This window comes from Dipteris shenzhenensis, chromosome 25 (genome assembly GCF_047967505.1).
Source record: "Dipteris shenzhenensis isolate YYH24624 ecotype China chromosome 25, Dip_SZ_1.0, whole genome shotgun sequence".
Classification (NCBI taxonomy): Eukaryota; Viridiplantae; Streptophyta; class Polypodiopsida; order Gleicheniales; family Dipteridaceae; genus Dipteris; species Dipteris shenzhenensis.
Genome location: NC_141620.1, coordinates 2,102,363 through 2,390,720, shown reverse-complemented (window position 1 = coordinate 2,390,720; position 288,358 = coordinate 2,102,363). Strand labels below are relative to the sequence as shown.

Here is a 288,358-nt window from a genome sequence, read left to right as displayed (position 1 = left end):
GGCTGCGTATGATCTTCTTTGCTTCTGGATCCTAGAGACGATAGCCCATCTCTCCACTTTCACCATAACCCAGAAAGATGCATTTCCTAGACTTAGGATCTAGCTTCTTTCGAAGCTCTTTTGGCACATGTGCATATGCCTCTTTCGAAGCTCTTTTGGCACATGTGCATATGCCTCACACCCAAATATATGCAAATGAGAGTAAGAGGGCTTCTTGCCACTCCATGCCTCTTCAGGAATACCACCATCCAAACTCTTACTAGGTGATCTATTGATCACATGCACTGCAGTCTTCATTGCCTCAGCCCAAAAACCACCAGAAAGACTTGCATTGGAAAGCATGCATTGCAACCTTTCTTGAATGGTATGGTTCATCTTTTCTGCAACTGGATTTTGCTCTGGAGTACGAGGGGATGTGAGCTCCCTCTTAATCCCACGTGTATTACAGAAATGTTGAAAGTCATGAGAGAGATACTCTCCACCATTGTCAGTCCGTAGGCATTTAAGCATTCTACCTGACTGATTCTCAACCAAGGCCAGCCATTTCTGAAATACCTAGAACAGATCACTCTTCCGAGCTATAGCATAAGCCCACACTTTCCTAGTTGCATCATCAATGAATGTCACATAGCATTCAGCCCCGCCTAATGACCATGTAGGCATGGGACCACATACATCTGAATGCACCAAATCAAGCTTTTCAAACTCTTTCTTTCCCCTTCTTTTATGGGCTGATTTAGTCTGCTTCCCATAGAGACAGTGCTCACAAAATTCAAAATCAGAGAAACTCAAATGCGGTACATAACCCAAACGGCATAAGAGTTTCATTCCATTCTGGCTCATGTGCCCCAACCTGCAATGCCACAAAGAAGTGCTTGGCTGCTCGGTTATTGGAACAACATGATCAAATACCCCTGATACATGTAAGGGATACAAAGTCCCACACTTGGCACCCCTGGCCAAAAGCATAGAGCCCTTCTGAATTTTCCAACTCTGAAAGCCAAAAGTGGTGTGAAAACCAGCATCATCTAGCTGACCCACTGAAAGAAGACTCTTGGTTAGCTTAGGCACATGTCTCACATATTTCAAAACAAATGCAGACCATTTCCAAAAGAAAACTTTATGTCACCTGCTCCCACTATGTCACATGCATAGTCATTTCCAAGATGCACACAACCTGTCTTTCCACTATCATAAGTGGAGAACCATTCCCTATGGGGAGTAACATGGAATGAAGCACCAGAATCCAAAATCCAACCCTGGGAATATGCATCATCTGAAGTGGTAAGCAACTCTGTGGATAAACTAGACATGAAGAGAACATCATTGTCACTATCATGTGTGACTGCATTGATCTCCTCGATCTTCACTTTTCCTTTGTCCTCCCTTGGACTCTCTTCCTTTTGATTTGCACCCCAATTTGCATTCTTTTTCTTATCCTTTTGCTCTCTTTTCAGCTTGTAGCAATCCTTTTTCATATGGCCCTTCTTGCCACAATGGTAACACTCAATGTTCCGTGCCTTGGATTTGCTACGAGACTTTCCTCTTTCTTGGGACTTCCCCCTGAATTGTGATCTACCCCTTTGCAAATTTAAGGCTGCATCCTGCTTGTTGCCATCCATAGACTTTCGTCTAATCTCCTCGGCCAACAAGCTACCCACAACATCATCAAATTTCAGTACTCCACCAGGTGCAGAGTTACTGACAGTTGTACGGAAGGTATCCCATGAGGATGGCAATGAACATAAGAGAAATATTGCCTTAGTCTCCGCATCAAAATTCATTTTCTGAGCCTGAAGTTGGCTGAAAATAATATTGAATTCATTCAAGTGAGAGGCAATGAAGACCCCTTCCTTCATCTGCAGCTCAAACAACCTCTTCATGAGGTAAACTTTATTAGATGCAGTTTCCTTCTCATAAGTGGCACACAGTTTCTTCCACAAATCTTCCGTAGTCTGCTCATTTACTACTGTGAAATAAACTGACTCTGCAAGATGAAGTCTAATAATAGACTTTGCTAATGCATCCAACTCATTCCAATCATCCTCAGACATATTTGCAGGCTTAGCTTCAATCCCTGCCAAGGGTTTAATCTGCTTCTTTTGAATAAGCACATCCCTTATTTGTTCTTTCCACAAAGAAAAGTTTGTCCCATCAAACTTTTTAATGTTGAAAAACTCCTTTTCAGACATGGAAGAGGATGCCATGATGAAATAAAGCAAAATCCCAAATGCTAGTGCCTCAAGAGAGAATCACACCAAATACCAGGTGCACCCAAATGTGTATGCCACAATAGAGTGAAATATCACCGAAACTCAAAGCTCAAAGCATCTGACTCATGTGCATATACTATGCATCCATATGAGCAAATCTGGCCCAAAAGAAAATGCCAATAAGTGCCAAATGACTCAAGCATAAACACTGTCCACTGGCATATGCATCAATAATATCTCATCCAAGAGAGCATAGCGCTATCAGTGCATCACCTGCAATGTGTCAAAGCTGTCCCTCAGCTTAAAATAGCATCCATGTGCAAAGCGTCCATAAAAATAGCATCCCATAAGGCAATTTGGGCCTATCAGCGCATCCAATAAGGACCGCAATGCATCCAAATGGCCTATAAATCATGCACTGCAACCCAATGCACACCACGAATGAGCGCACACACTGCTCAAACTACAGCCAGAGTGATCTGCATAAGGTATGCTCAAGAAATCATAGTCCCACGGTAATGAGCGCTATTGAAAATAGAACTTGAGATGCCTCAAAACATGGGGCCATTGCATAATCGGACTCAGCAAGAAAATTTGCAAATATCTCTCTTCTGCCAGAACTCCAAAATCCCAACCGATGAGTGAGAAATGGGAGTCAACACTTATCCACTGCCATGTGGCATAAATCTAAGGTTTCAAAACCTTAGAATGAAAAATGCATAATAGAGAGACGAAATCGAATACACAGAGATCTATAACTCTGAAAATCCTCCACCGAATTGCGCAAGAACTGACAGGTAGGGGTTTTTGGGCGTCCGGAACATAATGGGACAGTTGGAAACCGTGGTCTCAATCACTGGGTCCAACACACGGGCTGAAAAACGTTTTTTGAAACAGAGCTGTTTGTAAACTCCACCGGAGTGCGAATGATGAGCAACATAGAAGTTTTAGGACCTCCTGAGTCCACCGGAACTAACAGATCTGCAAATGGTTGCTCCAAACTTGAGTTCCAACACCCGGGCAAAAAACGTAGGAACTAACACAGTGAGTCAGAAATCCAATGAAATGATCCCAGATTCAAGAATGAAGGTGTTTCCAAACTCCTGAAGTAATGTGGACACCAAAAGCAAGCAATAGTTGCCTCTACAAGTCAATACGGAGTCTCTGTCATCGAACGGAACAAGAAAAAGCTCAAAAAACGACTTTTTCTTTGAAAGCTCTTAACAGGCTCTCAAAACCAGTTCGCAAAGCCAAAGTGACTTTTCCAAAGGTTCCTCCAAGGTCTCTGCGCACTCGGATGCAAGTAAAGTCACCCACAAAGCTTCCCATAGAGCTTCTCCTTCCTCTCACAGAGCTGTTGAGCTTCCAGCATTCACGCACGCTCAGCTAGATCACTCGGGCTCTGATACCAGTTGAGAGTGCTCTCAACGAAAGCAAGAACAGAAGAAGGAGAGGGAGAGAGAGAGGGAGACAGAGAGCCACACAAGTTTTGGTGGGTGCAGAACCACCCTAATCTTCTTTTTCATTCATTTATATATGTGTTTGAGTATTGTACATAACTGGGGTGAAGGCACAGTGACCTTTAACCCCCACATGATCACTACCTTGTACACCACATTGGCACTATAGGGGGGTGTTAGAATTATTAGTATATTCTAGGCAGTGGCCAATGTAATGTAATAAGTGGGTTAGGGGCACTTTTCCCTCTTAGAGTTTTCCTCCCCTAGATCACAGTTTAATCTCTAACTATCGTTAGTGAAATTAGATAGGGTTTTGTCACTTAGACAAAACCCTGATCTCTTTCATTGTACTTCACGTCAGTTCAGTACACTTGGGGAGTGAACTACGTTTCGCTCACTCTCTCCATTTTGCTTACTCTTGCTCTTGCTTTCTTTCTTTCTCACACCAAGGGCTTCTGAAGCCCCATTCACTAGTGTGGCCTCTCCTGCACCTTCTACAGCATCCAGGTTGAGAGGTACATTCTTCAATATGTTCAGATGTTTAGGCCAAATAGAGTCGGTAGACATGGACAACCCCTTCAGTGGCATGTCTGGAGGAGGGGAAGGTCAGCAGCATCTAGCTCCCAAAATGTAGAGTGGAACCACCTTCGTGGACCCAAGACCCTCCTCCTTTGCAAGGCACCCCCAATGGGAACGCATGGATGATGAAGATCCATGGATGATAGAATTCTGAGGGCAAGGCCTCGAGCCGAGGGGATGCGAGGAACTTCTAAGGAGTTGTGCCTTATGAACCCCCAACAATCCATGTGCCACCAACTTTCATTAACTATGGGGCTCCGTAGGCTCCACTCTATTGCCCATTGTATGGAACCACTGTGCCCATGCCCCATGATCCACCCCCTCTAGGAGTACATCCGTTTCCATCCATACCTATTGCACCAATGAATGCAAGCCTTGGCACATTCGTTCCAATGCCGGTATTAGCAACTACATGGATACCACCACCAGGGCCAGGCTTAAGGCCACGCTTGCATCTCGTAAGGCCCACAATGGCATCGCCCCCACTAGCTGCCTCCAAATAGTGTTAAAAAGATGAGGCAATGTGCCTCTTGGTGAATGCCCTAGGAAGGGGGGCCACACCACCTCCCCCCGCCCCAGCGTTCCCCGCCACAGGGATTATGAATCCCTCAAGGAGCCGACCCATAGCTATCTCCAAGTTAATGACCAAATTCCTTGGAGAAGGAGACCCGGTCTCCCATGTGGAGTGATTTGAGCAAATCTGCAAAGCATTTGGTGCTTCTGGGGACCTAGAAATGGCTAATGCATTTGGTCTCAGCTTGGATGGCAAAGTAGGCCAATGGTATAGGGCTCTCACCCCACAAGAGAAAGTTAATTGGGAGACGTTAATAAAGGCCTTCATTGTGGGGTTTGCCCCTAGTGGCCATAAATGGAGCCTAATAAACCAGTTGTATGAGGTAAAGTAGAAGGGCAAGGAATCCCTTTGGGATTACATAGCCAGAATCAAGCACCTCAATGCCCGCTGTGAATTGTACGATCAAATGAGCAATGAACGATTGTTGCCCTGCTTCCTCATCGGATTGGTATTGCTAGGTCTTCTAGTGTGGAAACGATCAAGAAAGAGACTCTAGTGTGGAAACGATCAAGAAAGAGACCAACGAGCTCAAGGGCTTGGATATGAGTGAGCTGGCCTCCAATTTGCTAAATCAGCTAGGCCAACAGTGGAGGTCAGGAACCTCCAAGAAGGTACCAAGCGACCCCCACTTGTTTCCATGGAGAGACAACATTTGGTGTGGGGTATGCAATGGCAACCACCCCTCCAATGAGTGTCCATGCCTAAGGGCAAGGCCGGCACTCTACTGCGCACATTGCCATAGGTGGGGAAACCATGATACCTCCCAATGTCGATTTCCAAAGTCCCTTGTCCAAACCATGTATCAAATGAGACCCCCATTAGCCTAATGGCTCTGCCTAATCCTCTGAATACACAAGGTGGTCATTTGGCTAGTTCAAATCAATACAGGGCTCAGCCGGCTCCATTACCACCACCCATACTAGGCCCTTAACCTCCACTACCTTGTATAGCTTTGGTCAATCAAGTATTGGTGGAGGAAGTGCCCAATGACTGGGAGGAGACGAATCCAGATCATGGACCCCTTGACTACTACCCCTACGAGAAAGGAAGTGGCACCCTAAGTCACTACCTCCTTCAAGAGGATCAGCAAGTCCCGGTGTTCCAGACTGCTCCCATGAACTCAAGGGCTAGAGACCTAAACTCCGTCACCCGAAGGCCTCCAATACAACACTATACCTACCAAGGTCCCCATAGGGCAAGTGAATCCCCTACAGAGGAACTTTAAACCCTCCAGTGTCATGCTTTAAGTGCCAAGGGCCACATTTCTTGAAGGACTACCCCTATAGGGATCTTACCCTTGCTGGTCCACCCTTAACCATCCCCACACCCTTGTGTGCAAGGTGTGGAATCGAGCATCTGTTCAAGGACTATCCCTTGAGAAGATCGACAACCCCAGTCACCCCTCCTAAGAGCACCAGCCTTAACTTGCTTAGCATCGAACAAGGCTAGGTGGCCACAGTATACTTAAAAGTCATCAAAAGGATGCAAGCCAAAGCATTAGGTAAGGCAATGAGGAAACTGGCAAGGAAAGATAAATGGCCCCTACCACAAGGCTTGGAGATAAAAAAGGTGGGAGAGATTGTGGTCTAAATTAAGACAGAGGAAAATTTGTTGAAATACAATCGTAAGTGCTTAAAGTGCTGCATGAGGATATATGGGGTAATGGGAATGTGATTGAGGCCAAAAATGATATGAGACCTAAGAAAAGGATGATGAAAGAAGTTGGGGTCCGAAGTGCAAACATGAAATTAATCATCAAAAGTTTTAAGAAAGAGCTTAAACCTCTTAAGTGAAATACATTGACAGGTGGAGCTAAAGGATTTTGCTAGGAGGGGATTTAAGTTAAAATTTTGTTAGCACAAAGAACATGAAAGTAATTTGAATTTTTTAATTTAGAATAGACTGAAAATGAAATAAACCATTATTGAGTAGTTTTAAGGAACGTACCTCGAGGTCCCCTCACCAATAAAGAAAACAAAGAAGAAGAGAAATCAAGCAAGTGTGGGTCTGAAAGGATCTACTAGAGGCCCAAGGCTACTTTGAAAGTGAATCAAATATTTGGGTTCCAGAAAAACCTCGACATCAAAAGCCACCCCATCATGCAAACAACAAACCTCGACATTGGAGAACAAAACGATGCCATTACTAGAGGCCCAAGGATATTACCTTGGAAACACTTATATTTGGATACCCAAGGTACTAGGTATAACAAGAGCACCTCCATCATCTTCCAATAGCAATGACAATGTGCTCAATAAAGAGCAAAAGAACGAATGGAGGCCCAAGCCTCTAAAATCTTCATCATCAACAAATGAGAGGAAAACATCAAATTCAAGCCTACCAATCATGAAACATCAAGACAAATTTTGGACAGAAAAATGACAAGAACCTAACTTGAAAAAGGTAGAACCACAAGAACCTACTCACAAGGACAAGGGAAAAGTGCCAATAAAGGAGGATTGCACACCACGGACATCCTCTACCTCCTATCGTCGTGTAGGTACACAAGAACCCATCTCAAAAAAAGAGATAGTAACACAAGAACCTACTCGACCACCAGTCTATCAAAATGCCTTTGAATTCATTGCATTATCTCCAAGGCAAATGGCAGTTACACAAGAACTCGTCTCCAAAAAAGAGACAGTAACACAAGAACTTGACATGAAAACAAGGGAATCTACTTTGGGAGACCTTCCTTAGTACAAAGTTTGGCATCAAGCTTTATGATAGCTACACGTGTTACACCAACCATGCCAGGCATGATGGGAAGTCACATAAGAACCTTCCAATGAGAATGATGAGATTTTTTCACTGGCAACTTTCTCAAAAGCAACTTGGGCTCAACAAAAATAGAAGATCTTTGAGACACTATAGTCCTACTCACATTTGCTCTAGAGGACATACATCACTTTATTACAGTGAGACAATGGAAGTTGAATAGGCTAGATGATGTAATTTGACAAAGTCACCAAAAAGATGGGATTAGGAAGGACTACTGCAAGCTCAAAGATCTTACGATGGCAATGTGGATCCCTAAGCATCATCAACATGGCATCCCACCTTCTCATGCTTGTATCATGGCCAGCTTCACCCCTCTAGAGCCACAAAAATAAGAGGAGAGATATGAAAGGGTGGATTCTACAACACCACAATGAAGCATTCACTGGCTGTAGAACCCACTCATAAAAAGGGAGTAGTAACACAAGAACCTACTAAAAGGTACACAAAAGGAAATCAAATGCTAGTTCAAGGCTTCATTAGTTTTCCCATGAAGAAATACAAACCCACTCCTTCAGTATGACACTCAGTCAACTCCATAGCAGTAAACCCACAAGAATCTACTCATAAAAATGAAGTACATCCACAAGAACCTACTACTATGACAAAAGATACTAGAGCCCTTCACAGCATGTTGCTACCATGGAAGAAGCTCCTCATGAACAAAGGCCCTTGGGGTTAGTCAAAGACACATTAACCTCTAGTAACCCAAGGGCTTCTCCACATACAGAACAACAAGTGATCCTACACAATAGCTCTGCAGGATGAGTTTGATTGCAAGGTGACTCTCATGACAAAAAAAGGGGTCTAGATGAGTTTCTTGTAATCCTCAAAGATTTATTTTCACTTTCATTTACTAAACCCACCCTTCATTAGCTAGCTCTAGCTCTCCCTCCTCTTTTTATTTGTCCTTATTATTATTCTTTCTAATGCTTAACCTTAGTACTCACTTAACTATTTGAGCCTTCCAATGTCATATCAGTTTTCATTTAGAGGAATTTTTTGGAACCCAAAACACAATAAAACTCTCCAGTCATAGTCCTCCTTTTAGGAGTTTGTATGGTGTATTATCAGACTCCTCTTGATTTGATGACTGAGACTAATAAAGCTCCAGATGGTGCCATAACCTTATTGGGCTCAAATAGTTCCAAGCAAAGCCCTCAACGAAATATAATCTATAAAATGGATTTTGAAAGAACTTCAAAGCAGAGAAGCAAGGAAAAATGTCATGCAAAATTTTGGACTTACAAGCATGCCAAGTCAAAGACATAGTTTGATGAGAATCCAATAAACGTTCCACTCAAATCAAATATGGGACTTAAGGAGGAGCATGAGAATACACTATATGTACCCTGCTAACAGTAACCCCATAAGATCTTACATCAACCCTACTAATACCTTCTTTCTCTACTAACTTACACCTTAGATTCTTCTTTTTATTTGCCCTTATTTGAATGGTCACAAGTACTCAACTCGGCTCACTCAAACCCTGAGGTGCCAGTTCTAGAAGAATTACTCATCCATACTTCTAGCAGCAATTCCATAACAAGGATCCACTACCTTTCTCAAAATCTTGTCTCCTTGTGTGTCTTGTTGATATTGAGATGCACCACATTGTGGATAGCTTATACAATGCTTCTATGTTACTCTATAAAGGATGCAATACTTGGGACATGCATGAATTGATTTGTAATCCATTCCTAATCATGCCAGCATCTTCTTTGCATCCTGGGACATTGACCCTTTCAATGAATTTGAAGCATTAATTTGGAAGTCACACTTGAAACTATAGTTTAGACCACATCAAAACTCTTACCAAAGGAGGGATGTAATGCTAGTGTCTGACCATCCATAATTTGCTTGTAAATTCAAGATCAAAAGAATGGAGGCAAGATGAGAATGGCTTGCCCCTTCGTATAACATGTTGCTTGCTTCACGTCGCAATCTCTCCTCTTCAGGACTCATGATCTTCTCCCTATTCACTTCCACATCTTCATCTCTTTAATTTTGTGGTGAAGGAGCATCAAAGTAAGTGTTTATTATGTCATGCATTATTTCCTCCTCATTCAGGGCATCTTCCTCTTCACTATTTATATTATGTTGCTCTTCCATCTCTGTATCTTCCCTTAGAATGTTTTGATATCCTTGGGTCAACATCAACTTGTGAGGATGATTATGCAATGCATGTGCTCTCAAAATTCCCAGAAAAATTTCATATCCCTGCAAGAAAATAATTTAGTTAATCGTCTCACATAAGTCCCATGCAAGCATGAAAAGTTAGTACATGAATTGACTTTAATGAATTCACTCATAAAGAAGCTTAAACATGACTTCTGCCTCATCGTTCAATTGTATCTCTAGTGAATGTTGAAAGTGAAGATATCTCTTTAGGTGTGTTGTTGATATGTTGCATAATCTCCTTATTTGTCCTTTGCATTGTGCACAATCACACAAGACTCATAGATAAAGATTTGCTCTACTAGTCTCTTCTTCGGACTCTCATGAGCTTGAAGACATCTATAAAGGATACACATGATCATTAAAATACCATAATCCATACATGAGAACATAACATGCCAAAAATGGAACCCATTTTGTTTCATGATTGACTATGCCCTATTCCATCCATATTTCCATAAAAAAACGTTATGGAAATTTACCAGAGTCGCTATTTTCATCAATATTAACGTCGAAAAAAGCATTGATAATGTTTTGTTCTTAATAGGACATTAAGCACTGTCCAAAAGAAAATTGATGAATCACATGGAGCTAATGGGGATTCCTTAACATTTTCTCACACCGTTTGATGCATAAATCATAGCATTATGCTAGTGCATTATGACTATTTTGAACCAGAAGAGGGGATGCATGGGCAAAAACATGGACAAATTCATTCTTGACCATGCAAATGGGATCCGATGGACATGATACTTTGTACAAGCCTTAATCTAGGTGATTTTGAGTCTCTTGTAAAGTATTGTGGCCATCAGGTCCCATTTGCATGACTAGAACACCTTGGGTGCATTATTTCGAACCAGAAGAGAGGATGCATGGGCAAAAACATGAAAATGTTCATTCTTGACCATGAAAATGGGATCTGATGGTCATAATACTTTGAACAGTATTCAATCTAGGTGATTTTGAGTCCCTTGAAAAGTATCGTGGTCATTGAGTCCCATTTGCATGGCTAGAACACCATCGTTGCATTATTTAGAACCAAAAGAGAGGATGCATGGGCAAAAACATGGAAATGTTCATTATTGACCATGCAAATGGGATCCAATGGACATGGTACATTGTGTGGACATCAACCTAGGTGAATTTTAGTCTCTTACAAAATATCATGGCCATCAAGTCCCATTTTCATGACTAGAGCACCACCGGTGCATTATTTCGAACCACAAGAGGGGATGCATGGGCAAAAACATGGAAATTCTCATTCTTGACCATGAAAATGGGATCTAATTGCCATGATAATTTTTAGAGCCTTAATATAGGTTATTTTGAGTCCCTTGCAAAGTATCATGGCCATTAGGTCCCATTTTCATGACTAGATTGCATCGGTGCATTATTTCGAACCAAAAGAGGAGATGCATGGGCAAAAAATGGAAATGTTCATTCTTGACCATAAAAATTGGATATGATGGCCATGATACTTTTCATGGGCCTCAAACTAGGTGATTTTTATTCCCTTTCAAAGTATCATGACTATCAGATCCCATTTGCATTACTAGAATACCACCGGTGCATTATTTCGAGGGGATGCATGGGCCAAAAACATGGACATGTTTGTTCTTGACCATGAGAATGGGATCCAGTGGCCATGATACTTTTTATGGGCCTCAATATAGGTTATTTTGAGTTTCTTGAAAATTATCATAGTCATCAGGTCCCAATTTCATGACTAGAACACCACCGGTGCATTATTTCAAAGCAGAAGAGAGGATGCATGGGCAAAACCATGAAAATGTTAATTCTTGACCATGCAAATGGGATCCAATGGCCATGATACTTTCATGGGGCTCAATCTAGGTGATTTTGAGTCTCTTACAAAGTATCATGGCCATCGAGTCCCATTTACATGATTAGGGATGCATGGCTAAAAACATGGAAATGTCTGCCCTTGACCATGCAAATGGGATCTGATGGCCATGATACTTTGCACAAGACTCAACCTAGGTGATTTTGAGTCCCTTGCAAAGTATCATGGCCATCAGGTCCCATTTTCATGACTAGAATACCATCAATGCATTATTTTGAACCAAAAAAGGGGATGCATGGGCAAAAACATAAAATTGTTCATTCTTGACCATGCAAATGGGATACGATGGCCAGTGTAGAGACTTTTACCCAAGAGGTCTCCTATAATAGAGCTCCCATCGAGAATTCTAGCATGGATTAAGTAGAGACCAACTTGTATAAATCTCTCTCAATGGAAAGAAACTCCCACTCTTTGGGGTTTAGTGTTCAAGTTCACTCTTGTGTTTATGTGATAGACATTATTGTGTTATAGCATGCCTTTTCTATTGTACTCCTTACCTTTGCCCTCCCTTCTCCCATCTCCTCCTCCTCCTCCTCCTCCTCCTCCCTCCTCCTCCTTATCCCTCCACTTCCTCCTTTCTCCTTGATATACTTTGCATAGGACTCAAACTAGACTCAAACTAGATGAGTATTGTGACCATCGAGTCCCATTTGCATGACTAGAACACCAACCACCGATGCATTATTTCGAACCAAAAGAGGGGATGCATGGGCAAAAACATGGAAATGTTCATTCTTGACCATGCCAATGGGATCCAATGGCCATGATACTTTGCATAGGCCTCAATCTAGGTTATTTTGAGTCCATTGCAAAGTTTTGTGGCCATCAGGTCCCATTTGCATGACTAGAACACCATCAGTGCATTATTTCGAGCCAGGAGAGGGGATGCATGGGAAAAAACATGGAAATACTGATTCTTGACCATGAAAATGGGAGTTGATGGCCATAATACTTTGCACAGGTCTTAGTCAAGATGATTTTGAGTCCCTTGCAAAGTATCGTGGCCATTAGATCCCATTTGCATGACTATAACACCACCCAGGAATTATTTCGAATGGAAGAGGCGATGCATGGGGAAAAATATGGAAATGTTCATTCTTTACTATAAAAATGGGATCCGATGGCCATGATACTTTGCACAAGCCTCAAACTAGGTGATTTTGAGTCCCTTGCAAAGTATTGGACCATCAAGTTCCATTTGCATGACTAGAACACCACCAAGCCATTATTCAAAGTAGAAGAGGGGATGCTTGGGAAAAAACATGGACATGTTCATTCTTGACCATGAAAATGGAATGTAATGGCTAGGATTATTTGCATGAGCCTCAAACTAGGTGAGTTTGGTCCCTTGCAAAGTATCATGGCCATCGGGTCCCATTTACATGACTAGAAGACCAACAAGGAATTATTTTCATACATGGTGAAAAAGTGATACGGATCCTAAAAAAAAACATTTTCTTACACCAAATTCAATAGTACTTAGCAAGAATATTTGAATTAGAGGACTTCTAACTTTCATCTGGTTTCACAAATGAATGTCAAACATGGCCATGGAAAACTGACATCTTCAATTGACAACATCTCGGTTCAATTAAAATGGTAACAGACCCTAAAACAATGCCCATAGGTTTTAAAACTTCACATCCCATTTTATGCTATCACTTCACCAATACTGTGAAGACCTAGAATAGGGATTTGCATTTAAATTTTGAGACTAAATACCCTAGACCCTAGAAAATGATTTTAATTTATTTTTACGCTTTTAGTGATGATAATATTGACACTTTTATTGATGCTACGGAAAGTAAAACCCAATCCCCAATCACGTCACTTTCATTATTCTCTTCCATCCTTTGCTGATCCTCTATAGCTTGTCTAGACATCCATAGGTTGTAAGCACCTCTCCACCACTAAGGATGACCACCACACCACCTTGCAAGCATCCCTTTCCACAAGGTATGTTGATTTTCTTTTCCTTTCCTTTCCCTTTCCCCTTTCCCTTTCCTTCACTTTCCCTTTCCATCCCTTTCCCTTTCCCTTCCCTTCCCCTTCCCTTTCCCTTTCCCTTCCCTTCCCTTTCCCTTCCCTTCCCCTTCCCTTTTCCTTTCCCTTCCTTATCCCTTCCCTTCCCTTTTTCTTTTCTTCTGTTTTCTCCCTTTCTCTCTTGTTTTTTCTCCTGCTTCTATTTTCCCCTTTTCTCATTTTCTCTCTTCTTCCCTCTCCCTTTCCTTCTTCCCTTTCCCCCTTCTCATTTCTCTTTTCTCCCTTCCCTTTTCTCTTTTCTCCCTTCCCTTTTCTCCCTTTTTCTCTTTTCTCTTTTGTCCCATATAGATGTAATTTGCGACGTATATCGAAGTTTCGAAAAAAATAATACTGTATTTTTCGTCAAAAAAAATGTTGAAAATGAGTTGAACAATTGTAGCGAACTACATGTAATCATTGACAAGAAGTCTTTGATGTGGTTAGCATATTTACAACTTGTGTATATTGTGACATTCTTCTTCCAGATTTAGTGACTGATCAAAGTAAAACTGTGATTCCAGAAGCTTTCATCCTTTGAGTGATCCCTCAAAGTGATAATGACTCTTGATTGTGCATTTTTTGGCAAGGGAAAGTTGGCTAATATCTCATGGTTAGCCTCTAAGACAAGGTTTTGAAATATTTCAAGGTCTTCATTCTTACTTAATAAAGGACCTGTAAAGAAATTCCTCTTGAGCTAAGCATTTTTGGCAAGGGGCAGTTGGCTAATATCACCTGGCTGGCCTCTAAGACAAGGTTTTGAAATATTTCAAGGTCTCTATTCTTACCTAATAAAGGAATTCCCCTAGACTAAGAAAGCTAGTTAGTTAAGCTTTAATGATTTTGTGGACTCATAAAAGATTTACCTCGATGTGGCTAGCCAAAGCCCATCCATAGTACAAATGTCCACTTTTGAAGATGAAGGTTAATTCAGTCTCTAAAGAAAAGATGAATTATCAACATCAAGCTAGGTTTGATTGGAAACCATTACAACATCATTGATTCGATGCATCCAACTAATGTAGTTTGAACAAACATCAAAATGGTTTGATTTGATAAAATTTCACTACTATACATGGGCCTTGTTCTGATGATTAAGCGTCGACATTTAGCATACATAGTGTGCTAATTGTTGGTACATATGACGGGATTAATAAGGTCGGTATATACCAACCAATGATAGAAGTGTTAATGGTTGGTATGAGGTTGGTATATACTGACTCATAAGGTTGGTATATACCTAATAACAAAAGTGTAATGGTTGGTATATACTGACTCTGTGAAGCTTTCCTATGCCGACCTGTAACAGAGAGTGTTTTCCCCATACTGACCTTTAACAGAGAGTGTTTTCCAATTATGAAAAAAAATTCTTTTCATACAAGTTTGATCCTTTGAAAGAATAAAAATACAAGATCATGTACATCAAGTTTGAGAATCGAGATAAAAAAGCTCATATATTCATGTCCAAGTTTGAGATGAAAAAAATCAATCAAGAGCATTTAAATTTACATCAACGGCTTCATCCTAAGCCATGTCCTGCATGCCAAACAAATCTATCTCCAACTCTATACCCAGTTGATCCACTATATCATCATCTTACTCTGGCATCGTACGTTCACCTAAGACTTGATCTTGTGATTCCCCTTCTTCAATAAAGTCGGGTGATTCTTGATCATCATCTTCTTTCTCAATATCATGATCTCCATCTTCCTCCCGTATGATGTCATTGTGTGCATCTTCTTCTTGGCTCATATTGTGATATTCATCTTCTTTGCTAGATCCATTTGGATCAATTGGATTCGACATTGGTAGTGACATCTCCATATCCACATCTCTATCTTCAAAAATTTGTTTACTTTTAAGTTTCAATCTAATTTCAAATTAAAATGGTTTCACGCTTAGGGTGCAATATCGAATGTCCCATCAGCGGAGGCAAGCGGTGATGTGATGAGGAGGCAGTTCTTAGGGGATTTGGCATAGATGTCGATGAGGGACACGGACACACCTGTATACGGAGAGGGCGAGGACGATGATAATGACGATGACAATGAGTCAGATGAGCAGTAAGAGTAGTAGTAATAGTAGTAGTTTGTATATACTTCGGCATGTATATGCTTTTGTTTGTCAGCTTGTTTGAGTGATTTTGTATCACCCTTTTCGAAAGGAAAATTTTATAACAAACAAGGTTGTTTATACTTCAGCATGTATATGCTTTTGTCTGTTGGCTCATTTGAGCGATTTTGTCTCACCCTTTTCGAAAGGGAATTTTTGTAACAAACAAGGTTTGAGAGTTTTATCTCGCATGTTTGCTTGTAAACATTCTTGTGTAATGCCCAAAAAAAAAACATTAGTGGGGAAAAATGGGACTACAGCAAGCCCGGTTTTTGCCCACAAATTTGTTTTGGTGTTCTGTTAAAGGTTGGTATATACCGACTGTTATTTGATCAGAGTCGGTATACACCGACCTTTACCGACACTACTGGAGTGGATATATATCGATGAATTTATACCAATGCACATTTTCTGAGACTAATCTTGACATAATTACCAACCTTTTTACCCTTTAATTAAAAAATAATAATGTAAAAAAGGTTGGTATTTGTGTCGAAGAACGGCCTATACCTTGTAGTGTTTGACAAATAGGGTTTGAATGAATGGTGCATCCATCATCCCTCCATCAAAGAAGGTTCAAGAGGATGCATAGGATTCTAGTAGTCTTGCCTTTTAAAGTCCAAAGTTAGATTCAAAAGGAAGGTTGATGTACTAGCATTTATGATAGCGAGTCAGGAGTCATACAAATGTGCATGATGGCAATGAGACAAGAGCCATTGAAAGATTACAATTTCTATTGTGAGTTACTGACAAATCTGCCTAACCTCCATAGGAGATTGCAACATCAATCAAGGACTAGCAAAACTGCTACACCACTTCAAGGTCTACATGGGGCTGGCATGGAAAGGAGTTGCCTTGATATATGCACACATATTGAAGTACAAGAAAAAAATATAGAGCACTCAAAACCTAGTCTAGAGCTAAGGTCATGGAGAGTACTAAACATATCACTTACACAATCCACGGTGATTTAGAACACTGGGAGCTCAAGCACTCAGCCACACAATGAAGTATGGGACTCTATTGAGAAAAGGCACTCAAGCTCTAGGAGTTATGAGCTATGAGTAAGGCAAAGCAATCACAACTTGTAGTGGAGTTGTAGGGCAAGTTGGAGCAGCCATGAGCTGCAAGACAAGCAAGCAAAAGATCCCAGTAAAGCCCTCATTGGAGAGATACATGATCACACCATCTCTTTATTGTCACAATTGAAGTGATCCCATAACATTTTGACTTTGGTTTAATCTCCTTGATAGCCATGCGTAGTCAAGAAGCATTTTTTGTTGTGATGGAATTTGAGAGTTTGTTTGCATTTGTTGTTCTTCTATGATATCTTATAACCGATCAAAGTGGTAACGAGGTTTTGCAATATATTGTTTGACACATATCTCTTTTCTTCAACATGTATGTCCTCTCTTTTTTGGGAAGTAGCACTTCTTCATACAAGTGAGTCCTATCACTCAGTTTCTAGGACTAGGAGACAAGATTTCCTTAAACAGGAGATTGTTGTCTACCTATAGGCTAGCAATCTTACAAAGAGAAGAGTAGATGAGATCATCAGATGCCCAACTCCATGAGTACTTACTATAGCAAGGGATCATAAGTAGTCACATTTGGAATAAAAGGCTGAGTTTTCTTACCATCTTGAGTCATCATATGCTTTCAGACCTAAATTGAAGCTTATATTGAGGTTTTTTTAATAGTAATACCAATAAAAACGTTCCTCTTCTAAAATAAATTTCAACTATAAAAGCATCATAATGGGCCCTTTTCTATTGTAGTATTGCTTAGGACCCACCCAATTAAGAACAAAGCATGGATTTCACATGGATTGTGTATGATTAAGGCTTTAAGAAAAGAGGAAGCTATAGTTGTTGGCATGACTAAACAATAGCTTTTACATTGATATTTGCATTACTGCATTACCATGGAAATGTAACGTCTTCAACCAATAGTGCTATAGCTACTTTTTATTCCATTGATTCGATAATATCAAAAATATCATATGATAACCCAATCATTAAATGTATGACACCACAGAAACAACATTTGTGTGGACTACAACCTTTAAACCTCAAACATCATGCAAACATTTTGTGGATTACAACCTTCAAACATACACAAAGTATAGCTAAATAGAAGAAGAACAAGCATTGTGCATGCATATGTGCATGCACGCATGTGTGCTTGTTTGCATGTGTGTGTGCACGCAGGCATGCATGTATAAATGCATGCATTATTGTGCACATATATAAATACATCTATCTTATAGAAATTACTAAAAGAATTGCTTCCAAATTATAAAAGTCCAGTTGTGTTAACACTTTTGGGGGTTGGTAAGCTTAGGACTTTCTTTCTTATAGCTAGATAGGCATGAATCTAGAACCAAACATATCATACATTGCATTAGTATATTAGTATCAAGAGAGAATTGTAGAACTAATGCATTTGAACTTATTATCGTCTCATCTGGAGATAATAGTAGAACTAGTGCATCTGAACTCAGATTTATAAATAGAATAGACTTAAAAAGAATGAGGCGCATATTCATCTAACATGTGCACATTAATGGCTCAAAATTATTCACATGCATGACGCACTAATAATGAGCCTTGCTCATCATATGCATGCAACACTTTTTAATGTTACATACGCACAGGCCTCTTTTCATGGGATAATGATGTGGAGACCCCACAAGGACTTTGTTGAAGAGAACTTTATCTTTTATTCTTTCACAAGATCCATGTTTGAGAAATAGAAACCTTTGCTTAGCTCATTGCCAAGGGCCCATTATTGAAACTAGGATAGCTACATGATCATGAAATAAAAGCATATAATAATCACATTATTGTAAGGACTTAGGACGGTTTATTAAAATTTAGTTAGCTATTAATCTCTTTTTTGTTTTTTTGGGAGGAGGGGGACTACTTACAAAATCTTTATATATAATGTGGAGGCTATGTAAGGTAGAAGATCTAGTACATTGTAAGAGATGGTATATTAAACATCATCATTTGAACTCATGTTCTCTCTTTCTAAGTGCTCCCCTACCTTTCAAGGCCCTCAAAAAATAAAGGAAAAGCATTAGGCAAAGACTTAGTAATTGTGTGTGTGTGAGAGAGAGAGAGAGAGAGAGAGAGAGAGAGAGAGAGAGATTAATTTTTAGCAACAATGCCAAGCAGCCAATAAGGATGATTCGACGTCGATTCGAGAATCGAACACACATGGAGAGAGAGAGAGAGAGAGAGAGAAAGTGAGTGTTACTTCGTAAGGAGCTAGTGGGGTCGAATCTGGGATCTAACCGACAAGGATGGAGGGAGAGGGGTAGGAAGGTAGGATTGGGGGAATATTCCCCACATGCATAAACCTCACAAGGGGTTTTTCCTGCCCCACGTAAACCTCTCTCTGTGTGTGTCTTGTCTCGCTCTCACAAAAGGACGCCATGATCATGCGTTAAGGTAGGTGACAAATGAACTTGCTTGGCTACCTACCTCTCCCTCCTCCCTTTCATGTGCCCAAACAGGGAAGAATCTCTCTCTCTCCCTCTCTCTATATATGTTGCAACGCACAACGTTTCCCTCCATTCTTCAGACTTCGACCCATCTCAGCTTCTTCATCATGCAGCCCTCCAAACCCCGCATGCATCGCACCCTCCAGGAAATCATGGAAGAACCCGATCACTTCAATGCCCCTCATTCTGATTTCAGCTTCAGTGATTGGAGCCTCCCCGATCCGGCTCCTCACTCCGCTTTCGACGAGGAGAAGGCCAATGAGAAGCTCCTTCGCTTGTTCCACACCGCTATGGCAGCCAGCAATGTCGCTGTGCTCAAAAGCTTGCTTGCCGAGAATCTAGAGTGGTGGTTTCATGGCGCTCCGTGTCACCAATACATGAGACGTGTACTTACTGGGAGACGTTCCTTCCGTTCCATCACCCTTGCGCCAGTGCGGATCTTTGCGTTTTCTGATAAGGTGTTCGTGGATGGTTGCGGACCCGATAAAGAGACTCACTGGGCTCACATTTGGACTGTCAAAGCTGGCCGCCTGGTGCAACTCAGAGAATATTGGAATCTAGGCGTTATGGTGCGCGAGGAGTCATCGTCCACAAAGGAGCGTTTGTCGAGTCTTTGGGAAAGTAAACTATGGAACACGAATATGTCTACTCCTGGACTGATACTCACGATTTGAAAAGCCCCACCGTGGTTGCATATCGTAGGACGATAGACAAGTGTGACACCCTGGGCCAATATGACGATCAACTAAGATAACTTATTTGAGATTTAAGCTTTGCAAATAGAGTTGGACGTATATATCGTTCCTTCGCAAGCCATCGTTTTAGTTTTAGCAACTCCATGCTCTGAGATCTTGGCACTGATCTCAGAACCTCACTAAAATTGTCCGAATAGTTTCCTCTTGCAACAATATTTCATAATACGAATCTTGCATTTGATAAAAGTAAAGTTGCCTCGTGCTACGTTTCAATTGTGAAATATCTCAAGTCTAACTTTTTAACCTAGCGTATTGCAACAAGTGAGATAATCATGGTGTAAGTTAACTCAGTTCTGAAATGCAATACGTAAAATTAAGAAAGAATATGTTGATATCTTGACAGGCATTTCTCTAAGGTAAGTTTACGTGAAACGAATTGATGCGTAGGCTGGTAAAATCTAGTGAGCTTAAAAGTTAGTTAAACAAAGCTTCTAAATACATGAGAAGAATCTTTAGGAAGAAGATGTGGAGGTAGGCATGTGAGCAAAAGAAGGGAGCACTGAAGTTTACACATATGGAAGAGTCCATGGTGTTCTGATTGGATGTCCTTGATCAATTGGATGATATACGGATGGAGAGCTACTATCTGACTCTGGAGGTTCAAGCAAGGTGGAAGTGGAGAGTGTATTTGGCTTCGAAGAAAAAATCATTTGAGCGCAGGCAATTGTATTGCTATTCAACACTCATCTAGGGAGGATGCCGGAAAAGTTGAAGTTGCGATGGTCGGGTGCATTCTAGATATTTCATGATTACGGGTCTTTGTCATTCTATCTTGCAGATTTGCAAGGGCGAGTACTTCCACATCCAGTTAATGGTTTTTGGTTGCATCCATATCATCATGATGGTAGTCTTCAGTGTCCCTTTCCGATATCTAATGAGGCACAAATTTTCATGGGTTGAGGTGGAGGTGGTGGAGCAATCATAGGAGGACATGTGGCAGGAGGGTAAGATGCATGATGACAGTAGCCTTTTGTGAGATCCTATCCCAGCTGCCATGCAAAAACCTATTTGCAAGATGGGTTATTGGCAATCAGGATTGCAATTCTTGGTCATTTGTTTGCATGTACCAGTTGCGTACGTAATATTCCTCATCGCACTCTCAGTTCTCTTGGTCTCCTTCGTCTTCCAACCTTTCCTTGCATTCAGCACTCTTTGCTTTCCTCTTCTTCACATAGCTATGGTAATGGCATGCACACAATTTCACCCCTTCATTCCATTGGTTTACATTCATTCTCCACATTTCCACTGTCTTCGAATCTGGAGCTTTAGCAGCATCAATTGGCAGAGGGTGAACATTCACCCAGTAGCCTTAGCGCTTTTCCAGCAGCAGCTGACAATGGGATCAGCTGTTGGATAAGCATCAGGAGGTAACCATTCAGTTGATTTATTAGTGGCGGCACTGTATTTACCGATGGATGGAGGCTTGTTTGTGCAATCGATGTGTTCAACAGAGGCGATAATGGCTGAGTTTGAAAATCCTTCTCAAGGTGAGTACAAGCTCAGTGCATGCAAGGATGTTCAAGTTTGGGATCTGTATCACTAGATACTTGAGTCAGTTTGTTTGCAAGCAAAGACCTACACGATCACTCCTAGGTCTCGAGGGATAATCGTGGTTGCAAAGCAACAAGCAGTGCCTTGGGTATGTGTTTTAAAGGAGCGCATCCATGCAGAGGCAGGGTAGAGGCTCAAAGGGTGGCAACGGCAATGGATAAGAAGCAAGCTGTTAACTCAAAGATTGGCCAAATTTTGGAGGTTTTTTTCCCGTTACAGCTTGAGTCTACTATGCCTTGATGGAATAATGCATTGATTCTTACTCTTGAGCCCAAAGGACCTCTGCAGGATGAGGTTGAAGGTTCATCTGGTCGAGTGCCCAAGAATAAAAAATGACGAGGCCCTCGTATCACGCAAGGAGTGGTTTCTTCTCTTGCTCCCCTTACTCCTTCTCATGTAGGTGTGATGGAGAGTTTGTTCCATAGTGGGGTGTCTTTAACCCAGCTCAGCATGATGCATCCGCCTCCCCCACTGGTAATGGCAGAACAGGTGATGGTGTCAGTAGCACCGGTGTCCACCAAGATGGGTGTTGCTGGACGAAGTCCGTTGGTTGGTGGTTCACTCACTCAGAGATGGTTGGATCAACTTCAGTGCATAGTAGCTGCCACAATGGTAACCTCCACTATAGCGGTAGCAATGCCCGAGATGATTCGGGGTGTCAACACAACAGAAGATCTTGCGGTGGTCTCTGAGCTTGGGGTGGTGGTCTCTTCGACACCCTTCGTTGGATTGTCATTCATAATATTCCAACCAGTGCATGTTCAGTTGCAGTTCAATGTGCAATTGCTCACTCGCCCTTGCGACACAGTGTTCTGCAGGGATTGATTCCTCAAGAGTTGCGAGCTTGGAGTTTGAAGTGATTGTAAGGATATAATCTTATGTGAATGAAATATAATTATTGATGAATGAAAATAATCTTATTTTTTGATAATAGTATTTGAATGAATGGCGAGTGAATGGCAATTAAAATATTGCATTCTTGAAAGTGCTTTTAAAATTATATTTGTTGCTTTTGACATAATATGTATTGTAGTATGTTTCTTTTGCATATGAAAATTAATATAATTGGATTGTGTTTTTTTTTGCAACTTCAAAAGCATGGTGCGCGGCAAGATTTGGTCATATGTGACGGAGATATGAATAGTTCATGCCTCGGTCTCCTTTGTGCAATGTAAATATTATGGACACAAGTTCACGGATAGGTCTATTCACATCAAGCAACATTTTCTCAGAATTGGTAGTGACGTTGAAGCTTGCTCATGCAATCCGTCTGATGTTCTTCGATTATGGAAATTATATTTAGAGAAAGCGAAAAAAGTGGTCAATTCGACCTTGATAAGGAATCGTCCAAGTCCTAATGTGAGTAGCACTGAGGTTGATGAGATTGTTGTTGAAGGAGAAGCACCGATAAATGTGAGGGGTGTATCAATACATGAAGGTGATGTAGATTTGCTGGCAAGTGGGTCGCAGGTGAGTTTTGACATGAATAATGTCAGTCAGGTAAAGAAGAGAAAAAGGGGAGCACAATCATCTATGGAGGATGGTTTTCTTTGACAACAAGTGCATGAAGAGCACTAATTAAGATGGATAGAAGCATTTCTAAAAAATGGTATACCATTCAATGTCATGAGAGATGAGACATTTCATAATGCCTTGAAGTCATGTGCTAGACCAGGATTTGTTTTGCAGATTATAATAAAATGCATATGGATCATCTTGATAGAGTTAAACAGACTATGGAGGACTGCTTAAAGAAAAAGATATTGGATTTTATTCCTACATGTGGGTGCATTCTTGCTTTTAATGGATGGACTAGCAAGTAGGCCAGACCCTTGACAAACGTAATGTGCATTACTCCCAAGGAAACAATGTTTTTGGAGAGTAATGATATGTCTCTAAAAGAAAAAACTTCAACATGTATTATAAAAATATACAAAAGAGCAATTCATAAAGTTGGTGGTAGTGAAAATGTTACTGCGTTAGTAACTGATAATGCATCGAATTATAAGACCGCGGGTGAGATGATCATGGCAAAATATCCCACTCTGACATGGGTGCCACGTGGTGCTCATACTCTCAACTTATTATTGAAAGATATTAGACAATTACAAGATGCTAACACTGTAGTGAGTTTTATAAAGAGCCATCAATACTTGCATGCAATATTCAGAGAGCACTCTATGAAGCAACTAAGGTAGTTTTGTCAAACTAGATTTGCCACTTCTTTTTTGGTTCTTGGTAGATTGTTGGAAGTGCATCAAGCTTTAGTTGAGACTATTCCTGATAGACGATGGGAAAATTAGCTCGAGAAAAAGATGCAGTATGCCATACCAGGCAGTAATTGTGTACATCTTATGCAATCATCAGCATTCTGGAAAAAATCTAGAAAGAATAAAAGGTGTAGAGCCATTTGTGATAGTGTTGAGGATGGTCGATGCTGATGCCTTTGTTATGGATAAAGTGTATTGGAAGATCTTTGAAGCAATATGACTAGTTAAAGAATTCATGCGTTTTGCACCTAGGGTAAAGCAATAAGTGGTATATTTGGCCAATAAGAGATGGAAGCAAATGCACACCCCTTTGCATGGAGCTGTGTTTGCAATACATCCACAATATCAAATGCAAGTGCAATCACAAAATCCAAAAGTCATAAGTAACTTTCAAGAGGTTTGTAAGAACTTGCTTTTAGTAGATCAAGGTAAATTGGCCTACCAACAACGAGTGAGGTATGCGAACCGTGAAGGCTCCTTTGGAGATCCCTAGAATCTTGATGCTATTAAGACAACGATTGCACCTACTTGTTGGTGGAAGGAATATGGTGGAGAGACATTGGAGTTGCAAAATGTTGCAACACCTGTGCTCTCTGTTGTTGCATCATCGGGTGCATGTGAATGAAATTGGAGTGCATATGATTTTATTCATTCGAAGAGACGCAATCGTTTAAAGCCATCAAGAGCTACAAATTTAGTATTTTGCTTTGGGAATCTACAATTGTTGAAAGGGTTCAATATTGCAGCTCTAGGGCAGCAAGCGAAGCTGCTGTAATTGAAATTGATGGGCAACGATTGACTACAAAATAGTTGCCAAGGGTGCATTTAGCGAAGAAGAAGATGAGCTTGAGCTACTCAATGACAAAAGTGAAGTCGAACAGATAGATGATATTGTACTTGTATTAAATTCAATATAGAGTATTGTATAATACACATGAGGGAATGGATAGGAGAATATGTTTAGTAATGGAAGAGCCATATGCTCATATCCATCTCATCTCATTTTGTACTTGGAAGTGAAGGGATGAAGCTCTAAATATGTAGGTTGGTATGTTGTGTGAGGGGATGGATAGGAGAATATGTCAAGCGATGGAAGAGCGCATATGCTCGTATCCATCTTGTCTCATTTTGTACTTGAAAGCTAATGACTTATGGGCTACAAGTTATGTTATTATGTTGTAATTATTCAGTTTGTGGGATGATTTGGTATACATAATAGCTAGAAAAAAATTGTGATTTGCAAATATTTTCAAGGCAACATCAAGAAAAAGGGGAGAACAATCATATATGCACAATCGAAGTTTATATTTTCAAGTCACAAGGGTTGATCTAGCTATCATGTGCACTAATCCACGTCAATATATTTCCACATTTCAACATTAACTTTACAAAGTCCACATAATCCACTTAAACCAGTTAAACTACTTAATTCAATTAATCCAATTAATCCAATTAATCTACTCAAACCACTTAATCCAATTAATCTACTCAAACCATTGAATCCACTTAAACTACTTAATCCACTGAATCCATCTTAATCCACATAATCCACGCTTTCCACATTATGCACTTAATCCGAATCATTATAACTTTACATTAGCTCCACATTATCCACTTAATTCACTTAAACCACTTAGTCCACTTAAAACACTTAATCAATTCTAACCACTTAAACTACATTAATCCACATTATGGAATTAATCCGGATCATTATATTTAAAGATGAATATTACAAAGTTATGTATGAAGTTTATAGAGTTGTGTACTAGGTCCCACGTTTGTCATTCCCTGAGTGCTTGGTCCTGCAGCCTGAGAATCTATATTGGTGAGGTCCTCAAAATCAAATGTGTCAATATACTCAGTGGCATCCAAGTCCCCAAAATCATCTAGATAGCATGCAAGCTCAGCCTCCAGCATGTATACGCATGCTCGCAAGTCCTTAATCTCTTTGGCTTGAGATGCAAGGCGAGCTTGTAACTCCTTAGCAGTAGTAACACCCTACTGATGGAGAGGTATGGCAGATGTTGCCAACAAGTCAACAAGGTCACTATGTGCCTGGGGAGTTAGGCCTTAGAGACATGGGCTCTCTATTCTATGTTCTTGCTCCCTTGCACTCCATAGGATGTCCCTTTCCTATTCATGATAGGTGATGCTTGTTGTTCCAATCCACACGTCGATGCAAGATGTCGTGGACATACACCTGCTGAATGAAGAATATGGGTATCTATTGGTTTTTGGGGATGCTCCCTTCCACCTCCATGAATCGCTCTAGAAGGATGTGGGCAAGGGTTTTGTGCCACCATAGGTCTAACAAGTTGGGCTATGCATATTCGTTTCTAGCATTTTCGATCGAAGAAACAAGGTGTTTCTTACGAACTTCGATGGACAATGCCTTTGTACTTGCCAAAGAGAGAGCGGGTTGCCTTACATGGTGTCATCATCCACTAGACTGGTGGCATCAAACATACCCAGGACCTCCCTTCCCAACATCTCTCTTTGGACCTACAAGATAGCTTGAGCCTCAACGTGATTTAGTTGGTCCACTAAATTAGCCTCGAGACACAAATGATGCTTCTGGATCCTCATGATTTAGAGGATCCTCTGGTTGGGGAGGATCTTGTGGTAGAGCATTCTCTCCCTCCTTGCTCATATTTAACCTAAAAAATGACAACAAGATAGACTTGTTTTATATCATGTATACCAAATTAAACAATTAAATTCAACATGACACTTATTGCATCAATTCTTATACCAACAATATGTAAACAATATCTCATGAAATTGTGCCAACATGACACGTATCACCTTAAATATTACTAACTTGAATTTAAAGTATACAAACTTGAATCATGGACTGGAGACTTGGATGATATACAAAAATGGTAATGTTACAAGTAATCATGTTCAAAAATACATATTACAAATTGTTCAGGAGAGACTCAGTCATTTGCTGGTTTAAGTCCTTGGTTGGGATTGAGTTGTATGCCACATTTGGGAGCAATATCGAAAACCCCACAAAAATTAATAGTGCTTGGATGACTGTTTGGTTATGCAGACTTTCCTTGAACCGCAAATCATCATAGCCTTCCTATTAGAGCTTCTGCGGATCTAGTACTAGTAGATGGTCCACAAATGTCTATGATCTTCAAAATGTGATAAGATGTTGCATACACATCTTGTGCAACATTGAAAGGTGGGGGATTGGTGCAGAGGCACTCCGAAGCAACATGGCAAATTCTTAGATGGGAAGTTTGTACAGTGTTGGGACTATTATTGAGTAATGCTGAATAATGCTTGCTAGTGCTTGTTGGTGTCATCATTCCCCAATCACAAATGCCTAGATACACTTCCTCGGATGACTCAGAAAAATGTAGCATAATGTTTTGTGCATGCAAATCATTATGTAGGACATTGTGTTGGTGCATGTAATAAATAATGCATACAAGTGCACTTAAAATATCAAAAACATGTTGACAGACCCATGGAGCTCTAGCAAGCATTTTCGCATCATCTTTGTGTCACACCAGAGATGGTCACTTTTTCCGACATGTCCGAGGTAGGTCAGCCATCTTTCCAAATGATTTCCATTCCAAAACATAAATATTATCATTGGATTATCATCATGTACTAGACCTATAGCTCAGATGATGCTTGGATGTATGACATCACCCAGGCATGTGGCTTCCTCCAAGGCTTTTGCCTTCAATGCATCAGTAGGCACAGAATGCTTCAACACCTTACATGCATAAATTGTACGTGGATCAAATGGTGTAACAAGAATATTACACATGTGCTGACAATTTTGCGTGTGCCTATGCCCACAGCTGCATTGGGTGTGAATCGAATGTGACATCATTGAAGTAGTATGGGTCACAATGGTGTTGCCACTTATGCATGTTCATGTAGGCCATGTGATGCGGATGGTGCTTGTGCACACGAGTATGAAGGTGATAATGATGGAGAGGGCACCCTATCAACACGTGCAGATAGATTGTGCACTCTTGGTGCAGGTGAGTATGAAGGAGAGGGAAACTAGTCAACACATGTGGCAAGAGGCACAAATGGAGATACAAAAGAAGTTGCAAAATTTAGGTGTGCATGTGAGGGGAGAAGTGGAACAAGTGTAGGAATTTCTTGTGGTTATGGAAGAACTTGGGGAAAGGGGATACAGGAGAAGATGGGTTGTGGTGGATGCATTGGTGTATATGCATGGCATGGCTATAGTGATGCTTATGGCTGTGGTGGATGTAATGATGCTTGTGACTATGGTGGATGCAATGACACTTGTGGCTACGGTAGTGCTTGGGGGCATGGATGCATTGATGGAAGGGGGGGAGGATGAGGCAACTCCTTTTCCTTTGAAACCTCGCCACATTCTTAATGTATGTGACCCTAGGCACTTCTACAGCGGGACCCTCCCACTTCCTGTCACAAGAGGTGATGTCTCAATCTATTTGACCAAGGCATCGTCGACTCTCTAAGGTGAAGTGGTGCATGAATTAATCTACAGATTCTACTAGAAATGCATCTGAAAATCATTCATGCAGGGTCCTCACTCCACGCTCTGCCATGGTCCTAGCCAAATTTTATACACTGCTTTCACCATTGTTCAAAGCTGTCTCAATGATGTCTTGATCGACATTCATTAAGAAGTGCATATTCTCATTTTTCAACAGCTTCCTCTGAGTATTACTGAGATCAGGATGCTGAAACTTTCTCTTCTCACCGGCATGAGCCATCTAGTATGCAACAAGATGAAACACAAAGTTCAAAAGGAATTTAGTGCTAGGTGCAATTAAAAAAAAGAGTAAGCCATAACAATTAACAATGCAATATATTCTAAAAATGACCTAGGTATAACCTCTCAACTTAAGTTCAACTCATGTAATAGACTATAGAAAATCAAATCATAATTTTTAACAATTTTTTTTAAATATGTAAAAGTCATCTTTGCAACTGGTGCAAAGGTCTCCTCATAATATGTACCATATTCTTGGGCATATCCTTTGGCTACCAACCTAGCCTTGTATATGTCAACCTCACCATCTGAGTTAAGTTTGACTTTGTAAACCCATTTGCATCCTATGGGCTTCTTCTGTGCAAGAAGATCTATCAAGGTCTAAGTCTAGTTCTTGAGAAGAGTATTGTAATCTTCATCCATTGTATGTTGCCACTCAGGGACTTGCACTGCATCTTTGAAGGAGGTTGGCTCATCAAATTCCATCACTTTGGTCATGAATGCATAGTTTCTCTTACAGGTCCATCTCTCAAGTGCCTTTCAATCATAAACATATCTTCTGAGATTGGAAGTGGAACTCTCAGGAACCTTGGTGATGACCGTGGTAGTTGCTCTATCCACTATTCAAGGACCTTCTCTCCAAATAAAAACAAAAAGAGGGGGGGGGGGGGGGGTTAGTATAGTATAAAATAGGGGGGGGGAAAGGGGGCCATGAAGAATATTAAAAAAGGACTGGGGTTTTTTTAATATATAGTGTAAAAAAAAGGGGAATGTAAAAAATCAAGATAAAGGGGGTTGGTGGGGGTAAAATTCCATCATGTATCTACTTATGCTAACACACATACCTAAAGCAGGAAAAATTATGCGTGAGTGTGTAATTTATTTATTAAAAGGGGGGGTTTAAAAGCCCATATACAAAGGTTAAGAAAAATAAAGTGTTGAATGTTAAGAAATAATAAGGTATTAAGGCCTATATCGAAAAGAATAAAAGATTAAATAGGTCATTAACAAAAATTAGGGATTAAGGCCTATAGTGAAAAGATTAAAAGATTAAACAAGAAAAATTTGTGTGAGTATGTAATTAAAATAAAAGAAAGGGGAGGGTAAAGCCCATATATAAAGGTTAACAAAAAATTAGGGTTGAATGTTAAGAAAAAATAAGGAGTTACAACCTACGGTGAAAAGAATAAAATATTAAATATCAAGGTGCCCTATCATGTATAAAAATTGATTTAAATGTGTTTCAAGGGAATGGGAAAAAAAAGGCAGGGGTGGTAACATCATAGTGAAAGTGTGAAAAATGGATGTGTATATGTGTTTAGATTTAATAATCCCATCAATAAATGAACCATACAATTAATTCACTCATTTGGATAATTATAAAAAGTTGCATATGAAAAACAAAATTGACTTAACTTTTGACAATATTGCAATCCAAACATTTTTTTTAGTATGGACTTGAGCAACGAGATTGGCAATAGAATCTTTCTTTATACCGAGTTTGCAAATTTAAGCAAATAATTAGTACAAAAGTGTCGAATCCATTAGGTAGTCTAGGTTTTGAGGGCAGAGTCCACTTACCTGCCACCATCCAAGAAAAACTAGGTGTCAAAACATCATAGTTTCAATTGGGTAGACAGGTAATGCTTGTATTCCTTGGCGTGTTATTGCTTTACCTAGGAACCACGATATCTATCTAGATTCACATATATTAAATTTTTGCAAATACCATGTTATATGTACAATTAGTGTCATAAATCGATCATTAGTTTGCCACCAAAGTGTGTGAGATAATAAGGGGGGTAGTCGACACCCTTAAAAGAAAAAATGGAAGTAGGGGATAATCACCTCCCTTAGGTTAGTTAATCTCAACTTTGTACTTTATAAACCAAAGAGGAATAATAACATATTACAATGACCAAGTCTATAACAATTGATAAAAAATTAAAATTAGAATCACTAAGGGATGAATCACCATTTTAATAAAATAGAATGCAACTGTGGGGGGTAGTCCACACCCAAGGGAAACTATTATTCATAAATCCTTAAACCATGCTTGAAAGAATAATTACAAAATGTTAAAATTATTAAGTGAAAGGCCTTAAAGGAGTGCTAAAAATTCATAAAGGGGGTACTCCACAAAAAAGACCCTAAAAGAGTACTTATAAGTTTGGGAAAAGCAATTTTTGTAAAGCAAATAATAATTTAGAAAAAATTAGGGTACTTTAAAAGCTTGAAAAAATTGCATAAAAAAATTACTTAATAATTTAGAAAGACTAATTAAGGTTAGAAGGCATTTTTAAAATTAAATTAAAAAAAAAGAAAATAATCAGTTAAGTGAGTGACTGTAATAAAGAAAGCTTGTGTAAAAAAATTAAAAAAATGTAGACATAAGTAATACATAAGGGCCATTATTCAAGAGAAATTAATTAAAGAAGTTTATCAAAGAGGAAAAAGTAAGAAGAAAGAGCAACAAAAAGTCATAAATATAACTAAGGGAAAGCAATAAGCAAAACAATAAAATAAAGGCAATGACCTAACAAGAAAATATAAGAGACATATATGAGTATGTATACAAGATATATATAAGTAAGTAAATGCAACCAACCAAAAGATAAATAAATGTAAGTAAAGAACAACCAACTTAAAATTGCATTAAAAGAGATAAAAAAAAGTATAAATGAGATGAGAAAATGAACTGTACAATATATACAACAATATATATATACATATATAGTGGACCATATAGTCCAAGGACCAAAAAGTGGTTTCAAGAACAAGTCACATAAGAAAAACAAGTGACTTTGTAGTTAAGCATTTGTAGCAAGGGAGAAAAGAAAAGCAAAAAAGAGTGGAAGGTCTCTTTGAAGCAATAGGCTTCTCATCTTTGACCACGAACTACCACCAAGCAGAGAAAGAAAACCCGAACAAACCAGGTCTAGCTTAAAAAGTCAGCTAGCTTCAAGTACACGCAAGGATCTAAACAAGCAAAAAGTGAAGCTCAGAAGCCCGTGATCTCAAAAGCCATGCAACGACCAAAGCGTAGGGTGAGCCGCGGACTTGCGTAAGAGTAAGTAGTAAACCATCGACTAGGAATTAAAGAGGGAGGATAAAGTGCAAAAATATAGTAGAAGAGGTAAAACAAGGGCACTGGCAAAACCGAGTTCACAATGCATCCCCGTAACAGTTAGACTTGGTGATGACTAGCCGAATTCGCGCCACTCCTCAACGCAATACTTTCAATTCCAAGTAGCTTTGTTTGGAAATTTAAACGGGACCACACATTCCCACGTTGTGATTCTCCATGAATGGGCAAAACCATGCAGGTACGAGAAGAGAAGCAGGATGCAAAAGCAAAGCCAGCAACTGAAAATCATGCGGATAAAGGGCGGATAACTAAGTATGTGTAAGGGGATAACAGACAAGACGGATAACCAAGAGCAACCGAAGCGCTAAGGAGGTGTGAGCAAAGTCGAGGCAGTCAATATTCCACAACACAGGCCATAGTGTCGCAGCGAGGAAGTCAAAAGGCAGAGAATTAGGAGGCCATGAGTTGCGACCGTGAGGCAAAGACAAGCGACGATAATCTAGAAGGAGGAATAAAATTAAAAGTGACCACCATATACTGGCATCTGCTGGGAGCAATGAGGAACATCGTAATAATCTGAAACAGGATCTCACAATTTGCAGATGTAGAGGAGGCTCAGAGGCTGCCACAACCGGTACAAAGAGAAAGAAGTCATCATGCAACCAGTCAATGAGCAAGGAAGCTAAGTGCCGTGCGAAAGAGGAGAGCAGAAGAAAGTTATGAAGCGATAAGCACCTGAGTGAAGGGGTTGAATATAAAGTGACCAGAGGCAGGAGAGGCTATGTTGTAGAGGAGCCAATCAAATGAAGAAGAGAAGTTGTGAAGATGCTGATCGGTGGGAGAAGGGAAACAATAGTCACGTAAAGCTATATGAGGAAGGCTTTCGACGCCGAAGGAACGCTTGTGACAAGATGGAAGCTCAAGAGAATGCAAGGGCTTGTAGCTATGAGTATATACAAGGAATTGATAGCAATAAAACGTTTACTCAAGAACAATCGTGGGTAGTTTAAAAGAGCAGTGGGTAGAGGTGGCAGGGAGGGGTTGATAGAGTAGTGGTTAGAGGTGGTAGTGGAAACGGGCACGAGGAGCACTTGGGAGCACATGGGAAAGCTTAGAGGTAATTAGGGTAAGGGTAATTAAGTGGTGGATTAGGGTTTAATTAGAGGCAATTAGGTTATGGGTAATTAAGGAGGGGATTAGGGGGTTGTATGGGAAAAATTGTCCATAATCAATAAAGAGGGAAATGTTAGTGGTAGTTAGGTTAGGGGTAGTTGAGTGGGGAATTGGGGGTAGTATGGAAACATTTGCCCATAATTAACTAAATTTTAATATATCGTGTGTGAAAGGGCCGTAAATAAACTACTAACACCTAGTGCGTATACTCCTTTGTCTACGCCTCAATGCACAATCTGTGCCTCTAACTCGTCGGGCTCCCCACCTCTCCAAGTATTGTATTCTCCCCCCTCTCCTACCTGACCCTCTTGACTACCCTCATCTCTCCCTATTTAAACCCCTCTACTAAGTACCCTCCCTCACATGCTCTAGGTCCACCTGTTGCACGGTACCTGCTACCCATGGCCTCTGCTCAGTCTACCCCCTAAGCCCTTGCTTCATCACCCTCTACTCCCCTTGTAGACATCATTATAGCTACTCCTGTGACTACATTGCCGTCATAATTGCCCCCCTTTCTCGTGCCATCTTCACTGTGCTCCACACCTGTGCGCTCTCCGTCTTCCTTTCCAACCCCGCATCATCTTGGACCTCTTGCCCTCTCTTCACTCATTATTTCATGGCTTCTTTCCCTTTTTGCTACCACTCACACAATCAACCCACCAAATACCTTTTTCCCTTATCTGATTTAATCCTTTTTTTCCCCTCACCACCTTTCTTCCCATTTCTTTTTCCTTTCATTAAATTAATTCCCCCCTTCTTCCCCCCTCATACGTTATTTCTCTGTTTATTGCTCTAAAAACTTTATAACTCTTTTTTATTATTAAATCTTTTAGATTAACTTATTTCATTGCTTTTCCTAGCACTTTAATTTGTAAGTAACCCTCTCTTTCTTTTTTTCTTTTCATTATTTTTTAAATCAAACTTTTTTGTTTTTAAAAGACCTTCTTCTACCCTTATCTTTCTCTATATATGACTACAGCCCCTTCTCTCCATATACATCATCTCCCCTCCTCTAATTAAAAATATTTTTTCCTTTACAATTACACTCATTATCGCTTAATTAGTTAATCCTTTCCTAATTGATGTTCTTTCACTGTCTACCTTACCTTAACAATCCTATTCCTAATTTGTACCTCTCTTTTTTTTTGCAAGTAAGTATTTTTTCACCTAGGTTTTTCCTTTTTTCCTCTTATTTTTATTTCACATACCCTACCCTATCCCTAACCATTTCATTCAAAATTACCCTTTCTATTGTTTAAAATTTACTCTTTTATCACTCATCTACCGTTCGCACCTTTTATGTTAATTTGTTTTATCTTTTCACACCTTCTATTACTCTTAGACCCTTCCCCCCCCTTTCCCCTTTTTCTTAATTCAAAACATCTCCTTCCAATCCACACTCGAATAGCCCATCTTTTGTACACTCAATATTTTTCATTGTGCTATTGAAGTTTTGTGCTAAGCTTTTAACATATTGTGACCCCAATAAAAAGGGAGGAGTGTTTATGACACTTGTCTTCCCAACTAAAGTTAAACTGATTCTTATCTATTTTCTTTTTTGGATGGTGGCAGGTATGCAGATTCTCCTCTTCATTAAAAGAGATTCTTTTCAAGACTTCACTAGCTTTAATTTTGTTTGCAAATATTTTTTATTAAAACATTATTGGCATTCCTTGTCAATTAAACTCTTACATACTATTTTATACATTCTCATAGGTGTTTTACCTACTCACTCAAGCACTTCCTTTACTCTATAATGTTCTATTTTTTCTCTTCCCTGACTCCTTTGTCTTTTAACTATGTGAAAGGGGTTGTTGTCTTGTCTACCACACACTTGTCTGTTTCCCCTACAACTCTGGACACTTGCACATAGTACACTTTAGTCATCAAGGCCTCTTAGCCTCTTGACTCCTTTCTTAAAATTGGTTTTTTTTTCTTAACATTGTTACTAATTCTTTTTTAATCTTTGCAAAAATATGCTTGGGATACTACAATCCAGTCCAAGTCACTCAACACTCCTCTCCCCACTCCCTCTCTCGTGACTCAAGCGGTACTCTCATGTTTCCAAAAGTCTAAGTTCTTTTCATTCATTAGAACGCACAATCTCGAGGCTCTTGCAAAGAACACTCCTTTGCTCATTAGAATGCTTTCCCTTAATGATTAGATCAAGCTTCTCAGATTTTCACAAAGCGAAAGCGATGGTGCCCTTGCCAGACTTGAAAAAGTTGCATCAAACCTAGCCACTATCAATCTCAATGACACAAAGGATTTGAATGATTACCATACCATCCTCCTTGGCCTCGCCAATGACATCCTTGTCCTCAATGGTGCCTTTCCCCTCCCCATCCCTGTTGGGTTAGCTCCTGCTAATTCTAGTTTTCATAGCTTCATAAATCTTGACCTCCTTTCACCCAAAGACAAGGCTTCCTTCAAAACACTCTCCCAGTCCCTCTCTCAATCACCAACTTGCCCCTCGACAGTAGAGTGCTTAAATATTTTGCTTCATGTGTTCCCCTTCTTTCTCTTAGACACATAGAAATGAAGGTACCAATTGTTGATCACAAAATTTGGTGTCTGGATAACCTTAGCTCTCTTGCACCCTTTTCCTTTCCCTTGCTTGCCTTCATTTGTAACCTCTCTTCAAAAGAGGTGGACCAATGTAAGCAAGATGCCTACCAGGGACGTCAACATCTAAATTCAAATTATTTTTTTAACTCCCACTTCTTCCTAAACTCTATCGATCATTTAAAATGTGGTTCCACCAAGGAGGTCTTCTTTCGTTCAAAAGGTGCCACTCACAATGACGCCAGCTCTTCTATCAAAGATGATAACTATTATGTCAAGAACTGTTGGAACATCTTCAGGTCTTACATAAAGTGCACTTGTCTCATAAAGAAAACAAACATGTCCTTCAAATCCTCTATGACCTTGTTTGACCATGTGTCTAGTATATACTCAACCATTTGGATCTCTTTTTTCCTATCGGATCCTTACAAGCAAAATTATTTGCATTCTTAAACTGGATTGCGCAATTACCCAAAGAGGTGATATTCTCCCTTGTCATGTTTTACCACTTTAGGATTTTACTCCTTGAAACGGAAAAATCTCTTTCTCCCTCTGTCAACTTCTCACTCCCCTCTTAAAGATTCCCAACCAGAGTCCTCCACCACTTCTGCTCCCAAACGAAAAGTACTTGATCATGATGATACATCACACTACTCCATCGACTAGGATAAACACTTATCATCTCCAATGTATTTTCTTTTGTAGAGCGCTCCACATCCAAGGTTGACTTGAATGTTGGGCTGGTTGGTAGTTATTAGCACATCTTGTTGGGTTGACTCCTCACCAAATAACCCTTTGTAAGTGTATTATATCTAGCTTTTACCAAGAATCATGGCTTCCATTAACGTACTTGCAGGAGTTACAAAAAACTTGCAAGGCACAACATAATTTTCCATGGAAACATTCCGCATTAAAGAACCAATAACCTTAATTGAGGTACTTCCTATGGATTGAATTTCAAAATCACATACTTCAAGGTGTACCTGGCCAAGATGCTTTAATGTCTCCTAGGAGATGAGGTTATTGCTTGCTCTCCAATATTCCATGGCTTTGTCTTTGGCATGTTGCACCTGCTAATGTCAGATCTACCCAAAGATGGAGTCATATCTATCTTCTTAGGATCAATAACATTATAAATTATAGGTTCAACTTGATTAGGTAGTACCACTCTTAAGAAGTAAAAAGGTGTAATGGTAGTAGGTTTATCATTATCATGGTGCATAAATTGAGTTCCCTTTGTACTCGGCAGATCTATTGTGGCCAGTGTATGCATCCAATTTTGTGAGTCTTCTAACTCATGTATATGAGCACACTAAGAGTCTTCAAGACCAAAGTATTGGCCTAGTTTGTTGACTAGCACCCTTGGAAGCTCTTGAGATTGATTGGGATATTCAACATTCTCAAGATTAGTGGAGTAGGGTGTCACTATTTTTCCATTCGTCCAATCTGAGAGGTCTCTCCATAGAGTAGGATTACCCCGTAATAGTGTCATGATGGGCATCTTGATCTTAGTGGATATGAATGAGGCTAATCCTGCAATATCTTGAGGACCAGTGAGTGATAGGTTCCCTGCCTATCAATTTCGACTCTTCTGAGCCATATAAGGACACATTGTTATTCTCCTTTAGTTATTGCAAGGTAGGGCACTCATTAGTGGGATGGTTTCCATCAAATACCTCACACCATATGTTATCTCTTTGTGGAAGTAGATGGGGGTTGCTAGGAGCATCTTTCAATGTTTTTGCCTTCCATTGCTAGCCCAACTCATTTAATAGATTGTTGGCTAACTCTTCCATGTTTAGTACCTTGGGCATGATGCTTGCATCCTCTGCTTCAGAGGAAGCTTAATTTTCCATAAGGCATGCATAGACTTTGTCCACCAAGCAAGTGGTTTTTGCATATGCCACAGATTATTAGCATAGTTGTGTATCCGAGGCCTTGGCTATAGTAGCCTATAAGTAATAATGGATGTGAGTTTACATAAAGGCACACGACGAATGTTCTGCCCAACAGGAGACAATGACCAATTAGCAAGCTTATCACCTTGTGAAAGAGGAGGAACAGGCAGAAAAGGTTGTAACATCTCCCTTATCTTTCGCCAAATAGGCCTGTGATCCATATACTACCATAGCTTGGGGAAAAGTAAGGATGTGCCCCTGATCATCCACCACATCATGTATCTGCCTGATATCCATTTTGCTCAAATTGTAGGCTTTTAACAGGATCCTGACATGAAGGTGGAGTGTCAAAAACATCACTCCAATATAAACTTTCCTGATGAAGAGAGTTAGCCCTTGGATTGGGGGGGCCCATTTAATGCAGGAAAGAACCTGCTTCCAATCAAGGATTAAAGCAATAGAAAAGGGACACCCTAGAATCTTCCCCATAAACTTGCTAAGGAGTACGTCCCATATGTCCACATCCCATTTACCATAAGCAGGTGTCATCATAGTCCTAGACATGTAAGCAAGCATCTGGGTCCATGGCTGTTCTTGCTGTGAGAAGGTCAACAACAGTGACATTTTACGAGACAAGGCATGTAGGTGCAAGTTGAGCACATTCAATCCACCACTCTTCTGAGGAGAACATACATATTCCATTTTTAGTAATTGAAGAGCCTTCCTAGAGGACTTGGTTTTCCAAAGCAAATCCATTGCTTGTGACATGTATGTTGATATCTCTTGAGAAGTCCAATGCAGCAAAGGCAAAAAGAATTGAACATAGGCCATGACAATAGATTGCACTATTCTGAGATGAACATGAAGTGGCCAAGTGGCTATTTTCCAATAGTGCAACTTATCATAAAGTTTGTTAAACACCCATTTAAGTTGTTGCTTCCTGGTAACCATCCATCCGATAGGATATCCCAGATGTCTGACCACTGCACAAGAATCCAAAATCTCACTTGGCCAAAGAATTGCATGCCAATCAGTTTGTTTAAGGGCTATCAATTTTGATTTCTCAAAATTGACATATAGACCTGCTACCATTCCATACAGAGATAAAGAATCCATGAGAAGTTGCAGCACTTGTTGATTATTGTGCAGCATTAAAAAAGAGTCATCTGCATATGCCTGTGCTGCAAAAGTTTTTTGTCCTAGTAGCTGCAGCCCTTGTAATCTCCCCTGAGTAGTAAGATGATCCAAATAGAAGAATAGAGGATGGGTGGAATTTGGGCAGATCAGTCAGACAAGGATGTCTCCTTAGTGCTTTATTTTACACACACACACACACACACTTTTTTTTTGGGTGAAATTAAGAACATTATATTATGAAACACCCATTTTACAATAGGGCAGTGCTCCAGAAAAGAGCCAATGCCTTATCCATCAGAAACAGTAAAAGAAAAGCTCAATGCAAGAGACATCCAAGTCCTCCTCATGCAAGGCATCATATAAGGACTGCCACAATGAGGCCCAAAAGAACTCATAAGGGTGTTAAAGAGATGAATTCAGAAATGCATGATTTCGATGAAGCCAAAGGGTCCACAATGCCCAATATCTAATCCAATGGAAGAAAAGAGAGAATTGGGACAAAGAAGTTGGCAATCTGGCAAGCATCCAGAAAAACCTCGAGAATCTATGTGCTGCAAATATAAGAGATAAAAAATAGAAGATATTGTCTAGAAGGTCTCTGGAATATGAACAAAACCACAATAAGTGCTGAATACTCTCAGGAGCATGATGACATCTTGGACAAAGAGGAGAGGCAATCCTTCTTTGAGACAATTTCACTCCCACTGGAAAAATACCAACAATGCATCTCCACAAAAAGAGTCTATGCTTTAATGGCATTTTCAACTTCCATATTAATTTCAATTTTGCTTTCCACCAAGATAAAGACTTATTCAGATGCCAAAGAGAATTGGCATGATGAGCAATCCATGGAGGAGGTAAAATCAATCTATAAGCCTATATGGAAGTCAATAAATGCAAAGCTTGAGAGGATAAGCTTGGAATTGAAGACTGAAGATGCCAAATCTTGAAGCTTGTCTTTACTTCCAATGGTGGAATGGGAACAAAAGGGAGTAAAAGACCTACAATAACTTTCCATATGGGTCTATGATGCATCCCAAGATTGTACTGTTAACAAGTTGCCAAAAAAGAGAGACTACATCCCTAAATATCTACCACATCATCAATGAACTGAATGCCCAACTTCATGAGATTGTAAGCCCTGATTGGTTATTGTACAGCAAGAGGAGAGTAAAAAATAGCACTCCAGTGAAGGCTTTCCAGTTGAAGAGATGAAGCTATAGAAGCAGATGGGGAGACCATTTGATGTGAGAGAGCACCTACTTCCAATCCTGAATCAAGGCAGTAGAAAATGGACAGCCAAGTATTTTGCCTTGAAACTTGCCAAGTAATACTTCCCATGGATTAACGAGCCAATGCCCATAAGCATTTGTGCGCATCTGGCCACACAAAAATGCCAACATAATAAACCATGGCTGCTCTTGCTGAAAAAAAGTCATGAGCATAGTGACCTTTCTTGCCAACACATGAAGTTTAGAATATTCAAACCTCCATGCATCTTTGGAAAGAAAAGTAGGTCCATTTTGAGCAACCTCAAAGCTTTTTTATGAAGCTTAGTTTTCCAAAAAATCTCCATGGCTTGAGACATAAAAGAAGAGAGATCTCGAGATGACCAATGTAGTAAAGGCAGGTAAAACTGGACATAAGCCAAAACAATGGACTGGATGAACATGCAAAGGCCAAGTGGAGATCTTCCAATATTCTAATTTGCCCTGAATTTTGTTGAATACCCAAGACATTTGTTGCTTATTGCTAATTTTCCAGCCAATTGGATAACCCAAATGCCTTACTATGTGCTTAGGATGAATAATCTGACCTGGCCAAATAAGAGCATGCCAGTCACAATGCTTGAGAGGCAAGAGTTTTGATTTCTAAAAATTAATATTTAGACCAACTGCCAACCCAAAATCAGAAAGGGTATCATCAATAAGCGAAGCTCCAGAGGACAATTCTTTGGCATGAAGAAAGAATCATCTCCATAAGCATGTGCAATGAAAGGCCATGAGCCAGGAATCTGAAGCCCCACAAGCTGTCCAGTATCAAATAGATGATCCATATAAAGAAGAAAAGGATGAGAAGCAATAGCATAGAGCAAAGCATTGAGAGGGCATCCTTGTCGAACTGACCGTCCTAGAGTCCAAGACTCAGCAAATGATTCCCTATAAAGCATTGAGCAGTGGAATCTGAGTAGAGCCAATAAATGACATTAACTAGCTTTGGCCCAAAACCAAGTCTAGACATGGTTTGAGAGACATAATCCCACTATACGGTATCAAATTCCTTTGCCACATCCACCTGCATAACCAAAACATCTTGTGCTGAATATTTAGCATATTCCATTGCAGTGAGAGTATTGGAGATATTGTCATGTATACTCCTTCTTGGAACAAAACCATATTTCCTGGGATGAAGACCATCATGAAGAATATCGTTTATCCGATGAACCAACATTTTAGCAATAAGTTTATATATAATAGGCATCAAAGTGATGGAGACGGTCTCCAGTCAGAGCCATAGTCTCACATAGGAGCTTTTTGGGCACAAGTTTGACCAAACCATGCTTCCAAGCTAAAGGAAGATGTTGATGCTGCCAAGCTACATTAATGAGCTGCAAAATTGGACCCTTCAATTCAGCCTAGAAGGCAACAGAAAATTCAACCATCAAACCATCCCAGCCAGGGGATTTATGTTTACCCAAATGTTTGAGAGCATCATCCAATTCAATGTCTGAAAAAGACACTTCCAGCAACGAAGCTTTTGGCAAAGAAACAATAGGAGAGACAAGATCAATAAATTTGCTCCGAAGATGGCTAAGAAAAGAGAAGCTAAAAATGATCGACATTGTTTTTCTAGCTGAGATAAAGTCTGGGTCCAAATACCATCTGATTTTCTAACTCTCATGATAGATTGACTTTGTCTATATGCATGCAAATTTTGAAATTTTTTTTTTGAGGAATAGCCCTATCTAGGAAAGGCTTAACTCTAGCCCTTGTATGGCATTTGGAAAGCTTGCATTTATCAATGGAAGAAGTACAAGGCAATGAACCTAGTTCAAAAGTAGAAAGGGACCTTTGATGGCTAATCTGTACCAAGGACTGCTTTTGTGATTTTTCCCACTGGATATGATGCCTGATTTTTGCCATGGACCATCTTCCATATTCCTTAATGACATTTTGAATGCGATGCACAAAAGAGTTCCAAGCAAAGTCAATGTCCTTGCAAGCATGTGATAACAATGGCTTGCAAGCCAATCGAATCATTTGCTGGAATTTTTCATGAGAAAGATATAATTGATTGACATGTAAGTGTCTGACTAGAGAGAGCTGCATATCATCTAGAGGCATACCAAATGAAAAGTTCAACCAAAGAGGAGTGTGATCAGACAATTGTTGAGAATAGTCAGTTCACATTTAACATGTATAATCATCATATTGCTGAGCATGAATAAGATACAATCTGTCAAGCCCGGCCTCATACTTTGTAAAAGCATTATGATGATATGTAAAGCCCAAAACTGAAGGGTGAGTTGCTGTCCATAAATTTGCAGTATGAAGGGATGAAATCATATCTTCCCATTGCTGAACTTCAGAGGGCAGCATATGGGATTTATGAGTAGTATTGTCCTTCCAGTGAGGAGAATTATTGAAATCACCACAAAGTATAGCATTAGTGGACCAAGGATATTGCTTTATGGAATCCCACATTCGAGCTCTACAAGTTGAAGTTTGAGAGGCATACAAGGAACCAATTTCAAAAATCTCTCCATTCATCATGCATTGGATAATCATCCCATCGGCCACAAAGATCATTATATGCTACACAGGGCTGCAAATCATGTCTGGCTAGAATGCACACCCCAGAGAATTGATCAGAGCCTGCATAGAATATATCATATCTTGAAAAGAACCCATGCTGGCTAGCAAAAGAATGCTGATTATGCTCTTGCAGACACACAACATCTGGATGAGTTGTATTTTCATAGTGCCATAGGAGCCTCCATTCATTCGGGTGTAGAGGCCATATATTGTAAGAAACACATTTAAGAGAAGCATGCATGAAAATATGTACAACGAATAAGTAAATCTCAGAAAGAAAAGGAGGCATCAGGTCTGCCATTGCCTCAGGGTCTTGCTGACCCTCAGAATCCAATTCCTTGACAAGATCATCTTCTTTACAAAGCAGAATACCCTTCTTGACTACATTGACCAATGCCTTTGAGATTGGGCTATTAGAAGAGGTAGATGGTTGCCCAGGAGAAGGAGTAGAAGCATCTCAATTACAAGATTGGAGAAGTCTTTGTTTGAGAGGCACTATCTTCTTTGCAAGTTGCCATCCCTCATGAGAAGATGAATTATTTTCCACTTGCTTGCCCTTTCCTTTATCCTTACTTTGAGCTGAAATGACTTGACTCCCTGTATGAATTGAAGGCTTTGACCCTTTGGCTTCTATCTTTTCCACATAAGTCTTCTGACCTCCTTTATTAGATGGCTAGGGAATGGCACCTGGAGGAGGAGGATGAAGGATAGAGGGACACTCAGAAGCTAGGTGTCGAAACTTGTGATAAGAAAAACAAGCTCCAGCAAAAATCCCCCATTTCAAAGTGAAATATTTCTTTCCCAGATTAACACCCTCAATCTCAATAGCAATAGAAGGAGGGGTTGATGCAAAAGCGATTTTTATTACCTGTGGAACGAGGGGGACAGATCACTTATCCCAATGTCATAGCTAAGCCAAAAAGCTCCGTCCTCATGTAATCTGGGAAATCAACCATTCAACCCATATAGGGCAATGGTGCTTGATGAGATTATGGTAATCCTTACTAGGAGACCAAGGCATGATATGCACCATCTAATGGCCAAAAAACAAAGGGGACATTTCTAGCATCTTTTGTTTTGTCAAGGCATCCAAGAGATGAACTTTATAAACTCCTCGAGAGGCAAAATAAACTCCTTCCACATAGCAGCCACCTAATAGGGAATTAACTCACTGTCCCACATCATTAGCCGAAGGTAGTTTCCTAGGGAAAAAGATGATGACTGCAGTCTGGGAGAGCTTCTTCAGAGGATGCACAAGAGAAGGCAACTTCATTTTGTAAGTGAGTTCCAAGGCAGCATCCATTCTCTTCTACTTTGTTGAAATTCCTCATTCAGCATTGTCAAACACATAGGAAGCATCTTCAGATGAAGGGGCTAGGGGGGGCAGAGTCTCCCTTGACTGTCTTTTGGGTTCTGAAGAGAACGCCCGCTTTGCATAATGCTTATTTATTTCTGTCATGTTGAAGATAGTCAGTACAATAGAAAAGATTCAGTGCTTAAATTGCAATTGAATAAGAAGCTATGAAATAGAGGGAGATGAGGGACGAGACAAAATAAACAGACGGGGCGATAAAATCATAGTCGGGGCAGATAGTAAGCTAAAATCGAATAGACACTCGGGGCGCGAACCAAGCGAGAGATGGAATAAGCAGACGAGATGCGAACTAGACAAGAGGAACCAATATGAGACAGACTGGGCAAAAACCAAATGAGGGGCGGTGACGCTAGGGCGGCTGGGCCAGAATAGTTTCAATAGAGCAGCGAGGAGAGCTGGGCAGAAGGGCATGGGAACTGGATAGAAGGGCATGGAAACTGGACAAAAGGGCACTGAAGGACACGAGGACCTAGAGCGACGAACTTAATTGCAAGAATACTGAGGGTAGCTAGGACCTGGACAGGGGGGCATGGGGACATTTAGGAAACCATAGCTCATCGAAGGAGCTCCTCCTCTCTCCAACACACACACACGCACCACACACACACACACACACACACACTCTCTCTCTCTCTCTCTCTCTCTCTTTCTCTCTCTCTGTCTCTCTCTCTCTCTCACACACACACACACACACACACACACACACACACACACACACACACACACACACACAAAATTAGCAAGCAACTGACCTAACCTCTAGAATTGGATGCAAAACTTTGAATTGGAGTCTTCCAAAAGATTTGCCATCAGCTTTCTCATGCTCTCCTCACCAAGCAACTTTTACACACACTGGAGTCTGCGTTAGTACTAAACAGAAATTATGGTACTTCATTTTATAGATTAACATCGAAGAAGAAGACACCTTTCCATACTGGGATAATATAAAATATGTTTCATAGTGGCATCCTCAAACCATTTCCATAATGCAGGGGATCCCAATGTCTCTTTCAGGTCATGCATTTTCTCCTTTGTTGCCCGATCAGTCAACTCTAACATCCATCGTTTAAATGCATCACAATGAAATGTCTCTATAAGAAAAATCCTATTTTTTCACCAGAGATTGCAAAGTGTAGAAATATGTAGCAAATTTTGTGGTTGCTGGCAATTACAACATGGTAGAACCATCACGAGACATAAAGATTACTTTGAGATGTTGCTTAGATCGTACTAACTTCACGATGTCTCAAGGCTCACAAACACTCTCTTTGAACATTGCACTTGTTTATACCAATCTTTCAATGCAAGATTTAAAGTATGTGTACAACAGATGGATGCATATAGACTGGTATACTCCTTGCAATATTTAACCCACCTTTTTACAACTCTTAGCATTATCCATGACAACCTGAACAACCTTTTCAGGGCCTAACTCTCTTATAACCTTTGATAAATACACTAGATGTTCCTAACCTCTTTACATGTGAGGAATCAATTGATGTGTGGAAGGACTCCCCACGTGGCAATATAACCATCACATTCAATAAAGCATGGCATTTTATGCTTGTCCACCCGTTTGAGACAATTGTGCATTCGGTGTTATGCAGTTGTTAAAAAACAATGAAGACAATGAAGAGGAAGAACACACCAAGAAAAAGAAAAAGGACAAGCAGTCCAAAAGCAAAGAAAAGTCAAAGACTAAGAAGAAATCAAACAAGCTATCAAGACAACACTCCAAGTTGAAGCAAATGATCAAAAACTAGTTGTTGTTTATAGAGTTTGAAGCCACCCCTAGCCCCACCCAAAGTTCACTATGACTTTTGAGGGAAGGACAACCATGAAAAAGAGAGATGCTGGTACAATCCAAGTTATAGAGGACGAGCTCCACCACACATTCAATGCATCCAAAATTAGGCCCCACTAATGGTGGCAGCTAATCAGGTTACAGTAGGCAGGCAAGGACAACAAAGATTCCACAATGCAGCACCAAGAAAACCCAATCAGCAAAATTGCGGAAATCAACAAAGACAAAACTAAGATCAAGTATGCACATACTATGGCTTGGATGGCCATAGACAAGCACCACAATGTGAATTGTGGTGTAAGCACAGAGACAAAAGAGGAATACTTATCATTCAATACAATGGAAGAGGTAACCAAAACCAACAACAACAGCCACCAACAGGTGTCAACATTGTTTACTTGGTGCCAATTATTGATGATTATAATATACATAGACACAGGAATCAGAGAAACATTGAGGCATTGGCTATGACATGGTCTAAAGTACAAAGCCACTGCCTGGGCTTGGAGATTCCCCAAAAGATACAATAAAGCCCATGAATTGGCCCGCCGCCCAACCAGGCACAAATCAGAAACAAAGCCCTACAACAAGTACATGACAACAATGCAAGACAACATGAAAAGACAATCCATCACAATAACAAAGGCAAGGGTAAAGTTGATCCGAGGCAAGTCGGAGCCTAGTCCGATAGTTCTCTACAAGAAATAGGCTGACAACAACATGCAGGTGATAATTTGCAATAAAACAATGTTACTCAAACAAGCAGAAGTACAATGGATGCACATTCTGAAAAAGGAAACTGAGCTCACTGATGGAACAGGGGCGGAACAAGCTCAGAAATAGCTAGACAGTACAACAGTAGCAAAACACAGTTAGCTAAGATTAAAGAGGAACAAATGGCTCCTATGCACAATGAAACATTGAATGGAAAAAGTCTGATGCAACAAAATACAAGTGATCAACAATAACAGTCCACACTACTCTTCAAAAAGCTCCTGGACTCTTAGGTCCAAATTACATTGGATCAGCTTTTGAATCTGGTTCCAACATTTAAGAAGCAAATATGTCAGAGTTTACACTCTGAGAAGAATACTCACATACACAATCATCCACAAGATGAAGATGAAGAGGAAACACAAGATATTTATACTTCCACCATAGAGGATATGGATTACCAAGTCCCACTAATAGATGTGGATTATAAAAGACAAAGGATCCCAGAAGTGCTTATAGATGGAGGCTTAGGAGTGAGCATCCTATTTAAGGATTTGTTCAAGAAGTTTTGTTACTTAGGAGTGAACATCCTATCTAAGGATTTGTTCAAGAAGTTTTGTTGCAATGAACTTGCACTAGCTCCATTTCAGGTCAGGATGACTGACTAAAGAAGAATTCAACCACTTGGAATCCTTAGGGGTCAAGAGATAAGCATTTTGGGACTAACATTCATAGTGACATTTGTGGTACTGAGAGAATGGAAGAAAAAGATTGTGTATATTGCATGCTCTTGGGAAGACCATGGTTGAGAGGAGCTGCCAAAGTAAAACAAGATTGGGGATGAGAAAGAATCACAATCAGGAAAGGAAAGAAGAATTCAAGATAACCTCTCTTCAAAGAGAAGTTTTCGAAAACAAGCACAACCACTACATGCAGAAGGCATAAATATGATTGCAGAGTTTGATCAAGATGAAGAGGAGGTCTTCCTTAGAAAAATACTACTGTGTTCCCCATCTTTGAAATTGATGTGATAAAAAACATGGATCAATATACATACTCAGATCAATAGGAAAAGCTACAATAACTACAGATCAGAGCAGTGTGTCGCAGACTGCAGTTGAAAGGAGAAACTATCAAAAGCAATTCAAATTGTGACAATCACTCAGATACAAAGAATGCCTTAATAGAGAGAAGCCACAAATCTTCTGTACAAGCCATTCTTGAAGTTGAATGTCAGTTTGAAGAGCATATGGAAAGGAGTGCAAGAGTCAGACAAGATGAGCTAGATGAAATGAATCTTGGGAAGCTTGACAACCCCAAGATAGTATTGGTTAGTACAGGTCTTCCACCACCATTCAAAATGGCACTCAAAGACTAATTGATAGAATAGAAAGATATATTTACAAAATCCAAATCCAATTTAGAATCATTTATGGATCTATTTTTTGAGTATTAAAGCTAACAAGAAAAATAAAAAATATTTTTATTAAACCTTAAAAGAAAAAGAAAAGATTTGACATTACATCCCTTCACCATGTTATTTGTGTGAGATGATGTGCATGGACATAACTTTTCACATAAATACATCAGCATAAAAACCTTGCCATTCATCCCTGGAATAGGCACCCTATGTATTCTTTCTTGCAAGATGGGAGCAAGATGACAACCCAAGGCTTCTCTATCTTGGAAAAATATCAAATCCATTTGACCGTCAAGTATGGCCTTTCTTAGCTTAACTATGAATGCCAAATCAATCTTGTACCACAACCAAAGAATCTTCCACTTTGAAGAGGATAGGGACATGTGTCCACTCTTGACATCTAACAAAATTACTTAGTAATATTATTCAAGTTCCCTTTTGTTGAAAGCGACAAGGCAAAAAAGATGACAAATGTTCAATTGTATCATAGTATGCACCATTATGGGATTCCTAATAAATGATAAAAGATTGCATTGCAATCAAGCACCTAGTCCCTTCAAAAATGAATGTTAAAAGCATCGTGATATGCATCCCAACAATGTGGCTAGCATGATGGGGGCATGATGCATAAAAGATCTCCCCTTGCAATATACATGTCATGAAGGTAGACAAGCTAAGAGAAGTTAAGAGGCTCATTACAAAAGAAAAATCAAAGCTTAGCTAATAATTTCCCTAACTTGAACAGTTTTGTGGCTTTATTAGTAGTAGCTATGGGAATTTAAATTTAGTTTTAGCTACAAGAAAATTTAGTAGTCAACAATAAGGGCATGCAACATGTTTTATTTAAATGAAATCTAGTAAAAAAGCTATTACGTGTGGAACACTTCATGGATTTTTGAATTGAAACAAGCTTTGACTTTGTATTTAACATAAACTAAAATCAAATTCAATATGATGAAGAGATTTAGATTAGTGCACACGATATAAAGAATTGAATTAATTACGGAACATCATAGTGGTAGGACGGTTAACCGATTGGTCATAGAACTGGTCAACCAATTAGTCATACGCTTATTCACTGCTGGGTGTGGGGTTTATATTTGTAAAACCAAGTGCAAATAGGGAACAATCCAAAGAGGACAACATTAGCTAGAGAAAGTAAATGGATTTCCATGATTTTCTAAGGCAAGCCAAAAATATTATATCATAACACATGCTAGAAGTATTGGTAGCGTATAGGTGAATAGCTTAGGAGGAACATGCTTTAAGATTTAAATCTTGAGTGGATGCATGTGACACACTAGGACATAACATGCTCCAATGTGACTTTTTATAATATAACATTTTAAGAGTTTCTAGCGATATCAAAAGAAAATAATGATGGCAACTTGTTTGTTAACAAGGTAATTACACAATCAAAATATATGTAGGGAAGGATTTCCTATCATCTTTCAAGGTCCCAAAATACCTCCCTATAATCTCATGGAGATGCTTATGTATTCCCATAATCCTCAAGGAATAAAAACCATACCTATGGCATTGCAGAATAAGGCCTTATAAGTCTTAGTACCTACCCTATGCTTTGTGAAGAGATCCTAGATACATGGAATGTGACTCCAGTTTCTAAACCTGCTAGGTTCACCTTGATCTAGCTCTTATCTCTTAGATGGCAGTCTTTTGCTAATTTAGTTGTTGGAAACTCTTGCCACAAGTACCTAAGCAACATGCATGAAAAATAGGAAGGTGAGCTGCGATTGCACAAGCATGGCTACTACCTTGGGTGCCAACTCCATTTAGTAAGAATACCTATGCAAAATTTGAGTATGAGATGAATTTAACAATATGCTATGAATAAAATTTAGTCAAATCAACATGATTGTGTTTTACACTAAAAGAGCTTTAAATACGTCTTTACATAAACCTTGATATTTGAGTAGCACATGACAAAGTTACATAATTTTGAAAAGAGTTGAATTTTTATATTTTAGTGTATTTTGTATTTTAACCCCCCTCATCCAAAAGGATGCCCCCTTGGGTCTCACCTATTATGAAAGATATATACAAATATTAAGATCTTTCGTATTTTTGGAAGTATATGACAAAATATGAAGAGGGGAGAGGAGGAGAGAGGGCACAGCTAGAGAGCACACCACAAATGACTAACTGTACACTAGATATAGTTGAAAAAATAGAATATATACAAACCCTTTTAGGGTTAGGGTTAGGGGATCTAACCCTTTCCTTTATAGCACTCTATAAGGTTAGTGCTATGGACATATGATCACGCGATGGTGCTATGCACACATGATCACATGATGTTGAGCGTGAACTCTCAACACTTTCCCTTAAGATCAACATCATGAAGTAGGCCTTCCCTCAAGATGATGATTCTGGGGAATTGAATAAGGATTGAGCATTACATTCCATCACACCCCTTTAATGCAAATGTCCTTCCTCTGCGTCAAACCAAGAGCTAGTTGGTGTTTCTCGAACAGCTCTTTACCGAGTGGTTTGGTAAAGATGTCTGCAACATTCTCTTTGCTATCACAATGCTGCAGTGTGATGTCACCAAGTAACACTCTTTCTCTAATGAAGTGATCTCTGACATCAATGTGCTTTGTTCTAGAGTGATATACTGGATTTTTGGCCACTGCTTGAGCTAATTGATTATCACAGTATATTGTTGTTGGCTTTGACTCATCAAAGTAATCTGTTTCTGACAATAGTCTTCTGAGCCATATAGCCTCACATGCACCTATAGTGAGTGCTCTATATTATTCTGCTTCAGTTGAAGACAAAGAAATAGTTGGTTGTTTGTTTAACAACCATGATATAGCACCTTGACCAAGGAAAAATGCATATCCCTTATCGATCTCCTGGTCTCATGATCTCCAGCATAGTCACTGTCATAGTATCCATGCAACCGTGGATGACTTCCTCTGTATTTTATCCCAAACTGTCTTGTACCTCTGATGTATCTCAAGACTCTTTTGGCTGCATTCTAGTGAGACTGTTTTGGATTTGCCATAAACTATGCTAGTGAGCTTACTGCATAACAAATATGTAGCCGTGTGATTGTTAGATATATAAGAGATCCAATGAGTTGCCTGTAGTATCTGTCATTGACTGTAGGCTTTTTTGAATCTTTAGTAAGTTTCAAACTCTGTTCCATGGGAGTGGCTACAATCTTGCAATTGGCCATATGAAACTTCTTCAGGAGACTCTCAACATACTTGAGCTAACTCATGAATGTGCTATCTGAATCTCTCCAGGACTCAATTCCAAGACAATAGTGCATAAGTCCAAGATCTTTCATGTCAAACTCTGCAGATAAGTCTTGTTTCAATTTTTTGATGAAGCTATCCTTGCTTCCTATCACAATCAGATCATCTACAAACAAAAGTACAATAGTAATGTCTTCCCCTTGAACTTTGTAGTAGAGAGTATGATATGCATTGGATTTCATGTATCCCAGATCAGCAAAATACTTGTCAATTCTATTGTACCAACTTCTGGGTGCTTGCTCTAAGCCGTAGAGACTTTTCTTGAGATGGCAAACCTTATTCTTCTTTCTTGGTTCAACATAACTTGCTGGTTGTTACATGTAGACTTCCTCATCTAGATAACCATTGAGAAATGCATTCTTGACATGGAGCTGATACACATTCCATTTGATGAGTATTGCTAGTGATATCAAGAACTGTATGGAATGCATCTTTGCTACTGGAGCATAAGTCTCATCATAGTCTTGACCATATTGTTGTGCAAATCCTTTTGCAACTAATCTGGCTTTATATCTCTGAATACTTCCATCTGGATTGTACTTCACTTTGTATACCCATTTGTTTGCTATGGCCTTCTTTCCTAGTGGAAGGTCACATAATTCCCAAGTATTATTCTTATACAAAGCATCCATTTCTTCATTCATAGCAGTTTGCCATTCTGGCTTGTCTACTGCGTCTTCGAAGTACACTGGCTCTTCTGTAGCCATGATGGTAGTCATAAGAGCATAGTTGGTGGTTTTCACCTGAATTGCTTTGCCTTTCTGAGCATATGTTAATTTGGCTAGAGGTCTGCTTTCCCTAGTAGACCGTCTGAGCTACTGTGGCTCTACTTGGGGTGTTGCTGGCAATTCTTTCTCTTCTTCATCAACCTGTTCTGAAGATGATTGTGAAGTCAATGCTTCTATCTCCTATGTAGGTGAGGCTTTCCTTCTGATTCCTCATCAAAGATTACCTCTCTCGAGATAATGACTTTGCGGTTGATGGGATCATACAATTTGTATGCTTTGCTTTCTTCACTGTAGCCAACCATGATGCATTTGCGTGACTTCGCATCCAATTTTCTATGATGATCATCATGTATGTGGGCATATGCTATGCAACCAAATATGCGGAGATGCCCAATGCGTGGCTTGTGTCCAGTGAATGCTCCATAAGGAGTCATACCCTGTATCGGTTCGGTAGAAAGCCGATTAAGCAAGTAGTTTACAGTAGCTATTGCTTCTGCCCAATACTGATTCGAAAGATGCTTTTCACTAAGCATTGCTCTAGCACTATCTGCTAAAGTCCCATTCTTCCTTTCAGCTCTTGCAGTCTGCTGAGGAGTATCTGCACATGTGAATTGTCTTCGTATGCCGTGTTTTTTGCAAAAGTTCATGAATGCTGAAGACATGTATTCACCTCCTTTGTCTGATCTCATGACCTTGATCTTTCTGCCTGTCTGGTTTTCTACCATGGCTTTGAATTCTTGAAATCTGGAAAACACTTCAGATTTCTCTTTCAGAAAGTAGACCCAACAATATTTGCTATAGTCGTCGATGAAGGTCAAGTAGTAAAGTGAACCATTGATGCTGCGGGTCTGGGCATAACCCCATACATCTGTATGTATCAAATCAAGAATACCTTGTGCACGAAAGGTACTTCTGACAAAGTTGGTTCGCTTTTGTTTGCTAAAGCAGCATGCTTCACAGACCTTTCCAAGAAAGTGTAGCTTTGAAATCCCAATTGCCATATTCTGATTCCTGAGATCTAACAAGTACTTGAAGTTGACATGACCATATCTCTTGTGCCATTTTGTAGATAGTGGCATCTATTGCATTTGAGCTGACATGGCATGCTTATCTGGTACTGTAGCTAGCATTCTGTATAAGCATCCTTCCTTGACACCTTTTGCTACTAGTTGACATCTTTTGGATTTGTCTCTGATAGTGCATTCATCACCGTCGAAGATGACTTTATAATTGTGTTCCGTCATTTGACCTACTGACAAGAGGTTTTTGCTGAGCTTCGGAACATAGAGCACATCTTTGACTAATCCTTTTGTACCAGTGAAATCGTTCATAGGGATAACACCTATCCCTTGAACTGGATTCGGTGTATTGTCTACTATGTAGATGACATTTTTTTGTCCTTCTAATGGTTTCTCTGTGAACCATTCCTGATGATTTGTCATATGAGATGATGCATTGTTGTCGATGTACCAAGGATCTTGTTCCACTTGGTTGACTTGATAGCTATAATCCTCTTTGGGATTGAAATCAGTGTCTAGGTACACTGTATCAGTTTGATGCAATTCCTCGCTTGCAAGAAACATATTTCCATGTTCATTTGCAAAATGACTGATTAGAATGTCTACCACGATGATTTCCTCTGCCTGGGGAATTCCCTCGATTACTGCTAGATTGACCGCCTTGGTCGTACTGCTTCTTGGGGAAATCTCTTTCATAGTGTCCAAACTTGTGACAATAGTTGCACTGAATGTTTGACACATTGGTGGATGCATTCCCTCATCCTTGAAATCTTCCTCGGTTGAAATGATTTCCTCTTTGTTGATTCTGATGTTGCTGAGGATGATGCTGATGCTGATGCTAATTTTGACATTGATTTTATTGATGATGACCACTTTCTAGTATGATCTACCTCTGCCTTTGCCTCTGCCTCTACTTCTATCTAAAGCTATGAATCCCTGATCATTAGAATGACCTTTATGTGCTTGAATGGCCTGAGTCCTGAGTTCTTCACCAAGTAGAATTGACTGAAGCTCTTCTAGTATCGGAATTTGCCGTTGGATGGCAATACTCTAGATTAGATTCTCATATCCCTCTCCTAGTCCATTCAGGATTACTTGAACCATTTCTCCGGGGTCCATAGTCTCTCCTGCTGTTGCAAGTTGATTGTTATAGTCTTTTATGCAGAGTACATAAGCATGACCGGTTTCACTGCTGTTGCGGAAACTCTGGTTGATTTAGTTTCTCAGTGTGAGAATCCTGGATGTGTTCTTGGACTCGTAGAGTGCTGCAAACATATCCCATGCTTCTTTTGATGTCTTGACTATGTTGAGTTTCCTAGCATGACATCTTGCACATTCTGCTTGATCAGGTGATAGGCATACTTGTCTTTCTTATCCCATTCTGCTTGAGCTCGGGCAGTGGCAGGATCTGCTACTGGTGCGAAAACTATTTGTGTAGATGTAGATCCTGATGTAGATCCCATTGCTGGTGCTATGACAACAGATGGAGTAGAGCTACTGGTAGCTGGATCGGCCAATGGTCTAGGTGTAGGCCCATCGATATACTCCCATTTGTCCTGAAGCACAAGAATGGTCTCCATTCGGTATTTCCATGTACCGTAATTGGAGTTGTCTAACTTAGCAGAGGCCTTTAAATTGAGGTTGCTAGTCGACATGGTGCAAGAAATGTACTCAAAAGTGTCATGAAGATCTCTGTATGAATCAACTGCAAATACACTGACTATGCTAAGTGAAATCTCTGAACCGTCGGTGAAGATAGAACTGCAGTATATAAAAGCTAATCTGTATCACAAGGCTTGTGGCAATGATGCCAGGAATAGCCAAGAGGCTTTACAAGGCTGAAATGATGTGCACGATGCCATGAAATAGCTGAATAGGCTTTACAATGGTGGCATGTGTGTGTGAAATCAAATGCTATTTGCCCATTGAAACAATCGGTAATACCAACTCTGAAGTCTGCCCACTGAACCGATGGACATAAGGTTTCAGGTAATGTAATGATGTGAAACCGTATGTGAGCGTATGGAGTAGGTACTAGTCGGGAATTTCGAGCATGGCTTAGATTGGCAACTTGGGGAAATTCAAAGCATCCCCTCTATGGCGATCTAGTCTACTTTGATCTAGATCTAAACCAACTGTTGATCGATGAAAGAACAACAAATAATTCATTTTCTTTTGTTCTTTTTAAGTGCTAGGTCAGATGCGTTGATGTAGAGGCAAATGTGCATGAAGGAAGTGGTTTTGTCGGCGAGGCTCAAATGTGAGTGTAACTTGTGCCGAAATGTGTGCATATGTGATGATGCGTAGAGCACGAAAAAACGAGCGACTTTCGTTTTTGTAGCACCCTCAAATTCTTCCTAGATCAAGAGATATGACTTGATCTAGGTGGAGGGGCAAAAGGAGTGCAAATGTGCTCAATGATGATGTGTCACTGTGAGTCATATGCATTGATGATATGGCACTATGCCTAGCAAGAGGTGTGCGAGTGGAGCTCTGTGCTGAGGTGGCAAGAGTGGTCACATGCAGTGACTATGAAGCACTATGTGTGCCTACAGAGGTCAGTGCTGACTGGACAGCTGAGGTGGCACTGTTGAGGTGGCTAATGACGTAGCCAGATGATGTGGCACTGATGATGTGGCAGTTGAGCTGGGCTCCTGATGTGGCAGTTGGAGATAAGGTGATGACATGTCCAGTGGATAAGATGACATGGCAATCGATTGCCACGTGTCACAATGTTCACCACGTGGTGACCCAGCCAGGGCTTAACTTGACCCAGGTTTACCTAGCCAACCCTATCCTATCTTGACAAAGGGTGGCCAGCTTGCCATGTGTCTGACTGTTGGGCACTAGAATCTTTGGAAGATTTCGATGAAATCTAGTGATTCTGTCATCGTTTCTGTTGGAGCTCGTTGGAGAGCGCGGTTGGAGCTCATTGCTTCGTCCCATTCAGTTCATTGGTAGTCCAAGCTATGCTGGAGCTCGTGCACATGGCACTATGTAGATGGCTCCTTGGAGAGCCATTGAAAGTGTCGTTGGAGTAGCCTTTTTCTTCAGAGTTGCTCAGTGTGCAAGGCATTGAAGAGCGGCTTGTGCCCAGAGTCATGGGGGCTGGGCTATTCCTCGATGTGGAGGTCGAAGCTTGCTTTCGTTGGCACCGCAGAGTTGTAGGGAGGCCATCTAAGAGTCATGGCTAAGGGACTATTGAAGGAGATGGTGTGCTATTGCACTAGTTGTAGGTGTTAGTCATCTAGTGGTGCACAGGAGGCTTAGAGAGGCCCAGTTTTATCGTGGGCGCTTAGATAGAGTACTAAGCATTGTGGGTTCTGGTTGACGACTGGCTTTGCTAGAGACACCATTGCAGTCGCGCATCATAGGGCAGAGGCTAAAGTTTGCTATTGCTGTTGATGGCAGTCGTGAGGTTGGAGATGCTTGCTCGTTGGCGCTATTATTTAGGAGGTCGTGGTCGTGTCGCTGGAGGGCTATCAAGAGGGTGTTGCTCGTCGGAAGGAGCACTGTCACAGAGACATCGTTTCTTTGAGAGGCATCATTTCTTGGTTGTAGAAGTCGATGGCCAGGAGCTTGTTCATTAGAGATAGATGGCTCATGAAACTACTGTTAGCTATGGAGCTGTTGGGGATGTCACCCGTGAGCACTATAGTCGCTCGTCGTTGATGAAGCCAGGAGGCTTGGAGCCACTTTGTTGTAGACGAGGCAAGGTAGAGGCTAGCCGATGCTGCTAGAGCCACTGGTGATGGAGCTGGCCGAGAAGCTACAGATCTAACTTCTCTCCCTCACACTCCCTAGAATCAAACTAGAGAATATCTTTCTCTCAATAAACTCAGAAACTATCTCATGGGCCTCTCTCAATGAAGAACTCTCCAAATGGAGTTGAATGGTCAGAAATTTTCTCTCTTAAGTGACAGAATGTTTCTTTCAAAGAATGGATGAAGGTCTCTCACCACCGGAAGTGAACTCTCATGGAGGATACTCAAGAGAACACTCAATCTCACAATCTCTCTCACACTCTCAAGAATCACAATGCCTCAGCGGAAGGCAACGGAGCTCTGATACCATGACAAAATATGAAGAGGGGAGAGGAGAAGAGTCGAGATGATGAGAGCACACCACAAATGACTAATTGTATACTAGATTTAGTTGAAAAAATAGAATATATACAAACCCTTTTAGGGTTAGGGTTAGGTAATCTAACCCTTTCCTTTATAGCACTCTATAAGGTTAGTGCTATGCACATATGATCACGTGATGGTGCTATGCACACATGATCACATGATGTTGAGCGTGAACTCTCAATAGTATAAACCTTATGTTTATGGTAGGGAGGACTGAAAATTGTCATATTTTTCATTGTATATTTAAAGCTCTTGTGGGAAATCCATGCATATTTTTATATGGACCTTGTCCCTCCATACCTTAGACTTTGGACGAGGGTAGTAACATAATGCATATTGAGTTAGCACCCCATGGAATACTAGCCCAAAACCATGCTATGCACATGTTTCTTTGCAACTAGCTTGTAGGATGGTTCTGTTGATGGAAATATCTTCTAAATTTTCTTGCAAAATTGGGTACTCTTCATGTACACCAATAAGGTGTTGATGGCCCTCCAATATATCACAAGAGCTATCGACCATGCAAAGCATATCTGATGGGAACAATACTTTTCCTATGCCTTAACCTAGGTGGTATTGAAATGTTCTCAAAAGAAATAGACTATTTTTTGAAGTTTTTTTTAAATGGAATTACATTTAAAATAAAAATCTTTACAAAACATGGATATTAGTATTAGTATAAGCATAAAAAAGAAAGCATCAATATTAGCATTGATATTGGCGTCAATAAACAACACTATCATTGGATAAATATATTGATGTAAAATTTGATAAAAATACACAGATACTACTACTATATAAGATTTTTTTAAAATGCTTATATCGATGGATACATCGATAAAAATGCCAATGCTAAGACATTTAAGGGACCTTATTAACAGTAATATTGATGATTATATGGATAGTAATATCGATCCTTTTAATTTTTATAAAATTCTTTTTGACCATCAAATATATTAACTTTTATATGGATGGAAATATTGATTTTATAAACTTTTACAAAATGCTTTTTAATGGTAGTATTGATGCTTTTTGTTTTGCAAATTTTGTGTTAGGGCTTGGTCTTTGCCCTAATTTTTCCATTTGTATATTTTTTGTATTACATTGCATAATAATTAGCTACCTCTTCAATCAAACTTGCATTGACCCGATGCCATAAGGCTATCTTGTCGATCGTTGCCATAGCTTTATCCCACTGACCGTCGCTTTAACTCCATCCCATTGACTTGCTATCCTGCCGATCAAACTTGTATTAACCCATTGCCATAAGGCTATCCCGCCGACGGCCATCACCATAGCCCTATCCCCACGTTGTAGGGATAGCTCTGGGAACGCAAAAATAAGGAAAAAGCACATGGAAATTGGGACCCCAAGAATCAAGAAATGATGAAATTTGCATGCAAATTGCATTGAAATATACCCCATTGAAAGAAGCTGCCACCCCTTGACCCCACGTCGAGGCAGACTCAACCTAGAATTGAGGCAGCAACTACACATACTAACACATGCACTTGAGATCAAGAAGAGTCCTACAAGCTCATTCTAAGCCTACAGACAGTGCCTCAAATACCATCTTGCCAACCTCCATACCTACCTTGGCATCCTTAGGGTTAGTAAGAGCGAAGAGAGGAGCAAACTAGCCAGCAAGAAGATGAAGAGATGGAAGCTAAAAGAAAGCATGACCAAGAAGCTCTCCTATAATAGCGGGGCAGGCTAAGCTCAAGAGATAGCAAGAAGAAGAGGCTTGCAAGAAGGTAGCAGAGGCCATGGAAAAGCCCTACCGATAATGCGCCCTTAAGAAGCCAATCCATGAGGGTGACAATATTATTAACAGGACAACTTAGGAGCCCGGTAGATAGACCCCCCCTCAGAGACCAACTGGTGGCCGAGCCCAAAACCTGACCTAGGAGTAGGTCAAGGAAGCTATAACTAGCCAGCAAATGCAAGGACAAGGACAAGGACAACAAGAGCCATAGTGGCCTCACCATCTAAATGCCTATCACAAGCAATCAAACACTATACCTCCAATGCATATAACACGGTAGAGGGTTATGCAAGGACTATGCATGAGAATAGGCAGGCCTGACAAAAAGAATTAGTTTTCATGGAATCCCTTACATCCATGGCAGCAACAACTCACTGGATGCTAGCAAGTAGACAAGAGTATACGGCCCAACAAACTCTTTCCCCGTAGCCCATGCTCACAACAAACTCCAGATTACAGAGGCGGCACTACAAAAAGAAAAGGCGGATAGGCTCATGGTGGAAGCAAGCAGCCAGAAGGCAATAGAAATTGGCCAAAAGCTAGAGATAAAGCTGCAATAGATGGAGGAGGCCCTTGCAACTGAGCACTCCCGCAATGACACCCTCTAGGAATTATGATGCGCTCCAACACCAAGCTACTCTAGATCTCAGCAGCAATACACATGGGCATGGGAGGAGAAGCAAGCCTTAGAAGAAAGGGTGGCCAAGTAGATTGAGCAGCTCCATGAGCTCATCCAACAGAGGAAGCCATAGATTATTAGTCTCCAAGGAGATCTCCAAATAGCCTGTGCTATTTTTGGATTACAATCAGCACAACGGTAGTATAGGATAAAAGTGGTCACCACTAGCAGGGTGGTTGACATATGGGCCCTTAAGGGATCTCCTTTAGGGGCAACGTCCATATCTACATGCCATATATGTCCACTGGCATATCGATATGGCCCTTGATCGATAATTGCATTTACACATGCTCTTTTAGGATTGCATCTAGCGGGGTGATTGGCTGCACACAATGCGTTGTTTAGGATAAACTACCACTAGCATGGTGGTTTCCTTTAATCATTACAAGATGAATGGCATATAATATATTCATTCAAGATTTGTGGCCACCATTCTACCCAATGGTTTTACAAGATAAGGTGCATACATTTTCCCTTGTTTAGGATTACTAAAACAAGCATGAGGTTGTTTGGGATTTACAATTTGAGATTTAATAAAACAAGCATGATGGGTTTGGGAATTACTAAAAACAAGCGTAGTTGTTGTAAAACAAAGTGGTGAGTTTAGGATCCACTAAAACAAGCCAACTGTAAATGCATTTTCCATTTTTTAAGTATAGTTGGAATATATTTTCTCTTGGTTACCCACGTAATGAGAATACATTTTCTTATATTGTCGTAGTCGTCCACTACTCCAATACACCTCATGAATTTCTAAATCCATTTTGAGGACACGCTTGCCCTTCTTTTATCTAGGTACAACTTGCAACTAAAACTTACTAGCTCTTACTAGATGAGAGTACACAAATGTGACTCTTATGTAACATAATGTAATTGTGGTCTCTCTTAGATGTTTTTTTGTACTAGATAGCTCCAACTACCACATCCCATTTCTCATAGCTTTTTCCCCAATGATCCTTAAATTCTTCCTCAACCTAGTGCTTGGGTTTGGTACACTACAACACAAAGTATGGGCCATCTTCCTCATTCTCTCTAGAGGTAGCAAAACAACTGTAAAGTTATCCCCCTCTTGCTGACAATCACTGAGGTCATCAAAACACTCCCCAAGCTGTGGTGATTTATAATTTGTCTCTCCATTTTTTATCACTCCATCTTCACATAGAGAGAAAACTTGAACTGCCTCCCATCTCTTCATACTTGCAATGTCCTCACAACTGTCATGATCTCTTGTGACGCACACACTATAGAAACAATAAAATTTTATTATTTTAAGTAGGTGGTTGTTTGAAAAGCCCCATATGTTGTGCAAACTATGAGTTCCTTTAATGGCCTCACAATCATGTCTACTTCTCCTTTGCACTTCATTCACTTTCAGTTTATGGAACACTTTGCGCACCTTTGTGCACTACACTATTCTTGAGGCTTTGTTTATTGTATGTTGATTATACCCTTGCGCGCGAAGAGGTTGATTGTGAGCCATGTTATAGCATCATGGAAGCCATTGAGTTTTCCTTTAGGGCATGTTAATTGGTGTCTAAACAGAGCTCCCTTAATAACAACAGCACATCCATTATGTTCCCCCATGCCACCACGTCATGCTTAGATTGGTCAAGGATTTAAATCTTGAAATCCAGGGGCTGATTTAAACTAAGAGGAAGCACCATTTGGCTATAGCCAATGTTAATTTATATTTTCTTGTACATGAGGATCATCATTTTTCATTCATTCCAAATGCAATAGAAAAGCATGTTGCACAAATAAGTTGTTGTGTTTCCTATCATTCAAAATGTAGAAAGGGTATGTGCTTTGTAATGACTTAAACTCTGAGTCAGCAAGTAGATTGGCATCATTCATAAAACAATCAAGCAAATGACTACACATGATATGAACTAGAATCATTATCCACTTGTTGTACCCATGAGAACTTTGTATCTCATCTTGTTCTTGAAATGAGTATTTTTTTACAAAATCTATGATAGATACAATAGTGTCATGGGGGAAATTGGCAAGGCACTTCCTAAACATCTTATCTTGCTAGCAAGCCATGAAATTGTGAAGCACATATTTTGGGATAGATTGAACCAAGTGCTCTACAAGACCCCTTGATTGAGTGCTCTTATACGATAGTAGCCATCTCGTTTTCCCCTATGCTTCAATATTAGCAAGTTTAGATCTCCTCCATTTTAGAGCCATAGGGTTGTCTTCCCTCATTTCATTTGGAAAGACATCAAATTGCCTCTTCTTCAAACTATAATGTGTGCATGTGCCAGGAGTGCATTCAATGTAGTGCCACTCAGAGTCTCCCTTTGGGTAGACCTATGGCACCCACAAAGGCCTTAGGCTACTAATTTGGTCTCCCTCACAACACATGATGAGGATCCGGGTCACCTACAGACTGCACATTGATCTACAAGACATGGGCATCTATCTCCATGAAGCAATGCTTTAACATGACTAGATCTCAAGTCATTCAAAGCTAGGTCAAAGTCTATGTGTGTTTTACAACAACACACATTCCTGTCTTTGAGTTTCCTAGCATACCAAGGCTTATAATCCTTAAATCTCATTTTCTAATTGAGCCATAAACTTTAGATATAACTCAGTCAGCTCGAGGTGAGCTCACCCAACATATGGGAAATAAAATTTCAAAAAAACAAACACTGTGTTTTTGCACTACTATGAGGAAAACAAACATAAGTACATGCAAAAACACAGTCTAATCAAGCTAATTAACTTAATCAAGCTACTAGAGAATAAAAACATTTCACCACTATAAAACAAAACAATTTCAACCATCAGGTTGGTTTAGGATGATCACATAGCTTGTATCCGATCTATACCAGCTCGGTGATATATTGTTGTTCTAACCACCGGGATGGTTTAGGATAATCACATTACTAATTAAACTAATCATTCTTATACTAGAAAATAAAACAATTCCACTACTATAAAATTCTGCAAGATGGGCATTTATTTCAAAAAGGAAACTCTAGTATGTCACACTATGAGCAAAAATGTTAAGAGTGAGTTATTCTAAATAGATAAAAATATCTCAAAGCCATTTTAGTTGAGTGTCATTAGATACACGCCAAACCTAGAGCCCAAGTTTAACAACCAATTGATGTAGGACTAAAGAGAACATAAGAACTCTTTGTAGACTCTTTGAGATCTTTGATGGATGTGGGTTCAATTTTGAGCAGACAACTTTTGAACATTTGAGTCTCTTGCTAGCCTAATGTGACACTTTTACTAGAGTCTGTGTCTTGTAGGATTTCCATATCCTTATATATTTTCAGTGGGAAAATTACAATTGTTTGTCATGTTTAGCATGTTGTATTTGTGCCTTAAGTGCCTTTCTTTTGGTATTTCCTTTCATATTTAAGAGAAGAAAAATAAGAAGAGAGGAATATAAGAAACTAAAGAATATGATTGGCTATGGTCATAGTATGCAAAGAAATGTTAATGTAGGTTTTCCTAAATAGAGAAAAGATATTAAATTCTTTTCAACTTTAGTTAATTTTTCTAGGATACATGATAGTTTGAGGCATAATTAATGCCTCAATGACGAGAAAAGAAGGACAAAAATCCAAGTAGTATGAAATGTTTGAAGCAAAAATGATGCTTTTGTGAAAGTTCTAGTTGTAAAATAACATACATATCTAGCACAAGCAAAATTTTCTTATAACCACATTGTTACTTAGATGATGTTCTCCCTAGGGCCTTCTCCTTACAAACTTGAACATGCCTTACTTTCTTAGCAAGCATTACAGAAATGCATATATGGAGATCAAGATGTAGAGAGGCACTTGATGGCTAGTAGATCCACCCATCTCATAGTTTAACCAATATTTTGATAGACATTGTACATGCTTTGATGACTATTTGGCTGAGCATGAAGGGGTAGCCTCTGCTAGGAGGACTATCTTCCTCAAGGAGTGGAGAGGATACCCTTTTTCTCAAAGTCTAGCATAGATTTGATGTGGCATTTTTAGGCTCAACACTTCTTCTTAATGAGTTATTTTTTGACAACCCAAGTAGAAGGAAAGATTATGGGGTGAGAGGAGTGCAATAGATTTTTTTTAAAAAGCTCGCTTTTTGTGGTCACTTACATCTAACTAACATCTCATGGAGAACTATGTCCCCCCAACTTATGTGTTGAGTGCCACCCCAAGTGTGGGCTCCCATTGCTATTTAAGGAGGGAATGGAGAAGATACTAGGGTCATGATGGACCTAGGCATGTGGTACTTTGCCTCAAGGCCCCCTTTCACCTATGAATCCAAGCATATGCAAGGCTAGCCCCAAAGCCCCATGAGTCAAGAGAGTTGCCTTATCCATATGAAGTGTCAACTAAATTTGCAATATAAGAAGCATCCAACAAAAAGAATGAGGGAGAAGCAACAAGTAAAGCTACCTTGAGGTGGAATACAACAAATCTAAGTGAAGGCAAATTGGATCATGCAAATGCTTAAAGAAGATTGGCCCTATTGCCTACAAAGTAGATCTATAATCAATCTCATATTTGGTATTCCTAATCAATTTGATGAATGTGAATGGTACAAACCAACAAGTTGGCTGATCTAATAATGAAGCATGCCTTCAATGCCATCAAATGAGCTTGAAGAAGATGAAAAACCTAAATACTTTCTAGAAGAGTAGAATTTGACTATGAGAAGGAAAATTTGTTACTAAAGGATAGTAGAGTGAAAGATAAACACCTTATATATGGGATACTAGAGTGAAACTAAACACCTTATATATGGGAAAAGCAAAGAGCTTGTTCATCTCCAATTAGGATATTGGATACTTTTAAACTTAGGGAGGTTAGAAGGTTGTAAGGACTAAGGTTCCACTATCGCAATGATGAGGTAAGAGAGATTCTATTATACAGGAATTCTTGAAGGTTAGGAAAAGATGTATGTAGTGGTATATTAAAAGGGGAGGTAGAAGAGAGGCCTTTATCTCCTTCTTCCTTCTATTTCATATCCTATTTATACGATGCACTGTATATATCTTAGACGAGGTCCATGACCACTATTGTACATATTACTTTGACACTTATATAGAGGCTTCAGTTTTTCCCTTGTACTCCCATAGGGTTTTTCATCCGCATCCAACGAGTTTGAGCACTCTTTGAGTAGGGGTGTTAGAGCTATATATAGCGTGCCCTAACTCAACCTAGTCCTCAACTATATATATATGTCTATGATGCATGAATACACTTCACTTCTTCCGGGAGCAATTATGTGTCTCACTCCTCTATCCCTCTCCTTCTAACCTAGTATCTAGTTGTTAAATAAATTACTTTAGCGTGGTCGTTGTATAGAGCTAAAGTAAATCTCCTCCTTTCTGCATTGCAACTCTTGGAGTACCCATTGCTCCTTAATATTGGCTCTTTTTGCTTTCTACATTTAGCACATCAATGCATGAGAGAGAGAGAGAGAGAGAGAGAGAGAGAGAGAGAGAGAGAGAGAGAGGTGAACTCATGATAAATAATGTTTTTCTGAGTTCTTAGTGGATGTGTGATGGATGTTAATCAGAGGAAGATCAGAATAGACATCTTAAGTGACATGAGCGCTTTCTCCTAAATACAAGGATCATAATAGATGACATGAGTGATTTCTGACTTGTAAACTTTGTGTTTGAAATAAAATGTAAACTAAATTCATTTCTCTCTCTTTCATGTTTACTTATGAGTGCAAGTTACTTCCATTGTGAAAGGGGGTTGGAAAACACTCTATATACTCTCTATCCTTTAAATTATAAATTGAGGATAAATAAACATTTTTGGCACTAATATGCGAGAGAAAGATTGAATAGAGATCAAAGCTTCGACATGTAAGTCACGTAAATACAATAATAAATCCCAAAAAATTTTAGAGTGACTTGCAAACTTTTCTTTGGAAATCATGAACCCAGAATATAACCTAAATTCATCGCTCTCTCTCTTTCATATTTACTTATGAGTACAAGCTACGTGCATGAGAGAGAGGGGGGAGGGGACACTCCAACAATCTATATACCCTCTATCTATTAAATTATAAATTGAGTAAAAATAAATACATAACCATATTTGGCACCAATATATGTGTGTGAGAGAGAGAGAGAAATATATTGCTTCACAAGCTCCCTATAGACTCAATATTCCAAAACTCAAAGATTTGATGTAATTGAAAGCTAATTTTCCAAACAAAATTATTGATTTAATTAGTAATGAAATAAAAAAATTGCTCTTAATAAGCGGATGTCTTATCCTACATAAAGGCCTATAACTCACATCCGTCCTCCCCTCCCTTCGATCTCATAAACTTACGTTAAACGACAAAGAATAGAAAGACAATAATATTATTAAAGTAAGAACTTTAGATGCTACACAAGAAGAGTTTATGTGTACGTTGTCGGAGCAATGACAATATTGGAGGCGAAGCCTGCTATAATTTTCAGCTTTACGTAGTTTCTTGCAGCCACAAGCCTGCAAGACGTATTTCTCATCGCTATATCGCTATAAGTCACCGTCCGATCCAAAAGTATTCCCAGCTTATTTATAGAATCACCTAGTTTAAGAATCACCTACTTGGGCTTATCAAACATAACAGCAAAATTGTGCGGAGCCGGCGATTGTTCTCCGCTTCTACCAAACAAGAGGAACACTTAATACCAAGCCGACGATGATCCAAGCCTTCTGAACGCTGCTGAGTCCATAGCAGCGGACAGTATTCGACGATCCAGGGGCAGGTGCAGGAGCGGAGACCGGAGATGGAGATATTCGAGGAGCTGGAGCTGGAGTTGGAGTTGGAGTCGGAGTCGGAGTCGGTGTCGGAGTCGGAGTGGGAGTGGGAGTGGGAGTCGGAGTTGGCGCTGAACTGGGGGCTGGCGAAGCGCGGGATTGGGCAGGAGAAGGAGCGGGAGTCGGTGACGGAGACGGAGATGGAGATGGAGATGGAGATGGAGATGGAGATGGAGATGGAGATGGGGTTTGCAAAGGGCTGGAGGGTGCAGGAGCGGGAGCTGGGTTGTTGACAGGTGAAGGAGCAGGGGAAGGAGATGGGGACTGGGAGGGGGAAGGGGAAGGGGACGGCGATGGAGATGGAGATGGAGATGGAGAAGCTGCAAGGTGCAGGGAGGGAGAGAAGACGAGCAAGAGCAAAGCAACAGGCAATAGCTTGAACTCCATGGCGATAACGATGAATTGGCTAGCTCTCGTGCATGGACTTGCTTATATAACGCTTTGAAAAAAGCTGTCGCCCTCTACTTTTTATAACCCCACCTTTTTATTACACGCTTTAGGGTATGCTTTTCATTATCATTTTCAACACCATCTACTCATATGCTTTAGTCTAATTTTCTATGAAATTAGATTACACCATTCCAATTCCAATGTTTACTCAAGGCTTTCCTCAACCTCATGAAGCCACTTGGGAAGCTCCTAAGAAGCCACTTGGTAGGCTCCTAAAGAGCACACAAAGGAGTCACAAGCAAACATAGATTTCTATGAACTTATATTAAACTTTCCAATGTTTACTCAAGATAGGTTTTTGGTTTTCTCAACCTCGTGAAGTCACTTGGTAGGCTCCTAAAGAGCACCCAAAGGAGTCACAAGCAAACATAGATTCATTGGAGAGAGTATTCCTTCGCACTTGCTTTTATGAGTAGATTAAATCCTACACACAACCACATTTGCTTTCCTTGTAGAAGTCTAGAACCCCAGGAATTGTGTGGAAGAGATTATTCAAGTTTAACACTTAGAACCAAATTATTCAAAGAATCTAGCAAGCACGTGGAAGAGATGATTCAAAAAACCTATCAGGGAGAGCTAGATTCCTTCTCTCACAAAGATCGGAGGAAATTCATCAAGCAACAAGACAAGCTTGCCATTCTTCTTACACGTTAACAGGCCCCGTTGTGCTAACTTTGACAATATTGCTTTGATAGATTTCTGCCCTGATACGATGTGCTAAAGTGAGAATATTGTTTATTCTTCTTAAGGATTGGTGAATGTGGATCATTTCAATACGTTTTAATAGGAGAGCAATACTTTTCTTCTATCATAGAATCCTATTCTCCATCAAGATCACTCTCACAGAATATACCACTAAACCTAGATCGATTGTAGATCTAACGAGAATAAATGTCTAAAATTACTTGGCAAGATGGATTTTTAGAGCTACTTTGCCAAATTAAATAGTAGGAGAGCTCACTCAGCCGGGCCTCGGATCATTGGATTGTTTTATCCCTGAAGGTTGAAGGAGAGCTGGGGATTTCATTGCCATGAAATCTACTAAGGAGCTAGCATAAAAAATTCCTACTAAAAGGTATGATCGTGATCAAACTTTTCTTAATGGTGGGCAAGCATTATACCTTCAATTAACAATTTGATAGAAATGGAGTCCTCCATGGTTTTAAGGACTGATGCAAATATATTATGTTTTTTGTGCCTCTCAGAATGAGATCCTCAAACCACTTTTAATAGACATGCTTTTTGTAGAAGTGATAGAGAACATGCTTTCAGCTTCTGCTCGGGATATTGTAATTGCTTCTTGCACATGTAAAAAAAAATGGCGAGAGGCGGCAAAGCATCACTTTTGTAGAATGAATTTTGCTTTTTCAAGGACATTGATTTATGTGTACAAGAAGCTCACCACAATAGTTCGGTGTACAACAGGTTCACAGGAGTTGTCAATTTGCATCGGTACCTCACATAACATGTGTAGATGAGGACGAGAATTTTGTATTATGTTTGGTGCTAGTGATGTGATGGGTCATGCACACGAAGCAGCCACCATAGATTTCAATCTTGTTTTAGGATTGCCATAGATTTCAATCCTAAAACAGGAGTAAAAGCACCACTAAAAGCCCTTGGCCAAAAGCATATCTTGTCCAAGTTTTTGTCTATAAATTGCATTACAAAATTGCATGTTGCTGAGTCTACCTCAGGTGCAAGAAGCTCACATGCTTCTGAGTCTACTTTGAATCAAGAAGTCAACCACATCGCCACACACATTGCCTTCATCTTTCAGGTACGATTACCTTCCCATTGCCTACTTTAATTTTAATTTTGACTAGAATGGAGGCTATGGCCCATGAGCCTCCAGCCCATCCAATTGAGGAAAGGAGCCATTTTCCATATTGTGCTTAAGGTTCCTAGTAATACTGATCCATCATCCGTATTGTTGTTGTGCCATAGTCCCACTGTGTTGTCCATAGTAATACTACTGCATATGTAGGATAGGATCCATCCACTAGAATGGATGGATAGTAGGAGCCATTGCCTTCATCTATGATAGGAGGTCATAATTTTGATCTCATTAGCTCTAGTTCTAGTTTGTAGAAGTCACTTCAAATCATGGAACTTGAACATAGGAGGAATTCCCCAATTTAAATGTGGCTCGTTACATGCGGCTTCAGATGGGGGGTTAAATAGTTTATATTGAGTTGCTTTAGTTCCTTGCCATGGCACATCAATATGCTTGTGCTTTATATAATTAGTATGTATGCATCTAAATCATTAGACATGCCTAAGCTTTTTATCTCACCCAAAAAAGCACCTAGAATCTATAACCCATAGGCCTAAATTGTATAAAATTAGGAAAATTTTCATCAGACTTGTTCAAACCAGTGTCCAAGGTCTTGTTAACAATATTGAACATGTTTCCTATGTCGACAATGCTGACCAAAATGGATTAACATGACCCAAACATCCAAAATAATCTCTTCATAACACCGCATTCAAAATTTTGGACTTATGTAAAATACAATTTTAGAACTATACTCCAATTTTTGGACTTGTATAAACTCTAATTTCAAAATTGGACTAAATAAAAGTCCAAAATTTTTGAATATCATAGTCCCATGGTTGTTTTTCATATATTTCAAAATAAATATTGCAATATTTCTTGAAACTTTATACACCCACTTTAATAGAGTAATCAATGAAAAACAAAGTGTTATTGCGATAGAGATAGATAGGTGGTGTGCATATAAGCTTCTTACAAGTAAAGATTCACAATGAAAATCTTATACTTTATACACTCTCTTGCATAGATTAATTTTGATCTTGGACACATGAGAAGATAAGAGTCCTCTTAGAAGGTCATGTACATATGCACACCATCTTGCAAGTTAATATTCACCATTAAAATATTAAAACAAAATTATTAACCGAATACTTTACACCCACTTGCATAGAGTAATTTTGATGGTTAAAAACATGAGAAGATAAGAGTTGTGTCATAGAGGCGGTGTACATATACACCATCTTGCAAGTTAATATTCACCCTTACAATATTAAATCAAAACATTTACCATAAGCACCATCAAGTTTATGTTATTCACCACTAAAATAAATTTAAAACTATTCAACAAAAAACTAAAATGATATCTTTATTTCAAAATTGGATTTACATATATGAAAGATGTATCTACTTTATGTTAGTCTTCTTTTTCACCATTTTGAAGCTTTGAAAAACTAAAAAACTCTTTGCTACCATCATGGTGGCTTCTTTCAAGTCCCTCTCTTTCTTCTTCTATAGTACACCCTGCATTTAGAAAATCTAGCAAGTCCCTCTCTTTCTTCTTCTATAGTACACCCTGCATCTTTCAAGTGCCTCTCTTTATTCTTCTAAAGTACACCCTGCATCTAGCAACTCTTGAGTTGTTGACTCATCAATAGCCTAATATGTTAACTAATACGTGGTTTCGACTAGACCAGGAGGTTTAAAGTGCAAGCTCATTAGTGCCCAGTAGTAATCTACTTCATTGACTGGTACTACAACCTTCACTATTCCACTTCCCCTCCCTCAAAAAGGAATTCTTTCTAGGATTTGAGGCTCTACATTTGGACCTCCATTGCCTTTCATTTGCCTTCTAGTGCAACACTTTTACTTAGTCCCTTATTACTGCTACCTTCCCTTATGACAAATGGGCCCTCAATGGTCCCATGCAACCTTTCATCCATTAGCCTCTTTGTGCATTTTTTTAGATGTGTGTCCTTTGATGAAGACCTATCATCCTCAAATTCACTAAATGCAAAGCTACCACACTTGGATTCAAAGAGATGATGATTATATGACTTTTTTTCTCTTGTCCTTATTTGAGCTCTCTTCCTTCTGATCATTAAATGTAGGTATGCAACTGAAGTAAGTATCAAAGCACTCAATCCAATGTGGAGCATCAATGATAGTCACCTTAAGACCATTTTATAGCAATGCCTTTACAGTTAAACCCATTCCAAAAAATGCCACATTCCAACCTTTCATCTGGTAAGCTTCCACTATGTCTTCTATCATGGAAGGATGATTTGGATGTCAATAATTAAGAGAAGAGGATTGGACTTTTGGGTAGAAGCAAGGTAACATGGTACATGTATAATAACATGTCCATGGACATTACTAAAAAGCACGCTTGTGTTCGTAGTCCCCCTATGTTTTTTGTTATTTCCCAACAAGTAAATCATGATCTAGTTTACATTTCCTATCCCACATGTCCAATTTTGAATTGCCAGTGTTCAGAGAAGTTATGTGATTGCCTCTTGAATGCAACTCTCTCTCTCTCTCTCTCTCTCTCTCTCTCTCTCTCTCTCTCTCTACTTTAGGCTACTACTGGCCACTATCTTCACAATCTTTCCTTTTGTTAGGTCAATGCATGATTAGGTGTAGCCAATCGTGGAACTATTTCAGGGGCAGTTTTGGGTTCTCTACATGATGCACTGGTTGGGCATTTTGAGCAAACTCACACTCTCACTAGATTTTTTCCTATTCGAGTAAGAATGAGATCCAATATGTCAAAACTTCATGTTCTGAACACCACTGAGCTTGACACATGTCACTAAATAAGTAGTTTTACCCTCCCTCGCACAATCTCTGTTCTGCATCTTTGTGAGTCAGACTATCCCTACTAGTCTATCCTATCATCTACCCACAACTCGCCACCTGTCATCTACCCATATCTCACCACTTGTCATCTAGGCATATCTTTCTTACTCTAATGTAGATTTGCAACTGCCATGCTGATGTTGGCTTAGTGTGACCACAACGCTAGTTCTTAGACATAGTTGTAGCTACTCATTTAGACTAAAGAAAATGTATATACCTTACTCGTTGGAGTCCCACAATTTTTCATATATTTTGGATCGAGGGATCCTCTTTCTTCTTGGCGTGCCATTGGGCAGGTTTAAAACTAGACCAATCATTGGAACAACATGTTGTTATAGTGTAATGAAGTGCAATTAGTAGTTTCAAACAAGTGGTTTTAAAATGAACCACCACCATGCTGGCTTGATTTAAGTGTAGGTTGCAATTAATCCTAAACTAAGGAAAATGTATTTTCTTGCAACCACTCTTGGAACCACTTCAGTGCTACTTGCAATAAATCCTAAACCAACCACTGTGCTGGTTCTATTTTAGTGTGTCTTACAAGACAAATGTATTTCCTTGCAACCACAGCGCTGGTTCTTGGAACTATTTTAGAGCTGCTTGCACAATTAGTCCTAAAACCAAGGAAAATGCACCAATTTCTTGTGCAATGACTGTAACTAGCAACAACTATGATAATAGCATTATTTATATTAAAGTTTCAAAAGAGATTACACCTGGTGAGTATAACAACTCAACCATTGCTAAGAGTAAAAGTTGAACAAAGAGATTCCATCCAAAGACCATTTATACTAACTCAACAATTGCTGAGAGCCTCATTAAGCAAAAATTGAACAAAAGAGATTACATCTACATACAAAGACAATTTATAAAAACTAACAACTTAGCAATCATTGAGAGCCTCATGAAGTAAAATGTTGGCTTCGAGAGACCACCATGCTGGTTTTTGGAGTTATGATGAAGTTACTTTTAAGTGCTTATGATACCAATCTTCTCTGCTCGTATAGTTAGATTATTGTGGGACCATATGTGACGTATATGAAGTTGATTTAGACAATTTAGTATTTTCATTCTTGATGTCAAATGGTTTAGAACTATCTACAATGGTCCCAATGCTACAACCAGGAGAGATAGCAGTGGTCTCTTTGCCATTGACTCCACCAAACACTGTGACCAATGAAAGTGATACTTTTGTTCTTTCAGAGTATTGAACAGGTACATACTAATGAGTTGACTAAAAGCTAATGTCTTTGTTTTCAAACAATTATTGGTAGATGTTCATATGTATATATATTTATATACTTAAGCATAAATTAATATAATTATTGGCATCTAACTTGCATCTTTTATCCAGATTGTTTGGATCCAAGATGGTGGCACATGGTCCAAGTTGCTCCTCGAAGCAAACATATTTTTGAAGATAGGAATGTGGATACAGAGATGCCACCAATAGATCCAAATAATGATGCCGATGGATCTAGGAAAGAGGATGAAGATGACGATATGGGTCAGGAAGAAGGTGACAATAATGACACTATAATGGAGGAAGGTGGAGATCATGACATTGGGGAAGAAGAGGGAGAACTAGATGGTGAACTAGAGGATCAAGTCTTAGGTAGATATACAATAGGGGATGATGATATAGGTGATCAATTGTATGTAACCCTTGAGATAGACTTATTTGGTGGACAAGACTTGGCTCAAGATGAACTATCAATGTAAATGATACTAATTAACTGTTTTGACATCGACAAGGCTTCCTGTGTTTGGCCCTCTGATTTTTATAGTGACAGTTTATACATTTATATGTTAAGTTCACCATCAATATATGAGTGTTTTGACCTCAATTTTGGTGTACATGTTCTTTTTTTTAAAATCTTTCAAATGACCAAACTTGTGGTCAAAAATTATTTTGGATCCCCTTGGAAAGGACATTCTGTAAAAAGTCGATATGAAACATTTAACCTAGAGTTGGTATCAGCGAGACGACGATGAAAGTGTCAGTGAAAGCATTGCTAGTTGTCGGTATGTAAGTTGGTATATGCATCAATATATATCAATGCCTATACCAACAAACTATACCGACTAGCATTTTTTTTTGCCTATACCGACACCTTCCCTGCCCACCGACTGTATCAACAATTTTCATGCTCGTGCCCACGAATTGTTGGGTAGACAGCATCGAAAAGAGACCCGTGTCTTGTAGTGAATAGAGAAAAGATATTAAATTCTTTTCAAGTTTAGTCAATTTTTCTAGGATACATGATAAGTGAGGCACAATTGATGCTTCAATGAAGAGAAAAGGAGGACAAAATCCAAGTAGTCTGAAATGTTTGTGATGCCTTCATGGAAGTTCTAGTTGTAAAATAACATACATATCTAGCACAAGCAAGTTTTTCTTATAACCACATTCCAAGCTTATCTATATTTTCAATCTTATGACATTTACTTGAGTCTTGTTACTTGGATGAGGAGGAGGATTGAATCTAAGCAGGTTTTCTATAGACATAATATTTATGATGATCACAATGGTGCAATTGGTGTACATGTACTTGATGGTATAGATACACTGGATTTGGATGGTAGATTTTTGTCCATCTCATGTACACCCATAGTGCATAATATGTGTATTTCATCTACTACTATCAAGATGTAGAGAGGAACTTGATGGCTTGTTGGTTCTTAGAGCTATTTTAGTTCTAGACTTAGGAAAATGTAGGTCCTGTTTTGGAGCTATTTTATTAGTCCTTGTGCAACAACTGCACTGGTTGCAGTAAATCCCAAACGAGGGAAAAAGTATGCCATTTGTGCTTCTTTAGAGATCTTTATGACCATTTTTCACTACCAAATTAATAGTAACAATAATTTTACAATTGGTATTTCATTGTAACCAACATGCTAGTTCTTAGAGCTATTTTAGTGTTGCTAATGATCGCACTGGTTGCAATATATCCTAAACAAGGTCAAAAGTATCCCATTTGTGCTTCTTTATAACCATTTTCTTTACTAAAGTAGCAACAATAATAATAGCTCTTGTAGTAAACCATAAACGAGGGCACTTTGTGCTTCTTTACAACCACTTTCACTACCCCAAGGTAGTAGTAACAATAGTTTTTACGATAAGAGTATTATATTAAAGTTGAAACAAAAGAGATTACATCCAAGGCAAAAGAGGTTACATCCATAGAGGAACTTGTTAGCCCTCGTTACATCTTTGTGGCACTTTTTTTGGCAATTTTAGCACCCTTTTAGCACTTGTCGACAACACCACCGCGGTGGTAAAACGTGTGTCACTTTTTGCCGTGATAATGGAATGAAAGTATCTTATTTCCCTTGCCTTCTTAGACACTTTGTTTGAAGTTATGCAGCCAAAGTGTCTTAGCCAACGAGGGAAATGGAAAAGCCTTGGCTCAAGCATTCCAACATCTTCATGAAATCTACCAAAAAGTGGAAAAACCTTGATCAATCATCTCAAAAAGTGGAGCCACGATGATATGAGAGATGCCCAACATCTTTTGAAATTTCACTCATCTTTTGGGTGAAGAGAAAAATGGAAAGGATGCCTGGAGCCTTGGCTTAACCATTACCTTTGGAATGATAGCCTAATGACAGGTCCACAAGAGGATGAGAAGAAGGGCCTGCCTTGTGTGCTCTACTAGGAGCTGGTTCTTTGCCTCTACATGGTAGTCTCTAAACACAGCCCCAAGCTTTTCAGGTATTTTTGTATTTTATTTTTATTTTTTATTTTTTTCAATTCAGCTAAGATCGTGGCTGCACAAATATGCCATTCACAGTTTGTCTTGTGATTTCCTTTTTTTTCTTTTTTTAGTTTGATGATGGCTACGAGCATGCAAGTATGTCAATCACAGTCGTGGAAGGTGAAGGGAGGAGAGTTTATTTTGTTATTTTCTTAATGCATCCATAGTTATGGCCATGAAAGTATGTTCTCTTTATTGTATAATAGGAAGGGAGGAGAGGGAGGGTGGAAGGAAGAGAGGAGGGGGGAGCTTTCTTCAATTCAATCATGGTCATGAGGGAGTTTTTCCATGGGAAGGGAAGGGAGGAGAGGGTGAGCGATAGGGGAAGAGTGGAAGGGAGAGGAAGGGGGAGAGCGGCCATGGCCCTAGCTATAGGGAGGAAAGGAGGGAAGGGGAGAGGAGAGAGGAGAGAGGAGAAACCCTAACCCCACTCTTCATTATACAAGCACTCTCGACTTCATTCATTCCATAGCAAGAGCAAGCAAGCAAAAGCAGTTTGGCATGAGGAGCAAGCAAGAAATCGCACAAGTTTTGGAGGTACTAATTTTTTTCAAATTCCTTTCCCAATTTGCCTATGGTTACAGCCACCCATGTGTGTCATTCTTAGTTGGCAAGCAATCATAGTTCCATTTTTTAAAATTTCTTTTTTAATTCATCCATGGCCACAACCACACAATTAAGAGAGACAAGAGGGGAGGGTGCATGAGAGAGGGTGAAGCATGGTCATAACCATAGGGAGGGGGAGTTAGGCAAGTAATTGCAGTGCTTTTTTTCTTAAAGTCATTTTTTCAATTCAGTCATGGTCGCAGCCTCACAAGTAAGAGAGAGGAGGGAGGAAGGTGCAAGGAAGAGAAAGGGTGGAAGTAAGAGAGGATTGGAGAGGGTGAAGCACAACCATGGCCATGAGGATGAAGAGTGGAGAGAGTGAAAGCCGCAGAGACAAAGAATGGGAAGGGGAGAGGAGAGGGGAGTTATGTAAGAAATACAATTCAATTCATTTTTAAGCTAAGTTGTTTTTTGAATTCAGCTCTACAGACATAGCCATCCCAATAAGAGAGCGAAGGGGGGGAGGTACAAGGAAGAGAGAGAGAAAAACACTATTACAACCATGAGGAATATAATTTTTTAAATTCAACCACTGTAATAGACACACAAGTAAGAAGGGGGAGGGGGATGGTACAAGGAAGATAGAAGATGAAGCACCATGATGGCTATGGGGAGGGAGCAAGGGAAGGGGATATGAGAGAGGAGAGAGGAGTTAGGAAAGAAATCATAGTTCTTTTTTTAATAAAAGAATTTGTTATTTCAATTTAGCCACACCACGACCACATAAGAAAGGGAGAGGAAGGGGAAGGGTTTAAAGAAGAGAGAGTTGAAGGAAGAGAGGAGGGACTAACATGCAAGAAAGAGAGAGGGTGAAGCAAGGCCATGGCCATGGGGAGTGAAGGAGGGAAGGGGAGAGGAGAGGGGATTTTGGCAAGAAAATGTATCTCTTTTTCTCTTTTAGAGTAGTTTTTTTTTCAATCAAGCTTCGGTCGTAGCTACACAAGTAAGAGAGAGGGGGGAGGGGAGGGCACAAGAAAGAGAGAAGGTGAAAGGGAGATAGGAGGGGGAGAGAGGGAAATAGGAGAACAAAAGGGGACTAAGGGAATGCGAACTAAAGGAAAGAGAACATAATGGAAGAGGGGAAGGGAAGCAAGAGAAGGCCAGGAGAATGGAGCAAAGGATTCAAACACTTACATTGGGAGGGGAAGAGCGAGAAGGAGAATGGAACAGATGAAAGAGCAGGGAAGGGAACAAAAGGAAATGGAAGGGAAGGGACAAGAGGGAAAGTGAGGAAAGGTAATGGAAGGGAATTTTGTACCTAGTAAGGAGAGTTTCTAAATGATGTCATAAGAAGAATGTTGTACGTCCTAAGGAAAAGGTCAGAGTGAGAAAAACTTATTCTTGTGCTATAATGAGAATTTCAGAGTGAGAAAAGCTTATGTGGTAATGAGAATACCATATGTCCTTCAGGATAATGTCGTATTGCATTTTATTACCATTCGTTTGAATTCAAATAATTAAAATTTGAAATTTGAATTTCTCCCACCTTTTTGTAAGACATTGAATTTGATAGTTAATTATTTGAAATTTTCATATTTATTTTTTATTTTTATTTTCTGAATTTTGTGATCAAAATTGAAGGAATTGAAAATATTTGAATTAGGAAGATGGGTTTTTCTTTTAAACCCATTAGCAGTAATATCTTATGTGGAGCAGAGTATGACAAGTTTATTGTAGGTTATTGGAGAGAGACAAAGAGTTTGGCAATAATTTACCTTAGCCTCTAATTATGTGCTCATGGCACCATATGCCTCAATACCTCCCCTTGGTGCCATGATCCATTGGCTATCGTAAAATGGTCAGATGTAACAAATCCATCACCTCCCCTTAGTGCATATCTTGCTACTCAAGGTGGTCAAGTGTGGCTTTTACATGTCAATACCTCCCTTGAGTGCTTGCATGGCTACTTTCAGGTGGACAGGTTTGATTTACAAAATGTGGCCTAAAGGTGGCAAGGTTTTGCTTCTCAATACATGTTGATGGCGTTCTCTTCTTTGCTTAATGTAGCTTGATGCATAATGCTTTGTTCTTCCTATGCCTTAAATGCTTTGTGTGTGGATGCCATGTTCTATGATCTCATGCACTTGTTCTTTTGGCATGCTTTTTGCATTCATAAGTTGCTCTATCATTTGTTGCAAAGGTCTTACCCATGAGCTTTGTTTTGCTTCAATGGTAGTGTCTAATTGATAGTAATGATTTTGACTTAACATGCGTGTAGAGCTCAAACAGACGATTACTTTTCATTTTTGGAGCATGTGGAAATTCTTCTTGGATTGCAAGTTATGGCTTGTCAAAATTTTATGAAGAAAAGAGGCCTTTGATGATGTGGCAGAGATTGTTCACATGCATCATACAAATTACGCTTAAGTGGCACTATGCCACGTGGTATTCTTTTAACCCAATAGAGTTAACCCAAGGCTAAGCAAACTTAACCATGATCACATCTAATCCTAACACGTGTCATGGATAACGTGGCAGATGAGGGTAAGGTAACTTAACCCAAGCTAACATACTAATCACAGATTTAACCCAAGGTTAATGTTGACCTAGGCTTACTTGCCACGTATCCTAAGGTTCAACCTTAGAAATCAAAACCTTTGTAGGGAGCTTGGGGCGGCATTGGCAATGGAGACTATCAGAGCTAGGTGGCCACTGAGAGTATTGCACGTTGGAGATTTGGCTACAAAAGGTTATTTGAGCACTGTTTTGAGCCGTCTATTCTCGTTGGGATGCAGAGAGCTTGGTTGAGACACTTTTATTGTAGTCGCCTTGACGTTCGTTTTTGAGAGCAAAAGACTATAGAGGCAAGGATGCTCATCTCTGGCTTTGTTGCTAGCAGGCATTGTAAAGGTTGTAGTGCAGAAGTTGACAGCTCTATGAGAGTCGTCAATGGCTCTATAAAACTGCATGTGAGTCATCCAGCATAGGTAGATGGAGTCACGGGTGCCTGGAGGTGTCTGATCGATTGTGTAGTCTCTATGTGTGTCGTACAAGGTAGTCGCAGTTTGATGGAGTCACAGTTCAGGGAGCCTTAGATCCCATTTGCATGGTCAAGAATGAGAATTTCCATGTTTTTGCCCATGCATCCCCTCTTGTGGTTCGAAATAATGCACCAGTGGTGTTCTAGTCATGAAAATGGGACTTGATGGCCATGATATTTTGCAAGAGACTAAAATTCACCTAGATTGATGTCCACACAATGTACCATGTCCATTGGATCCCATTTGCATGGTTAATAATGAACATTTCCATGTTTTTGCCCATGCATCCTCTCTTTTGGTTCTAAATAATGCAACGATGGTGTTCTAGCCATGCAAATGGGACCCAATGACCACGATACTTTGCAAGGGACTCAAAATCACCTAGATTGAATATTGTAGGGTTGTTAGAGCCTTGGGAACCGAGAGCCGTTTTCACCTTATCCTTAGCTTATGGATGGCGTAGGAAGCCGCAGTATAGCTATCAAGTCGTTGTGTGGCACAAGGTAGTCTTTGGTCGCAGCGGTTGAATCTCCTTGTTGGTCACGAATGAAGCTCCTTGGTTCATGCTTTGCTCATATGATGAATTGGGCATTGCCGTAGAGTCTATGTTTGCTCGAGTCTACCCTGATTGCCCATGTAGAGTAGTCTGAGTCTCTATCTTTGATTGTTGTAGACTCGTGGATTTCTTGCTATCTCCTTTATCCTAAATTACAATTGGTACCTCTAAGTCTATCTACCTCTATCTATGAGAAATAGATTAGATTAGAGGAGGAAATAATCTCTCCAAATCCCCTCCAAATAGGCTCCCTATCTAATCAATGGAGACTTCACTTTCCCTCACAATAGATTTGTGGATACTAGAAGAAGAATCTCACAATCAAACTCTCTAAACTCTCCTAAGAGAAAATGAATAGAAATAAGTAGACAGAGATTTCTCAATGGAGGTGAATGGACATCACTCTCAATCACTCAAGAACGATAAAAGTAATCTAGAAGAGCTAGACCTAAGCTCTGATACCATGTCAAATAATGTAAGATCGTGCTAAACCTAGTGCAACTAGATGAGCATAAGGACTATGGAGGTTCAAAGCATAGAAGAAACTCCATGAAAGAAATGATGAGCAACTATGAATCAATCTATTTCAAATCTATGTAGACCATACAATGAGAGGCTTCTTATATAGAGAGAGCCTTTAGAATAGTCAACACTTGCGGGATCCTCTGATCCACATCTCTCTTTGTGGATGTCCTTGATCCACATCTTCACATCATGTAGTCCACAGCCTAGGGTGGCTACTTTAATACATTCTATACCATACCTTAGCCTCTAATTATGTGCTCATGGCACCCTATTCCTCAACAATGGGATAGGAGAGGGAGGAATTAATGAAAAGTAGAAGTGGGAGTGGGAGTGGGAGTGGGAGTGGGGAGAGAAGTGGACTGAGACTAGATTGAGGACAAGGGCAAGAAAGAAAGAAAGAAAGAAAGTTTATTAAAGTCTTTGAAAGACCGATGGGTCTATGAGATTGTGAAAATCCTGATACAACGAGCTGTGGTAGTGGAGCTATTAAACAAGCATCCATACTAATGCAAAATGCAAAAATGCAGAATGGCAGTACTAAGTCCTAAGTACAACATAGTCATGTCGACGATTGACTATATATCAATCTCAGCATCATCATCAATATCATCATCATCCCCAGCAACAGTAAGATATCAGGATGGATGAGGCAGTGAAGGCATGAAGTCGGAAATAGAGTGATGTCGGCCACTCAGAGGTGCGGTCCTGGCATGTCTCCTGGTCGTAGCTCTATGTCTAACCAAGGCTACTGTGACCCCCATCGGTGCTCCGACTCTAAACAAGGAGGGGATGTCTCCAAGTGTGATCTATGTGTCGACCCTCTCTGTCTGAACTGTCGGGTCACGGGCTCCAGGTCACGGTCATGTCGAGGCCTCGTCTCATTGGGGTCCATGTGATCTAGTTGAAAGAACTCCATGATAGAGCTCTAAGAGGGATCAACCGAGGAAGAAGTCTGCTCCTGTCTCCATGCTCGGAGTATCCTCTCGTAGTGTCTAAGTGCCTCATGAATGAAACCTGCGAAACACCACTGGTCTGGGTAGGAGAGGAAATGGGCTAAAATCCCATAACTATCCCTGAAGAGGCAGTGGAAACATCCTCGGATCTCATAGTACACAGGACACCTAAAGATAAAATGCTCCTCTATCTCAACCTCCTGTATGTCACGCAATGTGCATATGCGCTGCTCCCTGAGTAAGAGGACATTTCAACAAGCAAGAGCAAGAGGAGTAAAATAATTCTTTTCCAAACTCAAATCCTTTTCCACTCAAATACTTTTCCAGGTAATTATTTTTTAAGTTCACATTCAAATTTATGATCTTCTTGTAAAGAAGTTAAGAAAAAAAATTGAAGAGAGAAAGAGAGAGGATAGGAGTGGAGGTTTAGGGTGAGGGAGAGGCTGTGGAAGTGAGAGAGAGTGAGGGATTGGAATGAGGGAGTGTGGAGTGTCATTGTGAGGGAGAGGAGTGGAGGAAGGCCGCAGGCAGTGAGAGAGAGAGTGTGAGGGAGTGAAGTGAGGGAGAGAGAGGCCCCAGCAGTGAGAGAGAGTGGAGGAGGTCGTGAGGAAGTGGAGTGAGGGAGAGAGAGGTCAAGGTGAGGGAGAGGAATGGAGTGAGATTGTGACGGTTGCCACTGCCATGATAGCAAGGGAGTGGAGTGTTGCTATAAGAAAGAGGAGTGGAAGGAGGCCACGGTCGCTATCGCAATAGTGAGAGAGAGGTCGCGACAAGGGAAATGAGTGGAGCAAGGACACAACAACGAGAGAGAGTGAGGCAATGGAGTGTGGTGGTGAGGTAGAGGAGTGGAGGGAGGCCATAGCCACTGTCGTGGCAGTGAGAGAGTGGCATGTTGTGATGAGGAGTGGAGGGAGGCCGCAACCACTAATGCGATAGCGAGAGAGAGTGAGGGAGTGGCCGTGACTGTGGCCACTATTGCAACAATGAGAGAGAGTGAGGGAGAGGAGTGGAGGGAGGCCGCAGTCACTACCATGGCAGCAAGAGAGAGTGAGGGCATATGAGAAGGGAGATATCATGTATGATGCTTGCTCACTTATTACATAAAAGGCAAGGAAGATCAAGAAAAAGGAGATGTTGGCTCGGATGTGGAGGCCTATGAGAAACTTGCCTAACAAGTATGCAAGCATGGCTACAAAGAAATTAATGAATAAACAAAGTTTTTTTGGTAAAAAAGATAAATACCATTGCATATATTATTGTACCATCTAGCAGGTGAAGCATGATGTAGTGAAGATCACAATCGAGTATTTGCTCATAGAAAAAGGCATTCCAACCACTCAATGTGAAGTTAGCACTAATATTGTGAAGAAAATTGCAACAACAGCTTTATCATCACCTAAAGAGAAGGTAGGGGCAAACAAGTGGGTAAGGGTACATGAGGATGGATTAGAAGTCACTTATTGTATGACCAATGAAATCCCAAAAAATGTGCATGCATACGTACAAAGACTCATTAATGAGCACTCTCTCAGAAAAACAAATTATTTGCACAATGTCTTCCAATTCAAAGAGGAGATAATTTCAGAGTCTGGAAAGATTGTTGACTTCAAGAGAGTTTCATGGAAAGACTTCTTAGATGATGACATAATGTGGGATAAGCTGCAACTCTTCTTTATCGATGAAACATCATGTGCTAATGTTCATCACCTCATTGAAAGAATATTATGTACCACCATTGGTAAAATGGGATTATGTAATATCGTCATATTTTTTTATAAAGAAGAGAAGGAAAAAATGTATCGCACCTTAGAAAGACAATATGGAAGACAACTGAAGGTGTACAATGGTGTGTACTCAACAAAGAGGGACAAGAGAGAATGCAGCCTTAAACTACAAAACATTGAATCCTTTGTCTTATGCACGATGAGCCCATACCCTAAAAGCATACAATTGCAATCAAGCTCTTAAAGTGATTGCTAGGCAATCATCCTAGACCGCACTCTAGAAGGAGCATAGATAGATGCAGCTGTAAAATGTTAGCAGAATCACAATGAAAGACCAGCAAAAATTGGTGATCTCTTACTTAGTTTGATGGAATTTTTGTAGCCATCAAGATGGGAAGTCATCCTGTGTAATATGGGCTATTTGTTTGAAGCTCTTATTAGGAAAGACTATCTTGTAAATATTATTGAAATCAATGCCTGCATGGAGTACTTGGAAATGCTATCTCATCTCACAACTAAGTATGATAAAAAGAATGATGACATAGAGATGGATGGGGAAGGTGAGAATGACAAAAGTGGTGAAAGTGCTGATCCCAATCTTCTAGATGATCCATTATCCTTCTGTACACCTTTTTCATTAGCTTATTAGAACTTTTGACTTGTCCATTAGCTTGAGGATAATATGCTGTGGATTTTTTGTGCAACATCATGTGCATCCTTGTCATCTTTCTAATTGTTTTGTTGATGAAGTGGGTACCTCTATTTGATACTATTTCAATAGGTACTTCAAATCTAGTCACAATATTGTGGTAAAGAACGTGCTGAAATGAATATGTACATCCATCCTGGTATAGCTTGTCTTCATTCTCGTTGGTGATATAGATGGTTGACTATCATATTAATAGGTCTTTACCCATTTCAACCAAATCAAACAAAGCTTTCTCTTGAAAAGTTGAGATACATTGCTTATTCATCTGCACTGTTGTAACTTTTTCCTATCCATTCAAGAGTATATAGATGAGGATGATCTTGGTTTGGAAGCCCCAAATTCTTTACCAATTTGAATGAGATCAAGTTCTTTTGACTTCCATTGTCAAACATGATTCTCAACAATGCCTCTCTTGTTTTGCAGGAGATGATTGATGGCCATGCAACACTATTGCATATGAAGTCACTAGTAACACTCCACATAAACGAGAAACAAATAGAATATTCTCCATATATGGTTAAAAATTGAGAGTTTTTAATGAATTTTCAAAAAGTACTACATGGTATCACTATGAAAAAGTATATCTATAATAATTTTTTCAATAGTTCATACTTTTAATCATTCTTCAAACTATAAGAAAATACACATATGACTTTTTCTTATAGTCACATCTTTTAGCAATCTTTTAGAGAAGTGTAACATAAAATATTATATAATTTTGCTATTTTAACAAAATCACAACCATTTAAATATACTTAACTAGTATTCTTTCAAGATATGTATAAATTTAAGCTCTTATAAAGTTGAAATTGAATTGAGCTATTGTAAATTGGGGCTACTTTGTCTCAACATTCATGAGAAGGCAAAGCTTATGCATTTCAAATTAGATAAAACCACTTTCAATCCAATAAATAATTCACATAATGCAAATTTCTTGAGGCTTCACACTAATTTGATCCCCCGGAATGGAGTAGCATGAAGCATCAGAATACCATGATCCTAGGGATCGTCGAATTAGCATAAGCTTGCATGCTAATCTGATCCCCGAGATTGGAATAGCATGAGCTTGCATACTAATCCAATCTCAAGATTAAAATAGCCTTCAAGCTCATGCAAATCCGATCCTAGAGATTAGTTTAGCCTACTGGCTCATGAACATTTGATCCTAGTATTGAATTCACAGGAGCCAACAGGCTGATCTGGTCCTGAGGATCTAATTAGCATGAAGAAATCCTATAGGTTTCATGTTAATCCTATCCTTGGGAATAAATTAGCATGGAGGATTAGAAAGTCCAATCTTGATGATCAGATTAGCCTTAAGCTTCTTGCCAAATTGATCCTCAAGAGGATTGGAGTCCAATCTTAATGAATTGTGTAAATGTCCATCTAGTTCCAATCCAAGACATCAAAGAGGCATGCAAATTCAATGACTAGTCTTAAACTTTCATTGATATACACACCTAGCCATTCCTAAGGATCAAACTATTGTCCATCTCATGGTGAGTGGATCCTAGGGATCAAGTTTACTTTAAAACTTATTCCAATTTGATACCTAAGATCAATTTAACATGTGTTTTAAGATATTTTTCATTCAATTTTCTCATTGTTATCATTTGAATTTTCAGCTTTATTTTTCACTCTCACAAACATTTTGTAATAAAAACTAGTTTCTTTGCCTTGAGAAAGTTCATTTTCTATTATATTTGTAGTTGATGAGTGGGACTTAGAGGAATGGCAAGATTTGGAGCCTAAATCGCTCTCTACTCTTTCTGCCATTAAATGAGCTTCATTCATATTCTTGCAAGAGAATAAATCCTTTTCTTGCTTAATGTGAGGAAGGATACCTCCCACATACTTGATGGTGAGGCTTTCCTATTCCACCCAAAACAAATTGGTGATAACTCTCATTGTATGATGAGCTGAGCTGCCCACCCTTTGTCTCAAAAACTAACATTGGTGGAGCAACTTTTTGTTGAAAATCACATGGTGAGGGAGAGAGGGAGAGAGAGGGAGGGAGTCACAAGAATGGAGGCATGTGTGAGGCAAAGTACTAAGTTGATTGATAGTAGATTGAAAGGTACACACCTCCTTTTATAGGTTGGGTTGGCCTTATTGTCCACACACCACGTGCATCACTGTTGATATCACACAGAATCAAATTTGATGTACTCCCAAAGGTCATGTGACATTTCAAAGTCAAATACCCCTTTCATACTCACATGAAGGCTAGAGACCTAGTGCCCACACTTACCATGTGCACATAGTTATCCTCTCAATCAGTTTGTGACCATCACTCAATCACCCCTCTAGCTCCAAACTAGGTACAAGGTATATTTCAGAAACCTAGAATTAAGAGTCTCACAAAACTCAGATACAATCATTTTTCAAGGACTACCCAAGATAATCTACCCTTATTAACTTAATACACACACAACGGATAATTAGAAAGCCCAATCCTTTCCAACCTTCTCGAGATGAACTTGGGTAGTTGTAGCAATGATTTCTTTAGTGGATCCTTCCTCGTGGTCCTTTATAGCAAGGTTGCCATGATACCTTTCTAGCTTGTTTTCCAACTTTCTAAAGCAATTGGGTTCTCTACATCCCACCTTTTGTAGTATCTATACTAAATTCTTTTGTTTGTCTTCCATTTGTTCGATGTGCTAGCAATAGCTTGATCATTTTCAAAATGACCTTTGCATGTTTATTTCTCACAACTTTCTCTATGAGAAGAGAGACCAAATTATCGAATGTAGTTGGTGGTCCAAGTCTCAAAAATAAAAAAGTCTAAAGTTTTTTGAAAATGAGAGCTTTTAAAAATCCATCTTATCTTGATCATCGGGTTCACATTTTAAACTTGTTAATTGTTGTACAAGTGAAATGCATTTTGATAAGTCGTCATTCAACTCATCACCATCATTCAACTTGTTCGATGTGCTGGCAATAGCTTGATCATTTTCAAAAATGACCTTTGCATCTTTATTTCTCACATCTTTCTTTATGGGAAGAGACACCAAATTATCAAAGTTGTGACAAGTCTTAAAAGTCAAAAATTCTAAAGTTTTCTCAAAATGAGTGTTTCTATACATCCCTTAAATTTTAAAAACCATCTTATCTTCATCGTCAGGTTCACATTTTAAACTTGTTAATTGTTGTACAAGTGAATTGAATTTTCATGAATCATCATTCAACTCATCACCATCATTCATCTTCAAATCATAAAGTCTTAATGTCATAAAGACTTTTGAGTCGATTACCAAATAAGCTCTCCAACCTGTTCCAGATTTCTTTAGACATAGACTTGAAGTCGATTAGAGAATCTAATAGGTAAGACCAATGAGACCTTTAATTTCATTGTCTCCATAGCTTCAATTGCTAGGGGTCTTCATGTAGATTTTGATCATCTCCAGAAACTAAACCCCATACTCCTTCACGCATAAGTAGCACCTCTACTTTGGTACGTCATGTTGGAAATCATTGAGGTGAGACTTCTCAACTAATGGACAATTCGTAGACATTGGAAATGCCATGATTACCAAATGTATTTGAAACAAGCATAGCCTTAATATTCTAACTCAACCATGAATGCATTTGAAGATAGAGGAAGAAGGGGCATGTGATCCATCAATTCTCCAATGATTGAGAATGAAGAGGAGAGAGAGCCAGCCAGGTGGGTGTCATCAAATATGAACATCAAATGGTGGCATTAGGTCACTGCAGCAGATTCTGCTTCAAGGCTTGGACAAAAATTGCCTTCATAGGATGACTTGTTTGCTCTCAACGCTAAGAAATTGCCTTCATAGGACAACATGTTTGCTCTCAATGCGTCAAGGCATGGGCATAAATTGCCTTCCTAGGATGACCGGTTTGCTCTAAATGCTATGAAGTACCAAGAATATGAATAGCCTAATACAAGGAAAGGCCAACAAGGGCAAGTGCTCGGCACGTGTTCTACAAAATAATATGGCTTGGAAGAATTCAACAATGTCCCTAACCAATAGATGCACACTGGGCATCGGCTTCTCTAAAAAAAGGATCTAGTGATGACCGGAATCTATCATACATGTGAAGGAATGGCAATGACCTTGAAACACCTTTCATATTCAACACGAAAACTAGAGGCCTAGTTCTTACACTTCGCTCCAAAATACCTAATGTTCTCTTCATACCCCAAGGCGTAAAGTTCTTTTTCATAGCTTCCACCATTGCCTCGAGGCTATGTGTTGAGAAGAGGATGAAGACTTCTTTGAATCTTGACCATAACCCAAGTCTTGCAGGTGCCTAATGAGATGAGCCCTAGGGACTGTATCAAAGGGTTTGTGGAAATCCACAAAGCAATCATAAACCTCATACTTGAGCATCCATTTATACAAAGTCTTCGTACTAAGTTTCTGTCAGCACTCCGTAGGTGAAGAACAGACTTAGCCATGACGAAGACTAGCACTAATGGAGAGGGTTGATCTAGCTTAAAACTCTCCATGCTAGTAGTTGTGGGCTTTATGAAAACTATGCATGCATGGAATCAAACGTACCTACTTGACTAGCTAAATGCTTTTTCTAAAAATGTGCTACAGAGTTTCCTGACAACCCTAGCTATTATTATCAAAACTTCAACTTGTCATAATACACTTTTCTCCACAAAGCTTCCGAGCACACCATTTAGAAGGAATCGTACACAATTTTAAAGTACAAGCTAACCACGTTGATTCCATGAGTTTTTTCAACCTTGTTTCATAAATACTTCTTCATAGAGACTGTGACTCAAGAGACCCTAGAAAGGGCTCTATGGACATGGCATCCATCTTTTAAAATCCCACAAGGGCTTTGAGAGGAGACAAGAAAGAATGTTTAGGCAAGCCATGAAAGGTAGGACGTTTTGGTAATCTACAATACAAAGAGACAAGTAGATTGTGAAGAGATTATAGTAAACAATACAATGTGAAGCAAGACTAGACTTACATATGGGTGAAAGGAAGGTAATGTGGAATGCGTTTTCCACTATATAGCATGAAAATATAGCAAAATACATAGTACTTAGATGAAGAAAAAACAAAAGTCGTCATCATATTTTTCAATAAAATATAGAGAGTTTGTTGCATGATTAGGTGTACCATTGTAACTGAAAGACTGACGAGACGTTTCGAGTAGTTCTAAGATTCTAACAATAAATTTTGTTCCCTCCTTATACTGTTGTCAACCATTCCAGCAAGCTGAAGAACTTCATATTCGCTGTCTGTGCTATTGCGCTATCGTCCAGCTCGTGACTTCAATTTCCCCATAAACACGCCTGTACAAAGGGTAAAGTCTTGAGTTTCCCCACAGCTCGCGACTCAAACACGCCTGAACTAGAGGGTAAAGTCTTGATGGAAGCAGTTTCTGCTTATCACTTTCTACTGTTTAAGAAGTTTGACTTGTAGATGTTGGCATAGGCTAAATGAGGCCTAATTTCGTTCAAGTTTAACACATCATTTCTTGAAATGATAGCATTGATATAGCAGTTCATCGTGCTTGGAAGGAGGAGAAAGTATGCCATTCGAGACCTTTCAGTAGATAGAGTGCTTGTATTGAAATGGTTACTAAGATTGCTAAAGATTTTGAGAGAGAGAGAGCAAGAAGAATAAGGAGACAAGGGAAGGTGACGGTTTACGTGAGTTTGTAATTATTGTTGACTATTGCTGATAATCCATTGGGTCCTATTTTTCCTTCGTTGCTTTTCTCGATTGAGATTTTCTTGAGAGCTATAGAGCATGCAAGAAGTATGCCATTCGAGATCTTTCAGTAGATGGAGTGCTTGTATTGAAATGGTTACTAAGATTGCTAAAGATTTTGGGAGAGAGAGAGCAGGAAGAATGAGGAGACATGGGAAGGCGACGGTTTGCGTGAGTTTGTAATTGTTGTTGACTATTGCTAAGTTGTATCTTTCACCTTTGGGAATAAAACCCAGAAGATAGGCTGAAGCGAGGAGGAAGGAAATGTGTTGATGTAAAGTCCTCCTCAATCAAAGAATGGTCAATCAAAAGATGACTGCATGGAGAACTGTGTGTATGGCATGCTCAATTGTCATGAGCTGAAGGTCATCTACTATGCGCATGGCTCTTGGGGGGGGGCACTGTTAAGAAATCCTAGGTACCACATGTGTTCAAGGGGTACTTAAAAATTAAAAAAATCATGCACACCATTTCAAGTAACTATATGTTAGTCATTACTATACTACAGCTTAGAAATACCACTCCCTCTCTTAAAATTTTTGCAAACTCATATTTTGGGGCTAATCCAGATTCCTGAATTCCGAGTTAAAATATAGAGTTCTTTTCCAGCTCCCACTTCAGGTTTGGAGTGACCTGTGGTGATAAGCATTGGAGGATTCATTCTTTCCCACCACCCAAGCTAGAGTTTAAGGTGGTGGATCTGGATGTGTAATCTTTCAAAGCATCTCTTACTGCTAAAAGGCCAATCACTCGTAGCTTGTTTTTGGAAGCCAACTTGTGTCTTGTTGGACCTTGTGAAGAGTGTTCAGCCACCTCCTCATTCCAATTCCCAACTGTCAAATCTTGGTGCTTGCTCTACCAGGTCTTCAATTTGTGCAAGGAAATGGCACCTTCTGCTAGGCTTTGTGAATTTTGTGATGGAATAAATATATTATATTTGCTTGTTGAGAAAGGCTAGAACTGGATAAAGCCTAGACATTCATAGATCTACTATGAATGTGAAGGACTTCCCAGGTGGCAAGATTGGTGTGACGCTTGTAAATTGCTTGTAAAAGGTCCAAACTCCAACTTTACCAAAGGATTCATTGGATTCTTTGGAATGCATCCAAGACTCTGGAAAGCATCCAAGACTCTTTAGCCCAAAAAACTCGAACATGTTGAATTTTTTATTGCTTTCCGCTCAGGAGTCAGATGATGCAAATTGCATAGCCTTTAGTTGAACACTTTCAGAATATATAACTCAAGTCCTCATGACAAACAGCTTCCTGCTGCTTGCCATTACTCCCCTGCATTACAGAGCTCGCCCTTACTTGCCCACCTTATCTGCATTCCTCAATAGTGCGACACTCCCCACACTGTGTGACAGGAAAATCAGCATCATGGATTGCTCCTCTCTCGTAGTTGCCCTCCTCCTCCATTACCTTTACCAGATTGCAAGTTCCAAAGCTTTTCCAGTCAGTTGGCTTGACGGCGAGCAACCCCCCACCCTCACCTCTCACGGGTTTGCCTCCATTTCAAGAAATTCAAGAATGATCCGCAAAAGCTTTCCTCGCTTCCCACTTCCATTAGGTCTTCTTTCTATGTCCGATCGTTACATCAGCTCAATGCTTTCTTCTTTTCATCAAAGGGAAGGGCGAGCTTGTGCTCCAGCACCACTCCGAATCATGGATCTACTCCTACATCGTAAGCAATCAGTAAATTTGATCGCCAAATATTGGCTAGCCTGCGTCCTTATTATACTAGGTAAATGTTCTTTAACGCAATCAGTTATGCAATTTTCAACCCTTCGATAAGCATGCCCACCCCTTAAACATAATAATCCACAAGAACATTATAGTCTAATCATGTCTTTTCTGTCCATGTTGGGTGGATACAAAGTCTCAAGTAGCTCCTTCCTCCACAGAGAAGTAGCATCGCAGCTTTTGCTCTTCTGTAAGATCTTTGAGATGATCCTTTTCACATCAGCATCTTGCAGACCATTGCCTTCCATCTCGGTTTTCAGTTCCATTGTAGTTTCTTTTGCTTCGGCTTGCTCTCCAGCAGATACAACAGTCCGCAAAAGGCTACATCCACCATACAGTTCACAAAAGAACATAAAAATGTTGAAAACTTGATTTGAAGAGAATAACAGAGAGCTGAAAAGCAGAGACAACACGTTTTACACTTTAATTATTTCATTGCTATTTGAGAGAGTTGGAAGTATAACCAAAATGGAAAGGCTAACGCAAACAATATCTTCTCAAGCATACAATTTATTATCATCTCTTTGGGTGGCAATTCCATTCATACAATTAAAAGAACCTCTGCTGGATCCATAATATTTGGTGCACAGCATGGACAGCAATACTCTGCACACCAATTAATTGAATGTAGAAGAGGATTAAACAGATGCAAACGTAATATGTTACATTCGCATGTGATATATAACAGCAATAATGTACAAACCAGTTAATTGAATGTAGAAGAGGATTAAACAGATGCAAACGGGATACATACAATCAATTAAAGAATGAGTCCATCATGACAAATACAGTAAAATTAAATGTGAGTCTCGTCATGTGAAGCATATATGAATTCTATCACAAGCAAGGAGCTGGTATCTTGGGGAGGGAATCAGGCAGACAAAGGGTCAAATTCTGCAAAATGGGGGTTCGACTTACTGAATGGATATCAAATCAGGGACTATCTGGAGTGGAGAGAAATACAAGTATGGCAAGAGATGACAAAAGATGAGACCAGAGTGATAATTGAAGCATCCCATGGCCTCCATAGATGCCCTCACCCCTGCAGGGACAGATAATGTACACGACATGCCAATATAGATGCATTTTGGGGAGGATACAGCCAGGTTTTCTAGAGACCACACAATTATACTGACAGGAGATTTCAATGCACAGAATGGCTCAATGCAAGGCCTCATCACAATGGAGGGAAGAGACCCCACATGGATGGAAGAATATGGAAGAGGATGACAAGGCAAGAAAGGGCTGGAAGAGGACATCAAAAGAGGCCAGGGAAACCACCCACATGGGGAGAGAACACCTCACCCTATATGGATGGTTCGGGTTGCAAATTTGCAATGGCATTTCATTTTCAAAAACATGGAAGTTTACACATGCAAAAGCAGCCTGATGGCAAGACACATACTTGAATACCTCAAGATTGAGGAGGAGACTCATGAGTCTGACCACAGAGCGATATCTACAGGCATCATAGGGACAAAGACTCCACAGAAAAACAGAAAATTAATGTGCAAGCCAGGCTGAGAATGGAAATAGAGGCAGAAATATCTCTACGTCAGCTACCTCCTACTTGTCATGCAATGAATAAATACATAACAGTAATACTGCAGGTAACAGCCCAAAAGTGTTTTGCTGAAAGCAAGGGGATTGAGCATAGGAATGCCTTGCAACCACTGATACGACCAAGAATGTACAAATGCAAATAGAGCCTGGAAAAATTTCTCAGAGCAACTTCAGAGTTTTAAGGAGCTAAAACTAGATCCCAGAAAGTTTTTTCAAAATTTACACGGCAGTAACCTCAAGAGAGGAAAGCATCATGGGAGGACATGATACACTTTTTCAAGGACCTCTACAAAAGAGATGGGTAAGAGAGAGCAAACCATGTCTTTTCTATTAAAGCAGCAAATGAAATGATAACAAAGGAAGACATGGGAAGAGGTCTGAAAAAGCTAGCAAATACAAGGCTCCAGACACACAAGGACTAGAGGGGGAGATGCTGACATGGGGAGGAGAGAAGACAAAGAAAATGATCACCAGGCTTATAGATATGCATAATCATGGTGAGCAGCATAATGCCCAAGTTGCATGGCACTATCATTGAGGCAAAAATTCAGCAAATGACGGAGACAGAAGGGGTCATGCAAGGTCTGTCCCAAGCACTCGACAGTGGGCCATTCGTCGCCCCATAAGGGGCCGCACCGAAAGGGGTTAAGCATAAGAAAGAGGCCATCTTCTATTGCTTTGTAGACTTCAAGAAAGAGTTCGACACAATCCTGCGTAAGAAGCTATAAGAAAGACTGGAAAGGCTCCAAAGTTCTTTCAAGAACTAAAGCCACATACCACCTATACGAGAGACTGGAATTTTTCACCTTCCCTGTTCAGGGTGATCTTGCACTACATCCGCCTTCTCTACTCAAAATTCCCCTATATTCCGATAGACAAATTCAGTGCAATGTGGAAGGGTCATCAAAATTGTGAAATTCCTGCATATTTGGCAGTATAACCAAAAAGCGCGTTCTAGCATGTGAAACACTTAGAAACGTTTCTCGACAAAATGTTTCGCCGAAACGGCCGAAATGCCAATGCATTGGGCGAAACTCCTACTACAAGTTGTCTCCTGTGTCTTGACTCTTTAGAGAGTGCTCAATGTGTATATGTGTATTTGGGAGCTCTTTTGAGAGAGAGAGAATCTGAAGCTACTTATTTATGTTTTATATATAATTCATATAAAATACATTTTAAAAACCTGTTTCTAGACGAAGCGCCTGGAAAAATCTAAAAACATTTCTTGTGACTGAGAATAACTTTCTCTGATATCTGATATCTGGAGGAAAACTTTCTACAGAGACTCGACTTTCAGAAGTGGCTCTGATACCAATTAACACGACCCCAATGCTCCTGAAAACCCAGACCTACCAAACAGGCACAGAGAAACAACCATGGAAACAACAAACATGGGTGCACCCTAGTTCACTATCCAGCCATGATGTCCGCGAGGAAAAGACTTAAGGAATTGGGACATCCCCTCCGAGCCACAAGCTGAGCTACTGGCACATCTCCCAACCGGCCTAGCATCCTATACCATCAGGTGGCACCCCATGGGCCTTGGTTCAACTACTAGGTCTTGGGTAACGCTAGGAAGCAAGTATGCATCAATAACACGATCTAGGATCCAGACCGGCAAGATAGAGTTGAACTTGCTCTAGCTTGCACCATTAAAAATTGAACCCCTAGTCTCTCCTTATATAGGCTTAAGCCGATTGCGCTAAAGATAGCAAAAACCCTAATTCCAGCCCTAATCCATCTGTGCCCTTGCAACTCAACCCGAGAATCGCCTGCCTAGCCCCAAGCCTCCCCAGGCTTCCTGAGCTAGTCGTGTGTGCCTAAAACATACATAAGATACAATCCATGCACATGACACACATAGACGAGATTAGGTACTCAGCCACATTCAACTCAAACTAGCATAGACCAAAAAGCCCCTAGGAGACAACATAACCGAGACTCAGAGTGAGAGACAAAATACACTCATCAACAAAATAGACAAAATAGACTCATCAACAAATCAATATGGAAATGAGGCACGATGATAGTCCCTCCACGTTCAATAGACCACACACGACCAACCGGTGTTACAGTGGTGGCAGTTGTCCACTATAAGGTCACCTCTAGGAGACCATAGCAGACCACACACACACTGACCGTCGCCAATGCTCTATCATAGGTTTTATGCTAGCATAGCCTCATACATCACCAAGGCCTCTTGAGGGCTTGATCCCTCTTCTAGAATCCCAAGGACGAACGCAGTGCTGCCACACTGAACTTATGTCGTTCCATGGGCTCAAACGTGTTTCTATGTTTATGTTTGTAGTTGTCATTGGGTGTAGATCCCCTACTAAAGGCTAAACCCATTGACCTCATTATATCTAGTTCTTTCAAACTCATACCCTTCGTCTTTCAAAGGCTTGTAATAAATTTTATTTCTTCTTTTCTCTCTATGGACGAGCTTGAGAGCTTCATCGGGACACTAGGAGGGGCAGCCTCATCTTTTACCAACTCCTTGATAGATTCTCCTCTATGCAGACAATGTGGTCTTACTTTCGTCTTCAGTTGAGGATCTCCAGCGACACTTGGATGCACTCCATACCTTCTGCAAGACACATGATCCGAAGGTCGATCTTGGTAAATACACATCTCGGGCGGCCATGAACAGAGAGAAATATACACTAAAGAGATTACGAGTGGAGGTCGTCAAATCCTTACCACATTTGAAAGTTCTCTTCTTTGTCTTGATTTTCACAATGCGACCAGTGATGCAAGCCTGATTAAGCAAGGGATACATCGTACTTACTAGACGTGGGCAGTAGTGCTTTCACTCTCTTTTCTAGGATACCCAGACAAAGTTTCTTCTCTCCTTGGTCCACTTAGGGGCATGTATAGCAGTCCTTGTTGGGGGCTTGATCTAGCAAAGATAGATTGGGCTCAAGTGGAGAGGCTCACAGTTCTCTTGTCATCGATCATCTATAGTAAACCTTCAGTCCTACAACAAACCAACATTCGAAGTGATCACATACCTCTATGGAGTCAAGGATTATGGCTCCTTGACTCACGTCGACATAGGCTACCATGGTTGGCCTTATCCTCATCCATGACACTAGAAATTGAAGGAACATGGTGGAGAGGGAGAAAGAGAGATAATGATACTCAAATTGAAACATAATGAACGAAAACGGAAATAAAAGAAAGAGAAATGGAAGTGCCAAAATGAAAGGGCTCACATTGATAAGCTTGATGTAGACTCCTTGATGTGTTGATGTGACACACAAGTACAATCATATATAGGATAGGCACACACACTAGAATACCAACGTGTATATGGGATATCTCCCAATATGACACGTGGCACTCACACATAGGACTCTAATAAAACTCCTAGTAGAACTCACTAAAACATACTCAACTTGACTTCATGTTCGAACACCCCCCCATGGAGGAAAGGTGAGGGATTACCAGAATGGAACCAAGAACAGAACATGACAATGACGGGCTACTCATTTGTGCACCCCATGTAACTTAGAGGCTAAAGTCTGAGCGTATTCAGATATTGATCCAAGCACTCTCATGGCTTGAGACTCAACATGACTCAAAGGCTCATGTCTTAGCATGGCTACATGACCAACTCATAGGTCAAGGAATACATCATCATCCTGGAACTCGGCTAGGCTTGATAAAGAGACCCTATCAAAGGCAATACATGGCTCCCACAATACACCCCCCTCCTGGCTCCAAAAGAAGGTGACATGGAGTCACAAACCATAAAACATCATTTTAGGAGGACTATCCAAGGCTGAGAATCTTTATTGACTCCATTACACAGGACTAAGACTCATGAGATTATTACAATCAATTTTTTGGGAACTACCCAGGGCAAAGTACCCAAATACATCAAGCTTCACACAAATAAGAAAAAAACTTGTAGATCTCTCAGATGAGAGATGCTTCCCAAGTAGCTGCCTGCACAAATATGCGCATCCTCCGTGTCGATGCAGATCATGGTGAGGATGCCCTGAAAATATGTCGATATTCTCCATGGGAGAAGCTACCAAGGGCAATCAGCCCATGACTCTCAAAATACAGGGTTTTGAGATTTTAAAAACCTAAAATTTGAAAATTAGGGTTTTTTCTGAAAATTAGGGTTTCTCAAGATTTGGGCCTTTTCTAAATTTCTTGCATGGAGGGCTTCTAGCAGCACTCAGGAAACCCTAGATCATGAAATTCCCAAAAAATACTCAGTATCCAAGCTGAATTTCAAAACTCAACTTTTAGGTTTAAAAAACACAGTTTTGACTGTTTTTCTCAGATTTCAGCATTGGATTTGCTGTTCACAGTGTCGTCCAGCAGGAATAGAGGTGGGTGACTGTAGAGATAAAGGCGGCAGCTGAAAAACGACCTCGACCAAACCCTAAATCGTCAAAACAGTGTGGCGCTTGGTAGAGAGGCCACAAACAGTAGATTCGAGCTGTTGAATATCTGGAAAGTGGCTCTACAATAGTCGCCCAGCCTGTAGGGGCTACTTGGATCTGATTTCCAATGATGAAGTGCCTCCAAACTTCCTCGAATTGCAACAGCCCACAAACTTGCTGAAAATGGGGTCTAGAGCAGTCACCCTAGCTGGAATAGCAGCTTAGAGTGAAGTTGTGGCGACGAAGGGCTCCAAGTCTAGCAGCTTTATCTTCACCAATGGCGGCAGCTCCAAGCTTGAATTTGTTGAAGCAGAGCAGCTCATGGAGAGGCTAAGGGTGAGATGGGGTTGCCTTCCAAGAGGAAAGAGGGAGAGTAGCTCCTTTTTCTTGGCCTCCCTCACCTCAATCCCTTGGAAGAGCAAGAGGGTAAAGGAAGGAGGTGAAGAAGAAGAAAGGGAGGAGGAAGAATGGCTCTGATACCATATGAAGGAACATGGTGGAGAAAGAAAGAAAGAAAGAAATCTTATTAAAGTCTGCTAAAGACTAATGGGTCTATGAGACTGAAGAAAAACCTGATACAATTAGCAAAAGGGTGGAGCTACTAAGAGAGCATCCTAAGCCATGCTAGAAAACTGTAAAGACATAGTCAGTGATATCATAGTACATGTCCACCATAAACCTATGCAGCCATCCTGGCATCATCATCCTCATGTGGAACACAATCTGATCCAATGCTCTCCAAATGTGCCAAGAGGAAATGCTAGCCAGAATCTCCTAGGAAGTGTCCACTGAAGCATGAGAAGCTCTGAAGGGTGTAAATGGTACATCCTGAAGAGAGCAGTTCTCTATCACTTGCCTGCGGACCAAGAGTGCCCAAGAAGAGGGCAAGTAGGGTCAGCCCCAAATCGTGATCTCCACAAGTTCACTACAATCCCTCCATGAATAGAAAGCCAAAAGAAAAGAGTGATCTTTCTATTTTTTAGGGATTTCTAGAGCCTCCTTCAGAAGTTCCTATGCAAATCTTTGGTGATGAAGAAGCTGTCCCAATGGGGGGCTCTGGAGGGAATCCAACCCCTATTGCTCAACTGATTGATGTGGCCGAACCTGGGGGAGACTCCAGCACAGTGCCAAATGCTCGACCAATGGAGGGGCTCTGTATTCCTTTAGCCCCGAAAAGCGGAGAGTAACCGAAAAACCGAGAACATGGTGTGTCGTGTCCATGTCCTCCATTGCAAAGCCATGGTACAAAGGGAAGAGGTACACCAAATGCGGGCCAAGGAGGATGGGACTCTACTCCACTAGTGTCGAGGTAGTATCCTCTCGAAAATTTAGTAGTGGCACATGTTCTCACCTTAAAGTCCGTCGTGTGCTCAAGGGCCCCAACCTTGAGTCACCTAGCCACTCCATGGCGACCTCTCTCCAAAAGGTGGATCTGGGATATTGAGGGTCTCCTCCATACAAGGCTTATATGCCTTGGTATTTGGGCACCCATTTTACTTATGGGATTAGCCCTTGCACATATATGCCATGTGTTGTCTGCCCATGCACTCACTCATGATTGTGCCTTGATTGTGCACATTCTTTTTTTTTTGTAAAAGAAAGGAACCTTCTATTAATGCTTGAAAGATTTCATACAAAACATCAGCCCCGAAGGTGTTGAGTATGGAAGAACTGGGAAAAAGGTTGAAAGAAGAAAAAACCGGCATGTTCCAAAGAAACCCAGCTCACTGCCTAGGGGATCTCTGGTACTGGGGCTAACAGCCAGGTGGGAGGACTATACAACCAGCGAATCCCTCGCAGAGTGAATATGTAAAAAACTCCTGCAGGTCAAGCCTTGCAGAATCGAGCGCGCCTCGTGAAAGTCGACCTAGAGTATGGGGTACCATGCTCCCTCGTGGAGCGGAGGGTGTAGATGATATCTTGGCAGATGGGAACCAAGGTAGCCGAGGGCGGAACCAGATGCTCACCCATCACCAAACTGCATCGAGCAACCCAAATGTTCCACTCTACGATAATGGCTACTACCTCCCATGCGCCGTCCTTCGGAGGAAAATGAGGAATGAGGCTATCAACAGGGATTGCCTCATGGAGCTCTATCCTCTGAATGCTCTGACCCTGCATTTGGTAAGCTGGGGAGACCTCTTCTATCTCCCTCAGTCAACCAAGCCACCATCCCCCATGTGTAGTCCCTGTGAAGCCTCTGCATACGGATCATAATCCTAAGGGCTCCCATCCAAACCCTGGCTATGCTACGACAACTCGAGAGGCAGTGAGGGACCGTCTCCAGAAACCAACAGAGCAACAATGACACTATCCCTCCACCCGCATTTGCTCCAACCACGGGCCGATGGGCAAGCCTCCGTGTGGGCAGCCAGCCTGAAGAAGTAGGAGATCTTCCTTGGCTGCAAACTGTGGACCATAACCATGTCCAAAACCTTGAACGGACCTCTTGGGGCACTCTTTGAGCCAGTCAATGCCTCTCCCTCGAAGGGTCCAAATTGAAGAGTCCATCTGAAGCCTCTTGCCAATCTGTGTGGTGTAGGAAAAGAAGGGCACCTTGTCTACCTGCTCGGCAAGGCCGCCCCTAAAGGGCCAGAATCACTCTCCCGGATCCTACTGGACCTCCCTCAAGGGCCTACCCTCCCAAAGCCAGAGGCGCCATCTGGGGGCATCCTGTTGTAGGATATTGGGAGGATCAATGTGCCACTCCTTCCCCAAATGTCTCACCACTATGATCATCTGCCAATGAATCCCATCTAGACTCCCATCCATATCTGGGTCTCTCTCAATGAGTGCCTAGAGTAGGCCTCCAGGTCCTATACAGAAAAAATACAGAAAAAACCAGGCTACGTGCTGCCTCGCTGCATCATCATTCTCAAGGGGACACCAGTTCGAGAAACTTGACCCAACCATCTGCTGTCTATCCGCACCCGAAGTCCCTCCCACCACGACTCAGGGATGGCTAGGTCAATCTCTCCAATCTGCTACCCTGCCCCTCGCAAATGCACTAAGGCGCCAAGCCTTGCCCTTGCCTCCATGAGTAATCTGCTCCATCTACCAAAGGAGCCGGCGGGTCCACTATCCCACTGTACCCAACCAATGTGAGTCCGTTGTCCGATCATACGCCCATCCTGACCCTTGATCTCCGGGTGCCAAACAAGGGGTTGACGCTCAAACTCTCTCTGCATCGGGGTTAAGCACAAATGAGGCCCCCTGCTAGTATCTGCCAGAACCTATGGAGCCTATGGAGCTCCTCATCAAGGGGGGACCTTCCCTGTAAGGAGGGACTCTGAGAAGATCCATCTGTGTGAATGCTGCCATTGCCCCCCAGTGCGTGGGGTGTTCCTGAGAAGCCCTCGCTGTAAGAGGAGCTTCCAAGGCTCTGCAGCTGGATTTAGGCCGCACACAACCAACTTGCCCAAGAGGGCTCTGCTTTGCATCTCCAGATCAATGATACCAAGCCTCCCAATGCCTGCGGCATGATCACCGTCTACCAAGCGGCCCGGGCTCTAGGATTCCTCCTACCATCCGATCTTATCCAAAGGAACCGTCGGAGCTGCCCAATGCACCCTCTGTGAAAACACTAGCAGGAGGCGATATACCAGGCCGTGGCAAGGACTTGGTTTGCCACAATGGCACGGCCCGCTAGGGAGATTTTGGCCGAGCTCCCCCACTCTTGAATCTCCTGCGTCTCCTTAGAGCCTGCGAAGAAACCAATGGATTTTGTCTAGTTGATCCGTGCACCCGAGGCCTCACAGTAGATAGCTGAGGCTCCACTGACACTCTCCAAGCTCGCTGTGGTGCCCCCTACGTACAAGGCCGTGTCATCTACAAACTAACAGTATAGCAACAGCTCCTCGTGTTTGATTGGGAGCCTCAACCCTGTGAGGCCCGCCACTTGTGATCAAGTAGTAGCCCAAAGCTTCCGCCACAAATAAGAAGAGAAAGGGAGCGAGGGATCAACCCTGGCGAACGGAGCGAGAGAGAGGAAAGGCCTCACCCGTGTGTCCACCGATAAGCATCTGACTAGAGCTCCCCACATAAAGTGCAAAAACTCCTCTGATCCATCTGTCTACGAAACCCAATCTCCGCATAGAACCCTCAAGGAAAGACTACTCCACCCTATCGTAAGCCTTCTCAAAATCCAAGAGAAGGACGGCCAACGATTGTGACTCCTCCCTCGACCCCAATCCACTGCCTCCTAGATCGTGAAGATGTTGTCCAAGATGCTGCGCTCCATAAAGAACCCGGTCTGTGTGTCATGGATGATGACAGTAAGATGGGGCCGTAACCGCAAACTTAAGACCTTGGCAAGGATCTTGTATGCAGTATCAAGCAAAGTGATCGGTCTCCATTGCCGGATGGCTGACCTATCTCCCCCTTTCGGGATCAAACAAATCCACCCCTTGCTCAAGGACTGAGGAAGAGAGCCCATGTGGAAGATCTCCTGGCAGGCTAGGCGGAAAGGGGTGGAGATGATCTCCCAAAAGTTTCGAAAGGTCAGAGTCAAGCCATCCTTGCTTGGACACTTCTGGGTTGGGAGAGCCTTGAGGGCTTCCCAAAGCTCCTCATTCGTGAAAGGCTCCCCCAGACTCCTGCACAAATCCTACGAGACTACCGTTGGAACGTGGTTCCAAACTAACTCACGGGCCACAAGACAAGCTGGAGTCATCCTCTCAGTCTGAAAGAACTGGCAATAAAAACCTGTGGTCATGTCTAAAATCTTCTATAGATTAGTGTGCATGATGCCCTGCGGATCCCATAGACGCTGCAACTACGTGCCTGTCGATCAGGACCCGATGGTCCGAAAGAACTGCTTCGTCATCCTGTCCCCGTTCTGTACCCACCGGGCCAGGGAGGAGCGATAGGAGAACTCAGCCCACCAAATCTCCGTGTCTTGAAGCTCAAGGCGCGCGCTCTCAAACCTGCCAGGAAGCCACTGGAATCCTAGGTCCTGCTCCCTGAGCCTCTCTATGGAGACGAGGTCTCTCCGCAGTGCCCGCTCGCGCTCCTGAAGAGTCCTCCTCCATCTAAGGGCATGAGCCTGCGACTCCTCACTGTTCCTCTAGATTGCGTCGGCCACCCACGAAGCCCAACCCTTCCAAGGTGCCGTCTTTGACTGCTGCCATGACTTGCTGACTCTCCCCATCCTATAGGAGGTCCGAGCACAGTCATGGAGCCCATGCACCTTCCAACTCACTATGGTCTAGCTCATGAGGACTGGGATGTAGAAAACAAGGCTTTCTTGTGAGTGGGTGCCTGTTCTAGAAAGACTGCCTTATGTGACATTGTTGGGTCGAGTAGTCCATGTTTGTACGTCAATGTACTAGGGTGGACACCGGCTCAATGCCAATCTTCGGTGCCCACTTCATCATAAAGGAGACTTCCACCCTAGGAGTATGCGTGATCAATTTTTGCCTCAAGCGGCAATCTGATAGCTCCTACCACAAAACCACACATCGGCTTCTCCCATGTGAAGCACAGCTGAAAATTCACCTCAGCACCACGGCCATCCCAAAGGTCCAATCCCTATGGCCCCATCCACTCATCCATCATGCGTGAAATCTGATCTCCCAGACCCTGTGGAGGCGAACCCCCACAGGGTTGGAGAGGTGGGTGTGTCTGGGAGCCCACTACGCTAATCGAACCCCCTTTCCAGGGTTGCAAGATCACAAGCGTTACCTCCAGGGGTAGAGGATAAGAGTCCAGAATCTCTAGATAATTCCATGGTCCCAATCTCCAGAAATGCCTAGGCTGAAAATTGGGAGCTGCTGACTGGGAGGACGAGCCCCTTCCCTCTGGTCCCCCCCTTGAATGGAGAGAGGAGACGGGATGCTGCGATGAGGAAGCGGAAGGAGGCGGTCTTACCCTTGCCCGCTGGTAGGGGAGTCAAGGCAGGGGAGGGTGGGGAGGTTGAGCAACCTACGTAGGAGGTGGAGGGGGGGGCGGAAGGGGAGGGGAAGGGGAAGGGGGGGGGATGGGTGGTGAGGATGATCATAGTAGGAGGGGCAAGGGGGAGGGGGGGGGGGCAGGAGGAACCCAGGAGGAAGAGGGGGAAGTGGAGAGGGAGAGGGATCTGGCGGGGAGTGGGGCGGGAGGGAGTAGAGACCCCCCTATTGATCAAGCTCGCCGGGGCCCTAAATCTGCTGCTCCTCAACCACTGACGGGCTAACGTCCACAGCTTCCACCATCGCAACATCAGGAGCAAGGGGTCAATGAGGACACTAGATCAGGCTCGCTACTGTTGATACAAGGGTCAATGAGGACGTTGGATCTCGATCACAAGAGGATCACCTGGCTAAGTAGTGGCCCCTGCCGCTCGAGGGATGGGTCTCCACGTATGGGCTCATGCTACTACTGCTCCTTAGATGCCTCTCGAAATCCTCTGTGTGTGTGTGTCGTGTGTGCGCGTGCGGTGTGTGTGTGTGTGGTGAGCTATGGAGCTGTTATGGAAGACAAAAACTGCTGTGAAAGCAATGAGACTGCTGAAGATGGAAATGGTGTGCTCCCCTAGGATGCATGGAGGACTTAATGTTCTAAATATCAGATATCATGTAATTGCAAGGAAGGCGACTATGCTCCATACCTTTTTCTGTCAAAAACAGCCATGGACTTGTATGATAGCATCCATGTGTGTCAACATGAGGACGAATGCTTATGGCCATTGGACTACTGACCATTGGGAGGTTGTCATTGGGAGATTTGTAGGGAAGATTCTTGGATGCCCTTTCTCTACTGCTCTGATACTGGACTGGAAACAAAAGTGCTTTCTAAAGTCAAATGGGCTCCTGATAATCATTCGGGGACAAACTCAATGAGGAAAGAAAGTATTCATTGGAGTGCCATCTTTGACACCCCACTTGCTTTACAGGAACCGGTTAGGGCATATAATCTCATGAAATTGGGAATCAGATACATCAATGACGTGGTAGATGATCATGGTCATGTCTTATCTTTTCCTCAGGCCACTGCCACTTATGCATTGGGAATGCATCACAGATTGATATGGAAGAAAATTGCTGATCTCTTGCACCCTTTTCTACCTATTCCCCCTGTGGCTAACACAGACAGGCTCATGGAATGGCAATTGTACCCCTCTGCTACATGCTCTCGTCCTATTCCTCTGCATGTTTTGACCTCCATCAAAGTCTACAAGCTTCTTCAGCCTGCCCCTTGGATTCATCGATATGCTAATACTCTGTGGCATATCAGGCGGCCCCTTTCATGGTGGCGAAAAAATCTCCGACTAATATGGAGGTGTAAAATGCCTTTGAAACAAAGACTTTTTCTTTGGAGATGCATGACCGGCACACTGTCAGTGGGAATCACACTTGCTAAACGTCACATTGCTTCACCCACTTGCTTACAGTGTCACGCTCCTTCAGAGACTATCCCTCATTTGCTTTGGCATTGCCAGTCTACTCGGAACCTCCTGGGGAAAATTTCAAATCATCTTCGCCTCCGTTTCCCAAGTCACATATTTGGGAAACATTTTTGGTTATTTGGCAGATTTAGGACGCCTTTATCTCAATACTCACTCTTTTTCTCATGGGTGAGATATTGGGCTCTTTGGACAATCTGGGAAGAGCATAATCTGGCATATTTGGGCCGTCAGTTTCAAAAGTCATATGAATCTTTTAGAGCCTCATTGTGGCAATCTTTATATGATGCCTGCCATGAGGGTGATATACATGCATCTTGCATTGAGCTTTTCTTTTTATGCTTCTAATCTGAGGAATACTCTCCATCTTGGAGACTTTCCCTCTTGTAAAGTTATGACAATATAAATACACTGCACTGGATTTTACCCCAAAAAAAAAAAAGTGTGTGTGTGTGGTGTGAGAGAGAGACGGGTGTGTGTAGTGTGTGAGAGAGAGATCCCATGCTAGCCCTCGTGCTCCTACGCTGCAGCTGCTTGTTTCTCCCTCAGTTTTTGATGCCCTCGAGGTTCCGTTTGACGCCCGTTTTGTGTCCGTACGCTCTGTCAAAAAATTCGGAAGGAAAAAAATGCCATACTGTCAAAAGTCCGTACGATTTTGTCCGTACAGCCAGGGAAAACCCGTACAATTTTGTCTGTATAGTCCGTACAGTTTTGTCCGTACAGTCAGGGAAAAATCCATATAGTTTTGCTGTTAGAAAATTTTAAAAAATAAAAATAAAAAATTTTCGTATTGTCAAAATTCCGTAGGATTTTGTCCGTACAGCCAAGAAAAATCCGTACAGTTTTGTACCTGCTGTGCTTTTCTCCTTGTAAAGCATTGCTGCTTCCAAGCCTTTTCCTCAACTCGAATGGTGAATTATTCCTATGAGAAAACCTTTCACAAAGACAAGTCGGTTTCCAACAAGAAACAAAAACAGGTGATGGATTCAGATGATTCCCTTCATGACTCTGCTGAGGCTCAACTTGTTTATGAGGTTATGCATGAAGGGTTTGAAGACACCCGCACTTCCCACCACTGGCATTCTGGTAGAAGTGGATGATATAACATCGTTGCCCTGTTTGGGTAGAAGTTGTGGATTTTCCTCAATGCTTGTCTTCTCTTCTACCTAAAATTGCTGCTTCCCTCAGTAAGGTGGTATGTCCACCGCGACCCAATGGAAATTCGAATCGCTTCTACATTTTGTGGGATACAGATCATCCCACTCCAGCTTCATATTTGGTTAATGTGAATAATGTTTCCATGGGAAGTGCCTTTTACAAGCTCAAGTGGGCGCTGTTTGCAGGTGCTTGCTTTGAATGCAAGCAATTTGGGCACATGGCTTCACAATGCCCTTCCTGAGCTCCACGGATGCCAATGCAAGCTGAAATGGTTCCTTAGGCTGATGCTTCACCTAGGACAGAGGCTTGGACATTGAGGTGGAAATGCAAACGTAGACAGCCCGTTAGTTGCTGTACATACCTGTCCCATAACTATAAATATGCTTGATCATCTGAAGTGTGTTACTCTCAATGTACAAGGAATGTGTGATGGTCGCAAATGGAAACTGGTGTGGATGTATATCAGGCAATTGCAGCTTGATATAGTTGCTTTGCAAGAGCATAATCGGCATATGTATGTTGGTCTGATAGGCCATTTTGCTGGTTATTATATCTTCTATGCTGGAGAGCACTCGTTTTCTGGTGTGGCTTTTTTGGTAAAGCACGACCTTCAACTTGTTGTGGCCCTCAATGATTGCCATGGTAGATGGATTATTGCTGAATGCCTTGTTCAAGGGGAAATTTTTGAATTTGCATCGGTTCATGCCCCCCAATCTTCTCGTGATAGAGCTTTGATCTGGGCTGCCATGCATACTTATCCATGGCGACAACATGCCTTCCTTTGTGGCGACTTTAATAATGCCCCTCAATCGGGTGACAACACCTCAGACCACACTCATATGTTGGCTTTTGAAACACAGGCATGGTCTGATTTTTTGTTTCAATTGCGCCTAGTTGATCTCTGGAAGGAATTACAGCCCATGCTTCTGGGCTATACCTTTCAGCAAAATGCTCAATCTTCTTATCGTGCACGCTTGGACAGATGGTATCAGGTTGATCCACAGCAATGTGATGCCTTTACTCGTCAAATTTGGGTTAATCATGCTTTCACACATTCGGATCATGCTCCTCTTTGGTTAAGGCTTTCCTTACATGAATTTCCCACTGACAGATTGCCTTGCCAAAGGCTTTTGCTGATTAATAGTAGTTATCTGGAGCATGCTGACTTTAAAGCCTTGGTCTCTGATGCTATTCAACCTCTCTCTCGTTGGATACACATTGGTTTGGATTATGCCTGGCAAGCTTTGTTGCTCGGATGCAAGCAGTTATTCGAGATTATGGCAAATCCTATATGCACGCCACAAGGGATACTGTAGCACATGCCAAATTTACTTGTTAGAGTTTGACTGAGCTTGCTCATCTTTGCCCTTTGTCTTCAGAGGAAAGCATGCTCTTATGTCAGGCTCAATTCTCTCTTCAATCCAATGATCGCAGAAAGCTTGCTAAATGGGAAACCCGATCTAGACAACGAGCTTTTTGGATAAAGGCTGCTCTTCCAAGCAATTTTTTAAGAGTTTACACTACAAAAGAGAGGCTGCCAATATCTATCGGATCCGGATGCCTGATGGTTCTTGGTCAACATCTCATTTAGAGCTTGCTGATTTATGTGTGCAGCACTTCTCCACTCATTTTGGGCATGTGGATACTCTTTCTCCTCGGGTCGTGTTTGCACATCAGCTTCTTTTGCAGCATATTTATCCAATTCTGTCTGATGCTCAGGCTTTGGAACTTGAACATCCCTTCACTAAAAGGGAATTGCCTAATTCACTGAGATCCTATGGCAGACGAAAATCTCCAGGATGGGATGCTCTCACTGTTGAATTCTTTCTTGCATTCTGGGATCTTAAATTCACCTTGCTGCAAATGGTAAATACAGCATGGAAAAATCAGCGGATGCATGTGTCATGGAAAAAGGATCTTCTCAAGCTGATTCCAAAGAAGCAGCTATGTGATTCACTTGGTGATTAGAGGCCAATCACCCTCATGCCAGTCATTTACAAGATCATTGCCAAAATGGTGGTTGATCGGATTAAAGGTTATTTGCATGATGGGTTGCATCCCTCCCAATATGGCTTTGTTCCACGTCGCCATATCACAGCTAACATTGGCAATGCTTATATTGGGATTGAATATGCCAAATACACGCAGCAGGATGTTCTACTCTTGCAGGTAGATATTGCAAAAGCCTTTGACACAATTCAATGGGATTTCATCTCGCAAACTATGCGAGCTTTGGGGTTTGGACAAAAAATGCAGCAGGTTATTTACTAGCTTTACAGAGATAGCAATGCGGCTTGCATTCTTTCTGGGGATATCTCTGATGAGTGGACTCTTCGTTGTTCGGTCCACCAGGGATGCCCTCTCAGTGCTTTACTGTATGCCATTGCTACTCATCCTACGCTGCAATATATTGATCATCTTGTGGCTACAGGATCACTTCATGGCTTGGAATTGGATGCTTATCGCAGCATGGTTGCTCAAGCTTATGCTGATGATTCTTTCTTTACCCCGAAGAATACGCCCCATGATCTTAGTGCCTTGATGCAAGCCCTCTCTGTTTATGGTTTGGCAGCTGATCTTCATGTTAATTTGCAAAAGTCTAAGCTCCTCCCTTTGCATTCCAAAGACTAGCATAGTCTATTATGACCCGGGGATATCATTCCACCCACTCACTTTGTTCGTCATCTTGGTTACCCTTTGGGGTGGGAACTCACTCACCGACAACAATTGGGTTTTGGCTAAGCTTCGGAAAAAGCTTGATTATTGGAAACTGGCAACCTGGCCTTTGCACGTTCGTCTTCGACTAGTGCAGTCCATCCTTGTCGCATATATTCAATTTTACTTGCCATTGATCATGTTCACTAAGGCAGATCTTACATCTTTCATGTCTGTCTTTATAGAAATCTTCTGGCGATCCAAACATGGCAGAAAAAGTCTCACGCTGCTTTCGATGCATCACATTTGTTCTCCCAAGATGCATGGTGGATTGAACATCATGGATATTCATGTGCATATTCTTGCCCATAGGGGGAAAATGTTGATGCAATTTCTGCAAGGTGATCAGCCTTGGGCTCTTATGATTAGGACTCTGGTCACTCATATCAGTATTTTTGCGTTTGGTCATTGGCAACTCGATTAATGGGATTTCTTTTTTGGGTGCACTGATGGCAATTTGCCTGGCTGCATTTTTGTCTCCTGCTTGCTTCTTGACTGGAAGCATGTTCTTTCTCATCTGGAATGGAATGGACGGCAATCTTTGCTTGGGAATTCTTTGAGAGCTGAAAGCATTCACTGGTCGAAAGTCTTTCAGCCTCGCTTGGCTTTACAGGAACCTCGACATTCCTACTTTATCTTGTTTAAAGGCATCACCTCCGTTGCTGATGTTATAGATGATGCTGGTACTGTGCTCCCCTTTTTCTAGCAGCCACTACATATGGATTGGGCTCTCATTATCGTCCTTTGTGGCGACAAATTACTTCTATGCTTTCGCCTTTTGTTCCAATTCCTCCTTTGTAACTCCAGGTTCGGCTGGAAGATTGGACTTTGACTTCTCCAGGGTCCTCTTCTCGTCCTTTGAGGCTATCTCAGATTACTGTACCTACATTGTATAGAATCCTTTTGCCTCAACCTTGGGTTTCAGAGAGAGGTGATTCTGTTTGGCGAATGCATGTGGTGGAGGAAAAGATTACAGCAACTTTGGGCCTATAAAATACCGCTTCAACAACAGGTTTTCTTTTGGTGAGTTCTTTTGGGAGTGTTTCCATCTGGACAGCTATTAGCTCATCGACACATTGCTCCTGCACTTTGCCACAAATGTTCTGCTTCTTCGAAGAGTGTGTCTCGCTTATTTTGGCATTGCCCGTGCTCTCGTGAGTTTTTTTATCTGCTTCAACAACGCCTGCGAGCGAGATTCCCATCTATTCCGTTTGGAAAGTTCTCCTGGCTATTTGGGTTTCATCCATCCAAACCGGAGTTTCATCTTTTCTCCGTTTGGGTTCTCTACTGGGCACTCTGGACTTTATGGACATATAGGAATTGTAAAGTCTTTGGTGATCCTACTTTCTCTCTGTTTGGCTTTTTTAGGCGTTCTGTGCAGCAATCTTTCTTTGATTGCTTGCAGACCCGCTGCATAGATCATGAGGTCTTTTTGGCATACACTAAAATTTTCAGTTGATGTAATTGTAGCACCTTATTTTGAGGTTGCTACTCATATAATATAATCAATCAAAGATTTCAAAAAAAAAAAGAGAGTGTGTGTGTCTAGCCCTCTGCCTGTGGCGCTTTCAAGCATGTTTGCTTGGTTTCTTTTTGTTTTTAACCTGGGTCCAGTCCCCTTCTGAAGGGGTCACCCAGGGGGTCTGAGACTCCTGTTGCTCCTGTCTGGGGGGCGCTGGGCTCAGCCTGCTGACTCTGCCTGCTCTGTGGAGGTTGGGAGAGAGGAGCTCGGCCTTGGCCGCAGAGGCAATCTCTGGCTAGATGACCCATCTGTCTGCAACGAAGACACTAGCCTAAAACCTAGAAATCTTCACTCGCTGGCAAAGTGTACTCCCTTCAAGGGTCTCTAGGAGGATCAACTTTAGGAGGGACTGGAAGCATGTTCTTTCTCATCTTGAATGGAATGGACGGCAATCTTTGCTTGGGAATTCTTTGAGAGCTGAAAGCATTCACTGGTCGAAAGTCTTTCAGCCTCGCTTGGCTTTACAGGAACCTCAACGTTCCTACTTTGTCTCGTTTAAAGGCATCACCTCGGTTGTTGATGTTAGAGATGATGCTGGTACTGTGCTCCCCTTTTCTCCAGCAACCACTACATATGGATTGGGCTCTCATTATCGTCCTTTGTGGCGACAAATTACTTCTATGCTTTTGCCTTTTGTTCCAATTTCTCCTTTGGAACTCCAGGACCGGCTGGAAGATTGGACTTTGACTTCTCCAGGGTCCTCTTCTCGTCCTTTGAGGCTATCTCAGATTACTGTACCTACATTGTATAAAATCCTTTTGCCTCAACGTTGGGTTTTAGAGAGAGGTGATTCTGTTTGGCGAATGCATGTGGTGGAGGAAAAGATTACAGCAACTTTGGGCCTATAAAGTACCGCTTCAGCAACAATGTTTCTTTTGGCGAGTTCTTCTGGGAGTGTTTCCATCTGGACAGCTATTAGCTCATCGACACATTGCTCCTATACTTTGCCACAGATGTTCTGCTTCTTCGGAGACTGTGCCTCGCTTATTTTGGCATTGCCCGTGCTCTCGTGAGTTTTTTGATCTGCTTTGACAACGCCTGCGAGCGAGATTCCCATCTGTTTCGTTTGGGAAGTTCTTCTGGCTATTTGGGTTTCATCCATCCAGTCCGGAGTTTCATCTTTTCTTCATTTGGGTTCTCTATTGGGCACTCTGGACTTTATGGACATATAGGAATTGTAAAGTCTTTGGTGATCCTACTTTCTCTCTGTTTGGCTTTTTTAGGCGTTCTGTGCAACAATCTTTCTTTGATTGCTTGCAGACCCGCTGCATAGATCATGAGGTCTTTTTGGCATACACTGAAATTTTCAGTTGATGTAATTGTAGCACCTTATTTTGAGGTTGCTACTCATATAATATAATCAATCAAAGATTTCACCAAAAAAAAGAGTGTGTGTGTGTCTAGCCATCTGCCTGTGGCGCTTTCAAGCATGTTTGCTTGGTTTCTTTTTCTTTTTAACCTGGTTCAGTCCCCTTCTGAAGGGGTCACCCAGGGGGTCTGAGACTCCTGTTGCTCCTATCTGGGGGGCGCTGGGCTCGGCCTGCTGACTCTGCCTGCTCCAGTGGAGGTTGGGAGAGAGGAGCTCGGCCTTGGCCGCAGAGGCAATCTCTGGCTAGGTGACCCATCTGTCTGCAAGGAAGACACTAGCCTAAAACCTAGAAATCTTCACTCGCTGGCAAAGTGTACCCCCTTCAAGGGTCTCTAGGAGGATCAACTTTAGGAGGGACTCTGGGCTCTCAACCACCAGTCTGATCCTCGAGACCCTATCATCTGCTATCACTAATGCGGCCAAATCTGGCGGAGACTCCAGCATCGTGCCAAATGATCGACCAATGGAGAGGAGGCTGGCTCTATATTCCTTTGGGAGCCCCGAGAAGCGGTGTACTCCCTTCAAGAGTCTCTAGGAGGATCAACCCTAGGAGGGACTCTAGGCTCTCTACCACAAGCCTGATCCTGGCGACTCTGTTATTTGCTACCATTGATGTGGCCGAATATGGCGGAGACTCCAGCACAGTGCCAAATGCTCGACCAATGGAGGGGAGGATGGCTGTATATTCCTTTAGGAGCCCCGAAAAGCGGAGCGTAACCGAAAAACCGGGAACATGGTGTGTCATGTCCATGTCCTCCACTGCAAAGCCATGGTACCAAGGGAAGAGGTACACCAAATGCGGGCCAAGGAGGATGGGACTCTGCTCCACTAGTGTTGAGGCAGTATCGGGGGAGCTCAACTGGATGAGGAAGATGCCTCTTCCATAGATGGTGACCTCTTGAATGTGGTCACCCTCTAGTGCCAAGCTTGGCTGGATCCACTCTCGCACATGTCTCCTTGTGGGTGGGAGGCCCACAATTCTGCCCAGTTGGGTTTAGGCTTCTTCGCATGTAGTGGTCATCGAGCTCATACCTGTGGGGGCTAGGGAATTGTCTTCTCAATTCCTCCAAAACTGCCTTCTTCTTTTCCTCATCCTAGTTTTGCCAATTAAGTGTTATGTCATTCTTAAACTGAACTACTTGTTGTACCTGATGGTTGTCGGCTGGAGAAAGGACCTTAACAGCTGTGGGATTCAAGGGTGCTGCCATAGAGCCCCTCTGGCCAGACCAAGGGTCACCACCAAGATTTTCTTTCTCCGAACAAGCACAAAAGTTCCTGCTGCAGGGAGAGAAAAGATAAAAACCTGGGTAGGGAGCGAAGAGGAGGGGCGGGGTGAGGCGGAGAGATGCCATAGGAGCAACGGAGAAGAGGCAAAGAGAGGAGCAGAAGAGGACAGGCTTAGGGAAGGAGGGAGAAGGCGGGGAAGGAGGCAAGAAAGGGGTGGTGGGGCAGCGGGGGATGGCAGGGAGGAGGGGACGAAGAGACGGGGGCAAGGAGGTGAAGAATGTTAAGTCCTGCTCTCCTTCACTCATGAGCATGGAAACAACATCATGAAACTCAAGTGCATCAGAGTTCAGCCTAAGTATGGTAAAAATCTCGGAATACTTAGGTGGGATACTTGCAAGCAAAATAGCTTTTGCATCTTTGCTTTCCACTCGAACATTCAGGTCTTGAAGTTGTGTTATAATTGCCCTCATGCTATTGAGATGGTGGCCAAGGATTCACCTTCTCCCATTTGCAAAGAGCTCTTGCTTTAACATGATTTTATAATTTTTTTACCCTCGACCCGAACAGAGTTTCTAGGATGTTCCAATTTTCAGCAGCTGTCTTAGAAATATCAACATGATGAAAGAAGTCCACTCCTAAAACACGTCCAAGAAGCCCTAAATCCTTTTCATTTTTAAGTTCCCAGGCTTGCTTTCTCTCCTCATTACTAATAGGCTTCTCTTCTATTCCAGAGATACAACCTCCCACAATCTTTTCTCCTAAATAAGAGATGTACAAAAAGCTGCCAAGAGGGGAAATTGCACCCATCCAACCTTACCACTGATGACTCAGGCAAGTCGGTCTTGGAAGATTTGCTCCACAGGTCCATCTTTACTGTTGTCGAACAGTGGGAGGGGCATCTTTCCAACCCTATCTAGTATCTTCAAACCCTTTAGGCATAACATCGAAAACCAACTGTGCCTCTTGAGAGGTGAAAACAAGGTCATCCTGACCCAAAGCCTGCTTTTGTTTCTTGTTTTGAGCCAGTCTTTCTTTGCCGAAAGTTTTTTCAAACTCATAAGCTGCCATCTTATCTGAAACAAAAGAAACGTCCCAAAATCAAAAAGAGCATGGACTTGGAAGCAGGATACACACAGCGAGACAAGCTTTATATCACAGAGAAAGTGAGATAAAGCCTTAGACTTACAAGAAGAAAAAAGGGGTGAACAAATGAAATATTTCACAAGGTAAATAACGAAGGAAGAGGAGGCAGAAAGAAGGGACTGCAGCCCGCAAACCCACACACACAACCCACACAGCAAGATACAGGGAAAAACAATAAAAAACAGGCGATGGAGAGGGACGTGAAAGAAGACGAAGGCTAGCAAAGGCTGGAAAACCGATCACGAGCATAAGAGAGCCTGCAGATTGTCACCAAGGTTCACCACGAACTGGCTGAAGGAAAGCGGACAGCAGCTGGCAGCCAATACGAAAGGCTGACGATAAGCTACGAGGGATCCCTGCAAATCACGGCACCGAAGGCTGGCTCCAGCAAAGCCCCCCCCACACACACGCACACACGGGCATGCGCATGCTATCCTCAAGTCATCCTCTACTAAGGGCCTATGATAGCATGTGCACACCCTACAAAATTCTAATGATTATGGTCAAACTTAAGGCTATGATCTCCAAGACTTCAAGTCTATCCGTACACAGGGAGATCTATGTACACTATAGAGAGCCAGTCAAGATAGTCTCCTCATATATATACATGGAGATCACCTTTTTGGGACCTGACTCTCCAGGAAGACACCTGCTCAATTGATAGACTTGCCAACGGATATGCTTTCCTAGGGAGACTACAGTGTCAAAGAGTCGTACACACTTCTTGGATATAGACTGTCACCCCATTTTCACTCACTAAGCAGATAATGCTACATATCGTGCTGCTTTTTGGGGACCAAACATTTGTGAGGACCAGGAGTGGATCAAAATAGTAGATGATGCTCTCCAGCATGGTTTGTTGCAAACCCTAGCTTCTAGAAATCCTAGAGGAGTTGCTTGCTGTCACCCTTGATTGCAGGAAGCCTCAAGGAGAAGGAGCAAGCTGTCTGTGCTAGTGTATTGTGAGAATTTGCAAGGATGGATGAAGCAAGGGTTCCACTTCTGTCTGTCAGAATGCACATGTAACAATGCTCGCCACTAGCGAGCCTTCCCAAGCAACCCGTGCTCTTCCTGGAAACATTGACTCTACCTTTGTTGAGATCATATCCTCTAAAACCATGCTTCCTGCCACTAATGGACATTTATGGCAGCTCTCTGAGATGTCAAGAGGTCTGACATGAAGATATCTAGAAGAGATGTAAGGATGAACATTGATTAGAATTGTTCCAAACTGCAAAATACCAAAAACACATTCCTTTTAAATATTCAGGAACCACAATGCTACTTACATGAGATATGTAAAGATATTTAGTCTGAGATTGGCATCTTTCATCATCTGCACAACATATTTAGCGCGACGCACGTCCTTCTCCTTGGCACAACTCTCTAGCAGAGCCTCAAGAGCCATCCTTGTTGGTCGAAGTTTAAGCCTTTCGTACATTGCTTCCACAAACTTGAACTTGTCATCCAATTTCAGCTGCACGACATTTTCTTGCAAAGTAGATTCCCTGACATCCGTTTGGAAAACCTTCACAAAAATTGCCCACATTTTCCACGTGAGTAAGAGCAATAGCTTACTGAATCACAGGATATATAAAACTTAGCCTTATAAACCTCAGAAAATAGATTACCTGTAGGCAAAGGGTCTCTGCATCCCCAATGTTCTCTGTTTGTACCTTTTCCAGAAACGTTACTGCCTTTCTGATCAAAAAATTTGCATGCATTTTCTTGAACAAATGAGTACACAAAATCAGTGCTCACTGCTCCTGTGTAAATGGAAGGTAGGAAAGAAAAAGAGAGGAAAGTGTGGGGCCCAGTGCATGGGAGATGGGAGGCACAGTAAAACTTGAAGGATGCTTACCCGAGTTCATTGTGACGGATGAAAGAAAGAACAACAGTGACACATGCAGTGCTGATTTGTTCTTCTTGTTGTACTTGGCTCTTTACTTTCATTGACTTTCTGAATGACTCAAACAATATTAACAATTGAACAAGATCCCCAGCAATTCCTACTGCACTCTGTGTCACAAAAAACCATCTTGCTTTTTAATGCCTTGCATAATACAATGGCAAGGTTTGCTCCATTTCAAAATTTATGTGGCCAACTCAATGAGCAACTGAACTATACAACCGTACTAATAAATTTACAGAAACATACAGCCCAATGTTACTGCATTCTTACTGGCTCCATATAATTGCAGACACGTACCGATTGTGCTTGATGTCATTTCTACTTGTAACAAGAGCAGAATCAGAAACGAAACAAATGTAGAACATCCTCACAATCAAATTAGTATCCTCATTGATTGAGATGTTGGCTTGTTAGGGCTCCCCTTTCTATCAAGTTTACTGAATACGTGAGTTTGGACCTACATGCATTATGAAAATGTACATTCTGTTATTTTATGAAATCCTGTTCTTAGTCCAATTGAAATGGAAGCATCTCCCACAGCCCCCTCTCTTCCCCGAAGGATACAGTTTTCAGCTCTATTGTTACATACATTCTGTGGCATCCTCAATTTGGTCTATGTCTCTCCTTTTTGAGAGGTTCTTTTATCGCTAACAGAAAAACATTATGGTCTCTGTTATATGGCAAGACACCATCCCCCTCTCCCCAAGAGAGACACCCTAAGCATCCCTCGGCCTGCTTTTGGAGGGGATCCACCTAGCAAGCTTTTTCTCAGCAACCAATAATGTCACCTTGTCTCAGCTGGCTTCCTCGGACTGTCTGCAATAATGTCACCTTGTCTCAGCTGGCTTCCTGGGACTGTCTCCAATATCACAAAAGTCTTCCCCCCTTATCTGTAATCTTAACTAGGGCTAGACACAACCACACATCACTGCCAAACTGGCAAAAAATTATCCCACTCAAATGACACTTGACTTAGTGCTCATCGTGCAGAGGGAAAGCTGATGTCAAACTCCAATAATCCAGCAAGAACCAGGTGGTCAAGGTCAGAATCATTGTGAACGGTTATCCTAACACAGACTTATTATCAATCATAGATACAAGGGGCAAGTAGCCCAAGGCACAAAGAGCTAGCCAGTACCTATCAAGCTGTGAGAATTAAAATAATAAATATCAAGAGGCTAACTTTGAGATAAATATGTAATTTGGCCAGCTATATTTGTCAAACTATACCATAGGAAAGTGTACTAGTGTAAATAGTACTTCAAGACACCGTGCAAGATAGTGACTTGGGCATGGGAAATCTACAGGGCCAGCTAGGTCTAGCCAGATAGCAAGGGATTAATAAATGGATAAGAAGGCTTGGGAAGGGGATAGCTCGAGGGATATTTGGCAGGTCATATGCTAAGTCATTTGTCCTTTGCATGCTTTGGCAGCTTTCTAGAGCAAGCTCTCCTTTATGCTATTGTTTTGTAATCCTAGGGACCTCAACGAGTTGGGACTTCCTGCATTTGGTATGAGAATCTCAAAGTTTTGATTGGGAAGACAATAGATGTTGCTGTGGAAGTTGTCATTTGCAACAAGTTTGATCACAAGTTTGAAAACATGTGCTTCATTGCAGCTGTCTCTAGGGCATGGCTGGAGGAAGATCATTTACACATAGCCATAGCAATTCTTATGAGTGATTTGGAGGAATGTTAGCAAGCTAGTTCGGGTAAACGTACCATACTAAATTTTTATACAGTACAGTATGGTATGCGTACGGAAAGCTCTTTTTGGGGGGTTGGGGTGCGTATTTAAAATTGGAATGTGGCTGAAATGTGTCCCCTGTCCTTTAAATGTATACCTATAACTATACAACACACCTAAAAATCCATTTTCTGCTTTCGACCAATTTGGCACTTGTTTGTGTACACCTCTTCCCATCCTCATTCTACCTAAGGCTGCTTTCTACCCCTTCCTGCAGCCCCCTCTGCACATCCTCTCGTCCAAGCTGTATACACTCCCATGGTCCACACAGGCCCATAGATTGTAGAGAATAGACTCTAAGTCAACATACTTGATTTTGTTTAGCACAGTTGTAATGGTTGCTTATGTTTGAATCAAGATTTCGTAATCAATTATTGCATACCAATCTCATGCAGGGTTTTCACATGATTACGGTAGTCGAGTCCTAATACTATTGATATAAATTTCAAGTGGAATCACAAGTTTGTGTCCCAGTACAGGACAATGAGAAATTCTGTTAGTGAATTGCAACCGCTGGCGAACGAGGACCAGAAGCTGAAGTAGCGAAGCCTATTGGTATCAGGGCCACTGACCATCACATACAAGATTGGGCGACAGTGGCCTGGTGATCTTGTAGAAGCGATCGATGCCAGACGCTCCATTTGTACGAATTGTGAACGTACCATGACCAGACGATGTCACAAGTGTACTGTGGTGAGTGTATGGTGGACTCGTTTCAAAACAACCAATATTGAAAAGCAAGTCTCAAGTTTAGGCACACATAAACTTTACACTTTTCAGAAATGATGACTTGCTTGACACATTGGTATCTAAAGAGTCTGCAACTACTTGCCTTGTATGAGGCCCAAGACAGCGGCCTAATATAGCCAGGCCAGTCGGAGAGTGTACGAGCCAGCTAACGTCCTCGATCAACTGACATACAGCCCTTGGAACTTGCACATCCTGGATCATTCATGGACCCCCAATGCTTGATATGCCATGCATTGCATGGCCATGTCCTTTGCTCAAGCATGGATGGCTGAAATGAACACCTACCCTCCTTTGCTTGCTAGCTTGTAGGCCTTACATGTTGAGCATCTAGATCTAGGAAGGTGCCCAAAGCATGGAGCATTGAACTAGCATCTCCCTCAATGTCCAATGTTTGGACTACGATGGAAGTTCGATACCAAGCTCATAAGTACTAACACATCTCCCTATTTAAAGCTTTAATAAAGATGTTAGATGCATTCTCCTTGGTTGAATAATAAACAACACTGATGTCTCCTCCTATAAATTGGTATTGAACCTCGATCTGCTTTGTTAAAACATAGCTGAAATTGCGATAAAAGTGTGGTCCTTGCAATTCAGAATGGTAAAATCATCCTATATCTGGACATGCTTAAAGCCTATACGGGAAGTCAACCAAAAACTTCGCATAAGTACATTCACCTATTACAAATTGTACCATTGAAATAATCTATGGGAAAGTCTTACCTATAACTATTAATAGATTGACCCATAGAGTTGAGGCATAGAAACCTAATAAGAAAAGAAAACATATACTCCTACTAAAGTCTTTGAGAAGGCACACAAAATAAAGAACTGCAGCAGTTGGGGCCATTTTGTAGATCTCACTTGTGCAGCCTCTGAGTTAGCCACTTGCAAGGGAACTCTATGAGAAAATGGAGAGCAAGAGTGATGAGCAAGAGAGAGAGTGAGCTGAACGTAAGTGTACTCAATAGTGGACTCAAATGAAGTGAGTACAAAAGAGAAACGAGGGGTTTTGTCTTAGTGACAAAACCCTATCCTATCCACTAACCATAGACTGTGGTTAGGGGGAAAAACCTCATAGAGAAAAAAGTGCCCCTAACCTACTTATTACATTACATTGGCCACTGCCTAGAATATGATAATAATTCTAACACCCCCTTGCAGTGCCAATGTTGTGTACAAGGTATTGATCAATCACCAAAAGGAGATAATTTTAGGGCACTGCGAAATGCCTCAAACTTCTCACGTGGAAGTGCTTTGGTGAAAATGTCTGCAACATTGTCATGTGTTGACACATAGATCATACTGATCTCCCCTGCATGCAACTTCTCTCTGACATAATGATAATGAACATCAATGTGCTTCATGCGAGCATGAAACACACGATTCTTTGCCACTGCCATAGCACTCTGACTATCAGTGAGAATTGGAGGACCCCCCAATAAGAGACGAAGATCAGCGAACAAACATCGCAGCCAAACACATTCAACTGTCGCTGTGAAAGCTGCCCTGTACTCAGCTTCACATGAGGAAGTCGCCACTGTAGATTGCTTCTTTCTCAGCCAAGAAATCCAAGCTTTGCCCAAAAAGAAACAATTACCACTAGTGGACTGCCTGGGATCATAGTCTCTAGCCCAAACTGAATCACTGTCAGCATGCATCTATAAATCACCCCCCCTGGGAAACATCAAGCCATAAGACTTTGTGTCTTGCAAATAACAGAAGATGCGTTTTACAGCTTGTCAATGTGTTGTCTTCGGACTTTGCATATAGCTGCTCACCTGAGATACTGCATACTGAATATCGGGCCTAGTATTGCACAAATAAATGAGGCATCCAACAGCTTGGCTGTAAAGTGTGACATCCACTGATTCACCTGCATCATACATAGTAAGCTTCAACCCCGGCTCCCAACCCCGGCTCCATGGGAGTGGCTATAGGCTTGCAATCATGCATGTTGAACCTATCGAAGAGCTTCTGCACATACTTGGATTGAGACATAACGATGCCACGCTTGTCTTGTATAAATTGGATCCCCAAATAAAAATTTAACATGCCCAAATTTGTCATGTCAAATTCAGCTTTGAAATTTGCATTTATTTCCTGATTTGACCCTATGAGTAGAATGTCATCTACATAAAGAATGATGACCAAAATATCCTCCCCATCCTTCTTGATGTAGAGAGTGTTTTCCGTGCGACTATTATGTAACCCCTTACTTGCCAGGAATGCATCAATCTTGGCAGACCATGCACGTGGGGCTTGTTTTAGGCCATATAAAGCTTTGTTTAGCTTGCAAATTGCCAGAAAGTTCAAATCCAGGAGGTTGTTTGACATAAATCTCTTCCTGCAAGTCCCATTAATAAAAGCTGTTTTTATGTCCAACTAATGGACATTCCAAACAAAATTTGCAGCCATGGCACTAACTGACCTTATGGTGGTCATCCGGGATGTAGGAGCAAAAGTCTCCTTGTAATCTATGCCCTTCTTCTGTGCATAGCCTTTGGCAACCAACCTTGCCTTGTACCTTTCAATGGGCCCATCTGGCTTCCTTTTCACTTTGAAAACCCACTTGGTATCAATAGCATGCTTACCGAGTGGCAAATCCACAACATCCCAAGTCTGTTTTTTCTCAATGGACTGGAATTCATTGTGCATGGCATGTATCCTATGCAACCAATTCGGGACTGTTTTGGCTACGTGTATCTCTTGAATCTCTTACCTGAAAACTTCATCCACACCCTGTGGAGGTATAAAATCAGCCTGTGGCTGAATCGGGGCATGTGGATGAGGAGGAGGTTGCTGTAAATTCTGATTTTCAGCATGACCCTCAAGTGGGGAACCAAATACTATAGGAAGCATCCCCTCAAAAACATCATCTGAAGAAGCTGGAATTGTAAATTCAGCATGTGTATGTTCTGAATTTTCTGGGCATCTAGCAAGATCTCTGGACAAAGCAATAACTGAAAAATTGCAAGAATGTCGCCTGGCTGAAAATTGCGATTGCAAAGGTTGGCTCTTCTAATCAAGGAGAACACTGTCTACTACCCCTAGCTGGTCCAAGTTAGTAACAGGATGCTGAAATCCTCAGCAAGACAGTCCCAAACTGATGCGAAGTAGTGGCAAACTCCTCCTGACAAGTGCGGCTGCAAACTGAAGCTCTCTTATGCAACAAACTGAAGACTGGGACCTCCAGATAACTACAAAAAGCAACAATTCAAATACTGGCAGTTTGAAAACTCCAAGATCCACTCCAAACAGTCTCCCAGAGATCAGAACGGGAGCATGCGATTGGGGAAAAGATAGCAGAAAGGGAGCAGAAGCATGCGTCTGGGAGAGAAGATGATGGAAGCTGATGACAGAGATGAAGAGAGCTGTCCAAGATTGTGATTAGGGAGAGATTGGGTGCGTGGAGGCTAGTACAAGGGCTGCGTGGAGATCTGGAAGCTGGAACTGTAAGGGAGCAAGGCGCCTGGAATTGGAGCGGGAGCTGTCCTGGAACAAATCGCAATATGGGAAGGAGAGCCTTGCCTGTTCTCTTTAACCTGTTGGAAAAGCACTCCTTTCTTGCTTTGCCAAAAATCACTTGCCCAAAATCACTTGTGCCATGTGGCCCTGAAAATCTCTACTTTAATCCAAAGGAGTTTTGCCCCTTCTAACCACTTGTCCCTTGGCCCTTGGCCCTAGGAATTAATTTACAACCTTGCCCCTTGGCCCTAGGACCCTGGGCATTAATACACAAGGTTAGCCTTTCTACCACTCTAGGGTTCAAGCACGTTCGGAATAAACACCAAATATCTCTGGATCCAAAAGCACTGGTAGAATACCCTACAGTTTTGCAGCTCTACCTAGATGCTTTCTAGTTGGAGCCGACTCTCGTTCATGCTCCCTCAGGCTCAGTAGAGCACAGGTTTGGAGCATTGTGTGATGCTCAGGACGGAGGTAGCGCTTCCCCTCTAGTTCAAACAGCTCATCTGATGTCATGAGGTCGCTTGGTGACACTTTTGTCTCACCCAAGTACTGCTTGCTGACAATATTTCTACTATTACACCAATCATAGGCCCCGCGGTCACTATCAGATATGCCTTCAGGTTTTTGGCATGATTGTTTATGTATGATTGGTTATGTGCACCTCTACCATATCATATGTATCTGTTGTTATTTGTTATTTCTGTTCGGACACATCTCTTGCAACGCTGAATAGTTGCGAAACTTAACCAGGTAGCGACAGGAAACTCAACCTCTAATCTTGCATTCCGAATGTGCCACAATCTGCTCTAGTACCCAGAATTTCATCCCCTTCTTCAACTTCAGGCTGTTCCTCATGAGGCTAGTCCTCTGGCACATCACCGTGGAACGGCTTTAACAGACTAACATGGAAGGTATTATGGATCTTCCAATGATTGGTAGCTTCAGCCTATAAGGTACATCACTATCTTCTCCGAAACCTAGAAGGCCCATAGTAACGCATATTCAACTTGACTTTCAATCTTTCCTTACCCTTCTTGTTCCAAAGTCTCACTCTATGGAAGCACAACACAACCCAATCACCTTCCTTTGAAGACCAACTCTCGCCTATGGCGATCAACTGATCTCTTTTGCTTCTCTTGAGTCCTCTGAAGAGCTATCTTGACTTGCTTGTAAGCCTCATCCAAACTTTCCACATACCTGTCTGTCTCAAAGATCTTATCCTTAGTATGCAAAATGGGTGGAGCTTTCCTACCACCTTCCACAATCTCGAAAGGTGCTTTACCGGTTGCACTATGAACAGTATTGTTATAAGCAAACTCCATAAGTGGCAGATACTGCTCCCATTTTGCCTTATGCTCTGAAACATAGCACTTCAAAAGATCTAGAACTGTATCATTACCATTCTCTGACTCACTGTCAGAGTCTGTGGATGAAAGGAGGATGAGAACTTAAGAGTTGTACCGACATTCTTGAAAAGCCCTCTGTAGAAAAGACTGGTCATCCGTGGATCCCTGTCACTAACAATAAACTCTGGCATACCATGTATTGCCCGGAACAATTTTGCCATCTGATCAACTGAAATCTTCTTCCTCACCTGAATAAAGTGGGCATGCTTGCTAACCCTACTAATAATGGTCTAAATCCCATCATGACTGATGGTGTACGAGGAAGATCAAAGACAAAGTCCATAGCAATACTTTGCCAAGGTCTATCAAGAATGGGCAACGGCTATAACAATTCTGGTGTCTTCTGCCGGTCATACTTAACCTTTTGGCAGACGATGCATGTCCGAACAAATGCCTCCACATCTCGCGGCCAGTAAAAGAAATGCTCAATAGCCTTCACTGTGGCCTCAATACCTCCGTGACTTGCATACGGTGGAGGATGACTTTCTGTAAGAATCTTCAGCCTCAACTGCTTCGTGACACAAAGGCGACCATGCATCAAAAGAAAACATTCCTCAAGAGTATAATGATCATGCTTATGTCCATCAATGAGCTGGTCAAATATTCTTGCAAAATCATCATCCTGTGCATATTGTTCCTTCATAGCATCCAACTCACTATGATAAGCAATAGTTACTGCTGAGAGTTGAGGCTTCCTGGAAACCGCATCAGGCACTAGTCTCTTACATAAGGCATCAGCTACCACATTCTTCTTGCCTAGTACATGAACAATCTGAAAATGGAACATAGACAAGAAGTTTGCCCACCTCATATGCTTCTCTGATAACTTCCTCTGAGTAAGGAAGTAGCAGAAGGAAGAATAATCTGTCTGTACATAAAAATCAGCACCAAGCAAATAAAGCTTCCACATGGACAAGGCATGAATTACAGCAAGCATCACTTCCTCATAGATGCCCAAACTCGTCTCAGCTGGCTGCAAAACCCTACTCTCATAGGTGTCTACCTGACCATCCTGCATCAAAATGCCTCCTACACTCTTGCCACAGGCATCACACTGAATAGCGAAGGGTTTCTGAACTTTTCTTTCAGCTTCTCAAAAGCTGAGTTTTCCTTCTTAGTCCACTGAAATCTTAGCAAAATACCTGATAAATCTTTTGTAATAGGAGCATAAACCGAGAAAACTCCGTACCCAATGAACATTCTTGTGCCGTAGCCAAGAACGGATTGCTTCTACCTTGGCGGGGTCCATCTTGACTCCATCCTTTGAGATGATGTGCCCAAGAAAGTGGATCTCTGACATGCAGAACTCACTCTTCTTGGCATTGATAACTAACTGATGCTTCTGCAACTCTTGGAACACAATAGCCAAATGTTTCTTATGCTCCTCCTCGTTCTTTGAAAACACGATGATGTCATCAAAGAATGTATCAACAAAGGCCCTATGATTTCAGAAAATCCTGTCCATCATCTGATTAAACGTGGCTGGAGCATTAGTCAAACCAAATGGCATAACGAGATACTCATACAATCCAAAACTGGTCCGAAAAGCTCTCTTGTGCACATCTTCTGGCCAGATGCGAATTTGATGATATCCGCTATTCAAGTCAATTCGGCTGAACATGGCAAACCCTTCCAACCTATCCAAAACATCATCAATATGAGGAATGGGAAACCTGTTCTTGATAGTGATCTTGTTGAGTGCACGGTAGTCAATGCACATTCTCCAAGATCCATCCTTCTTTTGAACTAACAAAACTGGGGAATAGAAAGGCGAGAAACTTGGCCTTATGAGTCCTTTATGAGGTAAATCAGTCACTTGGCTCATAATCTCTTCTTGCTGAGTTGCACTTACTCTGTACGGCACCTTGTTAGGTGGAGTACTCCCTGGTTTTATATCTATCGGATGATCCTCCAGACTTTTTGGTGGTAACTTTGCAGGCAAAGACTCAGAAAAACAATCTTTAAACTCATAAAGAAAATCTGTCCTACCTTTCTCCAGCCCTGAAAGCTGACACTTAGCTTGATCTGTTGGAATTTCTTTTGCAAAAATCAAGTAGAAATATTCTTTTGCATTACCGAAGAAATGGGCCAATACAACGGGAATGGATTCCCCTTTGAGTTTTACATCCCAAATGTGTTTTTATTAAAAGTATCCATCACCGCCTTTACCCTGTAGCACCAAGGTATACCCAATAAAACGTCACACCCAGACAAGGGCATGATATAAAATTCCTCGGAGTCCGTGTAGTTCTGAATTTGCAAGTGAAGCTTCCCAATGACCGGAGTAATAGTAGAAGTGTAATCAGGGTTAGCCATATTTGCTTCATAGAGTGGCCCCATCTCCTTGGCACGAACACCTAGTTTACTTGCTAGCTCACGCGAGATGAAGTTGGCACGAGCTCCTCAGCCAAAGAAAATCAAACAGGTCTCGTCTCGAGCCCCAAGCTCGACACAGCTCCAACTTCTCATCATTCTGATCCTCACCAATAACATCCGGCATCAATCCTGCACTAGGTTTAGGCTTCTTCCCCTTTCACTCACTCTTCTATTGTTCCTCATCATCATTGGGCTCCTTGCATTTCTTGTTTGGACAATCAGCTATTGTGTGGCCTTCCTCTCGACAGTAAAATCACTTGTTTTGTTTCAATAGTTCTCCCTTCTCCTCAAAAGTTAATCTCTTGTACTTAGTCTTACTGAACTTGCGTCGCTAACCTGCAACCTTGGAACCCTTGACAGGCTCTCAGCCTTTCTTCGACTTTACCTCCCCGAAACCGGAGCACCTCCCTTACATAAGGGCATATGCTGTATTTGCGTTCTCAATCAGCTGAAACATATTGTCGACCCTTGTCTTCGTGCAATAGTCTCCTAGCTCTTTGGGTAGCCCACAACAATACTTCTCCACTTGCTCTGATAAGGGCACAAACCTATATGAAACCTATATGAACTGACAAGTAAGAGAGCTGAACATAATTTTTTTTGTTACAAGTCTCGAGGTTAGCACAGCTCCTAGCATTGAGGTTATGCCAGGCCATCATCACATCCACCTCAAAACTTGCGGTCAGCCATGAAGCAGAAAATACTTGCTTGAAACCAACCCATGTAACAGGAGCTAAACCTTCCAGAAGTAGATTGGACCACCATTGGAGAGCATTACCTTTCAGAAAAGTGGCCGCATTATGAATTTTGGAAGCTTCGGTGAAGTTTCCGCTAGAGTAGGCTGTGTCAAACTGCTGCAGAAAAGTCAACACCTTCAGCTGATCCTGCATCCCATTGAATGTCTCCAACTTGACACCTGAACCTCCCTCCTTGAACTCCTTCACTCTGCCCTTAGGTGTCAGATTGTCATAGACTGGGTGCTGTAAATATGGTGGCTGCGGGGGCTGCATCATATTTCCTGTATTCTGTGCACCTGTTCCAGACCTTTGTGAAGGATTGACCACTCCGGGCCCTGTAGGAGGCATCCAAAACATGCCCATGGGATTACCCATGGCTCCCTGCATCCCTGGCTGCATTCCAACATTCCCATACATCACATTAGACATTCCGGACTGCGTACCTCAAGCATCTGGCCCTGGAAACCTTGCAGACCAGGCTGAAATCCCATTGGGGCATTTCCAATCATGCCCATACCGTTGTTGGTTAGCCCAACCATGGCCTGAAATACTGAAGCGCCCCCAAAAGAGCCTGGATATGGAACGGGCTGAGGCAGAGGTTGCTGTCCAGAATTCAAGAATGGGAAATTGCTGGCCTGCTCATTCGGCCCAACACCGTTGACTGCTAAATAGGAGCTTGAGGCATGGGATTAGGTGGAGGATTACCTGGTTGAGGCTTCGACGACTGACTATGTGGCTGCCGACGTGTGTGTGTCTTCCTCTTCTTCCCCATGGGAGGGGTGAGAATCTTCTGAAGCTGCATCAACTGGGTCAAGATATTCATTGACTCAAACAACTGTTCTCGTATCATAGTGTCAGCTTCATCTTCTTCTTCCTGCTCTGATTGAACAGGAGTTCCTTGACGTTCCTACTGTCCAGGATCTTGCTGCCCATATTCCTGCGATGCAAACATCTGGGGCCCAAAAGCTTGCTATCCAGAGAATTGTTGTTCATGAGCCTGCTCCTCTTGTGGAGAATCATCATCCCCAGAGGTCTCGTGCTCCTCAGTATCAGCAAGGCTTTCCAGATCAGACTCAGGAGAGAAAGTATGTGATCTGTCTCTATGAAACATAGTGACTGAATTTTCTTGGCTAAAATTATTGCTTAGTTATTTGTGCCTTCCAAACACAACCACGGGCTCACCTCTTGAGAAAGATGGTGGGATCCCGGCAATGGCACCACTGTCACCGGCCTTCGGAATCCCCAAAGGGTGGTAGATGCAATTACTGAGACATTAACAAAAATTACAACCACCTAGAAAATTCAGATTTGCAAGAAAGAAAATTTGAACAACAATCCCAGAGCTAGATTGCCCCAGGGTCACACCTGACATCGTATTGGCCCCAAAACATGGCACCCCTTGCGGTATTTCTTTAATATTATCAGAGAGATCAATTTTACAACAGAGCCATAGCCTGGCCAATATATGATAGATCAATCACTAAATACTGATAACGGAAACCTTGTGCAAAACCCTAGCAATCCAGGGTAGGACCTCAGGGAAGCTCAAACAGATGAAGGGCATCAAGAACAACCATTGACAACTGCCCAAATAAACTACAAACTGAAAGACAGCAAACCCTAACTGTCCCTGGGGATCTGGCAAGATCTCTGGACAAAGCAATAACTGAAAAACTGCAAGAACATCGCCTGGCTGAAAATGGTGATTGCAAGGTTGGCTCTTCAGATCAAGGAGAACACTGTTTGCTACCCTTGGCTGGTCCAGGCTAGTGACAAGATACTGAAATCCTCAGCAAGACAGTCCCAAACTAATGGAAAGTAGTGACAAACTCCTCTTGACACGTGCGGCTGCAAACGGAAGCTCTCTAATGCAACAAACTGAAGATTGGCAGCTCCAAATAACTCCAAACAGCAACAATTCAGATTCTGGCAGTTTGAAAACTCCACGATCCACTCCAGACAGTCTCCCAGATCAGAACACGAGCATGCGATTGGGGAAAGGATAGCAGAAAGGGAGCAGAAGAATGTGCCTGGGAGAGCCAAAACCTTTCTTGCTTTGAATGTTTATTGCTAAATTTTCTAAAGCCTGTAGAGTAAGGGTTCTCACCTACACCTTCCCTTATGTTTTAATAGACCTTTGGCTTACAAGGAACCCAAGAACTTATTACTTGGTTGATGTTCTTTATTGTTCATTTTAAGTAGCTCTTGTTATAGTCAAGTGTTTCAATATATTTGAGTCATAGAACTAGTAAGATATATTTGTACTATGGTGTTTTACTTTTTCTCTACTTGTGCTTAGCTTTGGCTTTGGTCCCAGCTCCCTTATTAGTTGTAGGCATTCCCACACGTAGAAAGAAGAAGGTGATGATGATTATCATTTCACATCTATAGTTATTCATTCAATCACTTGCATCATCTCATTTTATTCCCCCTTTAGTAGTTGACTATGGCTATGAGATTCTCTTATTTCTTCTTTGAGGGTCTTACTTCACAATAGTTCATTAAAGATCCACTATGAGATTCTCTTGCATCTTCTTTAGAAGTCTTACTTAATGAACATTTTGATTAAGACCACTATTCTTGTGTGTCTAACCTAATCTTGTTTTAATTGTTATTCTAGTATCATGGTCATGTTCTAGTAGATTTATAGAAAGTTGTGTAAAGTAGTTGTTGTTTTACGCTTTTTATAAATTCTTTGTTTTGGAGCCTTTGAACTAAATAAGCTCACACTTGCAATAGATTTATTTTAAGTTTACATTGTACAACTTACACACTTGTTTTACACAGTATTGGCCCTTGGCCCTAGGCATTAATACACAAGGTTAACCTTTTTACCACTCTAGGGCTTAGGCTATCACATGTAAAACCCTAATAATTAAATTATCAAAATCTCAAGCCCCTGTGACACAGGCTATAGTTGCCAGAGCACTAGAAGATTCACAATGCCTTTCATGTGAGTCTTCTAAAAAGATTTCAAGGACCAAAGCCTACAAAGCCTATATTGGAAGATCCACCTAGAAGTGGATGAGTTGGAGAAGATCCTCTAGCCAGAGCGAATTGTGTATCACATGGTATGCAAGGGCCCCTAGGGCAAGGTAACTTGCAGGTACCTTGTCAAGTTCGAGACTTATTCAGCACTAATGTTGTCTAACTATCCACAAGTTTTAAAATACTTACAAAGAGGCTTTTCAATTGAGGTCAACTGATTGGAAGCCAAGGGGATGTCACCACGTTGTAAATAATCCAAGTAAATATCAAGTTGACAATTTATTTGACCATGGTCAAAGAGTTCTTTCTTTATTTTGCTACAGTCAAAAAGTTTTTTTACTTGATCGGCATTGACTTCAGTCAATGAGGTTCAACTTCAATCAAGGAGGCTTGGCTTCAGCCAAGGAGGGTTGACTTTAGCCAACCGAGATATCCCGACCTTAGTCGGAGAGATTTGATTACGATTAAGGAGCCTTGACTACTGGTCAAAGCCCTTAATTATGGTCAAAGAGGGTTGACCTGGTCGTGTGCATTAAATTGCACGGTGGAGATACCCATAGAGACTAGGATTATTCTAAGATTTTATTAAGAGCTAAAGATTAATGGGTGCCATGGCTAACTGCCTTGACGTAATTGTGCAACTTCCAAGAGGGGTTCATGGCCCTATTTTTATGGTGCACAGCTATTACCTAGGAGAAGCCTACACCCACGTGTGAGCAAAGGCTTGGAGAGCTCTAGAAGATTCCACTCTATGGCATGTAACTCGAATTGTTACAAGTAGCAGTTGCCAATTCTGGGGAGCTGGGTCTCTCCACTACCTTGTAATCTCAGCGTTCATGTTTTGTTATGCAGCTCCATGCTGCAGCTTTGTACTCAAACTTTATCAAGTGAGAAAGTAACTTAGGGGGGTCCATCCGTATTGTTATGGGCCCTAGTGCTGTGTATTGAGTGCATGCATGTCTCCCCTTTCTCCTCAACAAATTGAAGAAATTGGGAAGAATGATTTCATTGAGCACTTGACTGAAATATGACAGAAAATTGTGTACACAAGCTCTATTGTCTTCATAGTCAACGGAAATGTTTCGAAACGTAGAAATGTGAAACGTTTCGAAACGCTTCAAAAAAAAAGCAACAGTTTTGAAACGCCTGATTGTACTTTTTAGTGCCAAAAATGTCTTAAATATGTCCCACATATACATGGCATGTTCAAATGATGCCTAACATGTAGAATTTCCAGTAATACTACCCTTGGCCATGTTTCTTTGGGATAGAAACGTTTCGAAATGTGAGAAACGTTTCTTTCCCAAAGAAATGCGTTTTGTTGTGACTATGATTGTCTTGTGTTACAGATATGGAAGCATAAACAAGTGCTTTGGGATCCGTATTCCACAAAAAATCATCCATTTTTGGCAGATGTTTTTGTATTGCTGCAGTAACACAAATTCAAGCTGAATTCGTCACAGATTTTAGACATCCCTTTAAATTGGGATCCATGTCAAGCTGCAAGATTCTCCCAGGATGCATGAGCAGTCTCAGAAGCGGAATGCCACTTTAAAATCATTCCAAATGCATGCCAAGCTAAAGACTATCTGCAAAAAACCTTAGATTTTAAAATAATGCACATTGAAGTGTACAGCTTCACTCTTATTCCCCTCGTATTTCTCATGTATCCGAAACTATGATCCTCAAGACTCTGTGAAGGAGATGGAGAAAATAAAGGTTTGTTAACGTCTAGGAAAGGCCAAAAATCCTTATGAGACCAAGAGACTGAAGTCAAAGTGGAAGTACACTCCATGTGGGAGGAATTGGAGGTGTGTCTCACACCCCAAAAAACAAAAAATGAATACAATACTGGTGATCCTAGGAATTATAGGAAAACTCCATGTATCAGGACTCGTTTTGGAAGTACAATGCCTTGAGGCTCAATAGACCCATCAAGTATATGTGCTCCCCTCACACAATACCTCTAGTTCTTGAAAGGCTTGGTTTCAAAGAAAGGGATGTGTTGCAATCTTACAGTGACAGAACATATATGCCATACAAAATTTATATTGCATTAGTCCTTGAGTTTAAACAAAGTTGTCATACTTTGCCTGAATTTTTGAGATCCTAGAACTTCACTTTTGGAGTGCTTCTATTAAAATTAGAGGTTGAATGTCCCTCCCTCATGCTCTTTTGTCCACCATAGCATAGCTGTTGGCTGGCCTTGGCTAAAGCTTTAGGGACATTCCTTCCTCGCAACTTGCATGAGTGTGGTAATCCAAAAAAGTAAACTCTTGCGATAATCGAGTGCCCACCATGTCGCTTGTTTTCTTTCAAAACCTTCCTCTCATCAAACACTTTGGATTATTCCCTTAGGCTTTGGGAATTGATCCAATGCTTCCCGTTTTCATCATGGGGATAACCCCAATAGTCACCATTTGCGGGTGCTCTTTATGCTTCAAATAATATGACACTTTTTTGGGCATAGGCTCAATAACCCCATTCTCTCCATACTATACATCATTTGCCAAACACGAACTCATTGCATATACTAATAGGAAATCATGATATTGACTTGCCTTAGAAGAGTATTCTTGGGAGGAGCCATCACTCTTGCACATACTCCCGCACTAAGGTTTCCTGAAAATGAATGGTTACTAGTCTCAATGCTTAAAACTCATAGGGTCTCTACTCTTCTTTGATAGAAATCTCTTCAAATCTAAATGCCGTTGCCAATAAAGCAGCAGAAAGTTAGCAAGAATGAAAGTTGGAAAGAGTGATGCAAACATAACCAACTCATAAAATTGGTCTCACCTCACCAACCTATTATACCACCATCTCACAACTTGATGAACAAATAGTTGGTTCCTGAAAGTGAGAATCCTTTATGGATTGGCTAAGTAAACAATTGTACCAAGCCTCTTTTGTTAACCTGCTATCACCCATTAGGAGGAGCCATAGTTTAAGCTTGAAAAGAAGTTAAAACACTATATTGGCAAAAGCAATCTCTAAATGAACTCAAGCTAGAGAATCCATTCCAAGATTTCAATCAAGGCTCACTCATTCTTAGCGGTTCCAAGTCTCCATAGCTTTTAGAATAGCAAATAAATTGGACCTTCCCAACGCTTGCTACAAAGTTCTAAAATCCTTAGGGCTGCAAGATCACTAAACGATGTGGGGCAATTCTCGGAGACAACTTCCTTGTCACATGTTGAATTGGCTAATTGTTTTCTACAATCTCAACAAGTCAACCACTCCTAAAATGACACCACAATATGCAATGTCCAAACTTCCACCAAAGTGATTGCCATAATCCAATGAAGAAATCATTGAAATCAGGGCTATGAAACCCCAATACCAGCTCTTCAAAACCAAGATTATGAGCAAAACTACTCTTCAACAAAGAACAAAGTTTTTGCAGCAAAACTACTCTTCAAGCAAGAATATGCCAAGTTAAGAATCCTATCATGCTTCCTATATGCACCTCACAAGCTGATGGAAATACCTTGATCTTCTAAACAACACTAATAAATGACACAAAAGAAATTTATTAACCTATTTGGATAGGAAATAAGATTTAACAAGGCCTTGAGATAAGACTACTATCCTTTTTTTCATGGTAGATTTCGTCCTCTAAAATCCTTAGGGAGTGTGAATTTAGAGCATCAAATCAAAGAGAGGTTATATATGCAAATTTGCACTTGCAAGGGAGCATTGATGACAAGTAGATTTTAAACGATGTGCAACTACATGTATGTGTGCTTATGTATACTCAAGCAATGTTCATGCACATGCATGTGTGCACATGTGTGTCCTTAAGCCTTTTCTAGAGCTAATAAGTTTTTAGCCAAAACACAAACCATGGTAAAGAAATGGCAAAACAAGATCTACACATTGATTGTTTTCTTCTATCTAAATAGTGACTGAAGCATACAAATGCGTAGCTATAAAACACATAAATCATCTTTGCCTCCTTATCTAATGCCACATTTTTTGCTTTATTTAAAGGTGCTCATGTATTTAGGATTTTCCACCAATTAAATTGTGTAAATAAAAAACTAGTGGTTTGTGTCAGAAGACCACCTAAAATTTAGGATTTTTTGCTTCATTCAAAGGTGCTCAAGTATTAGGAGTTCCCACAAATTAAATCATGTATATTAAAACTAGTGGTTTGTCTCAAAAGACCACCTAAAATTCATCTCAAGAGGTGTCATTGGTGCTAATGATCTAGGATCATTCGTCTCAAGCCTCTTATAACTTTACTTCATGACCCCTATCCCACGTGACATAGGTTTGAATACCATTTTTTACCACCTTGTCAAAATTATATTTCATAGTTGACCTAGGTCCTACCACCACTTTGTCTAATATGTTACACAACAAGTTTTCATGTTATGGTTAGTGTGCTTTATGTTTCATTAAGCATACACGCACGAGTTTGTGCTCATAGGTCTACAAGCTAATCCCTGATTTCATATGCTCATAATCTTCTATCTATAACTCAAAACCTTGTGATGTAACAACAATCAAAAAATAAATGGAAACTCATAATCTACAAATTGGCAAGGTTTGGTTTGTACATAAGGGAGCTTTTTTATTTTAAAAAATTCGCACAAATAGAAAGAAGAGTAGAGATAATTTTAGTGCAATAAACACTTTCTACAAACTCCAAGCTTGCACCAGGCTTACTAACGTTAGCCGACTTCATGTATATCCTCATCTGATCTCCTAAAGATAGGCTGCAACACTGACACCTACAAGGGTATGACTCCTTCAGTCAATATCTACTCTAAAGCATGCCTTCGAGTGACATTGCTTTGATGTAGAAAAAATTGACCATGTAACGCATACCGTCCCTCCACACATGCACATACTCACACGTGAAGAATGAATTGGGGTAGATGTCTGTGTGTGTGCAGGTGCGCGTGGCTGTCTGCATGCATGCGTGCGTGTGTATGTGTGTGGCACTCTTTGCAACAACCTCTCTTTGATTGTCTGCAAACTCATTATATAGAACATGATAAATACTTGTCATATAGTGAGGATTTTTGTTGATGTAATTTGGCATATCTCGTTTTTTGGGATAGCCAAACCATAGTAGAAAGTATCAAAATAGTCAGCCCAAAAAGTATGTGTGTGTGCGTGCGCGCGTGGCGACAAATTACTTCTATGCTTTCGCCTTTTGTTCCGATTCCTCCTTTGGAACTCCAGGACTGGCTGGAAGATTGGACTTTGACTTCTCCAGGGTCCTCTTCTCATCCTTTGAGGCTATCTCAAATTACTATATCTGCATTGTATAAAATCCTTTTGCCTCAACCTTGGGTTTCAGAGAGAGGTGATTCTGTTTGGCGAATGCATCGCCCAACCAAGTGGTGGAGGAAAATATTACAGCAACTTTGGTCCTATAAAGTACCGCTTCGGCAACAGGTTTTCTTTTGGCGAGTTCTTTTGGGAGTGTTTCCATCTGGACAGCTATTAGCTCATCGACACATTGCTCCTGCACTTTGCCACAGATGTTCTACTTCTTCGAAGATTGTGCCTCCCTTGTTTTGGCATTGTCCGTGCTCTCGTGAGTTTTTTTATCTGCTTCGACAGCACCTGCGAGTGAGATTCCCATCTGTTCCGTTTGGGAAGTTCTTTTGGCTATTTGGGTTTCATCCATCCACACCAGAGTTTCATCTTTTCTTTGTTTGGGTTCGCTACTGGGCACTATGAACTTCATGGACATATAGGAATTGTAAAGTCTTTGGTGATCCTACTTTCTCTCTGTTTGGCTTTTTTAGCTGTTCTTTGCAGCAATCTTTCTTTGATTGCTTGCAGACCTGCTGCATAGATCATGAGGTCTTTTTGGCATATACTGAAATTTTCAGTTGATGTAATTGTAGCACCTTATTTTGAGGTTGCTACTCATATAATATAATCAATCAAAGATTTCAATATGATGATTTGAATGTCTCTTGTCTTGAGGTGTTTTTCCACTGCTTCTAATTTTTCAAAATAGTTCTTTCTGAGACTATTCACATTGGTAAATACAATGGTTTCACGCGCAAAAATATGTGTGTGTGTATGTGTGGCTCCAGTGGAGAGCTCTGGAGCCCCCGCAACCCTGGTCGACCCTCCATCCCCCTCTGTTCCCTCCCTCGTTTTACTTGTATAGCTCCCCTCTTCCACCTCGCAGCCTTCATCACCATCCGTATAGCTCCCGTCAGCTGTACGAAATTCCGTACAGTCCGTATAGCCCCCCCGACCCCTGCAGTCATCTACACAGCCTTCGGTTTTGTCCTTCATACAACCCTCCGTCCAGGAAGACGTGGTGCAGACGCCCGTACCCGCTTCATCCGTACAGGTTTCCCCGCCCGTACAGGATCCCGAAACATCTTTTGTTTTTTCTGCTTCCTCTATTCCTCCTGCTCGAGTCTTCATTTGACGAAAGCGCGGTGCTTTGCCTTCTTCATTCTCTTCCAAAACGGCAAAGTTTGATCTCGCAGATGGCGCTTCTTCTTCCCTGTAGCTGGATCTTCTGCGTCAGTTATGCTCAGCCTCTGTCACAGATGTTCCTTCATCAGTTTCCTTGTTTGTTTGTTCTTCAGATTCTGCCCTTCTGGTTTCAGGCCTTTGACAGGCTCAACAGTTTGGAGTCTGTCTCTACTTTATGGGCAGGGTTCTTTCTGCCCCTTAACTTCGTCGTTGGGCTGAAGCTGCAATGGGTCCGGATTGTATTTCCTCCTCCTTTCTGGGCAAAGGATTTTATTATGCCCATGTTTCTTTGACTGATGTGGTGAAGCGGCTAGTCAGTTGTGCTAGTGTTCCTGGGGCTGGTTTCTTCGCTTATGTGATGCCCTAGGATCCACTTTTCGATCCTTCTGCTACCTTTTTGACTCACTGTCCGGTTTGGATTACTCTCAACGCGCTGCCTGTGCCTCTTTTTCAGCATCTTCCAACTCGAAGGCCTCCTCATGTTCCGAGACAGGAGTTCTTGCAAGATTCCCATGATGTTCGCCTTTGTGTTTTGTGGGATATGACGCAACCCATGCCATCTACTCTGCATCTTGATTTGGGATTTGCCCGCATTTTGCATCTTTTCCCACTGCATGTTATCGGTGCTCTAGGTTAGTCATTTTGCACGTGATTGCCCTTCTACATCCAGGCCCATTCCTCCTGCTCCTTCTTCAGCTATCAAGGTTACTCTCCCTTCTTCTCTGGTTTCTGCTATGGCTTCTTTGGAGAAGCCTTCTATTGCTCCGAAGCACTACTGGAGAAAGGTAGATAAATCACAGGCAAATCTTCCTCTTGCTGAAGAAGTTCAGGATTGCACCCCTGTTGAGCACCATCAGTGTCCTTCTACTCAGGATATGGATGTACCCCTTGCAGAGGGGATTTTACAGGATGATATGCATGCTCTCTCTCAAGATGCTGCCCCTGGTCTTACTTGATCCTCAGAATGAAGCTCAAATGCTAAGTCCTCCTTTATCAGATCTGGCTTTTTCGTCGGAAGATACCGACGTTGATTTAGTGTCTCTGCCTTTGATGCCTGTGCCAGAGTTTTCTTTTGTCCGGGATGCAAAAGTACCTTTTTTACTGGAATCTTTTCATCCCATGTTACAACAGGTTTTTGACCCTCTGATTCAGAAATTTCGGGTACCAGCTTATATCAAGAAGAATCACAAGGGAAAAAAACAGCTTGTTTTTATTGATGGTGTGGTTTCATCACTACATCAGTTTTTACAGAGCAACAATTTGAAGCTGGAGGATGCTGTGTTTGATCCTCCTCCAGCTTGATATGTAGCTTTTTACTTCGCTGCCTCATGGCTTTTGCTCTGAGGCTTTACTTGTAAATTTTTTCCTTGTACAGCCTCTTTCTCATCAGATGCACATTGATCTGGATTATGCATGGCAGGCTTTTGTTGCAAGAATGCAAGCAGTTATTCAGGATTATGGTAGATCCTACATGCAGGCCACACGGGAGACCATGAAGCATGGCAAATACTCTTGCCAAAGTTTGATTGAACTCGGTCATCTTCGGCCTTTGTCTTCAGAAGAAAGCATGCCATTATGTCAGGCTAAATTCGTCTCCAATCGAATGATCAAGGAAAGCTTGCTAAATGGGAAACCAAGCAATTCTTTAAAAGTTTGCATTACAAAAGACAAGCTGCTAATATTTGTCGGATCCGGATGCCTCATGGTTCTTGGTCCTCATCTCACTCAGAGCTTGCTGCTTTTTGTGTAAAGCACTTTTCATCTCATTTTGGGCATGTGGACATTCTTTCTCTTCAGGTTGTGTCTGCCTGCCAGCTTCTTTTGCAGCATGTCCATCCCATTCTCTCTGATGCTCAGGCTTTGGAATTGGAAATTCCTTTCACTGAAAGAGAATTGTCAGATGATGTTAAATCCTGTGGCAGATGGAAATCTCCAGGATGGGATGATCTCACTGTGGAATTTTTTCTTGCCTTCTAGGATATCCTCAAGCCTACTTTGCTGCAAATGGTTAATTCAACATGGGAGATTGGACACAAAAAACGCTCATGCCAGTCATTTACAAGATCATAGCCAAAATGGTTGTTGATCGCATTAAAGGTTATTTGCATGATGGGCTGCATCCTTCGCAATATGGCTTCATTCCCTGTAGGCATATCACAGATAATATTGCCAATGCTTGTATTGGGATTGAATACGCCAAATACATGCTCTTATAGGTGGATATTGCAAAAGCCTTTGATACAGTTCAATGGGAACTTTGGGGTTTGGAACAAAAATGTAGCAGATTATTTACTAGCTTTACAGGGACAGCAATGCAGCTTGCATTCTTTCTGGAGATCTCTCTGATGAGTGGACTCTTCGTTGTTCAGTCTGTCACGATGTCCCCTTAGTGCTTTATTATATGCCATTGCTACCCATCCTATGCTGCAATATATAATTCTTTCTTTACCCCAAAAAATACACAGAATGATCTTTCTACTTTGATGCAGGCTCTCTCTGTTTATGGTTTGGCAGCTGGTCTTCATGTAAATTTTCAAAAGTCTAAGTTGCTCCCATTGCATTCTAAAGACTGGCATAGTCTTTTGTGACCCAGGGAAATCATTCCACCCACTCAGATTGGTTACCCTTTGGGGTGGGGTCTCACTTGTCACCAACAAACTGATTGGGTGATGGTCAAGCTTCGGAAAAAGCTAGAGTATTGGAAATTGGCAACCTGGCCTTTGCATGTTCGGCTTTGGATAGTGCAGTCCATCCTTGTGGCTTATATTCAATTTTATTTGCCATTGATCATGTTCACCAAGGCAGATCTTGCTTCTTTCATGTCTGCCATTATGGAAATCTTCTGGCATTCCAAACATGGCAGAAAGAGTCTCAGGCTGCTTTCAATGCATCAACTTTATTCTCCTAAGATGCATGGTGGTTTGAACATCACGAATATCCAGGTGCACATCCTTGCTCACAGGGGGAAAATGTTGCTGCAATTTCTGCAAGGTGATCAGCCTTGGGCTCTTATGATTAGATCTCTAGTCACACATATCAGTATTTCTCCCTTTGGTCACTGGCAAATCAATTACTGGGATTTCTTATTTGGTCGCATTGATGGCACTTTGCCTGGCTGCCCTTTGGTATGATGATGAGTGTAAGGCCTTACACCGTCAACTCAGATTCGAAACCAAAAACAGTCTTTCGAGTGCACCAAATACGCTACGTGAATACCGTAGACTGGTACGGAGGAAGAAACTAGACTTCGTCCGTCGAAACGAGGAGGAGCTACTGAACATTTTGTTTAGTAACAACTCTAAGGACTTCTGGCAGAGATTTCTAGAAGGGCGGTCCCCTCCGCCACTCACTAACACCCAGATCTGGTTTGATTATGCACACACACTTTATGACATCCCAAATCAGCCAGTCCCTAGCCTCTCACACATGCCTCGTCCCACATCTTGCACCCACTTCACTAGAGGAGGGGTAAAGGATGCTATAATGAAACTTCATAATGGCCGAGCGAAGGATCATGAGGGACTACCGGAGAACTACAGGACCATTATGATTGGACATGTCATGTCCAAGATTTATGCATCAGTACTTGACTCCGAGGTTAGCAGACTTGCAGAGTGTCGAGGACTCAAAGCAGCAAGACAGGCCGGATTTCGGCGTGATCATGGAACCATGGACCACATTTTGACGCTCATATGCATCATCGAGGAGGTGAGGTCACGGAAGCAGAGGGTTTATTGTTGCTTTGTGGATTTTCGCAAGGCATTTGACACGGTCCGGAGAGCCCGCCTCATACGGCGCGTATAGGACTTGGGTTATGACCATGAGATCATTTGGGCTGTCATGGCACTTTACGAGAGAGTTTCTGGAAGAGTTCGGGCAGGATCCGGGTGGACAGACGAGATCATGAGTACCATCGGGGTCAAACAAGGGTGTCCTTTGTCGCCTACCTTGTTTGGCCTCTACATTGACGAGCTTGAGACAGCGATGCAAACACAGGGGGGTGTAGGTTGCTCTCTTGCGGGCACGCTGATCTAGATTTTGCTCTATGCAGATGACGTGGCTCTCTTGTCTTCCTCAGCAGAGGGGCTTCAGAGACACCTAGACGCACTACAGTCCTTTTGTGAGTCTCATGATTTGAAGGTCAACTTGGGTAAAACCAAGGTCATGATCTTCAATACATCTCGAGCCATCATGCGTAAGGAGCAGTTCACATTTGCGGGGTCATCTGTGCTGGTATGCACCTACAGAGAGATGGTTTGAGCGACTGGGGCTCCACATGGATAGACTACCTCCCATCCAGTATAGCATGGATGCTCTGTTCTCTCCCCTCTTATCACACGAGGTCAACCAGGTTATCCGTGAGGATCTACTACAGCTACACACTTTTCGGACCTGGTTGGAACCGAGTGAACTCCTAGTGAAGCTTAGCTTCTACAGAGATCACTTCTTACATATCACAGCGGAGGGTTTCATTAACCCACCAGGATACACACAGATTCACCTACCCCACTCGATGAGGATCTCTCTTGGGCAGTTCCGGGTCTCTTCACACAGACCTCGCATCCAGAGCGGCAGAGCAGAGCGACTACCGAGGGAACGGCGCATATGCACACTATGTGACATACAGGAGGTTGAGACAGAGGAGCATTTCATCTTTAGGTGTCCTATGTACTATGAGATCCGAGGACGTTTCCACTGCCTCTTCAGAGATAGTTATGGGATTTTAGCTCATTTCCTCTCCTACCCAGACCAGCGGTGTTTGGCAGGTTTCATTCATGAGGCACTTAAACACTGCAAGAGGATACTCCGAGCATGGAGACAGGAGTAGACTTCTTCCTCGGTTGATCCCTCTCAAAGCTCTATCACGGAGTTCTTTCATCTAGATCACATGGACCCCAACGAGACGAGGCCTCAACATGACCGTGACCTAGAGCCCGTGACCCGACAGCTCAGACAGAGGGTCGACACACAGATCACACTTGGAGACATCCCCTCCTTGTTTAGAGTCGGAGCCCGACCGACGGGGGTCACAGTAGCCCTGGTTAGACGCAGAGCTACGACCAGGAGACGTGCCAGGACCGCACCTCTGAATGGCCGACAACACTCTATTGCCGACTTCATGCCTCCACTGCCTCATCCATCCTGATATCTTGTTGTTGCTTGGGGGGATGATGATATTGATGATGATGCTGAGATTGATATATAGTCAACCATCGACATGACTATGTTGTACTTAGGACTTAGTACTACCATTTTGCATTTTTTCATTTTTTGCATTTTGCATTTTGCATTGGTATGGACACTCGTTTAGTAGCTCCACTACCACAGCTCGTTGTATCACGATTTTCACAGTCTCATAGACCCATCGGTCTTCCGAAGACTTTAATAAACTTTCTTTCTTTCTTTCTCCAATTTGCTTCTTGATTGGAAGCACATCCTTTGTCATCTGGAATGGCATGGTTGACAGTCCTTGCAGGGTAATTCTTTGCGAGCTGAAAGCATTCATTGGTCGACATTTTTTCAGTCTCCACTGGCTTTACAGGAACCTCGCCGTTTTCTTTTAAGGGCATCACTTCTGTTGCTGATGTTATTCATGATGATGGCTCTATGCTACCTTATTTTTGGCAGCTACACAATATGGCTTGGGCTCTTATTATCGTGCTTTGTGGCAACAAATTGCTTATATGCTTTTGCCTTTTGTTCCAATTCCTCCTTTAGAACTTCAGGACAGGTTGGAGGATTGGACTTTAACTTCCCTAGGGTCCTCTTCTCGCCCTTTGAGGCTATCTTAGATTATGGTGCATGCATTGTATAAAATCCTTTTGCCTCAACCTTGGGTTTCAGAGAAAGGCAATTCTATTTGGCGAATGCATCGCCCAGCCAAGTGGTGGGGAAAGAGATTACAGCAGCTTTGGGCCTACACAACTCCTCTTCCACAACAGATTTTCTTCTGGTAAGTGCTTCTGGGCATTTTTCCATGTGGACAGATGTTAGCTCATAGACATATTGCTCTTGCTCGTTGCCACAGATCTTTGAGTTCTTAGGAAACTGTGCCTCATTATTCTGGTTTTGTCCATGTTCTCGTGAGTTCACTGATCTTCTTCGGCAGCACCTGCGAGCGAGATTCCCGACTGTTCCATTTGGGAAGTCTTTCTGGCTCTTTGGTTTTCATCCACCCAAACTGGAGTTTCATCTTTTCTTTGTTTGGGTTCGCTAGTGGGCACTCTAGACTTTATGGACAGACAGGAACTGTAAAGTCTTTAGTGATCCTATATTTTCCTTGTTTGGCTTTTTTAAGCATTCTCTGCAACAATCCTTTTTTGATTGCTTGCAGACGCGCTGCATAGATCATGATGTATATGTAGCATACACTGAGATTTTCAGCTGAAGTAATTTTGGTTGCCTCGTTTTGAGGTCGCTACTCTTGTAATATAATCAATAAAAATTTTTCACTAAAAAAGTGTGTGTATGTGTGGAATGGTACTTCCTCTAATGGTCATACCCCGGAAGAAAATTCAGGTATTGGCATTACTTGGGTTGCTGTAACAGCCAGTCGTACTCTTTTCCTTGAAGAAGACATTGTGGGCTTGCTGTCCTCTCAACAGAGTCTTTGTTACCTTAGGATAAAGGCCCTGAAGACGCCATCCATGCTAAAGTCTACGAGACTATGAAACTTGGGTTGAAGCCTTTTAATGCATGGGGTAAGTTGGATTTTAAGATCCTGCCATTGATCCTTCCTGATTAATGCAATGATCAACTTCGGCTTGAAAGCTTTGGACCTTCTTGACTTGGAAGCAATAAATTTGAGCCAGTACTCAAATTTTTGACAGAATTGTTCGAGTGTTTTCTTCCTGGAAGTGGCCTTGCCGTTGTCCTTGCGCTTAAACGGATTCCAAACAAACAGGAAGAACGAGGGACTGGCTCGGTCACTAATGTCGGGGAACATGTAATCGTGAAAGGAGTGATATTCAGCCTGCCCCGCCATGTCCCATGCTGCTAGGGTGGATATGCAGATTTGACTCAATCTTGCTTCAGCTGTATATATATTTTGTAAATATGTTGTCACAAATCAAATGTTTGACACTTAATGTACAGGGTTTATGTGATGCTAGGAAATGGAAATTAGTTTGGGTGTATCTCAATAATTTGCATAGTGGCTCTACAAGAGCACAATCAGCATATGTATGCGGGACAGCATGGTCACTTTCATTGCTATGACATTTTCTATGCTGGACAGCGATTCTTTTTCAGGTGTGGTCTTCTTGCTGAAGCACGACTTTCAGCCAGCCGTTGCTTTCAATGGCAATCAGTTTATGCCCCACAATCATCTCATGGCAGAGGTATGATTTGGGATGAAATGCAGCAATATCCCTGGCGACATCATGCTTTTCTTTGTGGGGACATTAATAGTGCCCCACAACCGGGAGATAATACATCTGATTGAACTCATATGCTGGCCTTTGAAAGGGATCATTGATCTCAGCTATTGCTACAGCTCAGTTTCACTGATCTCTGGAAAGAATTGCAACCTAGTTTGCCAAGCTACACATTTCAACATAATGCACAATCTTCTTATCAGGCATAGGGTCAACCTGCAACATTATGATAATCTTACTGGCGGATTATGCTTTCACGCATTCTAACCATGCCCATTTATGGCTGGGGATTTCTTTGCATGAAATGCTAGATAATAGACTCTCACAAAGAAGGCTGCTCGTTGTAAATAATAGTTATTTACAGCATGATGCCTACAAGGCAATGGTTTATGATGCTTGCCAGCCTCTTTCATCTCAGAGTCTCATTGATATGGAATATGCTTGGGATGCTTTTGTTGCTAGAATGCAATCCGTCATTCGGGAATATGGCAAAAACTACATGAAGACATTGAGAGAGACTGTTGCTCGGGCAAAAATTACTTGCCGATCTTTGACTGAGCTTAGTCATTTTCGATCTTTGTCTAGGGAAGAAACCACATCTCTATGTCACGCTAGATATTGTTTGCAAAGCAATGATCACAGAAAGATAACTGGAGAAAAGAGCAAGACAGAGAGCTTTTTTGGACAAAGGTTGTTCATCCAAAGAATTCTTTAAAGCTTGCATTCCAAGAGACAATCTGCAAATGCCTGATGGGGTTTGGACTTCTTCTAGAGAACAACTTGCTGCAGCATGTGTTGCTCATTTTTCTAGACAATTGGGTTTGCAGATTCCTCTACACATGCAGTTCTTGCAGCAAGGAGAAAACTCTTACAATATGTCTTTCCCATTGTTACTCCTGCACAGGCTCTGGAGCAAGAAGGCCCTTTCATTGAAACATAATTATTTGATGCAATAAAAGCTTGTGGCAAATGAGAATCTCCATGATGGGATGGCCTTACAGTTGAGTTTTTTCTCTCTTTTTTTTTTTTTTGTTGCAAAAAAGAGACTTCTATTAAGTATTAAAGAAAACCGTTAGAGCAAGCTCCATACGGGAATACGGGATACACCATGCAATGCATGAAAAGCTCAAGAGCCAAAAAGAAAGGATTGGGGCTGATAGCGCCATCTCAATCCGGTAGCAACCTCCGAGAAAAAGGGAGAACCCCTCCAAAGACTTCTATTAAGTATTAAAGAAAACCACTAGAGCAAGCTCCATACGAGAATACGGGATACACCATGCAATGCATGAAAAGCTCAAGAGCCAAAAAGAAAGGATTGGGGCTGATAGTGCCATCTCAATCCGGTAGCAATCTCCGAGAAAAAGGGAGAACCCCTCCAAACTCGAAGAAATATAGTCCTCCTAGAAGAGGCTGCCCGTGAAGGGCCCTGCATGCTAGCCCATATGGCTATCAAAGTGTGAACCGTGTCACTCCAAATACCAGTGAACACCTATTATGGGTGTATCTAGGTGGCATCCAAGGCCTCTGTGCATCTGGCTCTCCAAATGTGCCAAGAGGAAATGCTAGCCAAAATCTCCCAAGAGGTGTCAACTGAAACATGTGAAGCTCTGAAAGTAATATGTGGTACATCCTGAAGAGAGCAAGGCTCTATCTCTTGTCGGCGGATCGAGAGTGCCCAAGAAGAAGGCTCACCTTCATAATCTCCTCCTGCTGCAAGTGCCATAGAAGAGGATAGAGCTATCCATGGTAGCCTGCTACGCCCCGAGGCAAACAATTCTCGCTTGATTGCAGTCCCAAAGGCAATGTTTCACTGACTCCTCTACAGAATGACAACGAGGGCAAGTGGGATCAGCCCCAAATCGTGATCTCCAAAGGTTCACTGCAATCCCTCCATGAATAGAAAGCCAAAAGAAAAGAGTGATCTTTCTATTTCTGCGGGATTTCCAGAGCCTCCTCTAAAAATTCTTACACAAATCTGTGGTGATAAAGAAGCTATCCCAATGGGGGGTTCTGGAGGGAATCCAACCTCTACTGCTCAGCTGAAATCTCCTGGCATTACCAACTGTGAAACGAAAGAAGGGGATCTCCCTCTCTCAGTGCCCACGATCTATCCACTCCCACTCTCCTGGTTCCCACTGCAAGCACCTGATAGGTGCACCTCCATGTAACCACAACCTCCAGGATCCCAGGGCCAAGAGCAGAGGGTCGGGGTCCAAGTACCACTGCAAGCCCGCTCCGTGGTCCACAAAACCAGCAATCCTAACAGGCTGAAAGGCAATCTCTAGAAGAATATCATCCGTGGATCTAGAGAGTATACCTCCATCCCCAACGTCAAAGACCAAAGCATCTTTTCCAAAACCTCGAAGAGCAATCACCTGTAGAGGAACTGTTGTCCTCGAAAAAGCTCCCATCCAAGTGGTGGAAGTAATAGGCACCTCAACTATCCATTCCACCGGGATGGTTGCATCTATCTGCTGAATCCTGCGTGCTACCCCTCTGAGGTGACTCATGGACTGTAGTCTCTCATCCTCATGTAGCCTGATAAAAGCCTTCCAAGTGCCTACCGTGTAGGCGGGGCCTCTCTCCCATCCAGACCACTGCATATAATGGGAAGTGCCCAGAGGTCTGCCATGCTCATCAAGTATACTATCGTTCCAATGATCGACTGCCTATCAATCTCTTCAAGGGTAGAGGGCGGAACCCTTCGAAGCGTGTTCCTGAAGCTCCCCCAAGCTTTGAGGATGGCAGTCATGAGAGAAGAGGCAGGAGACCTGAGAGAGGCGGAAGAAAAAATCCAGCAAGGGCTGTCCACCCAATCATCTCCTAAGGTAGGTGTGCAAGCCTGAATGCGTCCAAAAAAGAAATCATTCCAAGGTTCCTGCCCAGGCATGAGTCCCCTCACCACCACCTTACAAAGCAATGCCCTACACTGCAAGTCCGGGTCAATGATATTAAGTCCCCCTTCCCATGTAGGGAGAATAATGGTCTCCCAGACCACCCTCGCTGCAACATTTGCCGTGCCATCAAGTCCACTCCATAGAAAATTCCTGACTGGTCTAATGAGCTGAGTGATGCAATCCCTAGATCGGCACCAACAAGAACACACAAACCAGGTGGTGGCGAAGAGAACCTGGTTCACTACCACAACTCTAGAGGCAAGGTCAAGTTTGGCTGAGCTCCAAAAAAGGAGCTTTTTCTGTTGAAAATGGGAGAGGGTGAGAGGCACATGATTGGAGACAAGAGCTGAGGCACAATAGCTGATGTTGATAGTTGGTTAATTCGTAGCAAGTACATGGCCTCTTTTATAGGCTGGGCAAGCCTTATCTTCCCACACAGACACCTCATAGATGAGGTCACATACAAGAGAATCTAGATCCTATAATCTAGGTGAGGAATCACATCTACCACATGAGGAGGCACAAGTGGCCTCAAGACTCTTCACACACACACAACTATAGGACACTCCTAGGACTCTAGGACCACACACACTAGGACTCCGATTCCAACAAACCCCCCTTCGGAGCTAGGGTGAGAAATTATGACATCATCCAGACTGTGCATCCCAGGCAATCTCACAGGCTAACAGCTGAGCATAATTCAGAGGTTGAACCAAGCATTCTCATGGCTTAGGTATCAACGTGATGACAGAATCAAATCTGAGCATGGATGCATGACCAACTCATAGGTCTAGGGAGTACACCAACATCCTGGAACTCGGCCAGGCCTGATAAAGGAAAGACACATCAACCCCCCCTGTCTCCTAACTGGGTACATGGAAATAAGTGGAGCCTTTTATAGGACAAGGCACACAAAATGACAAATTATTACATCATTTTAGGGGGACTACCAAAGACAGAGTACCTAACACACATGACTCTAGAAAGCCCACTCTTCATCTATCACCTCATGGAGGGATAGACCAGAAATAGCAGCAATGCAGGCTTGTTCCTCAGGTCCAGAAGGCGTAGCTTCATCGTCTTCGTCCTCGCTCTACTCCGCAACCAGATTGGTGTAGATGCTAAACGAAGAGAGAGAGAGAGAGAGAGAGTGTGCAGTACAGGACGAGTCGAAGAAGAAGTCACGTCAACTTAGATAGATAGATAAGGTTCCTAAACACAAGTACAAAGTACTTGTATCTAGGCCTAGGACTAAGTGTCCTAGGTGCCACATAGGACTAAGTGTCCTACGTGGCATAGTAAGCACTAACACAATAAGTGCCTACACTTATGCCTACAAGGCACATACCATGGCCTATAGGGCATCACTAGAACCACCAAAAGATGGCCTACAGACCCCCCTCCATGGGATGGGCTGAAGTACTCTGGAAACGTCTCAGAATACCTGGTAGTTTCTGGTCATGGTGGCACATGTTCATCCAAAAGGATATAGCCACCTATGAATGTACAAGGAATGTCAGATCATGTAACAAAGGGAACCAAGTGTAAAGCTTGTCGGAAGACTTCGAACTTGGGACGAGGAAGTGCCTTTGTAAACATATCTGCGATGTTGTCTTCTGTGGGAAGATAGGACAACTCTATGTCGCCTGCTGACAACCGCTCCCGAACATAATGATAGTGAACTTCAATATGCTTGGTACGCGCATGAAACACTGGGTTACACGCAATGGCCAAAGCACTCTGGCTGTCAGTGTAGACAATAGTGGAGGATGTCTGGCAAATACCAAGATCTGTAAGTAACTGTCGAAGCCAAACACTCTACTGTAGCGGTGAAGGCTGCCCTGTACTCAGCCTCACAACTAGATGTGGCAACTGTCGGTTGCTTCTTGCTGAGCCAAGAAATACATGAATTGCCAAGCAAAAAACAATGGCCAGTATGTGACACTCTGGTGTCGAAACATCCTGCCCAGTCACTATCCGTGTAAGCATGCATGGTAAGTGAACCCTGATCACCATAGAAGAGGGCTAAATCCTGAGTGCCTCTGAGATATCTGAAGACTGTCTTCACTGCCTGCCAATGCTGTGAACTGGGCATGTGCGTGAATCTGCTGAGCTGAGATACTGCATACTGCAAGTCAGGTCTGGTGTGACATAAATAAATAAGGCATCCAACAGCCTACTGATAAAGAGTGATATCACATGGTGGGCTCCCATCATGAGCTGAGAATTTGAAGCCAGGGTCCACTGGAGTAGAGATTGGCTTGCAATCCTCAAACTGAAAACGATCAAGGAGCTGTCCAATATACTTGGACTGAGACATCATGATACCCCCCTCAACATGAGCAAACTGAATGCCCAAATAATAATGGAGCTGTCCCATGTCTGACATGTCAAAAATCTGCTGCAAGTCAGCCTTGAAAGCTGCAATTTGCTGAGTATCTGGGCCCGTGAGAAGCATATCATCCACATATAAAATCAGCACTAAAAAATCAGATCCACTCCCACGGAAATAAAGAGTGGGTTCTGTGGGACTATTCTGAAAACCAAGGGATAGTAAGTGTGCATGAATTTTGGCATACCATGCCTTGGGTGCCTGCTTCAAACCATAAAGGGCTTTTCTAAGCCGGCATACCTTATTTTCAGAATTAACAACCTCAAAACCAGGAGGTTGAGTGACATAGACTTCTTCCTGCAGATCCCCATGAAGAAACGCAGTCTTGATGTCAAGTTGGTGCACTTGCCAATGATGATGGGCTGCAATGGCAATGACACATCGAATGGTAGTAATCCTGGATGTGGGAGCAAAAGTCTCCTCAAAGTCAATGCCTTGTTGTTGGGCATACCCTTTTGCAACAAGACGGGCTTTGTATCGATCTATGCAGCCATGAGATTTTCTTTTTAATTTGTAGACCCACCGCGTTCCAATGGCATGCTTGCCAGGTGGGAGATCTACTAATTCCCAAGTGTCATTTTTGGCAATAGATTGTAACTCAGCTTTCATTGCATCCATCCACTCTTTGCTGTCAAAAGCATCTTTATGGCACAAAGGCTCTTCATTGCAAGCTGTAGCAAGGAGTGCAAACTCAAGAAAGTGACCATGCTGTCTATTCCCTGATCTTGTCCGGGCAGCAAAAGGCTGATCTTGTTTGCTGTCCCTCAATGTATCAAGAAGCCATCTGGGAACTTGCCTTTGCTGTCTATTAACAGCTCTTTCTTCAATGACTGCATCATGAGTAATGGGATCATTTTGTGCCGGAAGAGAAACCTGCAAATCAGCATGAGGTTGAGGCTGATTATTGCTTTGTGGAGGGCCTGCAGGAGGCGCATGTTGCTGCTCAAAATCCTCTTCTGATGATGGTAGAGGTAACCAAGATTCAAAGGCATCAAACATGTCAATATCTGGCTTTGCTTTGCAGTCCACAAGAGGAGAAGCTGAATGTTCAGCAAAGATCACATCTCTACTGACAATAATCTTCCCAGTATTTGGTTGATATAACCGATACCCTCTGCTCTCCTGGCTGTAACCAATGAATATGCATTTGATTGCCTTGTCATCAAGCTTATGTCTCAGCTGAGATGGTACATGAACATATGCAAGAGACCCAAAAACTTTCATGTGTGAAAGTGAAGGCTTCCTGCCTTTCCATGCTTCATAAGGTGTAATAGTCTTTAATGCCCATGTAGGTGATCTATTCAGCACATAGTTGGCACATATTACTGCATCAAGCCAAAATTTATTGGGCAAAGACTTGGCCTTAAGCATGCATCTGGCCATCTCCATTGTGGACCTGTTTTTCCTTTCAGAAACAGGATTCTGCTGAGGAGTGTAAGGAGTAGTGCATGAGTGAATAATGCCCCGTGAGGAAAGAAATGCATCAAACTCCTTTGACATATACTCACCCCCCCTATCTGTGTTGAGGGTGACAAGCTTGCATCCTGATTCATTCTCAACCATATTCAGCCATCTCTGAAAGCATAAGAAAACTTCAGATTTGGCCTTTAAAGGATATACCCAGCAATACCTTGTGAAATCATCAATGAGAGTCATGAAATACTTGTATCCTCCAATGAGGCTTGGAAGCCTTGCCTCTTCATGTTTGCTGTGAAGCAAATGCATGATCAGGAATAATGGCTTGTCTGTTAGCTCTACTTTGCTCTTCCTGCAAAAGCAAAGTAACAAGCTAATCAAAAGAATAGTGGTCTGGATTACCCATGGCCACTAATCGAAGGGTTGTAGCAAACCCTTGATATGTATTTGGTAGTCCATTCAATGTAGTACTGACAAGCTGTGAATTTGGCACCACTTCATCAATGTTCGCAAGCTGTTCCATGAGGTCCTTGACCTTTGTCAAATATGCATCCATTGACTCACCTTCATTCATATTCACTTCCTGTAATTGCCTTCTCAAATATGCAACACGAGCTTCATTGCCAATCTGATATAGAGAAGCCAATTTATCCCAAGCATCCTTTGCTGTCCTGCAAGAACCGATGTGTGGAATAATGATTCTCTTGCATGATAAAGCAATGCATGAATGTGCATTTGCATCTCTTGCATCCCATCTAGACTGTTCTTGAGTTGGAAGAGCAATGGCAGGAGTGCTAAAGGAAGAGGCATCAGGAGAAGTACCACCTGCAGAAGGTGCAGCAGTAGAAACAACCACTGAAGGATTGGCTGGCCTCAAATCAGCCCCAGAAACAATATTCCACAAATGCTTTGCAACAAGAATATGTTTCATGAGATAAGACCACATCGGATAGTTGGTGCCATCCAACTTATCATCTTCACGAAGAACTCCAAATAAATCTTGATTGTTCCCAGCCATAGCAAATGTGATAACGTGTAAAAGACCTGAAAACCCAAAAGCTTCAAGGCTATCACTGCAATAAGCTGGCTGTCCCAAAAAAGACAGCAAATATCTGCAAATTTCTGACCCAAATCAAAGGGCAAATGCAGATCTGACCCAAATGTGACTCTGACAGGCAATGTTCACTGCAAAAAATAGCAAATCTGGCAAAAGCCCCAAATTTATTGAGGGCAAATAGGCCAAAAAGAGGGCAAATGCAGAAAAGCCCCAAATTTTGCTGAAATTTTTGCAAATGTGACCCAATGTATGCAAATCTGACTCAATGTCCTGCAAAAGTGACTCAATGTCCTGTAAAATGACCCAATGTCCTGCAAAATGACCCAATGTCCTGCAAATATGACTCAATGTCCTGCAACTTGACCCAATGTACTGCGATCAAAAAGAGATTGCACAGCAAATCCCAAAACTCTAGTGTTCTTGCAAGAAGTTGCAACTAGAGGAAATGAAAGGTATTGAAAACCCCAAATCTGCCAATGTCTTGCAAAAGCCCCAGCATAGCAAATACACGTACAGAATACAGCAAGTATTTGTACGGAATAGTTGCAAGTATGATTGTACGGAAGTACGACACAATTACAATGTAGGTATGTCACAAGTGCGTGGCTGTACGAAATGCATGTACGGAGCGTAGTACAAAGCAGGTACGAAACAAGTACGTATATGGTACGGGACAATTACGGTGAACAACGTACGGCTGTACGAAAAAGTACAATCACCGTACACCTGTTGTACAACGATGCAAATACGTGACTGTACGTCGCAAGTACAATACGAACCACTGTACGGCGTAGGTACAACCTTGTACGACGAGTGTACGAACCAATTGCAGCACCTTCCGTACACAGGTACGTACGTATGACGATGCAGGTACAATCCTATACGAGTGAAGGTACGGACGTACGATGGCACATGTACTGTTGTACGACGTCAAATGTACGGGCAGATGTATGAAAGAAGTACTGTCGGAAGCAGGAAGACGAGTCAAGCCCTGAGCTCTGATAACCACTGTAGATGCTAAACGAAGAGAGAGAGAGAGAGTGTGCAATACAGGACGAGTCGAAGAAGAAGTCACATCAACTTAGATAGATAGATAAGGTTCCTAAACACAAGTACAAAGTACTTGTATCCAGGCCTAGGACTAAGTGTCCTAGGTGCCACATAGGACTAAGTGTCCTAGGTGCCACATAGGACTAAGTGTCCTACGTGGCATAGTAAGCACTAACACAATAAGTGCCTACACTTATGCCTACAAGGCACATACCATGGCCTATAGGGCATCACTAGAACCACCAAAAGATGGCCTACAATTGGCATGTTCTTTGGCTTGTACCTTTGCCATTTTCTTAAAGCAACGATCCTCTGGATGGCCAAGTTTCTGACAGTAATTACATTTAAGAGGTTTTCCGTTCTTCTTGGGCTTATGTTTTAGAAAGAATGCTTTGCCAGATTCGAAGGAAGATTCTGCTTTCTTTGTAAGCCTACGGTCCTCATCAATGAGATGAGCTACCATATCCTTAAAGCTCATATTGCGGCTGACTCTTAGGACAGCAAGGATTTCATTGTACTTGGAAATGCCTTCAATACTGGAGAGAAGTACAGCAACTTGATCATCATCTTCAACAATGGCTCGGATGGCAGATAATTGTTGGAGAATTGACCCAAGATTGCTCAAGTGTTCATTGAGGGTTTCAGTTTCCTTCATCTTGAGCTTGAAGAGTTTTTGTTTGAGAAATACTTTGGAATTATTGATATTATTTCCAAACAAATTCTCTAACTTTTCCCAAACATCGTTCGCTGTCTTATCAAAATCCACATGGTGGATAAGGTTGTCAGCTAAAGCTAGGCCAATGATAGCCATTGCTTTATCATTTTGGTTCTCCCACCAACTTATTCTAGCATTATCACCTTGGGGATTTGGCTCCTTGCCATTGGTGATATTCCATATGCCTTCTCGCATAAGAAGAAGCCGGAGTATTGTCTGCCAAGTTGGGAAATCGCTCCCTGAGAATTTCTCGATGAACGAGGAGTTTTTTATGCTATCCATTGGTGGGAAGGTCTTAGCTATTATTACAGCCGGTGTCTAAATCCCTTACAATGTTTACTCAGATTTCAAAAAAGGCCCAAATTTTACATGGTAGAAGCTTCAATTATGCCAAAGGAAGACACAGAACAGAAAAGCCCTAAATTTTAGGGTTAGGTTGCAGCAAAATTAGGGTTTGCAGAAAATTGGGGCTTTTCTAAATTTCTGACAGAAGAGTTCTCGTTCAACGGTTGGGAACCCTCACATCATGAAAACACCCAAAAAATTCAAGAAGTTGAGCATAAATTGTAAAGGGGCGAAAATTAGGGTTTCGGGCAGTAAATTGGTCACGAACAGGACCTGTGTCAATCAAAATGACAACTAAATTGTTGGGCTGCTACTGCATCAAGGCATCCTCAAGAGACAGGGAGGCAGCAAGGAATCAATGAGCCGAATCATGGACAACAGATCGTGAGGTTTATGGGCCCACCACGCTTCCGCTGCGTTGACATGCGAGTCAATGGCCACGGCCCTCAGGTCGTCAGTCGCCGAGTCAAGTCATCGCCAAGTCATTCCCACAGGCGGCGCCAAGTCATCGCCTTGTTACAAGACCGGAGCTGTCGCATGTCTAGCTACGTGGGCAACCAGTTGCATGGGCAACTAGAAGCAGCGTGGGTGTACGGGCACTCAGCAGGTAGAAGCTCCGCAGTATGGCGGGCAGAATGGCGCACAAGGGAAAATAGCGGAGAGGCGGTAGCAGCAAGGTGTGAGCAGATTGCGAGGGAGGCCGACTCAGATCTGGTGTGGCAGCGTAGCTATGATAGCGCAGGTGTGATAGCGCAGGTGTGGCAACGAGGGGGCGCAGGTGTGGCAGCATAGCTCCTCGTTGATGACGCTCATCACCTCAAGGAGAGGAGGAAATCATGAGTTGCTACAAGAGGAGCTTACGAGGAGAGGAATGGGCAGGACGCTTCAAGGTGGCTCTGATACCAACTGTTGAAAATGGGAGAGGGTGAGAGAGACATGATTGGAGACAAGAGCTGAGGCACAATAGCTGATGTTGATAGTTGGTTAATTCGTAGCAAGTACATGGCCTCTTTTATAGGCTGGGCAAGCCTTATCTTCCCACACAGACACCTCATAGATGAGGTCACACACAAGAGAATCTAGATCCTATAATCTAGGTGAGGAATCACATCTACCACATGAGGTGGCACAAGTGGCCTCAAGACTCTTCTCACACACACAACTATAGGACACTCCTAGGACTCTAGGACCACACACACTAGGACTCCGATTCCAACATTTTCCTTATACTTTCTAATACTGGGGCAAACTGCTGTGCTGGAGAGATGCCCAATCCTACCTGGCATCCCAAATACCTGATAGGAACACCCCTCTGAATCCAAGAAAAGCCAATGTCAACTCCCCAGCCTGGAGTGTCCTCATCACTAATCCAAAAGCCAAAGGATTTATGCCAATTGATGTGTGCCCTTGCAGCTGAGCAAAAAATATCCAATGCTGTCCGGAAAGAATCAAGTGACTGCGAAGAGGCCTCAATAAAAATAGCAGTGTCATCAGCTTCTGCCACAAAGAGAAAGAGGAAGGGGGCTAAAGGGTATCCCTGACGAACTGATCTGAAAATCTGAAACCTGTCACCCCTTACCCCTCCAATCAAAACCTGGCTGTGGGCTGATCTGTAAAGGGAGGGACCCCTCTAATCCATGCATCTGAAAATCCAAACCGTAGAAGAGTGCCCTCAAGAAAACCCCAATCTACTCTGTCATAGGCTTTCTCAAAGTCTGGGGGTAGAATTGCCAGCCTCTGCCTGCTCTACATAGCCCACTCTATAGCTTCCCAAAAGGAAAATATATTATTAAATATGCTCCTGCCATGCACAAAGCATGTCTGAGTATCATGGATAAGGTCTAGAAGAAGGGGCTGCAATCGGATGCTGATCACCTTAGCCAAGATTTTGTACAGAGTGCCCAAAAGAGTGATGGGTCTCCAATGGGATACAAAATTTTTGTTGCCACCTTTCGGGATAAGGTGTATGAGTCCCTCGGTCAGTGAGTCAGGCATCTCACCCGAGTCCCAAATGCCCTGCAAGGCTGAAGTAATATGATTACCTATCATACCCCAAAAGGCTGTAAAAAAAGGAGTAAGACCATTGGAACTAGGGCATTTGCCCTTATGAAGAGCGGAGAGAGCACTCTTGAATTCTGTGTAAGTAAAGCGTGCATCAAGTGAGCATATCATCTCTAGTGTGACCAACACAGGTAAACTCAGCCAAATCTCATCTCTAGCCACATCTCTGGCCTGTGTGTCAGGATCTGCGGAAAGAAGGGAGGCATAGAAAGCTGTCGCTAAGTGCATGACGGTATCCGGATGAGACTGCAAAATGCAATCAGAGTCAATAAGCTGCCTGACACACTCTCTACTATGTCTGGGTCCAAGTGTAGAGAAAAAGTGTTTATTAACTCTCCCTCCCATTTGTATCCAAAAGGACTCCCGTGCATGGAAGGCATACTCTGCTCTCTGATCAAGCAATGTCTGCAAGTGAGCCCTTGCCATAGCAAGGCGCTCCTGTATCCAAGCATCAAATGGTCGTTTCTGCTCCTCCCTCTGCAAGGTTGCCAATTGCCGGCAGATACCAATCTCCCGCCTGAGTACCTCACCTTGCCGAGCACTAGCAACGAAGTGATAAAAGTCGTTGATACTGGCAAGTGCTATGGCCACACGTGAAGGACCGGCCACCCCCCCTGCATGTGAAACCCAGATCTCCAAGACTGCCTCTATGAGGGTCTCATCCGTGTATAAGGCATCGGGGATCCTGATACTGTGAGACCGTCCTCTCAGATGGGGCTCTGAGATGGACAAAACTACCGGAAAATGGTCGGAAGTGGAAACATTAGGTGCAATGCAAAATGTCCCCCCTCTATCAAGAGCCCAGTCATCCACATAGAATATGTCAATGCGGGCATGGATAGGCATCTGCACCCTATGGTTCGACCATGAAAACAAAAGTGACTGAGACTGAACATGAAATGCATCATTTGACCAAACATCTCTACCATTGAACCTGAACAAGAAGGCATCCCAAGCTGCTCTCTCGAGGGAATGAATACCACCTTCTTTGCCTCCTTGCTTATCAGAAGGTGCCTCAATCATGTTGAAGTCACCTCCAATAATCCACGAATCTACAATGTCAGCCCATGAGAGCAACTCTTTCCAAAACAGAACGTGGTCCCCTCTGTTGTTCAGAGCATAGAGGTTGAGGAAACCAACCTTACGTCCGTCGATCAGAAGTAAAACCCATTGGGCCCTGGAGGGGGTAATGGTACCATGTCCAATGATCAGAGGGAGAATAGAATCTGAAACTGATATGCATGTACCTCCTCTGGTTTCCAAGGCAGGAAGCCAAAAAGTCTGGCCTGAAAGCAGCTTACTTGACTTGGAGCAATCTCTGACATCCAGTTTGTGTTCCTGAAGAAAAAGCATGTCTAGGTAACCACCTGAAACACCTGGATGGAGTTGATTCCTGATCAACTGTCTGCGACGGCGATGAGGGATGCCGCCCAATCCCTGTATATTCCAACTGGCTATCCTCATCGACGGGAGGAAGCGGGTTGGAATACCTTACCCGACCTGGTGGCGGAAAAAGAACCCTCCATCGGAGCTGACCTCCTGCCATACACACAAGGTCCAAGGGGAGGAAAGTCCACAGGTGAGAGAGAGAAAGATCTCTTAAGAGGGATGCCGATAACTGGCTCTCCGAAAGTGGAAGGTACAAAATCATCATCTAGGAGGTCAGAGAAGTTCTCCAGAGCGGAAAAGGAGTTCCACTGAGCCAGTCCTGGGGAGGGGGTGCGAAGGATTCCTACCGAAGCACGGATAGAATGTAAGACCTCCTTCCCTCTATCCACAGAAGGAGGAACCTGTACTGAGTCCTGATCAAGAAGTGCTGCGGATGAGGTGCCAACAACCTGGGCTGCTGAGGAAGGTACAGCCTGATCCTGGGGGTGGAGTCGAACAAGGCTCCTGAACACTAGTCTCCTCCCGAGGCTCCAAGGAGATAGCCTCCGAAGCGGTGGATGTGTGATCTGAAGTAGAGGGCCTAACCACGACCGGAACCCACCGTGGGCCAGAGGTGGTGCGGAGGTGGTGCGTGGTGCAGGAGGGACTCGAGCAGCCCTTGGAGGGGGCGGAGCCCATGTCTGAGGTGGTGCCTGTGGAGTGGTAAGTCCTGCTCCTGCTCACTGTCGTAAGCTAGTACAAGCTGGTTGCTTTCTGGGCCTCTTTTTCTTCTTTGGGCAATCTCTTGCGAAGTGCCCCGAGGATCTGCAAATCTTGCACTGGTCCTGCCGACCTGCAACCTCAAATCTCTGGCGGAAGAAGGACCCATCAGGTCGCTGTAGCATGATGTGGTCATCTGAAATATTAGGGTCCTGGACAATGACTCTAACCCTGGGTACCCCATCCATCCTGACCGCCTCAGTAGCCGAAGAGGGCTCGCCAGGAAGAGGGGGGATCTCTGCTACCACACCAAACCTCTCTCCAATAACTGAAAGAAGCAGGTGATAAACTGAGGGGAGACCAGGGAACCTGATTAAAACAGAAACTCCCTGCTTGTCCTCTTCAACTGGGTCAAAGCCCAGTTGAAAGGGAAACAAAAAAATCCTCTTATAGCCTAGAAATAGAAACCCGGCCTGTAGCAGGTCTCTCGTGACGTCCGAGGAATCTAGGCACACCTGAAAGAAACCTCGTCCCAACAAACGAACATCCTTAAGGTAGGGAGCGAGCTCTTGGGGAAGTGCCACAAGCATCCAATCTCTAGCTTGTGACTTGGAGGGGTGGAAGTCATGAATGCGTGCGAAGAGAGTCGTGGAACACTCATGCTCCAAATCCTTTTGGATACTGCTATAGCTCGTCTTTTGAGAAAGTGATGGTTCTCGCGGCCGGTGTGGGTGGTAACGGATTGACTGAGTGGGAACCCATTCGTCAATCGAGGCAGAAAAGGCCGATTCAAACGCAAGGAAGAACTCCATCCGCTTTCCTGAAGCCCAGGAGACCCCTAACGGAGAATAGGGTACTCCAGATGAGGGGAGAGGGTGAAAGGAAGAAGGGAGAGAGAGGATGAGCAGAGGAGGAATCAGCAAGGCGATAGGGGGGGCAGCAAGGAGGAGGGAGAGGAGAGGAGGGGGGAAAGAGGAGAGGAGGAGTGGAGGAGAGAGGAGGGCGAGGGGGGGGGGAGGGGGGAGGCTGGGGGGAGCAGCAGGTAGGAGGAGTGGAGGAGAGAGGAGGGCGGGCCGGGGGGGGAGGGGGGGAGGAGGGGGGGAGGAGCAGCAGGTAGGAGGGAGGGGAGGGAGGAGGCAGCGCGTAAGGGGAGGCTGCAGCAGCGCGGGGGGGGCTGCAGCAGCGAGGGAGGGGAGCTAGGGGGGAGGCGGGGGGTAGGGGGGAGGGGAGGGAGGAGGCGGGGGGAGCAGGAGGTAGGAGGGAGGGGAGCGGAGAGGCTGCGCGCGAGGGGGAGGAGGCAGCGCAGGGGGGCTGCAGCAGCGAGGGAGGGGAGGAGGCAGGAGGCAGGAGGGAGGGGAGGGAAGAGGCTCCGTGCGGGGGGGGAGGAGGCAGCGCGCAGGGGGGGCTGCAGCAGCGAGGGAGGGGAGTCGGGGGGAGCAGAAGGTAGAGGGGAGGGTAGGGAGGAGAAGCGAGGAGGGGAGTGAGTGGGCAGCAAGGAGGGGAGCAGGAAGGAGGGCAGCAGGAGCAGCGGGGAGCGGCAGCAGGAGCAGCGGGGAGCAGCAGCAGTCAGGGCTCCTAGAAGCTTGTTCCGGGACAAGTCTTTTGTTGAGTTTTTTCTTGCATACTGGGATATTCTAAAGTCGACTTTACTATGCATGATTAATTCTGTTTCGGAAAATCAGCATATGCCGCCTTCATGGAAAAAGGGATTGTCAAACTTTTTCCCAAGAAACAAATATGTGAATCCCTAGCTGGTTGGAGGCCTATCATTCTCATGCCTGTCATTTACAAGATCATCACCAAAATGCTGGTTGATCATTTATTTTTCAGCTGGGTTCGCTATTGGGCGCTCTAGATTCTATGGAAGGACAGAAATCATAGTCTTTGGTGATCCAACTTTTTCACTTTTCTCTTTTTTCAGGCACTCCTTGCAGCAATCCTTTTACGATTGTCTGCAAACTCAGTATATAGACTATGATGTATACTTGTCATATATTGAGATCTTCTCTTGATGTATTTAGGCACTTCCTGTTTTTGGGATAGTGTCTCTGTAATCTAATGCAAAAGAAATTTCTCCCAAAAAAAAAAGGTGTGTGACCACACTTGTGAGAATAGAAGGAATGGAACCCTCAACCTCTGCTTTGGTTTTTGCTGTTCTCACTACCATAAGAATGAGTTCGTGTGACGAACAAAAGATTGAGGAACTACATATTCATTGGGCGTGAATCCTAAAATTGCCTGTTTGTTTTCCATGAATAAAACAAACGTATTTGAACAAGCAACAAAAGACAAAGAATGAATACATCAACAAACGTTTTTCTTTTTGTTAAATTTACATGAGCTTACCAGTAATGCAAGGAAAGAAGTTGACAAGGGACAAGCCCCCGTCTTTCTGATATCCTTGAAAACGTTTACAGCTTCTTCAATTTGACCAGTTCTAGCAAGTCCTGAAAGCACAGCAGATTTGGCTTCCACTGTATCCACCAGACCTGAATATTTTTTATTGGACAAAATCTGTCAAAATAAAGAACCATGTTTAAAAAAGTACCATTCATCTGTATTCATTCTACACAAAAAACCAAGTACATCTTAGACACTACTGAAGACCACGATCCTACAAAGAAGAAATGAGAACAAGTTTTTGCAAGTTGCCCTGAAATGTGCAATGCATCACATCCACAATCAAACCTGCCTCTTCCGAAATCACACATCTTTTCGTGGTTTTCGTGCTGGTACCTACCATCACAACTCTTTGGCTTCATTTCTAGTGTGACTTGCATTCTTAGATTGTAACAGTAGTGGTGATAAACTGTGGTCCTACCCCCAGCCTAGGTCATCGAAGAAGAGACTTAAAGTGGAAGACATTGTGCTGCTTCGACAGCTGCAGGTATACCTTAGTTACTCATGGTCTGAAAGGGCAACCGGAACTATGCAGACAAATTGAATAAGCAAGAAACTTAGGTAAACTCAAATGACTTCTGTGAAGAATATATATATTTAGGATCATGTTTATGAGATTCTTAACAAGCTTCCAAACGGAAGCACATTTTGAATGAGACAAAGATGTTGAAATAGAAAGTCAACATAGAAGACGAGATCATTGAAAAGATTGGGTAGATATTCACTTTAGAGACTTCCCTTCAAGGCCAAGAAACAATCCTGTTCAAATATGAAAGGTGTCTACAGATGTGGTAACACCTGCTGTGTCGCAACAATCAACATACAAATTACTCCATGCCCATCTGGCATTTCATTGCTATTTATAACCTTAAGCCCAAGCCAACATTAGAAGATTCAGAAACAATACAAACAAAACAAAACCTCTTGAGCTTGCTTCAGATCACCACAGGATGCATAAACTCTCATCATTGCAGCAACTACTTTCTTGCAATCATCTGCAGGCTGATTATTCATATTATCAAACATTCGAAAAACCTGCCAATGTAAACACACCAACGAATCTTGTCTGAGCAGAACATACAGGATCACTTTTAAAGTTTCTCTTAGACTTCAGTCCCAGAAAGTTCATCAAGCAGTCCATGGAAGAATTAAGCATATCATGCATAGTACCTTGAAAAACAAGTAAACATTGACCAGTATCTCTGGCACACATGTTATCAAACCTATTGTTTTAATGTGAAAACTGAGGTTTAAAATGTTTCTGGGTTTATAAAACTAGATAGGCTTGATCCTATCTGAGTAATACCAATAAATAAAAGATGATTCAAGGATACCATGCAAAATACTGAGAAATCCAAAAAAGCAACATCAGTTTAATAAATATTCGCTCTTAGACATCCCCCTTGATTGCATCATACCTCTCAGGCCCAAACCTAAAATTCAAAAAATCAGTACAGTTGCAAATAGGCTCACATCTTCATCATTTTATCTGCAGACATACTTAGGAAGCCACATCCTCTCACCTCACCTTACCTCGCAGCCTCTTTAACTTCTCCGTTTTATTTTTTCAGGCAGTAGGAGCCCCCTTGTTCTCCCTATCCAGCTAGAATTCCACAGTCCTTTGGTACAGTTTAATGAAAATCTGTCCTTCCAAACGGGCAATGGAGATCCCTTTGGAAACTTCTGTCACTTGCACCATTGGTGGCACCAAAGAAATTCGATCCCATCAGATGCTGAGCATTCCAAAGGGAATATGAGTCACTCCTGGCTGACACGGTTATTAATAGCACCAAATCACTTTGCCAGCCAGGGAGATTCTGATTGACTCAACACCGCCCTCCCCACAGGTGATGTTAGATTGATCCAATTCACAGCGTTGGGAATAAGATTTTCCAGGTTTCAGTTGAAAACCAAGGTATATTATCAACAGAAACTTGCACCTAGGCTCTTTACTTTCAGGTGTTGCTAGTGCAACTCAGTTTGTAATCTGACTTCTTCATGCCAACTGCTTTGAGGCTGAGGCTTATTCCTTGTGTTGGCCTTCCATGTTGGAATCACTGCATGAATGCAATAATCAGAGTAACCCACGGAGAAGGTGACCGTCACCTTCTTATGGAACCACATAGAAGATCCTTTTAGATTGTGCCACATGGCACAACTCCTTCATCCCTTCATCAACCTTATCAAAACCCACGACCCCTCAGGGGTTTACTGATCACAGAAATCATCACAAAAGCTAACATTCCAGTTGCGCTTGACCATGTCATCAAGGCCACTGCAGAGGGTGTCTTTGCAAGGACTATCCCGAGATACCTATCCTCATATGCTAGAGCAGTCTCTAGTCTGCAACTCCTTCATCCCTTCATCAACCTTATCAAAGCCCACGACCCCTCAGGGGTTTACTGATCACAGTAATCATCACAAAAGCTAATATTCCAGTTGCGCTTGACCATGTCATCAAGGCCACTGCAGAGGGTGTCTTTGCAAGGACTATCCTAAGATACCTATCCTCATATGCTAGAGCAGTCTCTAGTCTGCACCCTTACTTTACAATGGTGTCAGTGGTGTCAGTTATCAAAAGTTCCCAATCACCTCACCACAGTAGACCAGCTTCCAACTTCCAACTTCCTAGGCAATCACTTACAAGGGCTTACCTAACCAGTGCTCCAAGTGCAAGGAACTGATTTTATGGCTAGACAGTGCCTTCATCTCATCCGAGCTCCACGATGGCCCTCAATCCCTTCTTCACAACTGTATTAGGGTAAGCAGTAAAGCATAGATTTCCAATCCCAGCCACAAGCCAGAGTCAACAATCGTGTGAAAGCTAGCAGTCTCATTAACAAAAGGCCATGTGAGACCTCAAACGTTAGAGTCAGCATCCAAAACACTGACAAGGTTCCAGGTACTAGGAAAAAAATATGAGATCAGCCTTCCACTTCCACCAATGCACATGCTGCAGATTATTGTGATCCATCCACCTTCTTCTACTAAAAGAAAAAGACCTCTAAAAAAGAAGAGATACCTCCTTATCCCCGCCGCTCATCCATACTTGCTTTCTATGCTTGGCATTCATTCACAGTTAAGCCCTAGTTTTGTATCCCATACACTGTTGTTGTTTCTTTAAAGTACCCCTGGAGATATAAATTCGCTCTCCCAGAAACTTTAAGCTGACAGTAGCTAACAAGATCCAAGAGGTTGGGACCCATGTCCGATGCCACCAGTGGAATCGGCACACACATCAACTTAAAGGGCACTATCTCAATCTGACCTCTGAGCACAGCTTCGCATGTTGATTAGGGTCTCAACCAAGGTCTGTTCCTTCTCTTGCCATCCCTTTCTTCCTCTTCACAGTCCATGCACAAAGATATTTCAAAATCATTCTTAAGCCCTCATTCTTCTTCAGCCACAACCATATATCATTGCAATGCCCTTACCTCCATTTGATCTGATTATTCCATCTCATGAGCTCACCAGCATCACTTCTAAAAAGTATTCCTCAAGTAACCATGCTTCTCCACTAGATCTTTTTGTGCAGTGATGCATCCTTGGTTAATCTGACTGATACATTTGGATAAATTCCCTAAAATATCCTTAGAAACCACCTGCACCTCCATTCTCTTGTGCATCACCCTCATTTTGGATAAATCAGGATGGCAATATAGAGCAGAAATCCTCCCCCAAAGATCAACTTGAAGACACAAGAGAGCAAGGAACAGAAAAGCAAAAGACACAAAGGAGAACTAAACATGATAAATCCTCACCCAAAAAAATAGATGTGCATGAGTCTATTCCACAATAAACCACCAACACAACCAAATTAATGAGAAAATACGTTTTTCAATCCCACCAATAATACCCCACAACTTTCAAGCTTTGAGCATAATCTCAAGCTTGAATTATTAAGGATCCCAACCCTTAGTTGTGATTAGAGTTTCCTTCCTTGCAACTAGCCAAGGAAGGACTTCTTCTTCAATAAACCAAAGGGCAGTAAACTGTAACTAGCTTAGCATCCATGCCATTTACAGCGACACTACATCTCTTTCAAACACTTCCTTAAACACAAAACCACTTAGAAACAACTTTGAAAAAGAAACTGGATGGAGGCTAGAATGCCCTTGCTCAATGTACCAGACACGAAACACCACATTGGCCCCAAATACCTTGGCGCCCCTTTCGGTATTTATTTAATTCTTCAAAAGTGGAATTCTTCTTTACAACAAGGGCGCACCCTTCTACTACTATCAGAGCCAACATTTGGCCTCTACCTGCATCCAATTCCAATGCACCACTACTACCCCAATGCCAGGGTCAAAACTAAGGCATATCTCAACAACTTTGTCACCTGATTGTAACAAGGCATCAAAGCAAATCCCCAGAAGTGCTCAAATAGCCTCCAGGCATCAAATTGCAACCAATCTGTTCTTCTGGCACCCACCAAGCATACCCATTGCGACTGGATTTCTACCTACAACCTGTAATGCCCAGAAAGAACTCCAAACATCGACATGCAAAGCAACAAGCTTCCAAGATAGCAAAAGCAAACCAAAAGGAAGTTAGAATATCCATACCCACTATCCATGGAAGAGGGGCAAGCTCTTTCTTTCACCTATCCTCTGCCCAGGCCCCAGGGGGTGTAGAAATGACTTCCAATCAAGGGGAAAAGAGAGAGAGAGTGAGGATACAGATTCTGATAGCTGAAAAGAGAAGGAAGAGCAAGGTTCACAAGTGTAGAAGCCAGAAACAAGAGAGAGAGGCTAAAATATCTGCAACAGGATCTCTGGAGGTGTAGAACAACCCGTTCAGCTTCAGAATGGACTTGTTCAATCAAGAAAACGTGATGTACCAACTCGAAATCAGGTCCTAGACTGCGTGCTAGCAATTCTGGTGCACAAGAGCTGCCTTGGGATGCATGCCAGCAGCAAAAACAGGCTGAAATGCAGCAAAAGCAGGTCAAATTGCAGCAGATAGGCTGCCTAGAGGTGCGTGCCAGCCCTGGGTGGCTGTTCAAGCTTCGAAATCTGAGCATAAATCAGCAAAAACAGCTTCCAATCACCTTGGGAAGATGAAAACCAGCCGTACAACAATTGTTACGTTGATTAACATGTAGGAGGGTGAGGGGGGAAAGAAGCTTGCGTGGGGGATTGCCACATGTCCCCTCATTAATGCTCTAACCCTCAAAACCAATGAAACAGTTGGTTTGCCCCCACATTAAAGTCCTAACCCCTCCTAACCAATGAAACATTGGCTTTCCTTGGGCCTAACATTTAGACCCCTCAACCCCTAGCATTTGGGCCTAGTAGGTGCACTAAAAATTGGACTAGGGACTTCTAGGAAGTGGGTGCTTCCTCTAGACCAGCCCCCTTGGCCAAAGTAACCACGGACATAGCCACGGGGTTAGCTACACATGAAATTCACATCCCCGTGACATACCCCCTTGCTTAAGACAGCAAACAAACTCGTTTTCTGCTACAACAGTAAATAAACAACAATGAAAGAGGGATAAATAGCCAACACCAGATAATACATGATCTGTCATATACAACTAGCAATGATGATATGGTCTAGGAGAGCATGTGATTCCATCCATACATCAATGCATCATCTATGTGGAGTGACTAGTACACTCATCATAGGGGTTCCACGGCAAAAATATTGTCAGCAATCAGTACCTCAGGTGAGACCTACAATGCCACCAAGCAACCTCTAGATATCTTGTGAGTTGTCTATATCATGAGGAAGCGGAGGTGCTACCCCCCTCTAGAGCATCAGGCAATGCTCCAAACCTTTGCTCTACTGAGCTTGAATGAGCATGTACCGCTGTGGGCTCAAGCTGAAATGCTTCCAAGTAGAGCTGCAATACCCTAGGTGAATCTGTTAGTTCACCTTCCTCCATCAACTTGGCATTCAGTGTTGAGTAGTTCTGAAACTTAACCAGATACCTTCTAGAAACTATACCTCTGACTTTCCTTTCATGGTGTGCCAGAATCTGTTCCGGAACCAAAATCTCATCCAGTTCCTCCACTTCAAGCCATTTCTCATCAAGCATATCTTGTGGCACATCTCCCTGGAAAGGCTTCAACAAACTCACATGAAAGGCATTGTGAATTGTCCAATGATGTGGTAGCTTCACCCTGTAAGCTACATCACTTATCTTTTGCAAGACTTGGGAAGGTCCATAGTACTGCATTTTCAGTTTGGTGTACAGCTTATCCTTGCCTTTCATCTGCCTAAGTCTTGCTTTCTAAAATGCAGCAACACCCAATCATCGTCTTTAAAGACCAATTCATGTTGTCGCTTATCTGCTGCTCTTTTATGCTTCTCCTGGATTTTGTGGAGGGCTGTTTTTACCTTCTAATAGACTCCATCTAAGCTTTCCGCAAATCTGTAAGCTTCGTAGATCTTCTCTTTGGTGTGCAAGATGGGAGGTACCTTTCTTCCGCCTTCCACAATTTCGAAGGGTGCTTTCCCTGTGGAAGAATGCATTGTATTGTTATAGGCAAACTCAACCAATGGCAAAAATTGCTCCCATTTTGTTTGCTGGCCTGAAACGTAGCATGTGAGAAGATCGAGGGCAGTAGAGTTTGCCTCTTCTGACTGTCCATCTGACTATGGCGGGAAAGAAGATGAAAAATTCAATGTAGTGCCCATGCTCTCAAACAAACCTCTCCAGAAAAGGCTGGTCATACAGGGGTCTCGATCATTGACAATAGATCGAGGCATCCCGTGCAGCTTGAAAATATGAGACATAAATAATTTTTCCATCTGATCTGTTGTAATTTTCTTCCGCACTGGAATAAAGTGGGCCTGCTTGTTGAATCTGTAAATTATGGTCCAAATTCCATCGTGTCCTAAAGGTGTACAAGGCAAATCGAAGAGGAAGTCCATGGCAATGCTTTGCCAGGGTCTATCCGGAATAGGCAATGATCCAGCTGGCTTTTGCCTATCCTATTTTACCTTCTGACAAGTGATGCATGTCTTGACATAAGCCTCTACATCCTTCCTCAAAGTCGGCCAGTAGAAGAAGTGCTTCACTTCTTTGACTATGGCTTCAATGCCTCGATGTCTTGCATATGGTGGGGCATAACTCTCCATCAAAACCTTTGGCCTCAATTGCTTTGTGACACAAAATCTGGCATGCATCATCCAAAAGTTATCCTTAAGCATATAGTGCTCATGTTGATTTTGCCCTCAACCAGCTGATCATAAATCTGCAAAATTGTCATCATTGGCATATTGATCCTTCATGGCATCAAGTTCACTGTGGTATGCAATGGTGACAGCTGAAACTTGCAGTTTCTTTAACATTGCATCACGACTTGTCTTCCTAGAAAGTGCATCTGCAACAACATTCTTCTTGCCAAGCACATGCACAATCTGAAATCTGAAAATGAAACATCGAAAGGAAGTTTGCCCACCGCATGTGCTTTCCTGACAGCTTTCTCTGAGTGAGAAAGTACCTCAAGGATTGGTGATGCGTCTAGAGATAAAAATCAGCACCTAAGAGGTAATGCTTCCAAGAAGAAAGAGCATGTATGACAGCTGGCATCTCCTCCTTCTCATATATACCAAAATTCATCTCAGCATTGGTGAGCACTCTGCCCTCATACGCAACCAGTCTACCATCCTCCTCCTATGCTGTTCCCACAAGCATCACATTGGACAGCAAAGGGCTTGCATAAGTCTTGGCAAGACTATGACAGGATCGGAGCATATCTTCTCCTTAAGCTCTTCGAAAGCTGCAACTTCCTTAGTACCCCATCTGAAAGAGACTCCTTGCTTCTGTAGGGCATGCAGAGGCGATGCAATTTCAGCAAAATAGTAGACTTGTGGACCCCTCTAACCTATCCAAGATATCATCAATCCTGTGTATCGGGAATCTATTCTTAATGGTTATCTTATTCAGATCCCTATAATCTATGCACATCCTCCATGAGCCATCCTTTTGCACAAGAAAGAACGGGGAACAATAGGGTGAGGAACTGGGCTGAATTAACCCCTTCTCCAGGAGATCCTTTACTTGATGCATTATCTCCTCCTACTGGGCTGCACTAACCCTTTAAGGTGGCTTGTTTGGTGGGATGCTACCTGGAATTACATCTATGGCATGGTCCTCATGTCGTTCTGGAGGTAATTCTCGTGGTAGGGAGCAAGAAAAACATTCGCGAAACTAGAAAAGAAAATCTGTCCTCTCTTTATCAAGCTTAGAAAAATTAGAATTTTCTTATGCTTGTTCTTTTTCAGTTGCAAAAACCAAGTACGCAAAAAGATGCTTTTTCATTACATTTGAAATGGCCGAAGCTGATACAACTGGAATAGATTCTCCCTTCAGTTCAGCATCCAAAACATGTGTCTTCCCTTGATGATTCAAAGTTAGAGTTTTGTTTCTGGCATCCAAAAGTGCTCCCTTCCTGTGGTGCCAAGGTATACCCAACAAGACATCACACTCATTCAACACCATAATGTAGAACTCCTCAATATCCACATAGCTCTGAATGTGCATGCGGAGGTTCCCAATGATCGCTGTAACTGACTCATAGTGTTCTGGGCAAGCCATATCTGTGACACATAGTGGCCCCATCTCATCTGCCCTTATGCCCAATTTTCCAGCCAGCTTTGGCGATATAAAATTGCCTCTCGCACCTGGATCAAAGAAGAATAGAGCAGTCAGGTCACGGATTTCACTCCACGCTCTGCATAACTCCATGGCATCCACATCTTGGATATCTCGCTTTCACCCAGGTGACCCGGGTTCAAATCCCGGCAATGGAACCATTGAAACCGGTCTTCCGTAAACCAAAGGGCAATAAACCATAACTAGCTTAGCATTCATGTCATTTAAAGCCAACCAAAAGGAAGTCAGGATATCCATACCCACTGTCCATGGAAGAGGGGCAAGCTCTTTCTTGAACCTATCCTCTGCCCAGGTCCCCAGGGGTGTAGAAATGACTTCCAATCAAAGGGAAAAGAGAGAGAGTGAGGGTACAGATTCTGAGAGCTGAAAATAGAAGGAAGAGCAAGGCTCACAAGTGTGGAAGCTAGAAACAGGAAGTTAGGATATCCATACCCACTGTCCATGGAAGAGGGGCAAAAGCAAAAGCAAACCAAAGGAAGTTAGGATATCCATACCCACTGTCCATGGAAGAGGGGCAAGCTCTTTCTTGAACCTATCCTCTACCCAGGTCCCCAGGGGTGTAGAAATGACTTCCAATCAAGAGGAAAAGAGACAGAAAGTGAGGATACACATTCTGAGAGCTGAAAATAGAAGGAAGAGCAAGGCTCACAAGTGCGGAAGCCAAAGTGCACTGAAAATTGGACTAGGGACTTCTAGGAAGTGGGTCCTTCCTCTAGGCCTGTCCCCTCGGCCAAAGTAACCACGGAGGTAGCCACAGGGTTAGCTACACATGAAATTCACATCCGCGTGACGATCTTACCTACAGATAAGCGTGGCCTGAATATTATGGATCCCAACCCTTAGTTGTGATTAGACCTTGCAACCAGCCATGAAAGGACTTCTTTACACATGGATTTAGAGTTAAACTTCTTCTCGAGATGGTGATTGATTGCCACGTATGAGGTGGACCTTAATATTTGCTAGCATCATACTTTCTTTGTCTACCCTACTAGTGGTGCTTTGTTAAAGCCTAAGATGCTCGCTTCCTTGTTCCCAAACAAAAAAGGATCTTGTTCTCCGTAGCATCAAAGTCCATGGCGCCTTTGGCTGTATGGTGGCTGCCCACTTCACCATCTCTGCTCCCATCCAAAATCCTGGAGATGGATTAATCTAATTGAGGATCCTATCTTTCCTCGACCACATAGTCGGGAAGGCTAGAAAATTGCACATCATAAATTTATAATGGTCACCTACTCGGAGAGCACATTGAGAGAGTTTTGGCATCAATTTCTGGGGAACCACACCAAGAACGATTACAGCAAGAACCACACCAGTCCAGTATACAATGCCATGTTAGATCTGCTCTAGGCCCCCTTGCAACCGCATAAGAGCACTACAAGGCACCTTGGGCTAGGGAACCACACCAAGAACGATTACACCATGCTAGAATAGCCAAAAAACTTTGAAATCTGTCTCTTTTGAGGGAATCTCTAAAGACGTCCCCTTGCAAGGATCTGCAGGGCAGGGACATCATCCAGACTCTAATGTCCCTCTCACACTACGAGAGTGTCTTTCAAGAAGAATTGGGACCATGAATTGGTTTTCACACACACCATGCAGGCCCTTCTCTTGACATTTTCAGACTCCAGATTGACTGCACTAAACTAATGTGGTGGTCCTGCCGCGTTTATTTGATGCTAAAGCTTCGATCAGAGCTAATCCTTGACCAACACGTGTCTGCATGATTATTCTTCATCCTGCATGCAGGATTTTGACAGGAGCTTTTCATGGTCATATTATATAACTTTACCATAAGTCGCTCTCTCCCACCCCTCCCCCCCCCAAAAAAAAGAAAAGAAACCATGCCATATATCTGTTATAAAGGTCGAAGCTTACCGATGCAGCCACTTTGGAATCGTTTCGAGAAGCACATGCATGGATCAAAGAGGCAAAGTTGTCGCCATTTGGCCCGACCCCAAGCCTCTCCATTGTTCTCAACAATTCAAATGACTTTCTATAATTCCCCTGCAAAAGCACGAAATCTTTAATATCCATATTATCAAAAACTCAACAAAATATCAAGCATCCTCTTAAACCCCACACGTCAATTTTTCACCTTTCAAGAACTAACAAGCAGCTGCGCATTACTTTTCAAACATAGCATTACTTTTCAATCCTATGTTTGCACATGCTGTGCTTTGACGAATCAACATTCGGTTGATCCATAAGTGGAATCTGGGTGAAGGTCAAAGGTCATGACAGATATTTTTTGAACATTTAGTTAAATGCATACTTGCTTTTGCAGAACACGTGTCCATGCTTGAACTCTGATTTTCACTCTACTATAATGTGTGTCCTGAATTTTCAAACATGTTTTGATGGCACTTCCATGCAAGCATGAGGACCCTTTGATGCAAGTCGCATCCCTTGTTCATTTGTAGCATAGAAAAATAAGCAGCAAAAGCTTCTCAACGAATGGTCAATACTGCTAATTAAGATCTCAACAACAAGGAGATGCAGCATCCCTTGGAGAAGTAGATATACCATATATTTTAGTTAGCAAAGAACCAAAATGAATGAGCATGTTTTTACACAAACCAATACCACTCTGATGTAAGGGCAGAGTTTTAGTGCAATTTAGATACCCTCTTGTTACGTTGTTGGATTCTTTTATGAAGGAATAATAAATTCATTGGCAACTATTTCGTACAGGTTCTCAAATAGAGAAAAGTGCTGACAGAACAGTAGCATGAAACTTACTTGTTTGACACCTTCTCGGCTATGCAGTAACGACCTAGAAGGTGTGTATGCAATTCATCATATCCTTTATCCTTTGTATCAATTTGAACCTCCATTATGCAACCATGACTCTTGATTTCTTTGCATACCCATAGGTTGCTTTGACTGCTGCCGAGATTTTGCAACTATAACTGGTTTTGGATAATAACATATGGTCCTTTCGGATTTGATCTAGAACGTAAACAAGGACAGCTCTCTCGTCATCCTCAGACAAAAAACCCCTGTCCCCCTCCTTGCCCACTATACCAACACAGGTGCATGCTGTGTACACGTGCATTCATGCAGGCATTTGTAAATATCATATGTAGACTACCTGTGGCAACAAGCTCCTCTTCCTCCCTGCTCCCCATACCTGTACCCTCTTCCCTCCCACTTTCTGTAAACCATTGAACACTTGACTTTGATAAACCTTTACAGCACAATTCTGGCATACAGCTATCAAAAACCTGTACTTCTTGATAGTGTAACAAAATATTGCTCTTCCATTTCTTTTCACCAAGTCAGTTGTCATCTCCTTTCAACGTCCCTGCATTCATGCAATTATATGACTTGTAACTAAATGAGCAATTTCAACTATGGAAATTTCATTATGAGCTCATGGATTTTTTATTGGGACATAATGCTCCAAGTACCCATCATATCTTTGGTCCCAAACATCGCACTTGAGGGAGGTTCCTAAGCGGGGAAGGTACTCCAGTGAGCGCTAGACCAGCTCAAACTATTGCAGGATTTCCATCTGCTTCAAAGTATCACTAATTGCAGCAAAAGACCTCCACCAAATTGCCATGCTGGTGAGACAATGAGGCAGCTGGTGGAGAGGATGGGCAAAAGGGGGCTCATAGCAAGAATAGCATGAGCCAAAGCATGGGCAAATGGAGTGAAATCATAATTAGAGTGTCCAACATGGGCTGGGCCGTGGGGGGCGGTGTGTTTTGTGTGTTTGTATGTGTGTGTGTGTCTGTGTGAAAAAAAAAAAAAAAGTGTGCGTGTGTGTGTGTTGTGTGCTCAGTGTGTGTGTCCAAGGCAAGATCAGAGGCTGCCTTTTTGTCTCTCATCTGCTTCTTGATTGGAAACACATTCTATCCCACTTGGAATGGCATGGCAGGGACTCTCTCTCGGGCAACTCTTTGAGGGTAGAGAATATTTTTTGGTCTAAAGTATTCCACCCTCCTTTGGCCATACAAGAACCACGACGTTCTTTCAAAGGCATTTCATCTGTGGCGGATGTCCTTCAGGATGATGGCACAATTTTATCTTTTTCTATGGCTGCTCGCAAATATGGCTTGGGAGCTCATTATCGTCCTTTATGGCATAGAATTTCAGCAATGCTTCAACCGTACTTGCCGGTACCTCATTTGGAACTTCAGAATCGGCTTGAGGATTGGATTTTACGCTCTCCTTCCTTATACGCCCGTCCTTTGAAGCTCTCACATATCACAGTGTCATCACTGTATAAAGTGTTATTACCTCCACCTTGGATTTCCCACAGAGCGAATACTATTTGGCATATGGATTGTCCAATGAAGTGGTGGAGAAAAAGGCTGCGTCTCCTTTGGCATTACAAAGTCCCTCTTCGACAACAGCTTTTCCTATGGCGAGTTCTCCTTGGCATTTTTCCATCCGGACAGTTACTCGCACATAGACATATTGCTTCAGCTGTTTGTCACAGATGCCAGCACTCTATTGAATCAGTGTTTCACATCTTTTGGTCCTGTCCAAATACTTCTGATCTCATTGCTCTCATCAGACAGAGGCTTCGACAGCGATTTCCTACTGTTACTTTTGGCAGATTTTTCTGGTTGTTTGGCTTTCATCCACAGAGACAGGGTTTTGATTAATTTTTTGTATGGGTGCACTATTGGTCCCTATGGACTTTATGGATGGATAGAAATCATAGACTCTTTTCATCCTTTCTTTTTTTCAAACGATCTCTGCAGCAATCATTCTATGATTGCCTTCAGACTCGTTTGATTGATCGAGATGTGTATACAGCTTATACTGAGATCTTTAGTTGAGTAGTAGTCACTTTGTTTTTGAAGTAACTATGAATGTAATTATTCTATAGAAATAAAAGATTTCTTCCCACAAAAAAAAAAAAAGTGTGTGTAATGTGTGTGTGAGAGAGTGTGAGCAAGCTGAGCACTCCGCCAAGATCTTCTTGCAGGCCCCCCTCCCGTCCGTACGCCCGTACGTACGCCGTACGGTTTTCGGACGATCGTACCAGTGCCTAGGGTAGACTCGCCATCCCTGTGCAGATCTGAGCGCAGGCCCGCACACTTTCTCCGACCTCTGTTTTTTTTTTCTGTGTGTACGTACGCCTTTCGTCAGTCCTTCCATACAACGCAGTTTCCGGTGCCCTGTCAGCCTCTCCGTACAGCCCATCCTCTTCCGTACAAATTCTGCTGGATATTTCCCTGCAATCTATTTTCGTCCGTACAAACTTTTCCATACAGCCCCGTTGGTGTTCCGTACAGTTCATCTTGCACAGTCCCTTCTGTGCAGCTTACTCCGTACAATCTCTGCCGTACAGTTCTGGGTTTTTTCCTCCGGTGCTCTTCCGTACAGTTCTCTGTCTACTTTATCTTTCACTCTATATCCCTCCGTACAGCTCCTGTCCTTCAAAATTGGGTGGGGGTTTTGAAGAAGGGCATCCCCATATGTGATTCTGAAGAAGGGGAGAATGCCATATCTTTCATGGATCATGAAGGCATGCAGCCCATGCAGGCAGAGGCTTTGCCTCTCTGATATCTTGTTTCGCCCTTATACTTTTCTGTATATATCTCTTTCATGCATCACACACTCAAGTGCTTTACATACAATGTACAGAGCCTCTGCAATGTCTCAAAGTGGAGGCTTTTCTGGAATTATGTACATAAAATGCAGCCAGATATTGTTTGTTTGCAAGAGCATAATCAACACTCTAAGGCTGGTCATCATGATTACTTTGGAGGCTATGATATTTATTATGCTGGTACCACTACCTACTCAGGTGTATGCATAATGGTTAGACATGAGCTGGAGCCTCAGTTAGCCTTCAATGACAGCAGTGGCGGATGGATGGTCATACAATGTAATGTCAATGGTGATATTCTTGAGTTTGCATCAGTCTATGCCTCCCAGACCTCTGCCGTGAGGGCTTCCTTATGGGATTCTTTAAGCAAATACCCATGGAGATCTAATGCATTTATATGTGGAGATTTTAATAATTCCCCTCTGCCGAGAGATAACACCACTTCAAGATCTCATATGCTATCATTGGAAAGGCAGAAATGGGATAGCATGCTTCTTTCTGTGCAGGCTGAAGATTTATGGCTGCTTCTCCAAGGGTCAGTGCCTGGTTATACATTTCATTATAATGCATTTACTGCATATTGGGCAAGACTTGACAGATGGTATTTGTTTTATCCACAACAATATGCAGATTTTAGCCCTCATCTCTTCATAGATTTCTCATTGGGCTTGTCAGATCATGCCCCATTATGGATAAATCTGCAACTTGGTATGCCACTGGATGATTTGCCACCTCTTTCCCGTAGATTACTGCATGTTAATCAGGCTTATCTCCGACATCAATATTTCCAGCAAATGATCAGATCTGCAATTCATCCCTTGCCTTTCAATGCCCAGGAGGACATGGATTATGCTTGGGACAGTTTTGTCTCTCGCATACAGAATGTCATTAGGTAGTATGGAAACTGGTATATGACTAAATGGAGGAATGAGGTTAAATGGGCAAAAAGGACAGCACAACAATTGACTGAATATTCACGTTCAAGGCCTCTCTCTGAATCAGAAAATGATTCCCTTTCACATGCTCGGATCAAACTGATTGATAATGATCAGCGGAAATTGCACAAATGGCAGATTAGAGCAAGAATGAAGCCCCTCATGGATAAGGGCTGCTCATCAAAAGCCTTCTTCCAGGGCCTGCATGCTACTCGAAAGAAAAACTCATGTCTAAGGGTAAGGAAGCTGGATGGCTCTTGGACGAACTCTTTCTTTGATCTCCAAGATGAATGCCAAAATTATTTTCAGAAATTGTTCTCTGCTCCTGGTTTCCCATCAAATCAAATGACTGATGCGAGGACTGAATTTCTTCAATATGTTTCTGAGATAGTGGAAATGGATGATGCACTTACATTGGAGAGACCTTTTACTGACACAGAACTTGATTATGCACTGTCCCACATCAGCAAATACAAGTCCCCTGGCTGGGATGGCCTTACGGTGGAATTTTATATTTCTTTTTGGGATGATTTGAAAGATGTCCTTTTGCAAATGATCAATGTAGCCTGGCAAGAAAATCACTTGCCGCACCTTTGGAAGCATGGCATAATCAAACTTGTGCCCAAAAAACATCTGCGTGACCATATGTCAGATTGGAGGCCTATTACTTTGATGCCTGTAGTTTACAAACTCATTTCCAAAATGATTGTGTATAGGCTTCACAGGATACTGAATGCGGGCCTTCATCCTCATCAGTATGGGTTTGTGCCATGAAGACAAATCCATGACAATATCTCCAATGCATTGACTGCAATTGAATATGCTAAGTACTCGCATCAAGATGTGCTCATATTGCAGGTAGATATTGCTAAGGCATTTGACACTGTTCAATGGGACTTTATCTCTCAAATCATGACAAAGTTGGGCTTTGGTCCCAAGATAGCAAATGCTATTTATTGGCTTTATTCTGGCTCTACTTCTCAGTGCATTCTTGGGGGTCATCTATCTCGGTCATGGACATTGGCTAGATCAGTTAGACAAGGCTGCCCTCTTAGTGCTCTCTTCTATGCCATTGCGACCCATCCCCTCTTGATGTATCTTGATCATCTTACAAACACAGGACAGATGACTGGTCTTAAAATCCCTGGGGCTGCATCTTTTTTGGCACAAGCATGTGCTGATGATTCCTTATTTATGCCACAGAAGTCTCCTCGGGAAGTTCACATGCTTATGACCACACTATCATTGTATGGATCAGCAGCCGGATTGCATGTTAATTTTGCAAATCTGAATTGCTCCCCATAAAACAATGTGACTGGCATTCTATTCTCTGGCCAGGTCGGGTAGTCCATTCCAAAGATGTCGTCAGGCATTTGGGATATCCTATAGGATGGCATATCACCAGGAAGCAACAGTTAAAATGGATCTTCCAAAGACTTCAACATAAACTGGAATATTGGAAAATCTCTACTTGGCCACTTCATGTCAGGCTCAGAATAGTACAGTCTATTGTAATTGCCTATGTTCAGTTCTTTTTGCCTTTGCTACATTGGTCCTCCAGAGATATTTCAGCCTTTATGTCTCAAGCTATGGAGCTGTTATGGAGGACAAAAACTGCTGTCAAAGCATTGAGACTGATGAAGATGGAAATGGTGTGCTCTCCAAGGATGCACGGTGGACTCAATGTTCTCAATATAAGATATCATGTACTAGCAAGGAAGGTTACTATGCTCCATACTTTCTTCCGTCAACAACAGCCATGGACTTGTATGATAACATCTATGTGTGTCAACATGAGGACATCTACTTATGGCCATTGGACTACTGATCCTTGGGAGGTTGTCATTGGGAGATTTGTAGGGAAGATACCTGGCTGTCCTTTCTCTATTGCTCTGATACTTGATTGGAAACAGGTACTTTCTAAGGTCAAATGGGCTCCCGATAATCGCTCGGGGACAAATTCAATGAGAAAAGAACGTATTCATTGAAGTGCCATCTTTGACATTCCACTTGGTTTACACGAACCAGTTCAGGCATATAATCTCATGAAATTGGGAAGTAGATACATCAAGGATGTGGTAGATGACCGGGGCTATGTCTTATCTTTTCCTCAGGCCACTGCTTCCTATGCATTGAGAATGCATCATAGGTCCATATGGAAGAAAATTGCTGATTTGTTACATCCTTTTCTATATGTTCCTCCTCTGGCTGGCACAGACAGGCTTATGGATTGGCAATTGCAACCCTCTGCTACATGCTCTCATCCTGTTCCTCTGCCTGCTTTGACCTCCATCAAAGCCTACAGACTTCTTCAACCAGCTCCATGGATTCAGCAATATGCTAATACTCCGTGGCATATCAGGAAGCCCCTCTCATGGTGGCGGAAGAATCTCCGCATATTATGGAAGTGTAAAATGCCTTTGAAACAAAGACTTTTTCTTTGGAGATGCATGACGGGCACATTGTCAGTGGGAATCACACTTGCCAAACGTCACATTGCACCATCCACATGTTTACGATGTCAAGCTCCTTCAGAGACTGTCCCTCATTTGCTTTGGCATTGCCCGGGTTCTAGGAACCTCCTTGGGAGAATTTCAGATCATCTTCGGCTCCGTTTCCCGAGTCACAGATTTGGGAAACATTTTTGGTTATTTGGCAGATTTATGCGATCTTTGTCTCAATACTCACTATTGCTCTCATGGGTGAGATATTGGGCTCTTTGGACAATCTGGAGTGAGCATAATTGGGCATACATGGGTCGGCAGATTCATAGGTCATATGAATCTTTCCGAGCCTCATTGCGGCACTCCTTATATGATGCCTGCCATGAGGGTGATATACATGCTTCTTGCATACAGCTTTTCTTTTTATGTTTCTCATCTCTGGGATACTCTCCATTTTGGAGACTTCCCATCTTGTAAATTTATGAGAATATAAATATACTGCACTAGAATTACAAAAAAAAAAGTGTGTGTGAGTGTGAGTGTGTGTGTGTGTGTGTGGTTAAATGGGCGATACCCAATGCTTTGCTTGCGATTGAGTATGCCAAATATTCTAAACAAGATGTTCTCATTCTGCAAGTAGACATTGCGAAAGCATTTGATACTGTCCATTGGGATTTTATTTCTCAGACTATGCATAAATTGGGATTTGGCCCTCGGCTCGTCCATATTATCTACTGGCTCTATTCTCATGCCACGGCGCAGTGCCTGCTTGGTGGTGGATTGCCAAGAACCTGGACTATGACCCGCTCAGAGAGACAGGGATGCCCTCTTAGTTCCTTATTGTATGCCATTGCTACCCATCCATTACTGTTGCATATGGACTATCTTGCAGACACAGGACAGCTTCATGGCTTGCAAATTCCAGGGGCACAGTCATTTCTTGCACAGGCATATGCTGATGATTCATACTTTATGCCCAGGAATTCTCAAAGTGACCTTTCTCATTTGATGCATGCACTGAATGACTTTGGTATAGCTGCTGGACTGCATATCAATTTTCAGAAATCAAAACTTCTAGCTTTGAAAGAAGCTGATTGGCATGCACTTCTCTGGCCAGGCCATATTATCTCTTCCCATACTATTGTCAGGCATCTAGGCTACCCCATTGGCTGGAATATTACCCCGCAACACCAGCTCAAATGGGTGCTTCAAAAGATCAACAAGAATCTGGAATACTGGCATATGTCCACTTGGCCTCTACATGTTCGACTTCGGATAGTACAGTCCATCATTATGGCATATGTGCAATTCTATTTGCCTCTTCTTCCCTGGTCTTTTAAGCAGTTGGTTTCCTATATGTCACAGGCTATGGAGATATTTTGGAAAAGCAAATCTCATAAAAAGGCTTTGCGGCTACTACCAATGCAGTCTATTTGTTCACCCAAGACTCATGGGGGGCTGAATATTCTCAATCTCCAGGTTCACATGTTGGCAAGAAAAAGCACTATGATTGCTGATTTTTTTCAGCAAAAACAGCCATGGGCTATTATGTTAGCAGCCATGTGTGGAAACATGACGTCCCATGCATATGGGCATTGGATTACAGATCACTGCGAAGCAGTCATGACCACATTTCAGGGGAAAATTCCTGGTTGCCCTGTTTCTACTGCTTTTATTCATGATTGGAAGAGAATTCTCTCATATGCTAAATGGATAGGTGCTTCCTCTCATCATGGTAATTCTTTTCGCTTGGAAAGCATCCATTGGAGCAAGGTGTTTGACTCGCCTCTTGCTTTACATGCACCTATTAAAGCATACAATCTCATGAAATTGGGCATAAAATTTGTTGGTGATGTTGTGGATCAACAAGGATGTATGCTTTCATTTCCGCAAGCTTGAGGACATTCTCCTTGGGTCTGCATCATAGGTCCATTTGGAAAACACTTTCAACTATGTTGCAGCCATTTATTCCGGTTCCTCCAATGTTTGTACAGGACAGATTACTGGACTGGAATTTGACTTCCTTGCCTCCTGCTACTCATACGCTTTCAATGCATAATCTGACCTCCTCGAAGGTCTACAGATTTCTTCTTCCACCGCCATGGATTGACAAGCATGCCAACACTCTTTGGAACTTGGATAGGCCTTTATCTTGGTGGCAATCACGTCTCATGAAAATCTGGAAAGCCAAATTGCCATCAAAACAAAGGCTTTTCTTTTGGAGATGTATAGTGGGAGCTTTTTCCATTGGGGTGAAATTGGCAGCACGCCGCATTGCTTCCCCTTCCTACCCCCGTTGCTCTCATCACTGTGAGACAGTTCCTCACCTATTATGGTCTTGCCCACACTCTCGCATATTGATCACTCATGTTTCCCATTTGCTGCGGCTTCAGTTTCCCTTTATCAGATTTAGGAAACTCTTCTGGATGTTTGGATGCCTCTCATCTCAGATGTCTCCATTCCTCCTCTTCTTTCACTGGACTCGCTTTTGGGTACTATGGACCATTTGGACACAGAGACTGCATTCCACGATGGGTCAACAGTTTCCTCAGGCATATATTTTCTTCAGAATGTCCCTCAAGCAATCCTTATATGATAGTTTTGCTGCACGGGACTTGGATGCTACTAGCCTTGGAGGCACACTTTGGCTGGCTTATGCAGGACACCTTCGTTGATGCGGCGGCAGCCCAAGGGATGCCACGTGTCAAAGTGGCATTCCTTGATCCACAGAGTATCCCCTCGGAGTTCGAGATTGAGACGGACACAGGTGTGGTGACGCAGCGCATTGTGGTCACTGGTCGCCCAGATCAGTGTCTGAGATGCCACAGCTTCGGGCACCAGGCGCGCTCCTGCCCTCGCTTCACGAGGACAGAACCTCAGATGGCTCCCACCCAGGCAACTCAGGATCCCCCCCGCCAGGCGTCGACACCCCCTCCCGAAGGGGAAGGCTGGACTGAGGTCAAAAGAAAACGGAAAGGAAACAAAACAGGACCAAAAAAGCCTTCCCATTTACAGCAAGAGACCCCTGTGGTCACCAATCAGCAGCAGCCCGGTAAGGGGAAGGAGAAAGGGAAGAAGAAGATCAGCCAGCCTCCCCCTCATCCTTCACCCCGCCCTCCCCCCCTCCTCCCTCCTCCTCGGTTCCCCTACCTCCCCCCCCTCCAGGATCCCCCCCAGCACCTTTGGTTTCAGCCCCCCTCTCTCCCTCGAGCATGATCCCGAGGGAACCCCCCTTCTGCCTGCGGCCCCGAAGCCAACACAGAGTTGTTCTTCTAGCACTCTGCTCAGAGTCTTCAGTGGCATTACTCCCCCCCACCGTGGCTGTTTGTCCACACTCCGATGATTATGCCCTGAGAGGCTTGTAATTAGTATTTTGTTACCACGGGCTGCATCCGTTTTGTGATTGCAGCCCGCTGGCCTTTAGGCCCTCTTGTACTCTCGTTTTCAAGAAATATAACTAGCACTACTTTTTGCCCAAAAAAAAAAAAAGCAGGTGGGATTAATTAAGAAAGACATGGAGGGACTCAAGGAAGCCTAGAGTTGGTATGGATGCACCATAGTCTCCGACAGATGGAGTGACACGAAGAGGAGACACATGATTAATATCATGGTCTTTTCTTGTGTTGGAAGTATCTTCGTGAGGGTGGTTGATGCATCACATGCCGGCCTTCACATCACCGGAGAGTGGGATATGCAGCCATATTGAGGCAGCCATCAAGGAGGTTGGTGAAGAGAATGTGGTGCAGGTCATCACCGACAATGGCTCCAACTGTAGAAGAATGGGAAGTCTCCTTAAGGAGGAGTATCCCAAGATAGTGTGGACCCCTTGTGCTTCACACTCTCTTGACCTGATGATGGAGGATATTGGGAAGTTGCCTTGGGTGTGTGATGTGGTCGATAAAGCCATGCAATTAGTGACTTACATTACTCGTAAGCATGTGCACATGCACTGGCCCTATTTAGAAGGGAGTGCAAGTGGAGCTCGTGAGACCATCGAAGACACAATTTGGCTACATGTTCTTGGTTCTTAGCAGGTAAGATTGCTTGAATTTGTCTATCTTTCTATCTTGGAATGTTTTTCTTGACCAAGTACTCATGAAGAGCTTGTCACTTCATTCTCATGGGCTGGTTAAGACCAAAGAAAGCCTCCGTCGCATGATGACCAGTTCACATTGGCTGGACTGATATGACTCAAAATTACCTGCTGGACCAAATGTTGAGGGGATTGTCTTTGACAATCACTTTTGGCAGGAAGCGCTTTCCATTCAAATGAGCCCTTGTACTTTGTGCTTCAAATCTTTGATCATGAGGGTTGTACTATGGGCCTGCTCTATGAGTTCATGCTGAAGCTTCGGAAAGCAACCAAGGATTGCCCACATTCTATCCAAGAGTAGAGGAGGTATGAATAAAAGTCTTGACTATTGTGACTTGCAAGTTCCAAGTTCTTTGCAAAATAAAAGTCTTGTAACTTGCAGTCTTGCTCTAACTTGAAAGCCGATTCCTTTTGATAAAATTCCAGAAAAGGTGACATACTAGGGATTTGGAGGAAAAGATGGGATTGGTTTCATAGGCCAATCCACACTGTGGCACATATGCTCCATCCCCTATGGAAAGACCCTGCTAAATAGAATGATCAGGTGCTTGTGAGCGGATGGACCCACTACTTGGAGAAAGTTTGCGACTCATCGGTCCAGAATAGGTGAGGTCACAAAGTAAATTACTGCAGCCCGCTGCCCGCTCAGTGCTAATTGCTTTATAAATTATATTTAATGTTTATTAATGCCTAATTGTTTATATTATCTTTTTTGTATTGCAATTTGCAAATTGCAACAGAATTGAAGAGGACATAGTCGAGTTTCGCAATGACATGGGTCATTTCTCCCGTGCAATTGCCAAGGAAAGAGACAACACGCTGTTGGCTCTTACTTGGTGGGAGAAATTTGGGATTTTGAATCTCTCATTGCAGACCCTATCTCTTTGCATCCTCTCCCAAGATTGCACATCAGGTCCGGCTGAGAGGATATGCAGTATATGTGCAGACTTACACACCAGGTTATTAAGTTATTATGTATACAATATGGCTTATAACATTTTTAAAAATAACTATTTAGACGTGAGAATTGACTTCTTTATATTTATAAATTGTGTCACGTTGAGCTTGGAGCAGCTCAACAGGTTGGTATATGTAAATGCCAACCTACGCCTGATTGAGAAGTACAGGTCTCCAGATGGTACTAGTAGCATTGAGTGAAAGCCGACGCAAGTTGATCCCGATAAAATTAAGTTGAAGCCTGTCGATATGTCAATCATCCAACAAAGTCGAGAGAATGATGATGTCTACAACTTCCTACGATAGGATATGCTCCGATTCCGACGTCAGACACGTTCGCAGACTTGAGCTCGGGCACCATGACTACCTGCTGGTGCTACAGAGGATACATTTACACCTGCTACAGGCTTGGTATCGTCACAGAAGGCCTCTCCTCAGATGTGTGGTTTTCAGCGTCGAGCACAAGCCGGAGCCTCATGAGAAGGATCACGTGTATCTGTTACTGCTACTGCATCTTCATCTCGAGGACGTCGAGGCAGAGATGAGCCAGAGCAGGAGGAGGAGGCATTAGCATACACTCTCAGAGGACTCAGATCAGTTGCGAGCCACCGGTTGGTTCAAGGGTGGTACATCCTCTTCCTCTTCAGAGGATGCAGATTCATCTAGTGATCACAGTGATGAGGCAGAGGATCTTGAAGAGGGGCCAGGGCCCTAGCCTCTAGGGTCCTAGGCTCTAGCTCTAGAGACTAGTCACAACTCACTAGATAGTAATGTAGAGACTAGAGTGTTTCATGGATGATGGATTACGTATGCAGTTACCACTTCTGACTTCGCATTGAGTCACTGACCAGTGCAATATTATGACATGTATGATGTATTTCATTTTGTTCTCCGAATCTTGAGGATTGAGCCATTGCATCTCATTCATGGGCATTGAAAATTTGAATATTAAAATTTAAAGATGATTGAACAATGAAGATTCTTGAATGATGAATCTTGATTTTGATTCTTGAATTATAAAGTTTAAAGTTTAAATTACATAAATTATGCATAGCCTGTTTGTTTAAGCCCTCTTGGCCTATGTACTATGACATGACCCATGGCCCTATAGGCTGTAGGTAGGCCGCAGCACTAAGCAGACTGTAGCCTATAGGCTATCACGGTTCACCTGTCACTTGTAGGCAGTAACAGTGTATTTGAGAGCTCTTTTGAGAGAGAAAGAAGAATCTGGAAGTAAATATTTATACTATATATATATATTTTTTGCAAGGTTCTCAACCATGGGCTGCCATGATTCGTCATTTACTCTTGCATGTTGAATCTCCAGCTTTTGGTCATTGGCAGCTTTCCCAGTGGGAGTTTCTTTTTAGTTCTGTGACAGGCAAATTCCCCGGTTGTCCTTTGGTTTCCCATTTGTTGATGGATTGGAAACATATCCTTTCTCACTTGGATTGGCATGGCAGTGATTCCTTATAGGGCAACTCTTTTAAAGCTGAAAGTATACATTGGTCTAGAGTGTTCGCCCTTCCTTTGGCTTTGCAGGAGCCTCGGCGTTCATATTTTCTGAGTCTCAAGGGGATTCGTTTAGTTCAGGATGTTATTGATGATGATGGAATTCCCCTTACTTTTCCTTTGGCCGCTGCCAAATTTGGCCTTGGAATGCATTATCGTCCATTTTGGCATAAGATTACTTTGATGCTCCAGCCTTTTCAGCCAGTTCCTGCATTGCATCTGCAGGATCGTCTTCAAGACTGGACACTTTCTTCTGTGGGCTTGTCATACCGTCCTCTGCAGTTTGCACGTATTACTATCTCTTCTCTTTATAAAGTTCTACTTCCTCTGCCATTTATCTCGCAAAAGGCAAATCAGCTTTGGCATCTTCATCGTCCTGTGAAATGGTGGCAGAAACATTTGAGACAGATTTGGCATTCTAAGATTCCTCTCCGTCAACAGGTTTTCTTGTGGAGAGCTTTGTTGGGTGTTCTTCCTCATGGACAGCTCTTGGCACGACGACATATTGCTTCCTCTATTTGTTGCAGATGTCTAACTCTGAGAGAGATTGTGCCTAACCTCTTTTGGCATTGTCCTTCCTCTCGTGTTTTCTTGGACTTCCTTGAGCAGATTTGGGGAGCTCGGTTTCCTCAGATTGCTTTTGGCAAGTTCTTCTGGCTTTTTGGTGTACATCCACCCAGACAGAAGTTTGATTTCTTTTTTGTTTGGGTTCGGTACTGGGCACTTTGGACTCTTTGGAAGGATCGTAATCATAGGGTCTTTGGTGATCCTGTTTTTTCCACTTTCTCTTTCTTCAAACACTCTTTGCAGCAATCGCCTTTTGATTGCTTGCAATCTTGTGTCTTTCATCATAATGTATATTTGTCCTACAGTGAGATTTTCTCTTGATGCATTATAGCTCTCCCTTTCTGGGATAGGTCCTTTGTAATATAATGACTCAAAGATTCCACAAAAAAAAAAGTGTGTGTGTGTGTGTGTGTGTGTGTGAGAGAGAGAGAGAGAGGTGGTGTGAGGCGCTGAGCTTCATTTCCTTGCTGCTGTAGTTTTGCCTTGAGTTCCGTGCCTTCTTGAGAGCCTCATCCAAGGTCCCACGCTTCACTTCAGCCCCGTCTAGGGTCACGTGTCCAAGAGGAGCCTCATCCAGGGTCCCGCGTCATCCCTGCGTTCTCGTCTAGGATCCGTGCTCGCTAGCAACTCTTGAGTCATCTCCCTCTGGTTCTGTACCTATTGTAAGGTCTCTTTTGCTCTGTTGTACGTCGTCTTCAAGGTTCGTCGCCAACGCCTTTCTCTTTTTCTCTCTCTCGCATCTTTGTTCACCCATTTTGCGTTTTCTTCTGACCTGTGTGTGACTTTTGGTGAGATAATCCTCTTTTCCTTCCATTCGACTATGCATATTATTCCTCTATTCAGTTATATGACTTCAATGAAGATATATTCACACAAGAAACAAAAGCAAGACTCGGGTTAGGATGACCCTATGCATGCCTCGCTTGAGGCTCAGCTGGTTTGTGATGTTATGCATGAGGGTTTTGAAGATACCCGCAAGGATTGGAAAGATTCCACACCCACTGCTAGGATTATAGTGGAGGTTAATGATATAGTGAATCTTGTGCGTGAATATGCAAAGCATGATGTAATTATCTTTTTCCCAGGATGTATGCCAGTTGCAATAGATGTGGGTAACTAGTTAACTAGAACACTGGTGGTTGTTTTGTTTGTAAGGTGCACTATGCAGCCCGTGGCTTTTTTGAAGTTATTATGGTTGATGAGCAGCATAAACAGATGCTCCTTGAACATTCTCCCCTTTTTTATGGACAGTAAATGCTTCATGTTTTGCCATGGTCACCCACCATGGATTATTAGGCTTTGATTCGACACCGTTGTCCGGTGTGGGTGGAGGTGGTCGATTTTCCTCAATGTTTGGCCTCGCTTTTGCCAAAAATTGCAGCTTCTTTAGGCAAGGTGGTGAGTCCCACCGAACCCAAATGGGAATTCAAATAGATTTTGCATTCTATGGGATACTGATAATCCCACACTTGAATCTTTTTTTGTTACTGTAAACAAAGTCAATATGGGGATTGCTTTTTACAAGCTCAAGTGGGGTTTATTTGCAAGGCCTTCTTTTGAATGCAAAAAATTTGGACATAAATGGGATTTTATATCACAGACTATGCATACTTTGAGCTTTGGCCAGAGATTGCAGCATATTATTTATTGGCTCTACAATGACAGTAAAGCTGCTTGCATACTATCTAGGGACATTTCTGAAGCATGGAATCTTCGTTGTTCAGTTCGTTAGGGGCTGTCCACTTAGTGCACTTCTATATGCCACTACCATGCATCCTATGCTTCAATACATGGATCATTTGGTGGCCACAGACGTGCTGCATGGATTAGAGATTCTTGGAAGCAGCACTATGATTGCTTAGGCTTATGCCGATGATTCATTTTTTACTCCTTGGAATATTGAGCGGGGTCTTTATATGGTTTAGCCGCTGGTCTTCATGTCATTTTTCAGAAATCTAAGTTGTTGCCTTTCTATTCCAAAGACTGGCATTCTCTTTTATGGCCGGGGACCCACTTAGCTGGTTCACCATCTCGGTTACCCTTTAGTTTGGATGATTACTCGTCGCCAACAGTTTAACTAGTAACTCGCAAAGCTGAAGAAAAGCTTGAACTCTTCATCCTCAACACTGAATTCATTGTGCGTATAGATAATCAGAACTTCAAAACTTTCTGTACCAGGCGCATCGACAAACAGATCGGACGAGGCCGCCTTTCCAGACGGCAAGAATCCTTCACGATGTATGATTTCACTGTAGAATGGAAGAAAGGTAGCACTAATGTCCTCCCGAATATGCTATCCCGCGAAGGTGCTCCTTTTTGGGCAGCCCACAATAATGGTTTACTCCTACCCACAGGAAATGGGCTTGGGATTGCTGAATCCTTATCCTCCAGTCATGATGGGTAGACACTGTCCTTATTGGATAAGACCTTCATCATGACTACGTACCAATATTCTTTAGTGATTAGACATTGCCTGAAGTCCCAGGTAAGACCTTCACCTTTTTGTCTCGTCACATGTACAAATATGCTGGAATAACAGAATTTAGCAACTTGGCCATTGCATGTCAGACTACGGATTGTACAATCTATTTTGATGGCATATATTCAGTTCTATTTGCCTTTGATTATGTTCAGCAAGGGAGATCTTACATCCTTCATGTCTATATTTATGGAAACCTTCTGGCGATACAATCATGGCAAGAAAAGTTTGAGATTGCTTTCAATGCAGCATCTTTGTTTGCCAAAGATGCATGGGGGTCTCAATATTCTTAACATTCATGTGCATATTCTTGCTCATAAAGGGTAAATGATGCTGTGATTCATATAGGGTTCTCAGCCTTGGTCTGCCATGATGCGCCATTTGCTCTTACATCTCACCACCCCTGCTTTTGGACACTGGCACCCCACTCACTCGGATTTTCTTATGGGTTGTATTGATGGTAAGATCAAGGGCTGCCCATTGGTCTCCAACATGTTGATGGACTAGAAACGTATCCTCTCGCATTTAGAATTGTCATGGCTGGGATTCATTGTAGGGAAATTCTCTCAGAGCTAAGAGCATACCTTGGTCAAGGGTTTGTGTCCCTCCGCTGGTGGCTTTGCAAGAGCCTAGACATTCATACTTCATTAGTTTGGAAGGGATCCACTCGGTTGCAGATGTCATTCATGATAAAGAAACCCTTCTTTCTTTTCCTTTGGCTACTGCAAAATATGGTCTTGGCATGCATCATCGTCCTATATGGCACACTATTACTCATATGCTTCAGCATTTTCAGCTAGCACCGCCACTAGAGGTTGAGGACTGGCTTCAGGATTGGACTCTTCATTCGCCAAGGTCGACATGCCGTCCTTTGAGGCTGTCTCACGTTACTGTATCTTCTTTATATAAAGTTCTTATGCGCTCGTCCTAGGATTTACAAAGGGCAAATCATCTTTGGCAAATGAATTGTCCTGCAAAGTGGTGGCAAAAGAGACTGCGGGTGATTTGGAATTCTAAAATTCCCCTTCGACAACGGGTTTTCTTGTGGAGATTTTTTCCTAGGGGTTCTTCCATCTCGGTAGTTTTTGGCACCTAGACATATTGCTCCTGCTATTTGCTGCAGATGTTTGGCTCCGCGGGAATCGGTGCCTCAACTTCTTTGGCATTGCTCCCACACCCGTGATTTCTTGGGCTTCCTTGGGCAGCGTTTGAGAACAAGATTTCCAATTTCTACTTTTGGGAAGTTTTTCTGGCTTTTTCGGATTCACCCACCTAGACAAGTGTCCCGAGGATGTGAAATTATGGAACTTCTGATTTGCGACTCCCATAATTTGTGTGTGACTACCTTGAGCCTCTGGGGCGCGAGTCCGGCCATGTGTGCAGGACATGGGGAATTAAATTTCCCTAGTGGGCCCTTGGGAATTGTGAATGCGCGCCCAGTTACTAGGCAATTAATTCGTAGGGCCAAATTGTACAACAGAGGGCCAAAAGAGTGGTGCAGTTAAAAATTGCTATTTTTAGCACATGGACCTACTTTTGGATCTAGAAGGCCAGAAACAGCCCTAGAAGGAGCCAGAGCAGATTTCGAGCTTTGCCAAAGCTTGCTAGAGCTGTTAGAGGAATTCGCCACCTGCCAGAGCCTGCCAATAGTTGCCGTTGCCACTTGCTAGGAGCTACCCAGGAGCCTGCTTGGTGATTTCGCAATTGACCGAGAGCCTGTCGGGGGGAGGCTTCCACAGGCTTGCGAGGAGCTGCTACAAGTGTTGTGATCTGCCTTCAAGCTGTCCAGGAGCTGCTACCAAGTACTGCAAATTGTTTCTACAGATTTTGACCTGTTTTCTGCTTGCTTTTTGGGCTGTTGTTGCTGGTTTTGCTGTTCTCCAGGATTGGAAGGCTTCTAACCTGCCTCTAGGCTAGGCCAGAGCTGGATCTATTGTTTCTCGCTGGATTTAGAGTTTTCAAAGGATTCTTGGCGAAGGAAGGCTTCTCTTTGCTTGTTTTTGCCATTCCTGGTCTTATTGTTGGTTGGCTATTGTGTTTGGAATTGATTCCTCGCGGGGAAGGTGGATTTATGCAGTGGTTTGTGGATGCGGTGATAGAAGCCATGAAGAGAAAAATTACAGAGATGCGGTGATAGAAGCCATGAAGATAAAAATTACAGTATCACACAAGGGGAAGACCCATGTAATTGATGCAAAATTAAAAGGGGAGTCTGTCTCAGTTGTAACGGGTTCTGTCATTTATTCTATAATGAAAATTCATATTTCTGCGTACATAGTTTTTGCTAGAGAGATACCCCTGTAAATGAAGAGCATATTGTTTCCCGTTTGGAAAAGCAAAGGACCGTTTTTCTAACTGAATTTTCAGATTGCTTTTCTAATGAGTTGCTTAGTGAGCTTCCACTAGAAAGGCCAGAGGACCATGGTATTGACATCATACCTGGCAGTAGTCCACCCAGTTAGTGCAGCGCAGCAGGAGGAGATCATGAGTTAGGTAAATGAACTTTTGGAGAAGGGGCTGATTCAGCCAAGTTCATCGCCTTATTGCTCTCCAATTCTGGTGGTTCAGAAGAAGGATGGTTCTTGGCGTATGTGTATTGATTACCGCGTCTTGAATAAGATCACCATTTAGAATCGCTTCCCTATAACCAGGATAGATGACATTCTGGATAGGTTGAAGGGGAGAGTTGTTTCCAGCCGCATTGATTTGAAGAGTGGGTATCATCAGGTTCGCATACGTCCAAAAGACGTGCATAGGACGGCATTCAGGACTTCTTTTGGGTTGTATGAAATTTTGGTCATGCCTTTTGGACTCGCTAATGCTCCTGCCACCTTCAATTGCATGATGGGCAGGGTCTTTCGCGACCACAGAGCCTTCGTGGATACAGTCTTGGATGACATGATTGTGCTTTCGAAAGATGAGGAGGAGCATCGAAAGCATCTCACGATTGTGTTCGCTGAGCTTAGAAAGCAGACGACGTTCGTATACCCCAAAAAGAGTGAGTCTAAGATTCGGTTTTTGGGGCATATTGTTTCCAAGGATGGGTTTTGTATGGATCCAACTAAAGTGGAAGCAATACGTAGTTGGCCACAACCAAAGAAGTTGCACGAGGTTCGTAGTTTCTTGGGTTTGTGTTCCTACTACCGTCGTTTTATCCATCACTTTGCAGAAATTGCAGCCCCTATGCATGCACTTTCCAAGAAGGAAAGACCTTTCTAGTGGACACAAGTGGAGAATGACTCTTTTGAGGAGCTGAAGCGCAAGCTTACAACAGATCGGTGTTTCCTGACTTGAGGAAGTCTTTTCATGTGCATGCAGATGCTTGTGGTAAAAATGCTATTGGAGCTATTGGAGCTATCGGAGAGCTTGGACATAGCTTATCAGAGGGTGTAACAAGCATTGCAGAAGTTGCAAGAGAAGCAAAAAAAGGCAGCAGACAAGCACAAGCGTGACGTTGTCATCAGGAAGGTGATTATGTCTTGCTGCGTTTTCAGAAAGCAAGGCTGAAAAGTACATGGGGTCATACTCGGCTATTCCCTAAGCTGAGTATGAGGTGCTATGGGCCTTTCAAGGTAACTGAGCCGATTAATGATGTAGCATTTCGCTTACAGTTGCCTGACCATTGGAGGATTCACAATGCTTTTCATGTGAGTCTACTTAAGCCTTTTCAAGGTGATGTGCCTACGGATCTGCCTTGGGAGATGCAGCCAGAGATGGAAGACATGGATGAGATCCTTGTACCCGAGGAAATTCTAGCACATAGAGAAAGGAAGGTAAGAGGTAAAGTTGCACGACGCTACTTGGTGAAATTTTGTAATTATTCATCATTGCATGCGAAGTGGTTGAACGAGGACGAGTTAGCAGATACTTCTCAGGTGTTACAGCTTTACCTTGAGGCTTTCCAATTGGAGCCCACTTTGCGTGCAATCATTCAGGTTCAGCAGAGCGCCAAGGGTCTGTAGCATTACCTGATGCACAGGGGGGGAGATAGCATTTCTATTCCTTTTGTACAGACCCGCTCATGTATCTAGAGTACACATGGTGTTGCATTTTGTTTCACCCGTGGTACTGGTTGCTGACAAGATCTTCGTCGTGAGGGCCTCTATGATTGGTGTACTAGTCACTTGGTTATGATGCATCTTATGTGCAATGTATTTTGTATTTGTTACCATGGCTCTACAGATACATATTCATCATTGGTTGACTTGTTGGCGGCATTGCTACATTGTCCTTTCAAGTTTGGTTGGTATGTTGGGTTGCTCCCATTTCAGACTTGGTTGATCTATTGGCGGCATTGTTGGCTTTCTTTCAGATGTGGTTATTTGGTTTTTTTTTTTTTCCCCTAAGAAAGAGACTTCTATTAAGTAAGAGAAAAAACCCGCGAGAGCAAGCTCAAAGCGGAATACATCATGAAATCATGAGGATAAATAAAACCCTCTCAGAGTGAGGTGGAAAACAACGAAGGCTGAGGCTGAAAGTGCCACCTCAACCCTGTAGTAGTCTCAGAGAAGAAAGGAGAATCCTTCCATTCCCTGAAGAAAGAAGCCCTCCTAGCTGAGGCTGCACGAGAGTCTCCCTGCATACTTGTCCATACCGCCATCAAAGTATGTACGGTGTCTATCCAGATACTAGCCAATGTGTGCGAGGGATGAACCTGAGTACCCTCCAAAGCCTCTGTGCATCTAGCTCTCCAGATATGCCAGGATGCTATGCTCGCTAAAATCTCCCAAGAAGTATCCACAGAGGCATGTACAGCTGTAAAAGGAAGGTGTGGTACCACATCCAACGAACAGGACTCAATCTAATGACGTCGAACCGAAATGGCCCGAGAGGAGTCAAATCTCTCATGGAATACCTGAGGCCCTGTAAGAGAAAGCCAAGCCACTGAGCCCCATGTCATAAAGAATGGGGAGTAAGCAAAGTGACTGAAAATCCTGGCTACCCCCATCCAAATCATCCTCGTCTGTCTGCAATCCCATAAGCAATGCTGAATAGTCTCCGAAGCAGAGAGGCAACGAGGGCAAGTAGGGTCGGACCTGGATCTCCAAAGGTTCATTGCAATCCCACCATGGATAGAGAGCCAAAAGAAGATAGTGATCTTTCTATTCATGTTGGATTTCGAGAGTCTCGTCTAGAAGCATCTCTGCACATCCGCAGTGATATCAAATGTCTCCCAATGAGGAACTCTAGAAGGTCTCCAACCTCTACTACTGAGCTGAAATCTCCTGGCATTACTGACCATGTAACAAAAGAAGGGGATGCTCTTCTCTCGATGCCTTGCGTCAATCCACTCCCACTCTCCGGGGTCCCACTGCAAATATCTGATGGGAACTCCCCCATAGAGCCAAAGCCTCCAAGACCCGGTGGAGACTAGCCGAGGGTCTGGGTCTAAAGAACCACTCTGAATCTGATCCCTGCACCAAAAGACCTACAACCCTGATAGGCTGAAAAGTAGACTCAAGCAAGATGTCCTCTGTGGACCTGAGCAATCTGCCACCATCCTGCACACTAAAAACTAAAGCATCCTCTTGTGCATCTCGAAAGGCCAAACCTGAAGCGGAACACCGCCACAGATCCTCCCTGCACTCCCTCTGAGATGTCATGTCAACCTTGATTTGGTCTCCTCTCGAAGCCTGCGGAAAGCTTTCCAAGACCCCATAGATGATGCATGTCCCCTCTCCCACCTGGACCACTGCATGTAGAGTGAGGCACCCAGTGGTCTGTCATGATCATCTAAAATACTGTCATTCCACATAATGGGTTGCCTATCAATCTCTTCACCAGAGGAAGGAGGAATCCTCCGAAGAGTGCTCCTTAAACTGGCCCAAGCTTTCAGAATGGCAACCATGAGAGGGGACGAAGGTGATCTGAGGTGTGCTGTGGTGAAGATCCACCTAATACTGCTCATCCAGTCTCCTCTTGAAGAAGGTGTGCACCTCTTTATGCTGCTAATAAGAAAGTCCTTCCACGGTTCATGCCCTGGCATAAGTCCCCGCACCACCATCTTGCATAGTAAAGCTCTGCACTATAAATCTGGATCAATAATATTTAGACCCCCTTCCTGTGTAGGGAGGATGAGGGTCTCCCAAGCCACCCTAACTGAGGCATCTGTTGTGCCATCGAGCCCACTCCAAAGAAAGTTTCTGTGAGCTGAATGATGCAGTCCCTAGAACGGCACCAGCATGAACAAACAAACCAGGCCATGGCCAAGAGGACCTGGTTGACCACCACAACTCTAGAGGCAAGATCCAGCTTGGCTGAGCTCCAAAAAAGGAGCTTCCTCCTGATGCTCTCCAACACGAGAGCAAACTGATGTGTGGAAGAAATATCCAAGCCGACCTGGCAGCCCAAATACCTGATAGGCACACCCCTCTGAACCCAAGTGAATCCTATGTCAAGCCCCCAAACTGGAGTGTCCTCATCACTGATCCGAAAGCCATTGGATTTATGCCAATTTATCTGCGCCCCTGCCGCCAAGCAAAATAAATCCAATGCTATCCTGAAAGAAGTGAGCGTCTGTGGAGTGGCATCCAAGTAAACTGTTGTGTCATCTGCCAACTCACTGTCAAGTAGCTCCTCTTCCCTTCTGATGGGAAGTCTCAGCCCAAAGATGTCAGCTTAAGATCTAACATAGATACTCATAGCTTCAGCCACGAACAAAAAAAGGCTGTGGGCTGATCTGTACAAAGAGGAAACACCTCTGATCCAAGCATCAGTAAAGCCAAAACGTACAAGGGTGCCCTCCAAAAAACCCCAATCTACTTTGTCATAAGCTTTCTCAAAATCCAAAAGTAGAATGGCTAGATTCTCGCCACTCTGCATGGCCCACTCTGAAGCTTCCCAGAAAGAGAAAAATGCTTCTGCCATGCACAAATCCCGTCTGAGTGTCATGAATAAGATCAGGGAGAAGGGGCTGCAATCGGAGGCTGATTGCCTTGGCCAGAATCTTGTAACAAGTCCCTAGAAGTGTGATAGGCCTCCACTAGGACACTAAATTTCTGCAACCTCCTTTCGGGATAGGGTGGATGAGACCCTTTGTAAGCGACCTAGGCATCTCGCCAGAGTCCCAAATGGCCTGCATGCATGAAGTAATGTAGTCTCCAATTGTATCCCAAAATGCAATGAAAAAAAAAGGGGTGAGGCCATCCGAACCTAGGCACTTGGCCTTGTGAAGGGCTGAAAGTGCAATCCTGAACTCTGTGTTGGTGAAAGGTGCATCGAGCAAAACATGCATATCCGGATTCACCAACAAAGGGATGCTCTGCCAAATAGCCTGTCTAGCATCCTCTCTATCCTGTGTCTCAGGATCAGACATAAGAAGGGTGGCATAAAAATCTAAAGCTATGCGTAAGACATCATCAGGCTCTGTCTGTAAAACCCCATGTGAGTCAATAAACAGGATACACTCTCTCTACTATGTCTAGGGCCAAGAGTAGAGAAAAAGTGTTTATTGACTCTACCACCCATCTGAATCCAGAAGGACTCCCGTGCATGAAAGGCATACTCTCTTCTCTGATCAAGCAATATCTGCTGATGAGCCCTTGCTGCAACAAGGCGCTCCTGAATTCAAGCATCTGAAGGCCGTTTCTGCTCTTCCCTCTGCAAAGTTGCCAATTGTTGGCGAACACCAATCTCACGTCTGAGAATATCTCGTCTCCTGGTACAAGCAACTGAGAGGTAGAAGTCGCTGATACCAAAAAGGGCAGCAGCTACATGTGATGGATATGGCTGCCCACCCTGGACATGAGAAACCCATATCTGCAGGGCTGCCTCTGTAAGGTCCTCCTCTGTGTACAAGGCATCTGGAATCCTGATGCTGGCAGACCGGCCTCTCAAGTAAGGCTCTGAGCACAACAGGAAAGTGGTCTGAAGTGGAAATCCCAGCAGCAATGCATACCGATCCACCTCTGTCTAGTGCCCAATCATCTACATAGAATCTATCAATGCGTGCATGAATAGGCATCTGCTGCCTCCTATTCCACCAAGAGAACAGGAGGGACTGTGGCTGAATAAGAAAGGCATCGTCCAACCAAGTATCTTTGCCACAGAAGTGAAAAAGGAAGGCATCCCAAGCTGCTCTCCAGAAGATGAGTCCCCAATCTGAGAAGAAAGTCATGGGCAACCGGGCAAGTCCAGAGTAGATGAAGGACTGTCTCCCTCGGATGCTATCAAGATGGACAATGCGAAGAAGTAATGCGCCTGGCAGCCAAGAAAGAACCCACTAGCAAAGCACCACAAAACACCGCCATAAGAAAAGCCGATGTCTCAGCGGGAACTTACTATTCCAAATACGGCCCAGATAAACCTTCCACCAAGCAAGTGGTTTATCAAGATGATAGATAAAAAGGCCCCGTCATGAGTCCATGGCTGTGGTATATGTTCTTATTAGTTGAGTATGCACGCGCGCATGCACACACACACACACACATGTATATAGTGGACAATTCTGTTCAACCCCGATAGTGCTCTAAATCTCCTCTGTCCATTTTGTAGCCATCCAAACACTACTTGAGACCCTCTCATAGAGTGTCATGACTGCCCAAATGATCTCTTGACTGTAACCAGATCCTACAAGTGTCTGATGAGCCAAGCTCACAGCACTATGTCAAAAGCCTTGTAGAAAACCACAAGTAACAATAAACCCTCTATCCTTGTGCTTTGTCCTCCTCAATGACACCTTCGATTGTGAGGATGTAATCTAGAGTCGCATGATCAACTTTGAAACCATCAACTCTGAGTCCATGGAGCTCCGCAAACCATAGTTACTTTGAAACGCATTTCAGGGCCTAGCCTGTCCCAAAACAGCGTTTCAGAAGCTCCAGGTCTAAAACGTTTCGTACTTTTGAAATGGCATCTGAAACGTTCCAGCCTGGTCTAAAATGCATTTCAGCTAGTGAAATGTGCAGCCCCCTCCCCTAAATCACGATTTGCATCGACTGCTTCCTTTTGATGTTTCTACCTGCATTTTGGCCTCCACTTCCAACCTTGCAGTCCCTCCACTCCTTTAGCCTCATACTCTTGCACTCCTGAGGGTTTTCCAGCCCTACTTGAGCCCCATTCACAGCTTTGAACTCCCTTCAATCCTGCAGGCTACTTCAGCCCTCCATCATCCACTCCCCTTCAGCCCTCCCTCATGCACTCACCTTCAACCCTCCTTCAAAGCTCAGCCTCGGCCCTCCACTCCTTCAGCTCAAAACCCCCTTTTCTAAACCCCCTTGCTCACATGGCGTTTCCCCGTTCGAATCCTCACAGAAATCCCGAAACGTTTCCATTTCCGTTTTTGTTTCCCATTTCCCCTAACTATGCCGCAAATTGACTAACTTGTAATGAATATATCTTGGACATGACATGCCCAATCATAAAGATTCTAAAGTTTTTTAGGCTCATGGGATCCCTTGCCTTGTGGATGTGAGTGACTGTGTTAAGGGTCCAATTGTGGGGAAAACTGCTGCAAACCACTTCATTGAAAAGCTTTGCAAAGATCAGGACCATCGTGTGTAGTCCATGTGCAATATATTCAATAAGTAGTCCCTCATGATCTTTGGCTACGCCATTATGGAGCTTCAAAGTTGTGTGTTTGATGCCACCATCGGTGATAGTGTGCAAGAGGTGGGGTGGGGTAATTGGGAGAGGTCAGGTGGTGGTTAGTGGAAAATATCGTATAGTGTGTGTGCCTAGGAGTGCTAGAGTGTAATGTTTGCAATAGGGGAGGGCACTTGTCACTCAAGAAACTTCCGCCAGAAATCCTTGGAGGTGTTACTAAACAAATTATTTATTGTCTCCTCGCTTTAGCGAAAGAAAACTGATTTCTTTCGATGGACCAGGCGGCGGTGCTAATGAGTTGTCTTTGTCTCGCTCAGAAGGTGACACTTAGTCTCGAATCTAAGTTGACGGCGTAAAGCCTTAAATTCGTCATCATACTGAGACAAGGAGCATGGGTGCATGGAACGAGTGGTGCGTGCCAAAGTGTGCATGGCATCCTCCGTGAAGGGAGCGAATGATCAAAGCGGCTCAATCTTCTAGGAGCAAAATATCCTTGAGATCTTCTAGGAGCTTATGATCAAAGCGGCTCGATCTTCTAGAAGCAAGATGTCCTCGAGATCTGTGAGTAAGGCGAAAGTCACACTGAATACTCAAGAGAGACTATGATAGAAGTGGATGTCACGATAGGTACTGTGTGTGGACAGCATCGTGATGTGCATCATGTGGTGTAGGTGTTGTCAACTCCTAGGGGCGATGGGGAGACAAAGAACTCAGTGACATGCGGGGCAAAGTTGCGGGATTCCATGAGGTAGTCAACTACGTTGGAGGCCTTCCCGTGTGGAAAGCAAGTGAATTCACCCAAGGAAGGCCACCGCTCTAAACCATTCTAAATGACAAGGTCATGTACCTTGCCCATGTCCAAGAAAGCATGCACGTAAGATGTGACCAGGGCTGGCCTGTCTGTGGATACTTGGAATATCCCTACCTCATCTACATCAATAATCGGCAATAACATATAGTCATTGTGAAAATCAAGAATTGATACATGACGTGTACCTGTCCTCATGTTGAAGTCCCCAACAAGGAGGACTTCCCTACGTCTCAAGAATCCATGAAGTCCAGATGTAGGGCTGCGTGCAAAGAAGTCTCAGCATCCTTGCATAGATCTGTGGCAAAGTGTGAGGTCTCAAGGGGAAGTAGCATACTGCAATGAAGACGTCCTCTCAAGAGGTGTGTCGAATTCAAAACCCAAAGAAATATGGAATGTGTGTCACGCCGCTTGAAAAAGATCATCCCAGTACGATTTGATCTATATGGTACTACCACTCCTCCCAATCCACGCACTCCACCTGTCTCTTGAATCTTATCCCAGTATGCTATCTCCCATATGTATCCACTGATTGTAGGCAAAGGAACGCTAGGCTTTTATAGGTTTCTATATCTGTGTATGATTTTGAGCAATTCTCGGAATCTGACCATAAGATATCATTACAGTTGGGGGGAGAGTCTATTAATGTCCACGGGAGACCAATAGGTCTATGGGACAACAAAACCGGAAGAGATTAAAAACAAACATTTGCAAGGTGCTTCTACCTGATGGTTCATGGACTACATCACAGTCGCAGCTTGCTTCTGTTTGTGTACATCATTTCTCTCAGCAGTTTGGTTCTGCACACCCTCTCTCGTGCAAGAAATTTACTTTTGCAGCATGTTTCTCCTATTATTTCCACTAGTCAAGCTTTCGAATTGGAGGAACCTTTTACTGAGAGGGAATTGTCAGATGCAATCAAATCCTGTGGTAGATGGAAATCTCCAGGATGGGATGGTCTTACAGTTGAGTTTTTTCTAGAATATTGGCCTGTTTTGAAGCATACATTGCTGCATAAGGTGAACTCTGCTTGGCAAAATCTGAAAATGCCAGACATACGGAAGAGAGGTCTTGTTAAACTCCTTCCAAAAAAGCCAATTTGTGAATCTTTGGCTGATTGGAGACCTATCACGCTTATGCCAGTCATTTAAAAATTTACTACCAAGTTTATTGTTGATCGGCTAAAAGGTTATTTACATGATGCGTTGCATCTTGCGCAATATGGTTTTGTTCCTCATAGGCATATCACAGATAACATTGCTAATGCTTATGTTGGAATCGAATATGCCAAATGTATGCAACAGGCTGTTTTGCTATTGCAAGTTGATATTGCCAAAGCTTTTGATACTGTTAATTGGGACTTTATTTCATCAACTATGCAGGCGTATGGCAAACTATCAGTTTCTTTGTCACAGTATTCTCTTTTCTTTCAATGGATCAGATACTGGGCCTTATGGACCCTCTGGCTGCAACGAAATCATGCATATCTGAATTCTCCCCTTCAGCACCCTTATGAGTTCTTCGAGCCTCATTGCGGCAGTCTTTATATGATGCCTTACATGAGGACGATTTGGATGTTTCTTGTATTCAGCTTTTCTTTTACTGCTTCTGATGGATAGGGCATTGGCTCTTTTCTCGAGCACTGCCCTGATGTAAATGAATGTTACATAATATAATTTTCTTGGTTTCACCCAAAAAAAAAAAAAAAGTGTGTGTTTTTAAGCGTTCTCTACAACAATCTTTCTTTGATTGCTTGTAGACGCGCTGCACAGATCATGGTGTATATCTAGCATACACTGAGATTTTCAGCTAATGTAATTTGGGCTGCCTCGTTTTGAGGTCGCTACTCTTGTAATATAATCAATCAAAAGTTTTCACTAAAAAAAAGTGTGTGTGTGTGTGTGGCGTGTTTTGTTGGGGGTTATTCCTTCTGGACAGCTTTTATCACGCAGACATATTGCTCCGGCTATTTGTCGTAGGTTTTTATCTCTAAGAGAATCTGTATCTCATATTTTTTGGCACTGCCCCGAGACACGGAGGTTCTTGGGCATCCTTTGATAGAGATTGAGACTGAGATTTTCTCAGGCTTCTTTTGGCAAGCTTTTCTGGTTGTTTGAGATCTATCCTCGATGGCCGGATTTTGAGTTGTTCTTTACTTGGGTTTGCTATCGGGCGGACTCTGTGTAAGGATAGAAATCACAGAGTCTTTGGTCATTCGATTCTTTCTACTTTTATTTTCTTCCGTCGATCTTTGCAGCAATGGCTCTTCGATTGTCTGCAAACTCACTAAACTTTTGGCTTACCAGTTTTTTTGGGATAGCTATCTTATAATATAAAACCTTCAAAGTTTTCACACAAAAAGAAGTGTGTGTGTGTGTGTGTGTGTGTGAAAAACCCACCAATAAGTACAAGGAAAAAATTTACAAGTAAAACCTCAGAGCAAAAGTCATGAGGCAGCCAAGTAAAAAGTTACATATCAAGCTAGAGGAGGATCAAACACAGCATCCTCCAGCTTCAAATTGTTGCTCTGTAAAAACTGATGCAGTGATGAAACCACACCATCAATAAAAACAAGTTGTTTTTTGCCCTTGTGATTCTTCTTGATATAGGCTAGTACCAAAAATTTCTGAATCACAAGGTCAAAAACCTGTTGTAACAAGGGATGAAAAGATTCCAGTAAAAAAGGTACTTCTGCATCCCGGACAGAAGAAAACTCTGGCACAGGCATCAAAGGCAGAGAGACTAAATCAACATCTGTATCTTCTGACAAAAAAGCTGCATCTGATAAAGCAGGACTTAGCATTTGAGCTTCATTCTAAGGATCAACCTAAGTAAGAGCAGGGGCAACATCCTGGGAGAGAGCATAAATATCATCCTGTAAAATCCCCTCTGCAAGGGGTACATCCTAAATGTCTTGGAGAGAGAGAGAGAGCAAGAGAGCATAGTTTCCAGAAACGCCGTTTCGGCCTGGGCGAAACGCCGAAACGTTTCGGAAACGTTTCCGTCCCCAAAAATGGCGTTTCCGTTTTTCTGTTTTTTCCAGGGTTTCTATAACCCGGCCGCGACCTGTTTTCTTTTTCCACCGCGCTGTGTTTCGCCCGCTGTGTTTCATCTGTTTGGAGTTGTAGCCTGCTCTACCTTGCCCTCCTCTACCCATCTACCTCCACCTCAGCCCTCTACCTCGCCGGCCTCCGCCTTTGCCCTGGCCCCTCTTAGCTCTACCAAGCAGGAAGGGGCTGCAGGACCAAAAAAACAGCCTCCACTTCTCGAATCTCTTCGAGTCTCCTAACCTCGAATCGCACAAGTAACATGGCTCGGACTCCAGATCCTTTTTGGCAGCATGTGGAGCAAGTGGGGGGTTATGCAGGATCTAGTGGCTCTAGGAAATGGAGATGTAAGTACTGTGGGTTGGTCAAAACGGGGAGTGTCACCCGTGTGAAGGACCATCTTGCTCAGGTTCCAAACAAAGATGTAGGGACATGCCCCTCTATTCCTCTAGATGTTCGGGAGAGCCTTGAAATATGGAGGCGTAAGCGTTTGGCCGTTCCCGAAGAGGAAGTATCTACAGCAATGGGTGGTCAAGAGGAAGCTGGTTCAAGTCAAGCAGCAGTAGCAAAGAGGGCCAGAGGCAGAGACACAGGATCAGATTTCTCCTCTACCTCACCGTCGGGTGTGCATGCAAGGAGGACTCCTTTGCCAGGTGATGTATCACATTCACAAGACACCCCTACAATAAATAATGTACAAAGGGCTAGCATCCAAGCAGGATTTCAAAAGCAAGCAATTGCAGAGGCAACTAGGGAGCTCACCTGGATGTTCATACGGTGTGCCATTCCTTTTCATGTGGCCAAGACAAATCAATGGAGGAAGACCATGAGGGCCATCAGCCGCATTGGATGCAAGTGGGATGGCCCTACATCTGAGGCTCTGTGAACACGGGAGCTAAAGCAGGAAAAATCATGCATAGAAGTGCAGCTAGAGCCCTTGAAGGAAACATGGAAAAAGTATGGCTGCACTGTATTGTGTGATGGGTGGTCAGATGTACGCAGGAGAAATGTATACAATGTTTTGGTGTCATGCTGCAAAGGCACTATGTTTTTGAAAGCCATTGATGCCTCCCTCCCATGTCTCATAGTTACAGGTGCATTTATTTGGACACATATAAGGGAGGCTATAGAGCAAATTGGGCCTGAGAATGTTGTGCAGGTGGTGACAGATAATGGAAGTAATTGTAAGTCTATGGGCTCTATGCTAGAGGATGAATTTCCAGCCATTGTGTGGACCCCTTGTGCATCACATAGCCTCGACTTATTGATTGAGGACATAGGTCAAATACAATGGGTTGAAGCCATCTTTCGCATAGGACGAAGCATGGTGAGGTTTGTGAAGAAGAGGCCAAAAGTCTTGAGCATGTATTGGACCTACAACACTCTTGAGCTATTGCAGCCTGCAGCCACCAGATTTGCATACATGTTCATTGTGCTTGAGAGACTCCTGCGAGTCCGCAGAGAGTTGGTACGCACTCTCTACTCAAATGAATGGCTAGAGTGAGATCAGAGAGAGAGCCCCAAGGCAAGAGCTTTTGTGCGTGATGTCATGAGAGAGGAGTGGTGGGTAGAGGTTGAGGGGTTGGTCCAAACTCTCAACCCCATCTACACAGTGTTACGCATTATAGACATGGAGGGCAGTACCATAGGCCTTTTATACGAGTACATGGACAAGATTGGGGAGGCTCTCGACAAGCAAGACTACTTGAGAGCAGAGAAGTAAGTCTTCTCAGTCCTGACCACCCTTGCTTTACTTCTTATCTTTATTTCACTCTTGAGTCTTTACATTGGTCTTGACTCTTGACTCTTGCTTTTTGTCCATTTTTATCTTATGGTTTGATCTCTAAAGGGTTGATGTATTGCATCCTTTGTGGCGAGATGAGGAGCAATACGAGAACGAGGAGCTAGACGAAGGCTTCATGACATACATCAGGAACTTGACAAGTGGTAATGTGCACATGCTGAAATGTATAGAGGATGATCTCTTGGCCTTTCGCAACCAGACGGGAAGCTTTGGTCGAGAGACTGCAAAGCTTCGAGAGACTCAGCTACAGCCTGCCTCATGGTGGGAGAAGTATGGAAATTGTGCTCCCACGCTGGTAATTCACTACCCTTAACTACAGTCTACATAGTACAATGTGCATCTTTCTTGTTTCAACTTTCCACTTAGTTCTAACTTCTAATTTCTAATTGTGTGTGCATTTCAATAACAGAAACGCATCGCCATTTGAGTGCTCTCACAGGATTGCAGTTCAGGTCCATGTGAGAGGCATTGGAGCACTCTTCCATACAAAGAAGAGGAATAGGCTGAGTACCGCTCAGCTACAGCGGTTGGTGTTTTGTCATTGCAACCTCCAGCTCATTGAGAGGAATGCCCGACATCCGGAGCCTTCGCAGGTGAATGTGGATGAGATCGACATCAGGAGGGAGAGGTTCATCCTAGAGATTCCACGGAATGAGCGTGATATGTACACCTTGCTTTATGAGGAGCTGACAGTGGCGAGCCACAACATCCATTGCACCACCTGCTCTCAGAGGCAGAGGGGGGGATCCATCGCTTCCACTTCAGTAGAGGCAGAGGACCACGATCCTACCCTTTCTTCATCTGAGGCTGACTCTCATGAGTTGGAGGAGACACGTGACTCCTCCATGGATGATCTTGATGAGTGATTTTTGGAGCACTTAGGTCTAGGATTTTGTCATGCCAGGCTCCAGCATTGAGCAGCTGCTGCCAGCCACATAGATATTTTTTTATCATGTTTTGTATTTACTATAGTCTATTACATATGGATTATGGATGATGGATCTTGTTTTGTATTGACTCTTTTGAGGCTTGAGCCTTGAGCCTACAGTTGTCATTTTTTAATTTTGATCTATCATTTGAGTCTTTGACATTGAAATTTGAATGATTGATGTGATAAATCATAGATTTATATTGAACTTGAGCAAAGATGTATTTACTATTTTTCAAGCTTTTGTAATGTTTTTATTAATTATATATGTATGTATTAAACCCTAAAACCAAAACTCCGTTTCCCCGTTTCCCTCCCGAGGCCGAAACTCCGAAACGCCGTTTCCCGCCGTGCTCCGCACCCCTGTTTCTGAAACGCTTGGAAACTATGCAAGAGAGTGAGCTTGAGAGCTGAAAGCTTGATAGCTTGGTTGCAATAGAAGAGTGTAAGAGTACAACTGAAAGAGTGAGGGATGAGGTTTTGTCCTAATGACAAAACCTTAGTAGTCACTAACCATAGTTAGTGAACTAACTGCTGTTAGGGGGAAAAACCTCTTAAAGAGGGAAAAGTGCTCCTAACAAGCTTATTAAATTACATTGGTCACTGCTGAATTATATCTATACTTCTAACACCCCCCTGCACTGCCAATGTCATGTACAAGGCTGATCAATCACCAAACGGATATAAGTTCAGGGCACTGCGAAATGCCTCAAACTTTTCACGTGGTAGTGCTTTGGTGAAAATATCTGCAACGTTGTCATGTGTTGACACAAAGATCATACTGATCTCTCCTGCATGCAACTTCTCTCTGACGTAGTGATAGTGAACCTCAATGTGCTTCGTGCGAGCATGAAACACTGGATTCTTTGCCACTGCAATGGCACTCTAACTATCAGTGAGAATTGGAGAAGGACCCTGCAATGACAGATGAAGATCAGCAAATAGACGTCGCAGCCAGACACATTCAACTGTTGCTGTGAAAGCTGCCCTATACTCAGCTTCACATGATGAGGTAGCCACTGTAGATTGTTTCTTGCTCAGCCAGGAAATGCAAGATTTACCCAAAAAGAAACAATTGCTACTAGTGGACTGCCTAGTGTCATAATCACCAGCCCAATCTGAATCACTGTAGGCATGCATCTGCAAGTCACCCCCCCTGGGAAATAACAAGCCAAAAGACTTCGTGCCCTGCAAATAACGGAAGATGCGCTTAACTGCCTGCCAATGCATAGTTTTTGGGCTGTGCATGTACCTGCTCACCTGAGATACTGCAAACTGAATATTAGGTCTAGTGTTGCAGAGATATATGAGGCATCCAACAGCCTGACTATAAAATGTGGCATCAACTAATTCTCATGCATCATGCATTGTGAGTTTCAGCCTCGGCTCCATGGGAGTGGCTATGGGCTTACAATCATGCATCTTAAATCTGTCCAAGAGTTTCTGCAGATACTTGGACTGAGACATAACAGTGCCACGCCTCTCTTGAGAGAACTGGATCCCCAAATAAAAGTGAAGCAGCCCCAAATCTAACATGCCAAAGTTGGTCTGCAAATCAGCTTTGAAATCTGCAATTTTATCTTCATTGGACCCTGTGAGCAGTAAGTCATCGACATAAAGAAGGATGACTAAAATTTCTCCCCCATCCATCTTGATGTAGAGGGTGCTCTCAGTAGGACTATTGTGCAGCCCCTTGCTGGTCAAAAAGGCATGAATCTTGGCATACCATGAACGAGGGGCCTGTTTCAGCCCATACAAAGCTTTGTTTAGCTTGCATACCTGAAGTGCATTTGCTGTAATTTCAAAGCCTGGAGGTTGTTTGACATAAACCTCTTCCGCAAGTCTCCATTTAAGAAGGCTGTTTTTATGTCCAACTGATGAACATTCCACTCAAAATGTGCAGCCATTGCAATAACAGATCGGACGGTGGTCATCCGGGATGTAGGAGCAAAAGTCTCCTCATAATCTATGCCCTTTTTCTGAGCATAGCCTTTAGCAACCAGCCTTGCCTTGTATCTGTCAATGGAGCCATCTGGCTCCCGTTTCACCTTGAAAACCCATCGTGTGCCAATGGCATGTTTACCTGGTGGCAAGTCTACAACATCCCAAGTCTGATTTTTCTTAATGGACTGCAACTCATCGTGCATGGCATTCATCCAATGCACATTGTCCTTTGCTTCTTCGAATGTTGCAGGCTCCTCCTCATCGAGACGAGTACCTACATATGCTGATTCCACTGAATTAGCACCTTCCATGTGCCTTGCTGCACTGCGAGTCCTGCCAGGTAATGAAGCATCAATCTTACTCTCTGAGAGTCTGTAACAGCCAGTTTGGGACTGTTTTTGCTGCATGTATGTCTGCAATTTCTTGCTGAACCACTTGTTCCACTGCCTGTGGAGGTGGCAAGACATCTTGTGGCTGAACTGGAGCATCGGGAGGTGGCTGTAAATTCTGATTTGCATCAGAAATATCAACAGGGGAACCCAAAGCAATGGGTAGTAAGCCCTCAAAAACATCCTCTGAAGAAGAAGGCATATGAAATTCAGCCTGAGTGTGAGCTGAATTTTATGCAAATATCACATCTCTACTGACAATGATCTTGTGTGTAGCAAGATTGTAGAGACGGTACCCCTTGCTTTCTGCACTGTACCCAACAAATATGCACTTAATTGCCTTATCTCACAACTTGTGCCTAAATTCAACTGGCACATGAGCATATGCAAGGCATCCAAAGACTCGGAAATGATCCACTGAAGGCTTTCTCCCATTCCAGACCTCATAGGGAGTTTTTGTTTTCAAAGCCTTAGTGGGAGCCCGATTTAAAAAGTAGTTGGCACACATCAGACCTTCAAGCCAGAATTTGTGAGGCATGTGTTTGCTTTTCAGCATACATCTGTCCATCTCCATAAGAGTTCTATTTTTCCTCTCAGCTTTGCCATTTTACTGAGGGGTCAGCCTCACTGTGAGCTGATGCACAATACCCTTGCCTTTCAGAAAAGCATCAAAATCTGCAGACAAGTATTCCCCACCTCGACCTGTGCGCAGTGTCTGTATCTTGAGTCCGGTTTCATTTTCAACCATGGCTGAAAAGTGTTTAAACACCATGAACACTTCTGATTTGCGCTTCAGCCCAAAGACCCAAGTGAAATTGGAGTATTCATCAATAAAAGTAACAAAGTAGAGATGACCACCCAATGATGGAGTCCTCATGGGACCACAGACATCACTGTGTATAAGCTGTAATTTGCGTACAGCTTTAACTGAACCATCCTTTTTGAAGGGGAATCTATGCATCTTGCCTAAAATGCACCCTTCACAGGCGTGGAGGAGGTATCTCAAGAGGTGGCAATGCATCAACCATAGAGTGCTTCTGAAGTGTCATCAAGCTGTTGTAATGCATGTGGCCATATTGGGTATGCCATGATTCTGCATTCTGCATGGCAGCAGTAGGAGTAGAAACTGCAAGAGCATGAGCTGCTCTTTTCTCAAAAAGATCAAGCTGAAAAAGCCCACGCAGCAGAGTACCAGATAATCTCAAGGCATAATCACTTTCCCCGTCTCGGACAGCACATTTGTCATCCTCAAAGATGACCTGAAATCCAGCCCTGTTAAGAGTGACACTGAAAGAAGATTCTTGGTGATACCAAGCACATATAAGACATCTGAAAGTCTGAAAACTGAGCCATCAATGGCAGTAAGCTCAACTTCTCCTGTGCCACGTACTGAATATGACGAGTTATTGGCACAAGTGACTGTCTTACCAACGGCAGGTGGATGCAGGGAGATAAAGAGACACTTCCTAGAAGTGATATGCTTGGATGCACCGCTATCAAAATACCAAGTATTCAGTGTTTCATTGACACTGAAAGCAGATGCATCCGTAGAAGAGTCATAACTGCAAGTCAAAAAAGCATATGTATCATCATTACAAGTGGCCGTACTATCCCGAGCATCTGGAGCAGCCAGCCTAGAATCTGAAATGCAAGATAAAAAGGCATAATCGTGTCCAACAAAGTTGGCTGCAGCATCCCCACTATCACATGCATGAGGAGCTGAATCTGAAACAGCCATGCCGGAGCTGTTTTTCTTCTCTTTTGCAAGCCTTTTCCTGCATTCTGCAATGTGATGACCTAGCTTTTTGCTTAGCCTTTTGTGAAGGCTGTCCTGACCCACTAGAAGGCTGATTTACTGATGTCTTAGCCTGTCCCTTTGTTTTTGACTTGAACTTTGAGAGCATAGCTTGTTCACCTGCATGTGAAGCCAAGTTTTTCCTAGTTTGCTCTTCCTGAAGCAGAAGTCCTATCAACTCATGAAAAGTGAGAGGATTTGCACCCCCCCTCAATGATAAGTTCAGCGAGGTATGAAAGCTGAGATAAGACTTAGGAAGAGAATTCAGAGTGGTGGTAATCATCTCTCAATCAGGAATAATCTCATCTATGTTCAATAATTGCTCTCTGAGATCCTGTAGCTTTGTGAGGTGGACTGACATGGAGTCACCCTCTTCCATATGTGTATTACTTAACTCTCTTTTCAAGAAAGATACCCTTGCATCATTCCGGGCTGCATACATGCTTTCTAAGATATCCCACGCTACCTTCGAGGTCTTACACGACCGGATATGCGGAATGATAAATCTTTTCACTGAAAGAGAGATGCATGACAAAGCTAAGGCATCCCGTGAATCCCATCTCTTCTGCTATGGAGTAGTGGCTATAGCTGCACCAACAACTTGTTCAGCAGCTGCACCCTCTGCACGACCTCTTCCACCTCCTTGCTGAGGAGGGGTATTAGGTGCCATACCTGCTGGTCGGATCTCACCCCCATTCACATAATCCCATAAATTGCGAGAGATCAGAATATTGCGTACCATAAAACTCCAGAGGGACTAGTTGGTACCATCCAACTTGTCATCCTGTGAAAGACCACCGAACTGGAAATCATTCTGATTTTGTTGAGCCAAATCTGAGAAAGAGATTTTAGCAGATACAAGACTGAATTCCCTTACTGGGAATGAAATGCACAACTCCCAAAAAACACAGCCAAGCACTGGCTGTAAATGCAACTCGGATTTCTGTACTTGCACTGTCAGAAATCTGTCCAAGCATCAAAAACTCTCCAGAATCTGCCAAAAGTGCTGCAAAACACTTCAAGAAAGGCAGTATGAACTGAAATCTCCAAAATTGCTCTCCCAACACAAAAGTCCCAAAATAGGCCCGAAATTGCAACCAGAAAGGGGGAAATTGATCAAAAGCCCCAAATGTTGCAAGAATTGCGCTCTGTCTACAAAAGCCCCGAATTTCAGACCAAATCTGCAATGTTTGCTCCAAGTGTAGCCCCAAATTTCTTCACCAGCTGCAAATTGATTGCAATGCCTGCAACAAACAGGATGCCCCAAATGTGCTCCCAAAAACTAAGCCAAACAATGGCTGTCTGCAAAATGTGCCTGCCAAAGATCACCTGCAAGGAAGAGCTTGTGCGCAAGTACAACCTGTACGGCTAGGTACACACACTTGGAGTAAGAACCGTACAGCTGTACAGTCGATGGTGTACGGACACTCAACGCAACGTAGGTAAGGCTGGTACGGATGCTGGTACGGGCAGCGCAGGTAAGGCTAGTACGGCGCTGCTGTAGGTACAGTACGGGTAGGTACGACAGGTACAAGCAGTACGGCGGGTACGACAGGTACAAGCGGTACGGCGGACTGATTGCAGGTGTGCTGGTACGTACGACGATGACGCATCAGGTACAGCAGGGAAATCGTACGATCATCAGCGCAGGTACGTGCGTGCTGGACTTGCTGTACAATCAGGTGCGAGCAGTACGGCGCTACAGCTAGCGAAATGTGTAGGGTACGGCAGGTACGAACAAACTGCCAACGGAAGGTACGTGCAAGTACAAATTCCGTACAATCGTACGGACTGTCTTTGGATTGCTTCGAGCTGTACGGACGGGATGTAGCAACAGGAGCGGTAGCACGAGCGTGGGCTGGAGGCAAGAGCTCAACGAGGCTCTGATACCAAATGAAAGTCTTGGAGAGAGAGAGAGAGAGAGCAAGAGAGTGAGCTTGAGAGCTGAAAGCTTCATAGCTTGGTTGCAATAGAAGAGTGTAAGAGTACAACTGAAAGAGTGAGAGATGAGGTTTTGTCCTAGTGACAAAACCTTAGTAGTCACTAACCATAGTTAGTGAACTAACTACAGTTAGGGGAAAAAACCTCTTAAAGAGGGAAAAGTGCCCCTAACAAGCTTATTAAATTACATTGGTCACTGCTGAATTATATCTATAATTCTAACACATCCATATCCTGAGTAGAAGGAGACTGATGGTGCTCAACACAGAAATATAAGATTTCACTATTTAAAAAAAGTGTGTGTGTATGTGTGTGTGTGTGTGTGTGTGTGTGTGTGTGTGTGTGTGTGATAGTGTGAGATTGGGCTTTTTGGACCATCTGGCAGGATCACAACATGCGATATTTTGGGAATCCGTTCTTGCAATCTTATGAATATTTCAGACTCTCCCTACGGCAATCTATCTATGATGCTTGCTATCAAGGAGATCTTCCTCAGTCATGCCTGGAAATAGTTTTTCTTTGCTTTTGATTTCCTGTTGAGGCTCTCTGCTTTTTTGAGACCCTCATGTAAATTTTGCTGATAATATGATCATGGATTTACCCAAAAAAAAAAAAAGTGTGTGATAGTGTGAGAGAGAGAGAGAGAGAGAGAGTGAGAGGGGGTGAGAGAGTGTGTGCGTGCACGCGTTGTGTGTGTGTGTGTGGGTGTGTAGCGTGTGGTAGGTGTGAAGGTGTGTGAGCAGTGAGAGCTCATTGCCCGTCAGCGTCCGGTGCCCTCCAGCCATCGTACGGCAGTTTCCGTACAGATCCCAGCGTCGCTTCAGCTGCTCCGTACAGGCGTGCCTTTGCTGCTGCCCTTCCGTACCTTTCGTACAGCCCCTTGGAGTGTGTGTATAGTCCACGGTATCTTTATGCGATTTCAGCCAGGTGTATGTGTTTTGGTATTTCGTCCTTGCCAAGTACCCCCCGCAGATTCGTCCGTACGTTGTACGATCGCCGTACGGTGTCCGTACGACCGTACGATTACGTACCTGCCCTGTATTTCCGTACAGTTAGCCTCCCCCCGTGCAGCCTGTGCATACTTCAACACAGCTCGTCGTAGTCCGTACAGCTCAGCACCTCTTGTCGTATAAGCTTTTGGGGTTTCTTTGCTTCGTTGTCTTCCCGAACAGCCTTGTTTTTTTTTTTTCACCAAAATCTTACGTTTCCCTCTACTTTTCTCCTCACTAGCTATACTCTCCTCCCCCTCCCTTGTGGGCTTCCTGTGGATACTCCTGTGGTTTTCACTACCCCTTTACAGGTATTTCATTCCCAAGCTCCCCCTCATACAAAGTTATGGCAGAATACTCATATGAAAAAACGTTTCAAAAGGAGCGCTCGGCTCCCTGCAAGAAGCAAAAGCAGGTTGAGGGTCAGCATGACCCGGTGCATGACACTCTTGAGGCTCAACTAGTATATGATGTCATGCATGAAGGATTTGCAGATACGAGAAAAGAATGGAAAGACTCAGTTCCCTCAGTTGGCATCATGGTTGAGGTTGATGAAATTGTGGATCCAGTCAGAGAATATGCTAAGAATGCAGTCATATTATTTTTTCCAGGCCGGATGCCACCTGCTGCAGAGATAGGCAACTGGCTGACACGCACATTGGCTGGCTCTTTTGTTCGTAAAGTACATTATGCAGCCAGGGGCTTTTTTGAGGTGATCATGGTGGATGAGATCCACAGACAAATGCTTTTGGAACACTCGCCTCTCTTTTTTGGGCAGCAAATGGTGCATGTTTTGCCATGGTCTCCCACACGGGACTTTCAGGCTTTAATCCGACACAGATGCCCGGTTTGGGTTGAAGTTGTTGACTTCCCACAATGTATGGCCTCACTTTTGCCTAAAATTGCAGCATCTTTAGGTAAAGTGGTCTGCCCACCACGGCCCAATGGCAACTCAAACAGATTTTGCATTCTTTGGGATACTGATAATCCCACACCGGACTCTTATTCGGTCACGGTGAATAATGTGAACATGGGCAGTGCTTTTTATAAACTCAAATGGGGTTTATTTGCAGGGGCCTGTTTTGAATGCAAAAAGTTTGGACACATGGCTTCACAGTGTCCACTGAACCTACATAAAATGCCTCATGTCACCTTGCCAATCCACATGCCCACTAAAAATGCTCCTACTCCAGTTGCAAACAAAAACAAAAGCAGTAGACAGCATTCTGGGAGTCAGGATAAAGGCAAAGATTCAGTAGCTACCAATGCGAATCTCACTTCACATTCACCTCCTGCTACTCAATCCTTGTCCAAAGGAAAGCAACCTTCAATTGATGGCTGGCAGAGCCCAAGAAAGGTTATTTCTGCTCGAAGAATTCCACCCCCTCGCACTTGGAATGGTGCGTCTTCTAGCGGAAACACCCCAGAGATCAATACAGGAATTGGGATTACATGGGCTGCAGTAACAGCCAGCAGAACACTCTTCCCTGAAGAAGAGGTTGCTGCTTTGCTGTCTACTTCTCAGGCGACTACTTCTTCTCAGGGGCAAGGCCTCGACCCTGAGATTGAAATGCAAGGCTGACCTCATGCATTCTGCTGCTGTACATAGTTGTTACATTACTATAAATATCTATATATATGACTGCTCACATCACCTGTTTTACACTCAATGTCCAGGGCATGTGTGACAGTAGGAAATGGAAATCTGTGTGGTTGTACATCAACAGATTTCAACCTGACATAGTGGCATTACAAGAGCACAACCAACATATTTATGCAGGCAAGACAAGACACTACTGTGGGTATGACATTTTCTATGCTGGGAAGCACTCTTTCTCAGGGGTTGTCCTTCTTATCAAACATGAGCTTCATCCAGTCATTGCATTAAATGACAACAAAGGCAGATGGCTTGTTCTCCAATGCATTATTAGAGGAGAGGTGTTTGAATTTGCTTCAGTTTATGCACCTCAGTCATCTCGAGACAGAACTGTAATTTGGCATTCTATGCAACAATACCCGTGGAGATCTCATGCCTACATATGTGGGGATTTCAATAATGCTCCACAACAGGGACACTTCCAGCCACGATCATATGTTAGCTCCTGAAAGGCATGCCTGGTCTCAACTACTCTTGCATTTGGATCTAGTGGACCTTTGGAAGGAATTGCAGCCTTTGTCACCGGGCTATACTTTTCAACATAATGCTCTTTCCGCTTATAAGGCACGACTGGATCGCTAGTATACTGTTGCTCCCCAACAAAATGGGGATTTCGCATGCAAAATGTGGATTGACTATGCCTTTGTGCATTCAGACCATGCACCACTATGGCTGCGGTTATCTTTTCATAAGATGCCAGATGATAGATTGCCACAAAGGCGACATTTATTCATCAACAACAGTTATTTGCAACATGCTGAATTTCAGGCAATGGTCACTGAAGCAGCTCATTGTCTCTCATCAAGCAGCCATCTTCATGCCACATGCTGATTTTGTACCTCCGCAGGGTGTGGATGAAGTTGTCAGGCAAGAGATTCAAGACATACACGCAGCCAAAACAATCCTGAATTGGTTGCTACAAACTCTTAGGGAGAGTAGGCTTGAGGTCCCATTGCCTGGCAGGACTCGTTGTGTGGTAAGGCACGTAGGGGGGGCTCTTTCAGTTGAGACGGCTTATGCACGTACTCTTCTTGATGAAGAAGAACCTGACTCGTTTGAAGAAGGATAATGTGCATTGGATGCATGCCATGCACAATGAATTGCAGTCCATTGAGAAAAATTAGACTTTGGATGTTGTGGATTTGCCACTAGGTAAGCATGCCATTGGTACCAAGTGGGTTTTTCAAGTGAAAAGAAAGCCAGATGGGTCCATTGACAGATACACGGCAAGGCTAATTGCCAAGGGCTATGCACAGAAGAAGGGCATAGATTATGAGGAGACTTTTGCTCCTACATCCCGGATGACCACCATAAGGTCAATTATTGCCATGGCTGCAAATTTTGTTTGGAATGTCCATTAGTTGGACATTAAAACAACTTTCCTTAATGGGGACTTGCAGGAAGAGGTTTATGTCAAACAACCTCCTGATTTTGAACTTTCTGGCAATGCACTTCAGGTTTGCAAGCTTAATAAAGCTTTATATGGGCTGAAACAAGCCCCACGTGTATGGTATGCCAAGATTGATGCATTCCTGGCAAGTAAGGGGTTACATAATAGTCCCACGGAAAGCACCCTCTACATCAAGAAGGATGGGGGGGATATTTTGGTCATCATCCTTTATGTAGACGACATGCTGCTCACAGGGTCAAATGAGGAAATAATTGCAGATTTCAAAGCTGAGTTAAAAGCTGAATTTGACATGACAGATTTGGGCATGTTAAATTTTTATTTGGGGATCCAGTTTATACAAGAGAAGTGTGGCATCGTTATGTGTCAATCCAAGTATGTGCAGAAGCTCTTGGAGAGGTTCAACATGCATTGCAAGCCTATAGCCACTCCCATGGAGCCAGGGCTGAAGCTTACTATGTATGATGCAGGTGAATTAGTGGATGTCACACTTTACAGCCAGGTTGTTGGATGCCTCATTTATTTGTGCAATACTAGCCCCGATATTCAGTATGTAGTATCTCAGGTGGGCATATATATGCACAGCCCAAAGACAACACAAGCTTGCATTTCTTGGCTGAGCAAGAAGCAATTTATAGTGGCTACTTCCTCATGTGAAGCTGAGTATAGGGCAGCTTTCACAGCTACAGTTGAATGTGTTTGGCTGCGACATTTGTTTGATGGTCTTCGTCTCTTATTGGAGGGTCCTTCTCCAATTCTCGCTGATAGTCAGAGTGCTATAGAAGTGGCAAAGAATCCTGTGTTTCATGCTCGCACGAAGCACATTGAGGTTCATTATCATTATGTCAAAGAGAAGTTGCATGCAGGGGAGATCAGTATGATCTATGTGTCAACACATGACAATGTTGCAGACATCTTCACCAAAGCACTTCCACGTGAGAAGTTTGAGGCATTTCGCAATGCCCTAAACTTATCTCCTTTTGGTGATTGATCACTACCTTGTACACCACATTGGCACTGCAGGGAGGTGTTAGAATTATTATCATATTCTAGGCAATGTATTGTAATAAGTAGGTTAGGGGCAGACAAAACCCCTCACTTCTCTTTCGTACTCACTTCATTTTAGTCCACTATTCAGTACACTTACGTCCAGCTCACTCTCTCTCTCACTCTTTCTCTCCTTTTGTTCACACCAGGGCCCTAGGGTCTTAGGCTCTAGCTCTAGAGACTAGTCACTAGATAGTAGAGTATTGTAGTGTTTCATGGATCATGGATTATGTATGCAGTTACCACTTGTGACTTTGCATTGAGTCACTGACCAGTGCAATTTTATGACATGTATGATGTATTTCATTTTGTTCTCTTTTCATTTGATGATTGACTCTTGAGTCTTGAGCCATTGCATCTTATTCATGGGCATTGAATATTAAAATTTAAAGATGATTGAACAATGAAGATTCTTGAATGATGAATCTTGATTTTGATTCTTGAATTATAAAGTTTAAAGTTTAAATTCTTGAATTATAAAGTTTAAACTTTAAATTATATAAATTATGCATAGGCTGTTTAAACTTTAAAGTTTAACCCCTCTTGGCCTATGTAGTACGGCCTTGTAGGCTGTAGGCAGCACTGAGCAGACTACCTGTCACCTATAGGCTGTAACACTGTATTTGAGAGCTCTTTTGAGAGAGAGAGAAGAATCTGAAGGTAAATATTTATACTAAAAATATAATTTATGAAAAAAATGCATTTTTGACCACGTTTCTAGGTGAAACGCCTGTCAGAAGCTAGAAACGTTTCTTGTGACACTGGAGAAAAGGGGGTCTATTAGAGTAAGGAAACCTGAATCATTTAAACTTCTTATGTGACACTGAAACTTCTTATGTGCTGCCAAAACTTCGAAAGAAGCTCTCCTATAGAAGGATTGGGGAATCAGCATATACTTGCTGGTAGCAACTGGCAACGAAAAATTGTCATCTCCTCCACCACAGACTATATCAACCCTGCTGCCTATCCACACTAGTTTGGATTCTTACAAACCAATTTCAAGTAACTTGAAAGTGGAGGCTTGCTCTTCCACTACCTTCCTCAACGCCTCCTTCTCCTTCTTGATAAGCATCAGAGGTTCCATCCTGACTGTCCAATCTAGCATGCTTGTCACAATACATTCTTACGACTTTGTACTAAAGTCTCAGACAGCATTTGCCTTGTCATTTGGTGGGAGCAATCTTTTAAAGGTGTTTTCCCTTGCCTTCAATTAAAAGCCCGATTTTTCCATCAAAAGTATGCTCCCCCAAGTACAAAATGATAATGCAATTACAAATGTACCCTGCAGTCTTTTTGACTGAAAAATCAAAGTCGACAGTGGACATCCAATTCCATCAGAATCCTGTCACAGCTAGATTTTTTACTCCTTTGAGTTTGTTTCTGTTGTACGCATTCCTGTGCCCTCAATGAAGAAGGGGCTGATGAAAAGCCCCTTCTTTTAGAGCTCCGTGGCATGCTACTAAAGCAGAGTAGAAGGGAGAACACATGGTTTTCTTGCAGAGTACAAGGGAGAATGTATGGCTTTCTTGTGAAGCAACCTGGTTCCACCAATTACGGAGGAGTGTTGGAGAGGGAAATGCAATGTGTATATCACATGTTACCATTGGCCACATCCAAGTGATGCTTTCAACTTTGGATCTAGCCCCAAATGAATTTTTGAGACTACCTCTATAGACAGGGAAGTAACATAAAACGACGTCCTCGGAACTCATCAAGATTCATGCCTTTACTATCTCTAGGTTCATGCCTTCAATTTCTGTACCTCTGAAACCTTTTCATTGGATGCCCAACCATTGAGTCAATGAAAAGAAGCAAACGAATCACTATCACTTTGAAAAGACCCTTCTACACAATATTTCTCAGATAATATCCCGCAAATACTGTCGATGATCTTGTGGAGCATCACCAACAAAGCACTAAAACGAGCTTCTCAACTGTGAAATATCCATTTATTTACAAGGCTAATCACTACCTAGATTTAGCAATCCTAAAGTATGGGGGGAACTAGCATTTTCTGTGTGCAACATGATGATACAATTCATTATCCTATCTATGCATTTGGCGGGGAGCATTTCAAATAATGACAATTTGCTTTCTTTGATCCAATCTCACTATGCCCTGAATACTGTTCTGTGAAAACAATAAACAATCAACTATAAATAACCAGTACAGCATTCCATACTCCAAGGACTTCCATATGTAACAACTTGAAATGTGATCAATTAGTACTCTTGATTTTCATGATGTACCTTTATCGCATAGGCATAGATGATTGGATTATACATTGCAGGTGTTGGTGTTATTCCCAGCGAAGAGACATCCTCGATCACATTGAATGCTTTCTCAAGCTGTATTCAATTTAACATCAACAATCTTATGAATATGTCAAAACATGGAAACATATGCATTTGTTTCGAAAGAAGGGCACAATGTGATTTCACCAATGAAATAGACTGAATTACATGATCTTAGTCTCCACTAAATAAAATTGAAACTCATAAAAAATAAGAGCCAGCCGCGAAACTTTCATGATTACCTCAACGACCCATATGCAAATTCAAAACATACGAAATTGTCCTTTACAGAAGAAAACAGAATCTCACTAATACTTTGTTTAGTGAGAAGCGAACAAAAGGATTATATTACATGCGTTAATCACAAATGGCATTACCTTCCTTACAGAACCCTCCTTATGTTCTAGAATGAAGTTCGAAACTCAGATATGCATCGGACACAAAATCATATTTTCTGCTTTCAAAAATTTAGACCCAAGTGCAATACCATTTTTTAAGGAAAGGGGACTCATGTAGGTATTTCGCATACATTGCCTGAGACAGTGTAGGCTTGAATGAGAAACCGGTAAGCCTGAGATGTTCCAAGCATGCCACTATTCCTCATTGCTGTCAGTATGTGCTCAGCCTGTACAACAAAGCGAAAACAATGATGATTGCAACACGATTAATTTCCATTTTCCTCTTTTGAGCTACTAGGTTGATACATGTCGTGTTATCAAGTCGGCCTATTCAACTGAAAGCTCAAGTCAAAACTCTAAGAGAGTCAAAGTCAATAAATTAATATACATCTCAGTTTCAATATTTCCACGCATCAGTATGCATGCAAGCAAACTTCTTTCGGCTGATAGAAGCATGTCTCTCACCATCAAAGAGTCAGGATTATAACAGCGAGACCCCAACCCAACAAACCCCCGCCCCCAAAAAAAAGGAAGGAGAAAAAAGTAATCATGAGGGGGGTTGGTGGGTGGGGGGGAGGGGGGGGGGGAGAGAGAGAGAGAGAGTTTATTGAAGTCTTCAAAAGATCAAAGGGTCTATGAGACTAAAAAAACAAGATACAAATGGGTGGAGCCTGTAAGCGGGCCTCTGCACCCAAGATAAGTACAACATAAACATAAACACTAATACAAGTGTTTGAGCCCATGGAGAGGATGGGAGCTGCGGTGTGGTGTCATTGTGGTGATCCTTATATGCTGTCTAAGGGACCAAGTCTACGAGAGGCTCCCATGGTGTACGGGGCTGGGCGGCATAATATCCAAGATAGAACGTTGTCGTCAGTTAGTATGGGTGGCCCATGGCCCCAAGTTGAACAAGTGCCACTATCACACTCGTCCGGCACATACCTCTAGTCTGGTGAACGTGGGGGGAAAAGCCTTGAGCCTGCTCTGTGCATCAACCTGCTGATGGGTTTGTTGTATCTCTCACTCCCAGCTTTGGCTACATCGTTGCCCTTGGGCCTCCTGGTTTGTGCTATCCGACTTAAAAATCTCCATGATCACACTTTAGTGCCCTCGACACCTGGTCTCTATGTTGTACAGCCTCATGAATCAATGTCACTAATCCGGGTAGACAAGAGGCTAGAAAGCGTTCCAAATCCATCCCTGAAGAAACAGTGATACGACCCCGGATCTCATAGTATCTGAAAGCAAATGCTCCTCTGACTCAATCTCCTATATCCACATGAAGAGCAGATGCATCCATCTCTAGGTATGCCCTCAGTCCATCCAGTGTCAATGCATAGTCTCGGTGTAAGGAAACACGGAACTATGCAATCAAAATCGTCAACGAGTGGGAAAGGTCGATCCATGTGGAGATTGGTGGATTGATGAAGCCCTTCTCTGATATTCAAGCTGGTCGCCTCTGGTTTTCGGATGCTATTTGGTTCCATTCAGCCACGAATTACTTTGCCCTTTCCCATAGAAGATGAGTGCCCAATTCTTGGAGCATATGGTGGTCATAGCCCAATTTCCCACTCCTATTCCAATTGTTTTCTTGTCCTACAGCACGACTTCCTAAAAAGCATCGCTCATCTGCAACAACTCGAATTCCTACAATCCCAACAAAGCAATCCCGGCATCAATCGTTCCAGCCCGTCTCCAATAGTTCGACTCTGCATTTCATTGCAAGCACCTCAAGGTTATCATCGCCCATAGCTAGCAACTACATCAGCAAAACCAAACTTGCTGGTGAGACGTGGTACAAGCAGCTGACATGGCAAGTATGACATGGTAGGTGTGATGTGGCAATTGACATGGCAAACACGTGGTAAGGGTGGGGTGACAAACAATTAACCTAATCGAGGTTAGTCAACTTAATGTCTGGCACTTTGTATCGGGGTCTTTTTCAGCTTGATATATATGATAAAATATTCGATCTTGCACTTTCAGTGAGCACTCCCATTGCTGCGATGCAGAATGCGGAGTTATGGCATGCCAAGTATGGGCACATGAGCGATGGCAGCTTAATGACACTTCAGAAGCATGCTATGGTTGATGCATTGCCTCTTTTGGAGTCACCTCCTCTTCATGCATGTGAAGGTTGCATCCTTGGCAAGATGCATAGATTTCCTTTTAAGAAGGATGGTGCAGTGAGAGCTACACGTAAATTACAGCGATGTTTGCGGTCCCATGAGGAAACCTACTTTTGGTGGTTATCTCTATTATGTTACATTCATAGATCACTTCACTAATTACACTTGGGTCTATGGTCTTAAGCCAAAGTCTTTACGCATTTCAAACACTTTGTGGCTATGGTTGAGAATGAGAAAGGACTCAAGGTGCAGACACGGAGTATATGTCTCATGAATTTGAGGCATTTTTGAAGGAGAAAGGCATCATGCATCAGCTTACTATGAGGCTTACACCTCAGCAAAATGGTAAAGCTGAGCGCAAGAATCGTACTCTTATGGAGATAGATAGACGCATGCTTACCAATAAAAAGTTGCCTCACAGGTTTTGGCTCGAAGGCCTCAAGTGTGCACACAAAGTCTTTGCTTATAGAATAACCATCCATCTTGAATTGAATAATGGCCAGGTGCAAGAGTCAAGGCAAACTGATACTCAGTGCCAAACTCTACGAAGTCCGCGTATTGTGTTTTCATAGAGTCAAGGTCTTTCCCTTTAATCTCTAGTACAGTGGCCTTTTCTATGGCTGAATGGAGGCTTTCTTGCTGAGAGCATCGGCGGCAATGGGGTTATTCTTACCAGGGACATACTCAATCATGCCCCCAAACTGCTGGAAGATCTAACTCCATCGTATTGCTGATCGCTCCACCGGGAGCTGGGCATTGTCTGCAACCACTTTAATGCTTGGTGATCTGTCTTGGCTGTGAAGGCCCGTCCATAAAGGAACGACTTCCAATGTTTTAATGCCTGGATAACGCCAAGTAATTCTCTATCATAGACTGAGTAGTTCTTTTTGGCAGGGTTAAGCTATCTGTTGTAGTATGCCACGGGTCTTTCTTCCTGTTGTAAAACTACTCCAATGGCTACATTGATGGCATCAATAATGACCAAGAATGGATCATCCCATGATGCGATTTTCATTACTTGAGCTGTTATGGCCAACCGTTGTAGGTCGTGGAAGTCTTGCAAAGCTGTGCCGGTCACAGATATCTTTTACCGGCAAGTCTTCACCCCTTTTAATAAGTCAGTTTGAGATAGTGGAGAATCCTGGCATATGTGAATTGTAGGCCTGGCAAAGTCCTAAAAAAGATCAGATCTCCTAGGCCATGGTGGGGATTGCCCAGCTTGTGATAGCTTGAATTTTTTTGGGACCCAAGCGAATGCCATTGGCGCTAATGATGTAACCCAAATACTAGATTTCCATCACGCCAAACTCACTTTTCTTGGCATTGAGATATAATTGATTATCGCGTAAAAGTTGGAGAGCTTTTCGCATATCCCGTACATGCTGCTCTGCTGTGGCTGAGAAGATTAAGATATCATCTAGAAAGATGAACAAGCACATTCCTATATGCTCAGCGAACACCCACGACATCTTGTTAAATGTTGGTGGTGCATTTTTTAGACCAATGGCATGAGTACGAACTTGTAATGAGCTCACTCTATCCTAAATGTTGTCTTTGGGATGTCAGCATCGAATATACGGACCTAAAGATAACCGCTCTTAAGGTCTATCTTGAAAAAATACTTAGCACTGTTTAAGCATTCTAAGATGTACTCTATGCTCGGCATAGGAAATTTATTGCTGATGGTGATTTTGTTGAGTGCTCTGTAGTCGACATATAGTCGTGCCGACTTATCCTTTTTCTAGAAAAATAGAATTAGGATGGTTGCCGGATAAACCCAAGCGTAATAACTGATTGAGCTATTATTCTAACTCTACCTCCATAGAATTAGATAATCGATAAGGAAACTTATGAGGAGGTGTCAAGTCTGGGACCATTCAGTCCGATGGTCTGATGGTCTATGAGGCAGAAGCTGTGGTCGTAGATCGTCCCCGAGCATAATATCTTGAATCTCTTGGATTAGACCGGCCATGGCCTACCCCAAAGGAGGAGTTGGCTGCACTGAATTTAGCTGACAGCGGACATACACCAATGTGCATATGGCGCATTTGCGAAGAGCACGAGCTGCTTGGATGTGGGAGATCAAAGGGATACTAGGAATGCTTCTGTCCCTATGGATGATGGCTGGCTCAGGTAGTCCTTCGAGAATAGTGAAGGAATCCTGCCGCCAATCAGGCATAGGTGGATATTCTCGGAACCATTGGATACCCAGTATCATGTCGCAACCTAAAAGAGGTGTGAGGATGAAGTCACGCTAAAAAGAGGCCTTCTGAATTGACAAAGAAATTTTTATGGCATTGTGTGTGATCTGAGTACATAGCCCGTTTATTTCGTGAATTTGGAAGTGGAACGGGTGAGTAAAGTAACCTTGGTGTGGTCCAACCCGTGGCTAACATTTGTTTGTGCTGGAGCAACAAGGCTTCCCACTTGAGTCGATGCTGCTTCTCGGCTTGAGCCATCTCATCACGCTGAAGTGCCGCCCCTTGTTTGAGCTCCTCGTGCATTAGCAAGAGCAGTTTTACGAATTCTGAGAGTCCCTTGGCTTCTTTAGGTTTGCCCCCCTCTGTAGTTTTTTTTTCCTTCGAGCTATTTCTACATTTCCTCCAGTTGCTTATCTTTTTCGCCCAACTACCATGAAGTTTCTTCAGGCTGGACCAGGAGGAGTTTATTCTATTCAATGAGGTTCTCTAACATTTCTTGAGTGCTTGGTGGAAGCGTACTTTATTTTTCTTCATGATAGTCGAAACTTAGCTCTTCTTCTCTCTACTGCTCCATGATGCTGGTGGTCCGTGTGTCCTTTCCGAATCTCAAAAAGACGATGCACTCGCCGTAATCAAGCTGGATTACAGACTGAAGCTCTCATACCAATGTAATATGCAAAGGTGAATGATCTTGTAATGCACAGCAATACCTTCTTTAAAACTTTGTGCGAGGCGTATGCGAATGCGCCATGAAAGAGAGAGAGAGAGAGAGTAGATTAAGAGAGAGAATGTAGACGACACCTGATTGGGTCCCTGTACCCACTGAGGGCCCCCCTCTCTAGGGAAGAATTTACTTTATACTTGGAGAACTACCAACTGACACTCCTTCAGAGAGCACGGGATACAGAGCTGACCCACAAATGCCTGAGAAGAAACCCAATCTTGACCAAGACCAACGCTGCCCACACGGAAGATGCGGACCAATGTGCAAGGCTATTGAAGAGGCTTGTGCTGTCCCTGGGCATGTAGCGGAGCTGCGTGAGTGTAAGAAATGAAGGGAAGACGAAATCTGAGAGTAATGGAAGCTGTGAGAGAGCTGAGATATGAGCGAGAGATGAGCTGAGAAAGAAAGAAAGAAAGAAAGAACGATATATTAACGTCTACGGGAGACCTCGCGGGCCTATGGGACAAAGTGCACAGAAAAGTGAACTCATACAAGCCTCAGTGGGCTGAAGCAAAGGGTACACTAGGACCCTTGCTGAGTACTAGTCTATGCTAACAGAATCATAATCATAATCATATCAATCAAACTATCCAGGCGCTCCGACGAAACCGAAGCCTGGTATAGTGATGGCTCTCTAGTGGGCTGCAAAAATGTCTCATATCTACGTCTGCCGAGCTATCTCGCGCTGCAGTGGGGTATGCGGTCTCCTCGCTCTCTGAACTCTCTGGGCTATGTCAAGAGTGACCCCTCGTCTTTGTCGGTCTCCCTTGAGAAAAGTTGTGATAGGTCGGACCTCAATAGAGTGTACTTTGGGGGCTCTCTGTCGCACATGTGGCCTCTGCGCTCCTCTCTCGGTGGTACTGTGCCGGCTGCTCATCCAGACTACTCTCATATCGGCTAGCTCCTCTTCCTCCACTCCACTGTGTCCGGGGGCTGACTCAAATGTATAGAAGTCTGTGACCTGCCGCTCTGCCCGGTCACCCTCTATATCATGTAGTCGTCTGACCATCCCCTGCTGCTCTCTGATCTGTCGTAGAAGCGCCTCCATGTGTCACGGCATCTCCATCAGATAAAGCCCGATACAGACCTCGTCATGGAAATGGATCAATCGTCACAAAGGACCGAAGCCACTCCCCTCTAGGTAGAGACAGTGGTAGCGTCCCCAAATCTCGTAGTAGGCTAGGCAAACACAAAGAAAAAGCTCCTCTGTCTCAACCGCCCCCAGCGTACATAGCATGCAGACCCGCTGCTCTGTTGGTATACATGCTACTCTCCCTGCCTCAATGCTCAGCTGATGGGATGAAACCCGCATCTGACCAATGGCAATCCTCAGTGCATGAGATACTCCTCTATCCTTGAGATACTGGGGTTTGATAATGAATCCCTCCTCTGATACTCTCAGGAAGTGGTCGCGGTAAAATTGGGTCTTGGTGGGGAGCTCCTGGTCCTCCCCCCAAGTCCGGGATGTGTGAAGCTGGAGGAGGTCTAACCGTATGATACGGTTGATCTCATCTTGCGGGATCAACTCAGGAGGTGCATCCATGCTGTACTGAAAGGGGGGAAGCCTATCCATCTGGATACCGTGCCTGGCAAGCCATGTAGATATGCGTGCATACCATGTGTCTGCCCCGCTTAGTAGCCAAAGGGATGTTTAGAATGGCACCGCTACCAATCTAGTTATATTCAAAGAACAAATGAGATTGGCACCAGTGCCATTCTTAATCCATGAGAGTTTGTGGGTGGCTCTACCGCCAATCTAGTTAACATAGAGATTTGTCTTTGTGATGACTGTCACAAAAGAGATTGGCACGAGTGCCATTCAGATAGAGAATGATACTGGTTCCATTCTTAATCCATCAGAGTTTGTGGATGGCTCCCTCATAGCCTGAAGGTTGATGTAGCTAAAGGAATGTTTGGCATTACACTGCTGCCAATCTAGTCAACATGAAGATTTCTGTAAAGTCTAACCTTAAGTGGGTATTGATGTGACGCTCTTTGTGATTGTCACCAATGAGATTGGCACCAGTGCCATTTTGATAGAGAATGGCACATGTGCCATTCATTCATCCATGAGAGTTTGTGGATGGCTCTCTCATAGCCTGAAGGTTGAAGTAGCTAAAGGGATGTTTGGCATGGCACTGCTGTGAAAGATGGCATAAACCAGGAGAGGTGCCATGGCAAACTTTGCCTGTACTATCTCATGTGGAACTGAGGGCTTACATCGGATCATCTTGGATCCCATCGTCACCTGTAGCCGCTCGAAGCTCCTCCAGTCTGTCCTCAGAAGATCGCACCCCCAAAAAGATACTGCATACATGACAATCGGCCGCACTAGTGTGTCGAAAAGCCAGCCCTTCGTCCGTGGATCTTGGAAGTGCGCCTGGAAACACTGCCGCTCTAGTCTAGCCAAAGCACTACACCCTCGTGTGAGTCGTGCCTAGGCTGCATGTTTCATCGTGAAGATGGGTCGTGTGAAGACTGCTCCCAAATATGTGTATGATTGCACTATCTGCACTGGTTCACCACCACGATAGGTGAAAGTGAGTCGGTTAGTCACTGCTCCTGAGGTGTTAAAGATCATAACCTTAGTTTTCCCAAGGTTGACCGTCAGATCTCTCTCTGCAAAACACCTCTAGAGCCTCCAGATCTCTCAGCCCCTCCACTAAAGAGGATATAAGGACTATATCATCAGCATATAACAATATCTATATGACGAGGACCCCTAGTAATCAGCCCTCGCACCTAGGCAATCTTTGAAAGATGTGATCTCATCAATGTACAGTCCAAAGAGAGTTGGTGAGAGAGGGCAGCCCTGCTTCATCCCAATAATGCTCTCGACCCAATCCGATAGACCGCCTGGGGCATGGACCCTGCCTCTGACTGACTCATATAAGCTCATCACACCCCAAATTAGCATCTTTGGGATCTGCATCTCCTATAGTCTCCTGATCATGCCGGATCGTGGAGCAGTGTCGAAGGCCTTTCAAAAGTCTACGAAGCATGTGTAGACTCTCTGATGTCTGGACCTCGCCTCCTCAATGATAGCCCTCAGAGTGAAAATGTGGTCTAGATAAGAGTGTTGCCTCCTGAATCCTGCCTACCCTAGTGCTCCTTGCCCCCGTGCCTCTGTATGATTGCTGATCTCTCTCTCTAGTACCGATCCATAGATCTTGGCCAAGGTGTGGCCAATCATGAGGGTGCGATAGTTCCCGGTGTCCATGAGGCCTCTTGCTTTGTGTATCGGTATGATAGTAGTGGTGCTCCATGCTGGTGGGAAGCCATGACAAACTGCAAGGTTAAACATATGTGCAAGGATCAGTGCTAGGACCCCCTGCCCATGTGCAAAGTGCTCTGTCCGAAGGCCTTCGTGATCTTGTGCTTTCCGGTTGTGGAGCCGGCGAAGTGCAGCCCGCACATTCTGCATAGTGAATAGATGACTAGTGGGCCTGGGCATAGTGGACATGTCTGGCGGTGTCTACCTCGGGACATCATATAAGGAGCATGCATAAGTGTGCCACACGCCCGGATCGGTGATGGGGATGGATGGCTTCCCCGGGCAAGGCTTGACAGATGGTATTTGTTTTACCCACAACAATATGCAGATTTTAGCCCTCATCTCCTCATAGACTTCTCATTGGGCTTGTTAGATCATACCCCATTATGGATGAATCTGCACCTTGGTATGCCACTGGATGATTTGCAACCCCTTTCCAGTAGATTGTTGCATGTCAATCAAGCTTATTTCCGACATCAATATTTTCAGCAAATGATCAGATTTGCAATTCATCCCTTGCCTTTGCATGCCCAGGAGGACATAGATTATGCTTGGGACAGCTTTGTCTCTCGTATACAGAATGTCATTAGGGAGTATGGAAACTGGCATATGACTAAATGGAGGAATGAGGTTAAATGAGCAAAAAGGACAGCACAACAATTGACTGAATTTTCACATTTAAGGCCTCTCTCTGAATCAGAAAATGATTCCCTTTCACATGCCCGGACTAAATTGACTGCTAATGATCAGAGGAAATTGCACAAATGGCAGATTAGAGCAAGAATGAAGCCCCTCAAAAATAAGGGCTGCTCATCAAAAGCCTTTTTCCAGGGCCTGCATGCTACTCGAAAGAAAAACTCATGTCTAAGGGTAAGGAAGCTAGATGGCTCTTGGACGCACTCTTTCTCTGATCTCCAAGATGAATGCCAAAATTATTTCCAAAAATTGTTCTCTGCTCCTGGTTCCCCATCAAATCAAATGACTGATGCGAGGACTGAATTCCTCCAATATGTATCTGAAGTATTGGAAATGGATGATGCTCTTACCCTGGAGAGACCTTTTACTGATACAGAACTTGATAATGCATTGTTCCACCTTAGCAAATACAAGTCCCCTGGTTGGGATGGCCTTACGGTGGAATTTTATATTTCTTTTTGGGATGATTTGAAAGATGTCCTCTTGCAAATGATCAATGTTGCCTGGCAAGAAAATCAGTTACCGCACTCTTGGAAGCATGGCATAGTCAAACTTGTGCCCAAAAAACATCTGTGTGACCATATGTCAGATTGGAGGCCTATTACTTTGATGCCTGTAGTTTATAAACTCATTGCCAAAATGATTGTGTATAGGCTTCACGGGATACTGAATGCGGGCCTTCATCCTCATTAGTATGGGTTTGTGCCGCGAAGACAAATCCATGACAATATCTCCAATGCATTGACTGCAATTGAATATGCTAAGTACTCGCATCAAGATGTGCTCATATTGCAGGTAGATATTGCTAAGGCATTTGACACTGTTCAATGGGATTTTATCTCTCAAATCATGACAAAATTGGGCTTTGGTCCGAAGATAGCAAATGCAGTTTACTGGCTTTATTCTGGCTCTACTTCTCAGTGCATTCTTGGGGGTCATCTATCTGGGTCATGGACATTGGGTAGATCAGTTAGATAGGGCTGCCCTCTTAGTGCTCTCTTCTATGCCATTGCGACCCATCCCCTCTTAATGTATCTTGATCATCTTACGAACACAGGACAGATGACTGGTCTTAAAATCCCTAGGGCTGCATCTTTTTTGGCACAAGCATATGCTGATGATTCCTTCTTTATGCCACAGAATTCTCCTCGTGAAGTTCACATGCTTATGACCACTCTATCATTGTATGGATTGGCAGCGGGACTGCATGTCAATTTTGACAAATCTAAATTGCTTCCCCTGAAACAATGTGATTGGCATTCTATTCTCTGGCCAGGTCAGGTGGTGCATTCCAAAGATGTAGTCAGGCATTTGGGATATCCTATAGGATGGCATATCACCAGGAAGCAGCAGTTAAAATGGATCTTCCAAAGACTTCAACATAAACTGGAATACTAGAAATTTTCTACTTGGCCACTTCATGTCAGGTTCAGAATAGTACAGTCCATTGTAATGTCTTATGTCTAGTTCTTTTTGCCTTTGCTGCATTGGTCCTCTAGAGATATTTCAGCCTTTATGTCTCAAGCTATGGAGATGTTATGGAGGACAAAAACTGCTATGAAAGCATTGAGACTGATGAAGATGGAAATGGTGTGCTCTCCTAGGATGCATGGTGGACTTAATATCCTCAACATAAGATATCATGTACTTGCAAGGAAGGCGACTATGCTCCATACTTTTTTCCGCCAACAACAGCCATGGACTTGTATGATAGCATCTATGTGTGTCAACATGAGGACTTCTGCTTATAGTCATTGGACTACTGATCATTCGGAGGTTGTCATTGGGAGATTTGTAGGGAAGATACCTGGATGTCCTTTCTCTACTGCTCTGATACTTGACTGGAAACAAGTCCTTTCCCAGGTCAAATGGGCTCCTGATAATTGCTCGGGGGCTAACTCAATGAGGAAAGAAAGTATTCATTGGAGTGCCATCTTTCACATTCCACTTGCTTTACACGAACCTGTTCGGGCATACAATCTCATGAAATTGGGAATTAGATACATACATGATATGGTAGATGATCAGGGCTATGTTTTATCTTTTCCTCAAGCCACTGCTTCCTATGCATTGGGACTGCACCATAGATCGATATGAAAGAAAATTGTTGATCTGCTACATCCCCTTTTACCTGTTCCCCCTGTGGCTGACACAAACAGGCTTATGGATTGGCAATTCCAACCCTCTGCTACATGCTCTCATCTTGTTTCTCTGCCTGCCTTGACCTCCATCAAAGCCTACAGGCTTCTTCAGCATGCTGCTCCATGGATTCAGCAATATGCTAATACTCTGTGGCAAATCAGGAAGCCTCTCTCATGGTGGCGGAAGAATCTCTGGATATTGTGGAAGTGTAAAATGCCTTTGAAACAAAGACTTTTTCTTTGGAGATGCATGACAGGCACATTGTCGGTAGGAGTCATACTTGCCAGACGCCGCATTGCCCCATCCACATGTTAACGATGTCAAGCTCCTTCAGAGACTGTCCCTCATTTGCTTTGGCACTGCCAGTGTTCTAGGAACCTCCTCGGGAGAATTTCAGATCATCTTCGGCTCGGTTTCCCGAGTCACAGATTTGGGAAACATTTTTGGTTAGTTGGCAGATTTATGAGGTCTTTGTCTCAATACTCACTATTTCTCTCTTGGGTGAGATATTGGGCTCTTTGGACAATCTGGAGTGAGCATAATTTGGCATACTTGGGTCGGCAGATTCACAAGTCATATGAATCTTTCCGAGCCTTATTGCGGCAATCCTTATATGATGCCTGCCATGAGGGTGATATAGATGCTTCTTGCATAGAGCTTTTCTTTTTATGTTTCTGATCTTCGGGATACTCTCCATTTTGGAGACTTCCCATCTTGTAAATTTATGAGCATATAAATAAAGCACTGAATATTACTTTAAAAAAAAGTGTGTGAGATTACTCGAAAGCAGCAACTAAAATGGATATTTCAAAAGCTTCATGCTAAGGTGCATTACTGGAAGATTTCTACATGGCCTCTAGATGTTAGGCTCCGGATAGTGCAATCCATTGTCATGTCCTATGTTTAATTTTATTTGCCTCTAATACACTGGACTGCTCAAGACATTTCAGCATATATGTCTGAAGCTATGGAGCTACTTTGGAAAACTAAGTCTTCAGTCAAGGCACTGAAGTTGTTGAGAATGGATAAAGTATGTTCTCCAAGGAGAAATGGAGGGCTGAATGTGCTAAACCTTAGCCTTCATACATTGTCCAGAAAGATTTCAATGATGCTTACTTTCTTTCAGCAGATTCAGCCATGGACACTTATGCTATCACATATGTGTCATACTTTGATTACTGATGCTTATGGCAAATGGGAAAGTGATATATGGGAGGCCATACTGGGCAAATATGTGGGAAAGATTCCAGGCAGCCCATTTGTCACTGCTTTAATCCAAGATTGGAAACAGGTGCTCTCACATATTAAGTGGGATCCTCCACATCCTGCTCCCAGCTCATTACGCATGGAGAGTATTTACTGGAGTGCTGTTTTTGACTCTCCACTTGCACTGCAAGAGCCTGTCAGGGCATATAATCTAAGTAAAAGGGGCATTCATTACATAGCTGATGTGGTGGATGATCAAGGGCAGTTTTTATCTTTTCCTCAGGCTATGGCTACCTATGGATTAGGTTTGCATCACAGGAATATTTGGAACAAAATTAAGGATCCGCTGCAACCATTCTTGCCAATCCCTCCCCTTTCAACTGGACAGAGATTGGCTGAATGGAAATTACAGCCTGTTGGGTTGAATCTCCGTCCTCTACCTCTTTGTAAGCTCACATCTATCAAAACATACATGCTATTGCAGCCCATGCCTTGGATACATAATCATGCCAATGCTCTGTGACACATGCAAAAACCACTATCTTGGTGGAGGAAGAATTTGGATGCACTGTGGCATGCTAAGTTACCTTTGAAACAAAAACTCTTCTTGTGGCGGTGCATGACAAGTACCTTACCTGTGGGTGTAATATTGGCAAAGTGGAGAATAGCCACAGCCTCTTGTCTCCGCTATACTGCACCAACTAAGACAATAGCTCATTTGTTTTGGCATTGCTCCTGCACAAAGTCATTGCTTCAGCAGATTTGGACACTCTTGAGGCTTCATTTCCCTAACTCAACTTTTGGGAAACTTTTCTAGCTATTTGGCAGATGTCCTACTTCACTGACTCAATATTCTTTGCTCCTTTTTTGGATTAGATATTGGGCTCTTTGAACTTTGTGGACTGAACATAACATGGCATATCTGCACAAACAGTTTACTCAGCCATATCAGTTCTTCAGAGCCTCCTTGAGGCAATCTGTTTATGATGCCTGTCAAGAGGGTGATCTTCATAGCTCTTGCATGGAGATTGTTTTCTTGTGTTTTCTATGTGCATGAGATTCTACTCTTTAGAGAATCTCTTTGTAAAATATTAAAACTGTAATATTATGACTGTGGAATTACCACCAAAAAAAATATGTGTGTGTGTGTGTGTGTGTGTGAGAGAGAGAGAGAGAGACCCGACTACATTCAGTTTTTCAGTTGGTGTCAGTATTGGACTCTTTGGTCATTATATCATGCCTGTACTTCTCGGCTCTATGGACACTCTGCAATGGATGTTTATCATTTCTTCTATTCCTCCCTGCTTTGCTCTCTGCAAGATGCACATTGGATGGGAGATCTTTTGGTGATCTAGCTGGAAGTGTTTTTTGAGTGTTTTTAGTTCTTTTGTATGGCTGTTCTTTACTAGAGCAACTTTTACTACTTTTAGTTGTCAGTATTTTGTTGAGTATTAGCTGTCCCACTCTGGGACAGCTATTTCTTTTACAAAATAAAAAATGTGTGTGTGTGTGTGTGTGAGAGAGAGAGAGAGAGGGACCTTGGCAATTTCAAGTGTTCTTGCATAAAATATAACGAGTGGTTCATACGTTGCAGCTGAGAGTTCCATCCCACCTTCTTTCATTGTTTTAATAAGATCTATGCAAAGATCAATCTGATGCACGAAAACAAAAGAAACTAAATTTAACATTCAAACTTGGCATGACTTATACTGAAAGGTCCTTGCAATCAAAAGTTCAAATAAATTATCCATAAATCATGAATTCATCCACACCAACATTTATAAAAATTGCACTTGAGATATCAAAAAAAGCTAACATTGATAAGGAGTGCAATAGAGATACCAAAGACAGAACATCATTTTTTAGAAAGATTACACTTGCAAAGGCATAGCATAGGTTTAAGTCTCCTCTCCTTCACACACTTTTTTTTTGGGGGGTAAAAGAACTTTCATTGATAAGAATGTACATTCATACCCAAAGTGAGACGGCTACTACCCATAAACTAAAAAAAAGAAAAAATAAACCATCAAATGTACATTCATAGCCATCTCACAGTGAGAAAGCTACTACTCATATGCTTACAACATCGACTGAACAACTGAATATAGTCCAGGTATAGAGGCATATCTCCCAAACAACCAAAACTGCCTACCAAAAGCAATGCTAGGAAATCGGGCACGAAGATGAGTCCCCAATGTCACCATTTGGTACTTCTCTCAAAAAATAAAGTATAATCTTTATTAGAAACTGACTTTGGTCAACTAAGAATAAGTCTTACTGTTTTACTTTTGCCTTGCATTGCTAAAAGAGAACTGTGGGGACACCCAAAAGGGACTAGGATTAGTCCAAGACCTAGGAATGTATGCATTTCACTAACCTCTAATGGGTTGAAGTGTTGGAATTTGTTTGTGTACCCAAGAGAGTGCAAAAAGGACCCAAGATTGGGGGAGAAAAGCACAAAAAGCAGGTCCCACAAGGCTCTAAAGCAAGGACAAGGGGGGGCCTCTTTAAAAAGAGGGCCCACAAGACTAAAAAGGCACCTAAAGCCTCCAATTTAGGAAGAAAAGCCTAAAAACTTGGCTTTTATGTAAAAGTAGCTTTTAGAAAGTAGGTCCCAACCTTTTTAATAGGCCAAGACTATAAAAGAAAGGCCCCAGGCCTCCCAGATGTATTCAGAGTTGTACTCAGTTCTATGCTCTTTCAAGAGCCAGTTGTACAAAGATTATTCTAGTGCAATAAAGACCTTTGAGGGGGTCCAACACTTATTTCTGGGCCCTAGTGTGGTGTTTGACTTCTCTCTCCCACCCCCAAAGTTCTATCTTCTTGTTAATCAACTCTCTCTTCTCCAAGCTGAATTGCGATTTACTCTAGCTCCAAGATCTTGTATCATCTGCACGTGTGAGTGCCCAGAGAGGGAGAACTTGCTGCGATTTCTGTGTCAGCCACCTGTACTTGCTACGAATTAACTTCAGAGCACCCAGAGATGCTGCGAATTGGTTCTGGAAGTACCCAGACCTGCTGCACATTATTTCCCGCGACCCTAGCACTGCTGCGATTTTGGTCTAAGAGTGCCCAAGACCCTCTACAGCGATTTTGTTGCTACACTATTTTCAAGTATCTTAAGGCTTGGTTTCACCCAATCACACACACACACACACATACACAAATTTTTTTGTGGAATCCATATGTATTATACTACAAGAAACTATGAAACTGTCCTCGCAAAAAGGGCGGACAAGAGGTCACAACACACACACACACACACTTTTTTTTTGGTGAAATCATTGATTGATTATATTATATGAGTAGCAACCTCAAAAAAAGGTGCTACAATTACATCAACTGAAAATTTCAGTATATGCCAAAAAGACCTCATGATCTATGCAGCGGGTCTACAAGCAATCAAAGAAAGATTGCTGCTGAGAACGCCTAAAAAAGCCAAACAGAGAGAAACTAGGATCACCAAAGACTTTACAATTCCTATATGTCCATAAAGTCCATAGTGCCTAGTAGCAAACCCAAACGAAGAAAAGATGAAACTCCGGTCTGGATGGATGAAACCCAAATAGCCAAAAGAACTTCCCAAACGGAACAGATGGGAATCTCGCTCGCAGGTGCTGTCGAAGTAGATCAAAAAACTCACGAGAGCACGGACAATGCCAAAACAAGTGAGGCACAGTCTCCGAAGAAGCAGAACATCTATGGCAAAGTGCAGGAGCAATGTGTCGATGAGCTAATAGCTGTCTAGATGGAAACACTCCCAAAAGAACTCGCCAAAAGAAAACCTGTTGCCGAAGCGGTACTTTATAGGCCCAAAGTTGCTGTAATCTTTTCCTCCACCACTTGGCTGGGCGATGCATTCGCCAAACAGAATCACCTCTCTCTGAAACCCAAGGTTGAGGCAAAAGGATTTTATACAATGCAGGTACAGTAATCTAAGATAGCCTTAAAGGACGAGAAGAGGACCCTGGAGAAGTCAAAGTCCAATCTTCAAGTCAGTCCTAGAGTTCCAAAGGAGGAATCGGAACAAAGGGCGAAAGCATAGAAGTAATTTGTTGCCACAAAGGACGATAATGAGAGCCCAATCCATATGTAGTGGCTACTAGAGAAAAGGGGAGCACAGTACCAGCATCATCTATAAGATCAGCAACCGAGGTGATGCCTTTAAACGAGACAAAGTAGGAACGTCGAGGTTCCTGTAAAGCCAAGGGAGGCTGAAAGACTTTCAACCAGTGAATGCTTTCAGCTCTCAAAGAATTCCCAAGCAAAGATTGCCGTCCATTCCATTCTAGATGAGAAAGAACATGCTTCCAGTCAAGAAGCAAGCGGGAGACAAAAGGGCATCCACGCAAAGTGCCATCAGTGCAGCCAAAAAAGAAATCCCAATGATCGAGTTGCCAATGACCAAACGCAGAAATACTGATATGAGTGACCAAAGTCCTAATCATAAGAGCCCAAGGCTGATCACCTTGCAGAAATTGCAGCAACATTTTCCCCCTGTGGGCAAGTGCCAAGAATATGCACATGAATATCCGTGATATTCAATCCACCATGCATCTTGGGAGAACAAATGTGATGCATCGAAAGCAGCCTGAGACTTTTTCTGCAATGTTTGGATCGCCAGAAGAGTTCCATAAAGACAGACATGAAAGATGTAAGATCTGCCTTAGTGAACATGATCAATGGCAAGTAAAATTGAATATATGCCACAAGGATGGACTGCACTATTCGAAGACAGGGCAAGGCTGAAAGCGAGAGCAGGCTGCAACAATAAGCACTGCAAGCGTGGACTCTGGACAGCAGCACATTGGAGTTGCAGACCATGGACAGCTACACAGAGTGCATAGTGCAAAGCATGGACAGCAAAACAACTGTGAAGAAACAGCAGGTTGGTGGTTAGCCTTGCCAGGGCAGCATCGAGAAGTAGTGCTCAGCCATGTGACCACCTATGATCTCTACTTTAAATTCAACGTTCAACTCTTCAATCACATGAATTGTGATCGTCTCTTGCAGCACACTAGCCTCGACAATGTTCACCATTTGGGCAAATTTGCACATTGGCAATTCACATGCCTTTACCTTGTGCCTACAAGCTGCCAGTGGCTCTTCTTTTTAGTGATCACTGATCAGTGGCCAGGCCAGCTGCGAACTTCAGCTATCAGCCTATCTCTTACAAGGAGACTTTCTCGTCTCCACATCTATTGTATGTGTGCATTCTATAGTACAGCTCCAGTGTTGTTCTAATTCTTCCTTTGTATTGCAATTGAATCAGCTCAAGTTTAAACAGCAACATACCTAAGGAAGTGATTCCTCTTTGGACTACCCAAAGATTCGTGCTTAGACCTTACCATAAATTCGTTTCGTGGCTATAGGGATAGGAATTCATTCCTATATCTATAGATAGATTTTATAGGTAATGCTATCATGCGTTACCCATGAATTTACATCATCATAGTCCTGATGAAGACTCTCCACATTTTTCCTTGCAAAATACATTTTGGTTCCTCAAGAGTGGTCTTGCAAAGACTAGAACCCTCTATGACCGCCACACCAACACCCCTACTTGGTCCAATAATGCTCTTTTGTTGTCTAATTCATCCACATCTTCTCCTTCCGCATGAGTGTCCTAAAGTGGGGCACACAATCACTCATGGCTTGTTCATCTTCAGCCCTTTGTTATTATCAAGCATATCATGCACGTTGCATGCTGAGAGGATGTGGAAGAAGAAAGAGTGTCGCAAAAATAGGACAGCAAGTAGGAGACTAGGAAATAGGAAGGAAGGAGGCTCGAAACTGCCAAAAATAGCAAGAGATGGGAGGCTATGGGGCACTACACAGGCTGGAAATTATCTTGGACTTAAGTAGAGGAGTTGAACCACTCACAGGATTTGAATAGGAGTGCGGGATCACCAAATCTGTCCAAAATCTTGTAATGAAGGGGAAAAAGGGGCAATTTAGAGGACCTTTAGAAGCCTCTTAGGTGGGAAATGTGGAAAGACTATATAAGTCCCCATCCACCTCCTTCCTCCTACATGCTGCCTACACTCTCTCTCCCAATCTCTCCCTATCTCTCTTCCCCTCACTCTTTCTCTCTCTTCCTCTCCCTCTACCCCTTTCCCTCCTATCTCTCTCTCGTCTTCCTCTCCCCTCTCCTCTTCCCCTTTCCTGCCATCTCTTGCGCTTCACCGATTCAGCCCCAGCCTCTTTCATTGCATTGGTATCAAAGCCCTTTCTCAGGCCTGTTTCACAAACGCCTACAAATTGCGCCTTCAGTTGTGTTGCCTCTCAAGCTCCATTTGCACCTATCTGTAGCAGACTAATAGACAACGCAAGGTAGTGCCATTTGTAAGAGAAAATTTTGAGCAGTGCTCCATCGTCAACAACGCCCATAATTTCAACATTGCTAGCTGCCAATCCATTGCAATCTACATCCGGCTAGCAAACATAGCTCCATTGTATCAGGGTCGGCTAGGTAGAACGGAATCAAGCTATCAGCGTCTAGCACACACGCAAATCATCCACTCTTGATTCTAAAGAAATTGCAAATGCAAACAGCTTGTGCCAGACGAGAACTAACAACAAACTGGCAAGTCATCTCGCTCGTCCTAGCTGGTCGTCGTGAGCCAAACATGTGTGACCGACACCATGTCAGCCGTCCCATGCCCTCGTCCGCTCCTACGCACACACCCGTTGCCAAGCCCACGCCGTGAGCCAGTCCAGTCCGTTGCCGTTAGCCTCAACCTCGTCTCTTGCTCCATCCAACGGGTCTCCTGCTCCGCCTGTCATCGTGCCCACGCTGCCCTACCTCGTCACCACGGCTATGTTGACGCCGTGACTCCACCGTCCGTTGCCTTAGTTTAAGGTCTAAGTTTAGTTTGATTCAGGTTAGTCGGGTAGGTCAAGTTAGGTTAGTAAGTTAGCTGGCTAGGTTAAGTTAGTTAGGTTGGGTTAGTTTGTGATTAAGGTAAGGTTTAGCCAGTTAGGTTTAGTTAGTTGGGTCGGTTAGCAGTCGGGTAGGTCAAGTTAGGTTAGTAAGTTAGCTGGCTAGGTTAAGTTAGTTAGGTTGGGTTAGTTTGTGGTTAAGGTAAGGTTTAGCCAATTAGGTTTAGTTAGTTGGGTCGGTTAGGTAGCTCAAATTTATGTTAGAGGGTTAGATTAGTAGTTAAGGTAACCAAGGTTGAGTTAAGTTTTACTGGGTTAAGTTATACTAACCAAAGGGGTCTTAGTAGTCCTAATGTCTTATCAGTCTTTAGGCTAGGAGTCCCAAGTGTCTTAGGTGATTTAGAAAACACCCCCCCCCAAAAAAAAGGGGGGATATAAAGTCAAAATTTCAGCCTCTTGTAGGGGCCTTTCACAACCCTATTTGGAGCCATTTTGACTCCATTTTGCAGCCCCTTCATCGATGGTCCTCTCGAGCTTCGCCATCGGCCCTTTTTACTGGTTCTATGCACTCTATCAGTTACTCATTACAGCAAGGATCCACTCCATTCCTTTGCTTGCATTAAAGCTACTCTCTCCCGGACAGCCACCATGCCACCTAAGCGTGCCCCTCGGGATACATTGCATGATAGTGATGAGGCTGCTCAGCATGAGCAATTGCCTTCCACAGTGGGTGCACCCATGCTGGCTTTGCTTTATATGGCAATCCACACCCCTCGGAGAGAGGTCAATCCTCTTCTCATCTCTTTGGCGTGCCATCATTTCCGAGAGATGCATTTGGCAGAGAGACCCAGCCAGGGGTTCATGCACCTATCACTCCGCCAGTGAGCACATATAGCCAGACGCAACCAGTGCATCATGTGGCAACAGCTACTACGCAACAGGGGGTTAGTGGTGGGCGGCAAGACACTTTTGATGACATGTTGGTAGATTCTTTGCGGTTCATATAAGGCCCTACCTATGTCCTCCGATTATGTGAACCTCAAGCGTGATGATGCCCACACTTCCGAAGGTTACACACACATGAATCATGCAGCCAAGGATGTCAAGGACAAACTCACAGTGCATAAGTTCAAAGGGGACACTCACACACCTAATGAGCTGGAGGAGTGGCTTACGAAGCTGGAAGATTATTTGCACTTCTGCCCAAAGCAAGATGAGGACCGCATCATCTTTGTGGGTATGCACATGCAAAAATATGCACATACTTGGTGGCGTCATATGAGGGACTCGCCTCAGAGGCCAGCCACATGGAAGCAGTTCAAGGAGTTGATGATCACCACACTTGTATCCTCGCTCATATTGGAGCAATATCTAGCTGAATTCTATGCATTGTCGCAGACTAGCACCATCCAAGAGTACTTGCAGCGCTTTTGGAGACTTTCCTTGTTTGTACAGAACGTATCTGAGAGAGGGAAGTTGCTGCGTATAAGATGACAGTGGGCAGCGCATATGGGAATGCAAATGAGGCTGAGAAGAAGCCTAAGGTGACTGATTGGCATGATAGGAAATCAGCAGCAGCACCATTTCCGAGGTTTCCTACTGTTATAGGCAGCAGGATGCCATATGCTAAGCCATACAGGTCATTTGATGCTAAGCCAGGAGCTAAGCCAAGTTCTAGAAATAAAAAATCAGAATTTAAACAACACACCGGGGCTATTATGGACAGCAAAAAGCGGGCAAACTTATGCTTTAAGTGTGGTGAGAAGTGGACTCCTGAGCATTAGGAAGTTTGCAAAATGCGTAACAGTAATACTACAAACTCAGCATGATTATTGAGATATCGGATGATGAGGATTTAATGGATGCTTCTGAGACTTTGGATGTCACTCATGATAATTCATAGGGTGCACAGGATGTGGAAGAAGCTCCAGATATTGGAGCAATGAAGGGGGCTCATTTTCCCTTTGATCTCGGTGGTGCTATTGAACATAATATGCATGGTATACAATCCAATGACACTCAACCCACTTGTGGCATGCGAGGCAATTGGCCTACAGCCTTTCATGTGGAGCATCAGGTTGCTATGCCTTTCATGCGCGAGAGGATACAAGTGGAAATGCTCCTGTAATCGAGGAGGAGATCTATTGGGATGCACAGCAAACAATTTATGCTATCTCTTTTCATGCGTTGATGGGTGCTAAAAGTGCTGAAACTATCAAATTGAAAGGGCAAATTAATGGCAGGACTATTCACATGCTTGTGGACAGCGGTAGCAGTCATAGTTTCATCAATTCTGAGACCTTACAGAAGGTGGGAACAGAAGGTGGGACTGATTGCTACTGAGATTGATCATGGGCTGAGAGTAGAGGTGGCAAATGGACAGTATTTGGTCAGTAGATTTTGTTGCTAAGATGCAAGGATCAAGCTCTGTGAGGATTATGATTATATTGGGGATCTCTTGGCACTGGATATGGGCACAACAGATGCTGTCTTGGGCTGCGATTGGTAAAATCAGCATGGATTTAAATGCCTTATCACTCATCTTTGTCCACAAGGGTAGAATTGTAGCATTGCATGGCATAGCCACTCCTAAATTGCAGGTCATTTCAGCAAGGCAGTTGGCCAGAGAGCTCAGGAAGGAGCATGCCCTCTATGCATTGAATGTGTCAGTATCTTAGTGGGGTAGCATTCCCCATGTTGAGGATTGTGATATGTAGCAGTTGCTCTCGACGTTTTCTGATGTATTTGCTGATATGCCATCCCAATTGCCCCCCAGAGGGATGTGGATCATGGAGCATGGCAGAAAGCCCATAAACAAAGCCCCATATCGTCTCTCTAAGGTCGAGCGAGAGGAAGTCGCAGTACAAGTGCGGGAATTTCTTAAGAAGAACTTCATCTCTCATAGCATTTCTCCTTTTGCCTCCTTGGTGCTTTCGGTGAAGAAGAAAGATGGATCGTACCGCATGTGCATTAATTACAGGCATCTAAATAAGGCCACTTTCAAGAACAAGTTTCCAATCCCCAAGATAGATGACCTGTTGGATGAACTCAAGGGTGCTCACTCTTTCACAAAGATAGATTTGAGGTCTGGTTACCATCAAATCAGGGTGAAAGAAGGAGATGAGCACAAGACGGCTTTCCGCACAGAAAGGGGGCAATGACAACTTGCAACAACACATTCTACTCTGTGTATTTGGCATACTCTAGGCATTTGCAATATTATTAGTAATATGTGTTATGCTCTAGCCGAGATAGCATGACCTCGGAAAGATCGGTGGGCATTTTCTCTTAGATGACCAACTTTTGTAATAATTAATGTGCGTGAATGAAATGGTCAAGAGAAGTAACTGCCAAGGTCCTAGGTGAGGGTGAAATGGCATTGACTAGGTGGTTCTGAGTGCTAAGGCCTAGGTGCACCTAAATGTGCAATAATGCCAAGAGGCAAATGGTTTTAATGTGCCCCAAGAGAGGGGTAAATGGTGGACCAAGTGAAAAGGCTAAAATGATGACATGTGGCAAGGGGAACCATCTAGGGAGTTGAGGGTCTCGTGGATATGCATGAGGAAAACTAAAAAGACGTATCTATTGAAAAATGTGATCTACGAGAGTATGGCTGGGAGGAAATAACTAGTGCCATCGCCCCGGATCTGAGTGAGTGTTAGAGAAAAGAATGTGTCAATTGGTATCAGAGCTCAAGGTAAGGGAAGAGCAACGAGCTAGGTGACGGAAGGAAGGCTTGGAGCGCAGAGGTGACGCAAGGTGGCCAATTGCATTGCCTGTTCGTGACGTGCGAGGGACGTGAGGATCGTTGGCTGTGATGAAGGCTGTACGTGACGGGAACCTTCATGGTGGCGTAGGATTGACGGACATTCACGCAGGCCTTCCTCCATTGGAACGTGGTCCGTCAACGAGCCTACGGGAATTCGAACTGTGGGAAAAGGGAGCGCAGCTGTATTGAGAGATGGAAAGCTAGCGACTGAGAGACCAGCTATTCAGGATCTGGAGGTCTCCTTAGATCGATCTCACGAGGAGAGAGGCTGCAGACGGAGATTGCGAGATCCTTTACCTTTAGAAGAAATGCCTCACGGGAAGGATAGGCGAATTTCCTTGCAACAGCCTTCGAAAGTCACTGAACAGGACCCTGTGGACGCTGCTACGAACATTGTGCCCGTAAATCCCACGCACGTGCCTAGGTCTGGGTACTACTTTCAGGTGGAGGGAAAAGACCGTGGTCAGCCCAGGATGCTTAAACCTGATCGTTGAACTCGAAATATAAAAAAATTGACAGCGAACCAGAGATAGATACGACAAGGGAGATCAATCGACATTTTGAGAAAGAGATCAGGGAGCACCTTCTTTCGATATAGTTTTTACAGTTATTATTTATGGTCCTGTTATTCCTGCACAGTAAAAGGAACGTTCAGAGTATTATATATTTGGGAGTTTAGTGTGCAGGAGAAAGAAAAACAGAAAAGTAAAATAGAAAAGAGGTGTATATATATTTTATTTGGGTTCTAGAAAAGACTGAAAAAAAAAAAACTATTTTACCTTGTGAAACTATGGAGGCAAAGGGACCAAATTCTAGGGTGAATCCTAGTGAGTCTAGAGCACGGTCTACACAACAAATGTCACATCACACAACACCTACTTTGATCGGTAGGATTTCGATATTAGAAGATGCTTTACAGCAGATTATGAACCAGCAGCTTCAAGTGAACGCTGGTCAGAATGAGATCAGGGAGATGGTGCAAGCCTTGTCGGCTAGAGCGTCTAGAATTGATAAGGGCAAAGCTCCAGCAAAGCTCGAGCCCAGTATACATTCATCAGAGCGCGCGAGGGTCAAAGTGCCTAATATTGCTAACTATAGACCAGAGAAGTACGCTGGTCGGATGACCGAGCGCGGTTCTGATGTGATCGAGGTTTGGTTACACAAGTGGGAAGAAGCCTTCGCCATTTGTGAAATCAGATCTGATCTAAAGAAAATCCGTGAGGCCACTCACCTGTTTATTGAGGTAGCGGATAGATGGTGGATAAAGCAACAGAAAGATCAAGTTGCTCCTACCACCTGGGAAGGGTTTAAAGCTGAATTTAAAAAACACTTTCTTCCACCTGATGAAGAATCCCGAGCTTGGGATGCTTATAGAAATCTTCGTCAGAGGAGTCTGTTGGTGGCAGAGTACATTGACAAATTCAGGGAATGTGTCATGAAAATAACCGACCCTCTCCCTATGTCGGTTCACTTAAAAGACTATATCTATGGACTGAACGACAAGATTAAAATGGAAGTTCGGGCTAAATATGTGACTACATTAGTGAATCTATTGCAGTAGCCCTGAACTATGAGGATGCCAGAGGCAGATCTAGTGGATTTGTGCAGGCAGGGACTCAACATGAGTACCCGAAAAAACGGGGATTTCAGAGGAAATGGACTTCAAAGACAAGTGTCTCGCAGCCAAGTGGCCAAACCAAGCGGGTGAAGCCGGTTGAGGGACTAGCAAAAACAAGTACCACCGTTGGGGTGAAAAGGAAAATAACTCCAATGGCAGCCCGGGCTTGGTCAAAGTCCTTGTTAACCCCTGAACAAAAAGAGAGCTAGAAAAGAAGGATTGTGCTTCGGTTGCCTTCAGCGACATCAGTGGAAAGATTGTCCACTGAATAAAGACCATCGCACGGCTATATATGATAATATCTGAATGCGACGTGGAAATGCAGGAGAGTCCCAATGCGGAACATATGCAGATGCAATTGGCGGGACCTTCTCAGAGGTTAGTACCTGTGTTGTTAAGTGTGTCTGTTACTAAGTTAGTAAGCGGTGCACCTGATAACATCCTTTCTAAGCCCGTAGCAACGGGGTATACGGTTTTCGATGAGCCTGAGTTGATTAAAATGAAAGGGCAAGTAGCCAGTCATGATGTGATTGTGTTGTTTGACTCAGCGTCAACACACAATGTAATCAACTCAAAGCTTATTAAGAGGCTCAAGTTGAAAACCAGTCCGTCTGACTATGCTTAAACGGTCAGGATGACGGACGGAAGTTCAACTGAAGTATGGGACCAGAGGGTTACCCAGTTGGAACTTCGAATTCAGGACTATGTTGAGAAGCTGGACTTTGAATTGACCAGACTTGCTCACGCAGATATAGCCCTAGGTATGGCTTGGCATTTTCGGAAAAATCCAGCCATTGATTGGAAAAGCATATTTACTAGTTCAAGATGAACGGGGTAGAATATGTTTTGCGAGGTGAGAAGGATTTACCTCGAGGGCCACTGATTTCAGCCATGGAAATTCGGAGGACTCCGAAAGAGTTTCTGTGTCTGTGTATAGCATCGGTAGAGTCGATAGATGGTGCATCGACTAGCACTGAGGCTACCCAAGATGGGGAAATGGCCGAGTTGGCTAAAGAGATATCAGAGAAGTTCTCTGAATGTTTTAGGGATAAACTACCTTATGGGTTACCTCCAGAGCGGAAAGTTCAGCATAAGATTAAACTGATCCCGGGGGCGGAACCTGTAAATAGGCCGCCCTATAGAATGAGTTTTACTGAAGAGGCGGAGGTGCGTAGACAACTGGAAGAATACCTCAAGTTGGGGCAAATTCAACCAAGTTTCTCACCTTTTGCTTCGCCAGTGATATTAAAGAAGAAAAAGGATGATACGTTTCGCCTCTCTATAGATTACAGAGCTTTGAATAATATCACTGTTAAGCACAGGTATCCGATGGCTCGGAGTGATGATTTGCTAGATGCATTACATGGAGCCGTGATTTTCAGCAAGATAGATCTTAAGTGTGGCTACCATCAGATCCGGATTAGAGCCGAGGATGTGCATAAAACCGCTTTTAGAAGCAGGTTTGGTCATTATGAGTTTTTGGTAATGCCCTTCGGACTTACCAATGCTCCAGTGACATTCGTCATGCTTATGAACGATTTGCTACGTCCGTATATCGCAAAGTTCGTAGTACATTTTATTAACGATATTATGATATTCGGTAAAAGTATTACTGAGCATCGTGAACACTTAAGAGTAGTGTTCAGTACTTTGAGGAAAGCCAGTCTTTATGTAAATAAAAAGAAAACTATACTGTGTATGGTTAGGCTTGAATATTTAGGATTCATAATTACTCCACAGGGGATAGAAATGGATTCGAAGAAAGTGGCTGCGATACTAACTTGGCCAATCCCTCAGAGTCTGACCGCGTTGCGATCATTCTTGGGCTTTGTTCAGTTTTATAGAAGGCATATCAAAGGATATTCCGGAATAGTATCGCCATTGACTGATCTGACCTCAGTTAAAGTACCTTTTATTTGGGGACAGAATCAACAAGAAAGTTTTAACACCATAAAACAAGCTGTGGTCTCAGGACCGGTGTTAAAAATAGTTGATCCCCAGAAACCGTTGTTCCCAGAAACCGATGCAAGTGGCATTGTGGTAGAAGCAGTCCTCCTTCAAGAGGGAAGGCCAGTAGCCTTTGAAAGCAAGAAGCTTTCTCCCTCTCAAAGGAATTGGCCAACTCATGAATTGGAGTTGTATGCTGTTATCCATGCTTTGAAAACATGGAGGCATTATTTGTATGGTTTAGAGTTTTATGTGGATGTGGATCATGATACTCTGAAACATTTTAGTAAACGACCTAACTTGAGGGGCCGCCAAGCTAGGTGGGCAGAGCTCATGCAGGAGTTTAATCTAACGATTCGGTACCGAAAAGGAAAAGACAATAAGGTTGCTGATGCGTTGTCTCGCATCATGCACAACCTGAGTTTCACGGTATTAGAGAGTGCTCTAATGACCGAGATCACAGAAACTCAAAAGGTGGACGAGTTTGTCCAGAGCTTATGGCCTAAGGCTCATGTGTTAAAAACCGCGGAAAGTGAAAAGGATGACCTGGCATCCAGAAAAGGCCAAACTTATGCAAGATATACCATAAGGGATGGTATGCTAGAGAGAAATGGCAAGGTTGTAGTACCTAGTCAGAATGATCTCAGGCAGAGAGTCATTCGACAGTGCCATGATAGCCCATGTGCGGGACACCCAGGAGTCGAGAAGACATATGATCTCGTGAAGCGAGATTTCTTTTGGCCAAAGATGAAAAAGCATATTCATGAATATGTGACACGGTGTTTCTCGTGTCAGGTAAGCAAGGCCGAGCGGGTGAAGCCACCCGGACTTTTACAGCCCTTGGAGATACCACTAAGTAAGTGGGAGAGCATTTCCATGGACTTTATTGTAGCGCTGCCTATGACACAAGGAGGGTAGCTATGTTCTGTTTCTTGCAGAGACGTTCCTCCATCGGGTTCCCCGTTTGTTTGTTCTCTGAATCCTACCCTTCTGGTATCTGGTCTTCGACAGGCTCAGCAGTTTGGCGTCTGTCTTTATTTTATGGGCAAGATTTTATCTGCAGCTCAACTTAATCGTTGGGCTGAAGTTGCAATGGGTCAGCATTGCATTTCCTCCAAGAGCATGTGCAGCATCCTGTATGATCCCCTCTACAAGGGGCACATCCATATCTAGAGGAGAAGGAGGCTGATGATGAGGCTTGTTCTAGCATAGCAGCTCTAGATCAGGGAAAACTAATTCATTCCCATGTCATTGAAAGTGGATTTGAGTCTTGGGAGTCGGATCTTGAACTTCTTCAACAAGAGAAAGATTAACCTGTGATTTTTCTACCTTCCTCCAGTAATGCTTCGGAGTAGTAAAAGAAGGCTTATCCAATAAAGCCTTAGCAGAAATCGGAGGAGAAGGAAGAGTAAACTTTACTGTTGAAGAAGGAGTAGGAGGAGTGGTCATGGAAGCCGAAGGGCAAGCACGTGCAAAATGACCAACTTGCCGGCACCGATAACATGCTGTAGGAAAAGAGGCAAAATGCAACCTGATGCGCATCGGATGAGCAAATCCCAAATCAAGATCTAGAGTAGAGGGCATGGGCTACATCATATCCCATAAAATACAAAGGCGAACATCCCGAGTAGCCTGCAAAAACTCCTGTCTCGGAACATGTAGAGGCCTCCCCAAAAAAGCCGCAAGAGTAGGAAGATGCTGAAGAAGAGGCAGAGGCAACGCTTTGAGGGCAATCCTGACTGGACAGTGAGTCAGAAGAGAGGAAGACGGATCAAATAGTGGATCCCAGGGCATCACATAAGCAAAGAAACCAGCCCCATGAATACCAGCACGACTGACAAGTCGCTCCACCACACACACACACACACAAACTCTGGCACAGTCTTCACAGGCATAGGAACTCCATCAATATCTGCACTCTTTGATGAAGGAGCTGCATCTGATAAATCAAGACTGATCATATCAGCTTCACTTCGAGTATCAACCGGAGAAATAGCATGCACAGCATCCTGTATGATCCCCTCATCAAGGGACACATCCATATCCTGAGGAGAAGGAGGCTAGTGGTGCTCAACAAGAGTCCGATCCTGAACTTCTTTAGCAATAGAAAGATTGACCAATGATTTATCTACCTTCCTCCAATAATGATTCGGACCAGTGAAAGAGGGCTTATCTAGTGAAGCCATAGCAGAAACTGGAGGAGAAGGAAGAGTACTCTTGATAGCTAAAGGAGGAGCGGGAAGAGTGATCCTAGAAGCAGAAGGGCAGTCATGTGCAAAATGACCAACTTGGCGGCACCGATAACATGCTGTAGGAAAAGAGGCAAAATGCAGCCTGATACGCATCGGATGGGCAAATCCCAGAGCAAGATCCAAAGGAGAGGGCATAGGCTACATCATATCCCATAAAATACAAAGTCAAACATCTCAGGTAGCCTGCAAAAACTCCTGTCTCAGAATATGTAAAGGCCTCTCCAAAAGCGTTGCAAGAGTAGGAAGATGCTAAAGAAGAGGCAGAGGCAACGCTTTGAGGGTAATCCAGACAGGACAATGAGTCAAAAGAGAGGTAGATGGATCGAGAAGCGGATCCCAAGGCATCACATAGGCAAAGAAACCAGCCCCATGAATACCAGCACGACTAACCAGTCGCTCCACCACATCAGTCGAGGAGCAGTGGGCATAATAAAAACCTTAGTCCAGAAAGACAATTCTCAAGTTGATCCTCGAAGTGAAGCTGAAATGCCGAGTCCTGCTTTATCAAATGCAGCTCTTTCGTCGCAGGATACAGATGTTGATCTAGCTCCTTTGCCTCTGATCCCTGTGCCAAAGTCTTCTTCTATTCGAGATGCAAAAGTGCCTTTTTTACTGGAATCTTTTCATCCCATGTTACAACAAGTTTTTTACTTTGTGATTCAGAAATTTCGGGTATTAACCTATATCAAGAAGAATCACAAGGGCCAAAAACAACTGGTTTTTATTGATGGTGTGGTTTCATCACTGCATCAGTTTTTATAGAAAAACAATTTGAAGCTGGAGGATGCTGTGTTTGATCCTCCTCCAACTTGATATGTAACTTTTTACTTGGCTGCCTCGTGACTTTTGGTCAAAGGCTTTACTTGTAAATTTTTTCCTTGTACTTATTGGTGGGTTTTTACCTCTTTTGAGGTTTCCCACACAGAAATATAAGATTTCACTAAAAAAAATGTATGGTGTGTGTGGTGGGTGTGAGAGAGAGAGAGAGGAACGACCTCTGCCCATTCAGCCCCGTCAAGCCCCCCCGTCAGCCTTTCCTTTCTGTCTGTACATCCCTGCGGCCCCGTACCATCTTCCCTCGGTGCCCGTGCAATGTCCGTACATCCGTACGGCCCCGTGTGGCCTTTTCGTACAAGTCATCGTCCGTACACCGTACAGGTGGTTGCTGTTCGTACACCGTACAGCTTCCTTGCAATCCGTACAGGTTCCGTGCTGCAGTCCGTACAGATTTCGTACAGCCCTGCTCTAATTTTCCATACAGTTTACATGCTTCCAGCCGTACATTTTCTGACAGTGGGCCGTATGATCAGATTCCGTACAATTTTCAGCCGTACAATTTGTGGGTTCTTTTGTGCAGTTTCTTCACGGGTTTCAGCCCCTATGTTTACTCCTCAGTCCCTCCTTTTTCTCTAGTTGTCTATGCCCTTTCTGTAACCTCTTACAGACCTACCTTTCTCCGGTCTAAGCCCTTTCCGCTTTCTTTCTTCAGTTTCTCTTCCTCTTCTCCTTTTCAGAAAATGGCAGATTGTCCATATGAAAAGACTTTTCAAAAAGAAAGATCGGTCCAAAGCAAAAAGCAAAAGCAGGTTATGGGTCAGGATGACCCTTTTCGTGCCTTTGCAGAGGCTCAACTAGTATATGAGGTGATGCACGAGGGGTTTGAAGATACCCGAAAAAGTTGGAAAGATCCAGTTCCCACCACAAGCATCATGGTGGAAGTGGATGATATTTTTGATCGAGTCAAAAAATATGCCAAGCATGCCATCATTATCTTTTGTCCAAGACGTATGCCTACTGCTGCGGATGTTGGTAACTGGTTGACTAGAACCCTGGGTGGTTGCTATGTCAAAAAAGTTCACTATGCAGCAAGAGGCTTTTTGAAGTGATCATGGCAGATGAAGAGCACAGGCAGATTTTATTAGATTACTCTCCTCTTTTCTATGGGCAGCAGATGGTTCATGCGTTGCCCTGGTCTCCCACCAGAGATTATCAGGCTTTGATCCGACACAGATGCCCTGTCTGGGTGGAAGTTGTGGACTTCCCTCAATGTATGGCTTCTCTTTTGCCAAAAATTGCAGCATCTCTTGGCAAATTGGTTTGTCCACCACGGCCTAATGGCAATTCAAACAGATTTTGTATTTTGTGGGACACGGATAATCCAACCCCAGATTCTTATTCAGTCAAAATGAATAATGTTTGGATGGGCAGTGCCTTTTATAAACTGAAATGGGGTCTCTTTGCAGGTGCTTGCTTTGAATGCAAGAAGTTTGGGCATATGGCTTCGCAATGCCCTTCACATACTCCAAAAATACCAGTGCAGGCTGATTTGTCACCGCCTCTGAGCAAGACTTCTACTACCCCCTCTTTGATGAAGACTAAGGGGGTGAAACAGTTTTTTGCTGTCCAGGACAAAGGGAAAGCACCGGTTGCTTCAAATGGTGGAGTTCCTCCTCCTGTGCCTTCGGCCTCTCATCCTCAGGCAAAGGAAAAAACTTTGAATGATGCTTGGCAAACCCCAAGAAAGGTCTTCTCACCTAGGAGACCTTTGCCCTCCTGGACTTGGAATGGTGCTTCCTCTCAGGGCAAAACACCGGCTGAAAATTCTGGTATTGGTTTGACTTGGGCTGAGGTGACTGCCAATCATACACTCTTTCCAGAAGAGGAAGTTGCTGCCTTATTGTCTTCTCCTCAGGCTGAGTTTTCTTCTCAGGGTCGAGGCCTGGATATTGAGGTGGAGATGCAGACATAGAAGGCATTTTTGCTGCTGTACATAACTCTCCTATACCTGTAAATATGCTTGATCATCTCAAATGTGTCACTTTGAATGTACAGGGTTTGTGTGATGGTCGAAAATGGAAACTGATCTGGCTGTATATACGCCAATCGCAGCCTCATATAGTGGCTTTACAAGAGCATAATCAGCATATGTATGCTGGAAAATCTGGGCATTTCGCTCGTTATGGCATTTTCTATGCTGGAGAGCACTCTTTCTCTAGGGTAGCCTTTTTGGTTAAGCATGATCTTCAGCCTATTGTGGCCTTCAATGATTACCATGGTCGATGGATGATCATACAATGCCTTATTCAAGGCGACATCTTTGAATTTGCATTAGTATATGCTCCTCAAGCTTCCGGGAATCGAGCTTTGATTTGGGATGCTATGCATAAATATCCTTGGCGGCATTATGCTTTTATCTATGGTGATTTCAATAATGCCCCACAACCAGGAGATAATACCTCGGGCCACACTCACATGTTGGCTTTTGAAAAGTAGGCATGGTCTGATTTTTTGCTTCAATTGTCTCTGGTTGATCTCTATGAGGAATTGCAGCCCATGCTCTCGGGCTATACCTTTCAACATAATGCTCAATCTTCATATCAGGCACGCTTGGACAGATGGTGGATTAATCCGCAGCATTCTGATGCCTTCACTTGTCAGCTTTGGATTGTTGACCATGCTGTCACATACTCTGATCATGCTGCTCCTCTTTGGTTGAGGCTCTCTTTGCATGACTTTCCACATGATAGATTGGCTTGCAGATGCCTTTTGCTGATAAATAATGATTACCTTGACCATGCTGATTTTAAAGCCAAGGTATCTGATACCATTCAGCCTCTTTCTCATCAGATGCACATTGATCTGGATTATGCATGGCGGGCTTTTGTTGCAAGAGTGCAGGCTGCCAGGCTGTTATTCGGGATTATGATAAATCTTACATGCAGGCCACACGGGAGACCGTGAAGCATGCCAAATACACACGCTAGAGTTTGACAGACCTCAGTCATCTTCGACCTTTGTCTTTAGAAAAAAGCAAGCTATTATGTAAGGCTAAATTTTGCCTCCAATCAAATGATCGAAGAAAGCTTGCTAAATGGGAGACCCGATCTAGGCAAAGGGCTTTTTTGGATAAAGGTTGCTCTTCCAAGCAATTCTTTAAAAGTTTGCATTACAAAAGACAGGCTGCCAATATTTGTTGGATCCGGATGCCTCATGGTTCTTGGTCCTCATCTCGCTCAGAGCTTGCTGCTTTTTGTGTGCAGCACTTTTCATCTCATTTTGGGCACATGGATATTCTTTCTCCTCAGGTTGTGTCTGCCCATCAGCTTCTTTTGCAGCATGTTCATCCCATCCTCTCTGATGCTCAAGCTTTGGAATTGGAAATTCATTTCACTGACTGAAAGAGAATTGTCAGATGCTATTAAATCCTGTGGCAGATGGAAATCTCCAGGATGGGATGGTCTCACTGTGGAATTTTTTCTTGCCTTTTGAGATATCCTCAAGCAGACTTTGCTGCAAATGGTTAATTCAGCTTGGGAAAATCAGCAAATGCCTTTGTCATGGAAAAAAGGACTTGTCAAGCTCCTTCCAAAAAAGCAGCTATGTGATTTGCTCACTGATTGGAGACCAATAACACTCATGCCAGTCATTTACAAGATCATAGCCAAAATGGTTGTTGATCGTATTAAAGGTTATTTGCATGATGGGCTGCATCCTTCGCAATATGGCTTCGTTCCCCGCAGGCATATCACAGAAAATATTGCCAATGCTTATATTGGGATTAAATATACCAAATACACGCATCAGGATATTCTGCTCTTACAGGTGGATATTGCAAAAGCCTTTGATACAGTAAATGCGAATTCATCTTGCAAACAATGCGAGCTTGGGGTTTGGAACAAAAATGCAGCAGATTATTTACTGGCTTCACAGGGACAGCAATGCAGCTTGCATTCTTTCTAGAGATCTCTCTGATGAGTGGACTCTTCGTTGTTCAATCCGTCAGGGATGTCCCCTTAGTGCTTTATTGTATGCCATTGCTACCCATCCTATGCTGCAATATATGGGTCATCTCGTTGCTACAAGTTCCCTTCATGGCTTGGAATTAGATGCAAATGGCAGCATGGTTGCTCAAGCCTATGCTAATGATTCTTTCTTTGCCCTGAAGAATACGCAGAATGATCTTTCTGCTTTGATGCAGGCTCTCTCTATCAATGGTTTGGCAGCTGGTCTTCATGTAAATTTTCAAAAGTCCAAGCTGCTCCCATTGTATTCTAAGACTGGCATAGTCTTTTGTGGCCTCGCGAAATCATTCCACCCACTCAGATTGTTCATCATCTTGGCTACCCTTTGGAGTGGGGTCTCACTCATTGTCAACAAATTGATTGGGTGATGGTCAAGCTTCGGAAAAAGCTAGAATATTGGAAATTGGCAACTTGGCCTTTGCATGTTCAGCTTCGGATAGTGCAGTCCATCCTTGTGGCATATATTCAATTTTACTTGCCTTTGATCATGTTCACCAAGGCAGATCTTGCTTCTTTCATGTCTGCCATTATGGAAATCTTCAAGCGTTCCAAACATGGAAGAAAATGTATCCGATTGCTTTCACTGCATCAACTTTGTTCTCTTAAAATGCATGGTGGTTTGAACATCATGAATATCCAAGTGCACATCCTTGCTCACAGGGGAAAAATGTTGCTGCAATTTCTGCACGGGGATCAGCCTTGGGCTCTTATGATTAAATCTCTAGTCACACATATCAGTATTTCTCCCTTTGGTCACTGGCAATTGGTCACTGGCAAATCAATTACTGGGATTTCTTATTTGGTCGCATTGATGGCACTTTGCCTGGCTGCCCTTTTGTCTCCAGTTTGCTTCTTGATTGCAATCTATCTGATGAACCAATAGACAATCGTAAAAGGATTGCCTAAGCGACATCTAGAAAGAGAAGAAAAGGGAAGGAGCAGACTCTTGAAAGACTTTGTGATTCTTATCTTTCCATAGAGTCCAGAGTGCCCAATATCTAACCCATGTGAAGAATAGATCAAACTCTACTCTCCTTGGGTGAATCCCAAAGACACTAAAAGAACTTGCCAAAGGAGGCAGTTGGAAAGTGAACCTCAACAACAAACTAGAAGGAGCACGAGCTGCTGCTGCTCCCCGACACCCTTGCTGCCCCCTCTCAGCCTCTTCCTACCTCCCTCCCCGCCCCTCTCTCCTCACTCCCTTTAGCCCCCTCCCTGCCTCACCTCTCCCTCCTCCCTCTCCTCTCCTTGCCTCCCTCCCTCAGCCCCCTTCCCCCGCCTCTCTCCCCACCCTGTACCCTCCCTCCCTCCCTCCCTCCCTCCCTCTCTCTCTCTCTCTCTCTCTCTCAGCCTCCCCATCCGTACCTCTGTACAGTCGCTCAGCCTCTCCTTCCGTACCTCCGTACAGCCACCGCTCAGCCTCTCCATACATCCCGTCCGTACCTTCGCCATACCTCCATCCATACAGCCCGTGTACTATACAACCCGTATGTACCTCCGTCGTACCTCCGTTCGTACCACAACGTTCATACCATAGCTTGGAGTCGTACTTCTGTACCTCCCCCCATCAACACCTCGCCATTCCTCCCGTCCATACCTAGCCCTAGACCTAGTCCTAGTCCTCCCTAACCCCGAGTTGGGCTAAATCCCCAACCCAACCCGGGGGTTAGGTTAAGCTAGGGGGTTCAACCCTCAACCCTCTACCCCCGCCCTTTCCCCCCATCCCCTCAGCCTCTACCCCCACCCCCTTTCTCTGCCCCCTCAACCCCTACTCCCGCCCCCTACCTCCGCCCCCTCAGCCCCAACCTCCTCCCCCCTCCCCCACCCGCCCCACTTCCCTCGTCTCCTCTCCCACCCCTTCAGCCCCTCAGCCTCACCCCTCCCTTTCTCCTTCAGTCCCTCTCCTCTCATCCCTCCCCCCCCCCCCCCTAAACCCTCTCCTTTTCAGCCTATCCCTCCCCCCCTTCCTAGCCTCTTCTAGCCTCTCACTCTGCCTTCTTCCTCTTCTGGCCCCTCTCTCAAACTCTCCTCTACCTTCACCCTCTTCTCTATCCTAAGCACCTTTTTAGTCAAATGGAGCTCAATAGTATTCGAGTCGGCCTTTCCACCCCGATTGACGATGGCTCTACACCCCCCTCTTGAGCATCAGGCAATGCTCTAGACCAACGCTCTACAGAGCCTGAAAGCCACAATCAAAGTCGGCTCAAACTGAAAAGTAGAGTGCATCAACTGAGGAGAACCTGTGAGTTCACCCTCCTCCATCCACATCACATCCAAATAGTGACGAGGAAACTCTACCACTGTGTGCCAATAACTGTTCTTGAATCAACATCTCATCCTATTCCTCTATCTCTAGCTATTCCTCATGAGACATACACTTTGGCACATCCTGTGCTTTCACTGCACAACATCTTGGCTAAATTCTCTTAGCAACCACATGCCTCACCTCTAATCCAGCATCATCCAGAACAACCATAGGTCTCACCCTCTTGAGAAAGTTGGTGATGTCCTGGCAACGAAACCAATGAAACCGGCCTTCAGAAAATCCAAAGGGCGATGAACAATTAATAACCAACAAATAATTTATTTATTTTTTTCAAAAAAGAGACTTAAGCAAGCTCTGAGCGAAAATACAACATCATGAAGTTATGAGGATAAATAAAACCCCCTCAAAGTGAGGTGGAAAACATGAAAGGCAAGCATGCAGCAAAAACGAACTGATCTAGAGGCTCCTCGCACTAAAACAAAATTCGTTTTTGAGCTTCTAGCAACCCGCCAATAGCACGAAAATCAACAAGGCGATGTGATAGAATAGCCCTGGAGCACTGTCCCAGCTTGTAACTTGCCTCTCCCTGTTCTTTTGTAATCCAAAAACAAGCCTCAAAGCAAATTTTGACTTTTTGCCTTGTCTCACAAGCCAACTTGGCAAATGTGGGTCCTACAGCTATTTTTAGCTAAAGGGATTTTTACCCCTCTCTAACCTTCAGACCCTTGCCTTGGCCCACGGAATTAATTGCACTAAATAGTCTTTTGAACTGTTTTAATCAATTGGAGGCTAGGGCAATCACTGTCAATTCCTGAAGCTTAGAAATTCACATCGCCATGACAGTTGCTCTCAGCTGTGTATAGCTGTATAAAAATGTATGTAAATATGTTCGAACAAATCATGTGCTTGACCTTCAATGTACAGGGTCTGTGTGACATTCGGAAATGAAAGCTTATGTCAATGAGTTGCAGCCTCATATTGTAGCTCTTCAAGAGCACAACAAGCATATGTTTACAGGCAAGACAGGTCATTATGCTGGTTATGATATCTTTTATGCGGGAGAACATTCTTTCTCGGGTGTTGCTTTTCTTGTCAAGCATGCTCTTCACCCGCTTGTCTTAAATGATAAAGACAGAAGGTGGATCATCATTTAGTGTCTTATCCCGGGTGAAATCTGCCTCTGTTTATGCTCCTCAATCTTCTCATCGAAGAGCTTTAATTTGGGCTGATATGCAGCAATATCGTTGGAGACAGCATGCTTTTCTTTGTGGGGATTTGAATAATGCACCAATTCGAGGGGATAATACTTTAGGTCATACTCACATGCTGGCTCTTGGAACATCGACACCACTAGTCTCAATTGATTCCCACCTTGGTCTTGTTGACCTTTGGAAGGAGCTAAAACCAATGCTTACAGGATATATACTTTTCAACATAATGCTCACTCTATGTATCAGGCCAAGCTGGACCATTGGTACATGATAAATGCGCAACAGTATGAAGCTCTTGTCAAATATGGGTGAATTGTGCCTTCCCTCATCGCGAGCAATGCTCGCTTGATCTTGATTATGCTTGGACTACATTTTCTTCTCGCATGCAATCTGTTATTCGTGATTATTGGAAGCATTATGTGCACACACACGTATGTACATATGTATATATCTATATTCGTATATATGTATATGTATATCTAGAATCTAGATATATATATATGTGTACATAGATACATATATACAGATATACGAATATAGATATATACATATGTACATGTGTGTGTGTGTGTGTGTGTGTGTGTGTGTGTGTGTGTGTGAGACCTCTCATGGTGGCGGACGAATCTCACGATATTATGGAAGTGTAAAATGCCATTGAAACAAAGACTTTTTCTTTGGAGATGTATGACAGGTACATTGTCAGTGGGGGTCACACTTGCTAAATGTCGCATTGCACCATCCACATGCTTAAGATGTCAGGCTCCTTCAGAGACTGTTATTCATTTGCTTTGGCACTGCCCGTGTACTAAGATCCTCCTCAGGAGAATTTCAGATTATCTTCGGATCCGTTTCCCAAGTCACGAATTTGGGAAACATTTCTGGCTCTTTGGCAGATTTATGAAGTCCTTGTCTCAATACTCACTATTTCTCTCTTGGGTGCCATATTGGGCTCTTTGGACAATCTGGAGTGAGCATAATTTGGCATACTTGGGTCGGCAGATTCCCATGAAACTCCAGAGGGAGTAGTTGGTACCATCCAACTTGTCTTCTTGTGAAAAACCACCAAACGGAAACTCATTCTGATTTTGATGGGCCATTTCTGAGAAAAAGATTGAAGCAGATACAAAGCTGAATTCCCTTACTGGAAATGGAATGCACAACTCCCAAAAAACACAGCCAAGCACAGGCTGTGAATGCAACTTAGATTTCTATACTTGCACTGTCAGAAATCTGTCCAAGCATCAAAAACTCTCCAAAATCTGCCAAAAGTGCTTCAAACACTCCAAGAAAGGCAGTATGAACTGAATACTCCAAAAAATGCTCTCCCAACACAAAAGCCCCAATTTGTGGCTTGTAATTGCAACCAGAAAGGGGCAAAATTACTAAAAGCCCCAAATCTGCAATTTTTGAACAAAAGCCCCAAATTTCAGACTAGATCTGCAGATCTGTCTGTAGAAGCCCCAAATTTTAAACAAAATCTGCAATTTTGCTCCAGATGTAGCTCCAAAACTGCACAATGATTGCAATGGCTGCAATATACAAAATGCCCCAAATGTACTCCCAAAGATGTGCGGACTGTACGGCAGGTACGGAACTGTCAGCGAAGGTATGGAATCCAACTGTACGGCGAATTTGTATGGACGTTGCAGCGCAGGTACGGCGACCTGTACGGCGCTATACGGTTGCTGTACGACAGTTGTACGGCGAGTCTGTACGGAGAGAAGCGATACAGGTACGACAGTCTGTACGGTATTGTACGGAGACTATACGTACGTTGTACGGTGCTGCACGAAAATTGTACGGACGATGTACGGCGCTGCACAAAACCTGTACGGAGTCTTTACGGGAGCTGAACGGAGGCAGTACGGAGAATGTACGGAGGCAGTATGTCAGAATTCCGTACAGTCGTACGGATTGTACGGACGAGTTGGAGCAGGCTGAAACGTGAAGCAAAGGGCTGGAACTTGAAGGGAGCAGGGAGCCCGAAGCTCTTGAACCCGCTCTGATACCAAATGTGAGTATAGAGTGAGTGAGAGAGAGCAAGAGAGAGTGTGAGAGCTGGAAGCTTGGAAGCTGAAAGCTTAGTTGCAATAGAAGAGAGTGAGAGTACAACACACTGAAGGAAAAGATAAGGTTTTGTCCTAGTGACAAAACCTTAGAAGTCACTAACCATAGTTAGTGAACTAACTGCGGTTAGGGAAAAAAACCTCTTAAAGAGGGAAAAGTGCCCCTAACTAGCTTATTATATTACATTGGTCACTGCTGAATTATATCTATAATTCTAACATGTTGAGCACCATCAGTTTCCTTCTACTCAGGATATGGATGTACCTCAGTTTGTGTGTGTGTGTGTGAGAGAGAGAGAGAATGTGTGGAGAGGATATGGATGGATTGCACCCTTGTTGAGCACCATCAGTTTCCTTCTACTCAGGATATCCTGTTGAGCACCATCACTGCATCAGTTTTTACAGAGCAACAACTTGAAGCTGGAGGATGCCATGTTTGATCCTCCTCCAGCTTGCTATGTCATTTTTACTTTGGCTACCTCATGACTTTTGCTCTGAGGTTTTACTTGTAAAAACTTTTTTCTTGTACTTATTGGTGGGTTTTTACCTCTTTTGAGGTTTCCCACACAGACATATAAAGATTTCACTAAAAAAAAAAGTGTGTGTCACAAGGATGTGAATTTCATGTGCAAATAACCCCGTGGGCAAACCCAAGAATATTTTGGCCTAAGGGGACTGGATAAGGCATAGAAGAGGGGTTTAAATGTTGGGCCCAAGGGCAACCAACATTGTCATTAGTGGGGTAGGTTAGAGCATTAATGAGGGGGCCACGCGGCAGCCCCTCATGCATGCCCACCTACCACCTTCACCCCCATTCCTCTCCTTTCACGTTTTGATTAATTGATTGAGGCATACAGCTTTCTTCTCTCTCTTGCACGGATTTCTGTCACGAAAAGCGAGGCTGGCACGCATTCCGATAGCTTTTATTGCTGCTGCATGGCCTTCCGTACAGACCATACGGATCATTTTTGCTGCAGTACAGCCTTCCATACAGGCTGTATGGATCAGCATTCCTGCTGTACAGACACTACAAATGTACGTACGACTCACTTAGCACACAAAACGAGGCGTGGATTGTTGTACGGCTGTACAAGATTTTCTGGCACACATTTCGATGCAGATTTTTCTCTCTCTTGCCTGCCTGATATATAACCATGTATATTTGACTTAACTTTTGCAAGAAAGACCATTCAGTAGACATTACAAGGCATACCTAGACCAAAAACTTGAAATAAATACCTGTCCATGAGAGCAGCAGTAAACAATAAGCAAATTAAAAGATGCAGAGGGCCTTAAGTCTAGCGACATATGGATCGTCTTAAACCCTTCCAAGTCCTCCTTAAGTTGCCTTGAATCCTGAAAGCATTATAAATAAATAAAAACACTTTTTGAAAAGGCACAAAGATCCTACTTTTACGCATTCTATGGGTTTGCAAGTTCGATAAGCATCATACTTTTACTCTCTTGGTAAGACCTTCTGCATAGGCAGTAATCAACTCCACCAACTTCTCCCGCGGATAGCCTATTCACATTCAGGATGGCATTATGGAAATGAACTATATCTTAGCTAAGTGCAATTTTTCCAAGTTCAAACCAACTTTTGTGTTTTACAATTGCAATGATATAAAAGATCCCTCATATACTTATGGATCAGCAAGGTCTACTTCAAATGACAGTGCACAATGAGGTACAGATTTTAACCAAACAACAAGCTGACATACACATACAAAAGGGAAGAAGGCTTCCCATGGGACTCTATTAATAATGTTTGGGTAGACTTTTACCACCACAGACGTCTACCTTTCAAACAAATAAAACTTTTTTTTTTTCCCAAAGAAAGGAACCTTCTATTAATGCTTAAAAGATTTCATACAAGACAGCAAGCCCGAAGGTGCTGAGTATAGAAAAAACTGGAAAAGGCTAAAAGAAAGAAACCGGCCTGTTCCAGAGAAACCCAGCTCACTTCTAGGGGATCTCTGGAAGACTAACAGCCAAGTGGGGGGACTATACAGCCAGCGAATCCCTCACGGGGTGAAGATGTAGAAAACTCCTACGGGCCAAGCCTTGCAGAAACGAGCACGCCTCTCGACAGTCGCCTTGGAGCCTGGAGTCCCACACTCCCAGGTGGACCGTAGAGTGTAAATGATATCCTGCCAAATGGCAGCTAGGGTAGCCGAGGGTGGAACCGGGTGCTCACCCACATCACAAGACTGCAGCAAGCCACCCAAATGTTCCAAGCCGTGATGCTGGCTACCACCTCCCAAACACTGTCCTCCCTAGGAGAAGGAGGAGCTAGGCTGTCAGGAGAGACTGCCTCGTGGAGTGCAATCCTCTGGATGCTCTGACCCTGTATCCAATAGGCTGGGGAGATCTCATTAATCTGAAACGCGTGTCCTCTGTCAACCAAGCCACCATCCCCCAGGTGTAGTCTCTATGAAGACTCTACATACGTGTCATGATCCTAAGGGCTCCCATCCAGATCCTTGCTGCGCTACGGCAGCTTCACAGGCAGTGCGAGATAGTCTCCAGGACACCATCAAAGCAACATTGGCACTGCCCCTCCACTCGCATCTGCTCCAACCACGGTCCGATGGGCAAGCCTTTGTGGACGAACAGCCAGAAGAAGTATGAAATCTTCCTTGGCCGCAAGCTGGGGACCACAACCGCATCCAAAACCTGGAGCGAACATCCCGGGGCACTCTCTGGGTCACCCAATGCCTCTCCCTCGAGGGGGTCCACCTCCATGAGTCCATCTAAAGCCTCCTGCCAATCCGTGTGGTGTAGGAAAAGAAGAACACCTCATCCACTGGCTCAGTTAGCAAACTCCAAGTCAAGTAGCTCCTCCTCCTGTCTGATTGGGAGCCTCAACCCTGTGAGACCCACCACCTGTGATCTCAAGTAGTAGCCCAAAGCCTCCGCCACAAACAAGAAGAGGAAGGGAGCAAGTGGGCAGCCCTGGTAGACCGAGCAAGAGAGAGGAAAGGCCTCACCCATGTGTCCTCTGATAAGCATCTGACTAGAGCTCCCTGCATATAGCGCTAAAACTCCTCTGACCCATCTGTCTGAGAAACCCAATCTCCTCATAGTGCCCTCCACGAAGGACCACTCCACCCTGTCATAGGCCTTCTCAAAGTCCAAGAGAAGGATGGCCAGTGGCTGTGACTCCTCCTTGGACCAATCCACTGCCTCCCGGAACGTGAAGAGGTTGTCCAGGATGCTGCGCTCCTGGAAAAACCCAATCTATGTGTTGTGGATGATGTCGGTAAGATGGGGCCATAACCGCAAACTCAAGACCTTGGCGAGGATCTTATATGCAGTATCAAGCAGAGTGATCGACCTCCACTGTCGGATATCTAACCTATCTCCCTCTTTTGGGATCAAACAAATCCACCTCCTGCTCAAGGACTGAGGGAGAAGGCCTGTGTTGAAATTCTCCTAGCAAGCTAAACGGAAAGGGGTGGAGATAATCTCTCAGAAGTTCCAGAAGAAGGCCGGAGGCAAGCCATCCTCACCCGGGCACTTTTGCTTCCCAGAGCTCCTCATCTGTGAAAGGCTCCTCAAGTCTACTGCATAAATTCTGCGAGACTACTGTCGGAACATGATCCCAAACTAGCTCTCGCGCCACAAGACCAGCTGAGGTCATCCTCTCCGTCTGAAAGAGTTGGCTGTAAAAACCGGTGGTCATGTCCGAAATCTCTTGCGGGTCAATGTGCATGATGTCCTGCGAGTCCTGGAGACGCTGCAGTTGTGTGCTTGCCGATTGGGGCCCAGTGGTCTGAAAGAACTGCTTCATCACCCTGTCCCCCTATTGCACCCACCGGGCCCGAGAGGAGTGATAGGAGAACTCAGCCCGCCGCAACTTCGTGTCCTGAAGCTCAAGACGAGTGCTCTCGAATCTGTCACTAAGCCACTGAGAACCTGGGTCTTGCTCCCTGAGCCTCTCGATGGAGGCGAGGTCTCTCCTCAAAGCCCGCTCACGCTCCTGAAGGGTCCTCTTCTGCCTAAGGATGTGAGCCTGCAACTCCTCACTGCTCCTCTAAATCACATCAACCACCCACGCAGCCCAGCCCTCGCATGGTGTCATCTCTGACTGCTCCCAAATCCCTGCCATGACCTGCTGGATCTCCTCGTCCTGTAGGAGGTCCTCTAAGAGCGGACCCCCTTCTAAGGGAGACATCGACGGGGCTGATCCAAGTGATGTACCACTGGAGAATGGTCTGACATCGTGGTACCTGCCAGAATCCCGGTAGATCTGCCTCTGTGTAATGCCCAATCCCCAACATAGAAACAATCTAGTCTCTCGAGCAATCCATCGTGTCTCCTCTGTCCAAAGGAGAATAGAAGGCTGCCAGGTGTCCTGCTGAAATCTGGCTCTCTCCACGGGTCTCTGCCAGTGATCATGAAAATGAACTACTACCAGGTGCTACGCTCTGTTGTTGGCATCTCAGAGAATGAGGCGACACCCTGCTTGTCTTCCCCAAACTCCAGGTTGTTGAAGTCACCTCCAACAATCCGGGAGTCTACATCCCGAGGACACTCTGACAGCCTCCTCCAAAAGGCCGGGCGGTGCTGTCTACACGTTGGGGCATACATGTTCAAGATCCCAATCTTGGACTCTCTCGTCCAAACTCCCATCGAAACTGCCCATTCTGGAATGAGCTCTCCCTCATCGTAAACCTCTAAAGCGAGGAACATGCTTAAATTTATCATGTTACAGAACAAATATGGCGGTTTGCGACTCATGGTAGTCAAAGGCTTCTCATGGTAGTCAAAGGCTTCTCATGGGACTCCGAAATTGCTTGGGTCTTTAGCCCCTCATAGTACCTGCAACAATTAATTAAGGCGCACCACCATGGCACCCATTAATTGTTAGCGATGTGCACTCAAATAATAAACTGTGGACTAATCCTAGTCACAGGTGGGCGTCCTCACTAAACAAACATGTGAACAAACATAGAACACAATTCTTGGTCGACCGAAGTCAACCCTCTTGGTCGTAATTAAGGAGCTTTGACCAATGGTCATGGCGTCTTAATTATGGCCAAGTCTCTCCAACCAAAGTTGGCACATCTCTCCAACCAAAGCTGGCACAACTTGGTTAACTGTAGTTAACCCTCTTTGCGCATGCCAAGTCTCGTTGACCGAAGTCAACACTCTCTGACCGTAGTCAGCTCTGGGGTTCTCTGGTTAACCGCAATTAACCCTCTTGGTAATAAACCAAGTCTCCCCAACCGAAGTTAGGCTTACTTGACCAGAGTCAAGTGTCTTTCACCGTAGTCAATTCTTTGACCATTAAAAGAACTCTTTGACCATAATTAACACAAATGAAAACTCTTTAATTACGATCAAATAAATGATCAACTGTACGACTTAGGATATTTACATTGTGTTGACATCCCCTCAGCTTCTATTTAGTTGACCTCAACTGAAAAGCTTCCTTGTAAACATCCAAAAGCTGTGGATGATCGGACAACATGTCTTCATCCATCCACTTGATATCCAATGCCGTATAATTCTTGAATTTTATAAAATACCTGTAAAACTCCTTGCCCTGAGGGCCTTTGCGTGCAGTATGGTACACAATCTGCTCTGGTTGAAGGACCTCCTCCAGCTCATCCACTTCTGGCGGATCCTCTGATATTGGCTCTATAGGCTCTGGCTCCTAGAATTTCTTTAGAAGACTCACATGGAATGCAGTGTGAATCCTCCAATGCTCTGGCAATGCCAGCCTCATTTATTCTTTCTGTAACCCTGAGAGGGCCATAGTACCTAGAAGATAACTTTGCATACACTTTCTGTTTGCCCTTAAACTTGCGGAGCCTAGCTTTCTCGAACTTTAAAAGTACTCAATCCCCTTCCTTTAGATTTAACTGTCTCCTATGCTTATCTGTAGCTCTTTTATGCTTCTCTTGAGACCTTTCAATTGCTGCCCGGACTTGGCTGAAAGCTGTCTGGAGGTCTCTCACAAACTGATCAGCTGCAAAAATCTCATCTTTGGTCCTTAGAATAGGTGGCAGAATCACCTTCCCATAAATGATCTCAAACGGGGCTTTCCCTATAGAGCTGTGTACTGTATTATTGTAAGCGAACTCTAGCAATGGTAGGTACTTTTCCCAGTCTGAACCTTGGTCACCCACGTAGCATTTCAGCATATCCAATGCTGTCGAATTTGCTACTTCACTTTGACCCTCTCTCTGGGGATGGAAAGAAGAAGAAAAATTCAGATTCGTCCCCATATTATCAAATAAAGCTCTCCAGAATAAACAAGTCATTCTGGGATCTCAATCGCTGACAATGGACTTAGCCATACCATGGTGCTTAAAGATCTGTGCCATGAAAAGCTTAGCCATATGATCTGCCTTTATGGTTTTACGAAAGGAAATGAAATGAGCTTGCTTGTTGAATCTATCAATGATAGTCCAAATCCCATCATTCCCTGACTTTGATCTTGACAAATCAAAATGGAAGTCCATTGCAATACTTTCCCACCGTGCCTGGGGCACCGGAAGAGGCATAAGTAGGCCAGGTGCCTTCCGTCTATCATACTTCACTTTCTGACACGTAAGGTATTCAGTAACAAACTGATGTATATCTTTCCGCATCCCTGGCCAAAAGAAATACCTCTCTAGTGCTTGGGTTGTTGCTGTAATTTCTCTATGCCCAGCATAGGGAGGTGCATGGCATTCTTCCAAAATCTTTTTCCTCATCTCTTGGGTGATGCATAGGCAGTCATCTTTCATTAGATACCAATCTTTCAGGGAATAGTGACTGGTGCACTGCCCCTCTTGCATTTGCTGTAAAATCTCACCAAAATCTGCATCATTAGCATATTGCTCTCTCATGTCTTCCAGAACCTGATGATAAGCAATAGTCACATTGTTGACATGGGGTCTTCGGGACAAGGCATCTGCCACTCTGTTCCAAATTCCTGGAGTATGGACAATCTGAAAATGATACATTGACAGCATATTTGCCATTTTCATATGCTTCTCGGAAAGCTTTGTCTGAGTCAGAAAGTATCTCAGACTTCGTGATCTGTTATAATTGAAAAATCTGCACCCAAAAGATAATGCTTCCATGTATGGATGGCATGAATTACAGCCAATAACTCTTTCTCAAAGATTCCCAGATATCTCTCTGCATCTCGGAGTCTCCTGCTCTCATAAGCCACTACATGACCATTCTGATGCAATGCAGCCCCAACACATTCCCCACAAGCATCACAATCCACATCAAATGGCTGATACAAATCTGGAACTATTAAGAGTGGCTCTGTGGTCAGCCTCTCTTTGAGTGTGATGAATGCTGTCTTTTTGTGGAATTCCCCATCTGAAAGCTGCATTTTTCTTAGTCAGATCGTGGAGTGGAGCGGCTATATCCGCAAAATGTATGATAAATCTTCTGTAGTAAGAACACAAGCCTAGGAAACTTCGAACTTCATGCACTCTGGCTATTCCTGACGGATCTTTGCCGGATCCATCCATATCCCATCTTTGGATATGATATGCCCCAAGTACTGGATTTCTTCCAGGAAGAATTCACTTTGCATAGAGCTGATGATTTCTCAGCTCTTGAAACACTATAGCAAGATGTTCCTTGTGCTCTTCTTCGGACTTAGAAAAGACAATTAAGTACTCGAAGAAGGTACCAGTGAACTGTCTGTAGGGTCGGAAGAAACGATCCATCATCCTATTGAAAGTAGCCGGGGCATTTGTCAATCCAAAAGGCATCACCAGATACTCATATAACCCAAAAGTAGTGCGGAACATTGTCTTATGCACATCTTGAGGTTGTATCCTCACTTGGTGATAGCCACTCTTTAAGTCTATCCTGCTGAAAACTGAAGCTCCATTTAACTAATCCAGCACATCATCAATCAGAGGAATAGGGAATCTATTCTTGATGGTCATTTTATTAAATGCGCTGTAATCGACGCACATACGGAATGAACCATCTTTCTTCTGTACTAGCAAAACAGGGGAACAAAAAGGAGAAGAACTGGGCTGAATCAGCCCCTTGGACAACAAGTCCTGCACCTGAGTCATAATCTCCTCTCGCTGAGTTGCACTAACTCTGTATGGGGGCCTATTGGGTGGCTCGCTACCAGCAATGAGTTCTATGTCATGATCCTCAGGTCTCTCAGGGGGTAGCTCCCTTGGCAAAGCATTAAAAAAGAAATCTTTAAAATTTTCAAGAACCTGAAATTTATTCTCATCTGCCTCACTTATTTCAGCATGCATTTCCATATCTCTCTCTTTTACAAAAACCATGTAAGCTGAAACTGCAGACTTTATATTTGATACAATGGGAATAGTTTCCCCTCTATTCCTAGCAACCACACGATGTACTTTGCCCCTATGTACAAACTCCAGCACTCTTTCAGGAAGAGTCAACTTCACTACCTTGCGATGAAACCAAGGCATATCCAAAACTACATCATGATGTTTTAGTGGAGAAATGAAGAAGTCTTCCTGATCCACATAACTCTGTACATGAAGACAGAGCTTCCCTATCAAGGGAGTGACTAGCACAGGGTTCCCACAGAACATCTGGTCGGCATCCAAAGCCCTGCCCAACTCCTCCGTCTTTATTCCCAGCCTCAAGGCTAGATCCTCTGATATAAAGTTATCAGTAGCCCCTGGATCAAATAAAATCAGCACTTGCTGGTCTTTGACTTTGCCCCATGATAGCAGCAATTCTCGTTCCTCTGGGTTTGAAACATGACCCAGTATGTCAGGAATTCCTCCTGCCATTGGCTTTTGCGGTCCCCGTGGCTTCTCTGCCAATTTTCCCTTCGAAGTTGAAGGCTTTTCTAGGCACTATGGGCAGCCACATGCCCCTCTTTGCCGCACTTGAAGCATTTACCCTCTTTCCTAAAAGTTTCAATCTGTTCAGGGGTAAATTGTGGTCTTCCCACCTGATTTCCCCTCAGCTTCTAAGGCTGAAATCCCCTCTTCTGAGCCTTGGGAGACTCTCTTGTTTCAACCTTGGGGGTCGCTGGCTTTTTATCCCCCGGTAACCCTGCTTGCAGTGAGGGCACACCAGTAGGATCCTGCATGTACATGAGACTAGCCACATTGGCTAAATGCATGAGATCTGATATTTCTTTGATATCTTTAGTGTTCACTTGGGCCTGTATCTTTGGAGTGAGTCCAGCCCTGTACTTCCTGAGTTGAATCTTGTCAGAAATATTCTTGAAAGGCGAAACCTGCAAGTATGCGTCCCACAATTTCTGGTTGTAAGACTCAACTGTATCTTGTGCTTCCATATGAATGCTCTCCCAACCCAGTAGGACATGATCCCAAAACTGTTTGGGAATAAACTGTTTATAGAAAGCTTTCTTGAAGTCCCTCCATTTCCTGGGGGCTACATAGTTGGTTGTTTTAGCTATCCACCATGCACTGGCTGTACAAGTCAAGTGCAAACCAACCATACGAAGCTTTGAGGACTCACTGAAATTTTCCAGGCTGAAGGCAGCATCAAACTGCCTTATGAACTGCATAGCCTTTTCAGCTTGGCTATACTGGCCATTGTAAGTGGCAAATCTTACTGACTTCCCACCGTCCTTGAATTCTTTAGTCTCTGCCTTCCTGCTAGACTTCTTCTTCTTCTTCTTCTTCTTTTTCTTTGGCTCTGAAGATCCAGAAGAAGGAGATGATGTTGAGGATGAAGAGGTAGAGCTAGAAGAAGGAGACGAACTGGATGAACTGTGATGATGCTTCGCCTTCTTCTTCTTGGGAAGAGGACCTGCTCTTTTCCTCTTTTTGCCCACCACTCCTTCCTAATCTGCTCCAAAGGGAGGCTTCTCTGGCTTTCCCTCAAAAAGAGGTTGTACCATCCTACAAAACAAGGGATCGCTTGTTGCCTCTCCCAACTGAGTAATCAACTCTCTGTAGGCACTCTCTTTATTTATCTGTATAGCCTCAGCCTGATGTACCAGGTGTGACTCCGCCATTCCCTCATGGGATGATTGGGCATGCTGCTGTGACGCCATCTCTGCAACTTGTTTGAGATCTGCAACTCTCACACACACTGTGTATGCAATTGATGCACTCAACCTTTGCTTTTCAAAGAGAGAATACCTCAACAAGAGGTGTCTTGCGTTCACAACTTGTGCCAGTGCCGGGCTGTCAACTCAAGGCATGAACTCAAAATTGTGTGCCCCTTTTCTAGCTACTGCAAATGACACTGAGAATGCATCTGATTCCCTTTTCTGAGCACAAAGGCATGCATTTCTTTACTTGTGCAAATCTCTGATTTCTCTGCTTTTCTGCTCTTTCCCTGACAGGAAAAAGTATGACAGGTAATGGAAAATTGATGGCCAGAATTGTCTCTACAACTATTTGTTTTTGTTTTTTTTTGACAGTAATTGGATGGGTAACCGGCTGGTTACACTAACCAAAATAGTTCTGGTCTCATTTGGTTGGCTCCCAACTGAACCCAACCCACTGTAGTCTAGTTAACCAGCTATGGTTTGGTTAACTACATCCAAGGTTAGTTGGTCAAACCTGGTTTGTCTAACTAGTCTGAATGGTTAGACCAACTAATTGAACCTCTGACCAAGGTTAACTAACCAGAGTTAACTTAACCACTGGTCTGCCACATCAGCCTACCACGTCGTCTACTGAGCTAGCTGCCACGTGTTGCCATGTCATCACTGCACATGCCTACCACGTCACCCTAAGGTTAATCCTTGGGCTGAAAACGGGTGACGGACTTTTCCCTACAGCATCGCGCGTTGCACCCATTTGGGCACCTCAATTTGTCTGTCAACGCTCGTCGGTATCTCCACCATTCGTCTACAAATTTTTACACGGACTTTGAAAATGGTTCATGCGATCAGAGCTAAGCGAGGCGCAGATCTGTAGTCATCTTTGGATACCGCCGGCGAAGGCAGTGAAAAAGTCACTATGCGTGAGGGCGTCTCCCTCTGCGTGATAATTGCCAGTGCTTGCAAGAGGCTTCCAGCAGCATAATCCCAATCAGTAGGCACAGGCCCAACACTTGTGATATGCACAGCATTTGCAATAATCACGACGCCCAATTAGCGCTCGAGATAGACAAACACCTCCGCCTTACTTTTCCTTGCTTGCCCTCTTCACACAATAGCTTACTAATATGACACACGTACTCCTTCAGCAAGGTAGCTGCTCATTGCTAATACATTGGGTGCAAAACTACATCTCGGTTCTTCGCCTGCAGGACTCTTCAGCTAACCAACGATCAAAATCACGCTGCTCTCCCAAGCGTCATTTATCATCTCGAGAAACTCTCTTGCACTTGGATCCTCACAATTTGGAAAAACTGTGAGACCAGGCTCTGATACCAATGCAATCTCCTTGACCAAAATCTCGTAGATAAAATTTCTGCAAACGCTCTCTCTCTCTCTCTCTCTCTCTCTCTCTCTACAAACACACTAGGGCCCAGGACAAATCATAGGGCTGGACCCCCCCCGAAGGCTTTATTCATGAAGAGAGAATCTAATACAAGATTTCAGCGTAGAGTTGTGTGTTACAAATTCGAACGTGAATCCATTTTTTACAAGAGCTTCAAGCTCATTCCAAAATGGCAACATGCCACTTGTCAAAAATCTAGACTAAATCCTATTACATGCCTCTAAGGGCAATTTATGGGATCCTCGTAGCACTTGGTCACACGGGTGGCCTCCGAAATACTCGCTAGGCTCCAAATTGCTTGGGTCTTTAGCCCCTCATAGTACCTGCAACAATTAATTAAAGCGCACCACCATGGCACCCATTAATTGTTAGCGCTTTGCATGCAAATAATAAACTATGGACTAATCCTAGTCACAAGTGGGTATCCCCACTAAACAAACATGTGAACAAACATAGAACACAATTCTTGGTCGACCGAAGTCAACCCTCTTGGTCGTAATTAAGGAGTTTTGACCAATGGTCGTGGCGCCTTAATTATGGCCAAGTCTCTCCAACCAAAGTTGGCGCATTCCAAGTCTCGTTGACCGAAGTCAACACTCTCTGACCGTAGTCAGCTCTGTGGTTCTCTGGTTCACCGCAGTTAACCATCTTGGTAATAAACCAAGTCTCCCCAACCAAAGTCAGGCTTACTTGACCAGAGTCAAGTGTCTTTGACTGTAGTCAATTCTTTGACCATTAAAAGAACTCTTTGACCATAATTAACACAAATGAAAACTCTTTAATTATGATCAGATAAATGGTCAACTGTACTTTGATTTAGGATATTTACATTGTGGTGACACAAACAGTAAAAAGCACTCATCCAGATATTGAAGCCAAGCTTCCAGAAATCTTCTACAACACCTCCGGTCAGAAATTCTGCCACATATCCAGAAATGCAAAGAGAAGGAACAAGAACAAGACACAAAGACCTCAACCCACCACCGATGTGGGCACATGCAGCTTGCTAGGATGGCTAATGTAGGAACATGCCAAAATTTATCATGTAAGGATGGCTTATATAGCCCCTAGAAACCTATATATCTAGATGAATCCAGGAACATGCCCAAATTTATCATGTTACTAGAACAAATATGGCGGTTAGCGACTTATGGTAGTCACCTATAAGGTTGAAAACCATAAATACACGCATAGCAGGGACTAGCTACTATGAAGTGCACAACTATGGGTGCAAAACATAGTATAAATATGCTATCACATATAAACCACTTCACACATCCACACAAACATTAGCATCCATCTATGCAAAGGTATTCATACTGAGTTTCTGCTAGGACACTGGGGGTCTTCATACTGAGTTTTTGCAAAGGTCTTTATACCGAGTTTCTGTCAGGACACTGGAGGTGAAGGGTAGACACAGGCGTGACAAAGGCTAGCACTAGAGACCTAAACCCAAATCAAGGGTGATTGACATATACCTAGATGAATCCAGGAACATTTCCAAACTCATCGTCTAAAAACACAACCTATTGCAGTTTCAATCTCACAATAGTCACTCATAAGATTGAAAACCATAAACTCCATCACGCATAGCAGGGACTAGCTACTATGACATCCCCACTGACGTCATCAGCACCCAACAGTGGGTGTAGACCATAGTATAAAAATATGCTCTCACACATACAAATCCACACACCCACACATACTTGAGCACCCATTTATACAAAGTCTTTGTACTGAGTTTTTGTCGGCACTCCGAAGGTGAAGGGCAGACTCAGCCATGACGAAGGCTAGCACTAAAGGAGAAGGCTAATCAAAAAGTAATCCAAAACCTCTTCATTCAAGCTACAACTGCTTGTGAAGTCTAAACAATTTTATTTTAGTCTCTCCCAAACAAGCATCTAAATCTAGCTGATAGGGCAACGCACCATTTAAGATAGAAAGATTTATCGCAATACCAGCAAACCGCAACTTGGACGAAAACTTCAGTCCACGTTAATGTCAGCCAGTTATGTGGGCAGCATGCAGTCCGGAATGCCGAATTTCCAGCAGCCCACCATTGGTACTGGCTGTATGGCTTAAAATGTGGGATCAATGATGCGTTAATGTAATTTTACCCCCAAAGGCAAGCTGAAAGATTATAAGGAGGGAGGGCAAGCTGTGAAGTTTGGAACTTCCAATGGGATGTAGGACAGACTGAAGGCTTTGACATTTGTGCAACAGTTTGATGCCGCCTATTCAAGTGGACATTTCACGGAGCCTTTCCAAAGTTCGAAAGGCAGCCACCTTCTTGAAGGGAAATGCACTGTAATGGTGGACCACTTTACTTTTACTCCATCACGCATAGCAAGGACTAGCTACTATGGCATCCCCACTAACGTCATTAGCGCCCAACAGTGGGTGTAGACCATAGTATAAAAATATGCTTTCATACATACAAATCCACACACCCACACATGACAAAGCCTTCATACTGAGTTTCTGTCAGCACTCCGGAGGTGAAGGGCAGACTCAGCCATGATGAAGGCTAGCACTAAAGGAGAAGGCTAATCAAAAAGTAGTCCAAAATCTCTTCATTCAAGCTACAACTGCTTGTGAAGTCTAAACGATTTCATTTTAGTCTCTCCCAAACGAGCATCTAAATCTAGCTGATAGGGCAACGCCCCATTTAAGATAAAAACAATTATCGCATATGCACATTGACATAGACATCTTACTGATTTAACACACATCTTAAGCATTTGGTCGGGTCCCACTTGTTTCAAGATACCTCCCCCAAGGGTCTTCACACATATTTAAGTAATCTTGCATCATTGTGGTTTGAATTCCATAATGGTCCAGACTACACATACGTGTTCTATACATGGTTATTTGTCACTTGCACACCACCAGTATCTACCCTATTTATCATCTTCTTCCTTTCATCGGAAAAGAAAGTTCTATATTATGCTTTCAAAATCAACACAAATTCAGCTATCCGTGAGGGTGCTGACAAGAACAGGAGACCAGCTGTTTTGCGGCCTCCTTAGAACTTTGGCTCACTGCCTAAGGTACCCCCAAAGTAGGTGCTAGCAGCCAGAGTGGAAAGCTATCCAACTAGTGAATCCCTCGATCCATGAGAATTTAAGGATACCCTACGTGCTACACCTTGCAGAAATGCGCATATCAATCAGAAGTCTTCCTAGAGCCCTTATTACACTGCTCCCAAATCGAGCAAAGGGTATTAGATGATGCCTAGTTTGGCAAGGGTGGCCGCAGGTCGAGTCTATTGTCCTTCCATCACTACAAAGTGCAGATACAAGTAAAAATCAACTTAATTGACCCTTCGCAGGGCTGTCATTTGCAAAGCCAGCCACGTTTCTGCCAAGTCTCTAGGGTCGCAACTGCAAATGGTATTTCAAGCTGAAAACAACCTGTTTTTGCAGTGTTGGAGCTTGCTTGCAAGCTGTCTGTAGAACTGTGCAGTGATTGTCCGTAGAACTGCATACGATGCAGGCTGCTTTGACTGGCACATCCAGGTGCATGGAGCTGATCCAGGGGAGCTTCGAAAGCTCCACAGGCTTTTCTCCATTACAATTGCTTGACTGTGTACTGGTGTGTGCAGCAGGTTCTCTTCCTTCGAGCTGTCTCCAAAGGCTCACAGACGCACAAGCTTTGTGAAGAACTATTCTCACGAGGGTTCCTCTTATACCACTTGAGGGAGTTGAGAAAAGAAGAGAGTACACACCGGTGGAGAATTGCAAAAATAAATTACACATTCAAGAATTCAAAGAAAGCAGGATAATGTGCTGAAATCATTAAGATGACCTAGATTAAATCCTACAGCCACACTAAATACTCATCATACATGGTCCTTCAAGTATGCTAGAGTCTCTTCAAACTATCCTTATACTCTTCAGTCATCCCTTTCAAGTGTGGAATTGAAGAGCACCATTACAATGGCATGGTAAGTTAAACAAGTCAATATATTTCAAACTTCTAGGGTTAGGGTTTTTCATATTATCTGATGATACCTCGTCTTCAACTACGTTGGAAAAATAGGGAATCATCAAAATGGGTAGGATTTTTCATATTATCTGCTGATACCTAGTCCTTGCAACTACGTTGAAACAGGGAATCATCAAAATGGTCATCAATCCTAGTGAATGGTTAGCCACTTCTAGATTAAAAACTTATTCAACGCCTTGCAATCCGACATAACAACTACATGCGTCGGTACTTTTTATCAATCAATCCTCCAAATCATAAGCCACCTCCTTGAGAAAAACTTAGCAAGAACGCTAATCAAACAATACTCTGCATTCCCCTCAAATTTTTTACAACCCTTGTCAGGATTATAAAAATTCGATGTAAAACTAATGAGGCTTACTACAAATTTTTAAATTCCATGTATGTTCCTATTCTAAGGGTGCAAGTTGAAGGCTATATTAAACCACATCCAACAACAGAAGACAATCCTGGTAAACAAATCAGAATCACATCCATCAGTTCAAAAAGGGTTCAAACACTGAATCACCTATAATAAGGCATCATACATATCAGAATATATATTGTTCATAAATTCAGGAGCCACAGAGCTACTCAACAACATTACCTTCAAATTTACTTATAAACCGAAACAATCGTAACAAAATTGATAATTAACATCTTTCCGGAAACCCACAGATGCCAAATACTGCATCCACTCTTTCTGAGCTCATACTAGGAAAATGCAAATTCTCAGAAAAGGATTGGATCTTAAGCTCAATGTTTGAACACTCGGCTCCTGTCCTTTCCAATCTGACCATATACCCGATATACCAGCCATGAGAAAAAATTTAAGCTTCTGTGCTGTTAAAAGTTATATGCACGACCAAGTCAAGGTAGAGGAGAGCTGCCTCAAGTTATTTTTCCAGATGCTTCATCCATTTTCCACTCTTCCGGTCCTTAATGATACTTCTCTCATCTGCCACAAAATAAATAGTTTTCATTCATGAGCCAGCTGAAGCAGTTACCAGTAAAAGCACATGCAATAGAATGGCTCAGCAGGACCCAAACTCCATACGTTGAAGGATGACACCGGTAAAAGTCAACGAAATATCTCACCAAATATCAGCCCCATCTCTGCATCTCAACGACTGGAAAAAGGCTTTTACCCCTACCTCCTTCTCAATTGCAGACATAGAACAGAGCTATTTCTATCCTTGTTGCAAGAAGGGTGAAATGTGATGCACAGTGAGCTAGAACTAGCATGTTACATATCATCTAGACTTAAGCCATTCTCATACAATACAATATCCATCAATGTAAAACCTTGAGAAAGAGGCAGTAGAACCAAAAAGCTGTGACAACAGCAGTACCGAATTCTTCCCATTAACATGAGAGGCGGAAAGAATATGATAAAAGGTCCGCAAGAGCAACAGACTAAGCAGTAGCAGCAGCACTGCTCCCCAGAGGGCTGCAATAGGTCTTTCTAAGGCCTGGAAAATCCTGTAAGCCGGCAATGGGCTGACAGACTGGATGGCCATGTCTTATAGAGCAACTCAATTACTAGAATCACCCACCATAGACTATAGGCAAGGATGTAGCAGGCTGGCTAAGGACCTCAAAAGGCAACTCGCCCAGACAGGGAGAGGCTGGCTGCATCCATCTGAGTCACCTACCAGCAATAAAGTATGGCCTTCACCCACTCATGTTCGGCCACCTGGTATTTGAAATTGGGTCCATCTTTACTGAGGCTTGTGGCTATGTGCAATAGGTGGAAGAACACCGCTTGCTTTGTTCATTCTGATGAGGAAAAATCCACAGCTCTAATCTAGCAGACAGAGCTTTCAAAAGAACAACAGAATGCTGCATATAGCGTTAGCACATGGTCTTAAAAAACAATACAATGGAGTACAAAGCTCTAGCCTTAATTATGCAAAACAACAAAATGACTCTTACCTTTTAATTTGAGATGCGATAGACAGTCTAAACTTGTTTTGTGATTTCCAGACCTTCCAAGGGATTGGAAAACGAGTATCAATGTTGGCAGACCAGAGATTTGTGAGATGTCCATTTGGCCTAAAATCTTCAATAGCTTTCCTGATATATTACATTTAGATTGTGACTCGATTTCAGCTGAAACATGCACGATTCAAAGTCACATGTCAATCTTGTATCCTCAAACCATGCTGATAGAAGTTTGATGATATCACCCTTAAAGGGCCACCGTAGTTAATAGTTAGCATGATAAATCTAATGAGAAAGACATGCAATCCTTGCACAACCTGAAACTCCCACCCTGTACTACAGTTCATATACCTTCATAGACTAGAACATCCATCATGCAACTCACTATACGCATGGTTCCACCAAGAATTAATAATTATATGTCACTTCTGGACTCCCATTTGAGTCACACTCTAAAGCAGAAACACGCTATGAGGTACAATCTAACGAACAGAAAAACGATGAAAAAGGGCTGTCAAACTTTTTGAATTTTATTCATGATCATAAACTGTATGGATGATTACATAGACAATGTTAGCTAGTTCAATAACTTTAAAGTGCTCTGAAGAATGTACAATCTAAACACTTAAATTGTTTCCCAAGCGTGGCTTGGAAGAACAGCCCTTGTGCTGCAAAAATAACGGAAGATTCGCACGTTTACAAGAATGTACTCACCTAACAGGGGCATGTCTTCAACGTTGTCAACTTTGCTGCCCACATTAATAGTTTTTGTTTTTCCAACTTTGCCAGCTTTTAACAATAGCTCTGTTTCATAACATTCAAACTCCCTAGCCAGCTCTTGATCACGTGCTCTTATCAACAGCATGTTCTCTTGAAACCTGAGAGCATCGCCCTTAGTTGAAAGCCATTTCATGAGCTGCCTATATGTATCTTGAGATGGACTAAAGCCTTTGTGCTTCATCTGGTCCAGTAGTTCTAATGCTTTATCTGCCAGTTTCTCTTGGTCTGCCACCTCAGTGTTGGACAAAGCTGCCCTTTCCAGAAGAACATTGATCAATGTGTTGAATCCCATCTCAGCATTCTTAGAGGGCAAACCATTACATATAAGTCCAGCACGATCCAACTCCAAACTTTCACACAAGTGCTTGAAGAGTCGCAATAGCCCATCATTTTCACCAGTCCAACCCTGCTGTTTCGATAAAAAACCTTGTATGGCTTTTTGCTTGGCACGCTTACTGTGCACAGCCCTCTCAAAAATAGTAAACAAGGTCGTCTCCAAATTTTGTGAAAGTTCCGGGCAAGGTGGCCGTGGTGGCGAGTTTCCATCAAAAATATATTTCCATTCAGACTGGTTCTTACAAGCATTGGAGCTGACTGTGTTGGAAGAGGGAGACGTCTCATTCCCTGAACAGATGCAAGAAGGACCATGTTCAAAAAATTAATCACTGGAAACCCCCCTGGATTTTCCGATTCCAATGTAGTGTGAGGAGGGCAAATTTAAATATTAAGCACATAAAATTCCGCACAAGCCCTGTTTGAAACTTATTTGTAAATTATGACCAAAAAGGACCTTAACTCAGAAGATGCCTTATATTTTAGTGAAGATTCCTTTACCTTACAGGTATTTTCCTCCATAGTTTCAAAAACGATAATGATAAGGATAAATCTTTTGTAAGGTCTAAATTCAAAATAACAGGACCACTGACCCAGCTACTTGAAATGGCTACAGATAAATTTCTGAAATTACAATTCCACAGGTCTGCAACATTAACTACTTTAGCAGCAACTTTGTTGTTTTAACCGCAAGTCAAAGTCATTGGAAAGCCCTGAAATGGTGGAATTGACTCTTAGCCTTGATGGGAAAATGGCAAACCAATGTATTATTGAAATGGCTAAAAAAGCTATGCCATGCCACATTATATAGACTCTGAAGTCTGAAAACCCCTCAAACTTCCTAAGTGCATATACCTCATGCTCAAACTTAAGGCGAAGGATAACTTCGAGAAAGAAATGACTTTCCAGTTTCAGGAACTCTGGAAAACAACCAAAAAACTATGGAGACGTAAAATGACAACATAAAGAAGCAAGGTGAGCATTCAATAGTGTGATTTATTTAGTTTTTTGTATGTGCTCCCAAAGTTTGGCTAAATACCAGACAAATTAAATATCCGCTACGAGAGTCTAGTTCAAATGTTTTCAACCCCGACCATTTGCATAGTGCTCAAAGAAGCAGCTGGCAATTTATAATCATTTGTGCTTTCCATGCCTTTACCATAAGGTACAAATGGGAATGTAACTATATAAACGTAATGAATGTGGGCATAAAGGTACACGCCTGCAAAATCTGAGTAATGTCTATCCAATTTTGAAAAAGCTTGGCTGAACCCCGTAAAGTGTGCGAGCAAAGGCCCCTCCAACACCGGTCTCGAGAGCCCTCGCATCCGTCCCGCGCGTGAAAAGAGCCAGCTTGCTACTCTCCAACCTTGAAGAAAGTGTGCAAACTTCTTCTAACAGTCGGATTCCTCATAGGCTGTTTCAACACTGGTGCTCATGCAGTGGCATTACCACGTTAGCTGTAAATGTGTATGAATGAATTCAAAGAGAGATTATATGCTTTTGGCAAGTATATACTACACATTGTTTCAACCAGTGGCAAATCTGTGTGAATTGTATCTAGTACAGCTTGTTTGGCAAATGTGTGTAGTATATACTACACATTGTTTCAACCAGTTTTATATACTACAGCTTGTGGGCAAATATGTGTGAATTGTATATAGTGTACTTTGTTTGAACAAGGTGCATACACTACACCTTTTTGACAAATATGTGTGAATTGTATCTACTATACCTTGTTGGCAAATATTTGTGAATTGTATATACTAGTAACTACACCTTTTTGGCAAATCTATGTGAATTATATATACTACACCTTGTTTCACAATTGTAGTTAAAATGAAGGAGTCCTTCCACATATGCAAGATTGTTGTCTCTTATGTTTTTAAGAGGATATTGTTAAGTGTATCCTCTAAATATTGTTTAGCTTGTTATTGGCAACCATATATATGTACAGTCGTGTAATAATGATTTTGATACCTCTATGTTGGTTTTTCGATCAAAGCTAAAGGTTCTAATGATTGACAAATTATGCATTGCACTGAAATTTTATGTGGCATGAATTGACAATCATGTACATATCAGTCTCCTACAAACATATTATATCATCATATTCACTTAGGTTTTCATCTTGTGATTAATGATTGCACTACTCAAACGTTGGATGATCTATGATTTGGTGAATTTTGGGTTTGGAATAGCCCATTTTACATGATAATGTTTCAAGATGTACTCCAAGATCATAACTTATTACCTACATCCATCCAATTAAACACTACTAGATAAATCAACTTTGCTAAGGATGTGTCATGAATCCTTATTGCTTGTTATTGCAATCAAGAGTCTAAGACAAATGCTAAAGTAAACACGTAGAAAATGCTAATATAGTGTGAGAAATATATGATAATTATAATTTAAAAAGAAATGTGTCAATATAGAGGAGGGTGAATGGTAGTATGTGATCCAAATTAGGACCACCTCATGCAAAATTAGCATACATCAAACCAACATTCATACCGATCAAGGAAACTAGACATACTACATCAAAGGGACAAGACAAGGACATGGACAATTCGGTTTATGTTGAAGGACTAACATAAGAGTAATAACAAAAGCCAATAGAACAAAGACACATCATCATGCCATATCTTTAGGCATATGTGTTAGAAAGAGAAACCTAAGCAACATATTATGAATTACTTGTTTGCTCTCATGGAGGGACCCAAGTCATAAGTTATAACAAAGCATTAGAAAGATTACACTCAAAGTCATGTGTTACAAAGGAACACAAGTAGTAGCATACCGAGATGTTTTGATATGATGTGGCACCGATGGTTTCCCCCAGACCATCTGTGAGAGCAAGATAACTTGTAGTCACTCTACTCGAGCCCACTTTGTGTCTAAGAGGTCAGGTCCCCAATAGGGGCTACCATATATGCTGGCTAGTCGAACCAAGGAGTCAAGGAGAAGAGCCTTCATCTGAGGGTCCTAAAAGTGTGAGTGGAAGCATTGTCTCTGCAGTTGGACAAGTGAGGCATATCCCATGCTTAGCCAGGTTTGCATCGCCGGTCTCATTATGAAATTCGGGCTAGAGAAGACAACACCCAAGTAACTATATGAGGAGACGATCTCAACCGAGGACATGTGAACTACTCCTAGAGCATGGCTCCTCGAGATGTGTTGAAGATCGTAACCTTAGTCTTGCCAAGGTTGACCTTCAAATCATGTGACTCACAAAAGGCCTGCAATGCATCCAAATGTGTCTGGAGGCCCTCAGGGGTAGTACCCAGCCCCCCCAAGTGCTCCCATGAAGGTACAGATCTTATATATGTAGAAGCCAAACAAGGTTGGTGATAACGAACAACCTTGTTTGACCCCAATGGTACTCATAATCTCCTCCCTCCATCCGGCACCTATTGACAAGCTAGGGGCAAGGAAGGAGGCTATATCTACGAAGAAAGGAGGCACAAGCTAGCAAAGACATGCTGAGGTGTATTAAGTTGATGGAAGCATGAGTAGGGAAGATGATTATTGGCATCAAGTAAGGAATAGTAGAGGCATGAGCAAGGTGACAACAAGCAACATACTATGGTATTAGTGAACAACTTTTGGCCAAGAGTGATGTGAGGCCTATGATGGTTTTAGGTTTTATCTTCAAATTTCATGGCATCATCTTCTAGAAATTCATTCTAACTTGGTCAAAATGAACATCATTTTTTCCTGCTAACTAAACCAAGTGCCTCCATGAAATGGATGTGGGATCTTCCTCATATTGCAAGCCTCAAATCGTTGAAAGTTCCACACATCTTAAACATAGTAAGTGTCATTGTCATTGGTTTTGAATTCTATTATCCCTTTCGTGCAAACAAACATTTCAATTGGGGTAGGATACTTGGTTTCATCCATGTCACAAACTTTAAAGTGTCTATCAAATTGTCATATTTGGAGAGGTGTTGAACTCCATTGATTACATTTAGATGACAGTCGTGCAAAGATTTAGAGGAGCTAAAATCCATTTATTACATTTAGTTGAAAATTGTCCAAAGTTACTGACAAGAGATTAGCAAGAAATATACAAGCCTCAAGAGAGATAGGAACATATGGAAAGGTTAGTTGATTTTCATATTTAGAAGTCAAAAGGAAAGTGATCTACTTCCATTGCGTTGATGGAACCCAAAAACTATTCTAGCAACAAGGAGGTGGCACATTCTCACTAACTCCTTAACCGCAAAACTAAACTTCATCACAACCACCATTGGCTCTACTAGAGTTGCACGTGAGATGGAGAACATAGGATCCCAACCATAAAGTGATCTTACTAGCCTTTGCCCAATAAGTTTTGATTAGGGCTATAGGTTGAGATCAGGATTTTTACTCAATCATAAAAACTAAGGATTTCCAATAGGGAATGCAATTGGAGGATATCATCCCATCATGGAAGAAAGAGTTAAAAAAAAAGGATGCGTCAATTTTACGAGCAAAAACCTATGAGCAGGTTTATACGAGCGTGTTTTTCAAGAGATTTTAAAAATAGTATTTCTTTAGGAAACATGGTTTTTACACTTTTATTTTCATTAGAACGAGATCCCTTTATCATAAAAATATACAGACTAGTCACTCATTCATTTTTACATAACATAAGTCTTCTTATTCATAGACATCCCTTTGTACCCTTGTTATTACCTTAAAAAAGTATTGAAAAATAATTCATTTAAGAAACGTCCCTCATAATCACTCTCAATATAATAATATTATACATAAATAATTACTTATTAAACACATTTATATCATATGGCAATATCTTTCAAGTGTTTTTATAGTATTAATAACAAGATATTTATGGACGTGTTTCTACACCAGTTTAAATTATTGTAAATAAGTATTAACTTCGGCTTATATATCACTGTCATAAAATACATGTAATATTTAATACTATATATGCAAGGTTTTCCAAAATATAACCCCATAGATGTGCTCAAATGGGGTTTTTCGATCAATTTGAGTGGCTGAATGACTATATTTGGACATTGGATGTGAAAGTTCTCACTTTTAAAAGTGTTGTCCAATTGAAAGACCTTGTTCAAAGGGGTTTCGCTGGCGAAACTACCTTGATGGCTTGCTTCAATGAGTTTTCTTTGGAGAAACCCTTTCATGAAGATAGGTTGAGAGAGGTTTTTCAATGTCACCCCCTATTAAGTAAAAAGCTGTAAGAAGGATCATAAGGAAATTTTCATAGAGAAGTCTGCTCTACATGTGGGTTTCTTCAAAAGCCATCCCATTATGTTCTCACCATTCCCAAAGATACACATAAATATTCATGTATAAAATGGGCATTCCAATAATACTTTTCATATTTCTAAGTGAAACTATGTTTTCTTCTGATCCAGTTTTGTCATATTTTTGCATAGTTGGAAGGTTTTTTTTTCCTTCACTCGGACGCTCGGAAGATTTCACTTGGAAAATGGTCGTCCCCAAAAATACACACCATGATAGGTTGCATAATATTGTGAAAGAAATAGTTAAAAATATACACCATGATAGGTTGCATAATTGGGGTGGAACGCATGAAGATGAATAAGATCCCTTAGAAAGGAGTAAGAGACTCCACACCTTTAAAAAAAATGGGTAGGTTATGGATGAGAAAAGAAAATACATATGTCAAAACTTCCATCATTTCTAATGGAAATGGAAAGTAAAGCATGCTTCTCCATATAGTGTCAATTTTAGTGCCTAGAAGATCACAGCTACAAATAGGTTGCAATTGGGGACTATTCTAAAGAAAAAGATCTATTTCAATACCAAAAAGGTTACAAATTACTTAAAATGAAGAACTTCTATCAATGTTTTTAGATGCCTCCGATGTTACTTAATGCTTGCTTTCATCCCATAAATCATAATCAGTTAGAACTTCATTGAGAATACTAGGACTATGGGTACCATGAGTCTTCACTAAACACAAAGAGAACATAAGTAGAATATATGAGTTACTATCAAAAGAAAGAGAGACATAAGTAGAATACAATCAATTAGTGCTAAAAGCTCATAAAGGAACCAAAGTCATGAGTTATAATAGCAAGTGAAGCAAGTGTGGATAGAAGAAACCAAGGTTAATGCATGCAAACAAAGCATGACTAATGCAAATTCTTGTCTTTCTTGTCACCAAATGAATGAGGTGCTTGGTCCTCCATCCAAACTAGCAAGGTGGTTTACCGTTGACAAACCAAGCAAACTAGATAATTGATTAAAGACAAATCAATATGCAGATAGGTTTTCTTGCTAATCATGAAATCCTCTGGGTGTAAAAGCTAACAATAGAGAAATTAATTGAAAATCCTCTAGATGGACAAGTTGGCAAATAAAGTAAGTACTCATATCCAAGATCTCATGTGGGCCTAAATGCAAGTGACTTCCCTCATGTGGGTCTAAGTAAAGGTGACTCCTCTTGTCCTTCAAGCACTAGAGAGGAGATCTTGTCACCTTGCTAGACCTGGTGAATTTGATGAAAGACTTGTAGGATCTAATAGAATCTTACGAGTGACCTTAATTGATGAAGGCTTGTTGGCTTGGGCATCCTTTTCATACAAAAATCTTTAATCATGATTGAGATAAATGTCCCAGCAAAATTTTGGGAAATACGCAAAATATAGACTTGGCAAGGTTTGTTGATATTCCTATCACAAATAGTACCTATAGAAAACATCTTTTTGAGCATGCTAGATGCCTGAACTTGATTACAATATCTCCAAATATCCCCAACTTTAACATTGAGAACATTGGTGTATGGCACAACCCAAATGGCATAACTTTAATGCATTCAATCTTCTATAATCTATCCACAATTATAACTTTTCATGCTTCTTGGTATGGTATAGGAATGTATTGAAGTAGCCACCCTAGGATGTGGACTACATGATGCGAGGATGTGGATCGAGGACATCCACAAGGAGCGATGTAGATCAAAGGATCCCACAGTTGTTGACTATTCAAAGAGCTCTCTCTATATAAGAAGCCTATTATGTATTCTTGAGATATATATTGCAATATATTGACTTGAGTTTTCTTATATCTCTCATGGAGTGTCTTGTGTAGTTGCACCCACCATAGCTAGTACATTCATCATTGCTACACTAGGCTTAGCACGATCATTGCTCATGTTTTCACACCTTCATGGCCATAGTCGAGTGAATTTGGCTGAGGCGTTTGCTGAGGGCATTGTTGGAGTAGTCTACTCCAATTCTCACTATTAGTCAGAGTGCCATTGTAGTGGCACAAAATCCTATGTTTCATGCTCATACCAAACACATTGAAATTAATTGTTATTATATCAAGTAGTAGCTACATGCATGGGACATCAACTTGGTGTTCTTCCTTGGACGGCAGAATGTGGCAAGTCTCTTCACCAAAGCATTCACTCGTCTAGAGTTTGAGGATTTACACAAACTTCAAACTTATATCTATTTGTGGTGATTGATGTTTACCTTGTACAATGTGACATTGTCACTATAGGGAGGTGTTAGAAATATTTATATTTCCTAAGGCACTGGCAATGTTCTGTAATAAGTGTGGCTAGGGGCACTTTTTCTTTTTATTAAGGTTTTCTACCCCTAACCTCAATTAGATGTTGAGTTTGTTTTTTAAATTAACCCCAATTAAAGGTTGTGTTTGTGTTGAGTTAGTCCCCACATAACTTTTGACCCTAGTTAGGGTTCATTCTAGGGTTTTGTCTCTATGACTACCTTAGCATTATAGTTCATTATTGTTGCTGCAATTTCATTCTAGCTTGCTTCATCTCCATTCTCTCATGTTCTCTTGCTTCCATTTCCACCATTTTGTATCATATCTTATGGCTTTGGATTGTGACTATGCGCAGCGACTATGTATGGTGGAGGTTGCAGCTAGATGTAAATGCATTTGTCCATGTGAGATGTGGCAACATGCATACGCTCTGATTGGCAGTTACTATTCTCTAACTAGCAATGGCAATTGCTTTGTGAGCTGGGCAGATTTGACTATGCACTCACAGGAGGTGGTAGCTTGTGTGTATACTTGTATAGAGATTGATGGTGGCACTTTTTGTTCCATGGATTTGATGGTTGGCATGGGGAATCGATGGCCTGTGTCAATCATTATGTGATCTATCTATGAGCTGGCTTGATATTTGATTGGGTGACCTGGCTCTAATACCATGCTATAAAGTCGCACGGATGTTGCCACTTGCTAGCCATAGAAGCGTCGAGTATGGGTGGGTCTCACTCCCCTTGCCTCCTAGCCACACATGCCCTCTCCATGTCCAAAAAAAGCTGGCATGGTAATGGAGAGGGGCTCCATCACCACTTTATATTCTTTGATCTTCAAGTGTCACTTATTGCTTATGGGATTTCATCCCTAATTTCCATGTGTCAACTACGCATATCATGGGCCTTTTAGCCCCCTTTTTATGCACATTTTTTCCTTAGGCACCACAAGGGGGGTTTGGTTCACACCAAGCTCCTAAGGTCTATATTTCCAACAAGGTTTCCCACTAGGCTTTGTATTTCCCCATGTTGGCTTCCCATGCTTAATACCAAGCCTATGTAGCCGTAGCATTTGGTTAGCATGGCCATTTTTGCTTATATGGAGTGCTTTTCATGTGGGAAGGGCAACATTTCATTGATTTCTTTTCCATAGGAGTAGTATCCTTGGGAACTTGGATATGTTTGGAGTTGTTTACAAGTTACTATATTTTTTTCAATATTCTTAGTAAACTCTTTTAGAACTTAAGGCAAAAATTAAAATTGATCCCATACAAATAAAAATTAAACGTAGATCCCACAAAATCTACCCATTGGATTATAGGTTTAACAATTGGGCCACATAACCTTAATTGGTCTAATATTATAGTGTCTCCTTGTTAAATTTGGGATAGGAATTGTACACCAACACTATACATAGGGAATACCTTAGTCATGTTTCTTATCGGTTGGAACAGTTGGAACTTATGAATTTTGTAGTTTTCCATTACTATAATCATTACTTTGATTGCTTCTTTTGGTTGCTTAAATTCCCTTTAATGTTTTTCCAAATCTACTAGACATGTATGATAATGAGTTTTATTAATCACCCACTTCTATTTGATGTCCCTTAAGGAGAATTGCTTTTGTCATTTTATGAAGTAGAGTTTGTTTGAAATTGGTAGTTTGTTAACTCTTTTGTAGTTTAGACCGCCTTCCATACTTAGATCCTAAGAAGTTGGAGTGAATTTCACATGTCCAAAGCATGACTATTGCTTAGTTGTATTGAATTTCTTTATTTTAGGGAGAACTTAAGGTATCCAGATGGTTACTCCTTTACTTGCTACTTCTTTCTACTCCAATAAATTTTGACTAGGTATCTAGGTGGTGCTACTGTATCATTATCTCTTTTTAGTCCTCCAACACAGGTTTCGGCACCCAAAGAGGAGGATCTGTTGTGTTGCTAGTGCCTTTGGGTATTCACCACCTAGGAGGTGGAGTTAGTGAAGCAGCCAAGACATGTGTGCAAGTGGCAATGGAAAGGAGAGGGAGTCAATGAAGAGGCTTAGAAATGTGTAGAAGAGATTGTTGAAGTGGTGTGTACATGAAAAATTTCCAAAAGTATGCATAAGATGCGTATTGCATGTGCAAAAGAGATGGAGGGGTCAAATAACAAAGGGGTGGAATTGATGAAGAGGCCATGTAGGCCTAATGTTAAAGTGGTAAATAAGGAATGGTGGTGAGTGGGATGTGTGGGAGGGGTAAAATAATGTGGTGGGGAGAAAGGGGGGAATGGGGAGAAATGGGGTGCAAGAGAGCAGGTGGGTGCAATGGGCCACACGAAGGGGTCGGGAGTAATGAAGTACAAAGAGGGAGCAGTGGAGCATGGGGTTGGGAGAAATGAGGTACAAAGAGTGAGCAGTGGAGCATTGGGTGCAAGGAGGGGTTGGGAGCAATGAGGTACAAAGAGGGAGTAGTGGAGCAATGGGGGGGAGTGGGGAATGCACGAAGCATTTTGAGCATTCCATAGCTCTTTTTGAGCTCATTGCAATCATATTCTCCAAAGCAGCCCAACCTACTTTGCTGACTATCACACTTAACCAGATAGTTGAGGAACACCGTCACATGAAGCATAGCTCCTAGAAGAGCACTCAAATTTTGTGTATGCTCTTGCCTAGATTGCCCCAAATTTCACACAAAGACTTGTCCAAATTTTGACTTAGATTTGTTGGGTTTTTGCTCCTAGGGTGCCCATTTGGTAAGGTTTGGCTCAACTTGTCTGGTTTACTATTTTTCTCAATTTTGTCCCATTTTGCTTAGATACTTGGATCCACCCTGCTCTTGGATTATCTTGCTCCTAGGTGGTCTTACTTTCTACTTTTGGATTGTCCTTCATCCTATTGCCTAGATACTAAGGATTCACCCCACGATAATCCTATTTCCAAGGTCCTCTTACACCTAAATCCTTATGCCTCTAATCATCGTACCCCAAATTCTTCTCAAATCATTGGTTCTTGGATTCTTTCCTAGCCTTTGGATTTCATCTAGCACCCTGGATTCCTGTTATCTCTTGGATTCAAAGTGACCAAGATTTTGCATAGACAATTGAATTTTACAAAGACTCCCAAATTTTGCACAAATTCTTGGATTTTTGCTGCACAATTCCTAGTATATTTTGAGGGTTTTATCAAACACTTTTATAGGTCCAAGCACTTAAAAGAGTTGCATTAAGATAAGCTCTAATTTATTTTGCTTGCATTTTTTGCCCTCATGCTAAGAGGAAGGCTATTTGCAAGTGCTATCAAATTGCATTTGTTTAACCAAGCATTGGCTTGTTAGGTCAACATATTTATTTTGTGTAGAAACCATTCATTATCGATGAGAGCCATGAGCATGTTGTGAAATGGCCTCGAATTAGAACCTATTTGGTGAAACTTTGTCTCAAGAATGCAAATTTGATGTCGCCAATTACTATGTATTGGGATTCATGGTTGAAAATGAGTTATTTGCAAAAGGTTTGTGGGACTTGTAAGTGGGGATGATTCCATCCTACAAATGTTTCTTCCCATGCAATAGCCACCTGATAAAAGCCAAGCTACAGTAGTGGCTAGATCTAGATTTGATAGTAGTTGTAGTTGCTACAAGTAAACAAAGAAGATGATATTCTTATGATGCCAATGCTATGACTATAATTTATTTATCAATCAAGAGGTTCATTATCACTCAAATCAAGTCATGCAAGATTTGATTTAATGCTTGGCATGTGTTGCACACAATGTATTAGGATAAGAAGAAGGATCTCAATTTGAAGAAGAAGTTTGAGAACTTGAATATACAGGAGGGAGATAATATGTTAGAGCATCTGGCTAAGATCCAAGGTCTTAGGAAAAAACTCATTTCTACAAATGACTTAATCTCCAAGATCTTACAATCACTGCTAGAGTCCTTCTTAACCTTCCACACTTTTCTCACACTGTCTTTGCAAGGCAACACTCAGCTTCTATAGCTTGAGGAGCTTATCGGTTTGTTATTGCAAGGGGAGTAGACAAGGAAGAATAATTCTTCCTCTTACTAGAGTACTGAGACCAAAGCACATGTAACCTATGAGAGGAGTAAAGTCAAGCCTAAACAAGTGCGCAATTTAAGGCTCCTTCAGGTCAGTCATCAAGGCAAAAAGTGATGCAAATAAATGTAAGAAGAAGGAAAGATGCCATTATTATAAGAAGCTAGGTCATCATATCAATAAATGTAGAAAGAGATTGGAGAAATAAGAAAAGGGAATCTTGAATGTCTGTCTCAATTTCCAATAATGTAAATGCTAGCACAAAATAATGTTTTAGTGATCTATGTGGTTGAAGAGTGGTCTTTTCCTATATGCAACTATGATACCAATCTAGAGGATCGTTCATTCAATGTGAATGATACCGTAGGTACTAGTTGGGTATTTTGATGGTCGTGCATCAAGGCACATAAATTCCAAGAGAAACCAAACAAGCAACTAGAATCCCTAACCCATATGCCATAAATTGTATAGGATTAGAAAACCTTTCTTCATAGACTATCTCAAAACATCAACTAATAATGGTCCAAAGTTTTGTTAACTAAAATTAAGCATGTTGCATAAGAAGCTCAAGGGAGAGATTCAAGAGAAGTTTCAAGGAGACTTGAAGAACCCAATAGCTCTGACCATGCATTCCCTTGTACACTTTAGATGCAAAAGTACAGAAGGAAGTAAAGGGGCAGGCTAAAAGGTAGATCAACTCAAAGAAATTTAGGATTGAATAATTACTAGACAATCGTAATGTACTAGAAGATAGTGGGACTAAGGCTCTAAGAATTTATAAGGGAGATGCAAATTTTGATATTGATCAAGAAGGATCTCTACACAAGAGAGAAAAGGACATGGATCCTTAGATAGTCCAATACGTTGAAAGGACTTCCTATGTGGATTATAAAGAAACTCATCAACTAAAGAGCAAAGCCTCAGAGCTTGCAAAGGTGAAGCTAGCCAAGAAAGAAGGCAAATGGGTTGTCTACCAAGTTGGCAAGGCATTAATCAAAGACTTCAATGCTAAATCAATAGACCCTCAATCCATAACAAATGTATGTTTACCATTTGCTTTCTCTTGCATCTTTTTCAACTATGCTAGTTGAACTAGTTGTAGTTGAGGATGCAAGTATCTTATGTACTAGTTGAGCCAAGTGTAATTGAAACTTCAAGTGTTTATCTCACATCTTCTAAGACAAAAAAAATTCCTATCCTTTTTTCTTTTTGACCATGTTGATTGTGTTGACCAATGTTGACCAAAATTGATCAAGCATTGATTATAACAACCAATAATTTGTAGATGATGCTAATTTAACTCCATAGACTTCTCCTTAGAATATCTTTGTCTTTCTTAGTTTGCTTGAATATTTTTTGACACACTTCAATATATTAGATAAACCATGATGAAGTAACAACCTACTTGACAAATCTCTTCTTACTTCCAAGGGGTATAAAGGGATTGAGAATTGTATTGCCTTTGGTATGAGTTGAGTATTCCTAATCCCAATGTAAGAATTGAAAATACAAATGCTTAACACTCTTGACAAAAATATTGACACTTCATTATCAGGAGATCAAAATTTTGACCTACTACTATAACAATGATGGAAAATAACCTTGTTATTCGGCCTAAAGGAGCATGCCTTGTGTTTAATTTCTTGACTAGATTGAGATTTGGGAAGAGTATTCCTTTTGTCTTCTTTCTCCTAAAGATCCATTCAAGAAATGAAACTCTACAGTTAGAATTGACATCATTGAGATAAAATAATTTCTAGCAATATAGATGTGCCAAATTGCATAAGCTATGATTTCAAGCCACAAGTCCCTCAAAAGAATAACAACCCAATTCAAGGGCTCCTCTAATAGGATTTCTTATAGATTCAACAATTTCCTTAGTGGCCAGCTATGATTTGCGTAGTCGATTGTTTCAGCAAATTGCTGTTCCAAGGAACGATTCATGGAAGAGCTCCCAACGCCGCCTTGTTTGTTACATCTTTACACAATAGATACATTTGAAAAATATATTGTGTAGTATTACATCTTTTACACAATCCATACAATTTGTTTACTATAGAGATATTTGAAGGATAGGCCCCACATTAATACATACATTGTTTTAGAGATCTATTTTACCAAACAAGCATGAATCTTTTATGCGAAACGTATACAGAGTCTACTCTCTTCCATCTACATATGATCTCATCAAGACCAAGATTAGGCATAGGGATAGGGAGGAGAGAATTAATGCTAACCCAAAAAAACTCTCTTTAGGCTAGATCATGTCTTCCTTTCATAGTCACACTCCCATTTAAAATCTCTAACCTTTTCAAAGTAGAGGTTTATCTATTTTTGCTAATCTAAACTCTCTCCTTATCTCTAGCCATGTCTTCCATCTATTGTTTGCTAATCTAAACTATCTCTAGCCATGTCTTCCATCTACTATTTGCTAATCTAAACTCCCTCCTCATCTCTAGCCATGTCTTCCATTTGGTGTCACCACTATGCAAACTTCCTAGCAACTAATGTGACCATTTACAACCAACCCCTAAGTCCTTTTTTAAGAGAGACCAAGCATGGGAGAGTTCCCATCATAACAAATAGAAGTGCACTTAAGACAATTGAGAATTATATGGAATCAACAACCATAAATAAGCCCTTACTTGAAAATATAACTTGATATATAATCCCATTCAATGAGATCTCCATAATATTGAGATTCCTTCTACTAAGAAAGGCCTAACATGGAAAAGAATATAAAGTATGTCGAAGTTTCTCCATGTCATGGTTCCCTCATAACTATTAGATGATGTATGTGAATGGTAGCTAGGCCCCCATTTCAACACTATTGATTACAACCTTAATGATCCATATTAGAGTAAGTTTTTGGGAAAAGATACACCAACCCTAAGCCTCCCTTCTCTTTGGGTTTAATGCAAACGTACCATCTAGCAGGGGGGATTTTCTTTTTGCTCTAATCCTCCCCCCCCCTCCAAAAAACAAAGGAGGATCTATAAAGCTTAATAAAACATTAATTTCATTTTAGAAAGAGACCAGCAAGACAAATAGAAAATAGTATAACGAGATAGATGCAATGGTTAAGTACCATTTTTATAGATTCGATGCCTAGTATGGGTGTGGCATCTCTTATTTTAATTGAGCATGGAGTCTTAGCAAGGTTTGCTAAGGGCCTAGGAGATTCAGGCAAGTCTTGCATGGGTGGGCTCATCAAGGTCTTGGTATCTTCTTCACTGTTTGGCTAGCTAGGGATTCCACACTTAAGGTGGCACTGAATACATAAGGTGGGGGGAAAGGCTTCTGCATGAAATGTCTGGTGGGTGTAAGTGCCTCACACTAAAAAAAAAACTCTCAAAACAAAATAAAACTTGAAAAATATTCAATTTAAGAATCGTATATTTTAATCTTTCCAAGAACAAATCTCATCTACTTTTCATATTGACCTCAAAACATTCCATTTATACATGGATACACAACATCAATGATTGTTACATCCTAGACAACCTCATCTAGGTAATGACTCACCTTTAGGTCAAAGTGGATTGTAGTGGGTGGAGTTA

At 42.7% G+C, this 288,358-nt stretch overlaps 2 protein-coding genes and 1 pseudogene across 2 annotated transcripts; 2 read left to right on the top strand and 1 right to left on the bottom strand.

Annotated features, from left to right (window-relative positions):
- The first annotated feature begins 19,344 nt into the window (after nt 1-19,344).
- On the top strand, nt 19,345-20,209 carry LOC147885303 (wound-induced protein 1-like). Its single transcript, XM_087396901.1, has one exon. The coding sequence runs from the start codon at nt 19,393-19,395 to the stop codon at nt 19,957-19,959; it is 567 nt and encodes a 188-aa protein (XP_087253027.1). The 5' UTR covers nt 19,345-19,392; the 3' UTR covers nt 19,960-20,209.
- Nucleotides 20,210-89,108: 68,899 nt separating this feature from the next.
- LOC147885301 (uncharacterized) lies at nt 89,109-274,839 on the bottom strand. Its single transcript, XM_087396116.1, has 16 exons — nt 274,468-274,839; nt 272,847-273,536; nt 272,124-272,300; nt 256,260-256,327; nt 256,045-256,161; nt 229,531-229,644; nt 215,752-215,847; nt 215,178-215,276; nt 168,948-169,076; nt 159,362-159,475; nt 158,387-158,554; nt 114,660-114,817; nt 114,430-114,499; nt 114,088-114,326; nt 90,391-90,641; nt 89,109-89,839 (listed from the first exon to the last, which is right to left on the bottom strand). The coding sequence occupies exons 1-15, from the start codon at nt 274,571-274,573 to the stop codon at nt 90,410-90,412; spliced, it is 2,577 nt and encodes an 858-aa protein (XP_087252242.1). The 5' UTR covers nt 274,574-274,839; the 3' UTR covers nt 89,109-89,839; nt 90,391-90,409.
- LOC147885302 (uncharacterized) lies at nt 199,289-201,696 on the top strand (annotated as a pseudogene).
- Nucleotides 274,840-288,358: the final 13,519 nt, after the last annotated feature.

What these genes read in the sequence shown, in the direction of transcription:
- LOC147885301 (XM_087396116.1), bottom strand. Translation starts at nt 274,573, where the DNA reads ATGCGAGGGCTCTCGAGACCGGTGTTGGAGGGGCCTTTGCTCGCACAC. An exon ending in ATCGCATCTCAAATTAAAAG is followed by an intron (nt 256,328 to 272,123) that starts GTAAGAGTCATT and finishes GAATGTGAATAG; the next exon opens with GCTATCCGCGGGAGAAGTTG. An exon ending in CCTACACTGTCTCAGGCAAT is followed by an intron (nt 215,277 to 215,751) that starts GTATGCGAAATA and finishes AATTGAATACAG; the next exon opens with CTTGAGAAAGCATTCAATGT.
- LOC147885303 (XM_087396901.1), top strand. Translation starts at nt 19,393, where the DNA reads ATGCAGCCCTCCAAACCCCGCATGCATCGCACCCTCCAGGAAATCATG.